Genomic DNA, 231,416 nt, shown 5'->3' on the forward strand with positions numbered 1-231,416 from the left:
AGCTCAATCAGAGCAGACAGCGGCTCGACATCAAGATGTTGTTCTCGCCCACATGAAAGACCAGGGGTTAAGACTAAACTCAATTGGCTGGAGATGCTGGCCGTGTTTTGTGCACTCAAACACTTCCTCCCAGACCTAAGAGATCACAATGTGTTGGTGTGCACCTACAGCACGTCGGTGGTCTCGTACATAAACCACCAGGGACGTCTGTGGTCGCAACCCTTGTACAAGCTGGCGCACCAGATCCTTGTGTGGTCGCAGGGTAAACTCCTCCCACTAAGAGCAGTGCACATTCCCATCTCAATGTGGTAGCAGACGTTCTGTGGAGACAGGGGCCAAGGCCAGGGGAATGGATGAGGTGGTGAAGCAGATGTGGAGAGTGTTTGGCCAGGCACAGGTGGACCTGTTTGTGACTCAAGAGTCAGCGCAATGTCCCCTCTGACTCCTCCAGCTCCTCTAGGACTGGATGCTATGGTGCAGACTTGGCCAAGGCTTCGTCTGTACGCTTTTCCCCCTATCACTCTGCTCCCGGTAGTTCGGGTGAGAGTGCACCAGGACGAGGTCAGTCTACTACTGGTTGCGCCGTTCTGGCCGGGCCGAGTATGGTTCTCAGACCTGATTTCTCTCCTCGACGGCACTCCATGGGAGATTCCTGTCAGGAGAGATCACTATCGTCCACCCTCGCCCGGAGCTGTGGAAGCTGTGGGTGTGGCCACTGAGGGGGCACAGCTCATAGCTTCCGGTCTCTCAACCGAGGTTGTTGAGACCATCCTCCAATCCTGAGCTCCCTCTACAAGGAAACTGTATGCCCTGAAGTGGACACTCTTCACTTCATGGTGCGGAGACCGCCAGCTCGACCCAGTTAACTGCCCGATTGTTATAGTGCTGGAGTTCCTGCAGGCCCGTTTCTCCGCAGGGTTAACCCACTCCACCATTAAAGTTTACGTGGCGGCCATTGCGGCCTACCATGCTCCTGTCGGTGGTCAGTCAGTGGGTAGACACCCCCTTGTTACACGTTTCCTCTGCGGTGTGCTGAGGCTGAGGGTACGTTCACGTGTCCCCACGTGGGACTTGGCTGTGGTGCTAGAGGGTCTTTGCTAGGCTCCCTTCGAGCCCATCGAGGAGATATCTGACAGACTCCTCACTATTAAGACTACCTTCCTTCTGGCTATTTCCTCTCTAAAGAGAGTTGGTGATCTTCAGGCCCTTTCAGTGGCCCCTGCCTATCCCTGCCTAAGTTTTTCTCTACCCTCGAGCGGGGTATGTACCTAAAGTTCCCTCCGTTACACCACAGCCCATCGTACTTCAGGCCTTCTGTCCTCCTCCCTTCAGGGAGCCAGACCAGCAGAAGCTTAATTGTATGTACATCCACAGAGCTGCCCTGTGGAGAAAGGGGGACCAACTGCTTGTTTGCTATGGTCCCCCTAAGAGGGGTCTTCCTGCTACAAAGCAGACCATCAGTAGGTGGATAGTGGATGCGATTAACACTGCCTATGAGTCCTCTCAGCTCCCCTCGCCAATGGGAGTCAGAGCTCACTCAACCTGAGGTGTGGGGCCTCCAAGGCCTTTTTAGCAGGTGTGTCGATGCAGGACATCTGCAACACAGCCGGATGGTCCACGCCCCTCACTTTCGTGAGGTTCTATGACCTCGACATGTGAGCCACTCCGGGCTCTTCTGTCCTCTCATCCTAGTACACACTGGGCAGGGACTTGTCAGTGTGGTGGCATGGGTATCTCGTTCCCAAAGCGTTTTCGGATGCAGCTCGAGTTCCTGAAGGGGAACGTCTTAGGTTATGTATGTAACCATGGTTCCCCGAAGGGAACGAGACGCTGTGTCTCGAGGCCACACTTCCGCCATCCCTGCCAACGCTTGCTTCATTCCCTGAGGCTGACGCCGGCTCCGCCACACGTGCTTTTAAACTTCCTGGTTGTGACGTCACCCCGCCATGACGCCTCGCCCTTCCATTGGACTGATTACACATGTGATTCAGAGCACGGTCACGCTGAAGGCATTCCCAAAGCGTTTTCGGACGCAGCGTCTCGTTCTCTTTGGGGAACCATGATTACATACGTAACCTAAGACGTTTCTTTTTTTATTTGATTTGTTTCTCAAGTGTTTGCTGAATTGATGCTTTGTTTGCTGCTAGAGTTGCTGCTACATTGTGTTCTATTTCATTATCTCGTGTTCTATGGGAAGGGCATCCGCGCCTGACCTCTGCAGAATCATCCAATTGCACCAAGTCTGGCTTGACAGAGAGGAGCGCATGTCCAATGGCAGGTAAGGGGCTGCCCCTTAACCGAGCGCATAAAGCCCCCACATGCGCTACCTTTCCTCAGTTGAAATTAGCTTCTTGCGACCTCTGAATTGTACTCACAGCTCGTTGGTTTTGACTTCACTTAACCATCTACAGGAGGACATATATCTGGATCAGCCTCCGCCAGGCATGCTTGTCAATTTACCAGGTCAGCTGTTTTTATTCTGCAAGCCGCCCACACTTGCACTATTACTAGGCTGCCCGCCTCTTACCTGTCCTTTTCCATTGTCCGTTGTTATTGGCGCTTTCCTAACCAAGTCCATTTACCACCGTGGACAACCTGTCACGAGCCTGCCCGGCTGCATGCAGCGCCCTCATCGCCGTTAGGGATCCCCATTCTTTGCAGTGTTTGCATGGGTCTTCAACACGTTCAGGAAGCCATCGATTTAAATAAATATATAAATAATAATCGTGCTCCTGCTCAAGGTGGCCGACACACAGAGATATTTTGCCGGCCGATCCCCATTTCATTGACAGGCTACCTGACTCCGGGAGACACAGACAATAAAGGCCTTCATCAGTCCTCCTCGCGTTTTATGAGCAAGCGGCCGCTCGCCTCAGTATTGAATGGCCAGCACCTCTAATGCATTGGACCAGGAAAAGGACACGTTTTCTCTGCATGTGCAAAACACATGTGCTTTAGCATCAAATGGATCGTTTTTCTGCGTCCATTCATCAGGCGTCTTATTAAGCCCCAGCTTTAGCGGTAAGAGCCCTCAGCGTCTCCTCCCTGCCATTCGCTTACCAGCGAACTGCTGGTCGACATGGGATGACAACCAGAAAATGGGTCGCCATCACCCACGTTCTCTGGTAGGAGTTATTCACGGTGAATGACCTCGTTCTCAGTAATGCCCATCAAACTTTCTTGACAAGCGGGCTCTCTCAGTGGATGGAGAGCACGCACTGTGGATTAATCGTTCGGGTCTGCCTGACAGCGAAAAGCGAAGCGCCTGTCTAGCTTGGCCAGGCTCTCTTCGGTCTTGCTGTCGCGCTAATACAGCAGCGCTGTGACGAGGGTTTAAAAATGTCCCTTCCTAGGAATCCTGCGCCACGCCAGATACTCTCTGTGTGGCGAAAACAAAAAACAAAAAAAACTCCCTTTTAGTAAGCGGCCGGCTTGTTTCACAGGTGGCTTACTATCCACACTATCTTCAACTTGTAATGTGCAACTTTGTGTTCTAAATGAAATAGATGTACGTGTAACAGAGAAACAGTAGGATCGAGGGGCTTGTGTCTCGTGGCCGCTTTGCAGACAGACCAGAAACAGCTTTACAGTACATCACAAGCTCAGTTCAAACAATCTCTTGTAGAAGGAATATCCTTTTATTATCTTATAATGGTTTCCTGTAAACACTCGCGACATGCGACATGATTGACCAGATTCTGAGAATAGTCTTCATCTAAAAAACAATGAAAAAGTATAGAGTGGTATCAGCTAGTGGTGGAGGCCATCAAAATCAACATTAAAACTTTAACAATATATTTAGAAGAGAGGATTTCAGTATTAGGTATTTGTTATACTGATACATATTTCTGTTGTGCAAACATATTTCCTGTATAAATGACTATGTCTATAACCTTTTCAAAGGGAATGTAGTATAATGTTATGGTTTTCTGTATTTATATGATAATTTTCTTAGTGACTTGGACTCTTGAGTTACATAGGGAGCACAAAAAATTCCTTCATATTTTGTGCCTGTAGCCTTTTCAGGACTGTGTACAACCTCAAACTTTACTGAATGTGTAGCTTTGAGCACTATGGTTAGATATGTTTCAGTTGTGAGTGTAAAACAATAGTCACAATAGATCAAGAGGAGGATTTCTGTATTCTGTATGCATTAAAGCAATTTTTCTTAAATGATGTATACACTTTGCATTTCGTAATTCAATGATTTTTTTTTTATAAATTTTTTGTTTTTGCGCAAAGATAATTCCTATGTAAAGATTATGTTTTCATTTTTTCTATAACCTTTACAAAAGCGTGGAACATCATAGTTCTCAAAATATGCTTGCATTACATCAAATAAATATGACAGAAGTGGAGAAACAAAGATGTTAGCACATGCACACATTGTAGATGCTTGCGTACACCAGAGATGTTGCTTTATTTGAGTCAAAGAAGATGGCGATAGTGACTGATAACATTCTTTAATGTTTAATGTCGTTGTGTTGAAAAAGATTCTGTGGACAAACATCTCAAGCGAAATCATTTGAAATAGAAGTTTGTCAAAATAATCAAAAGTTCAGTTAAATGTTCAGTAATTTTCTTAAATGAATAAGTATGTGCTAGTCACGCTTTCTTTCCTAGGCAAGGATTAGCATGAACTTGCGGAGGAGTCTTAAAACAAATACGGCCAAACAAACGAAATGTGAATTGTGTCATCTGCTATCTGAGCAAGATGACTAAATCCAGTGGAGTAATAAAAAATATAATTTACAAATCCGCTTTTAATATTTTTATGAAACAGATTTTCTGAATTCTATATATGCATTATAAACATTTTCTTGTCTTGCTATACTCTCTTTCTTAGTGATTTTGTCTCTTGAATGTACGAAAGGTTATGAATTAAATTTATCAATACTCTTTACAAGAGTGTGGAAATTTTAACATGGTCAAACTTAAATGAATGTGCAGCTTTCAGTGCAATAGTTTGATTAGTTTCAGTTTTAATAATTTTAAGGGTAAAACAGCAAGACTTAATTTTCGTGTTGATGCTTCATGTGTTCGCACATCGTGGACAAACACAAAGTTGCACTAAAAAAAATATCTCAAAGAGAAAAGACTGTTACTTAAATTCATGATTTTCATTTATTCCTATTATGATGACAGCTCACAAAGAGCTGTCTTCACCTAAAAACATACACAGTCCAACAAACAAATTGTGAACGGCCATCTGAAATCTTGATAATATGACTAAAACTAGTGGTGTAAAAAAAATGTCATTTACAAAAGATTGTGATTCTTAGACATGATACCTACAAAAGAGTGAAATAGTCAAAATGTACAAGTTTTGTGTTCTAGGTGAGAAATTTACACCAATAAAGGTTTCATGAACATTAGAAAACAACAGGTATTCCCTGTGGCTGTTAAACACCTCGGGTAAATAATAACTAATTTGAAACGTAGGTCTGTCAAATGAGAAAAGTTCAGTCATATATTTCAAAAACTTTTCTGAAGTAAAAAATGAATAAAAGAATTAAAGAATAAAACTAAAGTTTCATTTAAAGACAATAGACAGCATGATTTGCTTTAGTGACACACAATGTGTTTAAAACTTTTTAAACATGTTTAAAACTGTAGGTGTAATTATTTTACTGACAAGTTTTAAGTGAAATGTGTATTTGTTCTTTTACAGAACACAAATATCTACAGGCTAGATTAAAATTAAAACATTTCTTAAATAACAACAAAAAAGTAAACACAACACATACATATTTAAAATTTAGCATACTCAGATTTGTGTGTGTGTGTGTGTGTGGCTCAGGTATACCCTGCGTTATGGGGGATAAAGATGGCAATATCCAAAATCCTTGTCCTTGTGGGGACATTTTTTTTTGTCCCCATGAGGAAAACAAGCTTATAAATGATACAGAATGTAGTTTTCTGAAAATCTTAAAATGCACAAAGTTTTCTGTAAGGGGTAGGTTTATGTGTAAGGTCGGTGTAGGGTGAGGGAAAATACAGTTTGTACAGTATAAAAACCATTACGTGTGTTCATTGTCTAGGCAGGGCTTATTTAAAATGTTGTGTATTTTGATTTCTTTTAAACTATATTGTTCAGCACAATGGTCAACCATTGTTGTTTTATTGTGCTTTATAAATAAAATAAACTGAACTGGACTAAGGCATGATGCATATCTATATGAGGTGGATATTGTAAAGCCCTTAACACAAGCACATAGAGGATATCTACTGTCAGTTAGACCCCACAATCACCTTCACTGTTAGAAGGAAATGGATAGGGTGGGCTAGTCTGAGAAGTTGGTGGTTTGAATAATTTTTAACTTAAGATTGCTTCTCATAAGTTTATCTATTCAACCTACAGATTAGGTTGTTCTGATCCTACAGAGGTGTTAGCATACACGCATAGAGATGATAAAGAAAAACATGCCCAGGCATAGCACCTTTTTTTTAGACGCATATAGAAAAATGCTCTTGGTGAATTCTTTAATTCTGTGTTTCAGTTTTCAGGTGCTTTATTGGCAAAAGTAATATTTTTACATTCGTATTGCCAGAGCATTTCAGTATTGTTGCAAACAATCAAAACAGCGATGTCTTAGCTAACGACATTTAGCCTATAGATCAAGCAGAACTGAACCGTTTAGGGGTTTGACACATGTCTGGATGTCTTTCATCCCGCCAAAAACAAAGAACCATCCCTGTTAACAAACAAATTAAAACGTTATATCGGACACCGACTACATCACGGTTGGAAACAGATTGGGGAGAAGCTTTTTTTTGTCTAGACACCAATACACCAAAGGTGTTGATCTAAAACACAAACATGGAAGCCAGATGCCCCAGACAGCCTCCTTATTCAGAGGAGGTTGTAGACGTTGCCGGCAGGGACAAATTGGTGACTAGGCATTAGCATATACCTTATAGATAAAACAAACATTGATCCTGTTAAGGTGTCAATCCGCACCCCTTTGCTCAGCCATTTTTCTACAATCAGGAAGAACCGAACACCTCCACACTGGAAGCTAGCTACAGCTCAGGAAGGAACTCCATGAAAACTCCATGGCACAGGTGAGAGATAAAAATATCACCCTACAATCATGTCAGTCAGGGGTGACAGGACCCAGTGACGTGACAGTCAGGGTGACAGAGAGGGTCACATAGCTATAAATCAGGTCATAAAATCTATGTACACATCTGACATATGATAACCTGTCAATCAATGCTGACAGGGATCATAATTAAATAAATCACCAAAATGACACAAAGTATAGGATAGAACTACTAGTGAGAAAAAGTGCACAAGCAGTGTAACCACACAGCTCCCTTCACACTTATCTCACAACTTATATAAAGACTTCGGTCTCAGTGTTACCCAACACATAAAAAATACAATAAATAGATAAAACAAACGAATCACATGCATTCGTTAACGAACATCTCTTTACAGCCCCACATGTCATCCCTTCGTTTCCCACGAGATGGCACCATTGTACCACAAATGAGCGAACCAGCCGAACTAGCAGCTTGAAGCAGTTCTCCAGTGTGTGTGGGGATACTCATGAATAATGTAACAGTCTGGCTGTTTTTATCAGCTCCTGGAAGGGTGGTTCACACTATGACGAAGGGGTTCAGACTTCAGTTTGCAAAAGACCCTACGTTTCAACTGAGTTCTCTCTTCTCATCTGGAAGAGAGCTCTGCTCACATTCTGAAAGACGAAATCTCCTTCCTCATCGAGAAAGGGGTTGATCTCCCCCACACTTGAGCAGACAGGGGCTTTACTCTTCGTTATTTCCTAGTTCCAAATAATGACAGTTCTCTCCGTTTTACTCTGGATCTCGTTGTCAAACAAACATTTGAGGAAATACAATTTCAGAATGTTAACACACGGCTCTCTCTTACGTTCAGTAATCGATTGGTTCACATCATTCAATCTAAAAAGATGCTATTTCCAACATAAGCATTTATCCTCTGTATAGGGAATTCATTCATTTCGCCTACCAAAACATGTGCTAAGAATTCACAGTTCTCCCTTTTGGGCTCGCTCAAGCCTAGGATGATCTGTCTGTGAGCGTGAGCTGGCGTGACCACGCTGAGAATAGAGGGTCCCAATATCCTGACATATATAGGATTGGCTGATTATAGCCTATTCAAGAGAGAAAGTGATGAAAATCACTCCCTATGTGCTCGCTCGTGTCACTTCGCTTGGCGTTAGAGTGAATGTGAGCGAAAACATTTTTACTCCTGCCCAGAATGTGATATTTTTCTGTGTCCGGGGCTAAACTGCATTACAAGTGATGCATAACACGGCCTGTGTGCTTGCTCACGTCACAGCGCTCAGCTAAAGAGTGAATGTGAGCAAGAGCGACTTCACTCCTGCCCAGAATGTGATATTTCTGTGTCTGGAGCTAAACTGTATTACAGTGATTGTGCGCTCTTGAGAAAGTGATGCAAATCATGGCCCGTGTGCTCGCTCACGTCACAGCCCTCGGATAAAGAGTGAATGCGAGCAAGTGCGACTTCACTCCTGCTCAGAATGTGATATTTCTGCGTCTGAAGCTAAACTGCATTACAGTGCTTGCGCACTCTTGAGAAAATGATGCAAATCACGGCCAGTGTGCTCACTCACATCACAGCCCTCGGCTAAAGAGTGAATGCGAGCAAGAGCGATTTCACTCCTGCACAGAATGTGACATTTCTGTTTCTGGAGCTGAATTCCGGTAGAACGGGCGCGCGCCTGTCGCAAAAACGTTTTCTCTTCTTCATGTCTTACCTCCGAGCCGTCTGGAAATGAGGGCGTTCTGGAAATGGGTTTTATCTCTTCATTTCAGCCCATTATGTGATCTACCGCTCTGGCACAGTGATGCACTCGTGCACAGCACCGCTGCATCACTGGAGGAATGCAGAGTGTTACGCTCATAGGATCCACTGGGGGCCATCATGTTGCAGAAAGTGGAAACGATAGACGCGTCCTTAACAGGATGAGGAACCATCCAGAACATTGAACTGTGTGGCTGAGCACACTCTGCTCCACCCACATAAATTATTTGGAGCTCCTCACAGTTCGGGAGGCTCTAAAACATGTTCTGCCCTGACTGCAAGGACTTCACGTGCTGGTGCATTTGACAACACCACAGTCATATGAACCGCCAGGGGGGATGCACTCCTCCAAGCCTCATGCACAGCTCAAAGGCTGTTAGTATGGAGCAGGTGGCTCTTTCTGTCCTTACGGACAACCCATGTCCTGGGCATTCTGAACAGGGGCGCAGTCCTTTTGTTGTGGGGGAACCCACTCTACGGAGAATGGCGCCTCCACCCTCAGATAGCAGAACTGCTATGGAAGAGGTTTGGTCAGGCAGCTGTTCATCTCTTTTCCTCATGTGAAAACGAAAAAGAGCAGAGTTTAACGGTTATTTCGATAGCACCCGAGTGGCCTAAATCTCCATGGCTGGCAGAGATAATCCCTCCTCTGTATGCCTAGCCATGGTCCCTCCCATTATGCACGGACCTCCTGTCCCAAGCAAACGGGGAAATCCACCACTCTCACCTGGACTGGGTGGCTCTCAGGGCCTGGCCCATGAGTGGGCAAACTTAAACACATTGTCCCCCCCCCACGTGTTATTGCTACTACTCAGAAGGCTGAAGTCTCTTCTGCATGCTCCTTTTATGATTGCAAGTGGCATGTATTTGAGGAGTGGTGCAAGGAGTACCAGCTAATATCATATCAGTCAGTCACTGATGTTTTGTAGAGAGATATCTCCTGTAAGTTTCTGTCTTTCAAGACAGCTCTGCTCCTGGCCTTGGCTTCCGCCAAAACATGTCAGTGATTTGCACGCGTGCTCTGTTCATCTCTCGTGCACTAATCCTCTCACAGTGGAGATAGGGTTTTCTCTGGCCTAACCCAGCCTTTCTGCCAGAATGGTTCCCAGCTTTCACTTGTAAAGTGTTTGAGCTTCTGCTTTTCACCCTCCTCCTTTCTCCTCTGCAGAGGATCAGAGGCTAAATGCTTTATGTCCTGTTGTGCAGAGACCAGCCGACAAAACCAGCCCTTTCAGGAGGAGTGATCAGCTCTTCAATTTTTTGGCCCCTTAACACGGGGAAACCCATTTTCTAACCAATGCCTCTCTAATTGGCTCATGCAAGCCAGCTCTGGCATATGAGTCTAATCGAGTGCGGCTGTGTGGGCCTCAGAGTGAAGTTCACTCGGGCCATAGCGGCCTTGTGGGCTCTGTCTAAAGTAGTTTTTCCTTGCAGGACATTTTGTGCCACTGAAAACTGGGCCTCTCCACACACATTTGTCATATACTACCAGCTTGATGTTACCCACACCCTGGTAGCTTACTCTGTTTTGGTGTGGGCTCTTTGTAGCCTTGTGCTCTTAGACCCTTTACACGTTTTTAAGCCTGGGTTGTCCGGCCCGGCTTATTCATCTCTTTAAGCAGGTCATCTGTACCCTCCCCTGTCACATTATTATATTTTTATATGTATGTCAATATATTCATATGTATAATTCTATAATATAGAGGTGATGAAAGAGAACAATAGGTTACTGTTCGTAACCCCGGTTCTCTGAAACATCGAGTGGAGAGATCCACCAAGTTTGCCCCGCTTTCTGCACGAGAAGTGAATATGCTCACTGAGGTACAGATGTGTACATGGGTAGCGCGTGTGGGGGCTTTATGTGCTCAGTTAAGGGCACCCCTTACCTGCCATTGGACACCCACTCCTGTCTGTCAAGCCAGACTTGGTGCAATTGGATGCTTCTGCAGAGTGGATCTCTCCACTCGATGTTTCAGAGAACTGGGGTTTACGAACAGTAACCTATTGTTATTAAATTATACAATTTGAAGCAAAAACAGAATTTTCTGACCAACTTAGTGAAATCATGCTACATAAAACATCCTTAAACGAAACAAAAGCAGCAGACAGACTGGATGAGAATGCAAATTCACTCTCTGACAGCAGGTGGCGCTAATGGAACGGCAGCAAAATTGTTTCCTTGGTTTCCGCAGCAGCACTGTGCTTAAACACTGCTTTAATATGCATTATACAAAGACAAGATGAAGGAAAATACCATCTAAACTTTTCTGAAGACTGTAAGTTACCTTCAGAAATACATTTGTATAAACCCCCGAATCAATATTTAGGATTTTCTTCCAATATTTAGCGCATCGCAAACAGTGAGCTTGCTCTGCCTGCTACAGTACAGTATTTTCTTCCTTCAGTGTCTCTGGCCTTTACAGACTTTACAGACTTCATAATATTTCCACAAAAATGACATTTTGGAAAGTGATTGCAGTGAAGTTTGCAACACTGTTTGCAACTAACATGCAACACTGTTTCCGGGTCCAAATGCTCTATCAAAAGAAAACAATAATATACACTCAAGGTGTGCTGTAATATTACAGAAAATACATCATCCTAACCTTTATCTCCATACTGAAATCTCAGATGGCCAGACAGTGATCTATTATTTATGAATTGTTAAAATATGGGTGTCTAGGATGCCAAGAGCCTGTAGTCTATACCATTAGTTTTCCAAATCTTAGCCTAAATGTTTGATTTGAAAAAATAGTGTTTATAAAAGGCTGTTGAGATATTCTCAGTTGAAATCAGTAGTCCCAGAAACAGTATTCCTCAAGTCATAGCTAGTGGATAGCTATTAAAGTAAATCTCTCCACTAATCTGCATTTCAGGAGCTCATTTTCATGCAAGGCTTGGTTTAATACTTACGCATGTGCATAAATTGATACATCTCCAAATAATCAAGTTTCAGCAGTTAGGTGCCAGTGTTAATTTCACTTTTTACATTTAATTTCTTTTTCCTTTTATTATCATTTGATATTTCTGAGATTCTAAGATTCTGTGATTGATCATGCTTTTTTATTATTTAATAAAATAATAAATAATACAAATGGTGTAGCACCATTTGTAAAGAATATTAATATAAGAAGAGAACAAAGCAAGGAACAAGCACAGCAAATCAAAGAAAAAAGAAAATACAGAAATTGCAGAATGTCTATTTCTCTGAAGAGATAATATGTGAGCACTGGTCAAGGATGCAAGTTTTACACTGTGTGTGTGATCAACAGTCAAGACTGGTCTATTTATGCATTTTTAATGTGCATTAGTGTGGATGTCTGTCCATGCGCATGTGCAGGGTTAATTGTGCATTATTAATGTTTGTCCATGCCAGACAAAGAGATTGTGTTACACTATATACACATGTGGGAACACATCTACACCTAAAATATTAATGCCGTTTCTTTAACTGTTACAACCAGAGAATCTTCTTGAATGTAAAGAATGAAATAAACAATGAAGAAAATAAAACATTCAAACAACTAACGCTTGTGCATTAACTGTAACCCACATATTACGTTGAATGTAGAACATGAGCCCATTTGCCAACAAATACAAGATTATTGGAATTGTTGTTTGAAAAAAAAAAGAACAATCACTAACTAACTGGTCTTTTGACACATAGTGTTAGCCAATATGAAATATCAATTGATTACATCTTTCAGGTGTAAACGGTCTAGGTTGCCTTGGCCATGACAAGGATACTCATAAGGAAGACCATAATGAAAAACACCCACATGAAGAACCTGTCCATCACCTTGGCAACCTTCTTCCACTCAGCCCCTTTGGCTTGGTGTGCCCTCTGCTCTCTGAAACAGTTAGCTATGTACTCGATGTTTCGCACCACTTTCTGATGTTGGCCACAGACACATACACATCCTGTGCCAGTGGTGGTCTTATTATAACTATCTGCTCCAAAGGTTTTGCTGTAGCTATTATCGTGGTGATACCCAACTCCACTGAGATAACCATTGCCATGATCGTAGGTGTATCCAGTAAGTTTTTCTGGAATGGAGAGTTCGCTATCTTTGAGTTTCTCCTGGCTTGTCAGTGGGAGCTTTTCACTTCCATCTCGGCCAATGTAGTGTGTGTATTTTGGATGATGGGCATTCTGTCGAATAGGGGAATTTGAAGATGAGCGGGTCCTCCTTTGCTGGTTATGCCTCTGTTGTCGATAGTCACTGTTGTTGTGATGGTACCCATTCCCATGCCGGTGGTCTCTGTGATTGTACCCATTAAACTGACGGTGGTTTCTGTCATCATGGTGACAGTCTCCATAAACCCCTTTGTCAAAATACCCATCTCTCTCAAGGCTAGCCAGTGGGTCTTCAGAGAACAATGTGCCTCGGTCACTTTCAGGTGTGGTACAGTTCTCCCCTACCTCATACACAAAGAAGATCTTCGACATGTAGTCTATTATCAGGACTTTGGCCCAGTGGGGCACAGGTTTGGCTTCCGCTCCACAGAAGTGTATATTCATGATAAAGATAGTCAAAGATGTAGAGGCCGTTATCATGGTCATTGTTGCAATGTAGTATTTTCCTATAGGAAAGACAAACGATGGATAAATAACAAAGAGGCTGCCAATGCTTATGACAAAGGATAAACAATAGACATTGTTTTTCTTTGCATGACATATTATATTTGAACATATCAATAATAATGATAATATATTTCTTATTTGTGAAAATGTAGTGACACAATCTTAATTTTATCGATTGATTGATTGATTGATTAATTGATTAACAGACAATATAGCATTTTTTCTTATTGTCAGCTACAGCCATAGCCATAAATCATTCATTTACAATAGAGAGTCTTACTGAGACTGTGATGTGTAATATGTACTCTGCTTTTACTTCACTTCACAAACTGATAGTTAATTGCAACTTCCACTAGGGGGCCAATTGAGCCATGAGTAAAGTGTTTAATCATAGTGACAATGACAGAAGACTAGAAGTTGAGTCACTTTACAGCATTTGGTTGTCACTTTTGTTTATATCCAAACTGTATAAACAGAACCACATTTAGCATTTTAACAGAATTGACCATATTCTCTAGCCAGAGAGAAATGAAAAGACAGAAAGAAAGAAAGAAAGAAAGAAAGAAAGAAAGAAAGAAAGAAAGAAAGAAAGAAAGAAAGAAAGACCAATCCAAATCCAAATATTTCCAAATTCTGCTCTGTTGTAAACTTACCAATTAGGGGAACACTTTCTGAAGGTGGCATACTCTCAGCCACCATCAGCTGAAATACAGTCAGAGCCAGCAGAACTGTCACCCCCAGTGAGACCTTCTCCCCAGAATCAGCAGGCAGGTAGAAACCCAGTGGAGCCAGGAAAGAGATGAGGAAACACGGCAGAAGAAGGTTGAAGATGTAGAAGGAAGAACGCCGCTTGAGCAGGACTGTGTACGTTATGTCAGGGTACGGGTCAGAGCAGCAGCCGTACATTATAACATTCTTAACGGCCGGCATGCCGTGACACTCCCATTCCACGTTTTCCACAAAGTCTGAAAGGTCGCCACTCTCCATGCCCATTCTGATATCCACCTGGGGTTACAGTGATGAGAGTTTTAGTAGAGGACAATTCACAGTTCCAAAACTACATCTGTATAACAGGGTTTCATTTACATTAGATATGGACATCTATTTATATATAATTTTAAAGGATATACGTAAATAATGATTTCTTCTTTAAAAGTTCCATTTATTTTGAGAAATGAGGTTCCCATGCATGAAGATGACACAGTGGTCCAGCCAGCATACATTTTATACTGGTATAACGGTACTAGCCACCATACACTTTAACTAGTAATATTCCTCCTTACTGTGTTTTTGTATATATTCTGATTTCCCTTCATAATCTGTGGATGTTGAGGACGTACTGACCAGCAGCATATACATCTACAATACATTCAGTGTATGTCAAGCTTTTTCATTTACTGTTACATTTATTTCATCCTTTTGTTGAAGGGATTGTCTACTCAAAAATGAGAATTCTGTCATCATTTACTCACTTTATCTTCTATTGTGTTCAACAGCTGAACAAGTGGAGGATGAGTACATTTTTGAGTGAATTATCCCTATGGATATTTTGAATTGTGATATTTTGAATTCTAATTCTATTATTTTGAATTTTGACTTGCATGTACTCAAAACTAAAATGAGAGTAAATGAGCAAAACCCAAATGTGTTACAAATACCCCTGTTCATACCTACTGTTAGTGAATTAGGGGACTACATGTTACATCTATAAGCAATCCAACTTTACAACAGTTGGCCTTAACTACTTACATCAAAAAATAAGTACAATGTACTTATTGTGTTTATATATTTCAAAACACTGTTGCTGCTATTGAGGTGGGATACGGGTAAGGTTAGGGACAGGATTGGTTCTATGGGTATGTTTAAGAGTGGGTTAAGGTGTAACGGATGTGTTAATAGTGTTATTATAAATGTAATTACAAAAATTAATTACATAAAGATGTAATTACATAAAAAAATGTATGTACACAATAAATGCATTGTATCAAATTATTAATTTAAATGTAAGTACATAGTAGTTAAGGCCACCTAATATAAAGTGTGACTCAAAAAGCTGTTATCCAAAGCAACGTATTAGAATAATTCAACACAAGTATGCATGCTTACAATTGTACTTGCTAAGTGTGTACACATATCAAGTGCATATACCTGGTTGCCATTATAGGTCCAGGAGCCAAAGGTAAGGTTGCACTCCTGACTATCAAAGGGGAAATAAGAGACGTCCACCTTACAGGAACTCTTAGTGATGGCAGGGGAGTCCCAAGTGATCTCACCATTATACCTCAACACCACATTTGTGTCTGGAGGTCCAGAGGAGTCCTCCTCATCCGCACTGAGTGAAAAACATATAGAGGTCAATAATTCAGTCTTTTATGTATTCATTAATCTAATTCAAGCCTGTTGTCTATATTACTTAAGTATGAATTTTTACATTGTCACACTATATCATATTTAAATAAACAAATTTGTGTGTTTCCCTGTTTTATGCAAGATAAAGCGTGCATATAGCATGTATTTACTTGTTATACAGAACGATGTCTGGTCTCCAAACAAGACTGCTGGGTATTCGAATGACCTCAAGTCCATCATACTCATCTTTATCCCAACTCAGATAAGCATCATGCCAGATCTGACGCACCCAGAGGTATGTGGTCAACATCTGATTCCTTTCATCCTAACACAAAGTAAAAGCAACTTTAATTTACAAACCTGCACGTAATTTTTTATTTATTTAAGCTCTGTATGTATGAATTAATCAGTTATTTGATTTGTGAATAACCACTTAAATCTTGGTCTATTTATCATACACAGTGATCACAGAAGACATGGACTAAGGATTATCCCACTATTAGAGTTGTATGGATTTCTTTTGTGCCACCTTATGTCCTTTTGGAGCTTGAAACCCTATGTGCTTACTGTGAACATGTTCAAATGTGATAAGGTTAGATATCTATTTTTCTTTGAGGTAATGGTATGAGTTACATGGTATGTTAAGACCAAGTATTCAGTCACACAGGGTCTTGCACTGAAAGATAAACCCTGTTGTTGTACATGCAACACTTTCTCACAACAAAGAATGAAAGGACAGAAAGTCTGAACCCTTAGGTTGCACTTAATGCCTTCTACATATTACATCTCATTGGTTAAAAGTACTCCTCAGGTTCAGTAAATTAATATTTGATTGAGTTTGATCAGGGCGGAAATTCAGTGCTTCTTAAATGAGAAATCCATTGTCTCTTTCTGGAACACACATAACAATGACTACCAGTGTCTTATATAACCATTATCTACAGACAGACAGAGACACAAACACTGAATGTAAAACCATACAATTGCAATTAAATGACAGAATTTAAATAAATTGTTCACCCGAAAATGAAATTCTGTCATCATTTACACTTATATCGCTGTCTAATCAAATAAACAAACTTGTGATATTGATGTGAACTATTTTGTGCAAACAGGTGTTATTTCTTCCATTGAAGCACAAGATGTACAAGATTAAACCATTCTGAAATGATGCTATAAAAAGGTAAGAGTTTATTCAGCACTTCAGCTTGAAGCCATATAGTAAGATATTCTGAAGTTTATATTAATTTGTTAATTAAATGTTTCACTCAATCTGCTATACTGTGTGTGTGTGTGTGTGTGTGTGTGTGTATATATATATATATATATATATATATGTAAAAGGCATTACTTTTATAACAAGAAGTAAATAAATAAATAACCTCCAGGAGAAAAATAATTTATAATCCAACACTTTTGTAGGTTACTTGATCACACATACTGTCGCACAAAATAAACACTCTGAAGTGAGAATAAAACATGATCTGCATTGGCACACTTGCTAGAAATTATTATACATTAGTCACGCAGCTCACACTATACATACAAGCATATAACGTTTACAGTGTCACAGGATACAGAGAGTTGATGAGATGAGGATACACACAATAAACATTTGATAAGTACTGACACCTAGAGTAATCCATAATAACTGCAACAAATAGTGAAGACCCCAGCTATTAATCCAGTGGGGGCAGTTTTGGCTGGTTGGTAATTCTGTAACTGCATAATTATTTGAACAAAAATCTTTTTTCCCAACTGATGACCATTCCAATGTGTATGATCTTATTAAATGAATGAATTGTTTACAATTAAGCTGCTGTGGTGGTTCTCCACTTGATGTCCAACGTAAATTCTGTGTGCTAAAGCAAAAGCTTTTCGAGGGTAAAACATGCTTTGAAATTGGTTATAGGCACCATTAATGAATTTGCTGTCACTACATCGTTAACTGTTGTTATTTAAGTACTAGGTCTGCATAAGTATGACTTTGAGCTAGGCATGTATTTAAAGAGGTTAAAAGTTTGGGGCAATTGTGCAATCTTTGCGGGTTCAGCATTTAGTCGCCAAAGTATGATCAGAACATACACATGCCATGCCACATCAAGGCCAGTTGGACAGTGTGTGGGTGTTTTGCTGGTGCGATATACAGTATGCCTTGATCTCAGAACCAACGGAAGTGATTTCAAACCCACTGTTTCTGCTGTAGGTCTGATGCATGTAGCTGTAAACTCATTCAGTTCTATTACTGATTAAAATTGTGAGGTAAAATAGGTGCAGGATTTAATGTCGGTATTCCATAGACTTGTGTCTGTGTGTGTGTTTAGTGCTCACCATATCTTTGATCTGTGAGAGTGTGATCTGTAGAGTGACGTTAAGGGCTTTGTCTGTGTCCTCCACAGGCCGTAAAGCATTAGAATAGCTCTCCATTAGGTCATTCAGCAGTTTTTGAGCAAAACGACCCTGAGCAGAGAAAACAACTAGAGAGGAGAATATATTTTATTTAGTTGTTTTCATAAAAAAAATTGTCATATAGCATAAAAAATGATGCATTTGTTGAAATTTAACAAATCATTGCAATATTTCCTCAGGTATAGTAATTTTGTGAAACTATGATTTCCATAGTGATTTTTGTAAGGCACCAATAAAGAGTAGCAAAAAATTGTTACAAAAAATATATATATTGTTTTAGACATGTAGTACGATAACACCAAAATACTTTAGTATACTGACATAAATACCATGAATACAACACAGTAATCATTACCACAGTATTTATCAAATGACTATATATACTGTATATAGATAAATAGTAAATATATAATAGTACATACATACACATATTTAAAACAAGAAACACTATTTGTTGAAATATGAAATATTTGTTTGAGGTATGAAAATTAGTTCAAAATATATATTCAGAAAATCTAATGTTATCTGAAACATATTGCTAATCAAAGAAATTAATCTTGTTTTAAGAATGTTCAGGTATATTCTACTGAAAAACAAGACAAAATACTGTTTAGGAAAATGATTTATCTTTTGTCAGTATCAGCATTAAAAAAAGCATGGACTTACCGTGTAGCAACATGCTAATGTGAACCACAAGAAATATGATCTTCATTTTTCAGAAGAATGGCAAAAAATAAAATAAAATCTGCCAGTTATTATTTGCTTTTGCTTCTCATTTGCCATCCATGGTCATATGTTATTGGCTGCAGAGGAGGATAGAGAGATTGCAAAAAGTCCCATAGCGGTCTGGACGTTCAGAGTGGTGGTGTGCCAGGTACAACACTGAAGGCCTGAATGTCATTCTTACTGTTTCTCTGGAACAAGAGCCGAGGTATCACATAGCATGCACACTAACACACGTACACACACTTCTTTTCACCGTGGAGATACTTATCTATGCAAGAAGAATGTGTGTTTATAATATTGGAGATCTTGTGTTCTTTCCAAAAACATCTTATATGTTATCTTTTGCAAACTTGTGAAGGATTGTCCGTTGTGATTGTGTGTGATTGAATGTGTTTGTCCTGTCCATCACAGTGAGAGCTGATCTGACAAGAGTGTAGTGCAGACAGGTCATGTGGTTTGAGTGTTACACAATGAATTTTAAAGGAACATGACTCTGTCTCTGACACGTGCACACACTGAATTTCAAGACAGCAGAGATTAACAGGTGACAAGTTACAAGGTTGTAAATTCTAGACATTTCTTTTGCAGACATGGAAATGAAAAAAAAAATTAAACACCTTTTGTTTTACATCTGTGTCACATATCAACTTTCTATTTCATTAAAGAGTGAGAACAAGTAATATTGTTCCCTGTATTAGTTTACTGGTGGGGTATATTCTTTTTTCAAAGCACACAAATGAAAAGTATATGTTAAACTAATACTACAGTGCCACATTTATTCAGACTAACATTGTTATAGTGCACTAATGTTTTATATGTTACATGAGATAGAACGCAGAACCTGATTTTACCAAGTGCCACATCTTTATTGACCCTGGAACAACATTGTGATAAACCAGATCAGATTTGAAGAACCCGTTTATAGTTTTTGTGAAGTTTACGCTTACAGTGTTTGGTGCTTATACCGTACATCAGTGTTATTCATCTATCATTTCCTCTGATTTTATTGATTACTAATGGTTAAGGTTAGGTTTAGGTGTAGGGATATGGTAAAGACAACATTTTTGGATTAAAATGATGTTCCAGGGTCAACAAAATATGTTAAACTAGGAACACATCTAACTCAGCAAAATCAGGATGTGCAGATAGAACAGGCTATAAAACAATGAAAATGTATGTATCAAAGAATTTTTTTGTTAAATCAGCTAAACAAATCCATTTGTATTTTCTCAAAAACAAAGTGTTTTTCCATGCTTGTTACTAAATATGGGTCAAAACCATTAAAAAACAAAAATAGTGTCATATATATGCATGTCAAAATGTTAAATAATGATACAACTAGCATTCAAATCTGTTCTTCAAGGTAATAGATAATAATAAAAATTTTAAAAAATTAAAAATCACAGATACATTCTTTGCAATTTATGTGACAGATTGCATCAACATATTGTGACTGTTGTCAGAAGATGTTCTAAATTAACTACTCTCTCTCTCTCTCTCTCTCTCTCTCTCTATATATATATATATATATATATATATATATTTCAAAGTGTAGATGTTTCATTACAGGTCAAATCTTGGGATATGTTTTTCCGATGTGTAAAATATCAGTGAGTTATAATTTATGTGCCATTTTACAAGTAACTTAAGTAACAGATTTCTAAGCACCTTTGGGGAGCTGTTTGTAACTGAATTTCTTTAGATTGTGTCAGACAGCCCCCTCATATTTCCCAGCGTCTACACAGGAATACAAGCACATACACACACAATGACTGTAGGGTCTGAAATGATGACAGGAACAAGACAGGAAGTGGTTCTTCTCGAGGCGTCTTTCTATCTTTCTCTTTCTTTCTCAGGCGTAGGAGAGTTTCATATCATGTAGTGCACTTCGACATATTATGCTGCAGAACTACATTTCCCATAATGCTCCAGTATAAACTATGGTTCTCGGGGAAGATTAAATGGATTTCTCTAAAAAAGAAAGCAGCTTTAAGTAATTATCTTTTTTTTTTTTTTTTTTTTTCATTGTTCTCTCTTACCTGTTCATGTTACACTGCAGCAGATCTGGTAAGTGTAGAAAAAAAATGACACAATAAAATAATGACTCAAAATGACTCAGGATGTGTATTCTCTTTGTGTTTTCTGAAATTAGGGTGATTCTCTCAGTATCGTTTTCAGGGGTATCTTCCCTGTCCTACACAATCCTTCCTCTCTGACTCACTACAGGCCTGACAACACAAAGTGTGGAAAATCCTAAAGGTTTAAGTGATGATTTTTAATATCTCTGCCTGTTGCCAATGTTTTTTTGTTTTTTGCCAATTTTAACATCACCACAGCAGCTGGAGCTTAAATGCATATGTAACTTATCTGGTGATGCACAATCTCTTAAATTTTGGCTTAACTGTCATAAATAGGTGATTGTGCAAGACTTTGATGCTTTATGGGTGGATTGTGTGTGTATGTGTATCAGAGCGCTTATGTGGTAAGAGAACAGTGCAGGTGTTTCCTGTTGTAAAAAAGAGAACAGAATGTGTGCTGGGTCGCGTTGAACGAATGTGTATATGTGTGCGTGTATTGATTTAGTGTGTTGTGCAGACCACAGCACTCTGTAAATTGGCCAAATAATGACTAAAGCATATATATATATATATATATATATACATATACATATATATATATATATATATAGCTAGCATAAGGAATATTAAAAAAATATATATACTTTGTAAAATGTCTCAAAAGTTATTGAAGTTCAAAATAACGACCCCAATGTCTTTCTTTTTTTTTGTATGCGCAATATATATATATATACATATATATATATATGCATATTGCAGTTTGAGTACAATCCTGTTGATTATATTACCTAATGCCACCATTCATTTGTTCATTCATCTCAAGAGCAAAGGTTCTTTAAACTACACACTTATTTTAAGTTGATTTTTAGAGGTACAAATTATTTCTGATAGCACAGGAATACCTTCACTTATAAAACATTTCGAAAAGAGATTTACATCATATTCACATTTCACACTGCAGTTATAATGTTTTTCTAGGGAGCCACGAAGCACAACGTGGTTTTAGTGAGTTCAGAGAGAGACGTTCTCCTGCTGGGATGTGGTTTCAGGGTCTGAACTCTTCTCCAAAAGCACTGGCCTACATCACCTCGTCTCCATAAACCACATAACATATACTCCTTCTTTCTGTTGCTCTGTCTTCTTCTTCTCCTCTGCCGACTCTTCCTTTTATATAGTGCGAGTAGTAGCACGTATCTCCTTTGTTTTTACATTTAGCCTGTGTTAATTTGACGACAATTTTATAAAACATTCTGCTGTCTAGTAAGACAGCACAAAGTCTCAAAATGTCAGAGACTACATGGGAATATTACAAATTATACTGTATTCTGTGCATTTTCCTAAGATCTCTTCTATGCATCAAGCCTTATTCACATGACCTGTTTTATATTGTTCCCAAATAAGGCGCAATCAGTTTGCTGGACAAACAAATTGTCAGTCTGCTGTGATACACTGCAAATCTGAAAATATCTGATGTAAAATATATAATCATAATCAAGAAGGTCTGTACAGTATTGTACAGTACTGTTGACGCTTAAGTAGAGATCAGCTCGAACAATGTGAACTCTGTCTCTATTTTCTTCGTGTTCATTCTAACCAGACACTAGCACACACTCACACTGACAACCAAACCTGGAACCTCAGAATAGAGGGTTTCAGAATAGTTATAAATAACATTCAGAATTGTAATGGAGAAGACATGTATAATGTATTACATATTATATCTGGTGTGAAAAAACACTTAACCCGTGGCTTGTAAACGGACTATATGTTAAGACTACCTCAGATGATGTTTATTACATAACAACAGAAGAGATCATTCATGTTATCATGATTTATTTGTAACGTCATATAGCCTATAAACAGAACGCTTTACATCAAATGAGGTAAGAAACAGCTTGGTTATTTTTCTGTGCAGATATTTTGTAATTAATGTTTATGATGGCAGTAAATAATTTATAACAGAGGTCCAGTTTACCAGTGTTTTAAAAGATTTTCAAAAGACAAGTCTATGTACTGTAAAAGGTATCTTCAAAAATGTATTGTTGTTTGTCAAATTGAATATGGAATAATCTCTAGTAAAACTGTTTTTAGCAAGGCGTATTCAAAATGAGGTATGGGGCCCCCAAGGGCCCTCCAGAAGGGGCCATGTGGGCCGCAGAAAATTTAAGCAGAATTAAGTGTTAAAAAATACACTTAAAAAAATGCTATACAAATAAATTTAACTCATTGATAAACATTTCAAACAATAATATTTTCCAGATAATATAATTTATTTATAATAATTAACATTTTTTAATTTTTAAATCACAGTTTTTTATATCTCTATTTTTTCTCATATAGTAAAAATTAGTCTAAATTATTTCAATTTATGTTTAAGGAAGGGGGTCCTTCAAATGGGATTGTCATATTTTGGAATTCTTGGCATTGATAAGTTTGAAAACCCCTTTTTCAAAGTCATTTTTTATTTTTTTTAAACGCATGCCTTATGTTCATTTAGGCAGAACATGTAAACACATTTTCCACATTTCGCTGTGCATGACAAACCACACAGATACATTAGCAAAGTAACAGCAAAACTCTTTTTTATTAAAACAACTACTCATTTAAGTGACTTCATAAAGACTATGAAACCAATCTTTTAAGAATAAGAACTTCACGACTGAAATCCTCATTTTAGCTTTAAGGTCCATAAGCTTCATATAAAAAAAAAAATCATTGTCAGCAAATCAGAAATACATAACCAAAGCAATTTAATTGCCATCCAAAATTAAGATTACAGAAGGTGATCTCAGTGTCACATTATGATGTGAATTCTTATTTTACATGAACACAGGTGTAGGAGAGGAACAGCAGACTAAGAGTCAGTTTTAAGAGTCTGTTTCGATTCACAAGAATGAAATTTAAAACTGAACTTGAAGAACTACAACCTAAAAATTTACATTTTCCAACACATGTAGCAGTGCAATAAAAGATGCACGTCTTTTAAAAGATATGTTTCACTTGTAAAATCCTGTGATCGATCATTTTATATTCGTAAAATTAACACAGCTGTTTACTGAATAAATAGTCCCACTATTAGGTGGCCTTAACTACTATGTATTTACATCAAAAAATAAGTACAATGTACTTACTGTGTTCATATTGTATTGCAAAACACTTTTGCTGCTTTTGGGGGTGGGATACGGGTAAGGTTGGGATACAGGTTTGGTGGTATGGGTAGGTTTAAGGGTGGGTTAAGGTGTAAGGGATGGGTCAACAGTGTAATTATAAATGTAATTACAGAAATTAATTACAGATGCAAAATGTAAAAACATGCATGTACGCAATAAGTGCATTGTATCAAATGATTAGTTTACATGCAAGTAGATAGTAGTTAAGCCCAGCTAATATAAAGTGGGGCCGAATAAATACCTGTTCAATGTCTGTAATGTGTCTAATGTATGGTCAGATTTCAGAACCTGACTAGAAGACAGTCTAACAGTCAAACAAGTCTTTTGAGTAAACCGTATTAAGACATCAGTGTTAAGAAGTCTTTGTTGAGGCTTCAGATACTTGGTTTTGTGTGTGAGAAACAATTTTGTCTTAGTGATGAGAATTAAACAACATCCCTCTATTAAAATCATCAGGAGATTTTACAGGGGTTAAGGTCCATCAGTCTCCGCCTTGTCCGTCTTCGTGCCCGATTAACAGCCGTCCGAACGGCACACTCAAAAACCTGTTGCACACCACGATTGCTGAGAGCCGAGCATTCCAGGTATCCCTTGGCACGGATCTCCTGTGCCACCTGTTTGCCCTCGGAGGCCGAGGTGCAGTTAGTACGATACGGCCCCATCTCACGATGGTCTGTCTGTGTGGCAACAACCAGCACAGGTACTTTCGGAAGAAATTCCCTCACTTCAGCGATCCATTTATGCCGCAAATTATTTAACGAACTTGGATTTGCCACCGAATAACATAGCAAAACCACATCGGCCTGCTGATAGGACATGGGCCGGATTTGGCGGAATGTATCATGTCCTGCTGTATCCCACAGGCCCAAGCTGATCTGGATTCCATCCATGAAAACATCAACGCCAGTGTTTTCATAGACAGTCGGTCTGTAGCTGTCTGGGAAAGTTTCAGAAGTGAATCGTACAAGAAGTGCAGTTTTACCCACTGCACAGTCCCCGACCAGTACGCATTTCACTGAGGTATCCGTCAACCCATTCATCCTTCTGTCTCTGGTGTTGTAGTTATTGTAGTTTACTCCTCGCCTCTGTATTCCAGTGAAGGATTAGGAACTGAGGTCATTATGTACCATTACAGATATTTAAGACAGAAATCCAGAAGTGAGAAGTCACCCAGCCGTATCTTTCGTTTGACCGTTGTACACTCTCTGACTCCTGCTTAATTGAAAGAAAGAATAAAGTAAAATTACTATTATGCAATCACAAAACACCGAGAAATGTTTTCATGCAATAAGATTTTTTATATGTAACCTTAAAATAGATTTATATGTAATCTAATGTGTCTTATATGATCACTTACACATACTTTATGATTCTCTTTCTTATGTGGAACAAAAAAGAAACTATTTTGAAATGTGTCTAATTCTATTTTTTATTTACATTGTTTTGGGTCCATTCAGTGACAGTCTATGGGGTCAGATTTGGTTTCGACTGCAACGTTCTTAAAAATACATTCCTTTGTGTTCCAAAGAATAAAGAAAGTGACAAGATTTTGGTCATTTTCTCATTCTCATTTTTGTGCTAAATATACCTTTAAAAAAGAAATACTACAACGTCATGCAATAGACAATCACTCAATTTTTCACATTCTCTTCATTTTTCATAGATGTGAAATATAGTACGTCCCGCTATACTACAGAGCACAGCAGACCTCTCTCATTATGAGGCATGTGACAACGCTTCCCGTTGACAACGGCCCTACAATCAACTAAGGTTGAATTTAAGAATTTTTGGTTATGAGTGTTCTAAAAACTGCTGTTTAACACAAATACCACGGCATATTTGTTTGTTTATTTAATAAATCTATGGGCCAGTGCTGGTAAGGATGTTTTGACATAACTCAACCTCATAGATGATTCTCGAAATGGCAATAGCTTACACTTCCGAGGCCTACATGGCTGTCATGAGAGGAAAGTACTGATGATTCAAACAGCTGCTCCAGTTAATACCACAAAAGGCCAAATGGTTGTAATACATTCTGTCTGAAAACACTTTTAAACATTATCAGACAGATTACTCTTAAGAATAAGAATAATCTGGCAAGTATTTAATAGTCTCTATGGGTTAGATACATTTCTGTGCCAATATAGAAAATATCGTATTTTAAAATGACTCCAGTAATTATATCTTCATCAACAGCTGAAACACATCATGATTCTTAAAGTCTTGTGTGCTTCTTGAAAGAAATACTACAAGTATTGGAAAAATAATCTAAATTTAGAGGATTACAATACGTTCGGTGATGGAGCAGACACGCCATTATCAAACTCTAAGCATTGTAAGGTATAATAAAAATCTAGCTTAAAATACTTTTTTAGATATTTGTTCATCAAAACATTATTAGTAAATAAATTAGATATGTTAACAAAAAGTATCAAACTATTTATTTAATGACGCCATTGTTAACCACGTTATATTAAACCAGGGAACAAGAAATGATTTTCATTTTTTAAAGACATAAAAAATGTAATATTTCAAAAAAATCTCAATTTCAATCAACATTTAAAAATAATTCATTTAAATTTAAACTGGTTAAGAACTTTACAAATAATGAACACTATGAATACAGGTTTGGAATTTATACAGATGAAATAAGTTTAAAGATAGAATACATTTATAAAAAATGGATTCAGTTTTAAACTAAAGCATAATATAGTTAATACATGTATTACAAAGAAGAAAACAACTCACCTCTTTGAACTCTTCAGCTGTGAGATTCACAAGTTCATATAAAACTCAGTTTAGCATCTTATTTTATGTAATTTATTAAGCATTAAAAAAAAAGATCAGAACTAGGTCAAAAGCTGCATACTATTAAACTCAGGAAATTGAAATACTCTTAAGCACGGAGAGGTAATAGTATATGCCTTCTCACATAGCATATGTTGCATCCTCTACTAGAGGGAAGTGAAATGCGAGGCTGGGCTCTTTTCTCTGTAAAATCGTACATCAAATCTCTTCTAAGCTTCCGCTGTGACGTTCTCAGCACATCTACAGTGTTGAGCCTTGCTTCTTCTGCCATCAAGAGCTCGTACATGAAACTAATTAATGCAGCAAAGAAACAAAGATACAACAAGAACAAGATCAAGCCTGATGAGATTTACTGTTTGTTCTTGGTTTGGGGTCCCTGGGACCACAGTGCTGTTTGCATAAGTAATTTTAGTAGTTTTGAATTTAATCCTTATTTTCAGCTTAAATTATTTTAGTAGACATATTTAAGAGAGGACTGGCAAACAGTATGGTATTTAAACAGCCCAAGAGTCTCTCAGATCCCAAACAAAACATGAAAAGTGAAAAAGAATAATTAGCACAATATGTTTAGGTTATAAAAGAGCATTTAAGCAAAGTTTTGTCTTGGACTTCGAATTTGTGTTTCCACTGATAAACAAACAAAAGGTAGCAATTCAAACTATTCAAATTTTAAATTACAATTTTGAAGGGCATTAAACATTTCTAATCAATACAGCAAACAAGTTGTTTGTTTAATAAAACCTTATATTCAATTTCAGACGGGACGAAGTAATTCGGCGAGTCAACAGTGTCGTCCTCTTTTGGAGAGGAAGTGCACTGCACTCACTTCAACAGCTGTCACTTTCATCATGGAGGAATCTGACCTTTGCTTATTGAAACAAACGTCAGCTACTGAGCGTTGAACATGCTGAGTTATAATTTCCCCCACCAACGGTTTCTTCTGATTAAAGGGGAAATGTAGAGAAAGAGACACGAGGATGCAGAAAATGCTCGGCTGTGATTTTGAGCTCCAAGCACAAGCTATGCTAACCCCTAGAGCTGAATTTGAATATCACTGAAACCATCAACAATTGTAAATATTAAGACTTTATTCTTCTCTTCAGTTTTCCAACATTATAAAACAAAATTTGACACATAAAATCTTTTGAGGTTCAAAATATACAATTTCACAAAAATATTTTTTCTGAACAAATTCTTACACATAAGAATTGTGATTTGCATAGCAGCATTAAGATGTCTATAAAATATGTGGTATTAACATTTCCAACTGGAAATATAAAAACCAAAGCTGAGCTAAAAATCAAATACTAGCACAGCATAGCAACATAAAATGTTCAATTCTGATCTAGGATCTGTCCAAGCTGCTCACAAACAAACTAAAATGCAAAGCTGATTAAGGATCAGCATTTATATTTCCAGAAACTCTATTAACATATTTCTATGTATACACCAACACTGAAGAGAATAAGACGTCCCCATTCCCATACACAACATCCAAGGTCTTGTAAAACTGACGTTACACTTATAAACCAAAAGTATGGATCAAAACAATGCAAAATAAAAATAAAACAAGTACCTGAATAACAACCCACCTTTTCTCCTATATGGTCTGGTTATGAAAAATGTGTGACCAACATATATATATATATTGTTACAAAAGGCCAAAAACCAAAAAAAAAAAAATAGTTGTAGTGATTACAATTAGGAAGTGGGATCAGTTAGTGGGACAAGGAAGAATCAATAAGCATTCAATAAAGAAAAATATGTATGTACAGATCAATCCTTGATTTTTTTTATGACTTGGATTAACTCTTGCACAATTACAGAAAGACATGAAAATGGTTATGTAGTTAAAAGACAAAAGAACAGTATAATTACTGGCACTATTAGTCTGCAGAGAAGACACTTTGGATTAAGGCAGTGGAAAGAGAGAAACCTAAAAGTAAATGCTACACTGTAGCAGCTCTTTATGAAGTGTGACCAGCACCAATCCAGTCTTAGGCTCAGTAAAACTGTGAGAAAGACAAAAAGAAATTGGAAAGAAATTACAAAATGTACACAATGACAATTGGTTATGCAAGATTAATTTTTTTTTTCTAATTTTCCTAACCTTAAATATATTATATACATTTTTAATTGTTTACAGTGGAGGCCAAAACATTAGGGTTTTCATCAGCTAAAAAATGGTTTTAAGTCAGTTTTTTCTATCTTTTGCTGTAGTGTGTCAGTAGGAAATATCAGTTTACATTTCCAAACATTGATTTTGTCATTAATTGTAATAATCCAGTAAGATTTTTGTTTGCACAAAGAGTCTGACAACAGCCAGTGCTCCACACAAGAGCACTCATCTCATCATCATCCAGTCTGTCTGGAATCACATGAAGAAACAGAGCAAACTGAGACAGACTAAATCCAGAAGAACTGTGGAAACTTCTCCAAGATGCTTAGAAACCTACCTGCAAAGCTACCTGGAAAACTATGCACAAGTGCACCTAGGGCAAAAGCTGCTTTAAAAAGGATGGTCACACCAAATGTTGATGTAATTTAGCTCATAGAAGTTACTTGATAAAGAAAATCTATTTATTATATTATTTTTGACAGCATCCTCATTTTACAGCATTACAGTGCCTAAAACTTTTAACAGTACTGAAGCTTTGCAGATAGGTTTCTTGAAGCATCTTGGAGACGTTGCCACAGTTCTTCTGGATTTAGTCTGTCTCAGTTTGCTCCGTTTCTTCATGACAATCCAGACAGACTGAATGATGATCAGATCTCTGTGTGGAGCACTGGCTGATATCAGACAAAAATCTCACTGGATTATTACAATTAATGCAAAATGAATGTTTGGAAATGTAAACTGATATTTCCTACTGACACACTACAGCAAAAGATAGAAATAACTGACTTAAAACCATTTTTTTATGTGGGGAGAATACTAGTGTTCTAATCATTTTGGCCACCACTGTATATAAAATAATTTTTTCAAAAACACTGGATGCAGTTAGTATACCTGTAATGATGATTTTTGAGGTAGTCTAGTACAGCAGGCCTGAGCCGCGCCACTCCCCCTTGGCTGCGATTGCCTCTTCCTGTGATGATTGATAGCTGAGGCTGGCACAAACCCTGACTGAATTCTACCAACAACAAAAAAAACAAAAAACATCCATTCAAGATAACGCCAGACTCTGAAATAAAAAGAAAAATTGTCCAACACACCAAAACCTGTACAATCAATCTGCTGTAAACAATAGAAAAACTTGTTTTTTAATTTTTATGTATGTATGTTTGTAGCTCACTTACCTAAATTCTTATCTGTGAGAACCTGACTAAGATGATGAAGGGCCTCATCCACATGCAGTCCATGAAGATCTAGAATATTCTGAGGCAGTAGTGAAGCATTCACTCTCTGGAATATCTGCATGGCTGCTCTGTGATTCGCTTCACGCATCTTGTCCCCATGCATGTGACCCTAAGCATGTACACAAAATTGGACATGGAAACTTTTTAAGTAAGAGTTCTCATCAAAGAACAGCACTGCATTCCGCATGCATTTGTTTAAAGATAGACCTACTGTGATCTACTATTTTTTTATGCCATCAGCCCACATTATTTCTTTAAAAAAATCATGGTTAACAGTCCACTCCTAAATATGATTATTAAAATAAGTAATTTAAAGAAATAATGTGAGCTAATGGCTTCTTAGTGAAAAATATACAATTGCCCATGGTTCTGCAAAGAAATCAGAGAATCACGATATATAGCATCCAGCATCTTTTAGTCAATACTTTCATATTTTGCCATTGTTTTTAATTTCACTGTCATTCCCAATGCTTTATAGGACTGTAGTTTTTGTCCCTCATTAAAGCTGTTAAGGAACATATTCTTGTACCTTTGTCTTTTGGTATAATTTTGCTAGTTGATTGGTTTGATTCATAGCTTATAAATGTTAAACAAAGACTTAATTCCTATAAGAAAAATTAAAGTGAAAATGCTTCTGGAAGCAAGGCTGCTGAAAAAGTGGCTGGCATTGTTTCGCACTATTTCTGTGAGTTTGTACTGGGCAGACCCACCCATCTGTTAAGCATCAAAAATGTTTGTCACCAGACGATTCATACCTTAAGACACTATTATGAACGTTTACAATTTTGTGTTGGTCTCAAAACTTTTATTTTTCGATCAGTTTTTCAGCATACATTATAATATTCATCTCTTGAACCTGTTGTGCGTAGAAACTAGCCACGTCCTTTCGTCCTTGTCGATGAGCTTCAGCTGCCTTGTTAAAACACTCTATCTGCTGACGTCTCTGCAGCGTTGCCTCTGTGCGGAAGTCATCATATTCTGGATCCTCCGAATCCTGGAAATGAGCAGCTTCCACCTCCCCATCTCTTGGTTTCCATCTCTGAGTGAGTGAGACAAAAAAAGCGTGAACACTGGGTTTTTGTTTCATTTCAGTATGCTATATGGTTACAACTAGCTCACCCGCTCTTTGCTCGGAGTTCTGTGCGCACCATTACGTTGAGGGGCAGGTTCAGGTGCCACTACGTTTTTGACTGGCCCGTCATCAAGTAGAGTATGCAAAAACTGTTCGGTCTGCTCCAGAGAGTAGCTGAACAAACAAGTAAATGGTCAAGAGACATTTCCTTTAAGCTTATTTCTGATTTCTTAATAATTCTATATTGTCTACAATTGCACAATTCTTCAGGGCATATTTTAAAAATTAAAATTAAAAAAAGGCTTAACCAAGATTAGAGGAGGAAAGGAGGAGAAAATAACACTATCACAACAAAAGCACCTTTATCCAACATGTATGTATATGTGTATGTGTATATATATATATATATATATATATATATATATATATATATATATATATATATGTATATGTATATATATATGTATATGTATATGTATATGTATATATATATATATATATATATATATATATATATATATATATATATATAGTAATTTCTATGAGTACAAATTTTAATGTTAAAGCATATAATGATATTCTAGGGAATTGTGTGCTTCTAATTTTATAGCAACAGTTTGGACAGGACCCTTCTCTATTCTAACATGACAGTGCCTCTGTGTATAAGGCACGGTTCAAAAAGACATGATTGGTTCAGTCAGTGTGGAAGAACTTGACTGGTCTGCAGGAAGCCAAGTCCTGATCCCAGCTGAACACCTCTGGTGTGACTTTATATGCAGACCTCGAGCCAAAAACTCATCACCAAACACCAATGACTTGTACATAAGGGTACTGTCATTTTAGACACGTCCAAAACTGTTGCAACAGAGATGGAAATACAATTTTTAAATAAAAGAATGATGTTTCCATCTTTGTTGCCACAGTTTTGTTAGTGCCTTTTTCTGTTCTAAAGAAGGGGGTGTCCCAACACTTTTGTCCTTATAGTGTCTATACAAGTCATTGGTGTTTGGTGATGAGTTTTTGGCTCAAGGTCTGCATATAAAGTCACACCAGAGGTGTTCAGCTGGGATTAGGACTTGGCTTTCTGCAGACCAGTCAAGTTCTTCCACACTGACTGAATCAATCATGTCTTTTTGAACCGTGTCTTATACACAGAGGCACTGTCATGTTAGAATAGAAAAGGGTCCTGTCCAAACTGTTGCTATAAAATTAGAAGCACACAATTTCCTAGAATATCATTATATGCTTTAATATTAAGATTTGTACTCATAGAAATTACTAAAGTAGTCAAACATGTTCATTAGAAGGGGGTGACCTAATACTTTTGGCAATATAGTGTGTGTGTGTATAATATATATACACTCACCTAAAGGATTATTAGGAACACCATACTAATACTGTGTTTGACCCCCTTTCGCCTTAATTCTACGTGGCATTGATTCAACAAGGTGCTGAAAGCATTCTTTAGAAATGTTGGCCCATATTGATAGGATAGCATCTTGCAGTTGATGGAGATTTGTGGGATGCACATCCAGGGCACGAAGCTCCCGTTCCACCACATCCCAAAGATGCTCTATTGGGTTGAGATCTGGTGACTGTGGGGGCCATTTTAGTACAGTGAACTCATTGTCATGTTCAAGAAACCAATTTGAAATGATTCGAGCTTTGTGATATGGTGCATTATCCTGCTGGAAGTAGCCATCAGAGGATGGGTACATGGTGGTCATAAAGGGATGGACATGGTCAGAAACAATGCTCAGGTAGGCCGTGGCATTTAAACGATGCCCAATTGGCACTAAGGGGCCTAAAGTGTGCCAAGAAAACATCCCCCACACCATTACACCACCACCACCAGCCTGCACAGTGGTAACAAGGCATGATGGATCCATGTTCTCATTCTGTTTACGCCAAATTCTGACTCTACCATCTGAATGTCTCAACAGAAATCGAGACTCATCAGACCAGGCAACATTTTTCCAGTCCAATTTTGGTGAGCTCGTGCAAATTGTAGCCTCTTTTTCCTATTTGTAGTGGAGATGAGTGGTACCCGGTGGGGTCTTCTGCTGTTGTAGCCCATCCGCCTCAAGGTTGTGGGTGTTGTGGCTTCACAAATGCTTTGCTGCATACCTCGGTTTTAACGAGTGGTTATTTCAGTCAAAGTTGCTCTTCTACCAGCTTGAATCAGTCGGCCCATTCTCCTCTGACCTCTAGCATCAACAAGGCTTTTTCGCCCACAGGACTGCCGCATACTGGATGTTTTTCCCTTTTCACACCATTCTTTGTAAACTGTAGAAATGGTTGTGCGTGAAAATCCCAGTAACTGAGCAGATTGTGAAATACTCAGACCGGCCCGTCTGGCACCAACAACCATGCCACGCTCAAAATTGCTTAAATCACCTTTCTTTCCCATTCTGACATTCAGTTTGGAGTTCAGGAGATTGTCTTGACCAGGACCACACCCCTAAATGCATTGAAGCAACTGCCATGTGATTGGTTGATTAGATAATTGCATTAATGAGAAATTGAACAGGTGTTCCTAATAACCCTTTAGGTGAGTGTATATATATATATATATATATATATATATATATATATATATATATATATATATATATATATATACACACATACATACATACATATATATATATATGTGTATGTGTATATATATATATGTATATGTATATATATATATATATACATATATATATATATATATACATATATATATATATATATATATATATATATATATATATATATATATATATATATATATAGTCTACCACTATTCTCACTTGTGATCTCTGAAGATATCCCTGAGAAAATGTCGGTCTATGGTGGGGAACATGGAAAACAGCTGGTTCTCCTTCAGCTTGGCTGCACCGTCTTTCTTATCCAGGTCCCTCCGACTTGACCTGGACTAAAACCCAAACATGGCTAATTTTCACTACTTTCTTTCAAAGTTCTAGGCAGTGATTATTTTTTTCTATGTGTGACTGTTACCTTCTCCATGCTGTCTTGCATCACCTGCTCTTCGATCATGATGTCCCTCAGTGAGACAGGAGCACAGGATGCACTCCAGTGATGCATAAAAGGAATTTCTTCACGCGAACCTAATTGGTCCCTCAGTCTGGTTTTGCTTCCCTGCGATTCACCCCAGTGGACAGGACCTTCGTTACCATGGAGACACATAGAGAGATGGGGAGCAAAGAGCAGAAACAGAGAAGAATTATTTCCAGTATAGAGCAGTATTCACAAATTGGGTACACTTTGGTGTCTCATGACATTTTTAAAAGCATTAGAGACACAAATCCATTCCTCGTTTTCATTGTGAGAACTATTAGATGTTAGATAAAGTATCATTAACATACATTAAAAAAAAAATGTTCCCAAAAAATTCTCTTCTTTTAACCTTTCCCACCTCAGAGGTTTCCAACAAAGCATATAAAAATGTAAAAATCATTTGACAATCAGTTGAAGAAAAATTGCACTTTAACTATTAATTAATTTTCATTAAGAAATGCATAAATGGTTATATCCCCAATTTTGCACACTACAGTGGCCCCAGGGTGCCATGAACAGTCACTTCCATCAAGCACCTCTGTGCACCACTCTCCCACAAATAATTTTTTTATATATTTTATGAATTTTGTCTCTGCAATTTTTATTACTAGATGTTTATTAGTAGAGAACAATAAAAAGGCATATAAATATAAAAAATAAAATATTTTTACATTAAAATAAAAAAAACAGCTAATAAAGGATTTAGGGTGACTTCATTTTGTATATGTAGAAAGAAAGGGTCCCACTTTATATATTAAGTACTATGTACTTACCTTTTAATTAATCATTTGATACAGTATACTTCGTGTACATACATGTTTATTCACTGTACTTATAATTTTAAAAGCACCTACATGTAATTATATCTGTAATTAATTTTGTGTAATAACATTATAATTACACTGTTGACCCATCACTTAAACCTACCCATACCACCAAACCTGTCCCTAACCTTACTCGTATCCCACCTCATTAGCAGAAAACGTGTTTTGCAATATGAACACACAAGTACACTGTACTTATTTTTTGATGTAAGTACACAGTAGTTAATGCCACCTAATATAAAATGGGACCCAAAGAAAGAAAGAACAGGCACCTAACTGAAAGTGAAATACTGATGTTTGAGACAGATGGAGCAAAATAGTGGACCATTAAGATTTCACTCTGGGTCTGACTGCCCAGCATAGCCACCCAAGAAGATGTGATTTCTCTCTTAATGCTTTATTGTATTTACTGGTTAGTATATGGTGTACATCTGTAATCAATTTGTGTTTGTGTGTATTGAGAGGATAAGCTGTCTCACTCTCTTGCATTAGCTGATAGGACAGAGCTGCCTGTCTGTGCTTCTCCTGCCAAAGACAATAGACACTAGGTAAGTTTTACATAAATTCAGAATCAGTCACATTAAACAACCTATGTTGTTTTTTGTAGGTTAATATCTAAACACTATAAACATAGGGGAAAAAAGTCTGAACTCACTTGAATAGTCTCCTTCCATTTCTGGTGCAGCAGTTTGGCCAAATTCAGGTCTATCTGCACTGCACAGTCATCTGATGAAAACGCACCTGCAACCATATGGAGTTCAAAGAGATTTTAAAACTATTTTATGAGTGTAAATGAAGATTGATGTGGTTACTCATTTCCAAGTAAGCTTTTCACATTACTGTATTAAAATAAAACTAGAATCAGTTTCTTTTTAACTGTTAAACTACTTTTAAGCTGAACTATACTTTTTAATGTGCTTTAGCCCAAAATAAAAAAAAAAATAAAAAAAAATAAACAGACATCAACTTTTAAAAGGAGAGAAAACACTTCCAAATATCTTGTTGTTGTTGTTATTCAAGACTGTGAGTCCAATCAAATTTTACAGTATTTTGTAACAAATTTATCTCTCACTTGGTAGAAGGTAGCCAAATTTAGGAAATTCCATCATGTAAAAACCATGAACAAAACTACTCAAGGTTTGAAAATATAGACCCACACTCACTGAATATGCGTTACAAGTTTGGTATTGTTTTGGTTCGCCACTTGATGTCACTGGAACGACTGACTCGATTCACTAAATTAATAACTGAATAGTGCTATCAAACGATTAATCACATCCAAAATAAAAGTTTTTGTTTACATAATATGTGTGTGTGTACTGTGTATATTTATTATGTATATTTAAAAGACACACTCATACAGTATATATTTTGAAAAGCACACACACACATATATTATGTGAACAAAAACTTTTATTTTGGATGCGATTAATCGCAATTAATCTTTTGACAGCACTATAACTGAATGATTTATTTGAGATATCGATTAGATGTTTTATTACCTGGACTGACCCCAACAGGTCCAAAAAGCTCAGTGAGCTGCAATGCAAGTTCAGTTGGAAGTTTCAGCTCCAAGGTTTGAATATCCATTGAACTTGGCTCCCTCCCACCCTGTGCAGTTCTCTTTCTTTCCCTTTCTCGTTCCTTCCTCTCTTCCTCCTCTTTGCGCTCCATTTCGTCAATCTGACAGAGCAGTGACTGTGTTATGGCATTCACCTCTTCTCTTGTCTCCTCATCCTCCTCTTCCTTCTCTCCTGCCTCCTCTTCACTCCATTCCTTCAATGCTTCCTCCAGGCATTGAACTTTCTCACCTTCTGTCACTAATGCCTCTTCCTGCGCTGGACCTTGCAGACCTGTGTTGTCTGTCTGTTGCTCATTAGCTGCCGTAACCTCCAGTTGTACCTCAGTGCACTCTGTTGGCTGTTTTAATGCTCCAAAGGATGTTTTGGGCTCACATTTCTCCTTTGTCATTCTTGCCTCATCATATCCTTCAGCTTCACTTTGTGAACTTTGACCTGGAGTCCAAACATCATCAGCTTGGCTAACGTCACTATGGTTAGTTTCTTGGGACTTGAGACTGATGCTACTTCCTGAACTGTTGCTAGAGTCAGACAATACAGGTTTAGTCTGGACACTTTCTGAGCCCATCACAGTTTCTGATAGTTCTATAGATGATTTATATGACTCTTCCTCAGGAACCAAATCATCATCTCCCTCATCATCTTCTTTATACAGTCGTTCTCCAGAATCTAGTAACAAGTTAGTTGTCCACTCGATATCTTGATGGCACTTCTCATAAAGGTCCTCCAGAATATCAATGGAGACACGTCTGAAATGGCAGCTCAGAATCTCAAGGTTTTGCTTTTTAGAGTTAGATTCTCTAAAGTCATTCTCTTCTACCTGAGAACCCTTCTCATGGACCACACGGTACGGCACTCCCTGCTGGCAGGCAGACTCCTGTTCACTTGTTTTTGGCTTGAAATGTGAAGAGTTTCCCTCCAAAACAAACACACCGCAACTAGATAAGTCGGAGTCTAATTCAGAACATTTCTTCTGGTCAATTCGCCAAAGCAAGGCAAAGTCCTGAGGTTCTGTCTGGGTTGAGGCACTGGAACATGACCCCACAGGCAATGAAGGTAGTTGTGCTGTAGGTGTAAGATCAGGGTGTAGATGTGAAACAACTGGAGATTGAGAGCAAGATGATGAAGGGCTTTGATTGGTGAAGGTAAGAGCCAGTTTACAAGATTTCCCCACTCTTCGGCTAAGCCCTCTTCGTCTTTCCAGACTTCGTCTTTCAGAGTCTACGGCAACCTTTGAGCACAGAGTTTCTTGGACATTTGGGCTCAATCTGCATTTATCTTCTGACAACACATTGTCCTCCTGCTCAACCTCATCCTGTGAGCTCTTCTCAGCAGACACCTGATTAGACTGCTCAGTTGGGTCTGCTCTCTCTTTCGATGGACTTGAAGAGTTCAAGTAATCCTTGCATGGGTCAGTGCACTCTGAGAACGTTCTCTCCAGCACACAGTCAGGAAGTTCAGGCCAAACCACACTCTCCGGGTTCATGTTACCCTCTTTTCCACCAAAGGAAGGGGAATTCAGAGTAGTCTCTTTACTTGGAGCTGGGCCTTGGTAAAAACCTGGAGAAGAGGTTATTCCACATTGCAGTAGATCTACAAGTTTTTGAAATTCAACTGTATTCAGCTTATCAGAATGCGTGTCTTCTTCATAAGAAGTGTTATCTTTGTGTTCAACAACACTGGATTCCAAACCAGTGCTCTTAACAGTATTATTCTTTGAATTCTGACGTCTTCCTTGACGTTGACCTTGAGATTCCAGTGGCCAGTCCCCAACAAAATCCAACAGCTCTGGCAGAACTACTTTGTCTTCAGAAAGAGTCTCGCCTTCACATCCCTCCTCCTTATCTAGCCCTGAAGAGTCAACACTGGGGTCAAAGTTCACAGGTTTAACAATGGTACTTGTTCCTAGAGCATTTCTATCTTTTACTCGGTCCCTCTTCACACGCTGAGCAATGGACTCTGAAAATGCCACAGGTGGCTCCAGAAACTTTTCAGGCGTTGACACTACAAATTGTTCAGTTGTCCCGCTACTCAAATTTCCCAAATCTTTTTCCATGTCCACAAGGCAGGCATCTAGCTCTAAGTCTAACCCTTCAGTATCAAGAAGATCAGACTGAGGAGTTCCAGACCATTCCAAAATATTCTCATGGAACAAGACGGATTCCTTGGAACTGTAGGAGCCCATTTCACCTTCTTCCTCATCTGCAGATATGGTACTGTAAGTCTGGCTAACAGAGGACACATCGGGGAGAGATGAGGAAAGGTTTGTATTGAGTTTGCTCAACCCAGAGTCACCAACAAGATCAGGATGACTGAGGCCAGGGTGTAAAGATTGCCTGAAGAGAAATACATGTTATTTAAATACATAAGAAATCATACAGCTTCACAGTCAGTGTTTTCATAATTACGAAAGGTGTGACACAGTAAAACACAAAAATTCTGTGAAGTAACATTTATATAACACATATACTCACTGGGGTTGCTCAGTCTCTGTTTGTGACGAATCCACAACACTTGGCACTGGTTCCGGTCTTTGTGAATTCATGATGCTCTGGACAGAGACAAATCTGTCATACCGTTCTAATATGCGTCGGATCTTCTCCTTTGTTACTTGATGCCTTGTGCGCCTTTATAAAGAGAGAAAATCACAGATATTTGGCAAAAACTGCAAACATTTGTGATCGTAAAATGACTTAAAAGCAATGGATCACAGTTGTACGTGAGTTCTACATATAATAAGGGTAACTTATTCAGACTCCCAAGAAAACCAGTTTAAAGATAACTGCTCTTAAATTAGTTATGTTTATGGATTATGTATGAAATGTGCAGTAACGATAGTTATTTATGGATTGTGGTTGTGTTTAACATACTTCTCCAGCTCTCTGGGTTTAGTTTTCCACCAGGTATCTGGCTCGCGAAACAGCACCTTATATCTGTGTTTCTGTGCCTAGGAGAAAGAAAATCAGCGCAATGGAAGAATCTGTTTGCAGGTTATGTCTGTTTACACTGTAAAGTATGGAATATCCTAAATTAAATCAATAAATAAGATATATAGTAATGTATAATTGTGTATCATGATATGTGCATTACAATAAATTGTTCAACTTGTGAAATTAAAGCTGGAAGAGCCACAGCTGATGTTTCACAATTCAAAAACATATGGTCATTGTCTGATATTGAAAATTAATAACTTGGACCTATTTCATACAACGCGTTTCAAAATAAACTGCTTACCATGGCAACGTATGGTTTCATCTCCCAACATTGCATATTGGTGTTGTCTATTATGATGGGTGACTGTCCTTTTTCAAAAGCCTCTTTTGCTGAAATGTTGATCACCACAAAGAAATTGCAGAAAGATTATATAAATGTTGCCTTGTCTGGCTTGTTGAGTTTTTTACAGAGACATTAAGATGTAGAGAGTACAGTTTCACAGTAATTAGCATATAAATTGCTGACTTGTTGTTTCAGCATACTAAACTGGTATAGGTAGTCAATTTTGAAGAAAATATCTAAAAAAAAAAAAAAGAACTGCACACATCACCATCAAAACCGGACTATGTAGTCAATGGGTAGGTAAATAATTTAACAGAGCAATAAATACAAATAATTGGGCACACCTGACATTTTGCTTTGGCTTGAGCTAAACAGGCCTGTAATACTCACCTCTCTGGTGATTCCACTCGTGGGCCTCTCCTAGTAAATTTGGCTCAAAATGGTACAGTCCATTTCGAGTAAAATAATCATCAGTGCTTAAAACAACTCCTCCAGGGTTCTGCGCCAACATAGCACTGAACAACAGAAAGAGACAAAAACTAATATACTTTATCTATGAACATACCCCACCATATCTGTGGTGAGCACGGTTATCTGCCAGTGTAGTTCATTTCAAAATCTTATTACAATATATGTGCTGGTTTTCACTACTACAGCATACTTTGATAAATGTCATGCATTACTGCTTTCATAGTCTGCATGCATACCAAAAATTCTAAACGAAGCAAGCTTTTGCTCGATAGGACGTTCAAATATGTTTTTAATATTTATTTGTTTTACTTTTTTCTATTTATGTAAAATACAATTTAGTTTCTGAAATGTATTTTTTTTATTTTCCAAGGCCAATCTGATACTTAAAAAGTACACTGAAACTTCACTAAAACAACTAGATTTATCTTGCAAATCTGTTTTGTAATGCAATACAATACTGTACTAATATCATGTAACAAAAAAAAGTTTCAATAATTATAAAAATAAGAAAATTTAACACCACCACATGGTATAATTCCTGCCCATGAAGTGTTACCAAAGGACAATCCATCTCATTCTTTTAGCACCATCTAAATTAATCTTAATGACCCAAACTCCATGCTCAAGAAGTTATTATAACTTCCCCCTAAGGAAATCTATTTCCTCTACATAATGGAGTGTTGTACGTCATGAACTGCTCTCATGCTCTCATCTACATTGTTTAAAGAAGAAAAAAACACATTATACTCTCTTCTTCCAAAGTTTAAAATAGCAAAAAATAAGAGGTTTCCTTTACGCTATTCCTTCTATTTCAGTAAAATAACACCTATCCCAGATATGTGTCTTCTTGCTTACTTGGCAAGGGTGGTTTTGCCTGATCCAGGAGCCCCTCTAAGTAACACCAACAACTGCCCTTCCAATTTGAGTCTGTTCCTGGGGGGCAGAGTCCATGACTCTGGTACAGTCGCAGAAGGTTTCAGAGGTGCTTGTCTGATAGGTCCATGAGCCAACCATTGAGCAGCAGGGATGGGATTAGTGCTCCAAGGTGTGGGGTTAGGAATGACAGGTGTAATGAAGGTTGGTCCCACAGTGTGAGGATGAAACTCAGCAGCCTGTGTGTTCCAGAACATGGCAGGAGTGCGGAGTGCTTCTTGATGCTGCTTTGCCACTGCGTGGTTACGGAGTTCATCAGGTCTACGGTAAACCTGGAAGGCTGAGGGCCGTGGTTCATTAGAGCTGGCCTCCAGCGTTAGGTGACTAAAGTCAAGAGATAAGGTGTTCGTCTCAGGGATATGAACCCCACCAAAACTTAATTCATTCATGGGTGAACTACCACCACGGGCCTCACTGAGCCCAGGGTCAGAGTAAGAGGCCTGCTCAGCCTGCTCTGGTAAAGTTGGAGGAGCTGGAAGCTGAGTCTGGGGTGTAAGAGGCAGCGAGGAGAGAGGGATCGATTGAGAAGGAGGGGGTAGAGAAGACAGTGGTATGGAGGACGTTAGAGGATGCAAGCTAGTTTTTGTCTGCTGTGACGTCAATGTTTGAAGTTCCTTATCTATGAGAGCATCAAACTCTTCTGTCAGGTGTGTTTCAGTAGGACTGAGCTCTGCTTGAGATTCAGGCTGATTTGAAAAGGTGAAGCTATGCGCCGTTCCACTGAGGGGATCTGCTTGAGTGGTGTTTGTTCCCAGGAGAGCAGCTGCCTGCTCAAAGCCTGAGACAGGAGGAGGGGGTGGAGCTATGACCTCAGCAGCATCTGACAGCTCCAAAAGGGAATCCATCGCATTGTCCACTAATGCAGGGATGAACAACAAAAAAAAATTATTATTTTTAACAATTTAAAAAATGTTTTCTATTTAAATATATATTTAAAATGTAATTTATTCTAGTGATGACAATGCCATTGTTCTGTAGTGTAACGTGATCCTTCAGAAATTCTTATAAGCTGATTTGGTGCACAAGAAATAATAATATTTGTGATTATTATTATCAATAGTGAGAATAGTTTTTGCTTCTGAGAATATTATTTGTAGAAACTGTTTAAAAGTTTGGCAATGCATAAGGATGAAAATTATTTTATACTTTCAGCAAGTCTGTAATGTTAAAAAAGATTTCCATTTCAAATAAATTCTGCTACTTTTAAACTTTTAATTAGTCAAAAAATACTGAAACAATTTAGCACAAACTTTACACACACACACACACACACACACACACACACACACACACACACAGAGAAACTATTAAGCAGCATAAACTACATAAAAAGAACCATAATTAATAATTGAGCACCAATAATAATTGATAATAATTTAGCACCAAATCAGCATATCAGAATGATTTCTGAAGGATCTGACAATTAAGACGCAAGAAAAGAAAATCAACTTTGCAAATACAGGAATTACATTTTAAAATACATTAAAATAGAAAAGTTATTTTAGTTAATAATACTTCCCAATATTACTTATTTTGTAATGTATTTCTGATCAAATAAATTCAACCTTGGTGAACATTCAAAAATCTTAATTATCCCAAACATGCATGTCATATAATTTTTCATTTTAAGATGAAACATACTCATATCATACATCATGACAGCGTCAACTCCCAAGATTTTAAATATAATAATAATAATAATAAAATAGAAAATATATTAATATCAAGTAGCTAAGTGAATCTAGGTGAAGGTGGTGCTTTGGTATATGCAGCTGGTTTCTAGGTGGTCTAAGATGGCCATTAGGAGGTCCAAGCTGATCTTTAGCCATCTTTGACCATTAACAAACCTGCTACTATTTGGCCATACCAGGTGAAGATGGAACATGGTAGTTGGTCAGGCAGCTAATGACCATCTTGCACCAAGTGAAGACCACCACACAGAAACCCAGCTAACGTTACCATGTTCCAAAACAAATCTACCAGCTTCAGATAGGTTTTCCTACAGGTAATTGTAACAAAGGATCTATACATACAATCGTTTATTATACCGTATCTTATTGGATTGTGTGCTGTCTGTTCCCAAAACTAAATTGAATCAGACATCTGCTAAAATTACAGCCAGTGGTGGCCATTCACTCTTACCTTTAAAATCTGCTTCTGAGAGCACCATGTAAATGACTTCTGGATCCAGATGTGAAAACATCTCCTGCATACTCTGGATGATTTCGGCTCTGCTTTGAGATTCCAGCTGCCCGCTCCTGAACTGCGTGGATCCAAAGTAATCATATGATGAGTCCGGTCTGTTTGCCCCGTGTGCTCGACTCTCGGATCCGCTCCCGTATTCAGCCGCATGCACCGGGGCTCGAGAGGGACTCTGTCCGTTTTTCTTTTTCTTTGGCATTCTGCTGTGACCCGTTCACAAGAAAACTCCACTGTTTACAAGTTACTAGGAGAAGGAAAGTAAAGAAGAAAACCAGACGAACAACTCTCAGCAGAGAAGGAAAAATACTGCAGCGCCTCTAGTGGATGGAAACTTCATGTCTCCAGCTTTGATGGGCATTAAGCAAAGGAAAACTACATTGATAAAAAAATCAGAAACAGAAAGAGATTTATGGCAAGCATGCCAACACAAACGAGGAATTTGTCTTGGTGAAACCTCCAGTACACAGGAAAAAATACAAGATAAAAGAGTACGTTAAGAGTAAATATATATAAAAAAAAAAAAAAAAAAAAAAAAAAAAAAAAAAAAAAAAAGAGTAAATATATATATTAAAATATATAAGAAGTTTACCAAAACGTAAACGAATAGCATATGTTTGACCACTTTTAACAATTTGTCATTTTTTTTATTCTTCTTTTTATTCTTGATACATAATATAAGTTTGGAAACATTACCGTTTTAAAATGTTTTAATGAAGTCTCTTGCTCACCAAGGTTGCATTTATGTGCTCAAAAATACATAAAAACACTAATATTGTGAAATAATATTACACTTCAACAGTTTTCTATTGTAGTATATTTTAAAATGTAATTTTTTCCTGTGATAGCTACATTTTCAGCATCATTACTTCAGTGTCACACGATCCTTTAGAAATCATTATATCATTCAGGATGATCTGCTGCTCAAAAAAACCCCATTCAACATTGATTTTTGTTGTGCTACTTAATATTTATGCAGAAAACATGATATACTACCAAATGTTTGGGGCCCATTGTGTGTGTGTGTGCGCGCGCGTTTTATTCAGTAAATATGTATTACATTTATAAAAAAGTGACAGTAAATTTACAATACAAAAAATTCTATTTAAAATATTAATACTATTTCACAATATTACTAATATTTGCACTGCATTTTTATTAAATGAAAGCAGCTTTGGTGAGCATAAAAGACATTAAAACATTTTAAATCACTCTGAAATTCGATTCGCTCTGAAATATTACATTATAACACTATTATTTTCACAAATTTGTATATGTATATTTCTTATGTATTAGTTTTTTGAGGCGGGGGGGGGTACAAAAACGTATGTTATGCAATTTCCTACTTTGTGTAATTGTGTAACACACAGATGCGGTTATTTCACCAGTTGCACAAGCCAATGTAGAGGCACGTCTTCTCTGATATTTACGGTAGACCAAGTTCAATGCCGTTCTTTCACATATAGAGGCGTATCTTTTCTAAGCTGTATGGTAATGTTTCTCCCTCCATCGGCGCGTTGCAATACCGGCTTTCAGCCGATGGGGTCGCTGCGCCTCCACTTTCCACGCGAGGACGTCCACACAACCCTGTATGAAAGAGACGGAGCTTTGTGCCCTAAACTAAAAAAAACACCCGAACCCGACTCATGAATTAAAACAACGACTTGTCTGTGAGGTAATGACCGGGGATTGATCTGTAGGCGGCTGTAAGGCAGCTGGAGTCGCTCGAGGAGTTTAATTCAAACAGTTTGTGTGGGATGATCAAGTTGGTGGTCGCTGTGTGCCTCGCTGAGTGAACTTGTGCAGAAAAAAACAAGTAAACATTTCAGATTTCTTACCGTCTAAAGTTAAGATAGCGTCTGTAGTGGAGTAGTGTCGAGTGAGCCATATGGAATAAATCTTTTTGGGGTCACAGGAAGCGGCGGGTTGTGATTTTAAAAGGTAAATGTGAGTGTTGGCTGTGTGTTTGTTGAATAGTTTGAGGCCTGGAGCTGACGGCTAGGCCAATAGCAGCTCAAGGAGCTCTTTTACTCTCTGAGGCGCTTTTAAACGATGTTTTATTATCCAAGTAGTATGGTTATGTCTGAATGTGCATAATATCTGGAGGCCCTTCTCAGGAGAGCTTTAAATGCATAGATACTACGTTTTAGAGTAAAAGCGCGGCAGCGGAGCGGGTCTCGTTAGCTCTCAGGCTAGGACTGCTATTAGCTTCATTAGCTTCGTGCTTTTATTCGGGATTTTTCCGTAAACTGTCGTCTGTACGGTTTTCGTGTCATTGCACGGTTATAGAGATGTTAGCTGCACGCCCAGAGAGCACGAAACAGAAGTGCACAAGGTGTTTTTCAGTGTTTTTGTAGTGGTGTGGTGGGTTTGTGTGCTGAACTTTAGTGTTGTTGCCTATAGAGGCCAGTAGAGGACCGTCTGTCTGTCTGGAGAATGATGATGGAGTTCCCACAGCAGCCTCAGCAGCAAAGACCGGCGGGGGACGGAAAGATCATCTACCCACTGGGTGTCAAAGAGATCACTGATAAAATCAGCAACGATGAAGTCGTCAAACGACTCAAGGTAAGAGTGACAAATGCGATCACATCACTGGAATTAATATATCCAGCTTTATTGCAGGTTTAATTAATAGAAGTTACTAGTTAGATGCTTTATTGGAAAACACTAATGCATGCTTCAGTTCTTAATCTATAGTAGTATTACTTGTATAATGTTTTAATGTCCCCCTTCTGAAGATGATGAATTGGTTAGACTGGATGGCCGTGATGTTGTGTCCTGTCTGTACTGTACTTGATGACAAGCAGTCACACAATTTCCTGTAACAGGTTGAATAGCATTTGTGAGCCTAGTTTAGTTCTAGTTAAATCCAATTTTGACTCATCAACGGGCGTTTGGTGAATGTACATGGACCAGTAATAGTGCACTGATAATATTTGCAAAATGCATCTATCATATTCAGAATCAGAAAGTGCTTTATTGCCAAGTGTGTTTACACACACAAGGAATTTGTCTTGGTGTTAGGAGCTTCCAGTACAGAAGTACAAACATAGTGCAGACAACATATAATTAAGGTAATAAAAACACTAATAATGAAGAGAATAGACAATAAATTATAAATAACAACAGTAATAAAAATACAAATATACAGAAATGAAAAAATGTCCATAGACAGAACTGTGAATGTGCATATGTCTTATGTATGGATGAGGGCTTGAGTTATTTACAGATGTACAGTACTGGGGTGTGTTATGTGTTGTTCAGGTGGGATATGGCCTGGGGGAAAAAACTGTTCTTGTTCTGATGCTCAGTGATCTGTAGCGCCGGCCAGAGGGCAACAGTTCAAAGAGAGAGTGAGCTGGGTGTGAGGAGTCCAGAGTGACTTTCTTAGCCCTTTTCCTCACTCTGGAGATATAAAGATCTTGGAGGTTGGGTAGAGGGGCACCGATAATCCTCTCAGCAGTCCTGACTGTCCGTTGTAGTCTTCTGATGTCTGTTTTGGTAGCTCAGCAAAACCAAACAATTATAGATGAACACAGGACAGACTCGATGATGGCAGAGTAGAACTGTTTCAGCAGCTCCTGTGGCAGGTTGAACTTCCTTAGCTGGCGAAGGAAATACAGCCTCTGCTGGGCCTTTTTTCACAATAGAGTCACTATGAATGTCCCACTTCAGGTCCTGGGAGATGGTGGTGCCCAGGAATCTGAATGACTCTACTGCAGCCACAGTGCTGTCCATGATGGTGAGTGGGGGGAGTGCAGGGGGGTTCCTCCTGAAGTCTACTATCATCTCCACTGTTTTGAGTGTGTTGAGCTCCAAGTTGTTGTGACTGCACCAGACAGCCAGCTGCTCAACCTCCTGTCTGTAAGCAGACTCATCTCTGTCCTTGATGAGCAGTGGGGAGAGAAAACATCCCTGAGGGGCGCCAGTGCTGATGGTGAGAGTCCTGGATGTGAGTTTGCCTAGCCTCACTAGCTGCTGCTTGTCTGTCAGGAAGCTGGTGATCCACTGACAGATGGAGGTGGGCACAGAGAGCTGTGTGAGTTTGTCTGAGAGAAGGTCAGACAAAGAGCGGGTGCTGGGTGTCAGTCTGGCCTTTTCAAATCGACAGTAAAACACATTCAGATCGTCAGCCAGTTGTTGATTCTCCACAGACTGTGGCGGTGGTGTCTTGTACTTGATGTTACTCAGACCAGTCCATACTGATGCCGGATCGTTGACTGAAAGCTCTCTTCTTAGCTTTTCAGAGTAGTTATTTTTAGCCACTCTGATCTCCTTTGTTAGTCTGTTCCTGGCCTGGTTATACAAGATTTTATCCCCACTTCTGTAAGCATCCTCTTTGGCCTGTTTGAGTTTCCCAGTAAACCACGGTTTATCATTATTGAATGATAAGAATGTCCTGGTGGGGATGCACATATCCTCACAGAAACTGATATATGAAGTTAAAGTCTCTGTGAGCTCGTCCAGATCGGTGGCAGCAGCTTCAAAAACAGTCCAATCAGTAAGGTGGAAACAGGCTTGTTTCATTAGTCCATCTTTTAACAGTTCTTAATGCAGGTTTAGCTGATTTCAGTTTCTGCCTGTAGGTCGGTATAAGATGAACCCAACAGTGATCAGAGAGTCCTAAAGCTGCTCGTGGGACAGAGTGATATGCGTTCTTTATTGTTGTGTAACTGTGATCTAATATGTTACTGTCTCTGGTGGGACATGTAATGTGCTGTCTGTATTTTGGCAGTTCACGGGAGAGATTTGCTTTAAAATCTTCAAGAATGATTAAAAGAGAGTCTGGGTACTGTTGCTCCGTTTCAGATATTTGTTCAGCCAGTTGTTGCATCGTGGCGCTCACGCACGCGTCCGGAGGCACGTACACATTTACGAGAATGAAAGAGGAAAACTCCCGCAGCGAGTAGAATGGTTTATGAAGAGCGCTTCTAAATTAGGAGAACACATCTTCTTCAGAATTGTGACGTCTGTACACCAACCTTCATTTATGTAGAAACGTAGTCCACCACCTCTCGTTTTCCCTGTTAACTCTGTGATGCTGTCCGCTCTGAACAGCTGGTAGCCCGGCAAATGAAGTGCGTTGTCCGAAATGGCTTCACTCAGCCAAGTTTCAGTGAAGCACAATGCAGAAGAGTTAGAAAAATCCTTGTTTGTGGGGGTGAGGAGAAGTAGTTCATCCGTTTTTTTAGGAAGGGGTCGGAGATTTGCTAGATGGATATTCGGGAGCGCTGTTCAGAAGCCGCGTTCGCGGAGCTTAACCAGTGCGCCAGCGTGCTTCCCTCTTTTCCGTCTAAGCGCACGTTTGAATAGGACCGCTGCCCCTCCGACTAGAACATCCAACAAAGCGTCTGAATAATCAAAAACCGGCAAAAAATTGTCCGGTGTGTGTTGCCTTATGTCCAGTAGTTCATCTCTGGTAAAACTGATAGTAAGAGAATGACTGAACACAGAACGAACAAACAAAAAGTCGAGTCACCTTTATTTATATAGCGCTTTTAACAACACATATTGTGTCAAAGCACTTAACAGTATCAAATTGGAGGATAGAGTGTCAGTAATGTATAAAAAATAAGACTAAACACTCAATTTTCAGTTAAGGTATTTCATTATTGAATTCAGAGATGTCATTGTCTAGCTCAATTCAGTTTAAATAGTATCTGCGAAATCAAATTGACGATAATCACTAGAAATTAAGTGTCCCCAACAAGTGAACCAAAACTCCCTCTGTGACAGAAAGGAGAAAAAAAAAAAACCTTGGGAGAAACCAGGCTCAGTTGGGGGCCAGTTCTCCTCTGGCCAGGAGATTGTTTATTTATTGTTTACTTACTGGTTTAATTAAAATTTTAAATGTATAAATGTATTATATTTCTATTTTATATTGTTGCAATTTCTAACAATAATAGTATTATGTAGTTAGGTATTTTATTATATTTTTTGTTATTTTCTTTTATTTTTATTTTTATTTTTATTGTATTTATGTCGAGGTCTTCACTAGGGATATGTCCCCGGGGCTCATCCAGGTGTCCCGGCCTCCGCCGACGATCGGCGAGACATCATTTCCCGGAGCCGATCCACCATCTGATACAAATATTAGCGTAGATGCCATTCTTCTTACGATGTAACGAGTACATCGTGTGTTATGGGGAGTGTTCCCGGTTCTAGTTAATGCAGCCTAACAATCCTTTAATGGATTTGAATAATAGAAGTGTAGTAGTGTGTTATGTGTAAGCCGGGTTAAAGAAATGTCTTTAATCTAGATTTAAACTGACAGAGTGTGTCTGCCTCCCAAACAGTGTTCGGTAGATTGTTCCAGAGATTGGGCTGTAAATAGGAAAAGGATCTGCCGCCCGCAGTCGATTTGGATATTCTAGGTATTATCAAACAGCTAGAGTTTTGAGAACACAGCGGACGTTTAGGACCATAATATGATAAGAGCTTGCTCAAGTACTGAGGAGCTAAGCCATTCAGGGCTTCATAAGTAGTTAACAAGATTTTAAAATCTATACGTTTGAAAAATCTAGATGTTTGATAGGGAGCCAGTGCAGTGTTGACAGAACTGGGCTAATATGGTCATACTTCCTGGTTCTAGTAAGAACTCTAGCTGCTGCATTTTCGACCAGCTGTAGTTTGTTGATCAAGCATGCAGAACAATCACTAGGGATGCTCCGATCGATCGGCCGGAGATCGGTATCGGCTGATATTCATATTTTATGACTCGATCGGTACTCATACATTTGGCTGATCTCATGTACCGATCACAATTTGATCACGTCAACACGTGGCGACGTATATGATGCATGGGGACATATGCTGCAGTCATCGCCAATGTGGAAATCCTATGACATTTCAAGAAACAATGAAAAATTGTTTGACTATATGTCGTGTATGTTTTGCATTATGATACTATGAATATATGGTTCATTTTTAACAGCAGATTCAGTGACGTTAGAGCTGATCTGCGCATCACTGCACGCGTCTGCGGAGCGCAGGCTTAACGGCACGGGCACCGGAGCTGATCGCGGCCGCTCTATGAACGGTTATTAATTAAACAAAATATCTTCTTTGGCCATATTAGCCTACTCAATAGCATTAACAGAGGCTTTACTCCTTTTAAACTTTATCTGGAATGTCACCGTTTCTGTCACTGCAACTTCCCGATCAGGCAAACACACACGCACAAATGAAATCGTCTGCCTAATGAAAAAATGTAGTTAATATTGCATCATTTATGATTTATTTTATCCACTGGCGACCCAACCGCAAATAATCAGAATGCATTTTTTTATTACCCGACCCGCGGATTATCCGCAGCGCCCGTGGATAACCGTGAAACTACTCCGTTTTGTTCTTTCAGTAGTTTAAATGTTTCAATTTAAATTATATTGGACAGCATTAAACCTTATGAGTTACATCAGACTTCGCCATATTGAAGTTTAAATGTTTCTATTTGTTTAGTCCTCTCTCTAACATTGAATAATCAAAACGTTCTCATCTTGAGCAGAAAAGAATAACAGTTTCAAAGTTTAAATTCCAACCTAGCCATCTAACAACAATTATATATATATATATATATATATATATATATATATATTGCTAAATGTAGATCAGAAACGTCTTGTTACATCTGGTTTGAGTCATAAGTTATAGATAGATAAATAGTAAGAAAAATAACTGTATTTGCAGCATTGTTTTTTTCTGCTGTATTTTAGTGAAAGTAATCTATAATTTTGCCTCTCACCGTGTTTCTGTTGTTGTTAAAATAACCACGGCAGCTCTTGAACTTGGCACCGGCACGCATCCAGAGAGAGAAAGTGCACGGAGCTGAAAGGGCTTGAATAAAGCATGTTTAGCTTTAGATAAAAATACGAGGATATAGCACTGAAAGATATTTACCATAAACAACCCGGAGCGCTTGTAATGTGATCCGCTCCGCTGTTTTGATGCGCCGCTCACTTAAAATGGTGCTGCTGTTACGGCTCGGAGTCCGGATGGATGCCGGGGTGCGGATGCACTTATAGAAGTATTTAAGGATAAAAGACTCGAGTTGCTTTTAAAATATTCACAAGTCCTTTTCCTCGAGTCGAATAAAGTCTGGAGTCATTTCAGGTCAAGTCAAGTCTGAAGGCTATAAAACTGCGACTTGAGTCCTAGCCCATCTCTGCCTTGGGTTGCATCAGACATTTTGTTTGCATTTATTTTTGTCTTATATTAAGTATCCCTGATATACATAATGTTATGCATAAACACCATTTTAAAGGAATATTAAAATGTTCACTGTATAAGGAATAATTTTTATCAGAATCAGAATCAGAATGAGCTTTATTGGCCAAGTATGTTTACACATACAAGGAATTTGTTGTAGTGACAGAAGCTCCACAGTGCAACAGAAAGACAGTAACAGGACAGGACACAGGTAATGAAACAAAATAACAGGAAATAGCCAATAACCAATGTACAAAGCAGCAAAAAAAATAAAAAATACACAATATATAATATATAATATAGGCGACTATGTATGTACAGGTGAAGTATGTGCAAATTAGAAATGAGAAAATAAAATAAGTGAGTGTGGTGAATGGATAATGTATTAGTTGTGTGTTCTACGTTTATTTATTGAGTGTTCATGAGATGTATTGACTGAGGGAAGAAACTGTTCCTGTGTCTGGTCGTTCTGGTGCTCAGAGCTCTGTAGCGTCGACCAGATGGTAACAGTTCAAAGAGGTTGTGTGCTGGATGTGAGGGGTCCAGAGTGATTTTACCAGCCCTTTTGCTCACTCTGGATAAGTACAGTTCTTGGAGAGTGGGGAGGGTTGTACCAATGATTCGCTCAGCAGTCCGGACTACCCTCCGTAGTCTTCTGAGGTCAGATTTGGTAGCTGAGCTGAACCAGACAGTTATTGAGGTGCAGAGGATGGATTCAATGATGGCAGAGTAGAACTGTTTCAGTAAGTCCTGTGGCAGGTTGAACTTCCTCAGCTGGCGAAGAAAGTACAGCCTCTGCTGGGCCTTCCTGACAATGGAGTCAATGTGAATATCCCACTTTAGGTCCTGAGAGATGGTGGTGCCCAAGAATCTGAATGACTCCACTGCAGTCACGGTGCTGTTCATGATGGTAAGTGGGGGGAGAGCAGGGGGGTTTCTCCTGAAGTCCACGATCATCTCCACAGTTTTGAGCGTGTTAAGCTCCAGGTTGTTGAGACTGCACCAGACAGCCAGCTCCTTAACCTCCTGTCTGTAAGCAGACTCGTCACCGTCCTGGATGAGGCCGATCAGTGTGGTGTCGTCTGCAAACTTCAGGAGCTTGACAGAGGGGTCTTTAGATGTGCAGTCGTTGGTGTAGAGGGAGAAGAGCAGTGGGGAGAGTACGCAGCCCTGAGGAGCTCCAGTGCTGATGGTTCGAGTGCTGGATGAGAATTTGCCAAGCTTTACTAACAAATATTATGATTATTTATATAATATTATTACATGTTATATAAAGCTTGAAGCATCAGAATCGGCATCGGTATCGGCCGATCACCATGACAAGAAATCGGTACTCGTATCGGCTGCAAAAATCCTGATTGGAGCATCCCTAACAATCGCTCAATAAAGCATTACAATAGTCTAACCTTGAGGTCATAAACACATGAATTAACATTTCCGCATTTGACGTTGAGAGCATAGGTCGCAATTTAGATATGTTTTTGAGATGGAAAAATGCAGTTTTACAGATGCTAGAAACATGGCTTTCAAATGAAAGATTGCTATCAAACAGCACACCTAGCTTCCTAACTGATGAAGAAGAATTGACAGAGCAGCCGTCAAGTTTTAGATAGTGTTCTAGGTTATTAGATGTGGGGTTTTTAGGTCCGATAATTAACACCTCTGTTTTTTCAGAATTTAGCAGTAAGAAGTTACTCGTCATCCAGTTTTTTTACATAGACTATGCATTCCCTTAGTTTCTCAATTTGGTGTGTTTCACCGGGGCGCAAAGAAATATAGAGCTGAGTATCATCAGCATAATTGTGAAAGCTAACACCATGTCTCCAGATAATATCTCCCAAGGGTAACATGTAAAGTGTGAAAAGTAACGGCCCTAGTACTGAGCCTTGAGGTACTCCATACTGCACTTGTGATCAATATGATACCTCTTCATTCACTGCTACGAATTGATGGTGGTCAGATAGGTACGATTTGAACCATGCTAAGACACTTCCACTAATGCCATCAAAGTGTTCTAGTCTATTTAAAAGAATGTTGTGGTTGATGGTGTCGAACGCAGCGCTAAGATCCAGTAGCACTAATAAAGAGATACAACCACGATCAGATGATAGAAGCAGGTCATTTGTAGCTCTAATGAGAGCAGTCTCAGTACTATGATACGGTCTAAATCCTGACTGGAATTCCACACAGATACCATTTTTCTCTAAGAAGGAATATAATTGTGAGGATCTTTGGGGTTCATTTGTGGTTTTTTAATGAGTGGCTTAATAACAGCCAATTTGAAGGTTTTGGGGACATATCCTAATGACAATGATAAATACCGGGTTATGTTTGTTTTCTTCTAGAAGAGATGAAAAGTAATCAGATCTAGCAGTTTTTAATGCTTTTCTGTATTATAGGGTACTTTCCCGCCAAGCTATACGAAATGCCTCTAGTTTTGTTTTCCTCCATCTGCGCTCCATTTTCCGGGCTCTCTTTAGGGTGCGAGTGTGCTCATTATACCATGGAGTCAGACTGTTTTCTTTGATCTTCCTTAAGCGTAAAGGAGCAACTGTATATAAAGTGCTAGAAAAGAGAGAGTCCATAGCATGTTGCATCAAGTTTTTCTGCACTGTTGGATATGCTGAGGAATTGAGATAAATCAGAAAGATTACTTACCAAGCAGTCTTTTGTGGGCGAAGTGATGATTCTACCATACTTGTAACAAGGAGTATAATTTACAGTTTTAGCTATATGGAGTTTACACAAGACTAGATAATGATCTGAGATATCATCGCTTTGCTGCAGAATTTCAACACCACCAACATCAATCCCATGTGACAGTATTAAATCTAGAGTATGATTTCGACAATGAGTAGGCCCTGAAACGTGTTGTCTAACCCCAATAGAGTTCAGAATGTCTATGAATGCTGATCCTAATGCATCTTTATCATTATCAACATGGATATTAAAATCGCCAACAATTAAGACTTTATCTGCATCTGTTTGAACTCTCATTTTGACAGCACCCATTCACTACAGAGTGATCAAGTGATAAAATGCAAAATTTCTCCAAATCTATTTTGATAAGCAAAAAAAAAAAATGTGAAAAAATACCTTAGACTTGCACTGACCGAGGGAGTAAAGCTGTATCTAGTGAATATTAAGACTTTGAGGTGTGCACTTTTGATTTGGGTCAGTAAACAACTAATTTCTTGCTGTCATTTTCAGTGCATAATTGATGTTTGTGTTCTTTCTGTTTGTTTGAATAGCCTATGTATTGATGGAAGTCAGTGGCATAGAAAGGATAGTATTGTAGTAGTATTGTTTAGAAAAGCTTTCAGAACAAAAGAACTTGGTTTACTGCATTTTTCTTAGTGTTTATTTTATTTTTAAATAATTTTTGGGAATAAATGTAATTATTTTAAATGGGTCATGAACTGCCCTGTTTTAACCCCACTCATCAGAATGCTCTGTTTGAATAGGCGTGGTGGAAGTATCCACTGCTATGATTGGCAAACAGTTGTGTATGTTTGACAGCCTACATCCTTCATATGGATGCTGCTGTGTTTTAGGTTAAAAACGCATAAATTAGGGATGCACCAAATCGAAAATAGCAACAACAAAAAAAGGTCTTTCGGTGTTCGGCTGAATAAGCGAAAAGACAGAATAAATTGTACCAAACAATGACGTGACACGATCAAATAGAGGTGCGCACTAATGCAGCAAACATGTCAGCTGTGTGGAAGCATTCAAAATTGTCAGAGAAACACAAAAAATCATGACAAGCACTGACAGCGTGAGACTAGTACTGCATGTCTTCGATGAGAAGAGGAAGGGGTGGTCGTTGCTGGTTACTTCGATTATTGAAATCACGAAATGGCCTTAAACAATTATATAAACTGCAGAATGTTGTGTTTTCTAATACACTCACAAATTGCATGTACTCAAACAGCGCTGCATAAGCTCGCGTCCAAAGCGCTAAATTAAATGCTGTAGATTATCTACGCTGAAACAGTTACTCGTCAGTTAACATTTAAAATAACTGCTTTCTATTTGAATACATTTTAAATGTAATTTATTCCTGTGAGCAAAGCAAAATTTTCAGCATCATTACTACTGTTTTCAGTGTCACATGATTCTTCAGAAGTCATTCTAATATGTTGATTTGCTGTTCAAGAAACATTATTATTGTTGTTGTTATTATCATCAATATTTAAAACACTTGAGTACTTTTTTTTCAGGATTCTTTGAATAGAAAGATCCAAAGATTCGCATTTATCTGAAATAAAAAAGCTTTTGTAACATTATACACTATACTATTCAAAAGCTTAGAGTCATAATTTTTTTTCTTTGGTGAGCAGAAGATAATTCTTTAGTTTCACTACTTATTGTAAAATTAAGAGATTAATGTTCAGACTTTTGCATATTATATCCTGGAACTTGGATGTGGGAAATAATTACATTAGATCCAAAATATAGTTTTGGCAACACAGCGCAGATGCTACAGAACACAGTTAGCTGACTAGCTGTATAAGACTGTGTGCTACACTAATATATTACTTCACAGGCTTTACTGGCTTGTACTTTTACATCCATAATATTATAAATGTTCAGCTTATTGCTGGTCTGTGGTTTTACACTGCTGTAGTTTTTTTTTTTTTATTATTTTAAGGTGAGCTTAAAGGGTGAACAACTATGAATCACACCGCTTCACCGATATGAGAGAAAATTGTCATTTTTATTGCTCCGATAAATAAATTAAATCCGATAACTAGATCGAAAAAGTATGCTTGCTGGTAAATCAATCAATCAGTCTGATTTATCTGAGATTCATCTTCTTTCCGAGTGCAAGTGATTGCAGCTTTAAGCTGCAGTGACTCTCAGCATGTGTTGTGCTCATTACGTCATCATTTCATTTGCGAACATGTCTTCACCGGTCTGGAAGTTTTTCTCGGTGGCAGAGGAGGACAATGCCATTGCTATTTCCAGCGCGTGTTCAGCAAGGATTCTGAAAGGAGGAAAAAAGGCATCAAGTAAGATTGTGACAGTGAGGAAATTTTCCCACTGGTTAATCGACGTGTGTCAACACCTTACCGGTATCCCCTCGGTGGATGGGGGGTGGACGTCGTTTGAGTCTTCTCTCTTTTCCTCGTTTTCCTGTGGTTTTAAATGGCTTGTAAGCTCTGTGCGCGTTTTATTTTCACTTTTAAATTAGTGACAATTCGGCGTCAAGCAGTTGTTTGCTTTTAGTTCGCTTGAGTTTTCTCACTTTCCTTTGCTTAAATAGCTTGTAAAAGCACAGTGCGTATTTTATTTTCACTTTTAAATTAACGGCAATTCGGCATCAAACAACAACAAAATACAACATAGAACATATAGCTAACTTTTATTAACAAAACGAATAAAAATGCACCATGCTATATGCCTAATATAAAATAACAGATAACTTACAAATTTTAAATATGCATGGTAGGCCTATACAAAACTGAAAATCAGACTGAGGAACAAATAATTATAAAACGTAGAACGTTTATTAGTGAGATGGAAAGTTTTGAGGCACGGACTGTATACACCTTGATGTAAAATAATGGGAAAAATATCAGTTTAAATAAAGTAAAAATCAGCAAATACTGTGGAACCAAATAGGCTAAATGAGAAACGAATGTTTAAAAAATAAATAAATATCACCTTAGATAAATGGCAGGTCAACAGGCTTTTCAAAATCCAAAAATATTTTTAAAACAGGCGCTTTTACATTTCGTTTTGAAACTCTCCTCACTCTTGTCAGTCAGCTCGACTCTCTCCTCAGGTGATAAATGAAATCTGATCTGTGATGCGCGACTGTCGTTCGTTCACAAAAATGAACCGAAATACATGCCTCACAGACATAAATATATCTAAAGAAAGCTTTAAATTGCTACTTAACGAAATAAATAAAAACGAAAACAAAAACTATTTAATACAATCGTTATCCGTGAAGATTAATTTCTGTCTAAAGGCGCGTCTAACGAGGAGATGGTGAATCCTTACTATTTCCCGTGGACACATTCATGGTAATGACTTTTGCTGGGGCTTAGAACTCTTCAGCTGTGCTGATGCTCGCTGCTGCTGCAGGACACTAAATACTGTCGAGCCGCTCTTGACAGTCGCGGCACAGACTCATGTTGTTTCCACCAGCGTGGCAATTTTTTTTCATCAATAATTGATGGATGTCTAAAATATAAAGATAAGGAGAAGCCTAAAACAGGCCCGAGGACCGGCCCGCGTCTGAACTATGACGTGAATATTGGCCTGAAGCCCGGGCCTAGGGACATAAAAAAGTAGGAGCCCGACTTTAAATTAAATTTAAAAAAATAATAATAATAATTGGGGGCTAAAAGTGTGTTGTAATGCAAGCGTTACTGAACATGTACCGAGTAAAATATTACTGAATATTGATTAGTAATGCCTTACACTATTGCATTACAGCAAAAAGTAATACGTTACTGTAATGCATTACTTTTGTAACGCCTTACTCCCAACACTGCTCAAAGACTATATAACTTTCTCATCCTCGTGCACTAAAAACGTTGAATAGATGCATTTCTTTATGCATGAAATATTTGAATATAAATTTGTTGTTAATGAGTTGTTAATTGCAGATAAACCATAGTTCTGTCATAATTCTGTTAAACCATTTCTGTTACAAAGTATTGTGGTGCCTTACACAAAATTTAAAACATTTGAAGAGTCAGGACTGATGTTTGCTATAGTTAGGCCAGAGCTACTAAAATATCAGTTTAATCAGTGAATCTTAGATTTTGTATTCTCCTGGGTGCACAAACTGCAGATTATATGAAAATTATAATATAAAAATACTAACTTAATTATCGGTATCGGTTAAATTTTTTAATATCGTGCATCCCTAATTTTAATAAATATTACATGAAATGTATTAAAAATTGTTGCTGCTCCAATTAAGCTCAGTGTGCTCTCTTTAAGCTCTCTCACACTGAACGTCTATGTAAATACTTCATAAACAGACTTCACATATTAACTGATGGTTGTCAATTAAGTTAATTGATTTTCTATGGATTCTGTCAACTCAAATCTGCAGACTGGCTCTGACCTTTGGCAACTACCATTAACTTCTCCAGACTGTAAATCTGTGGAAAATCAGGGCAAAAATCATGTAGTGTATTCCAGCCATAAGAGACTATAGATGAGTTTACATCCATGTAATAAGAGGGGTTCATAATGAGGCTAGTATCTGTGTTCATCCCCATGAATTAAATATTTATTGGTTTGTTGTATTTGATTTTTGAACGTTACTTAGCTGAACATGGATTAGTATAGATGTTGCAATGTGCTTTAATGACACTTCATTATGAATATATAACTGATCAACTTGAGTGCTTTGTTGCTTGATTTTAGTGTTCTGCTTTTTTGTGATTGACTTTGTTCCTTCAAAAATATATATTTTTATAATTATTCTTTAAAAATTTTCCTTAAAATAAACAGTAATTTTTAATAAAACTTGATGTGAGCGTAATGGGAACAGGTGAGTGCTTAAAGCGTACACAAATTTACCCATTAAGCACAGCCAGACCTTTTGAATTTAATGATGTATATCTTAATTGAAATGCTTTTGTCATTTAAAATAAAATTTAATATTTTTGTGTGAGAGATTAATATTTTATTTTAACAACTTTTTGTACTGAAACCAATATTTTATGCACTAAAAATGTCTCAATGTAGATTTTGGTGAGCTTAATAGGTACGTTTACCCTGTGTAATAACAGACAAAGCAATAGTTACCATGTAATGAAAACAGTTACGGATCCAATGCATTCAGAACAGCATCATCTTTCAGTTTGTGTTTCTGAAATAATGCTTCGAGTAGTGCCTTGTTTGTAAACGAAACGGTAAAATGAAGTGAACAAAGGACCAAGTTTTTACTGACACAGTCAGGCACTTCATTAAAAATAAAGTTTGTTTCGTTTCTGCGTAGACCTGCGTTTGCTGCTTTTGTCATTTACCTACTACATGTGCGAGTTGGTGGGTGGGACTAAACAGGCAGTGATGTAGAAGGCATTGATCTTCTGTGGAGGCGGTGTTTAGCCACACTATTACTTCATAAAGTGGCACATTCCACAACCTGTCATTTTGGCATATTGGCTTCAATATAAGCTGTTTTAGACTAACGAGAAAGTTTTGAGTTCTAAAACTTACAGAATGTTTTTATAGCACAATAACCTCTTATCAAAAGATCAAGAGAATTTAGATTTCTTAGTTCATCATGGCCCCTTTAATTTTTCAGATTTTGTCTGAAACTATGTATTGCTTTATATGATGAATGGATTTCCCATTTTCAGGGGCTTAAATGCAGAGGTGTCAAGTAACGAAGTACAAATACTTCGTTACCTTACTTAAGTAGAAATTTTGGCTATCTATACTTTACTGGAGTAATTTTTCAGCCGACTTTTTACTTCTACTCCTTACATTTTCACGCAATTATCTGTACTTTCTACTCCTTACATTTTAAAAATAGCCTCGTTACTCCTATTTCATTTCGGCTCGTTTTCATTCCGGCTTGTCATCGTCATGGGCGTTGCTAGGCCATTTTTAGGGGGGCTTTAGCACCCCTAAATTTCCCCCTAAAAATCTTGCGTTTCTTCCCCTTTAAATTTCAAACGGCAGCAGACTTCGGCTCCTCCCCATCTTTCTACGCGTTCTTCAATCCACAGACTGCGGTGGCGCAGAGGAGAGGACAAGGTGTGTGTTTATCGATAGATTGTTATAATATCTACATCTGTGCAGTTCTTTGTCTTAAATACAGTTTACAAAACGTCATGGGAGAGCAATCGGTTTCCAATCTTCTGTAAAGTTTTCGCTGCATTCACCACTCATCACACCACAGCTTTCACCCCTTTCCTTCAGCGAAAGCCCTTAACACATTATACGCATACTTTATAAAACGATCACGTTATTGCTATTTTCATTTGAAAATTTAGCTTTCAATATAGAACTTAATATTACAGTGCATGTGGCATTAACTACCATACAGTTATGCATAGAAGTGATTAAAGACAGTGACAGACAGCACTCAGTCAGTGCACTCATTTTAATTGCATATCAGAGTGATTGACAGATTGAAACATTGTGTTTCCTTCTCACAGACTGCTTCAGTTTTGCGGGGGTTTTTTTTTTTTTTTTTTTTTTTTTTACTTTTAAAAGTTAATCACAGCACCCACATAGTTTAATCCATTGTCCAGCCTTATAGCTGTGTTGTTTATATTGCTAATATGGATAGTCAGTGTAAGTTTAAAGTGATATGATGTTTTATGTTTACAATTTTCTGTTTGTACTTGAGCATAGAAAAAGATTTGTACTAGTAATGCAAACAGTAACATTTTTGGTTTGTACAGTAAACAGGTGTGTGTGTGTGTGAGATCAGGTAGACTTGTATTTGGCTTGTACTCGGATGTTATACCCATCTATGCAATACAGTGGAATACTGCAATAAGTTTAGTATACCATCCTACCCTATTAATAAATTTTTTTTGTAAATATTTATTTTTTATTATTACACCATCATTGGGGGCTGAGCCCCCCTAAAATGAAAATCCTAGCATCGCCCTTGCTCATCGCTCAAAAAAAATAAAAAAATAAAAACCCATCCAGATAAATCGCGCCATCCGGATAGAGTGAATTGTGGTTGGATGAGAATATAAATCTATACCATTCCGACACCCTATTGGTTTGTACGCGATCCATCGCACCTGCACATGACACAAATCACGTCACACTCAAAAAAGATTATTTCTTAAAAGTTATTATTTGTCCACTACTGGCTCATTTATCAAACGGGTGCTTTCTCTTCGTCCGTTGCCCTCACAGATAGGGCTGGGTATCGTTCAAAAATGTTCGATATCGATACCGATACCTTGAGTTCGATACCGGTTCCTGAACGATACTTTTTTTCGATACCAATTTTATGAAAACAGTTTTAAGAGACAACATTATCTCAAAAAACGTTGGTTTTATTTTTTTCAGCTTGTTGACATGTATACAGACACAAGGACTCATCTCCTGAGACACTGGACAAAGGAACAAAATATAGCCAACACAATAAATCAGTGCAAATAATTTTAATAAAGCTCAAATAGTTTTCAGTTTACACTAGTGCGTGCTCGTTTTAAAACGCATAGCTCAGACAGAATCATCATTTCTATTCATTTATTCTAGGTTGTTAAAGACTTCAAGAAATTTAAAATCTTTATCCACTTTCATAAGTGGATGTTTTATTTTCTTTCACAAAATGTTTTATTGTTATTGAATTCTATGTTGTAGTATGTCTAATTATTTGAATGCATAAAAACTACTTAGTTTATTCAAATTTATTCTTAAAACAGCCTTATGAAATGTTTTCTTTTTCCTCAGAAATTCTGTGTTCTGTATCTGGTTTTCAAATGAAGGCATAAAACATTCATTTCATTTTTCTTTTAAATTATTGAAAATAAAACTTTATTTATTTTGGCAAACAAAATTTTACTATTAAAATTAAAACATGGAAGAAATGTTGTGATCATTAATTAAAAAATAAGAGTTTTAATAATTTTAATAGTAGCCTAGTAGTAGCAGTATGTACACTCTGCTGAACAATATTAATTTATTTCTGCCGCAGTGTCTTCCAAGTTAATCTGAACTTTTATTTTGACGGGTTTCTGGGAATACCTTTACAGTTCTGTGTGTATATGATATGACGCAAGTTTTACTCAAATCAAACGGTAAAATGCTCATGAAGTGACTCAGAGCAGTCTAGAGCTGTTGTTCATGTGTTTATGTCCTCATTTAGTGAGACGGCAGACGCTGAAATGTTATGCGAGCTTCAGTCTGTCAAGTAAGCGAAACTGCGCGATATAGAGAGCAGACTGCTCCGTACGCTTTCGAATTGCTCTCGCGGATGTCAAACACTGATCAATCAGCACCGCGTCACTTCTAGTCAAACACACCTAGTGCTGCAGGCTTATTGGCTCACTGACGTTAATGAGATTAACCCCTTAGGTATCGAAATTTGGTACCGAACGACAAGACGTTTTTCGATACTCAGTGGTATCGAGGCAATTCGGTGGGTGCCTAAAAAGTATCGATACCCAGCCCTACTCACAGATTCCTGCAGCTAAGCTTGGATGTACATTTACATTCCAATAAAGGTTATTGATGACATGCCTCTGAAGTTTGACTTTTTGCACCATTACAATACTTACAGGCAACTAGTCATCATATCTTACGCTCCATGAAACACGTTAATGCTCAGTAGTACACATATATGGTTTTTTAATGTATTTGCATTGTACTAAAATGCGTTCATTTTCAGTGGGCACATATCCGGCTGAAACAGGTAGCCTAGTGCATCCCACATTTTTCAACATTAACATTTTAATATAACATTATAGTCATTATGGCCTTTAGAAAAATGTTTTTTTGAGGAGGTGGGGTAGTGCACAATAGGCCCCTGTGCCGCGGCCTAAGCTTTTGTCCTTAATGGCATTTTGTTTTCCTTCCATTACTTTTACTTAGTTTTGTAGTAGTTTTGAAACCAGTACTTTTACACTTTTACTTGAGTAAAAAACTTGAGTTGATACTTCAACTTCTACAGAAGTCTTTTTAAACCCTAGTATCTATACTTCTACTTGAGTAATGAATGTGAATACTTTTGACACCAGTGCTTAAATGACAGATTGAACGTTTTTTCAAGTGCAGGAATAATTGTTAATCGCCTCAGGTCCCGTCTTTCACCAGACCACGTTGACATGTTAATTTCAATTAACAAAAAAGCATAGTCTAAATAAGTAAAAATGGGCATTGTTGCATTATAAAAACCATTTTAATTAGGGCTGGGTTAACTGAAGATTAGCATTATAAGACAAGGGCACTTCCTTCACTGTGGAAGTAAGAGTGGAGAGAAAGACGATCTCATTGGTTTTCTGTGTGCATCTCTGGATTATTAATTCTCACTAGGGATGGGTATCGTTAAGGTTTTAACGGTATTACTACTCTTATCGATACTGCTTATCGATCCGGTACTTTAACGGTATTCTTATCGGTACTTTTTGTTTTACTTTGTTTCTTTGTTCATATTCTTACAGTATCTTATCTTATGTATATAAAACACTAAAAATGCCTGCACTTCATAAATTTGTAAATGCACCAGTGTGCAGGTATTTTTAGTGTTTTATATACATAAGATAAGATACTGTAAGAATATGAACAAAGAAACAAAGTAAAACAAACTGACAAATACAATAAAACAAACACACAAACGAAATGAAATAAACAGTGCTTTCATTTTTCCATGAAGGTCTACTAATATTAATGTTCAGGTAAGTAATAGTTACAAATGTAAATGAGCACTGCATAGTTTTCACTGTATGTACTGATAGATTTATGTTTATTAAAGCTATAACGTTGTTAAGATTAAGAGCTGTGTGTGATTTTCCCTTTGCATTTTGTTCTTTGATTAACATTGATGGCTCAAGCTCCAGTCTGACACTTTAAGACAATATACTGACACGCATCGGATTTTCTCCCAACTGTTCTCGTCCACTGAAAACATAAAAGTGAAGACTCTCATAACCGGCCATTTTGACACATTGTGTGTGTATTTTTTGGCATATTTTTGTGTTATTTCGACGCGCCCGAAGCTCAAAGTGTACTTTGCTTGTCCGTTTTGGAGCACGCCACCGCGCAGGCACACGCGCGCACACACATTTCAGCCTGGGGAACAGCAGATTGTACTTTCAACGTTTTACTATCAAATATGTCCTGCAATGTAGCAACAGTAAAGACGGCATTTTATAACAATCACTGATTGAGCTGATTCAGATGTTAAGTTTTGGTTCGGAGGAACGAATCCGCGCCGCTATGAAGGGAAGGGAGTTGTGAAGAAATGCGGCTATAATCCTTGGAAGCCAAAATCGAAAAAAAAAAAAAATACTTCGCTTAATATAACAGCCACAGGCCTAAAGTGTGAGCAGATGTTTGAATAGTTGGTTCTCTCTTCTATCATAATTAAACAGGACTTTCATGTTGCGTGTTCTGAAGCTCCTCCGCATAAGCGCGATCTGGCTTCTGAATTGCGCATAACAAAAATGCATCATAGACAAATGTTTGAATATTATTGCACATAAAAACATCTAGCGACATTATATATATATATATATATATATATATATATATATATATATATATATATATATATATATATATATATATATATATATATATATATATATATAGAGAGAGAGAGAGAGCAACAATAAATGTACGTGTGCTTTCTTAATTTCTCCAATACCGACAGAAGTACCGATAACGTCAGAGCTTATCGATACTCCGGTCTTTCATAATTTAGCCCCGAGACCGATTTAATACCGAGTTTCGGTACCCATCCCTAATTCTCACCTACATGTAATTACAAATAAATGTGTGCATGGGTTTTTTTCTGCATTCTTTGAATTAGAAATGAATATGTAATGTATAATATGGTGGAGAGATTAGTACATTGTTGTGCTGCCTTATCCTCTTGATACTGTAATTCTTTGGAGTAGGGGGGTGTACGATATTGCCATTATTTTAATTTTTTTATCTGTTCCAGCTTTTTCATTTGGCGGGGAAAAAAAAAGACAATATTGTGTCTAAAATATAATTCCCTTAAAGGAACACTCCACTTTTTTTAAAATAGGCTCAGTTTACAACTCCCCTAGAGTTAAACTGTTGAGTTTTACCATTTTTAAATCCATTCAGCCAATCTCTGGGTCTGGCGCAAGGCAGGCGCAATGATATTACGCAGCGCCTGAAAGTAGTCCCCAGCTATATTATAACTAGTTACCTAGCTGGGGACTACTTTCAGGCGCTGTGTAATATCATTGCGCCTGCTGCACCCACGGTACGGCAGCAAAGTTCCGGAATGAGAGTATAGTTTTTAGCCATATCGGCCTAGAAAATCGCAACTTTTCATTTTCCGTCGGTCTTAGTACACGATGTAACTACAGAAGAGTCAACATTTAAATAGGAAAATTATCGAAACTCTTCGGTCATTTTTGAGCAAGATGCTAATGCTCTAATCCGATTCACTGATCTATGCTAAGCTAAGCTAAAAGTGCTACCGCCAGACCCGGAGATCGACTGAATCGATTCAAAAATGGTAAAACTCAACTGTTTAACTCTAGGGGAGTTGTAAAATGAGCCTATTTTCAAAAAAAGTGGAGTGTTCCTTTAATGCTAAATTTAAAGTTTTTTTTAAACCGTTGTATGAAGTTAATATTCATGATCACTAACCTTCAGGAAAACGGCACTTTTGCTTGTATAATATTACTTAACTATATGTTGTCTTATAAAAAAAACATACAGGGATATTTTTGCTTTACATTGCTTTAATCATAGGGGCATTCTAATAGCTTCATCGTGCAGTAAATGCTTTTGGACTAACTAAGTGTTTAACATAACTAAATGTCAGCTCGCATATTGTTAAAACAATTCCGATATTGTGGACAATAAATATTGCACACACCTACTGTTAAGTGTTTGTAAGCCATTGCTTTTGAGTGTTTTATACTGTTACACATTCAAGTGCAACTTGTAGACTTTCTATAAAATGCTTTGCAGTCCTACATTTCAACTTGTGTGTCATTGTGTTTTGTATTCTGACACGCAACCATTATGGCAGTGCTGAATAGACGGATATGTTTTCAACAAATCAGGCCATTAAATATACCCTTTCAGCTAACATGTTGTTCACGTTTTGTGGAAAATAACATTGTGATCTCATAGATGAGGCTATCCTTCTTTAACTAAACATGAATTAGGTCAGCCCGTCCCCCCAAAATATCCAGTGGTGGTGGAAATAAATGGGTAATCAGATTGAAACATAATGCCACAAGTTACTTAAGTCCTTAATGAATTAAACAGCTGTGGGCTCTTTGCAGCAATCAAACATGTTTCCAGAGATTCTTTCACTCTAGCTTTGTGTAGTATTCACTTATTAAATGTGTAAACATTTTGGTTGTTAGGGAGAATATCAGAGTCTTTTGGAGGAAAATGGAGTGACTACTGGCCTTCCTGCTTTTTCCAGTGAGCTGTTTTGACTGAGTCTGAGGCTCAACTGCTTTCCTTGAGTTTAGAGCACAGGCTGCCCATCCCCCCACTTTACCAAACACAGCTTGTGGGCTCTCTCTCTCTCTCTCTCTCTCTCTCACACACACACACACAGGCGCCAGAGAGAGGTAGAAAGTGGAGAAAATAATTTCTCCTGGGTCCTAGAACTATAAGAGTTAAGTGCTTATGAAAGATGAGAGCTACAGAAAGAATGCATGCACGCAAAAGACTCAATGGTCATCTCAATTAAACATTGCACTCTTCATGCAGATTAGCCTAATTATTTACCTGTAGCAAATTATGACCATTGCTTTTATGAATAGGTAAATCCAATCAACAACAGGTCTAGTCTCCACCCTACTTTTTTTATCCTTTTTTTGTTAATTCAGTTTCATATGCGTCACAATAAGGAAGACATTATCTGTCGCTGTTTTCATTTTCATTGTGATTTTAACAAAAATTGCAATTCAAACTGCACCTGCAAGGGCCAAAACAATTTTATTTTTGTCAATCTGTAATTATTCCAAATTTCTCCAAGACATTCGTCTTTATTTTAGGCAAGTAATATACTTGAAATTGCCATTGTGTTTTCTAGGGATGCACGGTTTTGCATTTTTGCCAATATCTGATATGCCGATAATTTTCAACTCATTTAAAATCATCAACTGATAACGATATATTTCCTTTTGTTTGGAAACAACACCAAGTCTGTCCTTGTGTGGATATTTATAAGCAAATTATTTTTAATTTTGGTTAGTTTTTACAAGAACTTGTATGTTAGAATTAAATAATAATGAAGTTCTTTTATAATGACAGTACATTGAAGCTTTGAAAATAACTATAAATAAACTATATCAATCGCTGCATTTTTTTAGGGCCCAAGCCATTAAGGTGCAGGGCCCTCTTGTTCTTCTAAGGATTTTTTTTTTTTTTTACTATCCGGGCACTTTTGGGGGCCTTAACGTGCTCAAAAACTCTTGAAAATTGGCACGCACATTGGAATCCGTGGCCATTAGGACGCCACCGAGGCTGGGACCCAGGCGTGGCACAGGGGCACTATGGCGCCCCCTGGAAAACTGTCAGAAATCTTGATGTATAGCTCACACATACTTGCACGTATTCATATGAAGCTCAGTACACATATAGATCACATTGAGCCGAACAACTTTCGCGCTGCATGTCTTAGGCTCCGCCCAACAGGAAGTTGGCTATTCAGGGCTGTTTAAAAAGCGCATGCTCTGGAATTTGATATACTCCTCTGAGGATTTCCAAATGATTGCCACCACACTCGGTGAACATGATCTCAAGACATTGGGGATGCTAAATTGCGAAGATATTTTTGATATCTCGAACGGTTTGCCTGTGACGAGGCGATGAAGTTATGGTGAAAAATGAGAAACAGGAAATGCCATTTAATAACATCCACATACATTGTCTGATTTTGATCAAACTTCAGTGGTTTGTTCGTTGTATGATGCCAATCGCATAGATGTGACTTTTATGACTGAAAGTTATAGCACCAATAACTGGCAGCAGGAAGTGTCGTTTTCAAAATGCTTTGAATTCAGCATCTTATTTTTGCTCGATTTGCTTCAAACTTCATCAGAATAATGTCAAAACACGGCAGATGTAAAACTGTCAAACTTGAAAATTCTTTTCTGGTGATTTTGAGGCAGATAACATGTTTAGAATGTCATGAAACTCAACACTCAGTATTAATGATAGTTAGACACTGGAAAAAGCTCATAAACGGGCGTGGAAGAGGCACTCTATAGCGCCACCTTTTGTCAAAAATGGGGGGGTAAGTTTTAGCTACAGACACCAAACTCTGTACATACATTGTTCTAATCAAGCCGGACAAATTTCTAATTAACAGTCATTAGCTACGACCAACAGGAAGTCAGCTATTTTTATTTTAATGTCAATTTTTGGGAATTTCAGGCTTCAAATTAATTCATACTCCTCCAAGCAGAAACAAGTAATTCACAGCAAAAAAAATTCAACATGATGCCAAGATACTGAAGATGCTAAATTGCGAACGGATTTAGGATATCTTGAACAGTGTTTTAATGGCAATTTATTAAAGTTACAGTAAAAAAAAAGATAGCACTTTTTTTTTTCTTTTAAGAGCAGCTTCCAAACACTTCATAAAAAATTACATATACAGAACAAGTCATTCTGAGGAAATGTGATTAATGCCATGAATTTACAATACACTATGGAGAGCAGAAAATTCAAAAACTTATCAGACATCATCAGATGTCACTCTGCTTCTGTGTGGGGGGTGGGTGTGTGAGTTGAGTGTGAGTTCAGTGTGTGTTGAGGGGGTGGGTGAGAGAGAGAGGGTCTGTTTAAACTTTTGACGCTTTAATAGTGGTTTAAAAGTAACAGTAAAACAGTTCAGCTGACAGATGCAGACTAAGCTGCAATGCAGGAAAAAATATTTCACGAATGCTTAGATAAATAAAATCGTTAAAAAATGCTTAAATCATTAAAGGTTTTGATAACACTTTATAATAATGTCTCCTTTGTTAACATTAGTAAATGCATTAACTAACATGAACTACCAATGAAAAATATATTTTCACAGAATTTATTAATGTTTGTTGATGTTAATCAAAATGTTCGTTATTTCACAGTGCATTAATTAATGTTAACAGAAAACTTTAAATCTTAATGTTTCAGTTTTGAATATTAACTAACACTAATAAATACGGTAACACTTTTCTATGAAGCCCATATTTATAATACATTATAAGGGTATTCTTAAGGCATTATAATGAATGCATAATGCATTATAAAAAAAACTTATAATGTCTTATAAAATCTCATGAATAATCATAACAATTAAAATAAATTATAGGGTAACACTTTATAATAACTGCACTCTATGAATCATTAGTTAAACATTAGTAAATAGTTAGTTCATCCTTTATAAAGCATTGTGGCAACATTAATAGTCAATAGTAAGCAGCTTTTAAATACAGCTATAAATGGCTTGTTCTTTATTTATTAGACATATCTATTACAAAGGAGATTTAAAGGCTCTGTTATCTTCCTAACAGAAAAAATAAACACAAAACAAGGGATACAGAACAGAAATATTTTTTCAAGATGCAAAAACTGAAACTACAACTTTACACTTTAATTTTTATTTATTTTATTCAATGAAATTGCAGAGGTTTATTTTTCATTTTTTTATCAAGTGTAAAGTTGTTTAAATTTTTGCATTGTGAAAAAATATTTCTGTGTTCTGTAACCCTCTGTGTTGTTTGTTTTAACTTTTCTGTTTGGAAGATAAATGAGCCTTTAAATCTGTTTTGTAAATGCTTTATAAGGTATAAATAGTCCTCATTTTAGATGAGCTCACACAAATAGATGGCTGGCAACTGCTAAATGTTTTATAACTACCTGACTTAATCAAATCGCAACGTCTCAAATCGTGATTGCGATTCGATTTCGATTAATCGCACAGCTCTACCAGGTAGTTCTCTCCTCAAAACGTTAGCAGGCAGATGGGGACATCACAGGGTTATCTTTGTGCCAGTGGAATGGCAATCTGCTTGCCGCACGAGGCAGCATCACATGTTGCTTGCAGACGCGCCTGTATATTAATCGGCCTAATTTGCAGCACAATCGGCCGATGCCAATTAATAAAAAAATGCCAAAAATCGTCCGGCCGATCAATCGGTCGACCTCTGGTAAACGCTATAGAAGTATTGTTCTTGTTAGTTAATATAGTTAATCTTAGTAACTGAAACTTTATTGGAAGTGTTACAGAAGTTTTATGTATTGTTGTGTGTGTGTGTGTGTGTGTGTGTGTGTGTGTGTGTGTGTATGTTTCACAGTCTTGATGGTTTGGATTAAACCTTTCATTGCTGAATCCATCAAATCCAAACTGCCAGAGGGTTACTGTAATGCGTTTGCTCGCTGTGCACCGTTTTCCTGATGCCGCGGGGGTGGCGGTTGCACTGATGGCTTGGGCCCGTCATCTAGGGGTGTGCTCAAAATATCGATTCTTAGATGCATACCGATATAATAAAAAAAGATACAGTATCGATATTCTAGCCCTTAGTATCGATACTCCGCCCAGCCATTAGGGGGCGCAGCGGCGCCCGCGAGTTTCAAAAAAACTCTTGGAAAATGTTAAAGCAAGATGTAGCATTTAAGCGATTTCATAGTGAAATATGTTATGGCAGTACATGGTGTCACAAAAAAGAATTATAAGAAGATTTAATAAGAAGTTAAAAATAATAAGAAGAAGATTTTGTGCTTGTGTGAGCTCAGACTGTACCCTTGGAAAGTTAAATGTTGACTTGTGGTAATTTCCAGATTAATACAATTTGTGTACAATTAATCAGAGCACTTAAAGTTGCAAATATTTAAGCAAAATGCACTGTTATAATGCACTTTTGTCTTCAATAAATTGAAGAAAAATGCAGAGTTCTGTTTGTTGAGTAAATGTGTTCAGCATTAACTAATTGGCTCTGGCCCATGTATTTTTATTGAATTGTATCGAATCGTGTCACATTGTATCAAATCGTATCGAGACAGCTCTGTATCGAGGTACGTATCGAATCGTGACCTGTGTATCGAGGTATGTATCGTATCGCCAGGTTCTCCAAGGTATACAGCCCTACCGTCATCGCTGCTTGCAGCTTTAATTTATTTTTATTTTTTTCTCGGAAAGATGCAGTAATAACCTTAATTTAATTTTAAGATTGAACATTTGTAGTTGGTCTAAAGTAGGGATGTCAGTTTTCGATCATTTCCACAATCGATCGTCGTTTAAATTAACGATCGATTAATCGATTAATCGCTAACCTTAATACTGCAAAATGAGTCTATTGCAGTAGCATATAGTCACCGGCATGACAGGATGTGCAGATTCTACTCAAAACGCCAGCTTCCTCACCAGAATGAAAGGGGTTTTTGGTCTAAATAAAAAGCTAGTAGCAGGATCGTAAAATGAATGGATGTGATTTTATGATCATTTGATAAAATGAAGAGAGCGCGCCGTAGTTACACATGGGATCGTTATTTTGTGGGCTGTTTCATATTCTGTCACGGAGACCGCTGAATGTGCCTTTTTAAATAGTTTCATGGTGCTCGTTGTTTTATTTTAAAACATCGTCACAATGTCTGCAATTGACATTATCGAGATTTAAAATAAAATTATCCCAAACGCAAGTACGGCGCGTGGGGCTGTGACATGCGGTCAGTGATCCGTTTCCAAAACCACCGGCGTTGCAATGGCAAAACACACTGTTATCCATTTGCAACATTTTAATGTGAGTATTATGACACAAGTGAGGTACAAAGCTTTGTTAATAAGAGAAATAATTGGTTAGCAGGCAAATGTTACATCGCGACCATGCTTTTGGATTCATGCCGTTCGAGCGCATGCATACATCTAAATCAAGCTGTATGCGCCATTTTGTTCTGTTTTGCCAGATGGTCACGAATTGAATATTATTTATTGTTTCTTTTCCCAAATCCTCACTGTCTCACCCTCTAGGTTCGCAGGTTTATTTTTATTGTTTTAATCACTGTTTTCGCATCTCTTACTGTGGTAAACGTGGGGGGAAATGAAAGATTTTGTGACCATGAATTAAGAATTTGTTACATAAACAGCTCCCGCATTTAAATTCATGCGTTTTCTAGGGAACAAATGAATGAAAACTGGACAGTGGCCACAAATTAATTTGTATGAATGAATTAACAAGTTGTATGAATGAATAGTAGCTATCTCTCCTGCTCGCGTGCGCGCAGCCCTGTCAAAGCAAAGTGCCCGATATATAACAATTATTTAGGGAAATTATAATTGAACATGACTTATTACTACATTTCAATACAAAAGAACTTGGATCACATTAAAAGCGTAGTTTGTACATTAGTAAATTCACCGTCCCTCATAGACGTTTGCACGTGTTTTGCGCATGAGCCGCTCACACCCCAAAATGAAACTGCTTAATCGACCATCGATAGCTTTTATCGATTACATTGCTTATTGACAATTAATCGATCGTCGATTAATTGTTTACATCCCTAGTCTAAAGCAAAAGAGTTGTAAAAATTCTGAATCTTTTAGAGTTCATAATTTGTTTAAAATAATATAGGGTAAATGTACATAATAATCACGCCAAATTCTACATTGAGACATTTTTGATGACAAAGATATTTATTTCAATATTTATCGATATATGTTATGTTAAAATAAAATATCTCTCGCACAAAAATATCTAATTTTATTTTAAATGACAAAAGCATTGATTATCATCTACTATCATTAAATGCAAAAAGTCTAGCTTTGCTTAATGGGTACGTTTTTGTACCCTTTAAGCACACCCCAATAAGCTCACATCATGTTTTATTAAAAATTCTTGTTTATTTTAAACAATCTTTTTAAAGAATAATTGAAAAGTGTTTGATTTGAAGGTACAGAGTCAATCACAAAAAACGGAACACTAAAATCAAGCAACAAGATATTCAATTTGATCAGTTATATATTCATAGTGAAGTGACATGACATTTAACCACATTGCAACATCTATATTAGTCCACGTACAGCGAAATAACACGTATTCAAAAATCAAATAAAACAAACCAATAAAACATTTCTTTCATGAGGATGAAGCGATGAACACCGAAACTAACCTAATTATGAAGCCTCTTATTAAATGGATGTCAACTTATCTATAGTCTCTTAACCCTTAAAGACCTAGAACATTTTTGGGGCACCTGACACCTGTACATTTTTCTGTTTTTTCAGGTCTATTCTAGCAGTCAGCATTAACTGCCATATATCATTATAAACAAGAGAACTTGAAGTTTCAGTCTAGCTAATTTAAAGTCCCAATTTCCCCTTTGTTTTCTCTAAGAATTAATGGATTTCCAGAATTTTAAGAAAAACGCAAGCAATAATTGGGGTTTTTTTTTTTACTGTGTACTCAAATAAAAACTCCTGGAGTTTGGATTTTTTTTTTCTTTAGAAAGTTGTATCTGGGTGTTTTACACTTCCAAATATTTTTTTTCTACATATAACATTCCCAAAGCAAGATATTTCCATTTATTACAATATTGTTATAGGCGCTTTTATATTTACTTTACTAACAATATGGATGTGTCCCATAACATTTAGGGAGTAAAGAAAATGGAAACCGTGTATAACAACAAAATATACATAGTCTCGGTCTTTGAGGGTTAAGGCTGAAATACACTACATGATTTTTGGCCCAATTTTCCACCGATTTACAGTCTGAAAAAGTTGATGCTAGTTGCCAAAGGTCAGAGCCAGTCTGCAGATTTGAATCGACTGATTCCATAGAAAATCACGTTATGTATAATGATCACAGACACTGATTCTTTTCGCTTCAGACTTTGATTCCATCCAGTCGAAGGAGATCAAACATGTTTGATATTTTCAGCAGATTTTAAAACACATTGTTTTAATTTGTCACGTGTCTCCTTAGCAACAATGCACACATTCCTGTGTGAGTTTGTTGTGATCGGAAGGAATTTAAAGTCTGGTAGTGTGTGATCCTCAGTCGTTTAGTGTATGATGGCCAGTCTTCCTCTGTCACTATTAACAAAGTCAGTAAATGTATGATGTCTGGTGTTTTAAAAATCTTTTCAAATTTTGAAAGTCATGTAGTTATGGCTGGGCGATAATTCGATAACGATAATTATCGCGATATAATTTTCCTTGATAAAACGATATGAAGAGTTCGATTATAATGTTTATGCAACAAAAGCGGAAGGAAATGGCGTGACTCATTTGAATCACTCCACACGGACCGTTTATCCCCTCGGATCAAAGTTCAAACTGCCGCACGGCGCAAGCTCACTAGAGCAAATGCGTTTACTCGGTCACACGGGCACTAAACAGCGCTGTGAGATCCAGTGTGAAACGCTTGAATTCAGCGATGAACACAAATGACTCCGTGATTTAAACTAGCCAAAGCCAAACAGAAAAAACACTTTGTGCAACGAGACGGTCAGTGATCAGCAGAGTTTACACGTCACGTTTTGGTAACGGTACGGTTCGCTTGGAACCTCAGCCGAGGTGGTACTAAAAAAGTACCAGGTACTGTACCCAGTGGAAAAACCCCCCACCCCCAAAAGTGAACCGTACCGAACCGTACTGTGCCGTACCATGCAGTGGAAAAGCGCCAAATAACAGTCGCATCTCAGATCAGATTTAATTTATCACGTCAGGAGAGTCGAGCTGACTGACAAGAAGAGTGAGGCGATAGCAGATGATTTAGTTTCAAAACGAAATGCAAAAGCGCCTGTTTGACAATATTTTGGATTTTGAAAAGCCTGTTGATTTTGCCGTTCATCTAAGGCGATTTTGTTTGTTTTTTTAAACATTAGTTTCTCATTTAATTAGTTCCACAGTGTTTGCTGATTTTTACTTTAAACTTTGTGTAATTCGTTTATTTTATTTGACATCAAGGTGTATGCTGTGCCTGCAAGCTTTCTTATTCGTTTTGCTTATAAACTTTCTACGTTTCTTATTTATTTGGTTCCACAATGTTTACTTATTTTCAGTGTTACACCCATTTAAACTTTGTGCAAGTTATTTGTTATTTTATATAAGACATAAATGTATTTTTATTTGTTTTGTTAATAAAACTGCTATGATTTTTAGGCTAAGTGAGTTTGACGTTGTATTTTGTAGCGCTGATTTGCCGCTCTTTCGCTATTTAAAAGCTAAGCAAAATGAGGAAAAGAGCCCCACCACCTGCCATGGTGATACCTTTAGTACTGATGTTGTCACACTTCGAATAACCGGTGGCAAAATTTCCACAGTCACAACCCTAGTTTTGATTTAGTCAAAGTTAGTCTGTGTTATTCCTCTTTCTGTATTGGCTGTGTAATGCTGCATTTACACTAGTGCTTTTTCATTTTAAAACAGAAAGACAATGCTGAAAGCCACTAATGCTCATCATATCTCATAAATCAGTGGAAAATGAATAGAAATTATGATTCTGTTTAAAGAAAATAAAGTAAACTAGCTTGAAAATAAACTAAAATTAGCTAACAAGTTCTTATGGACAGTATGATGTTGACCCAGAAGACCCAGTCAGGGAGCGTAAGTGGCAGCCATTCCTTCGTTTTCAAAAGTCTCCATTTTGATCAGTCTACACTGAAATGCTACCCTAGAGTTTTTAAACTAAAACAGGGTCTGCGACATTTTCGAGGGTTGAAAACTCTGGAGTAGTGTGGATGCCAGGAGTAACCGTGGCAAAGTTATGCATTTTAAAATGAAAATGCTTTAGTGTTAAATTTAGCCTACAGCTTGTAGAGTTTGTGCTGATGAGATGGAGGAAAGAGTGGTGTTCCACTGCTGCCTGCCACAGGCAGGGTTTTGAGGATTGTCAGTTTCAGTGTCTTGTTCGCTCATTCATGTCTAACAGTAGTCATCTGCCGCTGCAACAGTGTGTGATGATTTGGTAGCAATTCATATGTCTGCAAAATGCAGTAAAACTATTTGTGCTCTTAAATCATTTTGTTAATGGTAACTATAATAATATTATGTTCTTACCTTTAAAAATAAAGTAGATAAATTCCCTTCACTTCATTAATGCAGATTTATTGAATGTTAATGTATTGTTGTATCTATTAACCTAAAAATTGTGTTCAAGTGCTGCTGGATTTGTTAATAGTGTCTTAAACTGCATCTCTAAATTTAACAGAAAACCTTTTTTTTTGTTGTTTAAACTTGTTAAATAGGTTTTGCAATGTGTAAAAGCAGGTAGATTGTGTCTAAAGTTTAGAGAGATTTGCCTTTTATAGAATGATGAATTAAATATTTTGAGATATTTTACTCCGTGTATAAGAGAAACTGTAAATGGTCATTAAATGGCACCTTTCTATCTTATAGTTGGTGGTCAAGACATATATGGACATGGATCAAGACTCGGAGGAGGAGAAGCAGCAGTACTTGGCTTTGGCTCTTCACTTAGCCTCTGAGTTTTTCCTGCGAAACCCCAACAAGGATGTACGGTTACTTGTGGCCTGCTGTCTAGCTGACATCTTCAGGATTTATGCTCCAGAGGCCCCATACACCTCACATGACAAGCTCAAGGTATGACATGTACTGCTCAAAAGATAAATTTCATATCTCACATATGACTTTATTGATAAACTGACTTTCACGAAAAATGTATGATTGAAAACTGATCTCACACTTGCACCTCATGTCAAGCTGTCTTTTTTCCCCATCCTGCACGCTATCCCATCACCCATTATGAACCAACACAGAATTGAGATCAGCTCTACAGTTTAAAAAAAATTAATTTTCTTTTTATCCTCCATCTAGGAAATTTTTCTATTCATTACGCGGCAGTTGAAGGGATTAGAGGATACCAAGAGCCCTCAGTTCAACAGATATTTTTACTTACTAGAGGTGAGCTTTTCTTTTCTTTGCGTTTTCACAAATAACTGGTTGTTTAGCATGTTTTAAATGTGCTTTCAGGCTTGTGGGATTATAAGCCACATAGCAGCAGTTGTTTTTCATTTAAGATTTAGAATGTAGTTTAATTGTCATATTTTGAACTTTAATTTGCACAGAACCTGGCATGGGTGAAGTCCTACAACATCTGTTTTGAGTTGGAGGACTGTAATGAAATCTTCATCCAGCTCTTCAAAACCCTCTTTTCTGTCATCAAGTGAGTTTAATTTTAAGTGAGTTTAATAGTCTCTTCTGTTACGCAACTGTACTCTTTTTGATCAGGACTTCTCCCTCTTCCAGTAACAGCCATAATCAGAAGGTGCAGATGCACATGTTGGACCTGATGAGTTCCATCATCATGGAGGGAGATGGAGTGACGCAGGAGTTGCTGGACACAATCCTCATCAACCTCATCTCTGCTCACAAAGTAGGCAAACATCTTATTACTTCCCAGTCTCATTTCCCAGTCCAGTCAGATGGCTAATCAGTGTGTGGTTGTACCTCTTTCTGTGCTTTAGAACTTGAATAAGCAGGCATATGACCTGGCCAAGACTCTTCTGAAGAGAACGGTTCAGACCATTGAAACCTGCATTGCCTCAGTGAGTCACAAAAATGTCCATTTGTCCTTTGAGTATTTAGTACTTGTCTCAAACTCAATTCCTGGAGGGCCACAGCTCTGCACAGTTTAGCTCCAACCCTAATCAAACACAGCCGATCCAGCTAATCAAGCTCTTCAGGAGCACTAGAAACCTCCAAGCAGGTGTGAGTTGGAGCTGGTTGGAGCTAAATTGTGCAGTTGTGGCCCTCCAGGAATTGAGTTTGAGACCACTGATTTAGTACATTTCAATGATGTAATGAGTTCAGTTCCTTTTAAGACAATTTTATGACAGATCTTGTGTTGACTTTCTTCTTTCTCTGTAGTTCTTTAATCAGGTGCTGGTGATGGGAAAGTCCTCCGTGAGTGATCTGTCTGAGCATGTATTTGACCTCATTCAGGAGCTCTTTGCAATCGACCCTCTGCTCCTTGTCTCTGTGATGCCACAACTTGAGTTCAAATTGAAGGTGACTTAATGCACACACACTTACTTCCGCACCAGGTTGCATACAAACCCTTTTATTTTAAGACTAATCTGTTTTTTGTTGTCTGTTTAGAGTAATGATGGAGAGGAGAGGTTGGCTGTGGTGAAACTATTGGCTAAACTCTTTGGAGCAAAAGACTCTGAACTGGCCACTCAGAATCGCCCACTCTGGCAGTGCTTTCTGGGAAGGTGAGAGATTCCTACCACTGAAAAACTGTACTGAAAGACAGATTTTGAGTATTTATCATTTGAGGGTTTATTGAATTGATTTTATTTTTTATTTTCCTCCCAAAGATTCAATGACATCCATGTTCCTGTGAGACTGGAGTGTGTGAAGTTTGCTAGCCACTGCCTGATGAACCACCCAGACCTTGCCAAGGATCTTACTGGTGTGGATTAATGTGTGATGTCTACTGATTTTGTCCATTTTAAGCATTGCTTGACTCGTAAACATCTTGTGTAACTGTCTGTCTGTCACATCAGATTTTCTGAAGGTGAGATCACATGACCCAGAGGAGGCAATCAGGCATGATGTCATTGTGACCATCATCAACGCAGGGAAGAAAGATCTGAACCTTGTGAATGATCAACTGTTGGGGTTTGTGAGAGAGAGGATGTTGGACAAGAGGGTGAGAAAGATGCAAAGGTTACCTTAAAGTCATCTGAGCTCAATGCCATGATTTTTTTTTCAGTGATATGAAACATGAAACAAGTACTGTATTGCCTTTAAAGAAAGAATTAATTATTCCAGAATGATTTGGGTGATTTATTAGTGGTGGATCTGCATGGAGCATATATAATTTACTGAGTAAAAAGTAACTTTTCAGTTTATTTTTGTGTGCGCACCATTCTTCATGGCTGAACAATTTGAATCAACTCACACCTCTTTCATTAACATTAAAGGGAAAAAATCTTAGTTTACATTCCCACTATTTTTGACACATTCAATACCGCCATAACAAAATATATTTTTTGTTATTATTAAATAAAAAATATTAAGCAAAAGTGACTATTGAACTGTAAAATAAAAGTAATATTTAATAAAAATGCATTTATAGTACAACTGTAAAAGTACAGTGTACTATTTGCATCTTAATTTCTTTTCAAATGTTAAACCATCAAACTTTTAATTTGCTGTTTTGCCAGCAAATATGTGCTGCAGGTTTCAGAATGAGACATGGAACTATTCATTTACACTCAGCTCATAATACAGTATTTAAGCCTCTCAGAACGGCTTGATGCAGAAACTCTCATGTAGCTCTTTCATTCGGCACAATTCAAAATTTTTCTATATTTGCAATGTAGCCTAGCATTTGGTAGCAAAACTGTTATTTGTTTTGTAAGCTTTGTACTTCACTCGTGTCCCAATATCCACTTATATTCATACATAACAGCATACTTCACAAGTACATGTTTAGAGTAACACCATGGCGGTAAGGTGGTCACACTGACCTGCTGAGCAATGTAACATTGTCTTTGTCGTATGTGTGTATTTTATGTGAGCTTTGCCCATGTGTTGCATGTTTGACATTAAATGCATTATACAGTCCATTTGGAATTTGTCACGTTAAAAAAACATGACCTACAGTCAGGTCCATAAATATTGGGACATCGACACAATTCTAACATTTTTGGCTCTATACACCACCACAATGGATTTCAAATGAAACGAACAAGATATGCTTTAACTGCAGACTGTCAGCTTTAATTTGAGGGTATTTACATCCAAATCAGGTGAACGGTGTAGGAATTACAACAGTTTGCATATGTGCCTCCCACTTGTTAAGGGACCAAAAGTAATGGGACAGAATAATAATCATAAATCAAACTTTCACTTTTTAATACTTGGTTGCAAATCCTTTGCAGTCAATTACAGCCTGAAGTCTGGAACGCATAGACATCACCAGACGCTGGGTTTCATCCCTTGTGATGCTCTGCCAGGCCTCTACTGCAACCGTCTTCAGTTCCTGCTTGTTCTTGGGGCATTTTCCCTTCAGTTTTGTCTTCAGCAAGTGAAATGCATGCTCAATCGGATTCAGGTCAGGTGATTGACTTGGCCATTGCATAACAGTCCACTTCTTTCCCTTCAAAAACTGTTGTTCCAGAACTGTGAAGGCTTTTTTAGATGTCGTTTGGCAAACTCTAATCTGGCCTTCCTGTTTTTGAGGCTCACCAATGGTTTACATCTTGTGGTGAACCCTCTGTATTCACTCTGGTGAAGTCTTCTCTTGATTGTTGACTTTGACACATACACCTACCTCCTGGAGAGTGTTCTTGATCTGACCAACTGTTGTGAAGGGTGTTTTCTTCACCAGGGAAAGAATTCTTCGGTCATCCACCACAGTTGTTTTCCGTGGTCTTCCGGGTCTCTTGGTGTTGCTGAGCTCACCGGTGCGTTCCTTCTTTTTAAGAATGTTCCAAACAGTTGTTTTGGCCACGCCTAATGTTTTTGCAATCTCTCTGATGGGTTTGTTTTGTTTTTTCAGCCTAATGATGGCTTGCTTCACTGATAGTGACAGCTCTTTGGATCTCATCTTGACAGTTGACCGCAACAGATTCCAAATGCAAATAGCACACTTGAAATGAACTCTGGACCTTTTATCTGCTCATTGTAATTGGGATAATGAAGGAATAACACGCACCTGGCCATGGAACAGCTGAGAAGCCAATTGTCCCATTACTTTTGGTCCCTTAACATCTGCAAACTGTTGTAATTCCTACACCGTTCACCTGATTTGGATGTAAATACCCTCAAATTAAAGCTGACAGTCTGCAGTTAAAGCACATCTTGTTCGTTTCATTTGAAATCCATTGTGGTGGTGTATAGAGCCAAAAATGTTAGAATTGTGTCGATGTCCCAATATTTATGGACCTGGCTGTATATTCTGGAAATTTCGATAAATTCCATTGTGATTTGATAGACTTGTATTGCAATATCGATTTTATTTTGATATATCTTGGAGCCGTGATTTAAATCTACTTGGACTGTAAATGAAAAGGGAGCTGAGAAAAACACAGAACACTTCTGATGTATTAGATTAAATTTAATTGTTTTGTTTCAGTGGCGTGTCCGTAAAGAAGCAATGATGGGGTTGGCTCAGCTTTATAAGAAGTACTGTCTGCACCATGAGGCCGGGAAGGAGTCCGCATTGAAAATCAGCTGGATCAAAGACAAGCTCTTACACATCTACTACCAGAACAGCATAGATGACAAGTAGGAGCCACACACCTGCATGTACACACAAATGATTTCATGTGCTTCATTGACTAATTTATTGACATTAAACAATGAAGCATGCCTAATATCGAAGCGTCAGGTTCTTAAAGTGTGCTTGTGTAATAGGTTGCTGGTGGAGAAGATCTTTGCACAGTACATGGTTCCTCACAGTCTGGAGACTGAGGAGAAGATGAAGTGCCTGTACTACCTTTATGCCTGCCTGGACACTAACGCAGTCAAGTGAGTCTTAATCGACTGTTTTAAAAGCTTCTCAGATGACCAAGAGAGAGTCATCTGAACGTTTTGGACAGTATCACTGTACATCTATTAACAGCACTCATCTCACTGATGTGTTTAATTATATCAAGCAGAGAACATCTCATTGTTTTTCAGAGCACTGAATGAAATGTGGAAGTGTCAGAATATGCTGAGAGGGCTTGTTCGAGAACTGCTGGACTTACACAAATTACCTACAGTAAGTTACACACACTACACAATACTCTGTATGGTATGATAATACTCCCTTACATATTTGGCTCTATTATTGGAAAATGCACACACAAACACACCATAAAAAGGCTGTGATAGCTCACATTCACCTTGATGCTCTCTTTATTTGTTAAAGTCATAGTTAACCCAAAAATTATAAATATTTACTCCGTTATCTTGTTTCGAATCTGTATGCTGTCATTATTTTTCAGAGGAACACGAAAAGTCTGTGTAATGACAGCTCATGGTGACCAGGTCTACAATATACACACATAAATTGTGAATTGTGCACAGTATTCCACATCTCATGAAGTCATACTGTAGAACTTTACAAGGACCAGGCTTATAGATGTATATGTATATTCTCAATATTAATTTTCTGCAGTATTGCTGCACTCGTACCATCTGCACTCTCACTTTTTCCTCTACATCAAGTTGACAGTACAATATAATTTCAATTAAAATGCAGCTAACTCAATCTTTGCATGTGCTGTGAGTTAAACAGGCTATTGGTGATACGGTGTGCGCCAGTTACATGTCATCACATGTGCATAATTTTCAACATTTATGGATTAATAGTTACAGCATTTAATGTAGATTTGTAATGAAAAGCATTTACAAACAAGTAAAGAAATCAAGTTGTATTTTAATTAGACTAATGTAGTAGTATGAAATCATTTTTGTTGTTTTGCAGTTATTATTATTACAGTTAATATTATTGTTATTATCTTAGATACTTACATAGAATCTTAGAAACTGTTAGAATTTAATGCTCTTAATGTTGTGCCAGTTTTTCTCAGTGGTGTCAAATGGTATTGAATACCAATATTTTTCAAGGTATTGTATTGTATATTGAAATTCGAGTATCGTGACAAGACAGAAATTTGTTCTTACTGATAATCTTCATCTCTTCTGAAGCTTGCATTAATTTCTAGAAGGCCTGGTTTCATAGACCTTAGCCTAAACCAGGATTAGGCCATAGTTCAATTAAGACATTAAAGTAATTTTTATAAACATGCCTTAGAAAAAAACATTACTGGTGTGCATCTTAAGACAAAACAAAGGCACTGATATATTTTAAGATCAGTCAGTGCAAGTTTCTTTCATTTGAAAAAGCTCAGATTTACATTTTAATCTAGGACTAGTCTTAAACCTTGTCTGTGAAACCGGGGGGGAAGTGTGAGCCATTTCCTTCGCATATTGTGTATATTTTTATTAAAAATGTTCTAAGGGACATTGAGAATGTGTTGTCCTAATCAAATGTTTTATTGTCTTGACTGTTTGACATTTATTTTACATGCCAAAGCATTAGTATAAATGACAGATACAGTGACAAACTAAAATATAACCATGTTGTTTTTTTCTTCCTGCAGTCTGAAGCAAACACCACAGCCATGTTTGGAAAACTTATGACCATCGCTAGTAAGCACACACAATATATATATATATATATATATATATATATATATATATATATATATATATATATATATATATATATATATATATATATACCTGTAAATGCATAGTTAGTGGATCCAACAGGTTTCACAATGTGTAATTCGTCTCTCTCATTCTCAGAGAATCTCCCAGATCCAGGTAAAGCTCAGGACTTTATGAAGAAGTTTAATCAGGTTCTGGGTGAAGATGAGAAACTTCGTCTTCAGCTTGAGCAACTGATCAGCCCCACCTGCTCATGTAAACAGGCTGAACAGTGTGTGGTAAGTTTAAAAACATCTCCACCAATCACATTCAACACTGCACTTTCCAAGCTCACATGATAGGTTTTTTATATATAATGCATATTAACTAAGACCTGTTCCAATCAACAGTATGTAGTAGTATTACACATTAAACAGATATAAGTCATTTAAGAGTGGGGTTTTTTTTTTCCCCAGAGGGAAATCACACGAAAGCTGACATTCCCCAAGCAACCCACAAACCCATTCCTGGAGATGGTGAAATTTCTGCTGGAGAGAATCGCACCGGTGCACATCGACTCTGAGGCCATCAGGTAGGCGATGAGGTCAAATGGCAGATGATCTTTTTTTTTTTTTTTTTTTTTTAAGTAATGAACATGCATCCAGCAAAGATTGCCATTGTATTTTTAGTTAAAATACCTTATTGAAACACTTTTTTTTATTATTATTATAATATTATTGTTTTGAGTCCATTATTTTCCACAAATGCTGTCTATCAAGGGTCGTTATTATAACAGCTGTTTTAAACATACTGTACATGGACTACAATGCCCAAATAAATTCCAATTTTCACACCTGCAAAATAACTGTGCAGACAATCAACCATAAAAATCAAGTCAGAAAAGCAAATCGGAAATGTTGTGCAGGATGAAGCACAGTCAGAGAGAATGCATGCACTTTGTTTGAACAGCAATATCGGATATGGACTCATATCAGATTCAGTGCACCTGCAGATGTAAAGCGAGAACATGAATGAGAAGGAAAGAGAAACTGACAGAGTGGGAGAGAGATAAGCGCAATATGGGCCATGTGCTTTTTTCCTCTCAACGGTTGTGTAACAGTCTGAATAGCTTGTTATGGGTGAGACATCTAGTGAGAGTGAAGTGTAACTGCAGGTATTGTGTAAACGTTTTGGATCACCAATAATGTGTGTGTGTATGTGTATGTAGCGCCCTGGTTAAGCTGTTAAATAAGTCAATTGAGGGCACTGCTGATGATGAAGATGAGGGAGTAACCCCTGATACTGCCATTCGTGCTGGACTTGAGCTACTCAAGGTACTGTTTGTAACTGCAAATGCACTAGTTTAAAGTTGAAATATAATGGAAAACAGGATTTCTAGCTCTTTTGAAATAAGAGTTTGAAGTGCAATGTAGATCACGTAATATAAAAATATTAAAATAAATTGCTGAAAACAAAATATGGGCTATTGCTCTCCTCAGTACTAAGTATCTTTGACTCATTTACAGTTATGTTCTTCATGTTAATGCAAGTTTGCTGTTCTGACTGTCCCTACCTTAGGTTTTGTCATTTACTCACCCTACTGCGTTCCACTCAGCTGAGACATACGAGTCTTTGCTGCAGTGTCTGAAGATGGAGGACGATAAAGTGGCAGAAGCAGCGATACAGATCTTCAGAAACACAGGACAAAAGATTGAGACAGAACTGCCACAGATTCGCTCGTATGAACAACTCCCACGTGCATACACACAACTGTTTAGAACCAGTACTAAGTCTCATCAGCTTTATTAAAATCAAATACAAAAGTTTGATGGAGTAAAATGTTGTTCTGTTATCTTTGTGCAGGACTCTAATTCCCATACTACATCAGAAGGCAAAACGAGGCACCCCCCACCAGGCCAAACAGGCGGTCCACTGTATCCATGCCATCTTTCACAACAAAGAGGTCCAGTTAGCTCAAATATTTGAGGTAAATCTAAGCACATAAAAACATTTTTCTTAAAATGCTCACTTTTTGACTGTCAAATTATGTGAAAATTACAATAATGACAAGGAATTTTTTGCTGCGTGAGAATGTTTCATACAAGCTTTTCTCTGTCTTGTTACAGCCGTTGTCTCGCAGTCTGAATGCAGACGTACCTGAACAGCTCATCACTCCACTTGTCTCTCTTGGACACATTTCTATGCTGGCCCCGGATCAGTTTGCGTCACCCATGAAGTCAATCGTAGCCAATTTTATCGTGAAGGACCTTCTGATGAATGACAGAGTGAGCATATTGATGTGGTGTTCTGCTTTGAGCATGTATGAATGGTTTTATTGTATGTTAAATTAGCCCTCTCTACCTCTCAGTCTGTGGGAAACAAAAATGGGCGGCTCTGGACAGCTGACGATGAGGTTTCTCCTGAAGTGCTGGCTAAGGTAAAATTTCTTTAAGTAATCAGGTTGAAAACAACATCTCTTGGTGATTTGTGTGTGTATTAATGTGCATGAGTGTTGCCAGGTGCAAGCCATTAAGCTGTTGGTCCGCTGGTTGCTGGGAATGAAGAATAATCTGTCCAAATCAGCTAACTCTACTCTCAGACTCCTCTCAGCCATGCTGGTCAGTGAGGGAGACCTTACTGAGCAGAAAAAGATCAGGTACTAACTGGGGGTCAAGATCCCCAGAGTGATTTTGTATACAATTAGGCAATTATACTGCCCTAATATGGCTAATAGGCCCCTAACACGCGTGTTTGTCGACACAGCAAGTCTGACATGTCTCGTCTGAGGCTTGCAGCGGGGAGCGCCATCATGAAACTGGCACAAGAGCCCTGTTACCATGACATCATCACTCCAGAACAATTCCAGCTCTGTGGACTCGTCATTAATGTGAGTTCAGCACAAGACTACTTGGAAACGTATGGAACATGTGGAACTAAAACCTGTAAACTGAAATCAATCTTTTTAAATGATAAATGAATTTAGGAACAACAAGATTACGAGTGTAGTATGAAAAAGGAAAATTAATTCTTAGATATGCTAAGTATTACATTTCAGTGTTTATAAAGCAACACTATGTAGCTTTTGGTGCTCTAGCGGTTAATAAACAGAACTGTACGCATCCCGCAGAAGAACATTCTAACTGGAACTACTTCTCTAAGTGTATGTCTATGGCGATTCACGCAGGTATGTGTTCCTCCGCAGTGGTGACGACCCGACCAGGCTACAATAGTCCAAATATAAGCACTGGTGGTGGTTGAGGAGAGACCCCCACATGATTGTAAAGCGCTTTGGGTGTACGGCAATACACAATAAATGCACTATATAAATGCATCATTCATTCATTCATTCATTATAAGTGTACCGTAGTGATTCGGGATAAGACAAAAACGCGGTTTGGAAGATGAATTCATGATGTACTCACTCATTATATGCGTTTAGCAAATTCTGAACACAGAAAAAGTTACATATTGCTGCTTTAATGATCTTTCCTGTCATCTAATGCTTGCTTAATCTAAAAGTAGAAATTAAGGTAAAATAAATGTTAAGATGGAAATAAGCATAATTAATTATCCAATATTGACTGAAGCTGAAAAATATAAGATGTTAACTGAATAATACTAATATATTGTGCATCTCTAAGGGTTTTCCTTGTAAATGATAGTGCTAGTAATACCAATGTCTTGAGTTGACATGGTCAATGCAATGTAAATATAAAATGCAACCCTTAAATAGTCACACTTGCAGTTGGCAAATATATAAACCCAAATGTAGTTTGTTCTACCAAGTCATTCATTTATATATTAAAAAACCTTAGAATTACAGGAGAAAAAAAATTGCTTATTAACACTGTTTTGTAACAAGAAACCTCAAATAACAGTGGACATATAAGAACATGCTACAAAAGCATATATTAGCCACAACTTCACATATTTTCATGTTTTTCCCCCTCTTTATAGGATGAGTGTTATCAGGTGCGCCAGATCTTTGCTCAGAAGTTGCATGTTGCTCTGGTGAAGCTGTTGTTGCCACTGGAGTACATGGCTGTGTTTGCATTGTGCGCTAAAGACCCAGTGAAAGAGCGCCGCGCTCATGCCCGACAGTGCCTGCTCAAGAACATCAGTGTCCGCAGAGAGTACATCAAACAGAACCCCATGGCCCATGGTAGATACAGTTTCTGTTTTTTTGATATCACACATGCCATACTGAGGAATTGCTTGAATGACCAAGACCTAAATATCCTGTGTTTGATTCTCAGAAAAGCTGCTGTCTCTCCTGCCAGAATATGTGGTGCCATACATGATCCATCTTCTAGCTCATGATCCAGACCTTACCAAACCACAGGATTTGGAGCAGCTCAGAGACGTCAAAGAGTATGAGTTTTAAACGTTCACGCACTTTTGCACTGCACTTCTCTTTTTATTTCTGCTCATAGTGAGTGACACAGACACTAATGTTCTCATAGGATGTATGTTTTAGATTGAATTCAGACTAATTCACCAGAGATTTATTTTTTTATTTTTTTCAGGTGCTTGTGGTTCATGCTGGAGGTGTTGATGACAAAGAATGAGAATAATAGTCACTCGTTCCTGAGGAAGATGGTAGAGAACATCAAACAAACAAAGGATGCTCAGGTCCCAGATGACCCAAAGGCAAATGAGGTTTGTCACCATTACCCTGTCCTGCATAATGTTTGTATTGAATCCCAGTGGTTTTTACACTATTTATTGTGTATTTACAGAAACTTTACATTGTGTGTGATGTGGCATTATTTGTGATCGCGAACAAGAGCACTTCATGTCATCTGGACTCCCCAAAAGATCCTGTGCTGCCTAGCAAGTTCTTTACCCCACCTGATAAGGTAACCACTCTAACTGCAGTGACACTTAACATGTGACTTTACTATGAAACTCATTCTGTCTGTCCCTCTCTATAGGATTTTATCAATGATAAGGAATATTTGTCACCAGAAGCCAAAATAGTTCTGCAAACAGGAAAAATCCAGGTAGGTTTTGTCACATTTGCAACTGTATGAGAGTAATACCCTGATGAATTTCTAGAAGTGATGAGTACAGTAAGTTGTAGGTTATGTAAGAAAGATTTGATCCATTTAGGTGCTCTATATTTTATGCAATTAAAAGGTTGTGCAATTTGTAATAGAAAGCCAGTTTCAAATAAATATAAAACATGTATTTAAAAAATATATATAAAAATAAAACTAGACAGTATTGTTCAAAAGTTTTGGGTCAGTAAGAACGGTATTTATTTGAAATCCATTATAACAATATAAAAGCCCTTACTGTCACTTTTGATTCATTTAATGCAAATAGAACTATTCAAAAATAGAATGTATCATGGCTTTTCAACATTGATAATTAAAATGTTTCTTGAGGATCAAATTGGCATATTAAAATGATTTCTAAAGGATCATGTGACACTGAGAATCCAGCTTTGCCAGGAATAAATTACATTCTGTTATTTTAAATTGCAATATTTCACAGTATTACTGTTCTTGATAATATTTTTGATTAAATACATCCACGGTAAGCATAAGAGTGAGATCTTACCTACCCCAAACTTATGAATAATTAAACAAAAATAAGTAATTACATTTTTGTTTTTCATTACATTAAAAGATTAGAACATTATAATTTCCAACTAAGTATATTTTAGGTTTAGCAGACAAAAAAATTTTTGAACACAGGGGTCAATGACATTATAAACTTTTGTTTTCGTTGAAAAGATGCAATTAACCAGTAACTAACACATCAATGCCTTGACTGCTTACATTACACATACTTGTTCATATATTTCCACCAAAGCAACCACCAAAGCAGACAGGCGTGCTGGGGGCAGTGAACAAACCTTTAACGGTAACAGCTCGCCGACCGTACATTAAAACCCCCACCTCTGACACTGTAAGCAACGCAAGCACCAACTCTCAACCCAGCTCACCTGCAACAAATAAGAGCAGGTGTGTGCTTATCAGAATTTATTTACTTTTCATTCACTGTAATGTGGCATTTATCCAGTGTTGATTAAACTATACTGCAAGAGGTTCTTTATCAAGAATTTACTATTTGATTTTTCTCTATCATAAAGGGATGTGAGTTCTGAGGCCTCAGAAACGGGGGCGAGGGAGAATGAGGAGAACCCTGTAATCACAAAAGCAGGAGTTGTAAAGAAGGTAAGATAGATCTCATGTAAATTCATCATGGGTAAGTCGCGATGGCAATGCCTGTGAAATTTACCAGGATAGTGTAGAAGATGGATTCACACAAGGTCACATCATGCACCTGTAGCGCTTCTGTACATAATACAACTATATACATAAAAAAGGAATATCTAGGTCTATATGCTAAATAGATTTTACTTAAGTCATTAACAGATCAACTAAAGGAAAGAGAAAATTGTTGAGTTTCGGTTCATTGTGATGCACTCCATAGTTCATGGAAAGAAAACCGAGACTGCAGAAAGCGGCATCCTGCTTGTTTTCGTCATTTTGCAAAAGCTTTGCAGTTTCAAATGATGTCTTGCTTCTATCTGTATGACCATAAATTATGGAGTAAGTTTCCTCTCTTAGAAGGGAAAACAATGCCAGTGATCATGCCAGCACCTCACACGCCCACATTTTTTTGCTAACTTTACATCGCAGCCTGTTCATCATCTAAATAAAATTTAGTTAAAGAAACAAAAAGATACACTGCTCAGTTTAAATAGTTTGTAGTTTGTGTTTTTAATATGTATTAACTCAATATATTACAGGTTTTTAAACAATAGTACCTTTTAAATGTTGTGTTAGCTAATGGCTTCGTCTGGTTGTATTGTGTTAGTTTAGCAAATGAATCTGCTTAAGTCTGTTACAGATATAAATATTCATACGTGTATAACTAGGGTTGCAGACATACAGGCAACTTGCTATTTTTGCTTGACATTCATATAACCGTTAAATTTAGAGGATTTGTTGTGGAGAGAAGGCAACTAAAATTAGCCTGTAGCTGTGTTTAATCAAATAAAACATTATAATATATTATTTATATTAATTAAATAAAAATATATTATAATGAATAAAATATTTTGCTTTATTTACTGGTATTTTAGCCTGTTATTTCTGAATGTTATGATAAAATGCAATGTATTGCCTACGCGACTTATCTTTTTTTATCAATTGACCTATCAATTTTATACATTTTATATATTTTTTTAACCATGCAGCAAACATTTTTAAATATCTTTAAAAAATACTTTAATTTCTTTAAAGCGTTGACCGTTTTTGCTTTCGTTTAATAAATTTGGCCAAAATCTTGCTATAAAAGATGATGCTGTATTGGATATGACTAGATGCAAGATACCAGACTAGGACTCTCTGTGTGTGTTTTTTTCTCTCTCTCTATCTAGCCTTTGTTTGTTAGTTTTTTTTTTTTGAGTGAAGCAAGGGCTGTACTTAGTAGTAGTAGTAGTCAGGGCCAGATTAACACTTTGTTGTACCCTGGGCAACAATATTCAAGGGCCCCATCATCACGACCTCATATTTTTTTAGTGACAGATGCTATTTACACTAAGTGCAAATAGCAATAGATGCTGTTTACACCAAGTGAAAATAGCAGTATTTTTTAACGATATGCTATTTACACTAAGTGCAAATAGCTATAGATTCTATTTAAACTGTTAAAATAGCAATATTTTCTGCTATTTATACTTCTTATTGCAAATAGTGGCAATTATCTGCACCTCAGTATTGTAGTACATTATAAAACAGTACGCAATAATAACGTAATGAGTGTAAATTATAATTTTAATTCAAATTTATTAAATGGATGCCACCTTATTGGGACAATAAAGCCCTCCCTACACCTACCCGATACTTTATTTTCAACTTTTTGATTATTTCCTTAATTTTTATTGAAAATAAATGCCTTTCTGATGCGATATGAGATTTGAAAAGGGAGAAAAAAATGTTTGGCAAAAGGTGGGATCGAACTCGGGTCGCTCGCGTCAAAAAGCATGCGCCTTACTATCTACACCACTGAAACTGACGTTAAATTCGCTTCTATTTTTAATGTTGACTAACCCAATCACACGTTAGTGGGCGGAGTTAATGTAAATAGACACTCCGAAAACGGCATAGATAAGAAACCACTTTCAAACCATCGTTTATTTAACAACACTTATTCCCAATAGAAATGTATGGAATTGATAGAGCTATCACAGAAGACAAGGCAATCAAGTTATTAGTTATTATCCGGGCTGTAAACGTTATCCTCGTCGTTGATGGAAGCTGACTTAACAGAACTGTCGGCAACATTAACAGGAGTGAAGAAATTACCTATTTTAGGTATATACTTTCAATTTTCTGCGTTTTTGATGTCCTTTTCCTTTTTTTAATTTTCGCTTCGCGCTCCCACTTAGCGTCTCCATTGTGTCTGATTTTTTTTTCTGTTGTAGCACCGCCGCCTGACGTCACGTAACGCGCTCGGCGTAACCTTTGACCCACCTCATGCGGACTGACCAATGAGGAGAGGGTCTTTCACTCGAGGCCCTCTCTTCATTGGTCAGTCCGCATGAGACTGCCTCTCAACCGCTCTCAACTCAAGTTTAAAGCCATAGGCAGCGCAGCATATCTCTGTGCAGCGCAAAAGCCCGGGTGGACAGTTTGTTAAATATAAAGCGGGAGATTACAGATACAGTATTTTGCTTGTGCCCTTGCTGTCCTGGGCCCTTTAGATGTCGTGGGCCCCTGGGCAATTGCCCAGTTGCCCGTATGGTTAATCCGGGCTTGGTTGTAGTAGTAGTAGTAGTAGTAGTATTGGCAAATAAAACATTAACCAGTATTTTATCTACTCAAACCGGTTTCAGTTTGGTAATAATACAGAAGGAATGCATAAACAGAAATGTTCAAATACTGATTGTGCTTGGAGTGAACCGATTTTTTTTAGATTTTAAGCCCTGCTAAAAATTCTACACGTTCACACTTCTATCATCCCTTATGTTTTTTTTTTACTTTCTTTTAGGAGGAGACCGCTCAGCCCAGCGGGAAGAAGCGTGCTGCTCCTGCGAGTGATGGCACAGAGAACAGCATGTCTTCAAACCCCTCAGCAGGGTCACAGCCCCCTGCCAATAAACCACGACGCGGTCGACCCCCTAAAAATGCTGCAGGCGTTGCCACACCAGATAAAGAGGCTGGGGCTACGACAGGAGGGGCCGGACGGGGCCGGAAGAGAGCAGCACCTGCCCAGGATCCTGCCACCACAGCCTCTGCTGATTCAATCAGTGGCAAGACACCAAAACAGCAGAAAGAAGCAGAACCGAAAAGAGCAGCGCCACAGAGACAGATTGACCTGCAAAGGTAACTGAGTGCAACTGAATGACTTTTTTGTATCGTATGCGTAGCATTATATAAGTCAGTTGTAGTTTTATTGGAAATAAATCTGTCACTAGACCATCCAAGTTACCAGTATGCCTGCATATGACATTTCTACGAATGCCTTCACACCAATTCTGAAAATTCTTTTATTTTTTTTCTGTGATTGTGATTTGTTTTCCAGCCAGTATGCTGAAAAAACTTAAAACCTGTAATATTTAATTGTTGGGTGATGTTTTTGGTACCAAGAGTGCGAACAATAACCGCTTTGGTGGCAGAGGTAGAGGAGTGATGTGCTATAAAATGGAAAGTGTGGCCTTGGTTTATTTTCTCCAGCCATGCTAAGGAAAATTATTTTGTGTCCATAATTAGTATATCATTTAATTTGTATACTAATTAAATTAGTTATTAGCATAATTATAATTTTTATTATAATATATAATTTTATCTGGTTTGTTACACACAACCATTAAAAAGTCTGGGCTCGCTAAAAATGTTTTGAAAGAAAACAATACTTTCATTCAGCAAGACTTTTACATTTGATACAAAAAAAGAGAAAAACAATTTTAATGAATGCTGTTCTTTTGAAAAAAATATTTTCACAAAATATTTATTTTTAATATTTTAAATATGTATTTCTTAGAAAGAAATGTTTCTGAATGAATTAAAATAGAAAACAGCTATTTTAAATTTCAATATTTTTATATTTTTACTATATTTTGAGAATAAATAAATGCAGTCTTAGAGTATTCTTTTAAAAACATCAACAGTCCAACCAGCCCCAAAATTTTAAATGATGTACTCCTGTATCATGCTATTTTTTCCCCCCATTTAGCCATTCAAGGAGATGTTTATGGGGGTTTTCAAATTATTTTTAAGTTGATGTATGTGAATTGGAATGGACAGAGAATAACTTTGTTTGTGGCCCTATAAATTATAAACCCACTCCTATTTGTAAAGTTTTTCATTGAGCATATCAACGGCCAGAGTGCATTTCACTTATTCTTGCATGCAAATCTTTTTCAGAGAATGATACATTTGCATTTCATTTGCATCGATGGGAATTGTTTTTTAATGGAACCTTGTATGTTACATACTGGTATCAGACTTGGTGTGAACAGCCTGTAACTGTCATCTCCAGCCGTTATTGAAGTCTTTTATATGAATTTGAGGCAGGTGTTTCTTTTGTCTAAGATCAGTGAGGGTAGCACAGCAAGATCAGCAACCATCTCAGAAGACATATGGAAGTGAAGGGGAGACAGAGAGAGAATTTGAGTCCAGCCCAGAGTATGTACTCTCACTCACACAGCTACAGGAGCAGCAGGAAGAAGCCATCCGCAAGCAGTTCAGGGGTGCAGCAGGCCCCAAACAGAAAGAATCAACCTATGCAGCAGAGCAGGGCGAGCTGTCAGTGAGTGTCTGAGAGGGAGCCTCATTTAGCATTGAGGTCACGCTGTAACCTTGAGGAGCTATGCGGTTTGATTTTGTTATAGCTATTAGTTTAGAGGAATAGTTCACCTAAAACTGAATTTAGGTGTAATTTACTTACCCTAATTTTGTTCCAAACTCTATGCTTTAGTTTTTCATGTTATAATAGGAGAACATTTGAATTATGCATAGGCTTGTTTTCCATGAAACAGTTATGCCATAAAAGTAGTATGTATGACTTGTTTTGTATTTCTTTTAGTACTGTCAGTCGAAAATTTAAAAAAAAAGTACTTATCAATCACACATTATTTTCTGAAATTAATCACGATTAATCCCACCTAGTTTTTAAATATATTTTTATATTGCAATTTTACATGCAATGTTCAAAGTAACGTAGAAACAAAGGCAGTTTATTTTTTTAATATTTGTTTAGTGGCATCTTAGGTAAGGTAAGCATCACTGATACCAACAATACAACTTTATTTTGTTCCTTGAGCAGACATCACAGCTGCTGGGTTATTAGATTTTTTTGGCTGCTGTTACTTTAAGAGCTGCCGCTGCTAAATCTTGTCAAGAAATAAGAGACAGAAGCGGCAGTTGTGAGTAGGGTGACAACCCTAGCTCTGCCCCTGTGTTAATTGCATATTTTAATGCCATTAAACTGGAAAAATTAATCAGCTGCACTAATTTATATATTTTTATGTTGTTTGTTAGCTTAGTGTCAGGAACAGACTAAAACATGTTTCTAACTGGGAACTGTTTTCCATTTTAATATTTGATATGTAGTTTTCACCATAATGTAAATTGATTTATACATTTTTCTGGTTTCAGGTAAAGCGTCGATGTGTAAGGACAAGGACGGTCAGGCAGTAAAGGATTGAGTGACCCTACGAAGAGACGCATATACTTAATACATCAAACGCTCTTCACAAACCTGAACTGTCATTACACCACACCTCAGATGAATGAGAAATGAATTCTTTAGATTCAGATGTTCAAACTTGTATGTAGAAACACAGACCTGTTTCTCCTCATTCGTTTTTTCTTTTTTTTGTTGAAATTGTTCAAGTTGCTCTTTGCTTCTCTGTCCAGAGCCATTTTTAAAAACAAACATTTGAAAGAAAGAAAAAAAAAAAAGTTTTAATCTGCTCTAAGGTTGCTTATTAAATACCTGGAAATAATTTTTTACTGTTTTATCTCCCTCTCCTCTTTTAATCCTCTATTAAATCCAAATATTGTCCTCAGATTTCTTTGATTGCAAGGATTTATTGAGGCTCTTGTCTTGTATTCAATTAGTTGAACTCTATAAATTTAAAGCGCAAGGACTACAAGACTGTATAATTAATAATGCTGCTATTTATTCTGTTGGGTGTATGAGCATGAATTCCTCATACTTTTGCAAGGGACACCTTGTCTTTGCTACATGAAGTTTGTGTTAAAATCGATACTATATTTAGAAGCATGTTCAAATTGATTCACATTTAAATGGAAAAAGCTGTTCGGTTTCATTTTTCCCCACGTTTCAAACACGAGTCCACTTAAATTTGACACCTACTGATGTAGATGTCCTAACAGGCGCAGGGCAGAGATTCACAGATAACACAAAAAAAAAAAAAAAAAAAAACACTTTTTTTTAATTCAAAAGAATATGACAGTTTCACAATAAATAACCATGCTTGTACGGCTCGAGTAGGGTTTTTTTTTCTTTCTTGTTTTGTAAAGGAGCTTAAAGCCAGAGCCCATGACCTGCATTTCTCCTTTCACAGAAGTTTTTGTCCTTTAATTCACTTCTTCGTGCAATATTGAACAAGGTGATCACTACAGGAAGACAGTCTTTTTTGTTTTTTTGTTTCATTTTTGATTTTCATACAAAATATAAATCCAGCCATCAACGGTGCATTCTAGAGATGAACAGTACTTTATCCCCTCTCCCCCCAAAAAAAACTTGGCTGTATGTAAATGAGAAAGGAGGTGTATGAAATCAACTAGCTGTGAAAGTGGGGGCGTTTTGAAAACAGATGTTATATGGGAATGCTAACAAATCAAAGTAGAGCACATAGCAAAGGGAGAAAAGAAACTTTTAACAATTCACCCCTGTAAGAACAGAACACTGGGTAAAAACAGATTTGTGTGGCAGTAATCGCTCTTGGCCCGTTTGCTTTGAAGCATCTTTGTTGACTAGAAAACTAGCTGTTTGATTCATGCTTGCATCATCAGTTAAGTGCAAAATATTAAATTATATCTGCAGCTTGTGAGTGGAAATCTGAATACAATTTTGGTATGCTAAGAAACGCACCCCACCTCACTCTCAGAAACCCTTTTAAACCCCCACATCAACATACTTTGATGCCATACTGACTGTTCTACAAAAAAAGCCAATCGTTTTAAGAGAACAGAAACTGTCTTCACTTTCTCATCTCTACATGTACAAAATGTTTACACAAATGCAAATTGTTTCATACAATACATTCTTCAAAACAAAAAAAAAGAGGCAACTCAAGGTATATCTGTCCGTTATCAAGTTGCAAACCCCACAGCTGCCTTGAAAACAAAAAGAAAGGGTTTGAGACCACCAATCCTGCATCATCCCCCTTTTCAAAAAGAGGGAAAACAAAAAGGGCAATCTTCCTTTCATTTAAAAAATAAAATAACACTTCACCCAGTAAGTCTGAAACTGTGTCTGCACTCACATAACACCATGTCATCGGCCATATCAACTACTATACAGACAGATAAGTGCAAAGGAAAGCCAAAAGAAACATTAAAAGAATCAAATGAGCAAATAAAATCACACATTTGTTCATTGTAAGAGAGCGTCAAATAGAAGGGGTATTAATAATCTCCAGATCCCATTCAAATAAGCATATCCCAAAACATTTTTATGGTGTACAGATTGAAAAAAACTAAATTCCTGCTATTTTGCCTTTTAAATGTACACAACCTTAAATGTACTAATTTACATATACTAACATTGTCTCACATATGCAAGTGGGTGTTTCTTTTCACATGAAATGACAGTGATAGAGGCTTTGTCTTTATGGGTTTCTTTAAAAGGAAAGTGACAGCCTAAATTTAAGAGGGAAAATTGTAGCAAGGCAAAAACAGTAAAAATGTTGGAAACAAAAAAAAAAAAGACAAGACAAGGGATGTGAACATTTGCTAAGAGAGACAGAATATGACTCCGAGGTCTCGCTGTCTAACTGCTGTCTCTTACCCAAACATTCATTCTGAACACAAACCAAGACGGGTGATGCATGTGTGAATGTGGAGAGAATGGGTCATGATGCAGGAGGGGTTTGAGGAAAACATGGCCTGATGAAGAGAACTGGATGATCAGTTGCTTAGTAGCAGCTCTGTCGCTGTCTCCACATCCCATGATTTTGAAGACAAGGCTACTATTACTGCATTCTGTTTGAAAGAGACAAAGACAGAATGTAACATTTGTAAGCAACAGTAAATTTGCTGAGCTAACAGTTCACTAATTTGACTAAATATCTCACTGAAAACAGTTGAATCACTGCCATCCCAACCAAACAGAACAGTTTTGCTCATTCAGTATAGCAATATAGCATTAAGTGCTACAAATCAATTAAACTGAACTAACATTTATTTGAAGGAAATTTCATTATCCTTTCAACAGTGCCTACTAAACAGTATTCTGCATATTTTTATACTCCCAGTTAAAGGTTTGGGATTGGTTATTGTATTGTTTATACTTTTATTCAGCAAGGAAGGCACTTTTAATGATACAAAATATTTTTATATGAAATAAATGCTATAATAATTTTAAGCAGCACAACCCTTTTCAATACTGATTATTTGAGGACCAACTCAGCATATTATAATGATTTCTAAAGGATCATGGAAGACTGGACTAAAGGTTGCAGAAAACTCAGCTTTCTATATTAAAATAGAAAACAGTTGTTTTAAATTGTAATTCTTTTTCACTATTACAATTTCTATTTCTGATCAAATAAATGCAGCTTTGGTGAACATAAGAGAATTCTTTTAAAAAAAAAACATACACAAGCAAACATCTTACCAACCCTCAAACCATAGTGTATTTTCTGTGTGAAAACATTTACCTAAAAATATGGATTCAATTTCACTGTGTAATACATGTCTCAGTGTATACTTCACAGACACAAGTCTAGGAGTCAGCAACCTTTTTGACATAAGTGTCAAAAAGTGATCTTTATTCTGTTTTTTTATATATATATATATATATATATATATATATATATATATATATATAAATAAATAAAATAGTTTTAGTAGTTTACTCCTTTGATGTCATGTGGTGATAACTGTTGGTACTTTTTGGCAAGTAGCACTGTGGCTGGTAGACATCTGATTACCCTTGAACAAAAACAATGTTAGGTTGTAAACAAAAAGACAATTAATAAAGTAACATTTGATTTAGATTTTAAAGTTATTTGAAAATGAACAAAAGAAAACCTGGCAATTGAATGGACACTCACTTTCAATCAACAACTGATGGTCCACGTCCTGTACTTTTCTTTTTCAAAAATAGCTTTAAAAGGTTTTTCGAGTTGTTTGTAGAGAGGACTTGTTTGCATAGATATTACTGTTTCCAAACCCTCTTCCAAAACCAAATTATTTGTGATTGCAGGTTCTGCACAATCCTCTTGTTCGGAAACATTGTCAGAGTCTAAAACAGGCTCGAATTAGAATGGTAAAATTGATGCCATAATTAATATTTACACCCGAGCAGATAGAAACTCACGGTTATGGTAAGGGCGTGACATTACAGGAACAATCTCTAAGCTGTTCGCCAATCACAACACACTGGATCAGCTAACCAATCAGAGCACATTTAAGAAGGAGGGTTTTATCGAAAAAGGAAGTACAGAGAGCGTTCGAGACAGACTGGGAAGAGAGTTGCTTCAATAATGTAAAATATTATATATATATATATATATATATATATATATATATATATAGATGCAACATTACCTTTTTTTTTTTTACTAATCCGATAATCTGCCGAATCTTTTCTTTTAACAGTTTTAAATCTCAGTTATTGTGCCCTCTTGAAGAGAGTTTCATTGTTTTGACTGTAGTAACCGAACGCGACACGCAGCTTGAATGCTGAATGGATGACAGACAGCCGCAGCGGAGAGAAGAGTTTACATCAACTTGAATTTAATGACTTAAATATTACTCTGTACTATGGAACAGCTTCAGAACACTTGAAATATACTGCACGAAAACTTTATGGTGCTTTATAATGTGTTGTGCCTTTCATGGGGCTTTACAATAACACAATAATATACGCACAATATTGGATTTGGATCGGTCTTGTCTCACCGATACCCGATCCGGCAGAAAATGCCAGTATTGGATCGATGCATCCCTAATTATATTGGTAATTATCTTTTTTCAATCAAGCATAAAAACCTATTCTGGTACACCTCAAAAACCAAATCAAGAGGGTTTGACAAAAAGAAAAAAAAAAAAAAAATCGTACAGGACAAGTTTAAAACCACACTGACAGTGGTAATTTCTTATTTCTATCAAGAAATGTGCTGAAAGTTAAAGGCTACACATGCCAATAGTGCCAGATGTCCCTAAGGTTGCAAACCCCTGCTGCATCTGAATTTAACCACACTAACAGCTGTCCACTTTCAGTACTTACTTTGTCAAAGCCCATTGCACAAAGTTTGTCTATTTTGCGTGTGTACTCGGGACTGGACACGGGAGCACCAGCGTAAACGTGAGACCAGAGACGAGCGGTTTGTTTGAACATTTCTGGATTCTGCTTATACTGCAAAAAACAACAACAGTAATGTAGTTGAAAGGTTTGCAATGCTTTGTTATTGTACGTTCTCATTCAGACACGCATGTGTACCTGATTGGCTACCACAGCGTCTTGAGGATCATCTGGCTCTGCAGCAGCTAACAGAGCCTGTAGTGAGAGCAGAACTGTTCGCAGAGTCATAGCAGCAGCCCTGTGCACAGGAAGTGAAGACAGAATACAGAGGAGATGAAGAAAGAGTATAGAAAAAGGAACAGGAAAGAGAAAGTACAAGAGTGTGAAACGCATTATATGCTTGATGACAGTAAACTACACCTGTCATGATCATTAATTATAAGCACTCACCACTGGTCTTTTAAAATGTCCAAACATATTGCCCCAGTAACTGAACTTATATTGGGATGCCAGATCTTAGTAATAAACCGCACCTGAAAAACATGTAGGAAAAAAAATTACTTCAAAGTCTATGAACTTTCAAAGCAAGTCAACATTAAAGGGATACTCCACCCCAAAATGAAAATTGTCATTAATCCCCCATGTTGTTCCAAACCCGTAAAAGCTTTGTTCGTTCCTCTACGTTCTTTACGCTTTGAATTGAACGAAAACAGCATATCCTTGTGATGTGGCTGACAAAGAACAGCGTACGCTGCTTGCGTCCAGCGGATACTCTCCAAAATGGCGCTACGCTGACGCAGAGGAGACGAATTATAGAATATAGTCATTATTTTTATTTTCTTTGCGTACAAAAAGTATTCTCGTCGCTTCATAACAGTCAGTTTGAACCACTGATGGCAGATGGACTATTTTGACGATGCTTTTCACAAACCTCCCGGTTTTCATACAAAATATCTTAAATTGTGTTCCGAAGACGAACAAAATTTTTACGGGTTTGGAACGACATGGGGGGGTAAGTGATTAATGACTACATTTTCATTTTGGGCTGGAGTAACCCTTTAAATCATAATTGATCATACTTGCAAAAAAAAAAAAAAATTTAAAAATCTTGCATAAAACAAATGATCTTGAATTATTACCCTGATATGACATTTTCCCCCTTTAGTCTTTAATCTTTTCATTAGTAAATAAAAATGGAATTTATCTAAAATTTTTCTGTGCAGTTCTATTTTCTACACACGGTTTTCATGTCTTCCGAGTAGTTCAAGTAAAAAAGCAGTAATTTTCTGTTTCTGTTGTTATCTCTATGTTTACAGTCAAATTTAGCACATGCTTTTTAGATAATGTTAGACACAGTAGTAGTTTGTTACTGCTTGATTAGGTTGTTAGCACAGAAAATAGTTCTTCACTGCTTTGTCAAGTCAAGCGTTGGTCCAGTTCAGGATGGAATACACAACTGAACAGACTTTAAAACACTAGTCGTCATACACTTGCCAACTTTTGTAAAGGTAACGGAGAGAAACTGTGCCTCATACACAAGGACTGCAAACCACACACCAACAGACTTTCAAGCTGTTACAAAAAAAATTCACTCAAACATGTGCCTTGTTGCAAGTAGACATGACAATCGGAAACAATGTGTTTTTATTCACTTCACTTCACTACACTTATTATAGTTCAAAATATCAAATATATTTGATGACTTGAAAAGAGATAAAAAAAAGAGTCTTTAGTCTGTGCCCATCATACACTACACAATTTTCTGTGAAATCTGTCAACTCCGACTGTCAAAAATCTGCAGACTGGTTCTGATTTTCAGTAACTAGCTTTGACTTCTCCAGACTTTAATCCTTAAAATCTTGGCAAAAGTCGTGTAGTGTACAGCCTTTAATCGGGCCAGTAAAATCACTTATTTGTAACCAAATGAGATCCTGCTCCTGTTCATATATCCACTGGAACAGAAATGAAGTTGTACTTTATTTAATAAAAATGTGTTTAATCCAGCAGGGGAAATGAACAATTCTCCTTCCTCTACAAATTTCAAATGGGGCAAAAAAATGTGCTAACAATTTAGCATGTGTAAATTGGTAAGTTCTTTGCTTTTGATATTTATTATTAAGATTGTGTGTCTTTGATCACCTAGCTCCATTAAGAAATGCAAGACCTACTATTAAAATCCTAATCCTGATAGGTAATATCAAGTCAGCTATTGAAAAACCTGATTTTCTTACAAACAAAACACTAAATATGAACCGCAATCACTAATATTACTAAAACATCAAATAAAGGATTACCTTGGGTGGGTTAAAAGGATATGTCTCAGGTATCTTGATTTCTAGCTGGTATCTGCCCCCTATGGTGAAAAAAAAGCTTGTAAATTATAATCTTAACCACAACATTCATGTATCTCCAAACATCACGTCAGCAATAGAGAAGACCGATGAAAATAGCCTCACTACCTTCATACGGTGTGTCTGGTGGTCCTGCTATTTCTCCCTTTAACTCTGTGAAGTTTTCATCCACCAGATCTACTTTTATTTGATTTTTACTTGTCTGTTTAAAGTAGAACAAAAAAAATAGAAACAGGAAAAATTATTATTAACCCAGTTAACCTTTGTGCGTTTAATATAACTGGGATCAGGACAAAATGGCAGAAACAAGCCTTTAGTTAGTCAAACAAGGTTGTTTCTTTACTTCAGCTGCCCAGAACAAAGAAGTGACCAATTAAGTCGTAGGACTGTTTTAAAACAATGAGCAGCCTAGGTAGACAGCATGAAAGGTGCCTGTGGTTCCCAAAAATGCTGTCTAGGTAGGCACCTCAATGGGTTTTGAAACAACCATGGTGCTGCACTCCTGAAAACTACTTAAGCAGTCCTGCTAACAGACCCTAACACAGCAAATATGTCTGGACACGACCAGTAAAAAAGTATTTCAAATGAAGAAGAATACGTTAATAGGCGACAAACACGAGTGCTAATATTATAACACACTAAAGAAGGGTTAGTGAAGCAGCTAGCAGGCTAACTATGTCAAATAGCAAGTTAGCTGCATGGCTAAAGAACGGCGTGTGCAGTCAAGAATCTAGTGGTACTTTGATATGTGCATAAATGGTTTTCACATTTCGGTCAAGGCTTTCGTCTTAAAATATCAAAGGAAACACATTTGTCAGGTGTAAGACTTCCGTATCTAAAGGCCATCATATGACAGTTCATGCTAACATTAGCTTAGCAGGCTAAGCTGGCTCACTGGCTTCTGGATGTTTTTCCCAAAAGTCCTTTTGTTTGCTCTTAACGGGGAGGAAAATAGAGTAAAGTAACGTTTTGCAAACCTCTTCGCTTTTCAGCACTTCTTTGAACTCTCGCTTGATCCTCTGCACAGCGATATTTGCCATGGCTGATTGATTCCTCTCTCTATCTCTCTCTCTCTTTCTCTCTTCCGCTGTTTTTGAGCCTCCAGTCCGCAAAGAATGATAGTGCTTCACTTTCACACCCCTCTCTCTCTCTCTCTCTCCTAAAACAGTTCACTGAGCTCCAGTACAAACACTGGCGAGCACAATGAGTCTGGAAAACTCAAACACTACACTAGAACACTGCGTTTGTCCTCTTTGTTGAAGCAGGTGGTTATATTAGCAGAAAAGCAGAGCTCTTGACAGATCCAGAATGCATCCAGATCTAGTATCTGTCACATGATATCGTGCTTCTACTGCTTGGATACATATGTTTCACTCCCACGTCATTATTTCATGGTATTTCTATTTTTTACTGTGTTTTAGATCAAATAAAACACCGTATAATTTGGTGACCATAAAAACTTACAATAACATTAAAAATCTTTCTTACCAACCCCAAATGTTTAAACAGTAGTGCACATAATGAATTATATATTTTTATGTTATATAACCATATAAAAGTGTCTTCCCTGTGTCTATAATGGATTTCATTTTGATATTTTTAATCAAGATGATTAAAAAAAACGTATTCTAAGCGAGAAGATTTCTCAGTTGACATGAATATTTGTATTGATCTTTTGAGGCCCTGTAGTTTATCGTTAAATTAATTGTTCCTATTCATTATACTTTCCCTTGAAGCACATTATGCTTATATTTGTGAATTTGGGTAACATGAAGAAGGCTGTAATTGCCCCTCTATAATAAAACCATAGAATGGTAAAAGGACACAGGATTGTAAGTATCAATGTTTCTTAAGAATTATTATTCATTAGCAACCACAGGCCAATATTACTCTTACTCTTAATGCTTTTTATACAAATTGCTGCCAAACATGCTGCAATTTGAGAGATTAAGATCATTGTGAAATGACTGATTTTAAAGGTTTCGTTTTAGAAAAATTCATATTCATCATGGATTTGGACTGTCAAACAATGCATTACAAGAGGGAGAGTTGTATAGCAGTTTCCAGAAAGCATTATACAATAAATCTCAGTCTAAAAAAACAAACTTGTCTTGGTTAAAAAAAAAAAAAAAGCCTGCCAAAACTGGAGTGCAGGCATATGAACCTATAAAACTAGTCTATAATTTTATAGGTAATTTTCTCTATTGCTCTATTATTCACTCTCTCACTTAATCATCCACTTATGCACCATCACTCATACACAATGGACGCACGTAAATTAGGGCTTCTCTAAGTAACAAGTAAGCTCTATCAGGTTATGAAAAGCAGACAGTAAAGATCGTTTTGGTGCAAAGCACATTAATAGCTGCATGTCATGTGGCATTATATGCATTTTTTCTCTTTTCAAATAATAATAATATGTTTTTTAAAAAACATGTCAATATTATAAGACATGTCATTTGTTGTTCTGAAGTATTTACATTAAAGTAAATAGCAGAAGTGCAAATTCACTATACAAAATTACTTTCAAGTAATTTTTCCATTACATGATCCACTGTATACCAAAACAGTTTTAATTTGAATTTAAAGGGAAAATTTAACATCAATTTTTAATAAACCAAGCACATTTAGCAAGTCAGAAATAACTCACAAGAACTAAGTTTACTTTCAGTTTTTACAAAATGTAAAGTTTTTTTTTGGGAGGTTAGTTGCATTTTGGACATACACAATTTCTGATTTCCACAAAGGTTTCCTTTCCCTTCCACAGAATGCAGTGCCATGCTTTATTTGCAATCAGCCATGATTCATTTTCAGTATTTTTGCAGTATTCAGTTGGTTGACCTTATAAACAATAAAGCATCTTTTTTTTTTTTTTTTTTTTTTAAATACAAATATTATTTTCCTGGATATGCACATTTAATATTTCAACTGAAGGCATTCACTGGTAATACTACTATAAATAGTTTAAAAATGCACAAACGATATTACAATACTAGACAGTAATATAATTGCTAAACTGTAAAAAAAATTAAATAATAATTCAACACATTTAAAATATACAGTATATAATCATTGATTATATTCTGTACTGATTCAGTGAAAGTTTGCAAGCTATTGTTTCTAACACAATTATGTATTTGCAGCAAAGCAGAATTACAAGTATTTCTGATGTCTCCATTGCCTTATGGGTGGGGGAATAGGACCACAAATTCAGAAATTATGCACATAAATAAGCTATTTACAGTTAATAGTCTTGCTATCACTAACACTACATACTCTAGGATTAGTGGCGGGTTTTCAACCCGATTTCAATCATTTTGTCCTAAATTCTGGTAAGACTGATTAGGCTATTGACTGAGTCTTCATTTCACATTAGTGTAGCCTCCATTATTTTTCAAAATATTTTCCAAATTTGCAGTTCATTTCTATGTGCACAACCCTTTGCGGTTTAGATGGGGCTGAGTGTCCATGATGAGCTTGCATTTTCTTAGTTTAGGAGCAGCACGCATCCACACTTCATTCACACAGACACATTCATGTGCAACTCAAATATACGTTTCATTATTTATACCCCGCCAGCAAAATGCCGATGTCCAATGAATAGACGGTACGCTTTGCAAACGGTGAGTAATGTAACGCCATTTCATTGTTTACCAAAACATGCGACATTTCAGGTCATGTAGCGACGTGGCTCTCATCTGTTAATTCTACCACATGAATGCACGGATCCTACTATGGCAAAGGCTTCCCTGCGGTATATTAATATATTAGTTGTTATGTTCATCCAGTCCGCCTTGCTGATTGGCTGAAATGTAGACGTTGACGCGATGGAGACTTACCTTAACGTCAGCGCGAGATATTTGCCATTCATGAGCCGAGCCTTCACCATAGTAGCATTCCTCATGTTTGCTTCCCCGATCCTTATCTAAACACAGACGGAACATCAGCCGGAGCTGGGGCCCATTGCCAAACAGCAGTGTACACAAGGGAGCATTTGCACTGGATTTGGCCTGTGCGAGCGGAGACTCTCAGGGGTCAATATTCACATTTCGGTCCTCCTGGTTTGAAGCGGATGGTTTTAAATCTCTTCGAGTGAGTTGTCGAAGTCATCGGTAAGACATCTGTCTATCCAAATCTGGTTTGTTTTGCACTTGGGTAAAAATCATATTCATGTTTTTTATTTTAAATGCTGTCTCTATTAAAACAGATACACTGTTTTATTGAATAGGCTAAATAAACATTGATGACGCTAACATCCCAAATAACACTGCAAAATACTTTAAACAAGAATATTTTCGGTATCTCACGATGGGAAAACAGTTTTTATGCTTTGTTTATTGTATAGACTATTACTTAATATACATTTTGTGTGCTTATGAGTGGGTTTATAAGTTTTTAGTGTTGAAATAGACATGTTTTTGAAGTCGAAGAGGAAGCAAACAAAACAGAACCAAGTTACGAAAAAACGTAGCCAACTAATAGAAGAACAAGACATTTGCATCAAAGGTCTGTCAAGCGTTCGCATTATTTTGTGGAAAATTGTTGTGGTAATTCAATGTTGTGAGTAAGCTTCCTTGTTCCAGCGAACCTTATTTCGGTTTCCTTTTATTTGTTTACAATTTCCAAGATTCAGTCATGCCTTAAATGCCAAATTCTTTCAGTTATTAAAACACACGGAACAAAATAGTCCAGTTTTGAAAGCATTAGGCTACTATGTTTAACTGATGTTGGACCTAATTGCTGTGGCAAACAAACATGTTTAGGAATGGAATGCAAATTTCTACTGCTGTATTCGATTTAGAAATTATTGAGTAGGCTACACTCACTTAAGTCGCGAGAAGTTGATTTAACGGAGCGAAATGAAGGTAAAATGACGTCAAAAAGATTAGCATGCGATTTGTGAAAGTGTACATAAGATAGCAAGTGTAAATTAATTTTGCATGCGCAAGAAAAGATTTGTAAAAGTGTAAATCGCATTTCAAGCGTAAGAAAAAAACATTTGCAGAATTTTACTGTTTTTTTGTAAGTGTAATTCTTGTATTGTGAATCAGCAACTTTATGCGAAGGCAAAATAAATATGATCTGTATTCTTCTGACTTTCATTTTTCTGCGCTTACACTTTTGGCTCTGTTGTTTCGCCTAAATACAGCCAAAAGTATTGCAAGCTTAATTAAACTCAGCGTCATTCTTATTGTGGGGATGGTATTTTTACTGCACAGATACATATAAATTAATAATTCAATAAAATAATAAAACAAAAAAGCATGATCCTTTACAAGCTGTGTAGGCTACCATTAGGCTGACTACCATGTGTTCATTCTGAATTTCGAGCTAATGTTAGGAAATGACATTTCTGTGTATTCACTCTATTTATCCTTGACGCGATAAATGGGATGGAGACTTTCGACAGGGAGATAGATCGAGTCCTGGAGTTTGTCCTCGCGGGTGGTATTGGCAGGAAGATGGAGGCAATGTCCACCATCATCTGGAATATGGGAGCAGAACGCTTTGGGATGGAGCAGAGACAGACCAAGGGCCCGCAGCAGGCTGGAGAGAACAGGCGCTCAAGGGAAATTGCAAAACTCAGAGGTGACTTGAGGAGATTGAAGAAGGCTTTCCGACAGGCTCCTGAAAACGAAAAACCTGCCCTTAAAGAGTTGCGAGATAATGTGAGGGAGCGCCTAAAGACCCTGCGCCGAGCGGAGTGCCACCGAAGGGATAGGAGGCGGCGAGAAAAGGAGAGGGTTAAGTTTGCAAAAAACCCTTTCAAGTACTTGTCAGGGCTCCTTGGAGTAAAAAGATCAGGAGTGCTAAAGGCCCCGAAGGAGGAGGTAGAAGAGTACCTCCGTAAAGTGCACAGTGACCCAAGGCAAAAGGAAGACCTTGACCTGGAAGGTAAGCTGTGCAGCCCAGAGGAGCCGACCATCCCCTTTGATGATGGAGAGCTCAGATGGCTGGAAGTCAACGATTTCATCCGAAAGGCCAGGGGACGATCTGCACCGGGGACGAATGGAATTCCATACAGTTTATAAGAACTGCGAGAGGCTGAGGAGATGCCTTTGGAGGCTACTTAAGGTAGTGTGGATGAAGAATCATCTGCCAGATAGCTTTCTTATTGCCGAGGGCTGTTTCGTCCCCAAGCAGGAGGAATCTTCCAGTTTGAAAGACTTCCGTACAATTTCATTGTTGAATGTGGAGGGGAAGGTGTTCTTTGGAATCTTGGCGAAGAGGCTGACTCAGTTCTTGATTAACAACAAATATATTGACACCTCTGTCCAGAAAGGTGGAGTACCAGGAGTCCCCGGTTGCATCGAACACAATAGCGTTATCTCCAAGATTATCGAGGATGCAAAGAGGAACCAGGGAGATCTAGCAGTCTTGTGGCTCGACCTAACGAATGCCTATGGCACAGTACCGCATAAGTTGGTCGTCCACACACTTAAAGCCTATCACGTCCCCCAGAAGGTACAGCTGCTCCTCTGGAACTACTTCGGGAACTTCAAAATGCGTTTCACCGCCAAATGGCAGAGATTGGAGGTTGGAATCGTGACCGGGTGTACCATCTCCATGATTTTGTTCGCAGCGGCGATGAACCTCCTCGTCAAGTCAGTGGAGAAGCCCAGACGGGGAGCTGTGCTGTCGTCTGGAGTCCAACAGGTCCCAGTTAGGGCCTTTATGGATGACTTGACAATCACGGCGAGGTCAGTCCCTGAGGGCAGATGGATCTTGGAAGATTTGGTAGAACTCACTACAGCAGCTAGGATGGAGTTCAAACCCTCAAAATCGAGAAGTTTGGTCCTGAAGCAGGGCCGTGTCCAGGACCGCTTCCGGTTTAAGATTGGTGAAGATACCATCCCAACAGTCACGGAGAAGCCGGTAAAGAGCTTAGGGAGGTGGTACAGAGCCGACCTGACGGACAAAGCAAGTGTGAAGGAGATGCTTAGCCAAGCAGAGAAATGGTTGAAAGCCTTGGAGAGGAGTGGCCTGCCTGGAAGGTATAAGGTATGGAGCTATCAACACGGTATCCTTCCAAGGCTCCTGTGGCCACTGCTTGTGTACGAGGTCCCCTTGACAACATTAGAGGCTTTGGAAAGGAGAATTAACAACTTTCTCAGGAGATGGCTGTCTGTTCCCAAAAGTTTTTGCTCTATAGGGCTATATAGCTCCGGGAGCAAATTGAAATTGCCAATTACATCAGTTGTGGAGGAATTTAAGACAGGCAAAGTCCGGTTGGCAATGATGTTGCGTGACAGTGATGATCAGGCTGTGCGGCAGGCAAACATCGTAGTGAAGACGGGACGGAAGTGGAAGGCCAGCGGAGCCCTGAGGGATGCAGAGGAGCGCTTACAACATGCAGATATCATGGGCACGGTGACTCAGGGGAGGCTGGACCTTGGAGTCATCACCCGAGCAAGCTGGAAGGAGGCAAGAGCAAAGGACCGAAAAGGGATGGTGCAGAAGGAGATTTGGGCTGTGTAGGAAGAGCGCAGACAAGCCAGGGCAGTAGCCATGAAACAGCAAGGCAGCTGGACCCGGTGGGAAGGTGTCCGAGGAAGATCTCTCAGTTGGAAGGACATCTGGAATATGGAGGGGCATTGGATAAAGTTTCTCCTTAGCTCCGTGTACGATGTGCTCCCAACTCCAACAAACCTCCAAAGATGGAGACTGACAGAGGATCCCTCCTGTGCACAGTGCAAGAGACCAAACAAACCTGGAACACATCTTGTCGTCCTGTCGGGCAGGCTTGACAGATGGGAGGTTCAGGTGGCGCCACGATCAGGTGCTGGCGCAATTGGCCGATGGTCTGGAGAAGGAGAGGAAGCGGAAAAGAATCAAGGCCCAAGTCAAGGGTCCCCGATTCATTGGCTTCCTCAGGCCTGGGGAGAAGGCAGGCAAGGAGGATAGATGTACGAGGATCCTTGGTACGGCAGAGGATTGGGAGATGAGAGTTGATCTCGGAAGGCAACTCAAGTTTCCAGAAGAGATTGCCGTTACTAGCCTCCGACCAGATATTGTGCTCTGGTCCCAAGCGACAAGGCAGGTGGCCCTAATAGAGCTGACGGTGCCCTGGGAGGAAAGGATTGAGGAGGCTCATGAACGCAAGTTAGGGCATTTTCAGTCCCTCATATCTGAGAGCCAGCAGAGGGGTTGGAGAGCCTGGAATCTACCGGTGGAGGTGGGCTGCAGGGGGTTTCCGGGACAGTCACTTTGGAGAGCATTGGGGATGCTTGGGGTTAGAGGGGCAACCCGCAAGACCCTGGTGAACAACATATCAAAGCAGGCAGAGACAGCGTCCAGATGGCTGTGGGTAAAGAGAGGTGAGCGGTGGCTAAACCAGGCTGGCAGAGGGGGCGGGGGTCAGAGCTGAGTGGTGAAGTCCTGAACGGCCGAGGGAGCAGTCCCAGGACGCTGGTTCTGCTGTCAAGCCCCATTGAGGTGTCGTGGGCTAGTTGACGAAACACCGGTGAGGTGGGGTGCCCACTTGAAAACCCAGTGAAGTCAACAGGTCTGAACCATACAGCTGTGCCCTCAGGTGAAGACGTCTGAGGGGAGCGTCTTTCAATGCTAGCCACCCACATAAGGAGCAGAATGCAATTCTTGCAAAGTGTGGTGGCTGCGATGTACCCTATCGTTTAAAGACATCCTAGTCATCCTCCTCCTCTTCAGCAGACCATATGATATTAGTTTGTGATCTTGATGCTACTGAAAGTATCTGCACTACTATGTGTAATTTCACAATGTCTCCTGATCAGGGTTGATGCCAGATTTTTGTTTTTCCTTTAACGTGTATTTAAAGGAGATTTTACTGTACTAAATATTTACCCCTAAATTATGCATTTACCATCTGTAATGCCATGTGTAACCACTGGATGGCTGTATAACCATATAAAAATATCAACATTACTGTGTGTTTCATGGTTTCTGGGAATATTTGATTCAGATATAGTTACTTTGCATTTGTTTTTTTCATTTAGATGCATATATTTAGACATTATTAAAGACTATATTTTGTCAAAGTAGTTGTTTTTTAAATGCTGATTTGGTTTGAAGTGTCAGTGTTTGCATTATAGTCAAATCTGGAGACAAAGCGCTATTAAACATTTTGATTGTAAAGTTTAACATTATTTCAGTGGTGTAGGCAGATTATCTAAAATCTTATATTTCAATGCAATGTCGAACCAATCCAATAAAGTTAAATCTAGCTTGAAAATCAGTATATGAGCACATGGTAGTCAGACTAATGGTACACAGCTTCTAGGGATCATGCTTTTATAAATTTATTTTATCTTATTGTATTATTAATTATTTTTTTAATATGTGTGTGTGTTAAATAATACCAACCCCACAATAAGAATGATGCTGAGTCTAATTAAGATAAAGATGTGCTCTCACGCCTGGAGTGTTTATTGAACCAATCAGATTAAGAGTAAATCGAGAGTCGGCGAGAGCCTCATTTGATTGGCTGCGAGAAGAAGGTCCCGCCTTCCACTTGCGCTTGCAAATCTAAAATCGTGCCAAAAATGCAAGCGCAAAGACGCAGACGTAAACAGCGGGTTATTTGGGAACATTTTGCCCTACGCACGCAAGAAGTCATTTAGACAGTTGCAACGATTTTTTTTCTCCACACACATATTGGTTTTACGTGGTCAATCCGTATTGCAGCTCTTGATACGGTTGTGTTCGCTTGCAAAACGCTGCACACAGGCTTGCAATACTTTTGGCTGTATTTGGACGAAACAACAGAGCCAAAAGTGTAAGCACAGAAAAATGAAAGTCAGAAGAATACAGATCATATTTATTTTGCCTTCGCATGAAGTTGCAGTTTCACAATACATGAATTACAAAAATCAGTAAAAGGTTGCAAATCTTTTTTTCTTACGCTCGAAACGTGATTTACAATTTTACAAATCTTTTCTTGTGCAAGCAAAATTAATTTACGCTTGCTATCTTATGTACACTTTCACAAGTCTTACCCTGCGCATGCAAATCTTTCTGACGTCATTTTACCTTCATAGAGCGTGCAGTTCGTAGCGTGCACTCATTAGCCTACCTGAAGCATCACAGCAGCTCACTTAAACATATTATTGCAATAATTACATTTTTACTCATGTTAATTTTTAACTGTAATTCACATATGGGAATTTTCAACATAATATCTTTTAATATTTCATATAAATTAAAACTTGGAAAGAAATGTTTACTCTAACGTATTTGTCATTAAATCGTCAATTCTTTGTGACTTGGGTCAGTATGAGGGCTGAAACAAGATAAAAGAAATCCATTAACAATTTGGTGCTTGGACATTTATTTATTTATTTAGGTTTATTTATTTACTTTATATAGTTTATGTCATGGTTCATCAAGTACTCAAACAGATTTTTTTTATCCACATAAACTTTAACAAATTAAAAGAAAAACCCCACTGCATTAGATGAAGCTTGGGAGAAGAAAAGCAGTCATCATATAGTTTTTGGTCTAGATTGTTAACTTTACAACATGGGCAGTCCATTGGGTAGCTTATTTAAAGAAGCTTACCACACCTGTGTGATTATTTGGATTTCAAATATGAGTCATGCTGACAGCCTTCACATGTGAAGCCATTATATTTCACCACACCCATTCAGTTTTTGAGTCTCTGTGTGTGTTTAAAGTAATTGAATATTATTAGTGTTTGTCATTTTTATACATTTTTTGGAATGTTTGTGAATTCTGTCTTATGCAGGAGAGGATGGCAGAGGGAGGTTTTGACCCCTGTGAGTGCATCTGCTCTCATGAACATGCCATGAGAAGACTCATCAGCCTGGTGAGTTTTCTCTCTGTTTTCCAGATCAGCATTTCAAATATAATATAATATAACTTGCATTTGCTTACTCCAGATGTGCAAATAGAAATTGATCTTTTGAGTTTTATTTTTACTTATTGGTCTACTGATCTGTATGAAAGAAATGTGAATGAATGTGATTTTAGATGGACCCTGTTCTTATATTTGATTTCCCTTCTTTTAGTGTAGCAGTCTTCATATTTTTCAAAGGGATCTCATGTGCACTTATAAATGAACACAAAACAGAAGTTTCATAATTTGAATATTATTGTAAACAACCTTGAACTCACTTGACTTTAATTATACCTCTATTTACTTAGTTCCAAATAACATTATTGTGTATATTTCTTGTAGTTCTATAGCTATGGAATTGTAATGTCAGGTTTTTTTTTATAATGGAGAGAGAGAGTTATAATTGAATTAATTTCACACTGGCTAATGAAGCTATGGTACTAATAAATAATTGCCAAAATGATTTTGTATGATGGTGTAGAAATGCATTTAATTTCAATAAATTAATTTAATTTGGATGTGTGCCAATCTGACAGGGCTTGTTTGTTCCAATTGTAGTTTTTAAGAGCTGTACTATGTAACTACATATCTTTATGTGGTTATTTTATCTTTTAAAAATTTTGCTGTAGGTGTTGAATAATTCTGCTTTTGTAGTTTGAATAAATAGCCAGTAGATGGCGCTAATGCTTCTCTGCTTCACCTAGATCAGCCAAGGAATAACGTTTGATTCAGCTATTTGAAGTATTTTTTGAACAAGCATTTAAAATGAAAGATAATGTTTGTTTTGTTGTTTTGTTAGTTTTTTTTTTGGGGGGGGGGGTATGAACACAAATACTTTTGTTATATATAAATCACACACTGATTGTTTCAAGTTAAATTTAATATCAATAAATGTTTTCTGAATTAATGAACGTAGAAGCCCACGTCCACACACAATGTTGTAATAGAGTATGTTTTTTTTAATTAGCCTTTTTGATCAAATATTTTCTTTGATTCGTTTCCAAGCTGAGACAGTCCCAGTCCTACTGTACAGACACAGAGTGCCTTCAGGAGAGTAAGTCTGTGTGTTCAAAACAAAAGCATATTTGCATATCACACTATAGCACATATTCTGTTATATTTTCTAACATTTGAGTCTTATGTGTGCAGTGCCAGGCCCCAACTCCTCCGTAGAAGGGGACATCACTCTACCCATGATTATTATGGGATGGGTAGTTCTTGCTCTCATGCTCTTCTTGTTCCGTCCAGCCAGCTTGAGAGGCCCTTCAGCCAGCAGCAAGCCATCCGGCCCCCATGGTGTAAGTCCTGACAGATAAACTCCCTCATAATGATGGTCAAACTGTGTGAATTATCACTTACATTAGTGGTCACAAGTTTGAAATAACTACCTTCTTTTTTTTTTTTTTTTTTTAAATAAGTCTCTATGCTCTACAAAGCTGTTTATTTGATTAAAAATACAGATAAACAGTAATACAGTGACATATTATTACAATTTAATTAATAGTTCTTATTATTATCAATGTTGAAAACAGTTTTTGCTGCTTAATATTTTTGTGGAGATCATGATGCATTTTTTTCAAGATTCTTTGATGAATAGAAAATTTAAAAGAACAGCACGTATTTGGAAAACAAATGTTTTGTAACATTATAAATGTCTTTACTGTCACTTTTGATGGATTTAATGTGTTCTTCCTGAATAAAAGTATATATTTCTTACCCTAAATTTAAATGGTATTGTATAACTGTTACCACAAAAATAGTAAGCCGCAAAAACGTTTTTCAAGATTGATAATAATAAAAATATTACTTGAGGATCAAATCTGCATATTAGAATGATTTCTGAAGGATGATGTGATACTGAAGACTGGAGTAATAGCTGCTGAGAATTCAGCTTTGCCATCACAGGAGTGAATTACATTTTTATTCAAATAAAACTTTAATAATATTTCCCAATAGTACTGCTTTACTGCATTTCATTAAAATAAATGCAGCCTTGGACAACATAAGAGAATTCTTTCAAAAACATAAAAATACCTGTATTTAATTATTTCAAACGTTTGATAAGTAGTGTATTGAATCATCAGTTCGGTGAAATAACAGTAATCAGGAAGTGTACTAGCAACTCAACACTGTTAATTTACATTAATCCTTGAATTGTAATTCCTGTAGTCACTGGATGGATTTTTTTCTCCTCATTTAGAATCATGGCAGAGAGCCACCAGCACCTCCTGTGGACTAGAGGTTTTTTCCACCGCAAAAGATTTGATTTTATAATCCAGCTTCCACCTGATCAGCTACTGTGACTAATATAACTTGTTTGTTTCCTTAATCATCTGTCAGTGCTTCAGATTCCAGATTCTTTAGTCCAATGAGGAGGAGGAGGAGGGGGGGGGGGGGCTGATCTACACAGACCATTGGATAACAAGGTGTTTCTACAACCTGTTACATATCAAAAGAGGAAGCAAAGAAGAGAAAGTTGCCCTAGTGGTGAAAGTGCTGAATTGTTGGAGTCTAAAGTTTCCCGGATTTATATATCTCTGTCTTCAATTCTTTTTACTTCTCATTATATTTTTATTATAAAGAATTATTAGGTATGTAACAAGTTGTTCAAATGACATATAGGCCTATATAATGACATTTGCCCTAGATCAGCCTGAATATGAATTGTGATCTAGAAGAAAGGTTACATAGAAACTGGGTGTCGTCAAAAGATTTGGGTTATTTGTGAGTAGACTGAGGTGAAGAGTATTTCTTGTCCTGTGGTAGCCAATGCATTCCAAAGCTATGATGACTTCACAGACATGATTTCATTGGTCCATGGAGGAGACTGAGCCTTGACTCTGCATTGAGTCATTCTAAACACAGATGTAACTGAAATGATTTAAGGTTGACCAAAACCACTTAAGTAAAATTGTTGTGCAAGAGGAAATAATGAAATGGGCGTATTCCAGTTTTAACTTGGCTCTCATCACTGTTGATGTCATGGCTGTGTGGATGTTGTCATGGTCTGGGATCTGTTGACCACAGAGAGGTGGCTGATCTAAAGCAGACTTCTCCACCCTGAAGACTTTGACAATCTATTTACCCTTTGTGTATAAAAATCACTAGAGCAATTGCTAGCATAGCCACTTGAATGCCATTCTTAACAGTTTTTTTGCATTTGCTCAGGAATCATTATGTAGCTATACTTAAACAGCTAGTCAGATGGTATGGGTAGCTGTCAAATGTCAGTAATGAAAATCTAAAAACAATGTAAGCTTTCAAAATAAGAAGAAAAAATTGGGTTCTTAGGAATTTTGGGAATATTTGTGAAGAGTGAGATTGCCTTTTAGGTTAACGCTTAAAGGCAAATCAACAAACGGTAGCACTTTGTTTGTGGCACCTTACCGGTTCTGTACAGAATGCAAAGCTCCAGAAAAACACCAAAGAGAGGAGATAAATCTGCCCCATTTCAAGTTTGGTGTAACTTGCACAAAAGTAAGTTGGTGTAACTGGCTGGACTAATGATTTCTGGGTAGATCAATTAAGGTGGTGGTGTGGATTTCAGGACATGTAAATTCTGTCTATGTACACTGTTCTAATGAAACTGCTCTATGAGAAAGGGCTTGATCTATGCACTTTTGGTTACTACAAATAAATATGAACATATAGCATCAGGACGTGTTTTTCTTTTGTTAAATATGGGAATATTTGTTGGTGGTGATTAGTCCCTTTCAGACGTTTCTAATTAAAATTCGTCGATATGACTGTCTACTCTCAAAAGTAATTTCTGCGTCAAAAGTACCACTAATACTTTCCTTTGGTGTTACGTCACCGAGACTTCTCAGTCTCTGATTGGCTGCTTCTGAAACGTCCTCCACACCTACTGTTTCGCGTTAGTGGCATTCATGTCAAATGAAATGTCCCAATAATCAGTTTCACCGCGTTTATTTTAAAATCTAATAACAAGAATAAACTATTTCGGGTTATGAACGTTAATTTGTTCTGTTTCAGTCACAGTCTAAATAATATTTGATCAGCGCTTCATTAGGTTAACGAGACTCTTAGTTTGAAAAGAAAGACTCTATGACCCGGAAGCAGAGTTTGTCCCTCCTCTCTCTGAAGTGTTTACGTTGCTACACCCATAGACATATGGCTACACCCCTCACAGTGGGTGTGTGTCTTCTGCGAGAGTTCATGTATCAAGGATATAATAGTTTTATTCATTCGGGAACAAGGCACCTCAGACGGAGGAACCTTACCTTCACACTGGCCTGAGTCACACAGAAGAGTGTTTATCTGAAGCACTGCACTGGGAGACAAGGTACGTCTGTATTATAGCTGTTGAAATATTTTCTATATTTCAGAGTGTATCACATAGAATTTAAAGTTGTGATCTAAAACTGATCATATTCTGTTAATCTTTAAATGATAAAACAGTTAAGTTATAAAAGTTTTAGTTCCTATGTTCACGAGAACATTAGCAATCAAAACATGAATCATTTAATGACATTTTACATGTTAAAAGCATCAACTGGCAACAGTTATAAACTTTTTTTGTGAATACAAAATTTGCGTTATTTCTATCAATCTTTTATATTTTATCATCTGGTGTTTATTACTGCGGTCAGGCCAGCCTCCACTTTGAAAAACACGCTCAAGATGCGCGCATATACTAGGCGTTACGGTAACAGCGTGTAAAAACAGATCTCTGGCATTCATTTATTAAGCCAGTTTCTCTGTCAATAATGAATGAATAAATAGACCAATTAATATGAAAAAAACTGTCTGATGAGAAATAAAAAAAAAAAGCCTTTTACAACTTGCATATATAAAAAAGTGAAGTAAATTCACATAGTTCAAAAAAAAAAAAACACTTTTAATTCAGATTAGTAGTTCACAACCCCAGGGTGTCACTCAGTCAGTTTTAGGACTGTCTGATGTAGCATTACATAATAAAAGCCCTATAAAACCCTCCATATATGACAAGTTTTATCTTTAAATTTAGATATCTCTAAAAAAGAAGCTCCCTGTTTCGTCAGAACAATTTCCATTCAGGCTAATAGTCCACTACCCCAGGGTGCCACTCAGCCAGTTTCAAGAGGATCTGATGTTTCATTACATAATAAAAGCCCACAATCTCATATTCTACCTGTTTTGTCTTTGATTTTGGATAGCTCTAAAAAGAAAACTCCTTGTTTCCACACACCAGTTTCAATTCAAATTAATAGTTCACCACCCCATGGTGAACTCCAACCGTTTTAACTGATGTCATTTCAAAATAAAAGTTATCTAAAACGAACATGCTGTTTTGTCTATTGGTTCAGGTTGCAACAGAAATTAAACTCCACAGACCACTTTTCATATCAAATGGATTGTACACGTAATCCCTCCAAAAACTCAGAAAAAATTTATTTTGTCTGAAAATTCCATTTAAAAAGTAAACTCCCTGTTTCCACTCAACATGTGCAAGTATTCACTAATGTAATATATAACAACAATTAAAATTTACCATATTGTTATCGTGGGCACTTAAAAATACTGTGAAAATTATTTATTACAAATTATTCATATTTTTGGATTGACATAAAAATTGTATAATATATACACACACACACACATAGCAACTCCCCTTAAAGTCAGAGTTTCGTACCATTCTGATGTATTAATTTTTTTAATTTCCTTAGTTTTTTTTTTCAGTCTAAAATGACCAAAGCACACCATAGGGTTAAATGTTTCAAACACCCATTTTATCATTTTAAGGATACTCATCTGTAAAAACAGAAAAACTTGTATTATTAATCAGAAAAAAATAGAAAGCAGTATGGCTTTTATTACGTAATGTAACATCAGATTGCCTCGAAACTGACTGAGTCACACACTGGGGTAGTGGACTGTCAATCTGAATTTAAATTGTTCTGTCGAAACAGGGAGTTTCCTTTTTAGAGCTATACAAAATCAAAGACAAAACTGGTCATATATGAGATTTTGGAGGGCTTTTATTTTGTAATAGGAAATCAGACAGTCCTGACATTGTGCAAATGGCCTTCTGGAGTGGTGTACTGTTAATCAAAAGAGAAACTTTTTTGTGGAAACAGGGAGTTTTCTTTTTAGAACTATGTGAATTTGCAGATAAATATGGTTATATGCAAGTGAATGAAAGGCTTTTATTTTGTTATTTCTCACCAGACCGTTATTTTCTTTATTTACTTGGGGGAAGTCGTGGCCTAATGGTTAGAGAGTCAGACTCGCAATCGAAAGGTTGCGTGTTCGAGTCCCCGGCCGGCAGGAATTGTAGGTGGGGGGAGTGAATGTACAGCGCTCTCTCCACCCTCAATACCACGACTGAGGTGCCCTTGAGCAAGGCACCCAACCCCCAACTGCTCCCCGGGCGCCGCACTGCTCCGTGTGTGCGTGTGTGCGTGCGTGTTCACTACTCACTGTGTGCACTTGGATGGGTTAAACGCAGAGCACCAATTTCGAGTATGGGTCACCATACTTGACAATACGTCACGACTTTACTTATCTGTTTTTACAAGCTATTACCGCAACGCCTAGTATATGCGCGCACCACAAAATAACGCGGCGGCTAGAATGACCGTGTTTTTCAATGTGGAGGCTGAATTTTTTTCAGTTAATCTTTCTTTTGATCTGCTGTTTCGCAAAACCGCTCTGAACGATTCATTCACGAAGTTATGTCAAAATTCCGACTAATTTACCAGAGAAACGATGTGTGAGATTGGACTGAAGGATTGAAATGTAATTTACTTAAACTGTATTATAATTTTTTATTACCTTAAATTTAATATACACGTGAGGCTTAACTGATTTCAGGATATATTTTTAATAGCATTTATTAGTGGATCGCTAAATATATATTATTTAAAAGAATCACTGAATCGGATTATGGGATTTAACTGTTCAAAAGAACCGAACGTCGCAAAGGAGCCGAACTTCTCATCACTACTTAGCCCCAGGGGGTCAGTAATATGATACTTACCAGCAGTGACCGCCACATGAGGCCCTGGATCTCTGAGAAAGAGGAGGAATTGACTTGAGAGTAGCTGGCTGGTTAATAAGGGGCCATTCATAATCTGTTGCAGACCATTTAGGGCTATTCTTTTAACCTTGATTCCATATGTCTCTTTTCTCAGATGTTTCAAATTAAAAAGATTTGCTGTATAGGTGCTGGGTATGTTGGAGGTCCGACATGTAGTGTGATTGCAAGCATGTGTCCTGAGATCACAGTAACAGTAGTGGATGTTAATGAATCCCGGATCAATGCCTGGAACTCCGACACCCTGCCCATCTACGAGGTAACAATGTTAAAGATATAGATTCAAGTCAAAGGTGCACTCCGATTTAAAATATTTTACCCTTAAACAAGTGAATAGTTCAAAAAATTAATATAAGAAATGCTTCATCCATTTACAAATGTTTTTAATGAGAATTCTTCATGAAATGTGTCTCTTCTTGCTGTTGTAGCCGGGTCTGAATGAAGTGGTGTTGTCTTGCCGTGGGAAGAACCTCTTTTTCTCCACAGATATCGACTCTGCCATTAAAGAGGCAGATCTGGTCTTCATTTCTGTGAGTGTAACAAACTATTTTAATGTGGTTTTGCATGTTGGTCTGTACACTGATCCTAATATTTTTCTCTTTTGATCAGGTAAACACCCCAACTAAGACATATGGTATGGGCAAGGGTCGTGCTGCTGACTTGAAGTTTATCGAGGCATGTGCACGGCGGATTGTGGAGGTGTCGGATGGGTATAAAATCGTTACGGAGAAGAGCACGGTGCCGGTCCGTGCTGCTGAGAGCATCCGCAGGATATTTGATGCAAACACCAAACCCAGCCTCAATTTGCAGGTGTGTGAGCGGCTGATATATGGGGAACTTGACAAAAACAAATGTCCATGAGCTTTAGTCCAGAATTTGAGGTTAAATTGTATATAATTCTATAAAGAAAATTGTCACCATCCACTTTTTGTTTTAAATAGCCTATTTGCTATTTTAAATACATTTTATTTTAAAGGTGACATATCATGAAAATCTGACTTTTCAAGGTTTTAAGTGCTATAATCAGGTCCCCAGTGCATCTACCAACCAAGGAAACGTGAAAAAGATTAACCCAGTAACTTTGTTTTAGTAAGCCTTTTTCTGCAAGCATCTGAAAAAACTAGCGCGTCTGATTTCGCTCCCTTGGTGACGTGGCAAAGGGATCTCATTATAATATTACTGCCCCTTAATCTGTAAGTTTCCTGCTGCGCCGTCATTTTGATTTATCAAGCGACAACGGTGTACCAGTTCTAACGCCATGGTGAAAGTTTGACAGAAACTGTTCTGTCTTTGGCTGCACAGTCGAGCACAGAACACTATTTAGTCCCAGCCTCAGAGGATACAAGAGAGCAGTGGATTTAATGATTTATTTACTGTATGCTGCTGCCACACAGATCTAAAATAATCATGCGATTTATTTCCCATCTGTTTACCCTCACAGACTTAGTTTAGTACTCACATGCTGTGACAGCCGCTTTCTGTGCGTGTGCTTAGCAGGTACGAGCTGAAATGGGCAGCTCTATTTTGGGAAGGGGGTGGGGAGCAGCAGCTCATTTGGATTTAAAGAAACGGGCACAAAAATCAGAGTGTTTCTGCTTCCACTCAAAATAGGCATTTTAAAAATGATATAATAAATGATCTGTGGGGTATTTTGAGCTGAAACTTCAGACAAATTCTGGGGACACCAGAGACTTACAGTGCAAAAGTATTGGAACAGTAAAGACAAAATTGCTCTGTTGGCTGTGGAGTCAAGACATTTACAAATATGATTAAAAGCTGAATATGAGACAAAACTACAGAATGTCACATTTTATTATTGGGTGATTCAAAACAGATGTTTTACCAGCTAAGAAGTTCAGCACTTTTAGAGTTTCATCCCTCTATCTGATGTGAGCATAAGTATTGGAACAGTTGCCTCACAGGTCTTTCTAAGTGATCAGCTGTATCCTGTTGCATTAATTCTTCAGATATTAAAAGCAGGGAATGTGTCGTATCAGTTATATCCATTACTTCTGTATTCTGAATCTTGCATTCAATGATGACACACAAAAACCAGGATGAAGATGAGGGAGCTGACTTTGAGAGAAAAGCAAGCAATTTGGATGCTAAAAGAAAAGAGGAAGTCAATTAGAGCTATAGCAAAAACAAAGGGCATGGAGAAATGAAGAGTTTGGAAACCACCAGCGTATCGCTGGTGGTTTCCAAACTCTTCATTTCTCCAGCAACCAACAACCAACAACTACCCGATCGCCTGAGAAAACAACAGTATTTGATGACAGACAAATCATAAAAGCTGTGAAAATGAACCCTAAAAGACATGTCTGTAAAATCACCAACAACTTCCAGAAAGCTGGGGTGATGCTCTGACTATCTACTGTCCTCAGGAGACTTTGACACAGAATTACAGATGCTACACAGCAAGATGCAAACCTCTGACCAGCACCAAAAATAGAAAGGCAAGATTTGAAAGTTTGAAAAAAAGCGCACAGGTGAGCCAGAAGAGTTTTGGAACTGTGTTTATGGACCGATGAGAGAAAGATGAACCTTTATCTAAGTGATGGGAAAACAAAAATGTGGAGAAAAAAAGGGAACTGCAATGATCCCAAGCATACAGCCTCATCTGTAAAGCATGGTGGAGATGTTGTCGTGGCATGGGCATGCATGGCTGTCTCTGGAACAGGCCCTCTCATCTTTACTGATGACTTAATGTATGATGACAGTAGCAGAATGAATTTGGAAGGGTACAAAACCATCTTGCCTACCAATATTCAAGAAAATGCCACCAGATTAATTGGGAAGTGCTTCATATTGCATCAGGACAATGACCCAAAACACCCTGCCAGTTCAGTCAAGGAATTTATAAGGGCAAAGAAATGGAAAGTCTTAGATTGCCCAAGTCAATCTCCAGATTTAAATCCAATTGAACATGAATTTCACCAGCTGAAGAGGAGAGTAAAGGCAGAAACTCCCCAAAACAAGCAACAATTGGAATTGGCTGCATTAAAGGCTGGGAAAAGTATTTCAAAGGATGAGACCAAGAGTCTGGTGATGTCTATGGGTCACAGACTCACTGCTGTGATTGTGCGCAAGAGATCTGCAACTAAATAATAGCTTTTAATCTTTTATATCTGCCTTATGTTCAACTGTCCCAATACTTATGCTCACATCAATGAGTGGGATGAACTCTAAAAGTGCTGTTCTTTTTATTTGGTAAAACATGTATGCCTTGAAACAGCTAATAAAATGTGACATTCTGTAGTTTTTTTCTCATATTCATCTTTTAATCATATTTGCAAATGTTTTGACTCCACAGCCAACAGAGCAATTTTGTCTTTACTGTTCCAATACTTATGGAGGGCACTGTATATACATATTGTAAAAAGGGGCATAATATATCTCCTTTAAACTTTCTATTCATCAAAGAATCCTGTAAAATGTTGCAGTTTCCACAAAAATAGTAAGCAGCACAATCATTTTAAACATTGATAATAATAATAATAAGAAATGTTTCTTGAGCACCAAATCTGCCTATTAGAATAATTTCTGAAGAATCATGTGACACTAAAGACTAAAGTAATGGCTGCTGAAAATTCAGCGTTGGCATCACAGAAATAAATTACATTTTAAAATATATTGAAATAGAAAACAGTCATTTTAAATTGTAGTAATAATTCACAATTGTAATGTTTTTACTGTATTTGATATCAAATGCAGCCTTAGTGAGCATAAGAGTCTTCCTTCAAAAGCATTGAAAACATCTTGAGTCTTACTGAATAGTGATGTGTGTGTGTGTGTACAGTATATAAATGTGTGTGTGTGTGTTCACTCAAATAAGACACAATGGGGGTATTAAAAAGTTAAAGGAACTTGTCTAAATTATGTTGTGAAAATATGCTTCTACATTAGTTTACACAGCCATCGTCTACTTGTAAATATGATCAGAGTTAGGCTGTTGTTTCAAAAAGGATTTTCTACAAAGGTTGCTATTTTTGCCTCTCTCAAGTGAACTAATAAACCAATTGGATTTGTGGACCTTAGGGATTTGTTCACTGCTCCTCTGTGTTAATAAATGACCTTTTCCCGCCTTTGATTACAGGTTCTCTCTAACCCAGAGTTCCTTGCAGAGGGTACAGCAGTGAAGGACCTGAAGGACCCAGATCGTGTTCTGATAGGTGGAGATGAGAATCCAGAGGGTCAAAGGGCCATCAGTGCTCTCAGTGCAGTTTATGAGCACTGGGTCCCCAAATCACGCATTATCACCACCAACACCTGGTCCTCAGAACTTTCCAAACTGGTATGTATAATGTAAATATAAGAATTCAATTAAAGATCAGAGTGAAAAGAATGAGCCTGATAAGAATTGTAGCCAGAACAAAACTGAGCATTTCTATAATAATTTGATATGTAAAACTCATTTAATTATAATGTGTGTTTTTAGGCAGCAAATGCATTCTTGGCTCAGCGTATCAGTAGTATAAACTCCATCTCTGCCTTGTGTGAATCCACTGGCGCTGATGTTGAGGAGGTGGCCAGAGCCATCGGCATGGATCAGCGCATTGGGAGCAAGTTCCTCAAAGCCAGCGTGGGTCAGTGCATTTGTTGTTTTCATTACCATTTGATATTGCCATCTGAATTCCTTATTATTGGTGCTCTTTATGATATGATAAAATGAGATTAAAGCAAACACATGAGAGTTGTGTTTCAGTTGCCCTTCAATTGTGTTTGTGTCTGTATCAGGTTTTGGAGGAAGTTGTTTTCAGAAGGATGTGCTGAATTTGGTGTATCTGTGTGAGGCACTGAATCTCCCAGAGGTTGCCTCATACTGGCAACAGGTAAATTTCACTTTGAATGCTTATTTAGTAAGTCTTGATGGGATATGTTAGTTTTCGTGAGTCATTATTCAGTGGAAAGATGCACATGAGAAGTGGATTAATGGCTCAATAAATTACATTTGAATATATACTAAAATAGAAAACAGTTATTTTAAATTGTAATGATATTTCACAATATTACAGTTTTTAATGGTTGTGCTCCAATAAATACATCCCCAAAAGATTTATTTCAAAAACATTTAAAATTCTTACCAAACAATAACATTCATATGATAACTTGTCATACGAAAAATTAATTGATATCAACAAATAAGTTTGATTAATTTTGTGTAACCTTTTACTCTGTGCTTCCATATGTTCAGGTGATTGACATGAACGAATATCAAAGAAAGCGATTTGCCTGTCGGATCATTGACTGCCTGTTTAACACAGTTACAGGGAAGAAAATCGCTTTGTTAGGTTTCTCCTTCAAGAAGGACACAGGAGACACCAGGTACACACAGGGATACACTGAACCAGTCTGTTTTATTTATAACAACTTTATTACGTTCATTTATGACAAGCCAAAAGCTGCGTCTTTCACTTTTACCTACAAAACACAGACCATGAGATTTCAGAGCATGAGTTAACCATCAACTTTGATTGTGTAATGAAGATTACACAATATCTTGTTAAAACCATGCAGAATTAAATACATGCGTAAACACGCCCATGCCACCCATGACCTTTATCTAGAGTCCCTGAGTATATGTCATGCCCTTGCATGTGGATTGTTTCAGAAGATAATTATGACTATGCTGTTTCTTTAACCTTCATTCAAGACATCAGGATTTTTTTTGTTTTTTTAAACCTCCATTCAAGACATAATAGGAATGGGCCATGAACACAAGCTTATAACAAATTGCTTCAATAACTAAGTGGGGTCCAAAGTCTGATACCACTAGTGAAAATAATTATATTATTAACATGACAATTTGTCACAAATTGTCTTAAACAATATAACCCTCACAGTTGAGTGAGATGTCACAATCAGATTCTATTCTATTGTCTTTTGGACACCACTGTGAAATTGTCAGTTTCATTAAACTGCCTGAAAAAAAATTCAATTTTCAATATTGTATCATTTTATTTAAAAATATTATGTTATTTCATATTATATTTTTGCTACTGTTCTCTTTTATTCATAAAGGGCCTTTTCCATGGCATCATAATCTGTGTGTAAATGGGAATCTTGTGCTGTAAGTCTCTCCTGTGTGTATGTGTGTTTCAGAGAGTCCTCCAGTATCTACATCTCGAAGTATCTGATGGACGAAGGAGCCAAGCTGCATATATATGACCCTAAAGTGCTGAAGGAGCAGATAATCCAGGACCTGTCTCAACCCAGCATTTCTGGAGACAACCCAGAGAGGGGTATGCATGTTGAGCAGATAAAACCATGCGTTAGGTCAAGTCTCGTTGAATGATGGGAGAGGGAGAGAGTGCTGTGTCATGCTGAATGTCATGTAGGGTAGAAACTGGCATATGAGAATGCAGGAGAAAGTTTGCGTCTGCGTGTTTCTGTCTAATTTGCCGTGACTCTCATTCTCTCTGCAGTGTCTGATCTTGTAACAATTACGTCAGACCCCTATGAGGCATGTGAAAGTGCACATGCCCTGGTCATCTGCACAGAGTGGGACATGTTTAAGGTATAAACTCTATGCAGATTTAGAAAGCACTGATGTATAGTGTAATATTTGATTCATGCTTTGATTTAAGGTGGTTTGCTTTACAAAAGCAGAACTGTCACTTGCCCTATTGGACCAACACTATATCAGCGCCATATTTATTGATCATGTGCATGTACTTTTGTGCCTTGCAAACAATGCATTAATTTCCAGGTATTTTTGGAGTTTTTCTTACCGTTTTATTATTAATAAATGTTTGATTTACCTATTAATGTATATATTTAAAAAATTACTAATTAGTATTTTTTTATAATAAATTATACATTTAAATGTAAATATAATATGAATGTATAATATTAATTTCAATATGAAAATGTGTAATACTAAATACTATTTTTAAATAATCATTTTACAATTAATTAATACAAAACATATTACAAATGTTATTGATGTTAATTGATTGATGTTTGGCTATATATTAATTTATTTAGAAAGGTTTAATACATTTAAAACATTTACATGCAAAAAAAAAAAAAAACATTTTTGGTGGCAACACTTTATTTTAAGGTGTCCTTGTTACACGTACATGTACTTTCTAGTATAATAAGAATAAATTATGCATAATTACATGCAAGTAACCCTAAGCCAAACCGTAATCCTAACCAGTAAGTACATGTAGTTAATTAATATTACTCAGTACTTAATGGTATAATTACACTGTAACAAGGACACCTTAAATAAAGTATAACCTTTTTGGTTTATATATTTAATTAATTTAGAATGCAAGTATATATTATTACATTTACATTTCTAAGTGTAAATTAAAATAAGTAAATCTGAACTATTTTCCAACAAGTCCTTACTGTTGAGCCCTGCCATGGTACTGAATGATTACCATATTCATACATTATGGTACATGTGGTACTACAGTGTAGTAAAAAAAAAAATTCAAAACACACAATGGTATGTCTTAAAAGATTAGTGAAGTATTTCACGTGTTTGTTTTTAGGAACTGGATTATGAGAAAATATACCACAAGATGTTGAAACCAGCTTTTATCTTTGATGGTCGACGAGTCCTGGACCATCTGCACCCTCAGCTACAAAACTTTGGCTTTCAGGTGAGTGGATATTTGTGCAGTCTGTGCCCACCTGCCTGACTTCATCACTTTATTAATTGGCATGATTTAATGTTGTGTGTTTTGCATAGATCGAGACCATTGGAAAGAAGGTGACGACCCGAATTCCCTTCACACCATCTGGAGGAGTTCCACGAATCAGTGAACCACCCATCAAGAAATCCAAAGCATAGACACCGGCTCATACACACACACACGCATGTGCACTTTACACTGATTAAAGTCTTTTACTGAGAAAGCCAAACTAATGTGTGACCGTTGCTGGAAATCTGTTTGTAAAAATGCATGTGCTTTGTGTGTGTTGTGTGCGTGTGTCGGTTTTTTTTTTTTTTTTATCTTTCATGGCAGTTCACAAAAACGCAGTGATTTAATGTTTTAAACACTGTCATTTGTGTCTTAGTTTTTTTTAAATCATTATTCTTGAAAATTCTCATGTCTGTTTTTGAAACATTAACTGTACACAAAACTGATGTTAATGATCCCAGTACTGTTTAGTAGTATATTATTGTTTACAGTTATCAGTGTTATAGATTTTAACAGCAAAATCATCTACTTATCTGAGAGCTATGTCTGAAGGAGCAGGAACAGAAGGAACGGCAACTTTTAAATACTAGGACCAAGTGGGACATACAAAAAAATGCTATTGCCTTAAATTTGGCGTGTGATACCAAATAACTGTTTGTCACTCAGTTATTAATCATTTATTAATCCTCTATGTATTGTTCAACCTGCACTGTGTATGTTATTGTAGAGTCACAGTTGTAGCTTTTATAAAATCATCTCTTACTGTATAAGTTTATAATGTCATGTACAATGATTGAAGAAAATGGATTTCTTAAATAAATATGGACCAATGAAATGAAGCAGTTTTGGCTACTCATTTCACAGGCTTAAATATGGAACCCAACCATGGCTGAAATAAAAATACACAGTTAACATGATCTTTGACAAGTTTGAATGTAATATATTCTATTGATATTACTTAAAAGATACACAATATACAGATCTTTAATCCATTTCTAAAACAACATTACGAGTTACTGCAACATCATTTTGTAATATGTATACTTAAAGGGACAGTTCACCCAAAAATGAAAACTCAGGCATCAATTACATGTTGTTCCAAACCTGTATTATAATTTGTTGCAGAAAAATGAAGAGTAAGAGTAAATTACAGATTTTTCATTTTTGGATGAACCATCCTATTTAGTAGTATTTATACTGTAGACAGGTGAAGTTCACTAGTTTTACTCTGCTGCCACTGTGGCTCCTTCAGTCTTCCGTTTTTCCAGCAGATTCTTCAAAAAGAATTCACCTAAAAAATGAAATGGTATATATACACAAATTATGTTTCAGTATGTGTAATTGTAAGTGCTTCATGAAAAATGGAGTCAATGTTTGGCTGCCCTGAGAGTCAAAACTACACCTCCTTTTGTAAAAGCGTTTACAAATTCTAAAGTATTGATGTAGCTGTTGATGAGAAAAGATGGGAGATTTAAAGCAAAGACTATAGAATACCCAAGACATGTCACTTGTATAGTTTTGAATGGGGAAAAATGCAACGCTCAATATGGCCGCCCAATGGCAGGAAGCCCCGCCTTCTGAATGAAAGAGCCAATCACTAATCGGTAAAGTCAGCACGTCACTGCAGCTGCTGTTAGAAGTCCCGGTTGCTATAGAAACAATCAGCGTTCTGAGACATGCGCTTAGGACTGCGCATGTGCAATGGCTGATCTAGCCTGAAAAATAAGCTTTTTGAGCGAAAGAAACAATATTGTGATACAGTTGTTGTCAGATTTCTTTGGTGATTTCAAATATGAAATTTAATCGTAAGCTTAGTGAACAGTATTGGAGAATTTCATATGTTTCCCCATTCAAAGAGATAGCAGCTGCACTTGATGGCCGCCAAGTGACATGACTTGTCTTAAAGAGACTTTGTTTAAAGTCACAGCTTTGGGGCATCTTGCACCAGCCAAGCAACTGTCATTGAAAAAAATGAGAATGCTAACAGATACCATTATTTGGGTATTAGCTAAATTTCCATGAATTAAAACATGCTGTCAGGTTACCTGCTTTGTAAGAGGAGCGCACAAGTGGCCCACTGGCTGTGTAGACGAAGCCCATCTCCTGGCCAACCTTCTCCCAGAAAGCAAACTTCTCAGGAGTAACATACTCTTCCACCTTCAATCAGACACACTTTCAGACTGATGCATTCAAGAAGAGATAATGACATTCTGAAAGCGTGACAAGTGTGTGATGTAACCAAATTAAACTGAAATGATGTATGAAATGGGAAATGTTGCCTGTTGCTTTTGAATTATTATTTCTGGAAGACTTCTCACTTTGGTAAAATTTGGTTCTTCTTAGATCTACCCAACATGTCCAATCAGTGTTTGTTTTGTTTCTATGCAAGGTTATCTAAAATGGATTACTTAAAGAAACTGTATCTTTAGTCTTTTTTACTTTGAAATATCGGTTTCAAAAAGTGAAAAGGGCACTTTGCTTTATGGCAGTGGCAAATGCATTTTTATAGCTATTCATAGCTATATAGGAATTCCTCTCACTTAAAGGAACACTAAGACTGACGGAAAATGAAAAGTTGCGATTTTCTTGGCTGATATGTCTGGGAACTATATCTAATCCGATTCAATTATCTATGCTAAGCTATGCTAAAAGTGCTACCGCCAGACCCGGAGATCGGCTGAATGGATTCGAAAATGGTAAAACTCAACTGTTTAACTCTTGGGGACTCGGAAAATGAGCCTATTTTCAAAAAAGTAGTTCCTTTAACTATAGGGGACTTCAAAGTCACAAAATTACACAGAATTGATTTAAGGTAAAGTTGCATTGCCATTGTTTGGCAAAATTTTAAGAGCGAAATCCAGGATTACGATAGAAATCCACACGATTGGGACTTTCGCATGAGGGTGAAAGATTTCCACATGCAGATTTCTCACTGGGTTCAAGCTGGTCACAAAGACGTTGACTCTGTGAGCTGTGCAGCATACATTGCTGAACTATTGACATCAGACAATGGACCAATTTTGCCCTTAAAATTCAACCAAATGTGCCCACACCTTTACTACCGAACGCTACGTAAAGCTAGCCAGTCAGCTTGTGGCTGGTGATGTCAGCCAGCACTTGCCATTTTTGTGTGTAGAGTATATCAGATGGTTAGTGAACAGGCTGTGATGTTGGGTAGTTTTATTATTGTCGCACCTTGAGATGGCGTTTGGTTGGCTGCATGTACTGCCCCAGTGTTAGACAGTCCACTCCAGAGTCCCTCAATTCTGCAAGAACACATAGAACTCTCAAATGTTAATATATGCATATTTATCTACCTCCTGTGATATATAAGTAACACAGCTCTAATTCTAATAAGAATTACCTTTCAGAGCTGCGTGCATCTGCGCATCGGTCTCTCCGAGCCCCAGCATGATGGAAGTCTTCGTGAGCACACTGGGTTTCACCTTTTTAGCATGCCGTAAAACACTCAGCGATTGGTCGAAGTTTGCACGGGGGTCACGCACATGCCTTAAGGTCAAAGATCAAAGATAGAAAGTGAGATCTGCAATGATATCTCCTGGGTTTAAAAGATGAGAGCTACTAATTCACTTTATAAAATTCACTAGATATTTCTGCCATCTGGTGGTGACTGTATATGCTAGAAACAAAACAGAAAAAATAAAATAAAAATAAAATATGAAAGAAATATAAAAGGAACATATATAAATGTATTTATAAAAATAGTTATTATTATTTTTTATAATATATAATTATTTTTTAAATATTTACATTTTTACAAGTAAAAACAACCATAGTGTATATATTTTTGTGTAAAAATAAAACACAAAAAAAATTAAACCACATTTTGAAAGCTGTCTGTGCTTCTGGACTTTAAAAACAGCATTAAAATATTGTTCAAAAAATAAAAACAAATTAAATAAATAAATGACTAAAAAAAGGTACTGTTACAGAGAAGACTTTTTATGCAAGCACACGAGACTCTACAGTACTAACCTCTGTAAATCTCTGACAGTCTCCACATTGTGAGCATAAACATCAAGCCCAGACAAAGCAATTTTCTCCACTGCTGCCAGATCACCACGGAAATCAGGAGTCAAACACTCTACCAGGATTGTAGAGTTCCTAAGAGAGAAAAGATCATGTATGAGAGAATTGGATGAATGAGTTGATTCTAAAAAACAAATAAACTCTTTTTTTTCATCTTTGTACCTTTCTTTAAGGTTGGAGACGGTCTTTGCAAAGTGTTCAGCCCCTCCATCAGGAATGTCTGTTCATTACAATAAAAATATGGTCAGAATTCAAAAATAAACTGCAATGATAAATTTAAGACACAATGAAACCAAAATGAAAGTTTTACACTTCTAGAAAATCACAACTTGTCGGTCACAAGTCGGTCTCAGTCCACGATGTAACTACAGGAGAGTCAAGCTTTAAATAGGAAAAATATCTAAACTCTTTGGTCATTTTTGAGCGAGATGCTAATGGTCTAATCCAATTCAATGATCTATGCTAAGCTAAGCGTGCTACCGCCAGACCCAGACATCGGCTGAATGGATTGAAAAACGGTAAAACTCAACTGTTTAACTCTAGGGGAGTTGTAAAATGAGCCTATTTCCAAAAAAGTGGAGTGTTCCTTTAAGTGAGTGTGCAGTTTTCTCACCATCTCTGTCCACTGATGTGAGTACTACATAGTCCAGACCCCATGCTGCAATGGCTTTAGCTGTGTTATATGGCTCCTCAGGGTCAAGAGGTGGAGGACGTCTCGCTGTTTTAACTGAACAAAACCTACAGCCACGTGTGCATGTGTCCCCCATCAACTATAGAAGAGTGTGAGAAATCAAGTAGAGGTGTTTAGTCAGGGCCATAACATTGAGATATTGTCCTTGTGTATGTGTGGGCATGTGGCAGACTCAATACACTCACCATAATGGTTGCTGTGGCGGTGGCATACTCTCCTCCCCCCCAGCATTCCCCGATATTGGGACACCGGGCCTCCTCACAGACCTGCAACAATAAAAGTTGATAACTCATGTACCACTGGCTTATAAACATCATTTTAAAATAACAGAATGTCTAAGCTGCTCTTTTAAATACAATAAAAGTGGATGGTAGTCATCATTATTTAACAAAATTTACATAAAATAGCAAAATTCTGTTTACAACACTAATCACTGTATAACTACATACATTAACATTCAAAGGTTTGGAGTGTGTCTTTTTTTTCATGTTTATGATTGTGAAATAGGCCCCTAATGTTCAACAAGGCTGCAATTATTTGATCTGTCTTCAGTGTCACATGATCCTTCAGAAATCATAGTATGTTCATTTGGTCTTATCTAACATGCTGAATTGGAGCTCAAGAAACATTTATTATGATCAATATTGAAAACAGCTGTTTAATATGTTTTTTTAAATGGTGAAATAACATTTTCAGGTTACTTCGTTGGATAAAAAGTATAAAACAAAAACAATCTTTTCTAAAAATGTCTTTACTGTCACTTTGATCAATTTAATGCATCCTCACTGAATTAAATTATTATTTATATATATAAAAAAAATCTTGCTGACTCCAAACAGCATGTAGTGCTCAAGTCATATGGACTGTTTTTATGATGTTTTATGGTTAATTTTTGTTTTTGGAGCTTGACAGCCCCTGGTCCTCATCCATGTTCGTTGTATTAGAGAACTGTGTCTATTGTGACCATTGTGTCAGGAAATTGTGTGAAGAAGTTGAGATGTCAGGCATGTTTTCAAACACTCACTGTGTGCAGGTTCAGTTCTCGAAGTGTGTTCTTCAATTTGTTGTAGTTCTTTCCTATAGGGATCTCTGTTTTCAGCCATGGTGGTAGCCTTAGCCTGGCAAAATAAACACCTCTGGTTAAATCATATGGACTAGACTTATGTAATATGTACAAGTTTAATTATTACAGTAGCTTTTATTATGAGGTATCCATTTCTCATCTATCTATCTATCTATCTATCTATCTATCTATCTATCTATCTATCTATCTATCTATCTATCTATCTATCTATCGTGGGGAAAATAATATTTGATCCCCTGCTGATTTTGTACGTGACAAAGAAATGATCAGTCTATAATTTTAATGCTAGGTTTATTTGAACAGTGAGAGACAGAATACCAACAAAAAAATCCAGAAAATTGCATTTCAAAAAAGTTATAAATTGATTTGCATTTTAATGAGTGAAATAAGTATTTGATCCCCTATAAATCAGCAAAATGCTGCCTATGACCCCAAGAACACCGCTGTCAAACATGGAGGTGGAAACATTATGCTTTGGGGGTGTTTTTCTACTAAGGGAACAGGACAACTGCACTGCATCAAAGGGAAGATGGACATGGTGACGGGGCCATGTACCATCAGGGCCAGGGCATTGAAGCCAGCCAGGGAATTGAAAATGGGTCGTGGATGGGTATTTCAGCATGACAATGACCCAAAACACACGCTCAAGGCAATAAAGCGGTGGCTCAAGAAGAAGCACATTAAGGTCCTGGAGTGGCCTAGTCAGTCTCCAGACCTTAATTCCATAGAAAATCTGTGGAGGGAGCTGAAGGTTCGAGTTGCCAAACATCTGCCTCGAAACCTTATTGACTTGGAGAGGATCTACAAAGAGGAGTGGGACAAATTCCCTCCTGAGATGTGTGTAGACCTGGTGGCCAACTACAAGAAACGTCTGACCTCTGTGATTGCCAACAAGGGTTTTGCCACCAAATACTAATTCATGTTTTGCGAAGGGGTCAAATACTTATTTGACTCATTAAAATGCAAATCAATTTATAACTTTTTTGAAATGCGTTTTTCTGGATTTTTTTGTTGTTTTTGTCTCTCACTGTTAAAATAAACCTACCATTAAAATTATAGACTGATCATTTCTTTGTCAGTGGGCAAACGTACAAAATCAGCAGGGTTCTCTATCTATCTATCTATCTATCTATCTATCATCTGTCATCTGTCATAGAAAGTATTACATCTTAACCCTATAAAGCCTACTGTATCATATTTGATAGCAAATTTCTGAATTATCTCTAAATTAGGGCATAATCAAAACTTTGCTGAAAAATCTATTACATGCCTTCTGTCATCTGATTGATAGTTTATTCTTTTTAACAAATAAAAAGGCCTTTTAGAAGAAGTCTACTTTTATTTATTTATTTTGCAGTCAAATCTTTATTGATATAAAGTAAGTGTAAGACTAATCTAAATTATTGTATTAATAATTACTGGACCGAGGCTTTTTTTTTTTTTTTTTTTAGGAAAATCATGTTAAAAGGGGAGTATAAAACATACACTTTGGTTTTTTGAGGATTGTTTCTTAGTCTCAATCATCATTTTACTGCATTGCATTATAAGTCCCCCCCAACAATCAAAACCGTAGAGCTTTGATCATAAAACTAAGCATTTAAATATCATCTTAGTAAGACATATTCTTCGGAGATATAGTGTGACTTCCAATATTTCTATGCATTTTGTGCAAGTAGTCTGCTATAAAAATCTCACAAATTGACATTAAAAGTGATCAGAATTTTACCCTTTGACCATATAAATATCAGAAACTGCACCAATTCCCATATTTTTTGTCAAAATGCTTTCAGCCATTCAGCAATTAAAGCACACACTTTGTTTCTTAACAATCAATATCTATGTGCCTAAAGGAAAAACTGGACAACATTTATATAGTGAACAATTGATTTTGCAAAGTGATCACCGTAAACCGTAGAAAAAAAAATCATACATTTTTTTTTTTTACTTTTGCATTGGCATGGTATTGATGACCATAGTAATATCATGACACTTTCATAAAAACTACTGTACTGAAATATTTCCACATTCATGCACCAAAAAGATAGTGGTGTGTCCATACGTTTACCTTTCTCCCTTCTGTCTCTTCAGGTGGCCTCTGTATTCCTCCCACTTGCTCTTTTCTGCCAGCTCTCCAGATATGAAGTCCTGCAGGTTCAGTCCATCCTCTTTCATGTGTTTCTTCTTCTCAGTGAGTGTTGAGGATGTGTTGGCAGCAGTGGTCACTCTGTTACAGTAAACCTGCGACCAGAAGCACAGGACTAGGGCACTCCAATTTAATTTAACATTAAAAACTTTCATACTACGATCATCATCTACCAGTTCGGTTAGCTCAGCATATATTCGTACATTGTTAATAGCATAATGTGCGTAGAAAATATTAAACTAATTTTAATACATTTAATCGGTAAATATCATACTGCTATATTGCAGTAACTTCTGTACTGGCCTGCACCGGTGACGTTAGCTGACACTAAACTATTTGACATTATGTTTTTGTTAAAACAAAACAAAGAAATCACTCACATTAGACCCCTCAAAGCATTTTGATGACAAAAACAGAGGATTAGACGAATATCGAACCGCTGCACCACAACTTCTGCTGATTAACGCCATGACTTTATATCCAGCTTGAGCCTGTCATTGACTAAACTCGCTCTGACATCGATTAACTCGCACTGCATGTTTATGACAAACACTCCATATATATATATATATATATACCTGGCAAGCCTGTGGATGTGATACGTTTTCATCTTAATATATACATACAAAGCAATATATATATATAAATAAATAAAATCGTATTTAATAATCTTTGTGACAGTTCACTTCATTAACTTTGCTTTTCAGTATCTGTATTCGTTTGGTTGTGCCTTGGAAACTGGCGATGACGCAAGACGTACTTGTTACATTTACGTCATGACGTCCTTCCGCCTTCCTTTCCCCCTTAATCGGCGAGGTAAGAACATGGCGCATCCTGTTCTTGTGCATTTTAATCATCTACAATCTGCACTAATGTCAAATCCGTCCGGGTTTCTTAGTGCCCCAGGCTTTTGTTTACATAGTCATGAAAATATCTGTAGTTGTATTAGCGGCGAAAAGCCGATGCTGCTTGATTATCGCAGTCAGTTTGGTCGGTGTTTATCTGTTAGCCAAACTTATAGGCCGAAGCAAGCACAACTCATTCATTGAGCACATTGATAGCATACTTTTTATGACATTAGTAATGCTCAATTAGCCGTAAAACCGACTGAAAAGTCAAAGAATACGTTCACATTGCTGTCAGGATGGAGTTGACAGTTCATTCTGATTGATGCCACCGGTTTTGCGCTAGGCTATCTGGATTTTTCACAGCTGATAAATGAAGACACCGTAAAGTCAAGTCAACAAGATGTATTAAAACAAGTATATTTTAGCATTCTCTGACTGATTTTCTCAACCTTTCCTTCAGAATGAAGACCATTCTCAGTAACCAGACAGTGGACATCCCCCACAACGGTATGCCAAAAAATCATACGCCAAATACTAAGTATTTATAAACATTTTCTCCTTTTCCATGTCTAAACTTTCATTACATTTTGGCTGTTTGCTTGCAGTCGAGGTGTCCCTCAAGGGCCGCACAGTTGTTGTGAAGGGACCCCGTGGGGTTCTCCGCCGGGAGTTCAACCACATTAACCTGGAGCTCAGTCTTTTGGGCAAGAAACATAAGAAGGTGTGCAGTCTTGATACATGAAAGTTAAATTGCATTAAATACAGAATAACTCGAGCAATAGTTATTTATATTCACCTAAATATGGATTAATGGCATAATCAGACAAAATTCTTTGTGTAAACACCTCAATTGATCCGATTTGGCTAAATAAAAGTGAAATTGATTGGAAGGAGGTGTGACAGACCTGGAATCAGATCATCAGGCAAAAAAAGTGTGTAAATGCTTGAATCAATGCATTAAAATGCATTGATGCTTATGCTTGTTTTGCATCTTTACCAATGTGCCTATGCGGTCTTACAAACTGATACGTGGAGCAGACTGGATATTTATTAAATGTTTGCTAAGTCATCTGACATGACAACACTTCTAAAAACAAAGCTGACAGTTCAAAAACTGCAAATATGCTCATTATGACAAGTTTTGTTTGGGATAAGTGTAAAGCTCATGTAAATTGGATTGCAACATTTTATATTTCAAAACATGAAATCGTATTGGATTAGTTCTGATTAGCAAAATGAGTGATTTAAAAATACCTAGTGGAATTTATGCAAACAATTTGTTTCAGCTGCGCGTGGACAAGTGGTGGGGTAACAGGAAGGAGTTGGCCACAGTCCGCACCATCTGCAGTCATGTCCAGAACATGATCAAGGGGGTCACCCTGGTAAGAACTCTATTTTGGTACATTTCTTCTCACAAGCGGAGATCCTGTGTAAATCCGCTTTTAAAAGACTGTATTAGTGTCTTTAATTTCCTTGCTGTGTTATTGAAGAGGAAAATATATGAACTGTTGTGTGATGCATGTTCAATTTATTCTTTAGGGCTTCCGATACAAGATGCGATCTGTATATGCCCATTTCCCCATTAATGTGGTGATTCAGGAGAGTGGCTCTCTGGTGGAGATCAGAAACTTCTTGGGAGAGAAGTACATCCGCCGTGTCCGCATGAGGACAGGTATGCGTATAGGGTTTTTTTGTTTTCTTTGTCTGAATTCACATACTTTTACCATGAAGCCCATAATCCTACTTAATACATTCCTGGTTACACTGATTTTGTTTTTTTAGAACATTTTATTTTATTATTTTTAAGGTGTGTCATGCGCAGTGTCTGCTGCTCAAAAAGACGAGCTGGTTCTGGAGGGTAATGACATTGAGCTGGTGTCAAACTCGGGTAAGCGTCCCAAAGATGTACAGTGCCAACCTTTGATTAGAGAGATGCATGCAACTCGACCTCATTAGCATAATTGTAAACTATATAATGGCCTTTTTGCAGATGAAAGGTTGATTAATATGAATTGTTAACATTGTTAATTTGAATTACAATTGTGCTTGTGCCAAGCAAGATACTTAGGATAAAGATATTTAGGTAGAGGTCCTTTAGTTGCTGTTTTAGTTAATCCCAGTATTATGCACAAGAACAGCTTGTTTTGTGATTTTATTTTGAATGATCAAAAGTGATTCATCCCACTTGGTCTAAAAACAGTAATTTGTTTGTCCTAAAATTGATTTTAAATGCTATTCTTTTACTGGACTGGTTGTGGAAACCCTTGAATCTTAAGTCTAAACCGTACCCTCCCTCACCTTCATTTAATTTGATGTCCTGATGATGTTTAGATAGGATAACCTTACGGGCCATTTTTACGGGACACACCCTTGCCAGGATTTCTATATTGCCTAAAATATCCAGGTGTTGGGCGTTTGCACTGTGCAGATTGACCGTTGTATGACATTATTTCACGAGAGCTATAGAGAAGAGCAGATGGCTAATATTAATACAAATATTAATACAAATACAATACCTGCATTTTATTGGTCAAACTACTTCGGATGTTTTAGGCAATATAAAAATCCTGGCCAGGACGGGTCCTGTATACATGGCACATATGGCCACCCTATGTTTAGACTATTTTGCAAAAGACATTTTTAGCCTCCTTTCCCTCTTCTGACATTCTTCACCCTTGGTTGCATAACCTGAGAGGTGATTGAAGGACTGTCTGTCATTGATTGGGTTGTGTGTGAGAGAGGTGTATGCAAGTTTAAAGAGCATTACTGTATGCAATTTAGTGTGTGTGTGTGTGCATGCCTCACCTCCCCAGCATTTCTTTTTTCAGCTGCCCTGATCCAGCAGGCAACCACAGTGAAAAATAAGGATATCAGAAAGTTCCTGGATGGTATTTACGTCTCAGAGAAGGGCACTGTAGTGGAGCCGGAGTCCTAGAGAACACGTGAGGTTAGAACCAGACCGCTGTCCCGGGGGTCAGGAGCTGCTGCTGCCCCTCGCCTTTCTCTCAGCTCTTTTCTGTGCCAGTTTTCCTGCTTTTGCCATTGAACCTGTCTCTTCTGTGTTGTGATTTTTCATGTTCACTGTTAAATCTGCTGAGTTTTCTTTGCCAAAGTTCGATATTTCAAATGATCCAATAATCCAATTGAATTGACCATATCCTACACGCCAAACAGCTTTACAACACCATCTTTTGTAGGGCTTTATTGCACGTCCACGGTCATCCAAGCATGATAATACTTAACAAGCATTTGAGTCCACAGATATAACCACTGGCTTGGTTTGCATGTTACATGTCTGATTTCTGTACAGCTCGTATAGCACATGGGAGTTCTTGGGTACACCACCTTGAGTTATTTAAACTGGTTTGTCTTAACACTTTTTCTTTTATTTCCCCCTCTCTCTTTGGTTTTCTCCATCAGCTGCTCTGATCCAGCAGGCCACCACTGTGAGAAAGAAGGACATCCGGAAGTTCCTGGATGGTATCTATGTCAGCGAGAAGGGAACAGTGGTGGAACAGCAAGAGGACTAAATTAATCTCTGTAAAATCTGTCAATAAAGACCAACTACATTTTTCAACCACATACTTGTGTGCAAGTTTTATTCATTTTAGCACAATTATTCCAAATATGCATGGCAGGTAGTTTGGAGGGGTCAATGTGTGCAACAAAATGTGGGCTGCTTGTATTTGAAAGTCTTATCTTGTACTCTCCATTCACATCCTTTTTGTGTACTCGATGCTTTCTAAATCTGCATAGGATTTTTGCATTCATGAGTTCATTTAAACCCATTGGGATGAGAGCTCATGAGTCTTAAGTTTACCTTAATATTTTTCAAAAAAACCGTATTGTAAGTAAATATGCTTGTGACCATAAGAACACCTAAATCATGCAATAAATCTTCATGAGAAATTATTTGAATATATCATTGCATAAAATTTATTATAGTGTATAATCTGAGTTATCAGATTTAATCAAATGCCTTTAAACTTGTAATTCATGACTATATCAAAATGTGTAGGTCAAATGTTTTGTTACTTTTTGTAACTCCTTTAAAAAGTTCAAATTGGGTTTGCCAACTATGTTTGGTGAGAAGCAATGTAATTGCTATGACTGTTTTCCACATTTATGGAGACTTAAAATGCAGAACATAAGACAGGGTTTTTAAACGGGTGTTTGAATAGTGCTGGGGGATCCATGGAAGTGTTTAAAGAAAATAGTATAAAAATGTCAAAAATCAATAAAAAGAGAAAAAGATTCAAATTAATTTATCAATAAGAAAATAATACATCTAACAGTCCAGTGCCATAAGTAGAAAAACATGTAATTAGAAACTAAATATTTTACAGATAACATTTGGACAATTGGTTTGTTTTCATCTTGACTTTACAGAAAGCAGTTTTCATTAATATTAACTTTTCTGTTTTAGTAAAGATTAATTTAAATATTCTAATATAATATTTAACAGTATATATTATGAATAATCATATATGATGCCTCTGATTTAGTTTGTTGCAATTCAATTTCGCAACTTTTCTTACAGTACAGAATTCCACAAATAACAGCTGTTGTTATAGTGTTATTCCAGCAAATAGATCTAACATCATTATAATTTTATTTTACAAAGTAGGGTATCGATATCCTCAAAAGAACAGAAGATATTCTGCGCTCGTCTCTCTCTCTCTCTCCCTCCATCTGCGCGTCATCACGCTGCGCCTGAGTTGAGTATCATTGGCGCCAAAGAGGACTGGAGGAGCTCTAACTTACTGTCTCGCAAATTGTTTAAAAAAATTTAAAAAAATAAAGAAACGCTATTGACACTTGCTTAGAAATGGTGAGTCACCTTATTAATGAACCATCTGTAGAAATAAAGACACAATCAGAGACGAGACAGCTGATCAGGCTGTTTGGCTAAAGAAAGCAGTTAGCACCAACTTGTAGCTTTTTCGTGTTTGTTAATAGACTAGAACTACAAAAATAATAAAACGTGCAAAGGCTATTTATGAACTTGGCGGTCCATATTTCTGTCCTTGTTTCTCACCTGTGCATTTGTTTACGTCTTGGTTGAGCAACATTTAAGCACTGAAATGAAACGCTTAACGATTAAGATCGACTGACTGCCAGTAGACAGGCCATTATGAACTGACATGATACTATATAACATTACGATACAGATTTTTATGTTTTGGTATTAACGAAGCACCTGCTTCCTGTTTATTATTGTCAACTTTGAAATGTAAACATGCAACAGAACAAACTCAGCCTGCGGTTACTATGCTCTGCACAGCACGTTTATTAGCCTATTCCATAATAATAATAATAAAACTACATAAAATGTTATTTGTGTAAATCTTTATCTGTTCTAAAGAAGGGGGTGTCCCAACACTTTTGTCCTAATAGTGTCTATACAAGTCATTGGTGTTTGGTGATGAGTTTTTGGCTCGAGGTCTGCATATAAAGTCACACCAGAGGTGTTCAGCTGGGATCAGGACTTGGCTTTCTGCAGACCAGTCAAGTTCTTCCACACTGACTGAATCAATCATGTCTTTTTGAACCGTGCCTTATACACAGAGGCACTGTCATGTTAGAATAGAAAAGGGACCTGTCCAAACTGTTGCTATAAAATTAGAAGCACACAATTTCCTAGAATATCATTATATGCTTTAATATTAAGATTTGTACTCATAGAAATGACTAAAGTAGTCAAACATGTTCATTAGAAGGAGGTGGCCCAATACTTTTGGCAATGTAGTGTGTGTGTATATATATATATATATATATATGTATGTGTGTGTGTGTGTGTGTGTTTTAATTCACCTTTGTTTATTTCAGGATATACGGAGGTTTTTTACATCCACCAAACCTGCGGCCCCCAAACCTTCTAATGGAAGCACCAGCACTGATGAAGAGCAGAAGAAGAAACAGAAGTCAAAAACTAAGGTAGAACAACAGTCTAATGTCATTGAAGTGTACAAAGCTGAGATTTGTACAGAATCTATTAATATGAGATGGCATTTACAATCTCATTTCTTTTTCATATTCTTCATTTTTTCATGTCATATGTTTTATGCATTCAGTAGTGCTACACGATATCCTTTCTCTCTCTTTAGGTCACAAGTCCCACATTTAAAGAGAAACCATCTGGAAAACGAAAGAAAAGGGTCATAATTGATTCAGGTTCATGAACAGCTTTTTTTAAATATTGGTGAAATTGTGATGATGACCATCATGTTCATAATGTTAAGAAATAGAGTTTATCAAATACATACCGTAAATTTGGCCATACAAGAGAGGAGATGGGTGCCCTGAGGTTTTCAGAAATACCTCAGACCAGGGGTTTTTAAACACATTCTGGGAATCATACTGATGAAAATGTCAGACTATTTTTAGATGTGCTCCTCTGTCATCTTATCTCAGACTCTGAGGAAGAGAAGAAGGAGAAGGAGAAGAAAACCAAGAAGGGCACTAAAGAGACTGATGCTGCCACCACAGTGAAGAAACAGCCAGTAACTTACGTGTCTGATTCTGGTGAGGGAGTCAACAAACAAATTTCCACATATATAATATAATGCTGTTAATCCATAAATATTACATGTAGGTAATAATTCGTACTCTTCTTTTGTCTTCTTTTTATTTTTTCCATATTCAGATGATACGTTTATGACTCTGAAAAAGACGAAACCAAAAGAAAATGGAACAGCTAAAAACAAGAAAGAATCCGGAAAAGCAAAAGAAGTGAAAGTCTCATCCAGTAAATCCCCAACCAAATCCCCAAACACCATCTCAAAGGGAGGGGTGAAGAGCTCTCAGCCTACCATCTCCCCAAAGGTCGGACCAACGCCACCAAAACAAAAGCCCACTTCAGTAATGGCCTTCTTTGGCAGCTCAAGTGTTCAGAGATCAGATAAGAAAATGGTGGCCAGTACCAGCACTAAGAGGAAGGCAGTGAGTAGAGAGAATAAATAAAAGTGTGTGTGTGCTTTAAAGTGTATAAAAATTCCAACTCATCGCTGTTTGGTCTTGACCAGCCCACACAGGAAACTGAAGGGTCGCTCAGTGATGAAGCCATTGCAAAAGAGCTTCAGATGGATGAAGACATGGAGGTTGGTTCAGGACACACAGCACGTGTTCCTGTATTAATCAGAATTGGGTCATATCAAAATGGCATGCTGTTATATTCTGTAATCAGGGACTTAAATGAGAATTATGGAGTTAAATTATGATTCATAATTGCTAAAATAATTTTATGCATGTGAACGTGTATCTTCATAACCATGTATACAGGGATATTCCAGTAGCTGTTTTTTTCAGAATAAATGTTTATCCAGAACATACCTTAATTGGAAAATGTTGCATGCAAATGTGGTCGCTGTTTTGCATAGCTAGTTTTTTATTATACAAAACATTTAGTAAATTTTGTTTATGTATGAACACATAATGCAGATACACATAACTTGCGTATTTTTGTGTTAGTTGGAAAAGCAGATCCATGATGATGAGGAATTTGCAAGAACATTAGCCATGCTGGATGAAGCTCCCTTACCGAAAAAGGTTGATGTGCAGAATTTGTTTCTGTAGTTTCTCTTAACACTATATCTCCTACTGATGTATACATGTATATTGTTCATTTTTGTCCTATCTGTAAATTGTTTTTTAAAAAAAAGTTAAAAAAGCAATTCAGTTTAAAAGTAAAACTTTTTGGTGTTTAAAAAAAAAAAAAAAACTATTATCAGTAATATTAATATTTTTATATAATTTTATATATTTTAACAGGTTTATTTTTTTTATTAATATTTGAAAAACTTGTCTTCAAAGTCATGTGGTGCAGCCAACAAAGTACATGTATGTTATGTTGTGTTAATTCTTTATTTCATTTATTTGTTTTTTGGTTCTTAGGCTCGGGTGGACTCTGTCTCTCCCTCCAAGAGCAGTTCTCAGGCAATTGCCTCAGACACCAAACCCAAAAAGGACCCGTCCCCTAAAAAGAGTCCTGTGAAGACCAGCTCCAAACTGGCTCAGATGAAAAAACGACAGGAAGAAGTGGATGAGGAAAGGAAAAAAGACAGGGGTGAAAAGCACATTAAGATTTCTCCTAAGAAAGAGCCAATCTCACCAACTAACTCAGAGTGGGCAGCTACGCCCAAAACAGGAAGTGTTTCCAGGGGAATGACAAAATCAAGGAATTTTTCCACACCTAAAAGTGACAGTGCACCCAATAAAACCTCACCAACAAAACCAGAGGTGAATCATTGGAATCTACTTAATTTAGGATTTTTTTAAAGAAGTTAATTGATATGTCAGTGTGCTTTTAATTGTTTTGTTTAAGGGTCTAAATTAAAAGAGAGTACAACATATTAGGCTTTATGTTTAATTCTGTATATGCAATATATGTTGTTTCAAGACAGATTACAAAATAGGGCTCTACCTTGTTTTGATGTGCTAGTCAGCAAATCAAAAGCTTCCCTGTGTCTCATTATTTCAGAATACAAGTCCTGAGGATCTAGAGAAAAAACAGACAAATTCATCAGCCTACCGTAACTTTTTGAACCGAGAAGGACCACGAGCACTGGGGTCTAAAGAGATACCACAGGTATAAACACCTAAACGACTCATGTTGACAACTGCTATTAGGCCTGTCGTCTTACTGCTATTTGTGATTATCTTTAAGGAATTAAATTATACTTTAAGCTGCTTGAACAATCTTATGTTTGTGTTTTAGGGAGCAGAGAACTGCCTGGAGGGTTGTGTGTTTGTGTTGACCGGTGTGTTAGAATCTATGGAGAGGGATGATGCTAAGTCACTAATAGAGCGATATGGCGGGAAAGTCACAGGAAACGTCAGCCGTAAAACTACTTACCTTGTTCTGGGACGAGACAGTGGAGCCTCAAAGACTGAAAAGGTCCTCATTTTTTTTAACATGTCATTATTTCTCTTTATTCGAACATGAGTGTTGCGTCTCCATGTTTCTTCAATATATATTTCTAATTTAACCTTTTAATTGAATTAAATGTAATTATTCTAACATTTTTTTTTTCAATGTCATTTCAATGTTTATTCCTTAGGCGGAGAGTTTTGGCACTAAGATCATTAATGAAGATGAGTTGTTGGACCTCATAAGAACCAAACCAGGCAAGAAGTCTAAATACGAGATTGCAGCAGAGGCAGAGGTACAGCAGCTCCCATCAACCCTCCTGTTTTTCCACTAGTTGTTTCACACTAGGGCTGCATGATCTTTAGCAAATTAAATCCATAGTGATATGGCTAAAAGCAAAAAAACAAAACAAAAAGGACTTTAAATTCTTCACTTCGAATGTTCAAGCCCTCAAGGTTTTAGCATCAAATGCTCAAGCTTATTTTGGTGCAATATTGGTGAATTGCTGGCAATTTCTGTGTGCAAAAATGTTGGAAGTTATGCAAATATGAATAAAAATAAAGTGAACCTGGCCCACATTGGATTCCCAAATCCCAAAATTGGATTAACCGCTCTGAAAACACAGAATTATAAGATGCACATGTTCAATTAATTATTAGCTTTTCATTTACTCACAAACCCCTGTTTGGGAAACTCTGGTGTAATATTTAAGAAGTTAGGATAAGAAATTAAGTGTACTATAAAATTATAGTATTATTTGTACGAAATAATAAATTTTTAATAATCAATCAATGTTTTGTACAATACTAATATATTTCTTATTTTGTTTAATATTTTTATTTAATAATAATCATATTATTTTATAGTCATATCGAATAGGTTAAAAAACAGTAGGAATTTAGTCAATTGTTTTTTTTGTTTGTTTGTTTTTTCATTTGATGGTTAGTAAAAAGAAGTTTGGTTCAAGTTTTGTAATATGCATAATCTTATTCTGAACACCCAGATTTTTTCCAAAACATTTAGTCCTAAAAGAGTGGTTTGTACACAAAAAAAGTCTTCAGAGTAAAAAGCCATTATTCAGCTTTTTATTTTTATTTACTATGCAGATGCAAAATCACCCTAGTCAATAATTATTTCCAAATTTAGTTATTTAAGTTATCTGGTGTCCTGTATATTTTCATATTGAAACATATAGCAGAAAAACTAAATATTGCATACAAAATATGTCAGGTTTTTTATATCATGCAGCCTTACTGCACATACTGGAATTAGTTTTTTTTAACAAGCTGTCTGTCTATCTTCCGTATTACAGAATAAATCCTCTAAAACAAGGATTCCAGACTCTAGAGGCAAACCCACTCCTCCATCCAAGAAGGCCACACCACAAGGGCCCAGCCCCAACAAGAGAAGCCCTTTAAAGGGGAAGTCTAAGCCTGGCTCTGCTTCTAAATCTGGAAAACTTGGGGCCTCTCGTTCAGAGGTTAAAAAGAGTTTGAGCTTTGATCAATCCAAGAGAGCATCCCGTGTATCCCATTCTACCCCTGAGAGTGAGGGTAGCAGCCTGTTGTGGGTGGATAAGTACCGCCCCTGTAGTCTGAAGAACCTGATTGGGCAGCAGGGGGATCAGAGTTGTGCTAACAAGCTTCTGCGTTGGTTACAGAACTGGCATAAACATCACAGCGGCAATACAAAAGCACCAAGTCAGTATTTAAAGTTTGTTCCTACTATATGTTCACAATCGGTGAATATTTGGCTAGTTGACATATAATCTATCATAGTCTACATGGTCAAACTTTATTTTAAGGGGTGCTTGTTACACGTTACATGTACTTACTATTGTAACAATAAATAATGCATAATTACATGCATGTAACCCTAAGCCAAACCCTAATCCTAACCCTAATCATATAGTAAGTAGATGTAGTTAATTAATATTACTCAGTACTTAAATGTATAATTACACTGTAACAAGGAAACCTTAAAATGAAGTTTAACCGTCTACATCAAGATTTTAGATACAAATTTTGGATTAGGGTGTGTGTGTGTGTGTGTGTATATATATATATATATATATATATATATATATGTATGACAAATGCAATTGTCCCTAAAATATCATAATATAAATTGTATAAGAAAAGAATTGGAAATGTTGTGTCAGATGTATTTTTTGTTTTTTTAGTTATACTACTGAATCTACTTAATTTCATGTCAACTACCCATGTTCGGAATGGCATGCTACCAGTATGCAAGGTCTATTTGCACCAATGACCTGCTACAATTTCCAAAGCATACATTATATAACCAGAGTACACAGTTTCCCATAATGCAGTGCACTTGACTTCACCATAAGCATTTGTATTTTACTCTTGCAGGAGCATTTTTAATGGTGCATACTGTTTCACATACTAATTTTTAACAGTAGTATACGATTAGCAGTATGTACTGGGTAGTATACCATTCGGACCATACTCAGTGTGTTTATTCTAATGCACTGTTTAGCCTAAAATTCTGTTGAACCAATTTTCATTATTTTTGTGTCTCTGTCTTTCTGGAAAGCAGCCAAATTTGGGAAGTTTGGGAGTAAAGATGACGGTTCTGGATTTAAGGCTGCATTGTTATCTGGGCCTCCTGGTGTTGGGAAGACCACTACTGCTGCTCTCGTCTGTGAGGTCAGTTCATTCTCACTCATAATCATTTATAAATTAACATTGTTTAACTGTTTCAAAAAAGTCTGCGTAATCCTTTTAAAGTGTTTAACATGGGACCAAGAATTAAATCTTGAGTGAATGATTGTAAACAAAGTGTGTCTGTTTTTACAGTTTCATTGCATTGGTTAATGCGTTAATAGTCTTCCATATATGCTTGTAGGAGTTGGGTTACAGCTACGTGGAGATGAATGCGAGCTGCACCCGCAGTAAGAACAGCTTAAAGGAAGTGATCGCAGAATCACTCAACAACACCAGCATTAAGAACTTCTATACCGGTAATTAGCTTAATTAATAGCTAATTAACCAGGTAGCATCTGTAAAAGGTTTTGGAGTTAAACCTCAGTGATTATAATGTAAACACTGTATGTTTCTGTGTTTATTGGTGTCAGGTGCATCTCAGACAGTGAGCAGTAAACATGTCCTCATAATGGACGAGGTGGACGGGATGGCAGGAAATGAAGACAGAGGAGGAATACAGGTCGGCATACACACTCTCATTCAATTGCATTATCTGTCTTTACCAGAGGTGGTGCTCAAGGAGCAAAAGTGGACCAGATGGTGTTTAAATCCTTATGGGTTATATGGCTGTGTGTGGAATGGAGCATTAGTTTAATAATTACTGAGTACGGCACAGTATTTATTGTATACTGCTTACATTTTTTACAAATATCTGCCATTGTTCCACAATAAATGTTGTAGTATGCAAGCTCATTCATTTTTGAGTGCAACAACTAAAATTCTAGTTTTGATTAAAAATGTTTTTTGCATAGATTTGGCATCCTTTTCATTCCTTACGCTGGAAATGAAGGTCAAGTCATTGTAATGTGGGAAACAGTAATCTATGCTATACTCTCTGTTCTATACTGTTCATTTTGAGCAAATGTAGTAGGTATTCTGTGCATGCAGAAAATGTTCATACTTAGTGTAGTATATAGACTACATAGTGCAGTCTTGGTAAGAGTAGTATGGTAGTGTGCCATTAAACTGGTATATGTGCACACCAGTGTTTCCAGTGTCATTGTGATTATTGAATCTTGTGCTTTGCCCCACACAGGAGATGATTGGTCTGATAAAGCAGTCAAAGATTCCCATTATCTGCATGTGTAATGACCGCAATCATCAGAAGATCCGCTCGCTGGCTAACTACTGCTACGACCTGCGGTTTCAGAGACCCCGTGTTGAGCAGATCAAGGTGCTCGCTGACATTTCAAATAATTGTCTGATTAAATCAGTGTTTTCTTTTGATCTTTTGGTATTTTTTTGCGAATTCAGCGTATTTACCTTGTCACATGTGCTTCTCTAGATAATGACCTAGAAATAGTGCAGAATCTTAGGTATTTCTTATTCATTTTTGCATTATAAAGTTTCTTTGTGTTTTTGGATATAAAAAATATTTGAAATGCTTTTTTCCAGGTTTAAAATCCCAGGTTTTAGTTTTTAGTAAAAACGGTAAATTATTCGTGATTACAACCAACTAACTCTAAAGGTCCGTGCACACTGAGTTCGAAATTTTTGTATGCATTTTTTTGGTATTCGTCATTCCTATCAAAATGCTTGCTACGGATGCGAAAACACAGAAAATCGAACCTGATTTTTTTCATGACGGACGAAAGTTTTGGAGGCAGTGTGTAAACGTGATAGACACAACGTGAGGTCATATTCATTTTTTTAATGTGCACAAATTTCAGAAAATTTTGGATTAGTGTGCAATGACCTTAAATCTAATCCAAACACTATAGTAGGTACATGTCGTTAGTTATTTCTAGCAAATACTACTTTTTGTAAGATTACACTGTAACAAGGACACGTTAACAATGTCATTTAAAAAAAAAGTTTTTTTTAGTCAGTATCACACTTATTGCAGTCAAAAATAATTAAGCTTTCTTTTTGTCCAATCAGGGGGCTATGATGTCTATAGCTTTCAAAGAAGGTCTGAAGATCCCACCCCCAGCACTTAATGAAGTCATTCTGGCGTCCAATCAGGATATTCGGCAGGTATTAATAAACAAATTGGTTGTCTTTATCACTGATTCAGTGTCTTTAGTAGTGCTACAAAATTATTGTTTCTATTCCCTAGGTACTGCATAATCTGAGCATGTGGTCTGCTAAAGACAAAGTCATGACTTATGACCAGGCCAAAGCTGATGCTAAAAATGCTAAGAAGGACATGAAACTGGTATGTGCACGCTGTTAAATACATTATACAATACACACACTGTACAATCATTGGTGCATTGATGATGTGAGTGGACTGTACAGTATGAATATCTGTGTGTTTACATATGCAGGGTCCATTTGATGTGTGTCGGAAGGTGTTTGCTTCAGGAGAGGAAACCGCCCACATGTCTTTGATTGACAAATCAGACCTTTTCTTCCATGATTACTCTTTAGCACCACTATTTGTTCAAGAAAACTACCTGCATGTCCGACCAGCTGCTGCAGGGTAGGTTTTAGATTTGCACAAAAGGGCAGTTTTCCCAAATTGTTACAATATTCAATACATATCTCAATTTTTTGCTTTTCCTCTAATGTAAAAGGAGATTCTTGCTTGTTCCCCATGAAAAGACCTGATCTAGATAGAACAGCTATTGTTACATACCGTACATAAAAAATGTAGACATAATGACCACTTATTGCCTTTTATTGCATTAACACAAAATAAACATTTTTATATTTAGGTACCAATATTAAAATAGGAATAAAATGTTACAAAAAGTGCAATCTTCACCATCACTGCATTTTACAGTGTTCTTGTTACATGTCGTACATGCACTTACTATAGTAATAACAGTAAATTGTGCATCATTACAAGCAACATAACCCTAAACCAAACTCTAATCCTAACCATAACTTTCAGTGCATGTTGTTAATATAATATTATACCATGGTCTATCTGAATACTCGATTCTGATTGGCTGGCAGGTATGCATTAAAACCGTTTAATGCACAGGTAATTCCAAGTCCGTTTAATCACCGTTCTATATTAATGCGCTGCTTTAATTGAGGCACAGAAACCCACACACATCACTCGCACACAAACACACACAGAGAGAGAGAGAGAGAGGTCGGCGATTGCGCTGCACACACACAGAAACTTATCAACGCCCCGCGACTATTATTAATAAAATAGTCTAGATACTAGATCGCTACATTATATTCCTCAGCAACGAGGTGGTAATCGCTGTTTTTGAAGTAATTAAACACAGCTTCATTATTTGTAGAGTGACGTGCAGATGCAGGTAACACACACACAATTGTCATCTCTTTCTCGATTGATAATTCATTCAAATAAATGCTATAATCATAAATGCTAGCTCTAACGAACCGTAACTGACGAAAATAACTGTCATTTTTACCCTTCCGGTCAAATATTGCACTGCGAATATCATTAACTTGTCAATGCCGGCAAATGAGCATGGTATAAGCAGGATACTGCATGGCTAGCTGTGCATTCAATTATTTTAATGCACTTCCTGGACTCCATGTCATGCATTAAAATCATTTAATGCACAGCTAGCCATGCATTATCCCTTACTTAACCCATTACTTAACTTTATATATGTACACTGTAACAAGAGCACCTTCAAATAAAGTGTAACCCAATCTTCCTATAAAGTTGCATTTGCTGAATCAAAGCAAGTTCTTTGAAAAACAAAGAAACAAATGACACATTACATGAAACAAATGGCAGTCTGTTGGTTTGCATTTACACCTAATGTTCAGATGACTTTGGACTGATTAATTTGGCTTACTTTCTTTAGAAATATGAGCTAAACTTGTAATATTATCACTGTATACTCAATTTTCCCTAATTTTGTGTCTGCGAAATGATTGCAATAATATCTTGTACTCACCATCCATAACACACAATAACATTTGCAGCTTGTAACTTATGCACCATGTATTTATAAGACTTTTTAAGTCTATTCTGACTAGATGAAAGCATGATGGTATAATTGTGACATTTGATGTTTATCAGGGGAAATCTGAAGAATCATTTGGTGTTGTTGAGTAAAACAGCAGACAGCATTTGCGATGGCGATTTAGTGGACAAACAGATCCGCTCGAGACAGACATGGTCTCTGCTTCCCACACAGGTAACGTACATTATCTTCTCATCAGTGTTGACCAACAAATCATCTGCCGACAGCTTTGATTGCTGCAACAGCACTGAGATAATCAGGCCCTGATGTGGCTATTTTCAAAATGACATTTTCGAGGCAGAAACGATGAAACAAAAAATTTCTGCTGCAGCACTGATTTGTAACATATTACAAAATCCGTTCACATAGGTCAAGTGTTTTCACATAGATCAGTGAAGACAAACCAAGCTGCTTTTTTTTTTTATAAATCTGTGCTTAATTGTTTCCCCCAGGCGATTTATGCGAGCGTGTTGCCAGGGGAGCTGATGCGGGGTTATATGAGTCAGTTTCCGACCTTTCCCAGCTGGTTGGGCAAGTTCTCATCCGCTGGCAAACACAGCCGCATCATACAGGAGCTTGCTTCACACATGAGCCTAAAGTGAGAAAACACAAACACTTCTTCTCACACTTTCTTCCTTCTTGTCAAAAGTATGAACTCTTTAAACCACATTTTTGCTTCCCTAAAATCTAGCCTCTTTCTCATCCTGCAGAACGTTAAGTAGTAAGGAAGCCCTAAATCTGGATTACCTGCCGTATTTGCGCTCAGCAATATTAGAGCCTCTTCAGTCGCAAGGTTCAGAGGGAGCCAGTCAGAGCGTGAAGCTCATGGATGATTACGACATCATCAAAGAGGATGTTGATAACATGATGGAAATCAGCATGTGGGGCGGACAGCCAGATCCTTACTCTAAACTAGATTCCAAGGTGTGTGTGTGTGTGTGTGTTTGTGTTTGTGTTTGTGTGTGTGTGTGTGTGTGTTTGTGTTTGTGTGTGTGTTTGATTTTCTGAGCATATTGTAGAGTTCTCCTCCAGGACTAGAAACTGGTGGTCCAGTTGACAGTTCATTGCTTTGACAGATGCCTGTTCAGTCTGAGTTAATTGTTTTAACTGTAAAACATCTGGAGGTGCTGTATGCCACACTTTATCCCATCAGCTCTGTTTTTTTTTCCTTTCTGCAGGTGAAAGCTGCATTTACAAGAGCCTACAATAAGGAATCCCATCTTACGCCGTACTCCTTACAAGTGGTGAAGAAAAGTCGTAAAGGTGCTGTTGACCCTGAGCTTATAGGAGAGCTTGACAGTGAATCTCAGGTCCAGGAAGAGGAAGAAGACGATGGGGTTACAGCAGATGCAATGATCAAGGTAGATATCAAAATAACAATTCAGTGTCTCTCTTTTCGACTTTCCATCAGTTTTACAATCATGTTGACCTCAATAACATCTCATCTGGAGAACACTTAATGGGTTAGTTCAACCAAAAGTAAAAATTGTCATTCTAAACCTGTATAAGTTTCTTTCTTATGTTGAACAGAAAAGATCATTTGAAGAATGATAGTAATCAAACAGTTGATGGTTCCCATTGAGTTCCATAGTATTTCTTTACGCTACTTTGGAAGTCAGTGGTGACCAATAACTGTTTGGTTCTTCAGAATTCTTCAAAATATCTTTGTTTGTGTTCAACATAATAAAGGAACTTATACAGGTTTGGGACGACATGAGGATGAGTAAACGATGACAAAATGTTCATTTTTAGGTGAACTATTCCTTTAATGGCTAAGTTCACCCCACAATGTAAATTCTTTCATCAATAACTGACCTTCATGTTGTTCCAAATTCTTAAGGCTTTCGTTCAACTTTGAAACACAAATGAGGTTATTTTTAATGAAACCTGTGAGTTCTATCCCTCCACCAAAAGTCAGTGCAACCAGAACTTTGACACTTCAAAATGTTTACAAAGACATTGTAAACAGTCCATATGCATCAAGTTTAATCCATGTCTCCTAAAGAGATTTGATTGCTTTATATGGTGGTCAGATTTAATTTAGAAAATATAATTAATATTTTTTGGGGAGGAATACTGAAATGTTAAGTAGTTCACCCAAAAATGCTAATTGTCAACATTTACTCATGCCCATGTCTTTCCGAACCTGTGGCCTCCTTTGTTTCTTGAAAAATAAAATGTGAATTTTTGAAGAGTTTTTCAGTTTTTTCCATACAGTTGTAAAGAAGAGAGATTCAAGCTCTCAAGCATAAAAGCACAATAAAAGTTGTTCATATGCCTCATGCTCTATATTCCAAATCTTCTGAAACCACTGTAACCGGTTCACAAAGTAAGTTGAGAAAGTTGAGAAACAGATTTGTTTCTTAAAGCCATCTTAAAGCGGCTGCTTTTATGATAATGTTTCATTGTTTTTGAAACTTGAAACCTTCAGTCCCTGGCTTTAATTGAAAAAATGAAAGTTTGGAACATGAGGGTGACCTTTTTTAATTTTGGATGAACTCTTCCATTGATCACTTATAGATTGTTGCAACAGGTAAAGTTTATTAAGTATATTTAGGTACTTGTTATTTTAAGTTTACATGTAATTTGTGATATGCAAGCATGTTTAATATATATTTTGGCCAAGTTGATTTTGTTACCAATAAGAATGTAGTACTTTCAGCTACATATTACCATGTGTTAATTCATTCTGTAGAATTCCTCTTTTCCCCCGAAATCAGCATAGAAAATGCAGAAACAGTCGGCATATTCCATCAGGTCCTACATATAGGCAAAATATCATAACAAATCAGTCAAAATGCTACACTATTATTCACCCGATTTCTGTTTTTTATTCTTACAGCAGAAGAAAGCTAAACCAGCAAAAGACGTCAAGCAAGAGAAGCCAGCGCCTTCTGGGAAGGGGAAAGGCAGGGGTAAAGGAAAGGCCATGAAGTGAGATAAACATAGGAGGGAACGAGACAGAAAGCCCTCTTCTCTCGGTTTTCACAAAGATGTGAGTGGCTGAATGACATCAGCTCTATAAACAGAACTTTTTTGTCTGTGAGTCATACTTGTGCACTTCCTGAAAGCCATCACTCAGCTTAAGCTGCTTTCAGCAGAGCGGACACTGCAGGGACCAGGAGCTGGGGGTGGACCACACATTTACACAGAAGTTATTATATAGTTCACAATTCATCAAGCATGCAGACTTAACACATGCATCATACTATTAACACACGGCGCTGAAGCTATATTCATCTCAAAGGTAAACCGTATTAAGGCCACTTAATGTCACTGTACTCGTGTAACCCTCATGACAAAGTACACAAGCATAGTTTCAGCTTTTCACATTTAAACACACACATATACCCTCTTCCACATGGATACCAGCTGTACTTGCTCCATGTCAGCTAGCGACTACACATCGTGTAAATATGTATCTGCCGTATTAGCATTTTTCCCTTTGTTACTTTGAATATTTGCAGATAAATATATATATAAATAATCCCTTTCTTAGTGTTTTCTATGGCAGTACTTTTGGATTGATAGTGTCTGATATTAACCTGAAGATTATTCTGTAAATGACAATGTATGCGATTCAAAAATTAAAAGGAGAATTATGTTGTAGAGATGTATTGTGTTTGCTTATTATAATTATCTCGATGGCTCATTCTGCTTGATGATGCAAATGAGAAGTGTTGATCAGATGCTACTGCACTGTATGTGATGTTATATATCTGGGTAAACAGCTCACTGCATAGCTCCAGGTATATATACTGTATATAAAATTTCAGTATTGCACTTTCAGTACTTAATTTGTAGTCTAACATGAAGACTTTAATACACAATTATTTACTGCAATAAAATAATTTATTTTTTATACAGATAAATTTACAGTAGAAAAAGAAATCTACGAGCTGATGAATGTTGATTGTCATTTTAAAGAACAGTGAAGTACTGACATGAATGCATCTAACAACATATACAGACAATAATTATGCAGCTATAATTGTTCATTGAGTTACAGTCAGAAAATATTCCTATATATTAGTCTTGCTTAAAATAGTTATATGCATGATTTATGACAATCTAAATGTGTATCTGAATCACACTTATGAATAACTATGCATAATGTGAGCTCTTAGTGCTAACTGTGCCAGTTATATGTTCAGAGGCTGAAAAGTGGACATTAATGGTACAAATCTGTGTTGTGAAGCAATACAGTACAAAAAGAGCAGATATGTGTAAAAGAATCACAGTTTAGCACAATGGCTCTCAACCTTTCATTTCATGAAGCTTGAATATAATAATTTACATATGTGTGTATATATTGTGGCGGGAGGAGCCAACGACAGACACAGTGGGCGTGGCGTCAAGCCTCGGAGAGGTTTTTATTAAACAATATTTAAAATAAAGTGTCCAAAGGGGGAAAAGGTGTCCAAAATAAACGGGGATCTGGTGTCCTCGTCGTGCTGCGGGGCTGTGCAGGAGGGCAGTGTTCAGGGGGGAAGGGTCCAGGTAAGGGGCGGAGTCTGGCGGCCGCACGCGCTCCCGTCTGGAGGTCCCGGGGCGCGGGTGACGGCGGCTTCTGTGGCGGCTTCGTCCAACTCCTTCATCCCCGGGTGCTCGACGGGATTCCACGGCCCGGCGTCCTTGCCCGACGGCCGTATCGCGGGTGCAGTGTCGGCCGGACTGCGGGTCCGGCCGCTCGCGTCTCTGACGGCGGCAGGTAGTTCCCTCTACGCTCCCTTTCCTGGACCCACGAGGACACCAGCGTGCATGCACGGGAAGAGACCGGTCTCCCGAGGAGAGGCGCGCTCGGAGTTTAAACGGCGGCGGTGACGAGGCTCCATTCACGTCAGGTGCGCCTCATCACACGCCGCCAGCCCTGCGTGTTCAGCGCCCCTCCTCTCTCACACACCCACTCCCGTCGGGAGCCTGGTGAAGGGCGGCGAATACGGGACGGGGTGGTGATGATGGACAGGGGGGAGGCAGCCGACTCGTCACATTATATATATATATATATATATATATATATGTGTGTGTGTATATGTGTGTGTGTGTGTGTGTATGTATATATATATATATATATATATATATGTATAACACACACACACAGGGTATATACACGTCATATATATATATATATATATATATATATATATATATATATATGACCCTGGACCACAAAACCAGTTTTAAGTCGCTGGGTTATATTTGTAGCAATAGCCAAAAATACATTGTGTGGGTAAAAATTTTCGATTTGACTTTTATGCCAAAAATCATTAGGATATTAAGTAAAGATCATGTTCCATGAAGTTATTTAGCTAATTTCTTACTGTAAATATATCAAAACTTGATATATATCAAAACAAATACATTTTTGATTAGTAATATGCATTGCTAAGAACTTAATTTGGACAACTTTAAAGGCGATTTTCTCAATATTTAGATTTTTTTGCACCCTCGGATTCCAGATTTTCAAATAGTTGTATCTCGGCCAAATGTTGTCCTATTCTAACAACATCAATGGAAAGCTTATTTATTCAGCTTTCGGATGATGTATAAACCTCAATTTTGAAAAAGTGACACTTAAGGTTTTGTGGTCCCGTGTGTGTGTGCGTGAAGTGAAGTGAAGTGACATTTCCAAGTATGGTGACCCATACTCTGAATTCGTGCTCTGCATTTAACCCATCCAACGTGCACACACACAGCAGTGAACACACACACACACCGTGAACACACACCCGGAGCAGTGGGCAGCCATTTATGCTGCAGCGCCCGGGGAGCAGTTGGGGGTTCGGTGCCTTGCTCAAGGGCACCTCAGTCGTGGTATTGAGGGTGGAGAGAGCGCTGGACATTCACTCCCCCAACCTACAATCCCTGCCGGCCCGAGACTCGAACCCGCAACCTTTGGATTACGAGTCCGACTCTCTACGACTTCCCGTGGCCTAATGGACTTCCCTATGTCTTGCGTGTGTGCGTGTGCGTGTGTGGGTGTGCGTGTGCATGTCAAATCGATTAATCGCATCCAAAATGAAAAGTGTTTACATTATATAGCCGTGTACTGTGTGTATTTATATGTATATATAAATACACACACAGGTATATATTTAAGAAATATTTACATGTATATATGTATATTCATATTTATGATTTATATTTTACATAATTATAAGTTTCTTAAATATATACATGTGCGCATTGATATTTACATATAAATTGGTGCTGTCAAACGATTAATCACGATTAATCACATCCAAAATAAGAGTTTTTGTTTATGTAATATATATGTGTGTACTGTGTATATTTATTATGCATATATAAATAAACACGTACAGTATATATTTTGAAAATATTTCCATGTATATATTTATATTCATATAATTCATATTACATATAAATATATTTAATATATGAACAACATTTTTCTTCAATATATGCATGCATGTGTGTATTTATATATACATAATAAACATACACAACACACATATATAATGTAAACAAAAACTTTTGGATGCGATTAATCGTTTGACAGCACTAATATAAATATACACAGTGCTCACATATGTAAACAAAAACTTATTTCTTATTTTCTTATAATCGATTTGACAGCACTAATAATAGTATAAACTGTGTTCTTCAATTAAATCAGTATTTATTAGAGAGAATAATGTTTTTCATATTTTATATAGTTCATTATATTTTTATTTAGTTCTATTTTAATAGATTAGTTCGATTTAATATACTAATATTAATAATTCTCATTTAAATAATTTAATAAAAGTCATCCTGCAGACCCCCTGGTTGAGAACCACTGGTTTAGCACTAGTCTCTATTGGCTTCTCCCACTTTACACACATTGTCTGAGATATTTTTGCAATTAGAAAAGACTACATTTTGGGACTTTTTTTTGTAGAAATACAGTTTGTAGAATGTCATCTATATCTAATCGGTAATACATCTGCTCCTTGAGGTCTACGCGAAACATCTCAAGAGGACAGTGACATTATCAGCATGTTGGTAGTCGTTTTGAGAGTACTTGTAGTGTAACTGTCCCGCTGATTTGTCTAAGGAGCTCAACAGCTTCAGAATGAGTGACACCCTCCAAACTCTGTCCATTTACTGTCAGTACTTGATCACCGCGACGCAAATGCCCGTCCTCCACCGCAGCTCCCTGTGGAAACAGAGCACTGTCACATAAGCTTCACGCTCAAATACACAAATAACTTTCTTTTCTCAGTCAGATGTCTGCATGTCAGGAGGTGGAGTGTGTACATGCCACCATACATGCAAACTGAACATTTGTTTGGACATGTATTGGTCTCTTTGGCGCACTGCAGTCAAGAGATTTACTCAACGTTTTTTAGTTTAAGACTCTTTCTTGTGTACCTTGGGAAATATGTTCTTGACATAGATGGGCAAGTCACCATGGGAACTGCCAAATCCTCCTACAATACTGAAGCCAAGTCCAGCAGAGCCACGTTCAAGAGTGATAGTCTGGAACTGAGGAGAACTTAAACACACACAAAAGACAAATAGAATTTAACCCATTTTTTTTCCCAGACACCCTTTTGGCCAACAGGGCAACAATTAATCTCTTAGTACAGTTAGAAAAACGAAAAAAGCAAGCCTAACACTTCTATTGAACAGGGTGTCTGAATAGTCTGGGTGCCCTGGGGGTGAAGTCCTTTATCAGAGCTTTAGTGAGTAGAATTCTGCTGACTCTAATGCCTCTACAAAACTGCACACGCAAACTGACGCTGAAATATCCACAAGCAGGCGTTTCAGTAAAAATGTGCAATTTTAATATATATTAAAAGGCAGCGTTGGGATAAAACGAGTAATAAATCTTAAATGAAAGCATAAATCAGGACCATCCTCAGCAGACCAGGAACATAGTTAACTAAAGTCCTGTATGATGTAACCTTATTGGTTCCCACCCATAAATATTTTGTCCTGGACCTATGTATTTTAGTGACAAAACATTTCACATAGAAAGTGTTAATAGAAAATTAAAAGAAAAAGTTACTTTCTAAAACATATTGGAGTTCTATACATACAGTTGAAGTCGAAAGTTTACAGTACACCTTGCAGAAACTGCAAAATGTTAATTACCAAAATAAGAGGGATCATACAAAATGCATGTTATTTTTTATTTAGGACTGACCTGAATAAGATATTTCACATAAAATATGTTTACATATAGTCCACAAGAGAAAATAATAGTTGAATTGATAAAAAATGACCCTGTTCAAAAGGGTATTGTTAATACTGTGCTGTTACCTGAATGATCCACAGCTGTGTGTTTTTTGTTGATTTTAGTGATAGTTGTTCATGAGTCCCTTGTTTGTCCTGAACAGTTAAACTGCCTGCTGTTCTTCAGAAAAATCCTTCAGGTCCCTCAAATTCTTTGGTTTTCCAGAATTTTTGTGTATTTGAACCCTTTCCAACAATAACTGTATGATTTTTAGATCCATCTTCTCACACTGAGGACAACTGAGGGACTCACATGCAACTATCACAGAGGGTTCAAACGCTTACTGATGCTCCAGAAGGAAAAACCATGCATTAAGAGCCAGGGGTGAAGATCAGGGTAAATTTAACTTATTCTGTCTTCTGGGAAACATGTAAGTATCTTCTATAACTTCTGAAGGGCAGTACTAAATGAAAAAATATGATATTTAGGCAAACTAAGAAAATCATATCATGTTTTATTTCGGTGACGGCAATGCTAAATTTGGCTAGATTTTCAGCAGCCAAAACTCCAGTGTTCAGTGTCACATGACCCTTCAGAACTCTTCTAATATGCTGATTTCAAAATAATAGCATTTTAATTCAATAGAAATCTTTTGTAAAAGCCTTTACTGTCACTGTTCATTATTTAATGCTTCCTTGCTGAATGAAAATATGAATTTATTTCAAAATTTAAAAAATATGCCAAATTTATTTCGATTAAAATGTGCTGCCCACATACACAATATATATAACTCAACATATAAATCAATAGAAATAAATAACAATAAAAAACAAATAACAGTAAATAAAAATATTGCCAATACAATGTCAAACATAATACAAACTACCTAATTTTGTCATAAGAATTTTGCAAAGGAATCCATGTCTTAGAAATTATATTAATTTCGAGTACCTCTGGTGGTTGTGGGTATTGTAATTTTCTGAGAGTCCAGGTGAGGAGTGAATTAAAGATGACCGATCTTTACTAGCTCCATCTGTACATCCACTTGGCATCACCTTTAATCAAACACACAGGGTGTGACATTCATGGAAATATGAGCTCTGAACATTTGATTATGTATTGAATCTGAAACGATTTGATACATGTCTGAAGATACACACCTGCAGTGTGACGGCTCCACTGCTGTTTTTCAGGAGAGTACTTGCCTCAGTAACTGAGAGGCGTTCAGTTGATGTACTGTTAATGCTGATGACCCTGGCACCCAGCTGAAAATTAAATTTAGAGTTGATTATTTTTGAGGTTGGTGGGAAGCAATTCCCATGAATGGAGTATTCATTTTGGTGTCCTGTGAGTGACATTCCCTTTTTTGTTGTTGTTGTAGGAACTAGATATGTTAGATAAACTAGTATCTAAAACAAATTTAAGTAGGAACATTTCTGTATACATTTAAATGGTAATTTTGGCCTGTTCCACCATGACCATCTTGACTATATACAAAAATATAAAATAGTTACAGTATAGTTCATTGCAGTAAAAATTAAAAAAATGTTCACAGAATGTGGCTTGCTCAATCATTCAACACTGTTACCCAAATCACTGTACACAAAAATAAAAAAATCCAAATACATATTTGTATTGTAATTTATTGGAAATATAGCTCTATAAATAACTATAAAACAGTCTTAATCTAGATTTCTACTGAGTGACAGTTCCATTAAGGCTAAATAAATGGAAAATGTTTATATATACTACTGTTCAAAGGTTTGGCATCAATAACATTATTTATTTAAGTCTCTTATGCTCACCAAGTCTATTTTTTAAAGCAAAAATAAAGTAAAAATTAATATTGTGAAATATTACCATTTTAAACAGCTGTTTTCGATTCTAATATATTTTAAAATTTATTTTTTTTAGGATTCTTTGACACATAGAAAATTCAAAAGAATGACAAAAGGGGTCACCGGATGCCCATTTTCCACAAGTTGATATGATTCTTTAGGGTCTTAATGAAAAGTCTATAACATACTTTGGTTAAAAATTCTCAATGGTAGTGTAAAACAACACCCTCTTTACCTTGTCAAACTCAGCTCTGTTTTCAGCAACCCGTTTTAGTGCATGTTCCTTTAAATGCTAATGAGCTCTGCTCACCCCGCCCCTCTCTTCCGTGGGGTGACCAGCTGTTCTCATGAGACTGTTTACTCTAGCTGTGGAACGATGTGCAAAGATCAGCGATTTGGCCCACCAAGTGTCACGCATTCTCATTGTCTCTACCTGCAGAAGTCCTGCGTGTGCTGCAGGTGTGGTCGGGTCCAGGTTGGAGATATAAATCACTGAATCTCCCTGTGTGCCTCTCGATCTCAACTCCACAGACTCAAATTCATGCTGGGACAGAATCACACCAACCTTACAGTTACTACTGGATCATACAGTTACTGCAGAAACATGCCTTATATTACTGCATATAAAAACAAACCTTCTGAACGGTGACAGTTCTGATGTCCACATTTCCATCCACAGCTGTGCAAAAAGATGAAAACATTGACTCACTGATGAATAGAACTGAATATTGAATAGTGAATAATTGTGTGATGTGACAGACACTCTTACAATCATCTGTGCTGAGAGAGGAGAGGAGAGGGACATCAAACTCGCCCACCTGCCATAACACGAATAAAACAAAGATTCTCAAACACTGTATAGATTGTGCACCGTCTAGATCTGAGATGAAAGTTGTGTTTGTGTGCTGTAAATATGTGTAGAGTACATATCTATCATACACTACCATTCAAAAGTTTAAGGTTTGTAAGTTTTTTTTAAAGAAGTCTCACCAAGTGCTCATCAAGATTTGATTAAAATGCAATAAACACAGAATATTGTGAAATTTAACTACAATTTAAAATAACTTAACTATATTAGAATATATTTAAAATTTCTGTGATGGCAAAGCTGAATTTTCCAGTCTTCAGTGTCACATGATCCTTCAGAAATCATTTTAATATACTGATTTGTTGCTCAAGAAACATTTCATAGTATTATCAATGTTGAAAACAGTTGTGCGGCTTTCATTTTTGTGGAAACTGATACATTTTTTCAGGATTCTATAAACAGTTCAAAAGCATTTATTTGAAAGAAAAATTTTGTATAATTTTCTTTATGCCTTTGTTTATTTTGATCAATTTAATGAATTTAATCATTTAATAATTTTGATAATTTAATAATTTAATGATACATTTTTGAACAGTAGTGGATCTAATATATAGCATAATATATTAACCTCAGTTTTTAAAAAAAGAAAAGAAATCATATACTTTTCTTATATGCAGTTATCATTTCAAAACTTTCCAAAAAAAAAGGGATGAATATGGTCATGCAGAACGTGCTGTATAAGTAATAATAAACAGCCAATATGTGAATAACAGGCATGCTAATAAGCTGTGACTAGTATTAGTAGTGTTGTATTAGTTGGTGTCACTCCAAAGAATTCCACCAAAGTTGATAAAATTACAAAAGATGGTTAAATATATGAACTTTAAGTTGACATCCTTGTGTCAGTCACTGAACAATGGTTAACTTTGGCTCGTTATTTCCATTATTTTGGGAGTCATTCTGTTCATTTTCTTGCCAACAAGAGCATATTTTGAACCCATTATAAAAATAATTTCCATAAATTATAATGCATACATATTTATTGTTTTAGATCACGAAGTTCAAATGGTACTGCATAATGATCTAGTTGTACCGTATAAACTGTTTACCTGATCTCCATATGAGTAGTGTGATGAAGTTTTAAAACGTGCCACCTCCAACAGCACAGGCCCAATACAGCTCTACAACACACACACACACACACACACAGAGACAGAGAGAGAGGATCATAATTAGACCTATTATGATGAAGAAGGAAATGCATCAATTAATATATTCCTAAGTGAAGTGTATTTGTGCGCACCTGCAGTAGTGTGCTTGCATAGTCCTGTGATGCAGCTCGGATGTCCTCTCCATTCACAGACAAAATCTGGTCACCTAGCAACAGTCTTCCATCTAAGTCTGCAGCCCCTCCCCTTGTTATCTCAGACACAAAGATTCCAGTGTCATTCCTGCAAGACACGCAGACAAATATGAATTCAGGTGAATCACTGTGCAGTTCTGTAATGTAATTATATCCCTTTAGAATAACCCACCTTTTCCCCACAATGCGAAGCCCCAGTCCCTGTCCTGTTTTGAGGTTCAGTTCCACACCGAAGAGGTCCCACATGTCTTCAGGTGTGTGGTTCTGGAGGGGGTGTGTGGGGTTCTCTGTCACGGGGTCTCTGTAGATACACAATTGCACACGCTGCGGACTCAAGCGCATGACGCTCAAGGCCTCCTCATGAGTGGCCATTCTCAGATCAATGCCGTTCACCTGGAGGAGATAACAATAATCACACTTAAGAGCCATCTAGAGAACCTTGGATAGGAAAATATTACATTTTCCCCATTTGAATATTCAAGCGTCCTGCGTGTGCGATTGAATATTCAGCTTGTTGAAGTCAGTCTAAGGCACAAGTTCAAAGTAATGATTGCTATTCTATGATTGGCTCAATGGAAGTTCTTTGTGAAGAGATCAATGAACTATATTCTATACAACTTCACTGGTGAATACTAGAGTTCTGTACCTCTAGTATATGATCTCCTGCCCACAACCGACCATCTCTGTGTGCCGCACCGTCCTTATTCACTTCATGAATCACTATTGCTCCCTGACAAAGAAGGAAATTTAGTTAAAGCATTTAAGTGAAAAGTTGAATTGAAAATTTGACAGTCATTCTTTAATGACACCATGCACTCAAGCTGGCATAAACCTAAAAATAGTGCAGTATTTTTAATAACTTTTCTTTCCCTTTAAATGATTCAAAATCCAAAAGCTTTGTTTATTTACACATAAAAAAGCCCCAGGGAAAGAGAGAATATTGTTTGAACTCCCATTTTGATTTCTGGTGATTGCAACATGTTACTTCTATATTTATTTTTAATTTAAAGGAATATTTTATAAGCTTTATCAAGAGCATTTCTGGCCTTCTGTCGAATGCCACATAAAAAAATCATTTAGACCCATTCCTCAGTTCATAAAAATAAGTAAATCCAGGATAGTTTAGACAACTTTACAGATCAAATAATAAGCATTTTTCCACTAAATAATTCAATATTAAAAAATAAAAAAGAAACAAACTTTACATTTCTGGTTTTAAAACCCTTCTGTCAACATACCTCATTCACTTCCACTGTAAATGAGTTTTTGTGTTAGTTGAGATTATTTCCTGCACTAGTTGACAGCATCTCACAATTTAAGTTATATTTGATCTGTAATATTTCTTTGAAGGGTAGTTCATGCAAAAAAAATCTAATTTCAACTCAAAGAGTTGAATGAGCTACTTTTACAGTTAATTCCTACATTCAGATGGTGACTGATAAAGGATATCTTGAATGCAATGTTGCTTTGCTTTGGAATGCATAAATGCTTTGTCTTTTTTTTTCGCAATTCACCAGCAAAGAAAAAACTGCAAGAACATTCTGCTAATGACATGAGTAAAAAATTAACTGATATTTTCACTTTTGGCTGACTGGATCAATACTTCAGGCAACATTGCTGTGGTATTTGATATATTCAGATTTGCACTGAAGATGCTGTTTCAACACTGTGAAGTCTGATATGCTTGGTTTCATTTATGATTTCTCACCAGGACTGTATTGCAGCCTCCTACTATGCTGAGGCCGAGCCCTGTGGTTCCCTTGCAGATATCAATGGTATTTATACAGCCAGGTATGATGGGACATGTTAGGGGGTCAGAGCTCACAGAACACTGGGTAAAGTAATAAGAGCTGTGGGGCCCTGTGCAAGTGCTCTGATTGGCCGTGGAGCCGCAGCGAATGCTCTCATCAACTGATGAAATGCCAGATGACGGAGGAGTACAGTGGCTGGGGGACATGTGACTGGCAGGATGACAGGAGGGCTTATGATTGGATGTGGCATTGATTGGAGCAGAAAGACCAATGTTGAGGCTCTCTGAGGAGCGAGACTTCAGTTTATCCTCTCTGCTGATCCTTCCATGCTAACGACAAACAAAAACATGAGAATAAAGAGAATGAGAATGAAGCAGGTGGATATTTTGTGTCGAGTTTTTGTCTAACATTTGATTTGACGGATTTACCTGTGACAAAAGTAAATGTTGGCCACCTCTGATGCTATTAATATGCATGGCAGGAGATACAACAGGACAGCTGTCCATCTAAACAGATAAAACTGTTATTAGATAACGCAAGTGACGCAAGAAGAGGTCCAGTAAAAAATAAAGAATAAATGAAAAATTCAACAAACTTGTCAGAAACATGCAGTTAACTATGCAAATATATTGTAATGAACTTGTTCAGAATGCTTTTTTTGACAATGATTTGATTTGTTATTCAAGGGAAACTATAATTATTGTGTCTTTTACTGTTTTAAGAAGTATTAGTTTATTTGTTTGTGTGTGTGTGTGTGTGTGTGTGTGTCTCTCTATTGCCTCCTTTACTGGTCCTGTAGTCATTTGTTTCTGTGCAGCTTTATTCCTGATGAGAAAATTATATATGTGCATCAAAATAAGTAACACATACACACTATACATACACTATACATAGTAGGATGCAAAGTCTGAGACCTTTGTGAAAATGCTTCCAGTTTGATTTCAAGTTTCATACAGTATTCATGTGCATATACAGTGCGTTTGATACATAGTGCAGAATATCTTCCTTTGTTTTAAATATTTACAAATCCAAAGTCTTTTTTATTTCTGCTGATTTAAAAAAACGAATATAAATGAACCATGTATATATTAAAATGCATGTAGAAGACAGCTTGTGTTAATCTGCATTCACATGAAAATATCTCACCTTGTGAGCAGAATCCTGACTTTAGCTGGAGCATTGTTGATGATTGCTGTTGCATTCTGGTGGCTGCGTCCATACAGCACTTGTCCATTTATCTTCAAAATACATGCATAAACATGCTGAAGATTAACCCTTGACCTTAGATAAGACACATACTTCACTGTGTTTAGCTTTTTTAGTTATATTGGGGGGACTGGGGGCAATTGTAACATACCATCATTCGGGGCAATGTCTACATACCATCTTTAGATATTACTTTGTGTCTCAAATAAGAGGCTAATATTAAAAAGTAAGACAAATTCCTTTTATTTCTTGTTAATAATACTGAATTATTTTCCTTCTAATACCTTTCACTCCTAAATGGGACTTATTCATAAAGTTGTCAAATGTGTATTTAATAATAATGATGTGTATTTAATTTGATAATGCAGTGGATGCATTTACAAGTACATCTCAAAAAATTTGAATATCGTGGAAAGGTTAATTTTTTCTTGTAACATTTCAAAGAGAAACTTTCATATATTTTAGATTCATTACATGTAAAGTAAAACATTTCAAAAGTTTTTTGTTTTAATTTTGATGATTAGAGCTTACAGCTCATGAAAGTCAAAAATCAGTATCTCAAAATATTAGAATATTTACATTTGATTTTCAATAAATGACCATCCCTACAGTATAAATTCTGGGTATCACTTGTTCTTTGAAACCACAATAATGGGGAAGACTGCTGACTTGGCAATGATCCAGAAGACGAACATTGACACCCTCCACAAAGAGGGAAAGTCACAGAGGGTCATTACTGAAAGGTGTGGCTGTTTACAGAGTGCTGTATCAAAGCATATTAAATGCAAAGTTGACTGGAAGGAAGAATTTGGGTAGGAAAAGGTGCAGAAGCAATAGGGATGACCGCAAGCTTGAGAATACTGTCAAGCAAAGCTTATTCAAACACTTGGGAGAGCTTCACAAGGAGTGGACTGAAGCTGGAGTCAGTGCATCAAGAGTCACCACGCTCAGATGTCTTCAGGAAAAGAGCTACCAAGCCACTTCTGAACCAGAGACAACGTCAGAAGCGTCTTACCTGGGCTAAGGAGAAAAATAACTGGACTGTTGCTCAGTGGTCCAAAGTCCTCTTTTCATATGAATGTAAATTTTGCATTTCATTTGGAAATCAAGGTCCCAGAGTCTGGAGGAAGAGTGGAGAGGCACAGAATCCATGTTGCTTGAAGTCCAGTGTGAAGTTTCCACAGTCAGTGATGATTTGGGCTGCCATGTCATCTGCTGGTGTTGGTTTTCTGAAGTCCACAGTCAACGCAGCCATCTACCAGGAAATTTTAGAGCACTTCATGCTTCCTTCTGCTGACAAGCTTTATGGAGATGATGATTTAATTTTCCAGCAGGACTTGGCACCTGCCCACACTGCCAAAGGTACCAAAAGCTGGTTCAATGACCATGGTGTTACTGTGCTTGATTGGCCAGCAAACTCACCTGACCTGAACCCCATAGACAATCTATGGGGTATTGTCAAGAGGAAGATGAGAGACACCAGACTCAACAATGCAGTTGACCTGAAGGCCGCTATCAAAGCAACCTGGGCTTCCATTACACCTGAGCAATGCCACAGGCTGATTGCCTCCATGCATAGAAATGAAAGTACTTTTCAGAAGCCTGACATTTCTGTTTAAAATATCCTTTTTTATTGATCTTATGTAATATTCAAATTTTCTGAGACAGAATTTTGGGTTTTCATTATCTGTAAGCCATAATCATCAAAATTTCAAGAAATAAAGGCTTGAAATATTTCACTTTATGTGTAATGAATCTATATATTATATGGGTTTCCGTTTCTGAAATGAGTGACAAAAAATATTGACCTTTTTCATGATATTCAAATTTTTTGAGATGTACCTGTAATATATTTGATAATGATATGAAAATTATTAGAATTATTTAAAATAAGATGAATCCTTTTCGCTTGTCACGAATCCGGTTCGTGATCTTCCGTCCATCACTATATATGCATTACTCAATATTTCTCTAAATATATTTTAATATTAGCAGATGAGCACAACATTTAATCTAGGTCAGTGCTGCCCAAACCTGTCCTGGAGTGGACAACCTGATCAACTCAAATGGTGGTCACACCAGATACTGTCTGGTTTTCGGACCCCCCGGACCCCCCAATACAGTAAAACTGCACATTTTAGAGTGGCCTTTTATTGTGGGCAGCCTAAGGCACACCTGTGCAATAATCATACTGTCTAATCAGCATTTTGATATGCCACACCTGTGAGGTGGATGGATTATCTCGGCAAAGGAGAAGTGCTCACTAACACAGATTTAGACAGATTTGTGAACAATATTTGAGAGAAATAGGCCTTTTGTGTACATAGAAAAAGTCAGTTTCATGGGGCAAAAACAAAAGTGTTGCATTTATAATTTTGTTCAGTGTATATAATATAATATTATTTATTTTTAGTATTTTTATTTTTTTTATGTTGCATTACTCTTGTTACAATCATTGCGATTACAATCAAATTTTGCATGGTATAATCATTTGTCATTTATGGTAACTAAACAATCTACAGGAAAAAGGGCATCAAACTTTAGATACCAGAACAAAAATATTCCAAAAATCAGTATTTGTTGAAATGACCACAATTCACTTGTTTTCGTGTTTCATCAGAAATGACCTGCCCGACTCAATCTGAGCAGCTGCGTCCTTAGCCATCTTCAAGAATCAGCTAATCTTGCATCTTTATTTGACCCTCTAACTCTAGCACTCTCTATTCTAAATCTATTCTTAAAAAAAACCTCACACTAGCTTATCTGTTTTCTTTTTATTTATTACACAATTAACAAAAAAAAGGCCTCTAACACTAGCTTGCTCTATTCTTTTTCTATTCTATCTGTTTTCTTTTTATTTATTATATAATTAAAGAAAACCTTGCTATTTCTACTGTGTTAAGCTAACTGAGACTTGTTATAACACTTGCATATCATTCTGATTGCTTCCATTGTCCTCATTTGTAAGTCGCTTTAGATAAAAGTGTCTGCTAAATGACTAAATGTAAATGTAATGTAAACTGAATGGGTTTGCTTTCTAATTATAAACAACATATACAGCATAAAGGCTTGACTGTGCAAATGAAATGTTTCTGTTGGCCAGTCAAGAGTTCAGGAGGTTGTTCTCACCTCCAGTAGTTCATCTCCCACTCTGACCCGATCATCTGCCGCAGTGGCCCCGTCTGGTTTGATCTCTGACACGTACACACTCATTCTACCACGAGCTCCATCTCTGTTTCCTGACAAACACAATCCCAGTCCAGAGCTGTGTGAGCCACAGTCCAGATCAAACATGTGCAGCTCTCCAGGCAGACTGCCATACCTCTGCTGCATGCGGCCTGCTTACACACACATAAACATGTAAAAACATCCAGATAAAACAATACAGACACATTAGCAGACACACTAATAGAGGCACCGACTTGTATTCAGAGCTAATGATATTTTTGATCCTCTAAGCTTGGTATTAAGTATGTTTATTAAGTAAATACGTTTGATGTGTTTTCCTTGTTGGGAATGATTCACTGCTCCGCACAATGTAGGTGATTTCAGGTTTGACTGTCTTTAGGGGACATTTGGCCCCCTTTATGTAGGTGTAAGCTGAGCCACACACAGACACACTCAAACATACTCCAATAAGAGGCATGCTGCTGCTCGCTGTGATGATGTGAAGGCTCTTCTGGCAGGGGTTGTCTCTCTGGAACCCTCTGCACTCCATCTGTTTCTGTGTCGACTTGCCTAGAGGGCAGTTTCAGGAGGGGGGGAGCTAAATGTGGAGGCTTCCCCAACTTCCAGTCTTCTGTACGCTACAATAGCACCATAAAAAAGTGATTATATTCTTCAGAAAACACATTTTTAAATAAGTTCTTTTAAAAAATCTCTTTCATTTAAGTTTTACTGTTCAGCCTCAACAGTATGTTGCGACATGGCTGACAAAAATCTGACAAAAATAAGTGTGCATAATTGTATAAAATGTGTACCTGTAGTTCTTTTTTAACACTACTTGCAAATAATGTAATATTAATAAAATAAAAGTACAGTTGAGAGAACTTATATAGAATACACCTTCATGACAATGTTTGGTTACACTTTATTTTACTTGCTATACATGTTACATTCATAATGACAATAAATGATGCATAATTACATACAAGTAATCCTAAAACAAACCCTAATCATATAGTAAGTACATATAGTTAATTAATATTACTCAGTACTTAAATGTATAACTACACTGTAACAAGAACACCTTCAAATAAAGTGTAACCCTGTGTTTCTTAATAAACCTTGTAATGATATCAAATTAAAAGTTTTACTTTAAAGTCAAGTTTAAATAATGTTTTAATATCTTATGTGGGGCTTTAAAGAAGAAGTATCTTATTTTGGTGTTGACTAACATACTAAGGCACATGTGAGGTACTTGATTATAATTTTAACTGGTCTGTTATTCGATTTTTCATTCAAAGTTAATACATTTAATGCACTGCAACTGCAACTTCATTATTACAAATGTGTAATTACAAATATATTTATATACATGACATACACGTTTTAATAGAAATATCATTAAAGTAATAAAAGTATTGAAGTATTGTTTCAGTTTATCATAAATGCTGTACATTTGGCAGAATTTATTTTAAGCCCTGTTTTTAAAAGTATAATTATGAGTACCTTCACAAGGGTAGTATTAAGTGTTTATGTGGAGCCTATAATATGTTATATATATACAGATATATCGGGTTATTACTATGCAAATAAACATCACAGACCTTAAAGGGGATGGGACTGAAGGGGTAGGTTAGGGAGAGATTATTCGGGATCTCGGGTTCCTAAAGATGAGATAAGCATATACATAAAACCCCTAAAAGACACTAATGATAAACACAGTATCATAAGCAAAAACACACCTGGTGATTTGGAGCATTTGATTTTGATACATTGTCATCTTCAGAGCAGTTGTCAGGAGCTGAAAACTGGACATAAAGAGGCAATAAATGTTTTATGGACTCATGTTTGGTCTTGTCTGGAGTATATTCTAGCACTGAGTATGAGTGTTTGTAAAGTGATTATATGTGTGCATGTGTACAGTATGTGTGCTGTACCTGAGGACTCTGCACTAGTAGTTCTACTTTGTCTCCTGCTCTACGGATCGCCTCCACAGCTTCTTCATGAGTAAAATCACTCACATCCACACCTTGAACCTGCAAACACACATATTAAAAATGTAATGTGTGAAGTTCTTTCTCCAGTCGCTCATTACTTTCAACATACTTCTACTTTCATGTTAAGCAGTTTGCCCCAGATTTTCTTTAAACTAATCTTGTTATCTAATTTATTTAGGTCTGAGTAGGAGTGATGCATTAGCTTATTATGACCAGCAGATGGAGAGCATCAAACATCATCCAAATCCAATTACTGTTCATCGACACTAACTAGTCTCAGCCTCAGGCCTTCTGATGTATATTTCACACAAAAATGGCAAGAGCAGATTGAAATAACCCATTCCAATCTGACTATCTGACTGTATCGTCATGTTGTTTCAAACCCGAATGTCTTTCTTCTGTGGAGCACAAAGGTGATTTTTTTTCCCACAAGGGTTATCAGCTTTCTACTTTATGATTTCTTTTGCATCCTTTTAAATGCTCGACAGCTCAAGTTCTCATTTACGTTCATTAAATGAAGCAGAGTGGTCATAAAAATTCTAAATTATACAAAGTTTTAAATATAAATATTTGTATCATTAATTTTGTATTTTTTTCTGTTTTTGTAATTTCAGACAGTGTCTAAGTGGGCAGTTGTTGGCTAAGCAATAAAGAGCAATAGTTGAAGGCTATACTGTCTAATAAAAACTCACCTGAAGAATTCGGTCTCCTTCTTTTAAAGAACTGTTGCGTGCAGCTGGACTGTCCTCTGAGATGTGTTTTACGAAGATGCCCCGTCTCATTTCTCCATTGCTCAGTCGACTGCCCATTCCACGACCCCCCACCACACTGAAGCCAAGACACGTGCCCCCAGCCCTGAATAATGTTACTCTAGGACAATAAACACAACCATATCACCATTACACATCAACATACTAAAAGTGAATGCGTCGATGTTTTGTTAGTTTATGGGATACCTTCTAGGCTGACTCCATGAACTACGATCCTTCCCATGCATCTCTTCTTCATCTTTTCGTCTGTCTTTTTCTCTTCCTAGTCTTTGTCCGTTCTCACTCTGCAAGACCGGTCTTTCATTCATCACCCTTTTGTCTCTTTCCAGTCTTTCATTGCTTTCTCTTTGTTTAATTTGATTGTGGTTATCAATTCCTTCATTCCCTTCTTCAGTTTGAATCTTTCCATTCACTCCTTTACCATCCACTGTACTTTGCTGTTCAGAAATGCATTCTCTAATACAAAGCAAACAAGCATTAGAACACCATCAGAAACAAGAAAACAAACAGACAAAAAGATTCTCTGTCTCCTTACAGGGGTTTAAAAGGCAGCTTTTGTGAGTGCTTGGGTTGGACAGTAGCTGTTCTGTGTATTTCTATTTCCTCTTTTGATTGGGCATAGCTGGCTCTGTGCATGTCCAGGAAGGCAGCAGGCACATAAGCCACACTGATACAAAAACACACAAGAACAAGCAAAATGGGTTTGATTAAAGTTGTTTTGATGAAAAATATCATTTCAACAACCAATGAAATGTGAAATGAGGCTAGAACATAATATTTTCTTCAATTTTTAAAAATGTAAATTATTTTTAACAGATGAAATCTTATGAAAGACATAAGTGATTAATTAAATTGATCAAAAGTGGCAGTATTTACAATGTTACAAGAATGATATTTTTAAAATAAATGTTCTTTTGAATGTTCTATTAATCATAAATTCTGAAAAAAGTATCACAGTTTCAACTATTAAGAAGCGCATGTTGTCGGCGCTGACAGAATCATGTACATAAACGCAGCTGTGCTTTGGGCAACCTGAGTTCGAGTCCCAGCTCACAGTCCTTTCCCTCTCTCTCCCACTTTGTTTCCTGTCAATATATACTTTCCTATAATGATAAAAGGCAAAAATGCCCAAATTGATAATATTAATAATAAGAAATGTTTCTTCAGTACCAAATCATCAGTGTTTTCTGAAGGATCATGTGACACTAAAGACTAGAATAATGGTTGCTGAAAATTCATCTTTGCCATCACAGGAGTAAATTACATTTTACGTCAAATAAAAAACTGTTATTTTAAATTGTAATGATATTTCACAATAGTACTGTTTTTACTATATTTTTGATTAAATACAGTAAATACACCTTGGTAAGCATGGTAATCTTCTTTTATAAACATTTAAAAACATATTAACAACCCCAAACTTTCAGAAAGAATGAATATATTTGTTTTATATATTTATATATTTTTTATATTTGCTTGTTTGTGCATATACAATTCGAACAAACTTATTTTGTGAAATAATATCACTTTTTTGATATACTATAATGAATTTTATTGCGAGTTATACTGCATTCATTTGCATTAAATTTATATAAAAACTAGAAGTCAGTGTTAGATTCCCATTTAGATAAAGCTTGGTAAGTGTGCACGTGTGTGTGTGTGTGTGTGTGTGTGAGCACCTGAGATCAGGTCCGATCAGTGAATGTCTGCGTAGCATCGCTCTGGCTTGTGCATTGGTCAGGTTGGTGGTGGATTCCCCATTGATGGCAACAATTCCATCCCCCACTACCAGTCTCCCGTCTTTACTGATCGACCCGCCATGAACCACAGAGTGGATTATCATGCCTGAACCATCCCTTAAGGCACTCACTGTCATTCCTACACACACACACACACACACACACACACACACGTGTCAAGTACCTAGTCACCTGAGGTATGTACTTATTTTGTCACATGTTGTCCCATGTATTTTTCATTTTATATATACTGTATTTGTTCATTACCTTTTACATTTTTGCTGTTAATTAATTGTTTTACTGTGTGCCAAAAAACCTATAAGGTTCTTTTCTCACAAACCACCCCATACACTCTTAAAAATACTAAAAGGTTCTTCACAGCGATGCCATAGAAGAATTATTTTTGGTTCCACAAAGAACCATTCAGTCAAAGGTTCTTTAAAGAACCATCTCTTTCTTACCTTTTTATAATCTGAAGAACCTTCTTTCACCACAAAGAACCTTTTGTGAAAAAGAAAGGTTCTTCAGATGTCAAAGGTTCTTTATGGAACCATTTAGACAAAAAAGGTTCTTCTATGGTGTTTCTGTGAAGCACCTTTATTTTTAAGAGTGTATAGTGTGAAAGGGCCAGCATGGGTTAAAAAAAATTTATCTTTTTTTTCTTGCATAATAACAGTGGAAATGTTCAACTGCTATTTTTGTAGCCGAGACTATAAGGTGTGTGCCTGTATAGAAACAAGCTTTCAAAAATAAACCTAAAACGACAAATATTCACAGAAGTGTGACAACTAGCCCCAGGCTCTCCCAACAGTGAATATTTTAAGTGTATATATACATTTAGTCATTTTTATTTAAACAAGATCCTCATAACCAACTCAAGTGTGTGTTAAAGTGTGAGTGTGTCCAGCTCAACAATGGAAGTTTAACTACATCAGACATTTCTTTAAAACTACAAATGGAATATCATCATTCGCTAATTGTCATTTCCATACCCTGCAAACCCTTTAACTGTCTGTCTTATCCATTCAAACTCTCTTATTCAAAGCAAATGTAAGAGTATTTCTAAATAACAATGAGCATGTCAGCGCATTTGAGAGGGTCTTGATACCCCTCACTCACCTTTATGACATATAAAGTGTTGGCTTTGACTCATGTTGTATTAAAATCACAGCGTGTGCCTTCAACTATTCATTTTACAAGTATTAAATTGAGCTAATGAGCTTCAAACAGTGCCGCTGACTTCATTGTGGGTGTAAAGTGACTGGTTGGCTTTGTACTATTTTTTGCTCTAACAAATCTTTCTAAATCGCTCTCAATTTGAAGCATGCACCATGCAAGCCTATATTGAATATAATATGCAGTTGATTTATGAATAATTAGGAGTCCATGCAAAGAGAAAACACATGCAATATGAACACACGTGAGAGCTAACAAGCAAGGAAACACACATCAATCATGGAGACAACACTATGGTCGTAAAGAATTTGAGATTCATCCATTTTGAAGTTTTTATTTTCAATTTGAACATTCATTTATCAGGTTTCTTGTCTGAACAGTCAAATTACAGTACAATCATAGTGCGCTAGTAACAGAAGTGCACATTTGACCATGTAAAACACAGCACAGGACAGAGATGACACAAGAGAACACCAAAACAAAAGACACACAACACATCACGATTTATAATCTCTATTCCATAAATAACTCATAAATAACTGACTGTGTCATGTTAATAAAAAAAATCAAGATGAAATGGGATGCTGAATTAAATAATACTCATGCAGAGCTTTGTGTCAAATCGATGAATATTCATTGGAATAAATATTTCATCAAAATAGAAAGATCAACTTTTAATGGAAACCACAACTTCTATATTCTTCACTGAGCTTTATGATTTTGCCAATGAGATGGTGTGGTTGCATAGATACACTGCAGGGCTTAACAATTACGATGGCCTGAGGCCAGTGTTAGATCTTCGGGGCAGTTGAAAGGAATGTCATTTACCCTATTGGGTCATGCGTTCTGTGATGTATTCATTATTATTCTTGTAAATTATGCTGAAATACATCCACAGTGTAAAGTTATGTCGCTGATAGAAATAAAGCTTTGTCAAAATTGTGAGTGATTTGTAAAAATCAGTAAGAATGGGGTAAATATTTTGAACAAATCATGGTATGCCATCATTTTCAAGTGTGTTTATGAATTTATAGGTTTTAATGGAGTTGTAATGATATGGTTGTAAAAGTTATTGCTTAAAAATATAAACAATAATTAAATTAATCAGATTAACAATTAAACGTGTTTAATGGAAAACAATTTTTTTTAGATGAATATAAAAATGTACTACTGTTAAACTTAACTTTTAATAGTTTCGCTCACTAAGAAACATTTATTTTGGTCACAAACACAGTAAAATACTGTAATACTGTGAAATATTATAGCAATTTAAAATAACTGTTTTCTATTTGAATATATTTTCAAATGTAATTTATTTTTGGGAATCATTCTAATATGCTGTTTTGATGCTCTAGAAACATTTCTTATTATTATCATTGGTGGAAAAAATGGTGTTGCTTTATGTATGAATGTATTCATTTATGTATTTAGTTGAAACCATGCTACATATTTGTCAGGATTCTTTGTTCAAAATTTCAAAAGAAAGGCATTTAGTTTTATTTTTACAATTAAAAAAAAAAAAAAAAAAAAAAATAGAAAAAAAACTTAATACGTGAAATACTGGAAATACTGTGAAAATAGTGTGTAGGGCAAGTTCAAATCAGAACTACTAGCCTGACAGGGCCAGCAAAAAAAAAAAGCCCTGCAATGCATCATGTACAGTACAGCTTGACTTGACTGAAAACATCAGAGAAAAACATATATTCTAAGAAATCACAACTCTTTAAAAAAACAAACAAACATACAAACTAAAGTACATGCTAGTTAGCAAAAAAGTTGTAAAACATCATATCATGTACTAATACAAAACTTTACATCCCTACGTAATATATTGCATGTGTACAACATCTATACACACACATACAAACACACGTTACAGGTCTCTCACAGAATTCACCTCTCTGTGAAACACACTGAGGAGGTATAAGAAGACACATAGGAAGAGTGTAATAAACAGGGTTAACATACCCAGACTGGAGTTTCCCCTGACTATAGTTATGGTTCTCTCATAGCCACTTGAGGGGATGGAGGCGTTTTTAGCATCAGCCTCCATCTTGTTGTTCTGAGAGTGGGAATTTGTCTAGAACACAAACAGAGAAAGCATCAGGCATCTTTACTCAGTGAAACGGCCTATTTTCTTCGCATATGCGGTAAATGGCAAGCAAAAAGATCTCTAGAGCTGCTAAGAGCCCTTTTAAACATCTGTCCTGCAGCAATGCTTCATTTCCAGTGCTGAAAGTGTTTATTTAGTACACAGGCATCCGGTTCTCCAGAGAGAACCCAGGCGAGTCGGTGCCAGTGAATGTGTGACTGAATGACATTCATAGCAACAAGAACAATCCTCTGATGAGCAATTTCTTGCACTTTTTTTAAGTTGTCAACAGATGATGTTAGATACAGTCCTTGCTGTCAAGACAAGAAATACAGTTTTATAATGTTCACTAACTTCTTCCGAATCCTGACCCAATGTATCAAACCCAGAACATAGCTAGGGTCCAAAATAGCCTCTTACCAAGGCCAAATGCAAGTAAGGATGCATTTTTTTTTATGATTTTCAATATTTAAAGAGAAGTCTCCTATGCTCACTAGGGCTGCAATTACTTGATGAAATACAGTAAAAGAAAAACATATATTATTGCTTAAAAATTTAATAAATTATTAAATAAGTTATCAAATAGTTATCCAGTCTTCACTGTCACGTGATACTTCAGAAATAATTCTAATATGCTGATTTGATGCTCAGGAAACATTTCTTATTATCATGCTGACTAGTTGTGCTGCTTAATATTTTTGAGGAGCCTGCGATACTTTTAGATAAAGGAATCTTTGATGAATAGAAGGAACAGCATTTGTTTCAAATATAAATATTTTGTAACATTATAAACATCTTTTTTGTAAATTTTGATCTGGCTTTAATGCATGCTTGTAGGTTAAAGTATAAAATAAAATCTAAAGTGAAAACAAATGTCAGAATATGATAACAAAATACAAAAAGATCACATCCATTAACATTAGTTAATGATGTAGGTTTAAAAAAATAACTATTAACAACAGTTCCCTATCAAGGGAACTTCGAACTGCGTCCTCTAGAGGTCGCTATGGGGAACTCCATCTACGTGACCCGTGTCTGAAGCATATATACAAAAACACCAAATATTGGCCGGCGACAGCCTATGACGTCACTCCCGGTGCGCCACAGTATAAAGGGGCGCCGGGAGAAAGTATCATCCTCTTCTTCGTCTTCAATGACTGTTTTGTTTGAAGTGTGCAGCTTACGAGGTAAGTATGCTTTACTTTTGTAATGGCGAGCGCTAGCAAGGCGTTTGAGAGATGTGTGCATCCGTGTCCACGTTATCGGATGCTTGATGACTCACATGATCTTTGCGTCTTTGGTTTGCGCGCTGCATGTACTGCGAGCGTTTTTCTAAAAAGCTCCGCTCTGGTCTGTCTCTCTTTTCGAGGAAAGAGGGGCAGCCGTCTGCTTCCCGCGGTTCAGGACCCTCCGCTGCTGAAGCACGGAGGAAAATGAGCTCATGGGGTTTGCAGGTGGTTCTCGCCAATGAGTTATAGAAGGGATTTCCTTCTCGCGCTCGTCTGCCGCGAGCGAGGGCGAGCTGTTGGATGACAATGACGCGATTTCGCTGACGTCATCTGAGAAAAAGAAAAACGCTGGAATGTGATACATACGCAGCAGCAGGTCAGGCTGTCGCCTCATTACACACTATGGCAGTGTTTCAGGCATATCAGGCTGATCTGTTGAAAGACCTGGATAAAAGTCAGGGTTTGTAAAAATAATAATAATAATTTTTTACCTGACGAGGTTGCTGAGCTGTGCCGCACCACTGATTTAGCTCTTTGAGCCATTAAGCAGGCCGCCTCTGCTATGGGCAGTTCTATGGCGACCATGGTGGTAACGGAGAGACATCTGTGGGTGAACCTGGCAGATATTGAGAAGAGAGAGAGGGCTTTCTTCTCAGTGCTCCGGTTTCGCCTTCCATCCTTTTTGGTACCTCCGTCGAGTCGGTGGTTGAAAGGTTTAGGGAGGCGAAGGCGCGTTCAGCGGCTTTTTAAACCTTCATTTAAACGAGAAGGTCCAGGTCTGAGCTCAAACAGCGCAGGGGTCCTGGCCCATCCCGATCTGAGGATCAGAAATGGGCACAGAAGGCTAGTGTCGCGACTCGCGCCCTTCCCCGCCTGCGGGTAGGGCTTCAGGGTGGCGCGGGTCAAAGAGAGGTAGCAAGACCTGAGGGAGGTGGTCCGGACGAGGCGTTGCGATGCTCTCGCCCAGGCCAGGGTAGAGTTGAACATCTCTCCTTCCCTCAGGGGGCCTGTACATCTAAAGCCCTCATCTTCCCCTCTCTAATTCCCCTGCAACCTCAGTTTTCTTTTTCTACCACCTGACCGAGGTTAGGTAAGCACCTCCTGCGCTCTTATTCTGCCCCTACACTGGACAGTTCTTCTGCGCGGGATCCATGGATGGGTGAGTACGATCCAATTTTATCAGATTCGCTGGTATGTGTGTTTTATACCATTCGAACTAACCTAAAATAAACCAGTACTACAGGCTGGTATCAGGTGTAGTGCTGAGCAACTTTATTACAATGCTTTGGCTCTGAGGAGCAGCATTTTCTAGTCTGGCCCTTTTGTTCTTCAAACGAGGCCATGATAGGTGCATAGAGGGTTAGGTTAGAACTGCTCACCCTTATTAGGGTTTTAAGTAGCAGTTTCCCTGACCCCTTGTTGCCTTCTGTTCAGCTACCTATTACCCTGATACTATTTCCAGCAGCCTGTTCGGGTTGTTAGGTATCCCTAAAACTGTTTGTAGGTTGAGCTAGCTTTGCTCCCCTCGCCTAGAATGTGGAGGGTTATTTATGAGCATGCCGCTCCCTCCTGAGTGTTTGAAACCCTTTTGCTGTAAGTAGAGTCTCCGCTCCCAGAGCTTTGTTACTTAACAACCTGATCCTGGTTGCTGCTGTACCCATATTTGGTAAGTGCGCACACTAGTCTCTGTGCATTTTTCTAAGAACCACGCTGTGGTAAGATCGCACACCAAGTGTTTTGCTGTCTTTTCTAAAATCCTGTATGGTATGGGTTACACGCCGAGACTTCGTCCCATTCTTTGAGTTGGTAGGCCTCGGTTTTTACCTTATGCCCCACTCTACTTATGTATGTGCTGAGTATCCTCTCATACTGAGAGTTGAGTTCTCCGCTCTCTAGAGCTCTGCCTTGGTTGAACTAGCATGGCTTCCCCTCATTATAGAGGGTCACCTATGAGCATGTTGCTCTTCTTGTGGGTCGAGCTGGCATTTCTCTCCTCTCTATAGAGGATTACTTATGAGCATGCCGCTCCCTTACGAGCGTCTGAGTCCCCTCTTACGTTGAGGGTCGAGTTTTTCGCTCTTCAGAGCTATGCCTTGGTAGAGCTAGCATCGCTCCCCTCTTTTTGGGGGACACTTATGAGCATGCTGCTCCCTCTAGAGCATTTGGAGAAGAGAATTTTCAAATCCAAGATTATGGTAAGTGCGCACGCTAGTCTTTGTGCACTTTCTGAAATCCACGCTGTGGTAAGATCGCACACCGAGTGTCTTGTGGTCTTTTCTAAAAATCCTGTATGGTATGGGTTACGCACTGAGGTTTCGTCCCATTCTTTGAGTTGGTTAGGCCCCGGTCTCCTTGGGCCCCACTCTACTTATATATGTGCTGAGTATCCTCTCTGTCTTGGTAGAGCTAGCATTGCTCCCCTCATTTTAGAGGGTCGCCTATGAGCATGCTGCTCCCTCAGGAGCTCTCTTTACTGGTCGAGATAGCATTGCTCCCCTCCCTTAGAGGGTCACTTTGACTATGAGCATGCTGCTCCCTCCAGAGAGCATCTGATAGAGAGTAACGTTATTAAAGCTAGAGCATTTGGAGAATAGAAATTTCAAATCCATGATTATGGTAAGTGCGCACGCTAGTATCTGGGCACTTTCTGAAATCCACGCTGTGGTAAGATCGCACACCGAGTGTCTTGTGGTCTTTTCTAAAAATCCTGTATGGTATGGGTTACGCGCTGAGGCTTCGTCCCATTCTTTGAGTTGGTTAGGCCCCGGTCTCCTTGGGCCCCACTCTACTCATGTATGTGCTAGTTTCCTCTCATGAACTGAGAGTTAAGTTCTCCGCTCTCTGGAGCTCTGTCTTGGTAGAGCTGGCATTGGTCCCCTCGTTAGAGGGTTGCCTATGAGCATGCCGCTCCCTGCTGAGCGTCTGAGTTTCCCCTCTTATGAGAGTCGAGTCTCCGCTCTCAGAGCTCCGTTATTCAGAAATTTCAGCACGTCAGGCCTTTCTTTAGGCCTCCTTGTCATCTGACAATACGGTTTCTAAAATCCATATTTGGTAAGTGCGCACGCTAGTCTCTGTGCACTTTTCTAAAAACCACGCTGTGGTAAGATCGCACACAGAGTGTCTTGTGGTCTTTTCTAAAAATCCTGTATGGTATGGTTACGCGCTGAGGCTTCGTCCCATTCTTTGAGTTGGTTAGGCCCCAGTCTCCTTGGGCCCCACTCTACTCATGTATGTGCTAGTATCCTCTCATAACTGAGAGTTAAGTTCTCCGCTCTCTGGAGCTCTGTCTTGGTAGAGCTGGCATTGCTCCCCTCGCTATAGAGGGTTACTTTGAGCATGCTGCTCCCTCACGAGCTCTCCTTGTTGGTCGAGCCGGCACTGCTCCCCTCGCTATAGAGGGTTATCTATGAGCTTGCTGCTCCCTCCAGAGCATATGAAAAGAACGATGTTTATAAATCCATGTTATGGTAAGTGTGCACGCTAGTCTTTGTGCACTTTCTGAAAGCCACGCTGTGGTAAGATCGCACACCGAGTGTCTTGTGGTCTTTTCTAAAAATCCTGTATGGTATGGGTTACGCGCTGAGGCTTCGTCCCATTCTTTGAGTCGGTTAGGCCCCGGTCTCCTTGGGCCCCACTCTACCTATGTATCCCCAGTGATACCATTTGCACGGGGGCTACTACTAAGGATCTGTTGATACAGTTCCTTCAGCGAGCTCTTGTAAGGAGCAAGCAGTAGCCCCTGGGTGACAGGCCAGGCTTAGTTACTATCCTAAGCGCTTGGTCGTATTCCCTTAAAGGAATCCTTCTTTCTGATTCCAAGCCTTGAGTTTTACCCTAGGTCCAGGAGGTCCGGCCTCTATCAGGTAAGTCCGGGGTATGAAACTCAGGCCTTTGGCCGAAGGGGATAATGTCACTGACAGCCGTCAATTCATCCCAGGGACAACTCCTTTATCATTGATAAGAGTTGATGCTTAGTGCTCACCTTTGGAATGGCATGCACTTCCCTCAGCATGGCGGCGTTGGTATATCGTTCCCCATAGCGACCTCTAGAGGACGCAGTTCGAAGTTCCCTTGATAGGGAACGTCTCAGGTTACGTATGTAACCATGGTTCCCTGAGAGGGAACGAGACACTGCGTCCTCTAGACTTTAGGCCATGCTTCGGATGCAGCTTCAGACGAAGAAGTGGATGATGCTTTCTCCCGGCGCCCCTTTATACTGTGGCGCACCGGGAGTGACGTCATAGGCTGTCGCCGGCCAATATTTGGTGTTTTTGTATATATGCTTCAGACACGGGTCACGTAGATGGAGTTCCCCATAGCGACCTCTAGAGGACGCAGTGTCTCGTTCCCTCTCAGGGAACCATGGTTACATACGTAACCTGAGACGTTTTTTTACAACCTTTATTAATCTTGGTTAATGCTGTTCTATAAATATACTACTGTTCATTTTTAATTCATGTTTATTCATTAAAAATTAATTTACACAAATTAAAATGTTAAAAAATATATTAGTATATGTAGAAATGAACATTAGACCAGATTAACAAATCTCATAAAAGCATTATGTTAGCTATTGAAACTTACTGTAAACTGTTCCCTAGAATATTGATAGTTTATTACAAGTAGGCCTATTACACGCATTTTAACAGAGTTTTTAGTTTATCTACATTTTATCCCCTCCAGATTTCCTGCAGCCCCTCCAGCCTGCAGTGTTTGTCACCAATATGCAAGAAACAGGCAGATGAATAAACAGATTTTTAGAAAAAATACTGCAAAATACATGAAATGCTACACACAATTTGTTCACCATGGGCAGATATGGCAAAAAAAGTTAATAATACACAACAATACAGTCAATAACAAAACATTTAAATATGTCCCAACAAGCCATCCAAATGAACGAGTGCTTTACACACTTGCCGTCTTGAGTAAACCAAACCCCTCATGTGAATAAGAGATGATGTCACGCAAATCCTGTTAACAAATATCCTCAACAGTTAAACCCTGGCAGCTAGAATGACCACACTGAATTAGGTCAGTGGAAAAAAAACACTTTCTCTTTCGCCAACTAACTGCTTGAGTGCAACTAGCCCAAAACAACCGCTGTTTACGAAATCAACTGCTGTAGGAACCCACAAAAGTATATAATTTTGAAGTAGGAAATCTAAAATTTACACTGTGCTGTAGTAAACAACCAACCAATCTACCGAGTTTAAGTTTGAAAAACAAATGTCAAGAGTCAGTGAAACGAAGTTGCTTCATGTAGCTTAGATGTTACTCCACCACAGCACCGTTACAAAACAGATCACATACGTATTAATGCAGGAAAAGCAATATGTAGCCTACTGTACCTGCAAAGTGGCGTGCTGGTTGTTATGTTCTAAATGGAAGTTGTCTGTTACATCAGCTTCTGTGTCCTGAGTGTCATTTTCCTGTCAATGACAAAGCTATATTAAATCTCCTACTCAGGAATCTTGTCCCACTCCTCTCTTTATCTGGACACAGTCACATATGCACTCGATAGACTTTTAACTTTGCAAAGAAAAAGAAACAAACCAGCACTAGCTAAACCTGATTTCAAAGTCGTGGGACACATAAACTCAAACGCACCACTTGTTTTAAGAGGCTGGTGTTAGAATTCAAGAGGCATCAATTATTGAAAGATTCCAGTAACCAGAGACTCATGAGCCACAGTTACTGAGACCCAGTTCACAACAAAGACCACCATCAGATTAAAGCAGATCTCCAATAATAATACTAGATAACAGAATATACAAGATGACAGAGGCAACACGAGGAGATATCATTCTAAACAAATACGAAAATGTTCAATACATAGTGTGCCATGGGCATCTTGAATTTTTCCAAACTAAACTAATATACAACACTATTTTAATTGTTTACTATCAATGTCCAGCAGCGATGCACATGTATTGTAGGAAAATTCTGTCATTTTTGTTTTTAAAAAATGAACAAAAGTAATTTCTGCCAAATCTCAAATCATCATTCATTCTATGAGGTGATAATGATGGAAATGATTACTTAAATATTTTAAGAATAAAATGGCCAAATCATTTGTCTTGTTGAGGTGAATTTCATAGCTAACATTTAACTGTATTTCTATCATGACAACTCTCTGAAGATTTTAGCATAGTAATGGATATGACAATGTTAATATATTTGTTATTGCTGTCGTTGTAGATTACTGCTGCTGCTGCAAAGCAAATACAGGAACTTGCTACTGCCAATACATACGCCGATACATATGTTGTGTTGTGAGTATTTAAGACATACAGCTGCTGCACAAATAGCATACATAATAACAGTAGCAGATCTATAACAGGTGGTGCTGGGGAAGGTGGAGGGTTTCAGAGGAAACCCTCAGCTGCTCTAGTGAATGATAACCAGCCATTTAAATGTAAAGCAGCAAGCGCATTGGCTGCGTATGCAACATGAACCAATATGCCCAACAGTTTAACCCTGTGTTTCAGAGGAATAAACCATAGAACAATAAACCCTCTTGCCTGAATGACTATCGCCCAGTTGCCCTCACATCAATAGTCATGAAGGTTTTTGAGAGACTTGTAAAGAGCCACATCTGCTCCTCCATACCTGATACTTTGGACCCTCTACAGACCGTAGATCTGTTTTGCCTTTCGCCCAAACAGATCTACGGACGATGCCATCTCTCACGTCCTCCACTCTTCCCTCACACACTTAGACAGCAACAATGGGAATTATGTAAGGCTGCTATTCATTGATTATAGCTCAGCTTTCAACACTATAGTCCCCATCAAGCTGGCTTCTAAACTCACAGACCTCAGCCTAAACCCCTCACTCTGTGACTGGATTCAAGACTTCCTCACTGGCAGACCTCAAGTGGTGAAAGTTGGCCAGTTCACCTCAAACTCCATCACCCTCAACGTACGAGCCCCACAGGGCTGTGTCCTGAGTCCCCTGCTCTACTCTCTCTACACGCATGACTGCGTGTCCTCTCATAGCTCCACATCCATTGTCAAATTCGCTGATGATACTGTGGTTCTGGGCCTCATCTCCAACAACGATGAGACCGCATACTTGGATGAGGTAGAGAGACTCACATCATGGTGCCAGGACAACTGTCTCTCTCTGAATGTGAGCAAAACTAAAGAGCTGATCATGGACTTTAGGAAGAGACAGCAGCAGCCCAACACTCCTCTTATGATCAGTGGCACCCCTGTGGAGAGGATGAGTAACTTCAAGTACCCTGGTGTAAACATCTCCGAGAACCAAACTTGGACTACACACATCCAAACACAGGTTAAGAAAGCCAGGCAAAGACTGTACCATCTGCGACAGCTGAGGAAATTCAGGGTCTCACCAGCAATCCTGAAAACTTTCTATTCAGGGGCCATAGAAATTGTATTGACTCAGTGCATCTCAGTGTGGTATGGAAACAGCTCCAATCAGGACTGCAAAGCACTACAGAGAGTTGTGAGCTTAGCTGAGCGCATCTCAGGGTCTGCTCTCCCCTCTCTGCAGGACATCTACCTCAAACGCTGCAAAAATAGAGCTGTTAAAATCATCAAGGACTCTAATCACCCTGGTAACCATCTATTCACTTTGCTTCAATCTGGTAAGCGCTTCCGTAGCCTGATGGCAAAGACTTAGAGACACTGTACAACTTTTTGCACATTCTTTTTGCACATTCCTCTTATTACTAAGTCAACAACATACTGACCTGCACATTTATATTAATATTTTTTATCTTTTATTTTATTTTATTTTATTATTTAATTTTTTTCTACTTTTCTTTTTCTTAATATTTGTATACTTTATAATTGCACAGTCCTTGGAGCAGACCTGACCTACATTTCACTGCTGGTTATACTCTGTATAATTGTGTATGTGACGAATAAAAATCTTGAATCTTGAAATCTGTGAATATCATCAATTTGTGTTAATGGTCCATCAGCCTGCACCATCTAGAGTTTTATAACAGAAATTGGCATATATTCTAAGCACATACAATTTGTAATATATAAAATATATAATTAAATATTTTTGCAGTAATGAAATGAACAAACTAATAATGAATAATAATGAATAAAAATTGAATACAAATTTTCTTGGCATACAAATATAGTGACTTTTGAAAAAAAAGTATAGTAAAAGTATACTAACTTACTATTACAGTATATTTTACTGTAATAGTAATATATGTTTCACTTGTTATTCAATTATTATTATAAAACTTATTATTCAGAAATTGTAGGCTGTTATTTTTGTGTGTAAAAAATAAATAAATCACACAATACATTTTTAAATACTTTAAGTGTATTTCACTTTTTGTGACCAATGTTTTAAAAAAAGCAATAATATCTAAAATCTAAAATCATAAAAAATCAATATATATACATATTGCATTGATGGATTTGTATAAAAATCTGAGTAAAAGGCATTTGAAAAATGCCAACAATACATGATGAAGGTAAGGTAAAATGTTTCCAAGAATATCAAAAGCCCTCTGACATTAAAATGCCCGCAGTTGAAAAAGCTATAGTTTGATATACTCGAGTAGTCAAAGCAGCCATTAGTTACCGATAACTGACGAACATGCTACAGCAAATTACACAGTGGTGCACACTGAATTCTCTTAAATTAAACATGCCTGACATTCTACAAAGACCTAGACCAGAACCTTCATAGACACACAATATCTTGGATTCTAGATTTCTCCTATAGAGAACTCAAGGTTATAATTGTGGCTGTCTATCTTGTGAATGGTGCTGATTGCGAAATGAATGGAGAAATTTACCGGTAGGGGCTTGGTGACTCCGATTCGTACGGTTCCCAAAGCAGTGCTCTTCAGGACATGAACAGCCTGAGCCAGACTCGCGTGGCTCAAGTCAGTCCCGTTCACGAACATCAACCGGTCTCCTGGCAACAAGCGGCCATCTCTCTCTGCCAAGCCGCCTGCTACAAGAGAGCGGATCACTATCACAGTACGCCCTGGGTTCATGGGGTCCTGAGAGAGTTTCAGAAAGTGACAGCGCAAGAGAGAAAGAGAAGAATAGTAATAAATTAGGAGACACTGTTGCCATGTTATTGAAGGATTTCAAACCAACTGGGACTCCCCAAACCAACTGATGTAGAGCTCATACTCTGCTGCTCCTTTCTTGTTGTAGTATTGGTACACACACACACACACACACACACACACCTGGTAGTCTAGTATACTGAATCCCAGGCCAGAATCGCCTTTCTGCAGCTCATAGACTTGAATCTCGATCTCCCACATGGCCTGATGGGATAGCACAGGAGCCTTTGTCTTCCATTCATCCTCACTGCGTGCAAAGAGAGCCCCAAATGACTTATGCTCGGCCTGTGAGAAAAAGTGGATAAGTCAATATTATTTTGCAGTAAAGCATGAGTGGAATCACGTTTCCTCATTTGAAAAAGGACAGCAGTGTTAATTTCTTTAATTAGTTATTTTGTATACTTAATTTTATTATAATGTTAATTGGGAATACTCTGTAACACTTTATTTTACAGTGCCTTTGTTACACGTTACATGTACTTACTATCATAGTAATAATAAATTATGCATAATTACATGCAAGTAACCCTAAACCAAACTCTAATCCTAACCTTAACCATACAGTAAGTACATGTAATTAATTAATATTACTGGGTACTTAAATGTATAATTACACTGTAACAAGGACACCTTAAAATAAAGTAAAACCAAACACTTTTATTCTCATCCTCATCCAAGGCATTCCACAGCCAGTACCTTTTTGTGCTACTTTAACAATTTTTTTCCTTTGTTATTTTTGGAGCTTGAAAACTCCTGTCTCTATTCACTGTATAATTGCTCATATGAGATTGACAAGTACATGTTTATAATTTTTGTCCTTTTGTGTTACACAGAAGAAAAAGGGTCATGTGAGTTTGAAACAACATGTGGGTCAGTTAATACCCTTTGTCAAAAAGAAGTCCAATTTAGCATAGTTCTACACCCCGAATTATGGAAATGTTGGGACGTGTTTTAAATTTGAATAAAATGAAAACTAAAAGACTTTCAAATCGCATGAGCCAATATTTTATTCACAATAGAACATAGAGAACATAAGTGTTTAAACAGAGAAATTTTTACACTTTTATCCACTAAATGAGCTCATTTCAAATTTGATGCCTGCTACAGGTCTAAAGAAATTTGGCACAGGGGCAACATAGGGCTAAAAAAGCAAGAAATTTTGAAAATATTCAGCTGGGAGAACATCTAGCAACTAAATAAGTTAATTGACATCAGGTCTGTAACATGATTAGCTATAAAAGAGATGTCTTAGAGAGGCAGAGTCTCTCAGAAGTAAAGATGGGCAAAGGCTCTCCAACCTGTGAAAGAATGCATAAAAAGATTGTGGAATACTTTAAAAACAATGTTCCTCAAGGTCAGATTGCAAAGGCTTTGCAAATCTCATCATCTACAGTGCATAAAATCAAAAGATTCAGAGAAAGTGGAGAAATCTCTGTGCGTAAGGGACAAGGCCGAAGACCTTTGTGAGATGCCCTTGATCTTCAGGTCCTCAGACGACACTGCATCACTCATCGGCATGATTCTGTCATTGACATTACTAAATGGGCCCAGGAATACTTCCAGAAACCACTGTCGGTAAACACAATCCGCCATGCCATCTGCAGATGTCAACTAAAGCTTTATCATGCAAAAAGGAAGCCATATGTGAACATGGTCCAGAAGCGCCGCCGTGTCCTGTGGGCCAAGGCTCATTTAAAATGGACTGTTTCAAAGTGGAAAAGTGTTCTATGATCAGACGAGTACAAATTTGACATTCTTGTTGGAAATCATGTACTGTGAATAAAATATTGGTTCACGTGATTTGAAATTCTTTTAGTTTTAATTTTATTTAAATTTTAAAATACGTCCCAACATTTCTGGAATTCGGGTTGTAATAAACAGTATTTCTTATGCAAATAATATACTTTAAAACCATATACTTCAGTGCTAACTGAATGTAATGTTTTTGTGCATGTTATTTGCAATAAATGTATTCAAATTTAAATTGATATTAAATGCAATTAGCTGAACTTTAGAGTTCTTTTTGATCCTCTTAAGCAGGGTATATTTACTATAAAATATGGGTGAAATGTACTGCTGAATGTACTGACAAGCATTTATGGTAATTAAAATATGCCTTAATATAATTTCTATTGAAAGTTCTATGTTTTGTATTTTGTAATTGCAATTTATTACATGTAAAACATATTAACTTGTAGTAAGTGATATCAAACAACACACTACAGTTAAATTCATAATCAAGTATTTTACATGTGCTTTAGTATGTTAGTCAATACATCAAAATAAGTGTACTTCTTTAACACTTAATTAATTAATTTTTAAAAATGTTTCTTTAAGTGCATTATATACTTATAATTAAGTACAATTCTATTACATTTGTATAATACAAATGCACACAGACTACAGCTAAGCACATTTCATTTTCACAAGGGTACGCCTTTTCACATTTAAACTTTTCCTTTGAATATGCACAGACACAGGAAACCTTTTCATTAAATTCTGCTAGTAGCTCCTTAAGCGTGAGTTGTACATCGTCACCATCATCATCATCTTCCTCTCCGACTGTGGGTAGGATGAGATGACTGCAAACCACACAAACATTCACAGGAAGTTCCCTCAGCAAGCTCACAACTTCCTTATGTGTCTCACCAATCAGAGAGAACCTGTTCACCTACAGACAGAACAAACACATCAACTTCGCTTGTTCTGCTGAAATTATCCTCTGGGCTATTCTACTGAGAGGAAGGGCTATTTTTAAGTATCTGTCATGATTGATATTCATGTGCAGTCAGCACTGAATAAAGTACTATGCATAGGAAACAGAATGCAGAAAGAAAGATGAGCACTTTCAGTTATTATGCATGCATGTGTTAGCAGGGTTTATGATAAGGGATTACAACAGCGTAATCTATAAACAACAGTATTATCTGTATGTAATGCTTGTTTGACTTTGAAGTATAACCAAATATAATTTCCATTTGCTTTTTTAGGTAAATAAATATTCTACATGACTATGTGGACACCCCCTTTCAATTATAATATAAAGTGAACCTCAAGCAGTTCGTCTCCAGGTCGTATGATTCCTGTCTGTCCAATCGGACCCTCTGGCAGTATGGAGCAGATATAGTGATGACCTTCCTTAGTCTCCAAACTCACACCAAGACCGCTGCTCTCAGTGAACTTCTGTACCTGGGCCACCTGCACACACACACACACACACACACACACACACACACAATGTAAATATAAATGTATTAGCAGATAGGTAGATAGATAGATAGATAGATAGATAGATAGATAGATAGATAGATAGATAGATAGATAGATAGATAGATAGATAGATAGATAGATAGATAGATAGATAGATAGATAGATAGATAGATAGATATACAAATATACAGTGGACATGCACATACATCAAAAACAGGCATAGAACGAGACACATACTGCACATAAACATATGCTGACACACACTCACAAATCTCAGCCATGGAAATGAACTGTTAGCTAAACAGGAAAGAATACAGATGAGACGCACCATAACTTCATATAGAGGACCCAGGTTGCTTTGCCACTTCTCCTTCAATATTTCCTGCTCTTCATCAGACAGTTTGCAAACTGAAACAAAATTTCCAAGCATCACACAGCTAATAAATAAATGACAACATGACTAGAGAATAGACTACAAAAGACAATGTATGTTTTCATCATGCCAGTTACATTGTGATAGGATTTGTATTTTATTGTGATAGGATCACATTTTATTTATATCTATGTTAGAAATCACCTATGCAAACTAAAGAAATCTTAAAGGAATATTCTGGGTTGTTTACATCTTATTGTCTATGGACAGTATTTGTGACATGCTGTCGATTGTTGACTGGACAGCAGAATTAAAAAAAAAAAATGCAAATAATAACATGCTAACAATATAATGGTGTACAGTTAGGAAAGCAAAATAAATAGGATTATTGACTTTTAAAAGCATAAACTTTGCAAAGGATGAAATTCTTGTCATATCTTGATGTCAAATTCATACAGTATTTTGGCATAAAATCTTGAAAAGACACCTTAAAAGACAACACTTAAAATTTACTGACCCTCAGGCCACCCAAAATACAGATGAGTTTGTTACTTATAGGAACAGTTTTAGAGAAATTTACCATTACATCATTTGCTCATCAAGGGATCGTCTGCAGTCAATGGGTGCCGTCAGAATGAGAGATCAAACAGCTGATAAAAACACTACTATAGTTCACCAGTAACCCACATGAATCCAGGCCATCAATTAACGTTTTTGGACTGTTTTAGTCTGTAAATATCTGCATATTTCACTACTGATACAGACAAGACAACTTTTTCACAAGAGAAAGCAATATTATGAATATAGAGGACTTGCATATTAGCCAGAATCAATGGTTTGAAGTTAAAAACATCCAAATGATAAATTAATTACAAACATGCAGTTTTATCAGCTGTTTGAACTCTCATTCAGACGGCACCTATTCACTGCAGAAGATCCATTGGTAAGCAAGTGATGTTATGTTAAATTTCTAATAAATTAAAATTATCTGCAAGCAATGCTTAAATCACGATTATATCTGTATATTATAGTAGATGTTTTACTAGTACACTAACAAACCTGAGATGCAAGTCAAAATGAGTGGCTGTAATAATCAATTGTAAATAAATCTGTTCTTACATGAGGACTGGTTTCTATTCTCCATCTTGGACTCTAAATCACAGGTTTGCGTTGACTGAACTGAGGTCACAGAAAGAACAAACAGAAACAGAAGCTGTTATTAGAATCAAAGTAGGGTTGAAGAGTTACAAAGACTTCACACAGAGAACGGGCCAAAGTGAAACAGAACTCATGAATCAAACACAGTGTGAATGAGTGCAAATAAACAGAAGTGGCAAGAGTTTCACTAACTGCACTCTTTGTTGAAGTTGAGGTCCCGGCGTTCAGTATAGAAAACTTTCCCTGGGGGCAGAACTGGCTTTGGCTCTGGTAGACATGGAGGCAGTGGAGGGGGAAGGAGACCCAGAGGGGTTAAGGGTCTCTGAGAAATTGTGGACATTGTGGGGGTTGTTTGTGTTCCAGATGGTGAGCCCTTTCTCCGAATAGAGATCTCCACTTGTTGGCCAGCGAGCAGGATCTCCTCCGCTTTCTGTTTAAAGATAAAACAGGTAATTATAACCATTTAATATTATATTTGAAGGGCATCCTTTATCATTTAATGGATCAGGAACTGGTAACGATCATTCTGTTTTAGTTTATCATTAACAACAATTATAGAACATGATCATATTTTTTTCACAAAAAAACCCATTATAATATAACATTATAATTATTATAGTGTCACATTTAGCTTCATCATTATTTAGTGTGAAATAACACCAGATGATGTCTGTGTCTTTCAAAATTTCTGCATGTTAAGATAAATAGTTCCAATCCTAAACAACCATATGCTAACACAGTTCAATTTTTCACTTCAAGGCTTATGGCATGCATTGATTTTCATGCTGAATAGCTCTTGCTACAACATCAGTGCTGAAAATATTGATGCTTCTCTAATGATTGCCCCAACCCCAGACGCTTTATCCCTCTATTTTACCACAAAGGAAGCAAGCATTTTTTTTTTTAGAAATGTGCCTAGTATACATCGTAGTAATGTTGTTTGTGATCATTTTGACCTTGGCAAGACTTACGTAGAAAACTATTATAAAATAAATGACAATAATCATATGTCAGAAGTATATTTCCACAGTGTGTACACCAGTCAGAGAGTCTCATCACGTGAAAAGTCATTGCATTATTTAAGCTTCACATTTGAGGTCTCTAAAACCCCAAACATAATTAATGCAAAACTTTTCATTGTGGACGTTTGAAGTGTGTTATGAAGTAAGTTGAAATTCTCTTTATAATAAGTTCTCATGAGAAAAGTCATGAAATATTAACCCGATACTTCAATTTTGTTGTTTTTATCAGGTTACCGAAATGACACTGAAACCCCAAACAGAGGACGAGGGTTGGATTAGTGACACATTTACACAAATACAAACACAAATCTAGCGACAATGTAATTAATCATACACTACCATTCTGCCTAAAACAAACACTACAATGGAAACAGCCTTCCCACGCACACACACAACAGAAACAACAACAGGATTATTAATTGCTATAACATCATTAACTCTGAAACCACTGAAAAATGAATAAAATAGTAATAAATTGCTTAAAACCACTAAGAACTGTATAAATTAACATGCACAAGGAAAGTAAAGAGATGTAAAAAATAAAGATCTGTATGGAACTCACAGCAATGATGCCATCTCCAATGTGAATTTGTCCATCCTGATCCACTGCCTTTTCTTTAAGTATGCTCTTTACTCCAAATCCACAGGACTCTAAAATGCCCAATATTCATTTAATGCTTACATTTATCATTCTTAGACTGAATGGGAAAAAATATCTTGCTGAAGAAAGGAAAAAAAAACCCCAGTAAGGAATCATACCTTTGTCCAGGTTATTTAGAGATTTGGAGATGTTGACGCCCAAACCATTTTTGTTGTTACTGAATCTGACACGGAACTCTTTTTCCTTTTTCTCTACTAAATCCTGCAGAAGGGTAATTCTTTGTTTACTATTGGCATATCAAACTAAATAAAGCAGCATTTATGATAACAACATATAATCAAGATTAAGCAATTAAAAAGTGTGATTAAATTTCAAATTTTACAACAAATTCTATTTCTTTCTATTACATTGACACTCACTTAGCCACAAACTCCTTGCGTGTTAAAGTCAGTGTGAATGTCAATTAATGTTTGACTGAGCGTGAGTGTTTAAGAAATAATTTCAGCTTAATACATTTTACATATAAAGTTTGTCACATTTTATTAACCTTCATGTCGTTCCAACCTGTATAATATGTAAAAAGCTCATTTTAAAGGGACAGTTCACCCAAAGCTGTTTGGTTATCAACAATTCTTCAACAAAATATCTTCTTTTGTGTTCAGCAGAAGAAGGTTTTTAGGTTTGGAATGACATGAGGATAAGTAGATGATGAGAGAATCTTTATTTTTGAATTGTTACGAAGCTTTTTACCATACAATAACAGTTCACAGTGACCTTAAAAAATGTCAAAACACCACAAAAGCAGCATTAATATGGTGAAGAAGGAACAGACTGCAATTTACTGAATTTGTTGTGTTCCATGGAAGAATGAATGTCAAACATGTTAAAAAAGACATGAATGTGAGTAAATGGTAACAGAACTAAATTTTTTGGGTGAGCTATACTGTGTATATCAAAATTTAAATATATATGCGCGCACACACACACACACACACACACACACACACACACACACACACATAGACATACACACACAGAAGCAATTTTGCACCTGTTTCTTTTGAGTGTCCTGTTGCTGGGCGATGGTAGGTGAGAGGTCACCATCAGTGGTTTCCCTGGCAATGATAAGTCTCACACGGGAACCAGCAAGACGGAGCTCACGTGCAACTTCATCACTGCCCATGGCGGACACATCCACATCACCAATTCTGAGGAGAAGATCGCCACTACGCAATCTCTCATCCTGTGTGCACAAACACACATCCACTAATGTCATTTGTCACTCTTTTTTCATTTTAATCAGTTTGTACAATCCATAAATGGAATAATTTAAATAATGGTGAACGTAAATAATTCTCTCATACCTTTCCAGCTACACCATTAGGCAGGATGGTTTTAACCATGGTGCCAGTACTCCTCCCTCCAATGATGCCAAAGCCTAGACCTGATCCATCATTCTGCAACTCTATATGATGAATTTGTCGGGGCTGTGGAATCAAATTAAATGAGTGGAATAAGCCTAATTATAATACAAGAGAGACTGGGGCTAGTTATCACACTTACTCCAGTTAATATTTCTCAGGGTAGGTTTATTTTTAAAAGTAATTTTCTGTATAAGCAAATGGCGATTGAATTATTGAATACAAATACAATTCATTTAACACATGTTGACCTTGTGTGCCACATTAGCAGGGAATGTCACACTTTATCGGGTAGGTTGTCAAGGTGGAACCTGCCATTACAGCATATTATTGTTTTTTTTAATAAGCTGAATTTAAACAATAAAAAAGAGAAACAAAATATTTAATAAAACATCAAAAGTCTACAAAATACCAATACTAGATTTTAAAGCATAGAAGGACAGAAAGTTCAAAAGAATAGCATTTATTTGAAATAGAAATCTTTTGTAACATTAGAAATATCTTTTGAATAGCTGTTACTTTTACTGACCCCCCAAAATTTTGAGCATATTGTATTATTTAAATTGAAAAACTAATTAAAATCTAAAACTTTTTTTATGATTTATTTTACTTTTTATTTTCATCTATTATGTTTCTTGTATTGTGTTTATACTCAGTATAGTATTATTACTGTTGATAGTGACTTGAGATTAAAAAAGGCTAAAACTAATGTGTGCAATGATAAAAAAAAGAAACATTCCCAAAAAAAATATTTTCCAAGATCTTTGAACCCTATTTATATATACATACCATTCAAATCTTTAGGGTTAGTTTTTTTTTTTTTTCAAACAAACTAATACTTTTATTTAGCAAAGATGCATTAATCAAAAGTGACAGTAAGACTTTGTCACATTGTTACGAAATAAATTCTATATCAAATAAATGCTTTTATTTTGTGAAGGATCATGTAACACTGAAGATTGGAGTAATGGCTGTAATTACATTTCAAAATGACCGATTTACTGTATTTGTTTTTTAATCAAATAAACAGCCTTGGTAAGCATAAGAGACTTCTTTCAAAAATATTCATAGATCTAACCAAGCCCAATCCTTTGAACAGTAGTGTATTATAATAGTCTTGTTAATAGAAGTAGACTCATTTTTATTTCCACCATTACCAGGAGACCATCTGCTTTCCCTTGTTCTGCTTTCACAACAAACAACAAACCTAAAAACCTCACATAAAAAGCTAATGTATAACATTTCAAATGTTAAATGTACTGCACTTGTGGTAATGTAATCAAATTACTGTGGCTCAATAACAGATATAAGCTTATATCTGTTATAAATGGGCCAGCTATACGGCATTACAGTATAAAATATGAGGCAAAATATGAGGCAGCACTAAGACACTTCAGGGACACATTTAAAATCCATTTAAAATCCAACTTAAGGCCGTTTTTTCACATTATGTTAAGTATATTTGGAGACATTTAAGAGATATAATAAATGTAAAAACAAAGGTTTTCAAGTAGACTTACACTAAATTGACGAAGAGTGTGGCTCATCTGTGGGGGGCTGAATGATGGGGTTGGTTCTCTGGCTATAATTAGGGTTACCACAGAAGCACCTTCCTGAAGGACCTGGACAGCTTGTTCCTCTGTTACAGAGGATTCAAACAGCTTGCCATTGACTGCTAGAATCTGATCACCCTCATGCAGACGTCCATCGCTAAGACAGAAGAATGTGGTAATGAATGGTTTCAAATCAATCTATGGCCCTGTCCAAAATAATGCACTTCTAATCAATTACATTTTAGTATTCTGTACTTGCATCATTATCAGTTTATACCTGCATGCTACAGAGTCCGGCGGAATCTTCTGTATGAAGATACCATGACCTCCATTGCTTTCAGTCTCCAGACCAATAATGCTGATGCCTAAAGCACTTTCACCCTTCTCCAGGTCAAAACTAAGCACAGTCCGACCCTGAAAGAGCAATAAATACAAGAGATAATGGCTTTAGGAGATGTCGTGTTGGAATTATAGTATTTCTGAAAGTTTGCATGATAAGTATGATACATGACACGTATCTCAGTTGGTTTAAAGGTTTTTGTTTTCTGAATTTTGGTGTTACCTGGGCCATGGACTGCAGCACTGAAATGTCCTCTGTGATGAAAGGGGCAAAAGTAATATGATTGAAGAATCGACATCGGTCATTGCGCCGCTGGGCCGAGAGGTAGGAGTCTCTGTACCTCAGATTGCATGCGGGGTGGGACGTGCTCACACCATCTGCATCATCACTCATAGACTGAGAAGCAGGCGTTCTGGGGGAAACCTGTAAAACACACAGCTAGAGTAATATAGCAAGGTTGCACTAGCCTTTTGTAAGGCCTTACTGGGATGTAAGTTGGGATATTAAAGTTCACAATATTAAGACAAGATTTATCAGATAATATGTGACCCTGGACCTGGACCTTTACAAAATATCTTCATGGAACATGATCTTTACTTAATATCCTAATGATTTTTGGCATAAAAGAAAAATCAATAATTTTGACCCATACAATGTATTTTTGGCTATTGCTACAAATTTACCCCAGCGACTTAAGACTGGTTTTGTGGTCCAGGGTCACATATGGTGTTTACCTTTACTGAGCCGTGTGCACTTTAGTTTTTGGGCCAAATTTACTAATAGCTTGCGCCAGCACAAACTGTTTTTTGCCGTTAAAATAGTACTGTCAGGATTTACTAAAGATGCGCAGTGAAGAATTAGCACTGAAAAGACATGGACACAGTTATTTTTCTGCCTGACCTTATTGAATATGCAACTGTAGGAGTTTCCCTTTCAGATGCAAAATTTATGGGGGGAGAGCATTAAAATGAATCACGCAACGCGATTTACCAATGTTTGCGCTCGTCAAAGTACTGCTATTTGCACCATTATTTAATGCCCAAAAAAGCTTGTCTTAAATTAATTTGGGCCTGAAGAGCATCAGCTCTGCTTATTTGTGACTACGCTAATTTGTGCTGCGCTTGGTATATTGCGTTGGTCGATATGTAAATGAGATGTTGTGTCTGTGTTCTTTAATTTGCACATTGTCAGTAAATAACCCACAAAAATTTCTACGCCCATGGGCCAATATTATCTGTCTGCAGTACCGGAGGACGCACTTTCAGGACCACAGTTGTAGGACCGCATTTCTAGGACCCTACTTTTTTGAGACAGCGCCACCTACCGAGTTTTAGAGTTTTTTTTAGTTTTATTACACCCAAATACTACTTTCTTTATTGCAATTAAACCTGGTTCCTAGGAATGTTGAGTAATTATTGGGTCTAAGTAATATATAATAAGGTCACACTTTATATTAGGTGGCCTTAACTACTATGTACTTACATCAAAAAATAAGTACAATGTACTTATTGTGGTCATACTGTATTGCAAAACACTATTTCTGCTATTGAGGTGGGATATGGGTAAGATTAGGGGCAGGTTTGGTGGTATGGGTAGGTTTAAGGGTGGGTTAAGGTGTAAGGGATGGGTCAACAGTGTAATTATAAAGGTAATTACAGAAATTAATTACAGATGTAATTACACATAATAAAAATAAAACATGTATGTACACAATAAGTGCATTGTACCAAATGATTAATTTAAATGTAAGTACATAGTACTTAAGGCCACCTAATATAAAGTGGGAAATGCAATACCACTAAAATTGCAGGGGTCTTTTAAACTTTCTATCCATCAAAGATTCAAAATATTAAGCAGCACGACTGTTTTCTGAATTTTTGAGCACCAATAATGACAATAAAGGCTCAGGTAATGAATGCTGAAAACTAATTTTTGACATCACTGGAATAAGTTATTTAAAAATATATATTCAGACAGAAAACAGTTATTTTAAATTGTAATATTTCACAATATTATACTGATTAACTGTATTTTTCATCAGATAAGTGAGGCCCTGTTTAGCATAAGAGACTTTCAAAAACAAAAACAACAAAAAACAACATACTGGAAATACAACTGATAGGAGAATGTGACAAAGAAAGTGCAGTGTTTAGATTTGTTTCATGCTGGAGAGCTGCTAGCTCAGTTATTCACATAATGGTCTCTCCTAAAATAAAAACAAGTGTAAATGTGAACATTGCAATAAAAGTCTAAATGATTGAAGTCTGTCGGGCAAGGCATTAGCTCATTCTTATAATTCCGTCAGTCTGCCAAACAACCGTTTATTCTAACTTGGTCAAACGCTTGAGTATATATTTAGCTGAAACGAGGAGTTATATTTCAGTGTTTCAAGTTTATTGGTGCAGTGCACAAATACTTAGTAGGGTACAAGCCAGGGCCATCGCTAAAACTGATTTAAAATATGCTTTTGAACTGTTTTACTCAGTTACTGTATTTAAGCTTTAACTGACATCAGAGTGTTAGTGCAACAGACTTAACTGCAGAAAGAGTAGGTGAGAGTGTCTGTCACTTTCTGTTTGATGTGCGGTGGTCAGGTTTAACATACTAAATGATCTTAATTCAAATATAAAACAGTTTTTTTTTTTCAGGTCAGGTTTAGGGGTAGGAAAAAAAATCATTAGCTCAGTTTAAAAGTCCAAATGGAAAGTCAAAGGAAAGTCCTCACCATTACAGAAACATGTGTGTGACTTGTTGACCCCGGCCTCTCTCTCTCTATTCAGCACAGATTAAGTGGTCAGCTCAGGTAAGTAGCTTATACAACCTCAGTTTGGTCCTCCTTGCTGCTGTTTTCAGAGAATCATCTCTCTAAATACATCACACACATGATACACATAAGCACTTACCAAGGATATGGTACACAATCAGACCTCTTCTTACAAATAATATTCAAGAATATAAACCTATATTTTGATTTAGAATGCCCATCTGAATACATTGTGTATTATGTTAAAAAGGTATTTAATCTTGTTAATTGCTTCAATTTAATTCAACACATTCAAATAATATTCACGCTGATTTATTTTCTGATGAAATTTGAGTCAGAAGACATTATATTTTTATTGAATAGATTACTAGCTCTTGAGGATACGGCGAGACAGTTCCAGAATGAATTCTTGAAAGTATGAATTGTCTAGCAACCAAAAAGTCAAAGACTCTAAAGCTATTTCAGATAGATGACAAAAACTAGGGTATAAAAAAGGTCTATCATGGCTGACCATATGCCTCAACAGCAGGCAAACAGCACAGCTGGCAATTCTGTTTTTATTCCTGCTCATTGAAACCTATAATTAAAATAAGTACTTGAGGTATAACCAATGTAATCAACTAAAGGTCTGATTACATTTGCTCCCAAACACGTGGTTGAAAAAAAACAAGCCTATTACTTCACAGAAAGATAGAAAGTGATAAGCTTGATTAAAGAATGACTCATATAAACAACTTATGCTTATGATTATCCATGGCAGGTGGCCTGACCAATGCACAATGAGCACGAGGATTATCTGATATATAGTTTTGCTGAAGTAGCTACATCTCATGGCATATTAGTGAACCCATAAACATGCAGCTTTTCATGACAAACAGCCAGTTTAGTGCTTCATTTATTGGAGTTGCTCATCTGGCCTCTGCTGCTCCTCTCATTTTGGCCTGCTAGGAGATTATAACACAATCAATTGTGGTTGTACCAAATCTGAATGTAACATCTAGTGTGTGCATTTTTATGAATTTATCTGAGGAGCTAAATTACCTGAGCTGCTCTTTTTGAAAGCTCGGGATAACACAGACCATTTTCAAGAGATCATTTCCTTCATCACTCTGCACCACTCTGTTTGTTTTTGTGAAAAGTGGGGACATCCCATAGGCGTAATGGTTTTGTACAAACCGTATGTGCTATTGCCCTACACCAACCCTTACACCTAAACTTAGCCCTCACAGGCAACTTTTGAAAGCGTTTTGAAAAGTGGGGACATGGGGCAATGTCCTCATAAGTCACCTTATCCTATGTCATACCTGTGTCATTATACAAAAACGCACGCACGCGCGCACACGCACACACACACACACACACATAGCTCACATACTGTAATACAGACCACCTTGGAGACTCTTTAACCTAGTATCCTTGAATAACCTCTCATGCCTGCCACTCATATCTGCTGGGCTTCTTTGACCTCTTTATGCTCTGGAAATGTAGTCCCCCATGTCATTGTGGTTTTAAAATAAGCACAGTAAAAGTCAAACGTCAAATACAAGCTCAACTTGAAGTTCAATGCATTCAACTATTTTTACTGGAATATTCAGGGAAATATCCAATACAAGACTCAGTCTACAGCATTTATGGCTTAATGATTGATTATTACCACAAAAATCGTCAACTTTTCCCCTAGTTTGTTTAAAAAGAAAAAAAAAAGTTACACTCTTACAGTTACACTCTTAAAAATAAAGGTTCTTCACGATGCCATAGAATCTGTCTAAATCGTTCCATAAAGAACCTTTAACATCTGAAGAACCTTAAAATGGAGGTGAACATGGGGCCATTTTTGGAGGATGTAAAAGTATAGACGTTATGCGCCAAAGGAATGCAGCCATCTTTAGAAATGTTGTCTTTGAACTTCTTTGAATGTCTTTGCAGTAGCTTTGTATATTTCTATGGCATTGCTGTCAAAGTGTAATTAGCTGGTGAAACTGATTTACTTATTGTAGAGTTAATGAGAGTTATCATGTGCATTGTAATGTTTGAAGCGGATGTCATATCAAATGTCACTAGACTGAGAAGATTTTAAAATGAGGGGTTCATTCAAGTCTGTGAGGTCTTAACTTCATGCTGTGGCAATACAAACCAGAAAGCAGAAGACAAAAAGCTGCATAAGGTCTATATAATTTTATAAGGTAATAACCAAGGAATCATTCTTTGAACAACAAAATTCTGCTGGCAAAATGCAATGATCTAAATAGGAATATGTGCTAGGTGAAAGGTTAAACATTTCTCCATGTAGATTTTTAGGTTTGACTATTTCAAGATTTTCAAACTTTGAACATCCAAATTGGTCACTTTGATCAATCAAGCTGTTTATTTTGGAAGTGACTTCAGTAAGTGATGTTTCATGCACTATTGATAATGGACAACAAACCTTCTTAGCTCATGAAATTTCAAATAAGTTTAGCTACTCTGCTGTTTATTCCTGAAATATTCTTAAAGGAATATTTTAATTCCTGAAATATTCCTTTAAGAAACTTATGCTTGTATCATGTATATTTCAACTAATAATAGACCCTGAGCCAGAGATGATGTAAGAGAATCAAAAGCACTGTTCACATCAGGGAATATCTGAAATGATGCTCCCTGGGTGTATAAATGCCTTATAAAATATACTTGCATGTAAATTTCTATTTCAGGTAATAGTGGTGGAGCTGGATATCAGCATAAAATATACTTTTGTTCAATGCACTTCTGCATTTGACAAGATCAGTTATGATGTTAATGACAGAATCATACTGTATCATAATTATGCAACTACTATCAGCCAACTGTTTTATATTTTACATGATAATGAGACATTTCTTTACTAAGTATAATTTAATACATTTATTTAAAAAGAAAAGATGGTAAAGCCCACTGCTTAATGTTTTGGCATCTTTTAGTGTTAGTGTATGCTTTTGTGTGTGTGTGATGCACTGTGATGATGATGATGATGTTGATGTCTGACCTGTTGTTGCTCATGCTGTTGTTCAGTCTCTTGCATGTTGAGTATCTGGTGAAACAGGGGACTCTGTAAGACACTCTTGAGCAGACTGAGTTTTTCCTCAGCAGGCAGCTCTCCCCTCTTCTTCAGCCTCTCCTGCAGCCGCTCCACTGCCAGTAAAGCACGCTGTGTGTCTATACACACACACACACACATACACACATAAATATATTAATAAAATGGCCAAAAGCAATGACCCACGTGAGAGTGTGTACAACAAGCTACATGTAATATTCATATGCACGTTAACTCACAAATATTTTAATATCATAAATTGAGAAAGAAGACAGATTGAGACACTTGATGGCTAAAAATAATATTGCGGTAGCATTTCATACATACCCATCATTTTCAACTCTTTTGAGTTCTGTATTAGCACCACTCTCTTTTTGACATCTGCAACAACACAAGCAAATTCATGCCAGGACCATCAGACTTAATGGCAAACATATTCAAGACACAAAACAACAAAACAACCAGATTTGTCCCTTTCACATCCTACTCAAAAGAGATTTGCGTGGATTGCAGCATCTTAATCACTAACTGGCATGCACACCTGACAGTCCTTACCTGTGACAGCAACGGTGCCGTTTGGCCTGAAGTGAGAGTGACGTAATTTGGCAGCGCTCGCCGTCTATCTCCGTAAACGATGACAGGCTTTATGAATTGCAGTGACGGTTCACTTCATATCTCGCTGATCGCTCTGATAACGCCTGCTGTAATCTGTTATTCATGCTGATGTAATCTGGGTTGGAGTCTCGCACCTCTACGGGAGGTTCTCGCGATCTGCACGCGCTCATCGTGTTTGCGCGAGCGTTCGTGTTTGCGCCGGTAATGCGCTTACCGGGGAGGCTTAGCAGCTGTAAACGGACTTAAACTGTGAACGACGGTAATTACCCGGGACAGATGCCCTTACAACCTACCTGATAGGACTGTAAGCGCCTGGCGGTGGCCGGTGTTGTGGCCAACAATAGTAACTAAGGGAAAACAAAGCAGGAGGGTTATTTTAAACGAGCGAAGCTGATAGATGTGTAAATATGAAAATAAACATGTAAATAGGCTACAGCACGTAGTTCGGAAGCAGAGGGCCTCGGCAAACCTCCAAGGGGGTCGTAAGATTTAGCCTAAAATAAGTCATATCCTAACACGCAAGGAATGCATTTTATTTGCTTAAAGATAAATTAGTATCAAGTGTAGCCTACACGAAGATGTTTATTAGCCATATTCAATATAACATATCAGGGTGCTTATTACGGGGCTAAGAGATCAAAGGAGGTTAAAAAAGGTGAAGGTTTCAGTAACCACAAAAGTTATGCTAAACAAAAATAAATTGGGGGTAACCATAGCAACAGATGCTCGATCGCTGGCTGCATCGGGTGGTTCATAGAGAAACTGCACTGCCATTAGCTATTTATCAAGTTATTAGGCTATAGATTTATAGCTCAACAAATATATTAGTTAGTGTTTTGTTTAAAACGTCTTTAAGACAGTTGAGGCCACTACTTAAACCTGAAGGCGGACAAAATAGATGAAAACATTATATATAATTTGCAAATGTATGTTTACAAATGTTATCCATTATTGATATAGCATGTGGGCTCTGTCTCAAAGATACGGACAACAATAGCAGTTTACTAAAATAAATCCGATAGCTAAAAACAGGTAAAATGAGCTTGTTATGGTTCAGGTGTAGCTGACAGCTGCGATGCCGTTTCTCGGATGTTTTATCGCTGGTCTATCAGTCTTCATTCGTTACCGTAAAGATCAATAAACGATGAATACTCAGCCCACATTTACCTTCAGATCAACAGGTTTCCCCCTCAGCTCATGAAAAACTGTCTCTCGAGGACGCCTCATCGGATGATTAAAAGCCGGGGGTCAATTTTAAACATTTTCAACTGTCGAAAGTCGCGTTAGAGACAGCCAATATTATTTCGCCAGCCTAGGCTCTGCGTGAGAGTGATAGCAGGCCGTCACCGCGCATGTCCGCGATGCGCCTTTGATGCTCATGAGTTTAATGTAAATGGATGTTCAGGCCTCTCCCCCCTCATTTAATGAAATAACAGAGACATCAGCTCTTATTACTGTTGCTCATGAGGGACATTTAAATTAGGGGTTGTCCACAAATTATAAGTCGCCAATGTGATATTTCCTGTTATGTAACTATTCCCTATTATGATAAGCTAACGCCAATATGAATAAACATTAAAAAAACTGCAGGACTATTCCATAAAAACTATTTCTTTGTGTCTCTCATATAGCGGATATATCCAGCATATCTGTAAATGAACACTTTAACACTGTAAATTCAGAGAGTAGCCTAGCATCTCATTCATTTTATTCTGCATTTTGTTATGCAGCATTATGCTAAAATGCTTTCAATTATTTTTCTCATCTGTTTAAACGTAATTCTGACACAGAAATGGCATGACGTAACTTGAATTTATTAAAAAGAAAAAACTCAACAAGGCTACATTGAATGAATTGAATACACTGTTTTCAGGACCTTTGTGATGACATTTGAAACCTAGGCACTTCCTTTTTCTTTGGATCATCTTTAAAATAATTTGATTGGGAAATTCAATTTGACATGATTTGGAAAACAGGAAAATGTTTCTGGATCGACATCCTTATTGATCCTGGAACAACATTCCAAGCAACCAATCAGAAATCAGGGATAAGTTTACAGGAAATGTCAGTTTTAGCCTTACAACCAGAGTTAGGTGCTTCTCTACACCCTTGTTATTCAACTGTCATTTCCCTCTGATTTTAGGGATACATTATGGGTAGGGTTAGGGTTAGGCGTAGGGATAGGGTTAGGTCTATGTTTTGGACAATTATGTTGATCCAGGAACATGTCTTACTTTGCAAAATCACAGCGACCATTGTATATTATAGATAGGTGTGTGTCAATATATGGTATATATTATTGTCTTATTTCAATAAGTTGTATCCCTGGGTTATTATTACCACCATTACTCTTATTAAAATTATGTAAATAAAATTCTGTGGGGTAAATAAATAAATAAATAATCTCCCTACTTTCGTGATTGGATATAAGGAGATTGTCTTTGCCTTATATTTTATTACGTTTGTCAAGGAACAATATTAAAATGCTTAAATCTCAGCCCTTTTTCCCCATGATTTTGTACATTAAACTGATTATTAAAAACTGGACATGTGTAGAGATATCATTATTTTCTTTCTTTTAATCTTTTAAATACACTGTAGTGTCCTGGCTACAAAGTCTTTATGTAAACCTTGTTACTTTTATAGGCTACTTAGACTGATGAATCCCAACATTATATTACAGTTTTTAAAATAAGTTTGGGGTAGCATTGCAGTTCATCACGCAAACACGTGTTTTTAAGGTTTTAAGAACTTACAGAAATTTAAGGGGGGGGGGTTCAAAATCGAAGTCACACGGTGCACCCCTCTCTCTGAATGACCCCGCGGGTGATAGAAGGTCGACCCTTCACTGCTGTGCGCGCCGTCGGCCACCAGAGCGTGCTCAAGTCCTCCCAGCTCCAGATTCACCGGCCCTCTCTTATCCTCCCTTTCTTTCTCGTTCCCTCCCACCCTCCATCCTTGAATCAAGCATCACTTTGCTTCCAAATTGGCTTGTCATTTTCTCTCGGCGCTCGTTCCCTAGCTGTCGGTTCGCAGGACGATCTAGCGATGGACTGGCGCTGATCTCGCGGATTGTCCCATCGCTGGAGCCACTCTGCGCATTTTCCTCTCCTTCCAGAAAAACACTGATCGGGATACAACACAGGGCTCTGATCCCCGTGTCCACCATAGATCCATTGGGTTTGGGGGACGAAGGATACTCGATATATCCTGTTCCTCACCGTGCTTTTTCAGGATGCTTCGAGGCTCGTAAAGGCGCATCTGGGAACGGAAGCTCCAAACATCATCTGCGTGTTTTATTCACACACGGACACACTGTCACGGGAATTAAGGAGCATTCTGCGATCACACATCCCGATGCTGTTGAACACATCCGGAGCTGACTATTATTCCAGTGCTTTATAAGATGCGGTGAGTCAATGTTTTTAAACGAGGTGACGTTATTTCTTAATGGCCAATAAATCAATAACCGATGGACGTTTGAATGGCAGTGGCAGCGAGATGCTGTTAGTGTAGGCTACACTGCTTAAACTCTCCGTATCCTACAGCTGAATTATGTCGTGTGTGTGTGAGAGAGAGAGCCAGGGGCTTTGGACACAGGATGCTTTTTGCCGTGTGTCGTGCGTGGTGTTTTAATGGGCGTCGGTGCGCGCGCGCGCGTGTGTTTGAGTGTCCAAGTCGCTGCCTTCAGCTCTTGACGTAACGAAACGATAGCTTTAATTTGTTTATTACAGGCAGGATGGAGGCAGCGTGTCGCGAATAACGTTATATTGATGGCATATATTCAGCATTGATGGCATATATACAGCATCCCTTCAGCCTTTATAAAAGGAGAAGACTGTCAACGCCTCGTTCGACTTTGTGCTTTCTCTGTGTATAAATGCATGTGTGTGTTTGTGTATAAACAGGAGATGCGTTGAGATAATTCAGAAGAAAAACAGCAGAGCATCTTCAAAATAAACAGCACTGGAAACATCAACAGCGACTCATGCAACTAAACACCGTCAGATCTGTACAGAGAATCATATGACCTTGATTCTTTGAGTAATAAAGACACTTCTGCTATTCATGTCACCCTGATGTCATGAAAATTGCAGTGCATGCTGGATCATCATATATATGATATAACCAATCATACAGAAATGTTTGTCATTTGTCAATAAAGATTAACTAAATAATAAATAGAGTCAACTCACTTATAGATGTTAAGTGATTGTTTACCTCATGAGGATGACCCCTTTTGGGAGGAAAAGATCAGTCCCTGTGTTCCACTGATTGCAGCATAGTCACCAGGCATAGAATAGAACAAGACAGACAAGACAAATTGACAAATTAGGCACATAATTCACCCAGCCCTGATCAAAATCATAGGCCTTTGAAAAAATACCAAATTTTTGCATCTGTTTTGGTGGGAGGATTGTACATATTCCGTATGCTTCGTGTATAGTTGCTCTATTATATAAAAATATAAATTTGATTCCAGGCTTTATCCCCTGCAGTCAAACTCAGAACTTAAACTTAGAGTTATTATTAGGTCTTCTATTTTTCTATCAGAGGATTTGTTATAGGCAGGCAGAAGTAAAAGTTGAAGTCACTTGAAATACATTTCCGTTCCAAATCTACATTTAGCAAAAAGAGACTTCTGTCATTATTTACTCACCCTCATGTCATTTCAAATCAGTCTGATGTTCTTTCTTCGGTGAAACACCAAAGGAGATGTTAGGCTGGATGACGGCTTCAGTTCTCTTTCATTTTATGGAAAAAAGATGCAATGAAAGTGAATGGTGACTGAAGCTGTCAGTCCCTTATATTGTGCATAACATCTCTTTTTGTGTTCCTCAGGAGATAGAAAGTTAAACAGTTTTGGAACATCATGACAGTGAGTAAACGATGACAGAATTTGCTTTTTTTTTTTAGGAGAACAGTTCCTTTAAGATTTGATTTTGCTGCATTTTGCACTTGCAGTTTACTTCCTACTTGCTGTTCAAAAAGCAAGAAACAGTTGACTTATTTTTGGATATTTTATAGTGTATGACATTTAATGCAAGATAACAGGTCAATTTAAAACACTTTTTTAAAGTGAAAGATCATTTATGAAATGTATAATTTGCACAGCTATGTGTTGGTACTCGCGGTTTTCTTTGTATAAATGAGACAACTTTAGATGCGTTCGAGTTTCTGTTTTCTGTAAAGATGCTCCCTGTGTTCTTTTGTTTTGTCAGTGGGTGGTGTGCTGAATTTCGTAGAGAGTTCACACGCAGGGTGGAGCTGTATTTTTCAGATTGGTTTTTTTGGTTTGCTCTGCTTGCCTTGATGGGGGTGTTTTGTATTTCCAATCTTAGTTTCTTCAAGCTGAAGTGTGTAATTTCTGCACCACTAACATCACCAAATGGATAAGCAAATATAGTGATATTTAGAACACTGCCCGTCCACCCTTCACTCTTAAAAATAAAGGTGCTTCACAGCGATGCCATAGAAGAATCTTTTTTGTCTAAATTGTTCCATAAAGAACCTTTAACATCTTAAGAACCTTTCTGTTTCACAAATGTTTCTTTGTGACGAAAGAAGGTTCTTCAGATTATAAAAAGGTAAGGAAGAGATGGTTCTTTAAAGAACCTTTGACTGAATGGTTCTTTGTGGAACCAAAAATGGTTCTTCTATGGCATCGCTGTGAAGAACCTTAGTCGGCCAAACAGATTCACGCTATTGCGTTATATAATGTATTTATGATGCGTGCTTAACATTCTGTTAATGTTTTCACAACCTTCATATAACCAAGGACATTTTTAAAGGAATAGTTCATTCACTCACCCTCATGTCATTCTGAATGACTTTCTTTCTTGAGTAAATATTAAAGAAGATATTTTAAGAAATGGCAGTGTTTTGTTTTGTTTTTTGGTCCATATAATGAAAGAAAGGATGCAAAAACATGACAGTGAGTAAATGACGAAAGTACTATAAAAAAAAAAAACTGGACAGATTATAAATAACATTGTCATAATATGATGGGAAACGTATGAACACATTCTTAAAACAAAATAGTTTAGGGTTTATGTTTGTTGGTATATGTTTTGAATGTCACAGCATGGGACAGTGTGTAATTTGCAACACTCGTTCATTATCAAACAGAGGCCGGTGGGACACATGCTCCGACAGATGCTTTCATCATCAAAGGGCGACAAGCACAGCATGCAGGATGCCTTTTGCTTTGTATTATGGGTTTGATTGCATGAATATACAGTGTTTTGTGACTGCATCCTGATGCCATAGTTTTGTGAAAGTAAGTCCATGTGTGCGTTCACAGCCGTTCAAATATAAACAAATATAATCCAGTTCATCATACTGCTGTAGAACAATACATGATTAGACGTGTAGCAGCTGCTCAAAGCACACTGAGTGCATGTGTTTCCAGCAGTGCTGTTCTAGCAAATGCTCCTCTTCTCATTCTTTGAATGTCCTTCAAACTAAAATAGTGATTCACATGAATAATACAGCCTCTTCATCTTGATCTCTTTCTCTCTCTCTCTCCCTTTCACTTACAAATTCATCCATTTTTATACACACTCAGGGCAAGAACTGAGAGCTGCTGAGTGTGTACAGGCCATGTTTAAAAGTAGGAAGTGTGTGTGTGTGTTAGAATCGAATTGAATAAGGAGGTCACCAAACAATGACGACGGGATTTGGAATGGACTTCTGAAGGACTTTGATTATTTCAGTCCCAACAGGAAATTGAGAGCAATGATCCCACGTGTGCAAGTGTGTTTTTGCAAGGTTAAAAGGTTTTTAGTGGGCTTAAGTGATGAGAGAATTATTACGGTGTAGTGTCACAAGTGTGTGCCAGAAAAAGTGGAAAAGTATGTGTGTGTTGTAGTATTTTTAGTATTTTCAATATATTAAAGTGTGGTTGAAAAAATAACCATTATCTTTAATCGACTAGTAGGTTGTTGGAAATCTAATTTCAATATTCCGGGTTTGGTTTCATTATTGTTTTAATTTTTCCATTGAGAATTCTTTTAGTGCTTGTATACCTAAAAAAAAAAAAATCAATGCCAAATGATGAGATCATCAATAAAAGGTCTGTTTATACAGACTTTTAATAGCTTTTAATGGTCTTTTAATAGCTTTTAAAGGCACCATAAATATAATCTAACAATTGTCATATTAAGTACTACATATTGAATGCTAAACCAACAAGATACTAATGTTACTTTTTTGTGTAAAATACTACTGACAAAATTTGCATCTTTAACACACAACCAGTCATTAACTGCACAGCCTTCTCAGTTGTAAGTCGTGCATGTTTAATTCACTAAAAATAACCAACTAATTTAAGTAAGTTGTTGTTCTGGACTGCACCAGACATGCTGTTTTTTTTTTGATTCACTAAAATAATTTGCTTAAGACTCTTTTTTTGAGAGTCAAACTACTGGTACTGCTTTATATGATTCACTAAAAAGAACCACCTCGTAAGAATCAATTGATCTGTAACACTGGTCGCGCTGTCTGTGTTCAAGACACTGCGTCAAATTAAAAACAGTTCAACTTTTAAAAATGCTTGATGTCTTTTCCATTCAGTTGCACAAAGCTGTATTTGAACACAGAAACACATCCTTTGTGAATGCTAAGAAATGCTTTTGATCAGTCTTTTGGACCCATAATTATACAGTTGGTTTTTTTAACTGGTCTTGTCATTCAGACAGTCCACCGACTAGTTGGGTTTGAAAATATGCTGTTTTGCACATGCCTATGTATGTGTGTGATGTGTGAGGTCTTTCACATATGTGCACGCTAACATGTTCAGAGCATGCTATGAAGTCACAGCGTGTGATGTCAAGTGCTTCATGCAAAAGTAGGAGCAAAAATAGTGATGATGTCATCAAATACAGCTTTCTCGCTGTGATGTGTTTTAATGGAGTCCCACAATCCCATGAACACTAACATCGTAACAAGAGAAACGTAGGCCTGTTATTACATGCCGTTGTTACAGTCAGAAAAAAAAACAGTTTTGTCTGCATTACATGAATTTGTGTGTATTTAACAAATATTGACCATTTTTTTCTTATTGCTACTTAATCAAACACTCGTTCTAGCTAATAAGCATCTGATAAAGTTACATGAGCTGGAGTCAGTAAAGACTAGTCTATAGAATAATAGAAATGTAGAAGAGAGGCACACCTGTGGGATTGTTGTGGCATAGATTTGCATGAATGGAAAATTTGCTTGTAAAATTGGCTCATTATCATCATGCTTCCTTTAATGCGTTGTCGTTTTGCACAGTGAAACCGTTGTGAGAAATGACTCATGCTTTATGCCCTTGCCCACAGCTTAAGAGACCATAGATATGTCATTTTGCAGGCAACTAACTGCAAAAACTAGATGCAATTACATTTCATTACATTTAAATATTTAGTACGTGTTTTATCAGTTTGCACATCCCTGGGAATCGAACCCACGACCCTGACAGCAAAAGAAAAGTTAATGGTGCTATGAATCAAAAGTACCAAGCATTTCAACAACTGTTTTGCATGCGAGTCTCCTTCCAAGTGTAGCTCAGCATGACAGTAATGTTAAATCCTTATGTCTGCCGGTCTCTACACTACCCTTAGGTCTGCTGTAGTGACAGGTTCAGGGAGAGTAAAGCAGCCTCAGAGATAAAGCAGCTCTGTGATTGATTGATCACCCTGAAGTTTGATTGCTCCTTGCATCGATTGCTCCTGGCTGTGTTGGCACCGTTCATTGTGAAGTCAATGGTAGCATTTTTTTTTCTTGATCAGTAATGAATGGCACAGGAAGCTTCAAGCTACAGTTGTTTCCCTTTTCAGCTTTTGGACAATGTGTGCTATGTCAAGAGTGAAAAAATAGCTCAAAGTGTTTAGCTTAGCAATGGGTGCTTTTTGTCCAAAGTGCTCTTGATTGGTTGGGGTATATTTTTTCTAAACATTTATTGTTCATTCACCACAAACAATTTACAGCAAGCATCTGCCCCCTGTGGGGATTTACCTTATAATGTGGCAACAATTTAAAGGGATGGTGCATTCAAAAAGGAAAACTCTGTCATCATTTACTCATTACATTATCCTCTCAATTTAGTCCAAACTTCTTTCTTTCTTTCTTTCTTAAAAAATATTTAGGCCCACATTTAATATTTATGTATTTGAATTGTGTATAAAATTTTCATCCAGGATTACACAGTTTTTCCTCAACTCGCCATATTTTAACTATGTTCATACTTTTTAACGGAATACATTTCATTTTATTTCATTTCATTTATATATGACCATTTAATTAAAACCAAATAAATAGGTAATAAATATAAATATACCATGATTTTTGTGAGTGTTTCCTATATGTGACCCTGGACCACAAAATGATTCGCTGGGGTATATTTGTAACGACGGCCAAAAATAAATTGTATGGGTCAAAATGATTGATTTTTCTTTTATGCCAAAAATCATTAGGACATTAAGTAAAGATAATGTTCCATGAAGATATTTTGTAAATGTCTTACTCTATATATATCAAAACTTAAGTTTTGATTAGTAATATGCATTGCTAAGAACTTCATTTGGACAACTTTAAAGGCGATTTTCTCAATATTTGGATTTTTTTTTTAAATTTTATTTGAGTTTGTGTATATTCAAATACGGCATGTCAAAACACATAGTGCTGGGTTTGATGTTAATGATGTTAAATGCCATAAAGCACCAGATTTGAATATGTTAATGAGACCTGGAGCACTGGTACGAGTCCCTTATACTTTTTGTAGCTTTGAGCTCAACGGATCTTTTCCCCTTTCACTTTCATTGCATGTAAAAAAAAAAAAAAAAAAAACATTGAACATTAGTGAACATTAAACTAAATTTCAGTTTGGAACAAGTGAGTAAATCCATTTTTATTTTTGGATCAGCTGTTCCTAAACAACATGCTCACATCTTTCTTTAGAATTATCCAAAATGTAAGGGAACAAGCGACAGATTTTCTTTTTCTGTATTGTGATATTAAACTAAAGAAAAAAATGATTAAACATGGATGAATTGTTCAGAAAAAGAGGTAGCCCTATAGCATGCATTTACAAAACAGATTGGTGAATTTTCATTTCCCATGTTAAAACTATTTTCAAGCAAAGTTCAAACCTTGTCAAACCATCTGTCAAATGCTCAGATCAAGTGCTTTTTTTCAAAATGCCTATTTTGAGCACTCTAAACGTGAACAGAATCACACACATTTAAAAAGAGTGCATGTGAACTTGCGCATTGATGTGAGGTGTGTGACAGTGGGTGGTATATAAAGCACTGTTGTTAATTTAAACGTCACTAAGCAGTTGATTTGGCTGTCCTTTGAGACCAGCTTTCTGGGAGGTACCAACTCTGTCTGTCATATTCCTTCTCTCTCTCCCTCTCTTGCTCTCTCACATTCTCTATGTGTGCTTTTTTTCTCTTTCCGGTTGCCATCTGTTATCCTTGTGTTTGAATCTTAAATAACTGCTGCTCTTCTGGAATATTCCCCACATGGATAAAGCCTCCTGCATAGTTCTCTATATACAGGGAAGAAAAAAACACACAAGAGAGTGAGAGAGCGTCCATTACATTGTTTTATTAAGCCACAGAGAAATGGAAAAGAGGAATCTGCTTGGTCGAGAGATTCATCCTCTTCCAGCTTTTTGCCTAATTAGCCATTAAACCAGTGAATGAGGGATACGCTCTTCCAGTGTGTGCGTGCCCCTGTTCGCTCCTATGATATGTTGTTTTTGGCCTCCATTAACAGTTCATCGTCATCGCTCACATCTATAGCACAGTGTTATATTGCTTATGGGAACTGAGATTTCAACAATGAGAATTTTTTATATTTTTGTAACTTGCTGTTAAATAGGATTTGTATTTGATTTGTATATAAGTGTGTATGTTAAAGAAAAATAAAATAAAATAAAATCCAGCTAAAACACATCTAAATATGTCTTTTGTAATAATGTTAATTTCACAGAATTTTAAGAAACTTCTATATTATTTATTATTAACAAAAAAATATAATTTTATGACTATAAAAATAACATTTGAATAATTATCAAAATTATTACAAATGTTTTAAAATTTATTGTAAGCAATTGATTGATATTAATTGATTCTTAATAATTAGTAATTATCAGTAATTATGAAATCATGATTTTAAATAGATATAGCATTTTGAACACTTGCCCCATGTGACATTTTAACCTGAACTAACCTTTTATGTCATAAAAGGTTAAATTATATGATATCTATAATATAATTTCCTGTTTAATTATTTCCTGGATGTTTGTCGCACTACATGACTTTGATTTTGTGGACAGTTTTGATAAAACGTTTTTTTCCCTAACAAATAATTACAAAAGTTTATGCCAAACTACATAAAAATGTTTTCTTTTCCAGAATTTTATTCTTTTAATAAATTTCTTGACCACTCAAAAAATATAAAAATGAATTTTATCCCAGAAATTTAAAACTTGTTATTGTCATAACAGAAGTGGTATATTCTGTATGTCATGTAAGAACTGCATTGCAATGTATCTGTGTATATATATATATATATACAAAACAGAAAAGCATTATGCCATTGACCCTTGTGGTCCCATCCATAGTATCCTAATTGGCCGTCTGTGGTGTATTATCTGTTTGTGTGTGTCCGTGTGTAGCATATTGAAGGTCAGGTATTATGTGTGACATAATGAAGCAGTGAAATCAAGGTGTCTTGGCCTTATCGTCGCTGTTACACACAGCTGACTGGTTACCAATGGACCGACGCCCCCATTAGTTCTGCCGTGTCAGGGATGTGTGTGTGTGCGTGCTTATGAATGTGTGTCACGTTTATGCTGCTTCCAGGATATGACTCTTTAATTTTACGCATGAGGGAACTGGATGCAGCGCTGTAGTGTATATCATGAACGCACACACGGACACACGACAAGTAACATTAACTTATATCCTGTGGCTGACACAGTTCAGCCTGATTTATTTAAGTCTGGCTCAAGTTTCTCTCTGTGGCGAGTAACTCAGGTTGATGTGTAGAGTTCATTCTATTGGGATTATTGTTAAACTCCTGAAAAACAGTCTCCAAATTGCAGATTCCCAGATCGAGTGCTTTTTTTCCCCAGTGGTGTCCATTTTGGATCCAAAAAGACGCAATAATTTTCTCCTCATGATCCTGCAGTGCTTGTCTTCATCTCTATATTATGTCTCGCTCTCACGGCTGTCATTCTTCCTCTCTTTTCCTCTCTTCTCCTCTCTTCTCGGACAAAGCACAGTCTTTCTCCTCCGCAATCTCTTCTTGTTATTGCCTGAAGCTGCTGTAGCATTTTGCTCTCTCTCTCTTTCTATGCGCATTGAGCCATGTCCATGATGCTCATTGCCTCCAGTCCCGTAATACACCCAGTTACAGGGGGAAATAGAGAGAGAGTTAGAAACAGAGCGAGAAATATGACCACCCATCGTGAGAGAGAGCGATGAGAGGATAGTCGGATGGGAATAGAGGACATATGTTGTGTTATTTTATCAGAATGAGGGTTTGAATATCAGAAACTGGGTGTAAAGGATGTTTGGGCGGCAGCGATGCAATTCACCTTATAATGGTGGAGCATGATGTCTCTCCTGCCCCCTTTGCCTGTGCTTCCTGTCACGGATGCTACTGTCAACATGTGCTCTGTATAAGAACAACAACACATATGAGTTTTTTCCTGCTTCCATGATTTGAAACAATAATTTGTGTTAGAGTGGCATTCAAGAAGTGGAGCCTTATTCATCACTGTCTTCTGAACACATGTGCACAGACGCCCGCATTTTAAACCCATTACACACTGAAAGACGCCATTAAAGCAAAGGCTCTGTGGGTTGTTATAAAGCCGAATTGCACTTCAGATGTCTGTGTGTATATGTAATAACTGTTTTTTCAAATGTGGCTCTATAGACCTGTAAACTCTTGGACGAACAACAAATGGATGTCTTCCTAAGTGAAGATAGTGTAGCGCTCTAACAAAAACCTTGAATCAGCATCCGCCCACGTTCAGTGCAGTGTTTTACAATGACTTGGGTAAAGATCAGAGCTGGTGACAAAAGATTGAAGGTTCAATTCAGGGAATTAGTGACACAGGAAAGGAGAGTTAGAAAGATTGCAGACCTGCTCTGTTAGCGCAGTGCCCTTGAGCAAGACACTTCACACCGGACTGCTCAAAGGGGAACTGCTCTGCAATTAGTGCTCTGCTAAAACAACATATTTTCACGATCGACTAGTCTGTTGCCTGAACGACTAGTGTTCTTAAGGAAGCCTTAGGCTAGTTTCAGTTTCACCTGACCCAGATCCAATGTGCGTTTATATAAGATGCATTCCTGCGTTTAAAAACAGATAGACCGAGTGCAAAATGGAGCAGAATGCATAGATCTGGGGCCAGTTGCATAAACATAGCCACTATGTTAAGACTGTGCCTTAAGGACTAGTATGATCATCTACCAGTTAGTCAAGAGGTAATTAGTCTTACTTTTATGATTTAAATTGGGCCAATCTACCATTATGTAATTTACTTTAAAAATATCTGACCAGTCTTTAAGAAAACTAATTTAATGACTAAATGTTTAAGACTAGTCTAAGCAGTTATAGACTTTTTTGTCTGACTATTTTTAACATGAGCTGCATTCCAATTAGCAGGGTCCCTATGCAGTGTTCACTGCTCCCTATACCAAGTTCCCTTCACTAGACAAAATGTGTTCATTTGGAATGTGTTTGTTTTCTTCTAATTGGAATCTCATGGAATATGGTGAAATACTCCGTGAAATCCAATTTGAAAGGCACTTATGGTCAAATGGAATGTACCAATGCTGTCTTAGAAATGCATTTTATCCCTCATCCCAACTATAGCTTAAAGAGTTGCATTTTAATGTCAGAGAAATAATTCTGTATCTGATAACTGCATCAGATTGATTTGGTTTGAAATTGCATTGTAACAGGGACAGATTTTTTCTTTCTTATTGTGATGTACATCAGTTAAATGGATTATCAAAAAAGGAAAAAAACCTACAGTAGTGCAGTGTCTTGCTTCAATCGATTCATCAGTTGTTAATTAGATTGAGGCATATCTGAATTTGAGCCTGCAGTCGATTGTAGAAAGGGATGGATTTAAGTGGACTAAATGTTCGGTGAAGTCCGGCATATGTCACCAGAGAAAAATCTGTGATGATATTTTGATTAAAAAGCATGATGTAATGAAAAAATGATCTAAATGGTTCACAATAAAATCCATTTAGATAATAGATATGAGGAATTTCCATTTCATGTCGACTTTAAAGGTGAAGTGTGTAATTTCTGTGCCACTATTGAGTTCCAGATATTGATTGTTTTCTGCACTGGACTGGACTGAACTAGATGCAAAGTGGGGCCTTGGAAATCAGTCGCAATTTCAATCGAGGGGCCTGTGGTGAATGTTTTGCTCATATAATAAGTAGTTCTAACCCAAAATCACACCAATGGCAATAATTGACATGTTTTGAAAAGGTCTTGGAGCCTTGAAAAGGTCTCAGTGTTGGCACTCTTTGGAGAAACCAGCCTATGAGCGCTATACTTCTAGTTATCTCTGCACATTAAACTTGCATAGGAGAGAGTTGTCTAACAGCAAAATAATACAATCTTTATGAAAATAAAAATTGTATAAAAATTCACAGATAATAAAAGATTTTCATGGAAACACAATACAAATATTTAAATCAAAGGATAATCATGTAATGCAAACATTTTAATTTTTTGTCATGTAACCTATAAAAGTGCTTTATGTGGTGAAATCTAAATGAACCTCTACATTTTTGTTAACAGTTAGATCCGTTAGAAATAGCCCCTTGAGATAATAGCTGCATGTTGCCATTTTTACAGTTTATGCTACATGGTGCTGATGTGTGTATCATTTGACATTTTAGTTATATAACTTGCTGTTTGCTATGCTGTCAAACCAGTGGAAACTGAGTAAATGTGTGTTTCAGAGTGAGAAAATGGCATCTGAAAGGCAGGATGCATCTTTCACTATCAAACCAGTGGCAGGTGTTTCCAATTTTGTACACACACATACACACCCACACCCACACGGGCTGTCAGGACCTCTGTCTTCACAGGCCACTGAGCTAAATGCTAAAGTAGTCCTATTGTGTTCCATTAGTCGTCTCTGCCAGGGGTGCAGAAGCTTTTGTGCCCAAAACAATACAGACACACACACACACCACCAAAACAATGAGGCCGGGCGACTGCCATTCCTTTGAGACACAAAAAGTGGAGACAGACTATAGAGTGTGTGCGTAAGCTCGAATGTGCTTTCTCATGACTGTGCAGTGTTTAATTGTATAACCATCTTAAATGTCCACTTGCACGCGTCATACTTTGGTAATTCACTTCCATTTCTCCATTTTTTTCCCCAACTCCCAGAGGTTTTCAGCCGTTGATAAGCGACACCCTGCAGAATTGGAGTTGAGCTCTCCAAGACAAACATCCATTCTGACACGGAGTACATAAAGTCAAGTTCACACTTAAACACACACACACACACACACACACACACATGCACACTCCCTGCTGAGGGACTATGAGAGTATTTGCTGTTAGTAGCAGGGCTCTTGGGTAGAACTGCATTTGGACTTGTTTAATTCCAGGAGGGAGTGATACACTATTAACAATAACTGCTCACCAACAGAAAAACAACCTGATTAGAGACGAACAGAGGGAGTATGTAAAACAAACAGAGCACATTCTATAACAAAAGCTATAGCTCTAGCTCCATAATGCCTGTTGTAAGCGCCATATGCTGTTTTATAGTCTGCTATGTCTTCCATATGTTCAACCACACCCTGCTATACATAGTAACTCTTGCAGATTTCGACTCATATTTAAAGTATGTCTTTGTTAAGTGCTAGGATAGTGATTGTGTGTGTGTGTGCATGTGGGATGCATAATTTAGCGTAGCATTGCGCTCTGTCTGCACACTCAAACAGCGGCAGTATTGAATATTTCATCACACGGATGCTGCTTTTGCTCTAATGTTCTTTGAGCCATGTATGTGTGAGGGTGAGCGGTGCACGGAGACTGCCCAACTTTTGACACTGTACAGCCCCACTTGCAGGAGGAGTAAAACAGTGTTATATTCATGCTCCCGAAAGGATGTTTTCCTTGTCTTTCTTTTTCTCTCACCCTCTCCACTTCATCTCTATATATTTCACTGCATGTTTTACTCATAGTGTCCTTGGCTTGGTCCAAAAACATAAAATCAATGTGACATATGGAAGAGAAGATCTGCCGCCACTCGCGTTTCATGGCAACAAAGTATACTTTGGTTTTCATGCGTACGCTAAACTATGCATAGAGTGTACATGACGTAAATTTCTGCATTGGCATTGTACACAAATTGGCATTGCTCTTTTTGTGCACTATTTAGTTTGTCCACATGATGACAACAAGACGGAACAACAACAAACTATTGGAGACTGCGAAGGTCAAACCAAGTTTTGTTTAAATGGGATGGCCAAGCCCACAGAGAATTACTGTTGTCACCTCGCAAAAGGTAACACCTTCCATTGACAAGAAGTAGTAATTGTGGTGGACTTTTAAAAAAATTCATATTCATCTGTCTGAAAACAAAACAGAGATCAACCTATGAATATAATTCATAACCTAAATATGTTCACCATGGTCCATTTATGTACATAATAAAAAAATTAACTATCTATAAAATTATATATTAGTAAGATGTGTCAACATTTGTACCACTTTAAAGGGATAGTTCACCCAAAAATGAAAATTCTCTCATTAATTACTCACCCTTATGTTGTTCCAAACCTGTAAGACCTTCGATCATCTTCGGAACACAAATTAATATATTTTGGATGAAATCCGAGAGCTTTCTGACCCTCTATAGAAAGCAATGTAACTGAAATGTTCCCAGGTCCAGAAACGTAGCAAGAACATCGTTAGAATAGTCCATGTGACATCAGTGGTTCAACCATAATTTTACGGAGCTACGAGAATACTTTTTGCCAAGAGGACCACGATGCATGCGTGTTCTACGTCAGCAGCATCACACGCATGCGTCGTGGCCCTCTTGACAAAAAGTATTCTCGTAGCCTCGTAAAATTATGGCTGCGTCTTGTTTACGAGCAGAAGAATGCGCACACATGCGTCGTGGTACGTCGTGGAAGAGAAGAACTGTTGAATAAAGTCGTTATTTTTGTTTTCTTATGTCACATGGACTATTTTAACGATGTCCTTACTACATTTCTGGGTCTGGGAACATTTCAGTTACATTTCTGTCTATGCAGGGTCAAAAATATATATAAGATACATAATTTGTGTTCCGAAGATGAAGGTCTTACAGGTTTGGAATGACATGAGGGTATTGTTTGTATCGTTACATATCCAAGTTGAAACCCAATACTTACATTTAATTGTAATCCAGCATTTTCTTGGGAAAAAACAAATCCTATCGTCACCAGCATGCAATAAATCTTGGGTTAGTTTTGGCTGCGAAGGATCTGTTTGTTGTATCTTTTGGGGCCTGTGAAACGATGGCCGCATTTGAAGGAAATTGGACAGCAGATTTGGCGTATTCGATCTTGGAATGCAGCCTTCGAAACATGCAGCCTCTCTAGTAGCACAGCTTACAACTGACTGTCGCACTGACGAGCGCTTGCATTTATAGATACTCACAGCTCCAGTGTAAAAGAGTACAAAGACATTTGGTCTCATTCATTAATAACTGAGTGGATTATTTGTATTTATATGCACCTCTCACAAAATATTTCCACCTAATTCACAAACACGTGCGTGCGCACATGAATTTGTTCTTAACCTCGCTCTAATGTTAATGAATTTATTCTAAATGAGTGTTTGTGTGCCAGAGGTTAGTAATTTGCATAAAACACACCCAAAAAATCTCCATATAAGGGCTTTCTGCACAGCCTTTTACTTTAGAGCATTTCTTCACTCTGAGCAAATATATAATGCTCTAAACATTGAAAGGCTATGTATTTGGCTGTACTTGTACGCTGCACATCAAAACTGAAGTACACTTTTTGCTTGAGGCAGCTGCCTTGCAGACCTGTCTGTCAGTGACTTCAAAGGCAGTGTTTCTGCACTCATAGAGGAGACAGAGCCATGGACAGATTTACTTACACCACAATGTGTCGCTAAATCATGATAAAACATAATTAGACTAACATGAATCAATCAGAAGGCATTACAGGTATAGAAGAGTGAACTATATAAAAATGAACTTCCAGCATCCCACATGGCACACTATATAGGGAACAAAAAGTAATTTTGGACACTGTTCTGCTCAGAAATGACCAGATGGAGTTGGCAGAATGTTATGTGAACACTGGATATAGACATACATGGTTACCTTCTTACCATTGTATATTGCCTGCAAAGACAGCATTTTTCAGATTTCGTTCCCAGCTTTTGTCTCTCTCTCTCTGTCATACAGTGTGAATTTAGACCCAGCATAAAATATTAGTGAACTGGAGGAGAAAACATGTAAATATTTTACCACTTCACCCAAATCCACAATAGTGAATATTCATCTTGAATAATTAATGAAATGGCCCTAATTATCAGCTCCATCATGCTGAATCAGGCTGAGCATATTGAGCACTTTTGGTATTGCATAATTAGAGAGCTAGATCACATGATGTCAGAAAGAGTACAGGGTTGTAACCTGAAATCATCATTTAGAAGAATGAATAAGTAAATAAGTCAGTGTGGTACTTGGACAGTACTGAATGATTACTAATTCTAAGCATTGTGTTCTTCTTTAAGCATAAAAAAAATATGATAATCAAGAGTGAACTGAATTAGTCAATTAACATCTGCTTAATGATGTTTTAACATCAGGGAACATTGCAGATGAGAAGATTCTTAAAAAAAAAAAGAAGCAAAATCCAGATGACAACGCACACATTGGGCCTATTCATTAAACTAAATTAGAGCACAATTATGTGTAGAAACACACAAATTCATGTTGCTCATGTTAAATAAGGCCAGTTGAATGTCTCCGCGTGGTACATGAGCTATCAGAGATCACTTTCTAAAGGCTTTTATCGTGGCACAAGGCAGTCAATGCTACCTTAACCTTTGGCCATGTTAGCAAAGTTATCCTACAAACCATATCTTTAATCCACATTAGCCCTGAGATACCGATTGAAGCCTTTCAAAACCTGAAGCTATGCTATTTCTTTAGAATTAATCCGCAATACTGTATAAGCCTGCATCTCTATACACCCACTGGAGACATTCAATTCTATCCATGGAAGCCATTGGCTGAAGTAGTGTTTAGCCTGTAGCTGACTCTAGATGAATGTGGAGTGACAGGACTGTGCCAGTGCCCCACTCTGCCCACTGAAGTGCCCAGCAGACAGTAAATCAGGACAAAGCTATTCAACAGTGAGTGCACAAATAAGGATGTTTTGCTCTCTGATAAAAAAAGTGACAACACTATAGCTGCATCCAGCATTTTTCTTTGTTGACTGGAAATGTGTGCCCATTTTCAGTGTTTCATTGGATGAATGATTAACATTCATCAAATGCATTGTTTAATAACATTCCGTGGTTGAAATTACATTGTAATAATGACATTTTAAAAATTACATTGTGGTGGAAATTGTCTAATATCATAGCCAGGATTTTATGTATCTGAAATACAAAATTAGTCAAATCGATTTTGCATAATTTGATGAAATGACAGATTAATCAGAAATGTCACACAGCCAAATAAACTTTTCTGAAGTTATATTATTTATTCTTTGTTTTATTTATGAATGCCATCATATGCTGACACTTTTGTTTCCTTGGCAGCCTAGTACACTACATTTTGAAAAACTTTGTTGGATGTGATGAAATGACACCACAAGAGTTGTAATGAGTGTTAATTAGTTTTCACACAATAAATATTGAAATAGTTTATGATTATTTAACTCTGTGCGTAGATTATAATATTCTAGTTTTACCACCGTAATTACTATTTTTTTATGATTTTTTTAAAGATTGAAAGTCTGGATCAGGGACAAGAGTCAAGTAATTTGAGTTTGAAATAAAAGGCATTTGAATAGAAAAAATGAAAACAATTAAGGCATGGCAATGTGACCTTCACAAAAAGAAAAAAGTTAAAAACTCCTAGTTTTAATAAAAATGTACTTCTGTTAAAAAAAAAAAAACACCTACAGCCTACATTACATTTTTGATCAGTCCCTCGATACCTAATTTTTCTTCACTTTCAAAGGATATATGTGTCTCATCTCACTAAATTGCCATAAGATTGTCATGTTGCTGTGATTTTTTTCTTTAAAAGCTGTAATTAAAATACAGCAACATGACAATCTTATGGCAATTTATACATGCTGTACATACAAACGTAAAATGTACTTTCTGCAATGTAAAAGGAATATAATGAACGTCTTTGATTTTTTTCTTTAAAAGCTGTAATTAAAATAAAGACGTTCATTATATTCCTTTTACATTGCAGAAAGTACATTTTACGTTTGTCTGTACAGCATGTACGCTATGCATTCATACAAGATTGTATATGTGCTTGTATTTTTATGTACAAATGTTGTCATAGTCTTTTATCAGCAATTTGGTTTGTTATTTTATGTGTTTGTGTATGTGTGTGTATGAGAAACTGCAAGAATCTGCGGGTACATGAACATGTCTTTTGTGTGTGTGTGTAAGAAAGAGATAGAGAGAGCGAGAGAGAGCAGAGTGCTTTAGAAGTAGATTGTGGGACATAATAAAAGATAAATCAGAGAGACTCAGTCGTATTGGCAGTATGAAGAGTGAGCCAGAGACAGACACAGAATCTATTATGAGCAAAGGCTAGAGGAACTCAACCCTGCGCACTCGGTGTGTGCGTGTGTGTGTGTGCCTTCGAGATTAATAGTGATTTCAGCAAGCTGAATTCTGAATTATTGAAACATGGGGAAAATGAATAAAGATTTATGACTCTTTGAGGCTTAGAAAGAGTTTCATAAACATGCCCTCTATCAGAGCAAAAAGTCACTCGCACCATCATTATAAATCAAAAACTCCCTTTAAAGTTTTTCTGCTTTTTAGTGTGAGCGAGAGAGCAAGAGGATAGGTGGGGCTAGGGGTGGGGCCAGCTGAAATCTGATTGGCCCATTCAGTGGCTCTGTGATTCTCTGGCTGAAACTACAGTATCCAGCTGAACGGTCCCAACCGTGCAGGCCAATTTGAACTATCCTGCATGAACCACAAATCCTGTGAACTCATGGGGGTTGTGAATTCCTGCTCTGAATTCTCAGTCACACGCTCAAAACAGCAAGGTGTTTAGTTGTAAGAAGTCTTTTAAACCTTAGTTGCTCCTTTAAACTAAAGGGCAGTTCAGAAACATAGATTCCAGTTCAAACATCCAGAATGTACACTACTAAGGATTTGTAGTCATGCTGGGGTACGTTTCCCGTACAATGATGCAACTCGCTGATTAACCACCATAGTACGAAGCATTGCTATGGAAACAAACTACCTAGTCACAACTGTTTCCCCAATACAGTCGCTTCTCCTCATCTTCTTACTGAGGATGCGCTAAAATGCATAGATTTAAATGCATTTATATTTAGATAGAATGGGATATATAGGTTGTACTGTATGTTAGCTTGCTTGTTTATTTAAGCCCATATGTCTTACTAACAAGAAACTATGCTTCTAACCACAGGTTGAGAGCTGAGTTCCAACCACATAAATTTGCGATACTGATTGCGAATGTTCGTTGATCTACGGTTTCAGGAAACTCGCTGAACTAAGTTGGTAACGAGTTGGTGACCATAGTTGGCTAACGAGGCTGTTGGGAAACGCACCCTAGGATAGTTCTACAAGTGAATTTAGGCATCACAATATTAAATTGTGCTGTATGAAAATATTAATATATTAATATTGCTAAAGATTGCTAAAGATATTTACTAAAGATTACATTTTGAATGTGTTTTATTACCTTTGAGTAAACAAAGGTTAAAGGAAAATTCTGTCATCATTTACTCGTCTCATATAGTTGCAAATGCATAATAATTTTGTTCATTTTCTAAATACAAAACAAAGACGCACGAAAACCAATGAGGGTAGTTGAAGAGTGTCAAGCAAGCATAGTTGAGCTTCATTTCACTATATTTGATTGTTCTATTCTATGAATGTGTCCATACATCCATGTTTCATCTATCCATCCTCATAACATTTTGAATAAAACCACTCCATTCATATAGACTACATCTGCGATGTCTTCATGAACGGTTTGAAGCTTAAAAATTAGGGTTGTGTGGAATATCAGTGGATGGAAAAAATGATGAAATAATATAGAAATAATAGAATAATATATATATAATAATAGAAATATCATCTTTTGTATTCTGATGATGAATAAAGTCTTATGGGTTTGCAATTCCTAGTGAAATCAGTATGTATTTTACCAAATGTCCATCAAGCACGCTGCATGGAAACGTAAGTTATTTGTTCCCTTATTGTGAAGAGGGAAACACAAAAAAAGAGGTCAGTTGTTTTTTTCTTTCTCTACATGCCACCAAAAATGCATGAGGAGAAATGTGAGGTATAAAAATAGGAGAGATGGGAAGAGATAGAGTGATCGAGATAGGAAGAGACAGAGAGGAACGGGGAGAGCGAGATGGTGGGGGGATACATGGTCGTGTCTTTCTAATTGTGTGTCATTACTGTGAGACTCCCTGATTTGAGGGTTCAGACAGACTCTCATTTAGAAAGAGAGAGAGAGAGGGAGGTTGCTGCTCTCATTACTGGACACACAGAGCTGCAGGGGTTGATGGGAGCTCGTAAGGTCATGCCATGCCAGACAGAAATTGCCAGAATGAGATTGAGGCATGCAAGCATTTCTGTGCCATAAATTATAACCAAACTCTACCAAGTATGTACTGCACCCCGCAGCGCAATCGAGTCAAAAACTGCCATATGGCATTATAGATTATCTGAGAGAGAACGAGAGTGACAGCAAGCGTGTGTGTTGGCGGAGGGATCGCATAACACAGTAACGCAGTCTACCGCACTCTCAGAGTAAGTTCATGACTGCAGGAAATGAACTTGGAAATTGGCTGACTTTACTTGTCAGTCTCTATCAAATATGGATCCATCTACAGCGGCCCCCAAAAGTATTCAGACACTTCAGCCTCACTTGAAATTCAGCATCGCTTTAAATAACAACACGTCAGACCAAGTGGCATATAATTTAAAGAAACACAACCCGATTCATGAAAAAATGATGTCCATGAACTTTTGATATAAAAGAGTTTTTCAGACTATGAGAACATACAGTAACATTTACACCTCAGAACTTTCTAGCTCTGTAGAAAAATGCTTTTATTGAAAGTAAGATAGAAAAATGCCTGACAACACATGGAGGTATACATTAATGCATGGCCACCCACATTTACACGCCAACGCCACCTATTCAGTGTTCAGATACTTCATCTGCCCAAACATGGTGAGATAGGATAGATACTGCTGTTCCTAACACTAACGGCTAAGTATGAGAGCAAAATAAGGGAAAGTTAGTCAAACCTTGTGCTCTTCCTGAATGCATATAGTATTAGAGATGATTCACTATGGTCTAATTATTCAAAAGCATACTAGTCAACTAGTTTATGTAGATTTTTTTAACTTGTTTTTGCTTTGAGCTTTTTAGAAGCAATGCTTTAATTAGCATGTAATCAGCAGTGTGCTGAACTTTATGAAGCCAATAATTAACTGATAAATGGCCAGCATGTTTTTTTGTATAAACAAACTATGAAAAATGGATATTCGTTTTGAATTTGCCATGATGTTGACTTACTCTAACAGTAAAAAATTATTTAAATATAAAAATAGTGGAAATGAACATGCAAAATTAAATACACAGTACCGTTCAAAAGTTTGGAGTCAAAAAGTTAAAACACCATGTCAAGTTAAAACCTGTTCAATTAAAAAAATAATAATCTCAAGACCCCTGCATTCTGTCATGTTCTGTCCAGCTGATTTTTAAGATAATCATTGCTATTACTTATGTAAAAACACCCTCAAAGAAACACGTCCTATCGATGACAGGTGAACCTGAAATTAGCCTAATTATACAGAATGTCCTTTAGACCAATTATAGTCAGCTAATCATACAGGCAGCCCACCTACTACTTTTTAAAATTTGTATTTTTGCACATCCCTAGCGTGTATCACCTGACACTCTGTATATTCTTCCGAAAGATGAAATTCCAAAATTCAGAAATGGTGGCTGAAGTTTGTCATCTCTAAAAAATAACAATGTTGGTTTATATTTCATAATTTATATCTGGTACTCTTGGCATGAATGTTCTGCACATTGATTGGGAAATTGACTTGCAGCCAACTACAGATTGCACACACATCATGAGTTCTTTAAGGAACTGAAAAGCTAATGAGTGAATAGCGGAACCCCTGACGGTCATCCTCAGATGCCCACTGGTTAATCAGCATTATACATACTAGAGTGGCCACACATTGGTTATGCTGAAATAGCTAATTGGGTCATTAAGTGATTAGGATTAGCATATGGTCAAATGGATCATGCTAAACAATGAAATAATTGAGAAACTGACTGGAAGCATGAACATATTCTGCACTATAAAATCAAAATTGATTACATAAAAAAGAAACAGTTCACCCAGAAATGAAATTTCTGTCATCATTTATATATGCTGGTTTCTTTTGTGGAACTCAAAAGAGAAGCTTTTAGCAATGTTTTTTTTTCTTTTCTCCAAAACAACCCTGAACCTCACTGACTTCCATTAGAGCTCAAAACATGTAGAAACAAGGGGGAAAAAGCATGGTTCGGTTGCTTCAGAAAATGCTTCTTTTTTTTAAAATCAATGTTTAGGGTTTAGAGGGTACGCAACATTTAATTTGCGAACTGCAGAGATATGTGTAGCTATAAACCAATGTAATAAAATGTTGGCACAGTCACCTTTTTCTTTTTCATATAAATTTGAATGCGCTTTTTAGTACCACCCACTGGACTGTTGACTTTGAAACTGCCACAAAATTTCCAAGAAGCAACGGAATTGCATGTAAAAAAAAACAAAAAAATAAAACAGACATTTTTCGAAATACCATCTTTTGTTTTCCACAGAAGTCATAAAAGTTTAGAACAAAATGAGGTTGAATAACTGATGACAGATTTGTCGTTTTTAGATGAACTATTAATTTAGAAGAAGCATGCAAACCAATTATCTACATATCATCATTATTTGAAGTAAAGTGGACTAGTAATTGTGTGTTTGTACATACTCACATATGTGTATATATATTGTACACATGACTGACTGGCAGATTGACTGTTTACCATAAACACAAGATTCCTTGCTGCATATTTGATTGTCATAGATCTAAGACACAGACTGATTTAACCAGGACTTTACTGGTAGAATTATTACATGGTCATTTGATCATGCATGCGCACACACATGCTCTTTACTGGTACCGTGGCCATATTTCCATATGTCCCTGTTTATAATGTGGGACATCTGCTCGAAACCCTCCTGCTCACTTTACTAAGCAGCCATCAATCAAGCAGACAAAGAAAGAGAGTGTGTTTAAGCTTTGTGTGTTTTTGTGCATAAGAAGGAAGAGTGTGCGGCTGTGTGTTTCTAATGATTGAGTGGCATTGTTGAGTGTTTATGTAAGTTTAATGAGACAGTGGCTGTATAGTGCTTTATTTTTAATAAGGTAAAGATGTTCAGTGGACGTAGGCCATATATAACTATCTGTGTGTGTGTGTGTGTGTGTGGGAGAGGGAAAGAGGAAAGATGCATTAACCTGTTGTAGGAGGCATTAGCAGAGCACCACATATGTCTTCTCAAGAGTATTGTCACATGATTTTCATGCTATGCTGTCATTCCTCTGTTTTTACTGTTACACATTACACAGCTATGGGCATATTCAAATATGTGGATGTTTAGAAATACACTTTTGACACTGAGTTTTTTATTTAATATGTCCAACAGTGCATAGTTTGGTAACACTTTAGCATAGAGACCAGTTCTCACTATTACTACTTGCTTATTCGCATGCCATTTATTAACATATTGACTATTTATTAGTACTTGTAAAGCACATATTCTGCATGACCATATACTACATCCCTATCTTACCCAATACCTAAGCTTAACAACCACCTTACTAACTATTAATAAGCAGCAAATTAGGAGTTTATTGAGTCAAAAGTCATAGTTAAACGATTTGTTAATAGTGACAATTGGACCTGAAAAGAAAGTGTGACCTATATTTTCACTGTAATTTTCAACACATCTCACATTATTTATTGTTTAATAGCACTGTGGCTTTTCACCTTTGTGTTGCTAATCTCAAAGCTAGAATTTGTGAATACACACAATTTTTTAGATTTTTGGAATATTTGACTAAATTACTTACTTGATTGGAAATGATGCAAAGCAAAAAATATTCTGTAAGTGATATTTACTTCACCCCCTGTTTAGGTCATCATAGTTCTATGATTTA

General features: G+C 37.3%; 11 protein-coding genes across 25 annotated transcripts; 5 read left to right on the top strand and 6 right to left on the bottom strand.

Annotated features, from left to right (window-relative positions):
- Positions 1–12,533: 12,533 nt before the first annotated feature.
- LOC306873135 (neuronal acetylcholine receptor subunit alpha-9-II-like) lies at positions 12,534–18,870 on the bottom strand (the record flags this gene model as incomplete). The annotated part of the gene is made up of 6 exons (XM_079422205.1): positions 12,534–13,399; positions 14,054–14,405; positions 15,549–15,732; positions 15,920–16,074; positions 18,081–18,226; positions 18,825–18,870. 6 exons carry the CDS (start codon positions 18,868–18,870, stop codon positions 12,534–12,536), a joined length of 1,749 nt encoding a protein of 582 aa, XP_079278331.1.
- A 4,570-nt stretch (positions 18,871–23,440) lies between these two features.
- Positions 23,441–25,313, bottom strand: LOC306872762 (rho-related GTP-binding protein RhoH-like). The gene has a single exon (XM_079421527.1). It carries the CDS (start codon positions 25,170–25,172, stop codon positions 24,585–24,587), a length of 588 nt encoding a protein of 195 aa, XP_079277653.1. The 5' UTR covers positions 25,173–25,313; the 3' UTR covers positions 23,441–24,584.
- A 2,692-nt stretch (positions 25,314–28,005) lies between these two features.
- On the bottom strand, positions 28,006–44,020 carry LOC306873134 (NEDD4-binding protein 2-like). The gene is made up of 16 exons (XM_079422204.1): positions 43,665–44,020; positions 41,445–42,378; positions 40,509–40,633; positions 40,077–40,165; positions 39,713–39,789; positions 39,317–39,469; positions 36,765–39,178; positions 35,918–36,003; positions 35,742–35,787; positions 34,379–34,545; positions 34,171–34,295; positions 31,420–31,546; positions 31,157–31,339; positions 30,241–30,409; positions 29,951–30,074; positions 28,006–28,952 (listed from the first exon to the last, which is right to left on the bottom strand). The coding sequence occupies exons 1-16, from the start codon at positions 43,921–43,923 to the stop codon at positions 28,877–28,879; spliced, it is 5,154 nt and encodes a 1,717-aa protein (XP_079278330.1). The 5' UTR covers positions 43,924–44,020; the 3' UTR covers positions 28,006–28,876.
- Positions 44,021–45,271: 1,251 nt separating this feature from the next.
- Positions 45,272–96,175, top strand: LOC306872643 (sister chromatid cohesion protein PDS5 homolog A; the record flags this gene model as incomplete). Of its 7 annotated transcripts, none has more annotated exons than XM_079421298.1 (34): positions 45,291–45,537; positions 46,125–46,286; positions 76,933–77,136; positions 77,371–77,457; positions 77,622–77,719; positions 77,803–77,929; positions 78,021–78,101; positions 78,424–78,564; positions 78,655–78,770; positions 78,876–78,970; positions 79,065–79,210; positions 81,644–81,795; positions 81,925–82,038; positions 82,192–82,273; positions 83,661–83,709; positions 83,869–84,008; positions 84,186–84,301; positions 84,938–85,043; positions 85,288–85,448; positions 85,573–85,696; positions 85,836–85,994; positions 86,078–86,146; positions 86,229–86,365; positions 86,473–86,596; positions 87,667–87,871; positions 87,966–88,080; positions 88,236–88,368; positions 88,449–88,568; positions 88,644–88,712; positions 89,530–89,681; positions 89,810–89,894; positions 92,719–93,053; positions 94,263–94,479; positions 95,328–96,099. In XM_079421298.1, exons 2-34 carry the CDS (start codon positions 46,158–46,160, stop codon positions 95,367–95,369), a joined length of 4,230 nt encoding a protein of 1,409 aa, XP_079277424.1. In that variant the 5' UTR covers positions 45,291–45,537; positions 46,125–46,157. The 7 variants fall into 7 exon arrangements, with proteins under 7 accessions (XP_079277430.1, XP_079277429.1, XP_079277428.1 ...); XM_079421299.1 differs by having other exon boundaries at positions 45,294–45,396; positions 95,328–96,175; XM_079421300.1 differs by having other exon boundaries at positions 45,311–45,662.
- LOC306872644 (ubiquitin-conjugating enzyme E2 K) lies at positions 95,553–103,865 on the bottom strand. Of its 2 annotated transcripts, XM_079421305.1 has the most exons (7): positions 103,499–103,865; positions 102,630–102,723; positions 102,465–102,523; positions 100,621–100,703; positions 100,369–100,468; positions 100,156–100,284; positions 95,553–97,904 (listed from the first exon to the last, which is right to left on the bottom strand). In XM_079421305.1, the coding sequence occupies exons 1-7, from the start codon at positions 103,559–103,561 to the stop codon at positions 97,830–97,832; spliced, it is 603 nt and encodes a 200-aa protein (XP_079277431.1). In that variant the 5' UTR covers positions 103,562–103,865; the 3' UTR covers positions 95,553–97,829. The 2 variants fall into 2 exon arrangements, with proteins under 2 accessions (XP_079277431.1, XP_079277432.1); XM_079421306.1 differs by lacking the exon at positions 100,156–100,284 and having other exon boundaries at positions 96,105–97,904; positions 103,499–103,625.
- A 2,459-nt stretch (positions 103,866–106,324) lies between these two features.
- Positions 106,325–117,102, top strand: smim14 (small integral membrane protein 14). 2 transcript variants are annotated; one of them, XM_079422328.1, is made up of 6 exons: positions 106,343–106,633; positions 113,245–113,325; positions 114,361–114,409; positions 114,505–114,653; positions 115,556–115,596; positions 115,696–117,010. In XM_079422328.1, the coding sequence occupies exons 2-5, from the start codon at positions 113,251–113,253 to the stop codon at positions 115,592–115,594; spliced, it is 312 nt and encodes a 103-aa protein (XP_079278454.1). In that variant the 5' UTR covers positions 106,343–106,633; positions 113,245–113,250; the 3' UTR covers positions 115,595–115,596; positions 115,696–117,010. The 2 variants fall into 2 exon arrangements, with proteins under 2 accessions (XP_079278453.1, XP_079278454.1); XM_079422327.1 differs by having other exon boundaries at positions 106,325–106,633; positions 115,556–117,102.
- A 345-nt stretch (positions 117,103–117,447) lies between these two features.
- LOC306873216 (UDP-glucose 6-dehydrogenase-like) lies at positions 117,448–128,886 on the top strand. 4 transcript variants are annotated; one of them, XM_079422329.1, is made up of 12 exons: positions 117,448–117,658; positions 120,489–120,650; positions 120,820–120,921; positions 121,001–121,201; positions 124,488–124,685; positions 124,830–124,977; positions 125,129–125,223; positions 125,586–125,716; positions 126,494–126,633; positions 126,817–126,908; positions 127,897–128,007; positions 128,097–128,886. In XM_079422329.1, exons 2-12 carry the CDS (start codon positions 120,489–120,491, stop codon positions 128,196–128,198), a joined length of 1,482 nt encoding a protein of 493 aa, XP_079278455.1. In that variant the 5' UTR covers positions 117,448–117,658; the 3' UTR covers positions 128,199–128,886. The 4 variants fall into 4 exon arrangements, 3 of the variants coding, with proteins under 3 accessions (XP_079278455.1, XP_079278456.1, XP_079278457.1); XM_079422330.1 differs by lacking the exon at positions 117,448–117,658 and adding an exon at positions 119,367–119,817; XM_079422331.1 differs by lacking the exon at positions 117,448–117,658 and adding an exon at positions 119,894–120,093.
- Positions 128,366–136,745, bottom strand: LOC306873218 (lipoyl synthase, mitochondrial-like). The gene is made up of 11 exons (XM_079422335.1): positions 136,398–136,745; positions 135,940–136,112; positions 133,815–133,908; positions 132,976–133,056; positions 132,713–132,869; positions 132,262–132,319; positions 132,046–132,174; positions 131,414–131,559; positions 131,245–131,315; positions 130,095–130,206; positions 128,366–129,340 (listed from the first exon to the last, which is right to left on the bottom strand). The coding sequence occupies exons 1-11, from the start codon at positions 136,485–136,487 to the stop codon at positions 129,273–129,275; spliced, it is 1,179 nt and encodes a 392-aa protein (XP_079278461.1). The 5' UTR covers positions 136,488–136,745; the 3' UTR covers positions 128,366–129,272.
- A 10-nt stretch (positions 136,746–136,755) lies between these two features.
- On the top strand, positions 136,756–140,447 carry LOC306873219 (large ribosomal subunit protein uL6). Its single transcript, XM_079422336.1, has 8 exons — positions 136,756–136,833; positions 137,326–137,372; positions 137,471–137,586; positions 138,152–138,247; positions 138,405–138,537; positions 138,673–138,753; positions 139,694–139,812; positions 140,286–140,447. Exons 2-7 carry the CDS (start codon positions 137,327–137,329, stop codon positions 139,798–139,800), a joined length of 579 nt encoding a protein of 192 aa, XP_079278462.1. The 5' UTR covers positions 136,756–136,833; position 137,326; the 3' UTR covers positions 139,801–139,812; positions 140,286–140,447.
- A 1,114-nt stretch (positions 140,448–141,561) lies between these two features.
- LOC306872131 (replication factor C subunit 1-like) lies at positions 141,562–155,980 on the top strand. 4 transcript variants are annotated; one of them, XM_079420544.1, is made up of 24 exons: positions 141,562–141,696; positions 142,695–142,802; positions 142,973–143,039; positions 143,280–143,390; positions 143,512–143,807; positions 143,891–143,965; positions 144,336–144,413; positions 144,759–145,103; positions 145,345–145,452; positions 145,582–145,761; positions 145,925–146,029; positions 147,047–147,434; positions 148,294–148,406; positions 148,606–148,720; positions 148,835–148,923; positions 149,500–149,637; positions 150,345–150,440; positions 150,523–150,621; positions 150,734–150,888; positions 152,425–152,542; positions 152,821–152,966; positions 153,079–153,292; positions 153,547–153,729; positions 155,211–155,980. In XM_079420544.1, exons 1-24 carry the CDS (start codon positions 141,694–141,696, stop codon positions 155,304–155,306), a joined length of 3,426 nt encoding a protein of 1,141 aa, XP_079276670.1. In that variant the 5' UTR covers positions 141,562–141,693; the 3' UTR covers positions 155,307–155,980. The 4 variants fall into 4 exon arrangements, with proteins under 4 accessions (XP_079276670.1, XP_079276672.1, XP_079276669.1 ...); XM_079420546.1 differs by having other exon boundaries at positions 148,297–148,406; XM_079420543.1 differs by lacking the exon at positions 155,211–155,980 and having other exon boundaries at positions 153,547–153,862.
- Positions 155,981–159,362: 3,382 nt separating this feature from the next.
- On the bottom strand, positions 159,363–204,984 carry LOC306872719 (multiple PDZ domain protein-like; the record flags this gene model as incomplete). The annotated part of the gene is made up of 42 exons (XM_079421473.1): positions 204,813–204,984; positions 204,585–204,638; positions 204,207–204,376; positions 198,664–198,864; positions 198,379–198,515; positions 198,096–198,258; positions 196,492–196,614; positions 196,179–196,370; positions 195,286–195,388; positions 195,089–195,177; positions 193,697–193,934; positions 193,466–193,525; positions 192,302–192,381; positions 191,815–191,961; positions 191,249–191,434; positions 188,887–189,048; positions 188,482–188,691; positions 185,036–185,116; positions 178,332–178,443; positions 175,128–175,326; positions 173,984–174,115; positions 173,635–173,904; positions 173,371–173,548; positions 172,619–172,717; positions 172,424–172,489; positions 172,286–172,345; positions 171,148–171,322; positions 170,646–170,854; positions 167,457–167,548; positions 167,090–167,135; positions 166,268–166,639; positions 165,206–165,289; positions 164,732–164,952; positions 164,500–164,647; positions 164,306–164,377; positions 163,158–163,206; positions 163,024–163,067; positions 162,822–162,932; positions 161,711–161,815; positions 161,502–161,605; positions 159,743–159,866; positions 159,363–159,527 (listed from the first exon to the last, which is right to left on the bottom strand). Exons 2-42 carry the CDS (start codon positions 204,589–204,591, stop codon positions 159,363–159,365), a joined length of 5,586 nt encoding a protein of 1,861 aa, XP_079277599.1. The 5' UTR covers positions 204,592–204,638; positions 204,813–204,984.
- Between the last annotated feature and the right edge of the window lie 26,432 nt (positions 204,985–231,416).

The sequence above is a fragment of the Barbus barbus genome (genome assembly GCF_936440315.1).
Source record: "Barbus barbus genome assembly, chromosome: 7".
In the NCBI taxonomy this organism is placed as follows: Eukaryota; Metazoa; Chordata; class Actinopteri; order Cypriniformes; family Cyprinidae; genus Barbus; species Barbus barbus.

Bases quoted from the DNA above. Each gene is read 5' to 3' on its own strand.
- smim14 (XM_079422327.1), top strand. From the start codon at position 113,251: ATGGCAGAGGGAGGTTTTGACCCCTGTGAGTGCATCTGCTCTCATGAA. The intron at 114,410-114,504 runs GTAAGTCTGTGT...TTATGTGTGCAG, and splicing joins CACAGAGTGCCTTCAGGAGA to TGCCAGGCCCCAACTCCTCC. The intron at 114,654-115,555 runs GTAAGTCCTGAC...CTCCTCATTTAG, and splicing joins AGCCATCCGGCCCCCATGGT to AATCATGGCAGAGAGCCACC.
- LOC306873218 (XM_079422335.1), bottom strand. From the start codon at position 136,487: ATGGCGTTAATCAGCAGAAGTTGTGGTGCAGCGGTTCGATATTCGTCT. The intron at 132,870-132,975 runs GTGAGTGTATTG...ACTCTTCTATAG, and splicing joins CCGCCACAGCAACCATTATG to TTGATGGGGGACACATGCAC. The intron at 131,560-132,045 runs GTTAGTACTGTA...TTTGACCTTAAG, and splicing joins ACTGTCAGAGATTTACAGAG to GCATGTGCGTGACCCCCGTG.
- LOC306873219 (XM_079422336.1), top strand. From the start codon at position 137,327: ATGAAGACCATTCTCAGTAACCAGACAGTGGACATCCCCCACAACG. The intron at 137,587-138,151 runs GTGTGCAGTCTT...AATTTGTTTCAG, and splicing joins TGGGCAAGAAACATAAGAAG to CTGCGCGTGGACAAGTGGTG. The intron at 138,538-138,672 runs GTATGCGTATAG...ATTATTTTTAAG, and splicing joins CCGTGTCCGCATGAGGACAG to GTGTGTCATGCGCAGTGTCT.
- LOC306872131 (XM_079420543.1), top strand. The intron at 145,453-145,581 runs GTATAAACACCT...TTTGTGTTTTAG, and splicing joins GGTCTAAAGAGATACCACAG to GGAGCAGAGAACTGCCTGGA. The intron at 148,721-148,834 runs GTAATTAGCTTA...TATTGGTGTCAG, and splicing joins CATTAAGAACTTCTATACCG to GTGCATCTCAGACAGTGAGC.
- LOC306872762 (XM_079421527.1), bottom strand. From the start codon at position 25,172: ATGAATGGGTTGACGGATACCTCAGTGAAATGCGTACTGGTCGGGGAC.
- LOC306873134 (XM_079422204.1), bottom strand. From the start codon at position 43,923: ATGCCAAAGAAAAAGAAAAACGGACAGAGTCCCTCTCGAGCCCCGGTG. The intron at 39,179-39,316 runs GTGAGTATATGT...ATTTCTCTTCAG, and splicing joins ACAGAGACTGAGCAACCCCA to GCAATCTTTACACCCTGGCC. The intron at 31,547-34,170 runs GTGAGAATAGTG...TTGTTTGTTCAG, and splicing joins GATATCTTCAGAGATCACAA to CTACTCTCTGGAGCAGACCG.
- LOC306873216 (XM_079422329.1), top strand. From the start codon at position 120,489: ATGTTTCAAATTAAAAAGATTTGCTGTATAGGTGCTGGGTATGTTGGA. The intron at 125,717-126,493 runs GTACACACAGGG...TGTGTGTTTCAG, and splicing joins AAGGACACAGGAGACACCAG to AGAGTCCTCCAGTATCTACA. The intron at 126,634-126,816 runs GTATGCATGTTG...TTCTCTCTGCAG, and splicing joins TGGAGACAACCCAGAGAGGG to TGTCTGATCTTGTAACAATT.
- LOC306872644 (XM_079421305.1), bottom strand. From the start codon at position 103,561: ATGGCAAATATCGCTGTGCAGAGGATCAAGCGAGAGTTCAAAGAAGTG. The intron at 100,469-100,620 runs GTGAGTGCTTAT...TCCTGTGCACAG, and splicing joins GACATTTTAAAAGACCAGTG to GGCTGCTGCTATGACTCTGC. The intron at 100,285-100,368 runs GTACACATGCGT...TGTTTTTTGCAG, and splicing joins ACGCTGTGGTAGCCAATCAG to TATAAGCAGAATCCAGAAAT.